Here is a 258,482-nt window from a genome sequence, read left to right as displayed (position 1 = left end):
ACCCGGCTCGACCCGAGATTCATGCGGGCTTTTGAATGCTCAACCCGGCTCGACCCGAAACCCATGAAACCTGAACCCAACCCAGACTATTTTTGGGTCGGGTCGATGCAAGTCGGGTAAAACCCGGCTCGAGTTGCAGCCCTACTTCTACCAACTCTTTTCTAATCAAACTTGTCTAATCAGCTATGCTTATCTAACTAGCTGAAAGAAGCGGTTTCCCTCTATTCCCAGCAATTTATGGATAGCGGAATCAAAAGTGTGTTTTATTCGAGTTCCTCTGGTTTTCAATCAAAAGTGTGTGTTTTATTCAAGCTTTGAAATTTCGGTTACGGTTTCGGTCTCTGCCTCAGCTGAAAACGAAATTTCAGTGGCAATTTCGATTTAAATCTTACAAATTTGGCCGAAATTTTAAATTTTCGGTTTTGGTTTTAACATGGTTTTAATTGAGGTGTTTGTGGATGCTATATGCCTTTGGTTTGCTTGAAGTTAGCTGGGAGATTAGGAGAAGAAGTGAAGAGAATTAGATAAGCATGGAAGATGGAGAGAAGATTAGAAGAAGAGTGATAAGTAGGGGTGTCATTACCAAAATGGAGGGTTGAGAGAGAGAGAGAGAGGAGATAATATGACAAGAATCATCTCCTAATCTTCTCTCCAAATTCCATGAAAATGGAGAAAGATGGGGAGCGGATTAGAGGAGGAAACATTGTCGCCACATAGGCGCCATGCAGGAAAAAAGCTAATAATGATGTCTGAAAGTTGTTTGTAGTCAAAATGGAGTTTTGGCAACCTTGGGTTGGTATTTGCTGCCGCTTCTGCTTTTTCTTTAGGTAGATGTCGGGAAGATCAGCAGCATTTGAAACGCTGCTAATCTTCCCACCTTTGGCAACCAAACATAATGGTAAATTGAAAAAGATATCCACACCACAACTGATGATCTTAGGGGGGCTTTCGGTGCGATTTCGTTTCGGTCCCGAAATTTAAAACCATGGTTCTAACTTCTAACAATGAGGCAACCCGTGGACTTTTCTTTTTGGGCCGTCCATTTTAAAGCCCACGGACGCTTGCCAGTACAAAAATTCTTTAGTGAATAGCCAATAAGGAATGGGGGCCCACTAGACGTGGGTCACATTTTCTTATTCGATCACTAAATGCTCGTCACAATTGTATATAGGATTGTAAGGACAGTCATCTAGACCGTCCCTTTGGTAGACCCTACTGATCAAAATTACTCCAATTCATGGATCTTTTGTGCATTAAATGTGGGCCGTTGATCGTTTTAATTTTAAGCCCACATCAGTTGTTCAAGAGTAGCAAGACCAGCTGTTGAACTGCAGAGATGGGTGGAGATATAGGGATCCAACCCTTTGATATATTTAGTGTAAAATGGACGGCTCAAAAGGTTCATAATGACGGCATAAAGATCTCATCTGATTGAAAGGTTAAGATAATTCTATGGGGAAATATTTGGGGACACGACCTATCCTTGGCGGGGTTCATTGCATGAATGGTTTAGATCAACCAAAACAGGTGGGCCTCATTGAACTTTTCGAGTTTGTATTTTGTAGGGGTTTGCTAGGGACTTTCGCAAAAAGATATTTAGCCGCTGGTTGTTTCACGAGAGAGCACCACCTAGGATCAATCAAATGAATAAGACAAAATCTGTTGGAAAGTTAGCCTGTGTGTGGTGTGTGAGAGAGAGAGAGAGAGAGGTCCACTCAGGACCCTCTTTCTCTTCTTTCCAATAACAAATAGGACTCCAATTTCTCAACCGCCCCACATGGGCGTATCAAATATGGGCCTCACACTAGAAACTGTCAACATATCCGTCTCGCATACAGTGGGGCGCAACAAATTGGCACTCTCAATCTCTCAAGTCTCAAACCTAATCAATCCTCATGATCAACAATTCTTCACAGAGAGATCCAGAGTGCGACTGACGAGTAAAGCACCAAGTGCAACCACATCAAATCTCCACCAGGCCAATGTGGTGCGGCTAACATAGGAAAACTTGTGCTAGCTCTTAAGACTTATTTGACCGCATCGGATTGTGCAATTCTAATCCCTTCAAGCCTACGCTCAGAACCTTGCACAACACGTCTACAGTATTGCTCTCCCATCAAATGAGTAGAAACTTGCACAGACCACCTACAATATTGCGCTCCCCTCAAATGAGTGCAATCTCATCTAGAAATTTGAGGGCACAATCACTGCAAAGAAACATGAACATGGTATCAAGCCAGACTGTCTGTCATCCTCATGCCACTTGGCTTTGATCCAACTACTTTCTCAGACATGCCACAGTAAGGAGTCTCAAGCCTTTGGCCTTTTGAAAAGGCCAAGCCTCTTGTTGGAGCCAACTGTCTACTCAATTGTCCCAAATATCCCCCACCAATTCCTGCAGGCCCTATGTTGCCCATCAAATTTCCACCAAAGCTGTGTTTAATAAAACCAACCGAGGGCTTCTCCCATTATCAATTACCACTTTCTTTTTTGGATCACTTTCTAACACTTCTGTCCAACTGCACTATGTGTCTTGGAAACTAACTCCCTGAAACTCTTCTAAGTGGACCCGCTTTCTTTCTTGGATCACTTTCTAACACTTCCCTCTAATTGCACTATGTGTCTTGGAAACCAACTTCCCAAAACTCTTCTAACGGGATCCCATTGGCCATTGCATTGTCATGCTCCTTATCTTCTACTAATCTTTCCATACTGATGTAAGTACCTTTTCAAGATTCTAACTACATCAGCTTTGTGCCTCAAGGTTCTTTGTATTTGCTACTATTGGAAGTCAAGTCATTTAGTTCCATTTCTTTGTTGGATTTTCCTTTTTTTCCTTTTCATAAACAAATAATCAGAATGTGTTGTTCTCCACATCAGGGACCCACCTAACCTCTCTCTGTATCCCTGTCCTCTTGATATCTTGGACATTGTTGGATAGAATCCATATCTTAAGAAGCCCAAATATGATTCTTAAGACTGTTAGATAAAATAGACAGATCAGATTTCTACAGATCTTATAAACAAATAATGAAAGAATGATATATGGCTTAGTTGAACCCAAAACACGTTGCTTGAAACGAAAACATGTTACTCGACCTCAAAACAGTGCAAGTCAAAGCCAAAAATCCATGTATTGTAAATTAAATCATAATTGAAATAAAAAATGGAAAACAGATTGCACTTATCTCTTTTGATGGAAAAACGTTTAAGGGAAATCCGATTAAGAAGAAGAAGGCCGAGTCGTGCCACTAGTCACTCTCCTTAAGAATCGTATCCGCCCCCTACCGGTGCAACCGGGATCCGCGAATCGACGCTCTAAGATAAAACAGCCAAATATGGCTCCAGTCCACGTGCACTCGCTGACTGGTCCACCCAAAACCACCTTAGAACTGTGCTCAAACACGGAAAGAACAGAAGGAGATGAAGCAAAACCAGAAAACATAACCTTTTTTCTGTGTAAACCTCTTTCTTTTTTTGTTGGCAAAAGCCACCCCAAACGTAGACCCTAAAAACTCTTAGCCTTCCCCAAACCGTATTCTCTTCTCCCTTTTATAGATACCAAAGTGTCAGTTGGAAAGAGCCACCATTTATGGGTATTAATGTTGAGAAAAGCCACCATTAAAAGCCTTGAACGTTTCTCTTCCAACATTCATATCTGTGACCGTTGGAGATGAAACGGTTTTGCAACTTTAATATGTGTTATTATCATAACCGTTTGGGGTGCCATTAAAAAAAACATTTAGCAATTAATTGGGTAAAATGGAAACCGTTTTGGACATTAAAAAAAAAAATTTTTATTTAAACCCAAAAAAGCACTCAAAAGTCACTAGCTTTTGAAATAAAAGGGAAATCAAATTTTGAATCTTTCCCTCTAAATTTTAAAGACAAGGCAAAAGCACTTTTGATTTTTCAAATTTTTTAAAATTTCCAACAATCCCCCACAAGATTCAAAATACAGTTAGAGTTTAAAAACGGAAGCATCTGAGCACATTAGAAAAATAAAGTTAATTCATACCGGTGTCATTTGGACTTCAACCGATATTTAGGATAAACAGATTACGTTACCGAGTACGGGTAGAGTTAGACTCCTTCAACCCTTTCTCGTAGGTGTAACTGGCTAACCTGTTACCCACACCCTACCTTCAATTCCTTAGTGATTCATTCACAGTATTGGAACATTTTGGCCTTGTTCTCCTCTTGGTTCTCATGAATGTTCTAGAGAATTACCCGTTAAATTCTCATAGGAAGCGGCCTCACATCCACATTCACTTAGGTCAGTCATCAAGTGTGCACCGCAAGTAACACACCACCCAATTCAGGTTATGAACTGATTAAGAGTCTCAAACTCATCCTACCGCATTTGCAGTGAACACTATCTTCTAATATTTTGCATCTAGAAGTGGGGGTGATAGTGTTAACAAACCATCTGGTGACTTGTTAGTACCCATTGAACCTAATTCCAGGGATCTCCTTTCACATAGGTTGGGTCTCCATCACTAATGGTTAATGCCTCGGGCTTTAACCTCATTCCTTTCTGATGCCTTATACACCACTTTATGTGGCTTTACCAGAGGATCTGCAGACTTCTCTTCGCTTTTACAAAGTCGAGTGTTATTGTCCCTCATCTGCTTTACCAACTTATGCATGAGGCAATCATGCCCCTTTTGCCATTTAAGGTCTTACATTTGGCCTTGGCTAAAGCATTTTTTTGGCAGTCACTATATAAAATTACTGAGGGAACCGGTCTTGGCCATAACAGCCCATCTGCCATAAAAACATAACTTGAGCCATTTGGCTCTACCTTCTGCTAGGGATAAGGCTATAATCTTGCTATCATAGTGGGTCTTTACAATACATTTGTTTAACCGATTCTCATGAAATCGCTCAACCACTTAAGGTGAATAAGTACCCATTGGTATACCTGGATTCTCTCAATTAGAGATCCATTAGCACAACCTAGCCTTCTTGAACAGTAGGACCCCCACAATTTGAACAGTTACCTCTCAATTCTGAGTTACCAGGTACAATCCATCCCAATCTAATGTACACGTGTACCTATCAGGCAACAAACCATAAGTGAGTATATGGAATTTACATTTTAAGCCTCCATACTCCAAAAATTATGGTTAGCCTCCCATTCAAGAATTTAGAGTCATGTCCATACGATACTCATACGCAATTACATTCAATTATCCAATCTTTATATAAGTATTCTTATGGACTTACATTCTGCAATCTGCAGAATATGTATGCAATAGGTACATAATGCATATAATATTCAAATTGTGTTCCAATATGCCAAATCTACTTATTTTCCAAAAAAATACAGAAAATTAGAATGACATTTTAACATGCATTATATTGATGAATTTCATCAATTCTTCTTTAGATGGAATGAACTAGTTAGGGTAATGTCAAACCCAATTTGGCTCTTAGAGTTCCCATGCCATAGTACGTATAAAACATCATTTCCAATACATAATGGCAATACACCAAGTTCCTTAACAAGAACAAGAACTTTAAACTTTGATAGTATATGAACTATATAGCATTCCCATTCAAGTAATGCAGATTTTTTCTCATTGAAAATAAATCATTACTTATATTGCCATTAGATTCACAAGCATTCAACAAGACATGCTTATCTCTTAGAAGGCATTTTAGCAAACACTTGACAAGCATCATTTTTTTAACCATGAACCATTACCAAAACAAATGAGTGTCAAAATATTTAACTAGATAAATGGGTGTTGATATCAAAATATAGGCTACTAATTTTATGAGCCACCGCAAACGGTCCAAATATCAAGCTCCTGTGATGATCAACCATGGATTCCCTTTTCTTTTATCAACAAACCAATAAAATTTCTTAAAACAGAAATTTAACATGTTGAGGCAATTGTATAAAGATACAATAAGAAAATCCATCATCAAAGCCAAACAAATATAATCTACTAGTTTATGTGCCAATAACAATATTGAGTCATAAGGTACTCAACATTTTAATTTGCCAAACCAAATAAGAGATGGGTTTTTACACCAATTTAAAAACAAGGTGTTTCCCAAACCCCATCCATGTGATTCATTTAGTTCCAAACATCAAAAGGGTTTTAACTAAATGATGAAAAAAATATCATATGAATTTCAACCAAGCATGTAAAATTTCAAAACTGTAATTGAAATAAATTATGGAACTTTTCATGTTTTAAAGAGCAAACATAAACGGATCAACAATCAACATCATAACATTAGGCTAAAAATCATTAAAATGTTCTATTTTCTTTTGAGAAATCTGAACATATCTTTTGACTTTGTTTGCACCAAAATTGGGTTTTTTTTTAGAAAGCCATAGATCATAGATCAGTAACAAGTTTGACCCTTATAAGAGAAGTAGTAAATCTGAAATACAACAATTCTTAAGCTTGTTGGATAGAATCCATATCTTAAGAAGCCCAAATATGATTCTTAAGACTGTTAGATAAAATAGACGGATCAGATTTCTACAGATCTTATAAACAAATAATGAATGAATGATATATGGCTAAGTTAAACCCAAAACACGTTACTTGAAACGAAAACATGTTACTCGACCTCAAAACAGTGCAAGTCAAAGCCTGTAGACACCCCATTTTGACCGAACCTGAGTTCGAGTTGTTTGTGCGAAGCTTCGTCAAATCAGTGAGCTGGGGTCCCAAATTGAACCCTAAGCTAGGTTAGGGTCCCCCATAGGTCCCCGTAAAATTTCGTTGGAATCCGAGCTCGTTTGATCAGCGAACGAGATGAATTAGTGTCGTAGTGTAAACCTGCAAGGGGGGTGAGCTATCTCCGAAAGGGGGCTGTCTAGTTGAAATGGGAGGGTCGGAATATCATGTATGTATAAAGGAAAAAGGAGGGGTGCATTAGCTTGGCTGGAGCCAAATCAAATTTGTGCGCCCATCACTTTTGGTGCGCCCATCAATTAGGGTGTGCCAATATCCGCAGCCTTCAAGTGATATATATATAAAAACCAACGAAAAAAGAAAGGAGAGAGGAGCTTTTCATTTTCTCTAAAATTTTCGAGAGAGAGGGAGAGGAGAGAAAACCAAGATCTGAAACCCAAACTCGTCATTCTTCTCCGATCTAACTCCGGCAAGCCTCCGGCCGAGCTCCAATCTTCTTCATCCTCTTCTCACTGGTCAATCGAGCCACCAACCTCCGATCAGATTTTCCGATCATCCGCGGCCAAAATTCATTTTCTCCGAGAAAGAGGTGAGAAAGAGAAAAAGGAAAAGTGGGCTCCGATCATCTTCTCCGGCTTAGGCTCCGGCTGAGACTCCGGCCAGCGTATTCTTCCATTTTTTTTTCTCGTTGATTTTCTTTTATTCATCATCTCATTCATAGAAAATTTTAGATCTAAGATCGTTGACCGTGATTCATCTTCTCCTAGTCTAGATCTGAGATCTGAGAGGGAGAGAGAGAGAGAGAGAGAGAGAGAGAGAGAGAGAGAGAGAGAGAGATGAAATTTCTTCCTTCGGCCATCTTCTCCGGCGAACTTGCCGGAGCTCCGGCGGAGCCTTCATCATTTAGGCATTTATGCTCTCTGCCTCGATCAACCTTTGTCATCTCAAATTTCTTCATCTCTATCATGTTCTTGGCCCTGTAAACCCATCTCCGCAGCTCCCACCAAGCTTCGGCCAGCCGCGTTCTCGTCTGTGCGTATTGCCATGGCTGCAAATCTTCATCTTTGGTGGTCTTTCTAGCAGATCTAAGAGGAGAGTTAGGGTTTTGGTTTAGCAAACAAAGAGAAAGAGAAGGAGCTTCGATTAGGGTTTGGGGACGATTTATTCAGAATCTGAAAAGAAAATCGATGATTCTTGCAACTATGTTCATCTTCACCACTGTAAGTAGGTAATTTCCTCTCTTGTTTCAGGGCATTAACCCACTGTAGATGTAAATGTTTTCGTCAAATTCTTTCTGCCTTCCCTTTGGTCTGTACTCCTTTAATGTACATGTTGTTGCTTTGGATTTTTTCTTGAGTTTGTGCTGAATTTGAGTATGAAATTGCAAGTCAAATACAAGGTTCAAAGTCCATAAGTTCTTTGATTGGTTCTCAATAAGGAAGTGACGGTTCAATGGTTGATTTTTTTTTTTATAATCGAAATGTTCTCCCTTATATGTGTCTAAGTATATGCCTTGGAGATTATTATTCTTATGGCCTGTTAGGATCAGATTGAGGATCAATCATTGGAACCATGATTCTTTGAACTTTGATTTTTGATTTTGTCTTGCCTAAAACTATACAATTAAAAATTCATGTTGTCGTGCTTTAATGTGTATCTACATATAAGTACCTGTCAGAGAAAAACCTTGCGTAACAGCTGTTAGTGACTCTCGAGATTAGGCGATGAAGGCGATAGCCCAAGCCCATCTTTAGGGGACTCGCTCAATCCAAGTAGCGCTCCCCTCTTTTGTTTAGTAGGCCTACTCAACCTTTCAGATATGCCCCCTGTTATGCATCAAAATTTATAAAAATCAGAAATATCATTGCATGCATTTGTATAATCTGTTAAAAATTTTAATATTCTTCTCTTGTACTAAGCTTTGAGTTAGGGTTTGAAGACGGTAATAAATGGTGTTCAGGTGAGACTCTCTTGAGGTTCATAAACTTGTCTTTTATTTAAATAAATTGTTTTAGGAAAGAAGGAGATCAGATGAATACTCTATTCGATATTATCGACATGAGTACTGTCTGATCTCAAGGCGGGCTTAGAAATATTATCCTGTGTATTTGTGATATCAGATGATTACTTTAGCATCATCTGATTTCACCCCTATATTGGGGCAGTGGTACTTGCGGTTGGGCATAGAAGTGTTTAATGTTGTTTTTTGCTTTATTAGGCTATCCAGCGGCTGGTCTGGACTAATTAATGTTGTTTATCATTCTATGATTGCTATTATTACAGATTGTGTACTCCTTAGTTATAAGTCTTTCTTTGCTTAGTACTTGATTTGTTTGTATAAGAATTGAATGGAAATTTGAGATTGCCTAGTAGCTCTTTTCTGCTCTCTTGATAGACTAGCGCAGCCTTTTAGACTTCTTTAGATACTAGAACCTGTACTAGGAGACATACTCTGTCTCGTTAGGCAATCCTCCTTTGGAGGCAACCCTCATTTGTAGAATCCTCTCTGAGATTGCACCTCAGTTTGTTCCTTTGTTAATTAGAGACCAATTTGGTCAATTAGTTGTCTTAGCCTTGCTTACCCTTGGGGGCAATGATAAGGTTGCTTAGAGCCCGTCTTTGTGTGTGTTTGGGAGACCCGCCCGGTCTCATTCTCTCGTTAATCCTCTTTGTGTGCTTTTTGATTTTGGGAGAACACCCTACTCGGCTTGGCTTCATACCCTTACCCTTATGGGTATTGGGTTGCACATTTGCTGCACCCTAGGGCTAGGTAGCTGTTCGGCCCGGTTGGGTGTTTTACCTTTGCCAAATATGCACAAGGTCTCTTATTCCTTTTGCTTGTAAGCTTCTCCTTAGTCGATAGTCCATTCGCATAGGAGTCAGCCTTGATTAGAGAGTCTTTGACTCATTCATCCTTTAGATAGTGTTATTAGAGAGTCTTTGACTCATTCGCCTTTTAGGTGGTGTTATAGGAGAGTCTTTGACTCATTTTCCTTTTCGGTGGTGTTATAGGAGAGTCTTTGACTCATTTGTCTTTCAGGTGGTGTTATTAAAGAGTTCTGATTCAATCTTTCTCTTATTGGTTTTTCTAGAGAGTCTTTGACTCATTTATCCTTTAGTTGGTGTTAGTGGAGTCTTTGACTCATATTCCTTTTCTTTTAGGGAGTCTCTGACTCATTTATCCTTTAGTTGGTGTTAGTGGAGTCTTTGACTCATGTTCCTTTTCTTTTAAGGAGTCTCTGACTCATCTATCCTTTAGTTGGTGTTAGTGGAGTCTTTGACTCGTGTTTCCATTTCTTTTAGAGAGTATTTGACTCATTTATCCTTTAGTTGGTGTTATTGGAGTCTTTGACTCGTGTTTCCATTTCTTTTAGAGAGTCTTTGACTCATTTATCCTTTTAGTTGGTTGTTGGAGTCTTTGACTCATATTCCTTTTCTTTCAGAGAGTCTTTGACTCACTTGTCCTTTGCGGTATTATTAGAGAGTCTTTGACTCATTCGCTCTTATAATGGTATTATTAGAGCTTAGTTTCCCCTTTTAGCCCTAGGGTTTGGCCCAGGGTGTTTGCTTTGTGTGTTCCCTCCGGTCTTTGACCAAAAGGGTGAAATCAGAAATCTAAAATCCAAAAACATGTTAAAACATTCAAAACTCAAAAGCATTTGAAAACTTTAAAAATATAAAAAACATTTGAAAAATATTAAAACCCTTAAATCATTTGAAGTGTTAGGTTTTAGTTAGGAGAGTTCGTTTCGAACTACGTTGGCTTGATCCTCTTCCGAGGTACGTAGTGCAGCTTGGGATCTTCATCCCAGGTCCAGCCAAACTTTGTAAATAAATGCTTTAACCTTTTTTTTCTTCAAAACCTTGTTTTCAACAAAATCTTCCTCTAGAGTTAGGAGTTTGTCCTAGATAGAGAGTTTTAGAGTTAGGAGTTCGTCTTTGATGTGTTGTGTGTTTGTTGTGTGTTTGTGTTAGAGTTAGGAGTTTGTCCTAGCTAGGAGCGCCTCTGTCCGGTCAGTTGGCGATTCATATCGCCGACTGATGACTAGGTCTTGGATACGTTAGCGATCCCATTGTTTTCCTTAGGACATACAGCCTAGTTACACATAGGTTGTAGGAACCACCTGCATTAGCCTAGGGCTAATCTGCATTTAGTTAGGGCATATAGGGTGTCCTAAAATCCACAATTCACTGGAATTTAAATAATCGTACAAGAAACTTTAATAATTGGTCCGGTCTTTTAGATCGAGTCTAGGATAGAGGGCTAGGTGTCTTAGGCATCCTAGCTTAGAATAGGCGCGAAGAACTACGTTGCCTTGATTCTCGTGGAGGCGGGGATACGTAGGCTTCTTTGGATGAATACCAGACCATCCGAGGACTCGGGCTAATAATTTAGAGTCTTAAGATTTGTTGTGTAGTTATTGTATGATTTGATATGTTTTTCTCATTTTTTTGTACTGATCTCATACCTTTAGCTATAGCTTGCATGTGTTTGCACATCAGAACTTAGACACCTTTTAGGCATGTCACTCATAACCTAGCTATGCCTAGGTGACACATCTTTCATTTTATTTTATGTGTGTTTATTATTTTTTTTATCTTCAGGAAATGCATGCTTAGGTAGACGACTCCTGAGGATTATTCCCATTTCACATGATTTTTACCCAAACTTCTTTGAAGTTAATAAAAATGGCATAAGAGACCAAGTGCTTGCACTCGGACGAATTGGGGGTGCTCTCAGACCTTCCCCATTCGTAACCAGGCACGAACCCATATATATTTCTGGTTATCCATTGCACAGAGGATTTGATTTTAGGGTTCCATGGCATATCCATGGATGGCGACTCTGAGTTTATTTTAGGTATGTCTCGGTTTCGAGCCTTGGTTCCGGATCGAGACATATCTCTTTCTTTTTACATCGCCACTCGTGCTATGCTATAAGGGTGGCATCCGTTTTGAGAGTTCCTTGGTAGAGCTCTCCACACACGTGGATGATCCAGATGGTGTTAGGGACCCGTTCCCTCGCCGCCTATCTCGGATCGGGGTCCACAAAGCCAAAAATCCATGTATTGTAAATTAAACCATAATTGAAATAAAACATGAAAAACAGATTGCACTTATCTCTTTTGATGGAAAAACGTTTATAGGAAACCCGATTAAGAAGAAGAAGGCTGAGTCGTGCCACTGGTCACTCTCCTTAAGAATCGTATCCGCCCCCTACCGCCAGGATCCGCGAATCGACGCTCCAAGGTAAAACAGCCAAATATGGCTCCAGTCCACGTCACTCGCTGACTGGTCCACCCAGAACCACCTTAGAACTGTGCTCAAACACGAAAGGAACAGAAGGAGATAAAGCAAAACCAGAAAACATAACCTTTTTTCTGTGTAAACCTCTTTCTTTTTCTTTTGGCAAAAGCCACCCCAAATGTAGACCCCAAAAACTCTTAGCCTTCCCCAAACCGTATTCTCTTCTCCTTTTTATAGACACCAAAGTGTCAGTTGGAAAGAGCCACCATTTATGGGTATTAATGTTGAGAAAAGCCACCATTAAAAGCCTTGAACGTTTCTCTTCCAACATTCATATCTGTGACCGTTGGAGATGAAACTGTTTTGCAACTTTAATAGATGTTATTATCATAACCGTTTGGGGTGCCATTAAAAAAAATATTTAGCAATTAATGGGGTAAAATGGAAACCGTTTTGGGCATTAAAAAATCTTTTTTTTGTTATTTAAACCCAAAAAAGCACTCAAAAGTCACTAGCTTTTGAAATAAAAGGGAAATCAAATTTTGAATCTTTCCTTCTAAATTTTAAAGAAAAGGCAAAAGCACTTTTGATTTTTCAAATTCTTTAAAATTTCCAACCGACATTCCTAATGCATTCATACTTAATCATAGGGGAAATTACCCTTCAAAATCTCATACTGTCCATTTTGAGTGTTGTTATCCCTAACAAATTTATAAACTTACTCCTTTGGCATGTGCAAAATGTTAGAAGCATTGGAACTTCATTTTTTTCTTCAATATTACAATTCTTCCAAGTTCAAACTCATCGTCATCAGTCATCATTCTAATTTCTTGACAAGCAGTAATCCACTTCTCCCAAGCCCATCACATGTTAGATGATTTAGAACAAATTGTTCCAAGTTCACTTGGGACAAGGTCCATCACTAAGGAAGAACTAGACATACAGAAGCCATTGAACGGATGGATACATATTTCATGACCCAGCGGGCCAACACCATCACATTATTTTTGTCCAATACTACTCAAACACCATAGGATGACATAAAAGTAGAAAACATCCCGAAATTGCAAAAATATGAAAGCATGATAACTCTACCTACATGCTTGCAAGTAAAAATAAAAATCAAGACTCAAAGTAGGACTTATCCAGGAATACACATAACCTGAACTTACTGTCAGTTAATGTAGTACCTCTGTTTTTTGTTGGAAAAAAGTTTTACAGTTAAAGGTTTGGGAGTACATATCTTTCATGCTGTTAAGGGTTAACTTCTTGTTTCTGATGATTTTAAGACTCCCCAAGTTGCAAAAGACTTGACTATTTTACTAGACCAATCAGCCATTTAAGTCCCTATGTTATTTAACTCGGACTTACTTCCTAGTCGACTTGATTATGGGGGTTCCCAAGTAATATCTTTCAGATCCTCCAAGTGCACAATATCAAACCATAGCCTCCAACTACATTTTTTGTTTCTACCTGTGTCTGTCATCCATCATTCCATCTAATCCTTTATTCCTTTTGCTTGTATGTCTGAACCTTGAATGGTAGTGTTGCTTTAGCTGCATCATCCGTCCATGATTTTTTCATGAGCTCAAGCCCACCTTATTGTTGGGGAGGATCTTTCCAAAGATGTTAGTTATCACATCCGATTTTGCTAAAACAGCTTTTGGAATCTCAACTAGCCCGCAATAGTCCTGGATCAGTTTATGCTTGTCACTTCGAGGATGTCTTGAAACCAGCCAATTCAGGGGAGTGTTATATGCTATTGAAAAAAGTGTAAGATAATTCCTGAACACTGTTTTCCATGACTCCTGGATGTTTGTCCTAAAATGACAGGCAGTTTCCATCTGGGAGAGATCCAGCACACTGCCTCTAATCAAGGTCTTAAACTTTATTTTGGGAGGCATTATGGTGAACACCTTCTAATGACTAGATAAATATGGTTTTGGGAAAAAAATGCTGCCATCTACTCAATCTAGAGATTCAAAAGGTCAGCAAGGCGTATTCCGGGTAAAGGAATAATGAACAGAGTTGAGAAGTCCCTGTCAGAGCCACAAATTTGAGTATGAGATGGGAAGCCCTTGCTCTTTCGTCCACTAAGCTGTTAGATTTTATTTGGGGAGCAATCCAAGCCAAGCAGGTATTTCTCAGAGTAACCACTAGCAACATACGGTATTATGAGTTTAGCATTTAATTCTTCATATTGGTTTTTGTTAATCATTTCTGGTATAAAAGCTATCAATTGTTCACTGAGAAGCATCTTTTGGTTCTTCTGTGACGATGATCTTGAGCTGAATATGGGAAGGCTGAAGTGGATGTATTATGAGTTTTGGCATGTGAATTTTCTCAGGGAGGATTCTGATGGGCTGTCGCGGGGCAACCCAATGGCTCCCAGTCAGTTCCCGTGCCGAGCGGATATCCCATTTACAAGATTGAGGCATGTGAAGAATCTATGGCTTGGAGACTCTTAGAAGGATTTCTTTTTCATTACCCTTGATTAAGGGGCCAGGATCGTCCAATAAGGGTGGGGCCAGGGATCATAGGCTGGACTCGTGATGGCCAACAAGAATCACAAACCCGATATCATTATAAATGTGGGACTGGGCTGTTGCACATTAACTCATCGGTCATAATTTAACCTGTTAATCGAATTGCTCTTTTCCCAGATGGAATTGATGGTTCGTGAATATGTTCAACCATTTGCTGTTTATGAAGGTGGGCTCCCGTCAAATGCCTCTGACTCTCTTGACCGTATCGTCATGTGTATGCCAGTTTCATAGGCAAATCACTATGTCCACTTGTACAAGCTTTACAAATCTATCATTACTAGAATATAATCTCTTAGTTTAAATTCTATCTTTGTTCCTTGTTACTTCAGTAAAATCAAACGATACACCTTGTACTGTTATTGGCAAAGGAATTTCATTACCTGGGTTTTGTATTTTGAATGAGTTTTTTTCCCCATATGTAGTAAAATTTCTATTGTTGACGTTTTTCTGATTGAGTTGTTTATGGTATTTTCCATTAGAGCTCGGTCTATCAGTTCCAAGGTGATGGTGTAAGCAGACCACTACGGCAAAGTTCTCGCCTCACTATCACTCTTGATGGCTTATGTATTCTTCACCACCAGTATTTCACTTAATGTCTTAATGTTTGATGAATATTTAGATCTATTAGGGTACTTATTTTTCTTGTTAGTTGTTTACAGGGGAATTATACCATGCATCATAGTACATAGTTACACCATGGTTTTAAATTTTGTCCGAAATTTCGGATTTCGGTCTCGACCGAAATCCGAAATCGACGAAACGTACAAAATTTCGGTAATTTCACCAAAATTTCGGTAATTTCACCGAAATTTCAGAAAAATATTGTTTTTTTATTACTTTATCAAATTTCAGCCAAAATTACTGAAATTTCGGCCCAAAAAACCAAAATTTCGAAGCCCTTTACCAAATTTCAGCCAAAATTTTGGGATTTCAGCTGAAATTTCGGTTTCAGTGGAGACCGAAATATACTCCGAAACCAAAATTTAAAACCTTGAGCTACACTTGATCATCTAAGGTGATGTTACTTTTTTACTTTGATTCCAAAACTGATTATTGGACTCAAAATTAAATGCAATTAAGTCGAATAATCAGTTTTGGACTCAAAATCCAAAACGAACAGGGCATAATTAAGTGTTGCAGAGTAGTTAACATCAACTCGATCACCTCAAGGTCGTTCTGATTCGTGCCAATCCACCTGATCATCTTTTATCATGATCATACATCTTTACATGGATTATGGATTGGCGAACACAAGTTTCTCTATTTGTTTGGCCCTACTTACTTGGATGATTGGCTCTTGATGGATTTTAAGCATAGATCACATTAATGATCAACGGACAAGATTAAATCTCTCAGACCATATCAGTCGTAAAATTAGCACGATACTTATGAATTATCAATGTAAAAGAGCATATTCCTTTTAGATCATGAATTTGTTCTTATAAGATTTTTTTTTGTGATTGATACTCCAGCGGAAAATTTTAAAAAAATAAACAAATCCTTAAACAACCATGTCATAAGAAATGGCCAAAATATACCTATGTTATAAAATGACCAAAATACCCATGTTTCATAGGAAATGACCAAAATATCTGTACTTTTTTAGAAAAAAACCAAATTACTTTATCTCATATCAGGTAGCGTTACACAAATAACATGACCAGCCCGTCTTGTAGAAAATAACCAAGACACCCTTATCTTTCATTCACCAATACCTCATAGGTATTAGGTGATTTTTGTTCATTTTCATAGCATTTTGCTCACTTTCCATGAGATAAGGATATCATTTTCTCATTTTTCTCATTTCAATGGTTACTCACAAATTTGAGTCACGTTCACGTTCACGTTCACTAAAAGACAAATGGAGTGAGCTCAAATCCCCATTAAAGCAATGATACACATTTAAAAGGGTTAAATCAGCGTCGTTTTCCGTTTCTATTTTCCAAACGGGATCCGTTTTCAAAGTGTTTTCCATAGGCTCTGCTCACTTCTTTTCCTTGGTGTTTTTCCCTGACATGACCTTGACAAGACAGAATTTATGTGTTCACTTCTTTTCTAGGGAAAAATATTATCAGATGTGGGATTCCTTATTTAAAAGCTGAAAATGACGTGGAGATTGACTTTTTCCCTGTTACTCGATATTTGGTTTCCGATTAAATATATCGGAAATAGGCTTTCCAAGGAAAACGAAACATTTTCCTTGACAGTTTCCCTGGATTCCTTTTCCTTCTACCATGTGGAAGGAAAACGAAATCCTTTCCTTTTCTTTCCAGGGAAAAGAAGTGAACAAAGCCATAATGAAACGGAATCACATTAATTTACATCTTTTAACTTTAAATTTTTTAATGTAGATTTCTAAAACCTAAATTTCTTACTAAAAATCCAGGATTTTTGCTATCCAAACACTACTTTTAAACTAAATCTTTGATTTCACATTCCTAAATTGTAAAATCCACCTATCCAAATGGCCGCCTAATGTGTTCATCATCATTTGGCCGGTCATCCTCAGTATTTTGCTTCCTATATGCCATCAAAACCGCTATACAATTCCTAACAAAACCATAAACAAACTAGGGATTTGCTAGCGACTTTCACTTTCACTTTCACGGCTGGCTGTGGCATGAGAGAGCAGCCACCTAGGCTCACTTTTCAGCAGATTTTCTCTTATTCTTTTAATTCATCTGAGCTGGCTGCTGTCTCATACAACAGTCAGCCGCGAAATGCGGCCTTTCTACAAAAGTCCCTAGCCAAATCCCAACAAACTAATATGGAAAAGAGTTAAATAAAGTGAGATATGCTGTTAGCTAAAGAAGCAAGTGTAACTCTCATGTAATATGTTAACCATCATTTAATTACCTAGTTATCTCATGAGACTACTATTTTTACTGAACCTCTATAAGCCTATGCTTTCTTATTTTCCGCAGCATCATGGGAATGTTCCTCATGTTCACCGGCCTTTATTCAGTGTTATGGGCTAAGAAGAAAGAAGGGTACAATGTCATTAGGGCATTAGTTGGAAAAAACCTTAGGGTAAACATAATTTACACATGTTTCCAATGAAAAAGTCTTAAAACATTTGTAAAAATCTCAAAACATATGAGCTATCATCCTGTATTCACATTTAATTTCAACTGTGTGTTACTATAGGTTGAGGGTCCTCCAACAAGGAACCCATATCCCTATGTGGCCAATAAGTGGGTGGGCCAAGGTGAAGCTTCTCACGTTTTCTAATAGTAAGAGCTTATTATTTGTATCATTATTGGCTTGATATCCACACATGGACCTACTAGTAAATAATCAACACCAGGTTGATGGAGCTTTTATATGCTGTGTGGGAGTGAAGTCCACTAATTTTTTTCAAAAAGTACAGTGGGGCCCACTTTATAGGTTGATCCAAACCGTTCCTTTGTTGAGCCACAACATAAGTAGGCTGTACCCCTTAGATCATCTCCATAAGATGATTCTAACCCTTCGATCTATAGAGCTTTCTAGAATGTGCAGTGCCTCTACAGACTGCAGATCGAAGGGTTAAGATCATCCTAGGGAGATGACTGCAGAGCAGTTGAAAGTAGTGGACTCCTTGCTTGAGTTTTTGGTTGGCTTTTTCTGATGCACTGTCTCTATTCTCCTTTTGATTCCTTCACACAATTCACACTCCACCTTCCTTTCAATGTACTCTATTATTGGATCCCACACCCAAAAATCAAAACCAATAAAACAAGAAAAGGGCCAAATACCCTCCAATTCCAATGTGCTTTGGCTGTATTTCCAAAGGCGACATTTTGCTCACTTTTTGAATTGGCAAGGATAATTTGGGCATAGAGAGGAGGAGGAAGGGTAGTCTGATCACTTCCATTGAAGGACAATTTAAGCTAATCCATAAGTGCAGTCTAGTTGGACACTGAGTGCAATTTGCCCTTAAACTTGCAATTTCTTGTACCCAAAACCAAATTAGATTGCAACTTTACACACAAATTTCACCCAAGATCCAATTAGATTGCACACCCCCACTAGCCCTTCAGAAAAATCAATTGATGCTTCCAAATCTTTAGATAATTGGCTTAAATATCCTTGAAAATTTGAAATTGCTGCCTTTAAATGACCAAATTTCCCTGCATCCTTTAAGAAAGTTTGGACAATGAAATCATTCATGGATGTTTTGTCGAAGAAGGGAACATTGCTAAAGCAGATTTGGCCCACTATCATACCAAAAATACCATCTACAGCAATCATGGGTGAGTACTGTTGATAAGCATTTTTCTAGTTCCTTTTCCATTCTATTTTTAGCTGAGATAATATAGGGCATGATGGCTAGCCCTGATGGGGACCAAAACGACCACCCAATTATAGGGTGACATGTGGCAAGGGATAGTCATGATTTGGCTCATCTTGTTCAGGCCAGCAAATGGGCAAGTAAGAGATGAGTCTAAATGGTGGCTGATGCATGTGAAGCTACTAAGAACGGCGTTGTTGAACAATTTCTTATTTTCAAATTCTATTTTCGTCATTTTATTTGCAGCCAGCAAGGCATTCAAATCTTATTTGTTTGGCTTGATTTTAGTCTCATTAGAAAGATGCAATCTGGACTTGATTTGTTAGAGTTATTGGCAATTTATGAATGGAGTTATGGGATTCCTTTTTAGGGATATTTTAGCCATGTTTTTAGCTTTTATTTAAGTTACTTTGGATGAACGGCTCAGATTAGTTGCTTACGTTTGAAGTTAGCTTTTAGATTTTCTTATTCTTATAAATATATGTTATCAAAGCATTGTAATAAACTTCCTTGAATTATTGAATAAAAATTGGCGTTTCGCTCCGACAAACTTTTGAGTATCTTCTCTCCTTCATGAACAAAGAGAGAAGAAAACGATATTGGAAAAATAACGTTTTTAAAAGTTTTGTCGCTAAAAATCAAATTTATCGCTCCGAATTATTTTTAACTATCTTAGTATTTTATTGGACTTATTTTAGTTTCACAGCTCATAAAAAATCTGAATAAGTTTTGTCTCAAAAGATCAAATGTACAGCTCTTGAATATCTTTTATATCAACTACAATGAATCGAACCATTCGGAAAAAATAAATAAAAAATGAAGCCAACTTTTGGTCGATGATCTGATCTCCGATCTCTTCCAAATGGCACACATGGCCCCCATGGTTCAGATCTTATTCCAAACCGACATCCATCCGTAAAATAAAGACATACAAGAAATCAACAGTTTAGATTTTCATGGGAGAACTCCAAATGAGTTAAGCTCGCTAGGATGGTCCAATCAAGGTGGGAGTGAGAGGTACACGGCTTGTGATTGAGAGTCAGATCAACAGGCCCGATCATGTACACATGGAACATGCACATTGCTTTCCAAGTGGCCCCACATTAGATCTCTAATGGCAAGAAAATCATGTTGATCAGATGGTTAGGATCTTCCCATCAATGTGATTTTTCAACCACTGCGGATACAAGATAGGGCCCACTAGTTGAATGTCTAGGATCATTTGAAGGTGACTTCCACCTGTAAAATACAATAATGCCTTACCATATTATCGAGGGGGTTGAAAGATGGAGCTTCCCTCATGAGATAACAATCTTGCATTTTTTGAGATGGAAGGGACCTCTAATAACCGAAGATCTGCTTCATAAGATCATCTCTTCCTTTCAAAAATGATTTATTTATTTTAGTGTGGCACCGAATAAAGAAAAGAACACGTGATTGATTGAATGAATGGTAGACAATACTTGGAGAATTAGAAAAATCCTTTTCAAGTTGGAATTAATTTCTTTATTTCGAATATGTATTCTTCTACTTATTAATTTATTTTCTTTAATTCCTTATTTTGATTGTTGATGCAGGACCATTGCTATAGATTTCTTTCAAACATATGTGTATGTAGAAAGGAGATCTTGAATGGAATAAAATTTCAGTTTTTCTCTTGTAGATTAAGGGTTCATTTTCTTCAAAGAAGATTGTTTTTCTTCTGTTGGGTTGAAGACAGTGAAATGCCATTAAAGGTGCATGTACAGTCATGCATGCTTAGGTAGTTTAGTGGCCATGCCCCCATGACCAATGCAGGCAAGTATAAATTAGTCTGGCCCCCCAACCCAAGTGTAAATTTCTGGCTCCGCCCCTCACCTTTATCATTATCAAGACCATATGTTCACTTGTGTGAGAGATTTTTAAGCCATCATTGAATCCTTTATATTTTATTTTCATAATCTAGCACCCATGACCTCAGTGTAATACACATGGATGTCAAAACGGGAAGATTGTCCTTTATTTTCAATGCTGAAATGAAAAGGGAGCTAGGTAGAGTTGTTGTTGTTAGAAGATGCCTTACTTTTGAATAAAGAAGGGAGAGAAGTTAGAATGGAAATGAATGAGAGATAGAGATGTGATGAAACGATTCTTATTGCCTCCAACGTTAAGGACAAGGAGAAGCAAAAGTCGTCGTCCAACTCTCTCTCTAGAACTAGAACTAGAATCTTCCCTATTAAATTCCAGCCATGAGAATTTCTCTCTACTATTTTTAAGAATACTACAACTAGCTAATAGACTACCTACAAGCATAAATTATTAATTGAATTTACAATAACCCTAACATTCTATGCCATTTTATTTTTTTCTTTTCTTTGTGTGAGTGTGTGAAAATGATATCCAACACTCCCTTGTGTTAATAATGGAATTGATCTCTTTACATTACCCTCTATTTATGTTTTAAAAGTTACAAGAGGGTTGTTGGAGGGAGATTTGTGCAAGCAAGGAGCCTGAGGTGGTGAATGCCCTTTATGGTTGAAGCTAAACTTCGACGGTTTTAGCTTCGGCAACATGGGCACGGCCAACAATGGATTCCTTCTTAGAGACGACTCCAGTTCAACCACATGGGCTTTCTCTGGCCCTATTGGATTCATTTTGGACAGAGTGGAGGGCCATCCGGTTTAGTTCCAACACATCCAGAGGTTGGCTTACAGAGATCGATCGCCTTGCTCAAGTAGGAGTCGATAACTATGCTTGTTTTCTACTTCATTCTCTTTCTGCACTCTTTACTCCCATGACCTCCTCAGTCGTGGGCCCTCTTCATCTCGTTAATAAAATTCTATTATTTCAAATAAAATAAAATAAATAGCATGCAAGGGGGTGTGGTGTGGGTACACCATGCGCACAAACTTGATGCCATGAAAATATATACACATTTATGACTAATGTTTTTGTAGGACCCAATACTTGGATCTCCGTTCCCACATCGCCCATGTGTGTGTGGTCTTGGTCTTGGTCTCATGCCACACTAATGCTTCATTTGTAACATCTACCTAAATCAATGGTTTATCATTTCTTAAGAGGCCCCTGAAGACCTGCCCCCAATATTGGTTGAGGGTCTAGGATCATCTAGTTAAGGCGGGTACCAACTGGACTTGTTGTTGCCTGTGATATCAATAAAGCCAATCATGTACATGTGACCTGCATAGTGTTAAAGACTTTTTTTTTCATGGCCACATGGGGTATGCCAAACAACCTAATGATTTATCTTTTTTCCTTCAGTATGTGGCTTGAATTTCTGTCATCATGTGTCACTTTTGGCTTCTGGGAGTTTCGGATTAATATATAAACAAGATGATCCAATAGTGAGATGTCATACTCTAATCAATAGATGTCAACCATTTGAAATCGAGATTTTATATGGTTTGTGGCTGTATAGTCCAGTATTTTCCAGAAAGTACTGTATGCCCCACTTCGTAGGATGATCGAAACCGTTCATTTGTTGGGGCTGTGCCCGAAAAATCATTTCCATAGGATGATCCTAGCCGACTGCACATGATGAAAACTTCTATATATCTGAGGGTAAGGATCATCCTATGGGAATGATTTCTGGGGCACAACCTATTTACATTATGGCCCAACAAATGAATGTTTTGGATCATCCTCCGAAGTGGGTTGTACAATATTTTTTGAGAAATACTGGCTTATACAGCCACACTATATAAAATGTATTTTTTGAGAAACACTGGTCTATTTATGTCATGTAAATAACCTTTCCCCCTGTTTATTGAAAAGAAAAAGTCTACTCAAAATACAATTTATTTTGGGGAGTGATAAATCGACTCCCCAAATTGATAAATCAACTCCCCATGTGTCTTTCTCTCCCCTCTAGGTTAGAGAGAGAAAGAGGAGAGAGATAGACACATGGGGAGTCGATTTATCACTGCCCTTTATTTTTTTCCTGTTTTCTTACCTTCTCCTCAGTCATGCTATCAAAACCCTCTTCATCTCCCACCCTCCCTAACCCTCTCTCAGCACTTGATAAGCTAAAATTTCAAGGGAAAAAAATATTGCTAAGAAGTTAAAAATTCACCCCCTTTTCTTCCCCGGGCCACCCACTCTGACTCTGGTGCATCTATGACCACCCCTTTTTACACTGCAATAGGGAGTAACCCCGTGAAGAAAGGGGGACGAATATATCATTTGCCTATAAAAATTATTAAAAGGATCTTGGCAGGTCTATAGATCATAAATATGAATTCATAAAATTTTAGACCCTATATGAGGTGCCAAATTATAGTATCCAATTCCATTTTAATCAAACTTAATTGTGAGATCCATACCGTCCATTGACCCCCCCTACGTATATAAATCATACACACCTTTCAGTACATGCATGAAATACCTAACATACACGTGCATCTGGGACATGAAGTCTTGAATTTATATGGGTTAACACGTGTGCATATGTTGGCACGTATGCTATGCATGCATGATGCACCTAGCGTGTGTAAGGAAATGAAATGTGCCTGTGGACTCGGTCCATGGCTTAACTCCTAACAAAACGGCATTTATTCCATGGAAAAACTCGTCTCTCAGTGCGTTTTTCCATTTCCACCGTCATTATCTTTTTTCTTTAGTCGATTTCCAAAGATCCTATAAAAAAGGGGAGTGATAAATCGACCCCCGTATACCTTAAATCTACCCCCCATGTTTCTTTCTCTTCTCTTTCCCTCTCTAACCCAAAGGAGAAAGACACATAAGGGGTTGATTTAAGATATTTGAAGGTCGATTTATCAGTTTAAAATCACGGAATTTATTTTTGAGATTTGCTAGGCTATTTCGCGAAAAGCCATTTGGCACTTATTTTTGCATAAGAGAACAGCCATCTGGGCTCACTTTTCCGCAGATTTTGTATTATTCACTTAATTTATCTGAGGCAGCTATTCTCTTCATGAAAAAGTCAGCCGGGAAATGGTTTTCTGCAAAATTGCCTAGCAAATCCCTATTTATAATAGTAATAATAAGGGATTTCGATCAGAGAACAGTCACGGAGGCTCACTTTTCAGCAGATTTTGTCTTATTCACTTAATGTGACTATTCTCATGCAAAAGTAAGCCACAGAATGGCTTTTCACGTGATTGCCTAGCAAATTCCAATTTATTTATAATAATAAGAAGGGATTTACTAGGCAATTTCGCACACTTTTGAATAAGAGAACAGCTACACGAGTGGACATTTCAACAAATTTTGTCTTATTCATTTGGAGCGTGAAAATCCATAGGAGTGTAACTTGGGTCGGGCTCAATCCGAACCTAACACGACCTGATTTCTATTCTCCTATTTTTGCCGTAGGCTAACCCGAATCCAAGCAGGCTCAATTTGAAAAAAAAGCAGGATCATCCCTGACCCAAGACTCGGTTTGGTTTGGGTTGGGTTTAGGGCTGAGGGAATGTTAACTCGGACTGGGCTTGGGTGGGCCTCAATCGGATCCAACCCTGATTAAATAATCCCAAAGATAAGAGCAAAAAAAGTAATAAAATAAAATAAAATAAATAAATAATAAAAAAGCAACTGCTTTGGCATCCACGTGGTTTTATCTTCGTGCCCTGTCGTTGCAACAACCTTAGCAGTTTTTTCGATTTGTACAAGCAAGCCACGAAATTTTTATTGAAAGTGGATACTTTCACATCCCGAAAATACCCCTATAAAATGAACAAAAAGCCCAAAATACCCACAGCTGCCTTTTGATCCGATAGATTCTAATTAATCTGCATTTTAAAGGGAAAAGAGAAAGGATGATGACCTTTTTTTCATCTAGGTGGGCCAAGTAGCATGTTGACCCACTGTTTTATATGATGTACATAGTAAAGGGTTCTGCTGCAAATGATAGATTCGCCCCCCCTTTTTCTTTTCTTTTTTTCACTTGGAACAGCCAGTAAAAACGATTAATATACTAGAGAGGGGTTTCACTTCAGTAAAAACAATTACATCAATAAACTTCAAAAAAAAAAAAAAAAGAAGAGTGGGGCATTGTATTTGAGAAACTCTTAGCACACCTATAAGAGTCAAGTTAGGTTTCGGGTTTTTTTTTTTTTTTTTTAAATTAAACCCGACTTGACCAAAACCCATGATTTCTAAACCCGACCCATGTTATTTAATTGCGGGTCAGATAAAAACCCAGCCCAAGTTGCAACCATACTTCGAAGGAAAAATGGGGGGTGAATATATCATTTCCCAAAAATAAAATCTATATTTTTAATAAACAGAATCCTTGCATGTTGCCTCTATTTAAGCCTCTTTTTTTTCTTTTTTTTTTGGAAGTTTTTTGGTTAATTACTAAAATAAATCGCCATTAATATCTTCTTTTTTTTATATAAATCTTTTTGGGGTGAGCGGGTGTCTTTTGGTGGATCAATGCTTGTGCCCTACTCCTTTTAGTTCCCACTCTCTCCATACTTCCTATAGAAGGAGAGAAGAAAAGAACAAAAAAAAAAGAGAGAGAGAGAGAGAATATAGCTTGATTCTTTTAATCTCCTCTGTGTTCTTCAATGGAGAAAAGAACTTGCAAACTCTGCTTCAGAACTTTCTCTAATGGCAGAGCTCTTGGAGGTCATATGAGGTCTCATTTAAGAACCCTTTCACCATCTCCCCATACCCAAAAAACCCAACTCGAGAACGGGCCATCTTCCTCACAAGAAGAAGAGCAAGATCAAGAAGAAGAAGGTAAAGCTCAATACTATGGTCTAAGAGAAAACCCCAAAAAGAGCATCAGATTAGTAGATCCCGAGTTCTTCTCGATAGATGCTAATTCAGTAGTTCAAGACAGAGAGAGCGAGACCGAGTCATCAAAAAACCCCTTTCGAAGGCCATCAAAGAAGCATCGTAAATCGGCTGAGTCGACTCACCAGATAATGACCAAGACCGAGCCCGACACCGAGCTCGAGCCAGTGAGCTCGGTGTCCGACACCACGCCTGAGGAAGATGTGGCTCTATGTTTGATGATGCTGTCAAGGGATATTTGGATGAGAGAATCGGATGACTCGGACGAGTTGGGTGAGTTCAAATTTATAACAAAAGGAAGAAGAAGCAAGTACCAGTGTGGGACATGCAAAAAGGTGTTCAAATCTTATCAGGCCTTGGGTGGACATAGGGCGAGTCATAAGAAGATCGGATGCTGCAAAAACACCTCTTCTTTGATCTCAAAAATTCAAGAGGATGATGAAGGAAGAATCCATGAATGCCCAATCTGTTTTAGGGTTTTTTCATCTGGGCAAGCTCTAGGTGGGCACAAGAGATCTCATGTGTCTGTTCCTGCTACTGTTGTTACTTCTTCTGCCAAATTTCGCGACAATTTTATAGATCTTAACCTTCCTGCTCCATTAGAAGATGATGAGTTTTCGGTCGTATCGGATCCTGAATTTGTGGATCCCGCAAAGTGATGAGTCTGGACTAATATCGACTTAGGGTGCGACCATACTAGCACAAATGCACCGGATCCCATCTGAAGTTTTTCATACTAGCACCAGAACTCCGAAGTTAAGCTTACTTGGAATTCCATCTGCATTCAGTTCAGAATCGATTCCAATTCAAGGTAAATACCTTTTTTGCCAATCTGGGATCCGCCATTTTAGATTGATGGGAATTGGGGTAGCTTGTTACTCTGTTTTTACAGATTCTTCTTCTTAATTTGATGCATCTTTGTCTATTTTATTTGATGACTGTAATTCTTTTGTTTTACGGTTTCTTTTCTTTTTAGTTTTTATTCTCTTTTTTACTTTGAATTTGTTCTGGGTAAGTGCTGTGAATTACTGTGACGCACTGATTAGTGAATCCACTAAACGAAATGAGGGATTTTTATTTAATTTTTCCTTTATTTCTGTGATGCTTGCTCTGTGCTCTGTTCTTAGCTAACTATGTTATTTCTTTTTTTGTATGTCTAGATATATAGATATTGATATAGTCTCATGTTTTGATAATTGCACTAACTCATCTTGTCTTTTATTATATTAACATCTGTCAAAAGTTATTACAGTTCCCAAAAAGCTATAAGAAGTCAATTAAAAAGGAAAACAGAAGCTGTGTTTGTGCAGTTATTAAAATATGGTAGTGTTAGTATCAGTTGCTTTTTTTTTTTTGGTAATTGGAACTTGACATCTCACACTACTCCTGTACAGTTGGTGAAGCTAATTCTCTGCTACCTACATGTTTTCTTTTCTCTTTTTTGTTTTTACTTAACTCTCTTGTAGTTTTAGCTCACTTACTGTTGGAAATGGGAAATTTCAGTAAGTTTTAGAATTTCTTTTTCGAGGAATGCTAGACTCACAGGAGCCCTTGCAAAAAACCAGGAAAAGGGCGCCCTCATTGGTCAAAACCAATTTAGGATGCGCAGAAAATCACGGTCATAACTGTCATAAAGCCATAAAGCAGTTTTGACCAGTGAGGGCACCATTTCCCTTATTTTTTGAGGCTCCTGTGAAAGATGAAATGTATCCCTTTCATACCCTTTTTTTTTTTTTTAGCCTGTGAATTTCCCTGTTTGGACTTTTGTCATTTTTCACTAAGAAGTGTTCAAAACTTTATCTCTGTGTTCATTTCTAATTGGGTAATTTTTCCTCTCGTTGATGATCTTATGAAGAAAGAGAAAGGTGGCCAAAAGGCCTTAGTTTTTACTGATTTTGAAGTATTTAGTTTTATAGGGAAATTCAAATCTTATTTGAAACATACCAATTACCTACCGTTATGATTACCCATATTTTCAGGGATTTTTATCTTACGACAAGGAGTGTCAATAGTATTTTTTTTAGTTTTAGAGATGATATTTACAGTGCCTTCTTTGATAAATACACTCCTATTCTGAACATTTTCTAATTGACTTGTATACATCCCAATGATGTGGGTCTATTGGTGTGTCTCAATGGGAAATAGACACAATTCTTAATTAGTTGGATGAGAGCCAGAGATTCTCGAAAAAGTCTGACTGAGTGTTCGAGATGTAAATATATTTTTCTATTGTCCAAAAAATATCCTTTATATCTTTTGGGAAATGTTATCAGCACTACTGTATTTTGATAATATTTTGATAATGGCACTCCTCACTTCATTAAAAGTACTGTATCGCCCGCACCATAGGATGATCCAAACCGTCCATTAGATGGGCCACAACCTAAATAGGATGTGCCCCAAAAATTATTTCCATAGGTTGATCCTAACCCTCCGATCTAAAGAGGGTTAGGATCAACCGTCTAATATTCCGATCAAAGGGTAAGGTTCAACCTATGAAAATGATTTTTGAGGCACGACTTATTTAGGCTGTGGCCCATCTATGGATGGTTTGGATCATCCTATGGTGCGGGCCATACCGTACTTTTAATAAAGTGAGGAGTGCCCTCATCAAAATACAGTAGTGCTGATAACATTTCCCTATCTTTTTTCTACTTCAAATATATGGTGGGCATTTTTTACATATAACATCTCATACCAAAACTATAAACCTTAAGTTTAATTTAATTGTATAGAACAATAGTAGGGCTTAGGACATTTTGAGAGACGCTCATTCTTAATGGGATTGTGACATAAGACACAAATAGTAAGATCCATGGACCATTGGACCCGTTCAAGTAAGACCCAACCTAGTTAGGTTTGTTCAAATGGACTGTGACAAGGACATAGATGTGTCCGGATCCAAATTGGGTCCCTTGACTGTGTCCTAAATAAATGCTTAGGAATTTCTTCTTTATTTTTTCTATCTCCATTTCATAAGCAATTTCTTATAAATGGTTATGGCTCAATTAGTGGGGCCCACTATACTATTACGTGACGGATTGGTGGTACAGTCTATACACCAAATTTTCGGTGTTAAAAGTTACGGCTAGTGATAAATCCGCGTCTTTAGTTTCTTGGGCCACCCCCTTCTGGTGGATTTATAACTTAACAAATAGTCATAAAAATAATAAATGGGGGTGGCCATGGTTAAAAGAAGGGGGTGCATTTATCATCATCCAAAGCTACACACGGAATCATTCCTCTTTTTTGGTTCTACTTTTTGTTCTCTCTTGATAGCTTTGCTGAGATCGAACATCAGATGATCAGGACCCTTCATTTTGGTAGTGGGGCCTACTGTGTTGATGATGAAAATTGAAAACCACCGACTAATCCAACGACCCATTGGATTGAAGGGCTTAAATGCCCTATCGTGGATCACCTAATCTTCACCGTCCATTTTAAAGTCTTCCATTTTAGGTGAGCCTTGGCTGACTTTCTACTAATTGTTTATAGGGATTTGGTAGCTTCCATCGGAGAAGGCATTTCGCGGATGAGGTGGCTGGTCTCAGATGCAACAGACCACCCTCGAAATGCCTTCTGGCGATGGATGCTAGCAAATCCCTTGTTTATAACATAAATATCAAACCGTCCGGGGGTTTTAAAGTAGTATCACAAAATATCTAGTAGTTAACTAAACACCATTTTTCATGTCTCGGTCTTGCCCTTTCTTTCATGGTCAGTGTAACTCGGTAACTCATAGTATACCCTGTGACTCACCCAGTGGCAGAGATGCAACTCACACGTATGGTGAAGAAGTCCATTCATCTAGTGGCCCCACCATCCAGTCCATGACCCGCAATATCCTAGTCATTCGATTAATTAGATTTAATGTGGATCGTTGGCTCGTCAATATAATCAGGCTCGAATCTTAGTTTTGGGTTTTGAGAATTTATTGGGTCCAAAACCGATTGCGAGTCTAAAACTGATTATTGGACTCAAAATGAAAAGTCACTTCAAGTCAAATAATCAGTTCTGGACTCACAATCTGGTCTCAAAATCCAAAACAAAAAGGACTTATGGAGGAAGGCGAGTTAGAGGTGTTATGACTAAGAACAAGTCATAGTATCACAATCCCTTATTTTAATGGGGGCGGTGAAAGTCAGTCTCTGTTTTGGAGTATTGAGGAAAAAGAAGAAGAAACTGGTCAGTGCTCCCCACATTCTTCTAAAAGAATTGAGAGAAACAAAGACCGTCCAAATCCAAAAGGCAAGAGTCAGTCAAATACGAGTGGCTTCTCTCTATTTTTCTCTTCAGAAGCCCCACATGTACACCTCCATAAGTCAGGCCAATTGCCTTTGAGAACACGTTGATCAGATGATCCTAAGCCCTTGATCCATCAAGTCTTATTTGTTTATAGCTCTACTGAGAAAAGCTAAACCGTTGATGATCCTACGCATGGGATAAATGATGGAACCTTACCCAATTGAAATGAAAATGTGGAGAAACTTCGTATTCAAGTTGAGTAGTTGACACTCTTCCCTTATTGGAATGAAGTCGAACCCGACCTTATTTTATGGTTAAAGCTCAACCCGAATTTCCAAAAATCGACTCGAATCACACCCCCTTACCCAAAAGACCAAAACAGTGTTTTTTAATGGCACCCAAAATGTAGTGTTAAAACGACTTGAGTTAATATAGAAAGAGAAGGGCTGCGTTTGTATTGCTGGAATAGGTTTCTATTCCGATTACCTTGGAAATAGAATGGAAAAAAATAAAAAAGTTAATACAAAATTTCATTCCAACTGGGGCTGGAATCATAATACCACCTCTTGGGTGGGAAATAGATTCCAGCATTTCCCCCCTTTTTAATTCCTCCTCAATTCCATTTCAGTTCCTTGATTCCGTTCATCATTTGAACCAAAATCAAACTAGGATATCGATTCCACTACCTGATTCCGACAATCCAAATGCATCCTAAGAATAATCAGGAATCAATGGCAGTTTCGTCTCAATTAGAGAAGAGAGGTGATCAATCTGTCTAATATAGACAAATCAAAACTTACTCTAACACTATCATGCTTGTATTTTATCAATTTTTAAACTATATAGAAACAACTTTTGATTCACGCTACAAACACCATGATTTCGTCCCCCCCCCCCCCCCCCCCCCCCCAGTCCCCTACCACACATATCACTAGCCACTATCACATGTGCCACGAGGGAATTCCATACACCGAATTCTTGGTGTGAGTCTCCCTAGTGTTCTCAGTCTTCTCCCACATTATGACCCTCATATCTAAGTTCAAACGGGTGTTAAATTCGCTTACACCGAGAATTCGGTGTGAAGTGATTGTAATGGGGGATTCCTCTCTATCTACAACTCTACTACCAAAGGAAGAAGAGGTCAGGATTCTGTTTCTAGATGGGGACCTTTGGAAATTTTCACATAAATAGAATATGACATGTTACATGGATAGTAGTAGGAGTATTCTGATATTATTATATTGAGATAGGTCATGAAATTAGCCTGCCAAATTGAACATAGTGGAAGGAACCTCACTTACCGGTGCCCCACAGTGTTGATTAGGAAGTTGGGGTTTGTTTTTTTTTTTCTTCTCTTTTACTCCTCTTTTTTTATAAGGAATAAACCCTTAACCTCAAGGGTTCGAGCCATTAACTCCCTATGTACTATCCAAGATGATTATTGGACCCAAAATAGGTTTTGGACTCACCACCTACCAAATGAAAATTGACCCCATAACCTCAAATTAGTAGTGACCCTTACATATAACTAGTTGCATTTAAGGCTAACTAACAATATTGAAGATGACAAAGGTTATAAAACACAGATAATAATAGCATACCTTAAGTAGAGAGGACAAATAAACTGGGTTTAACTGTCCGAAATCAAAGGTTTGGAGGAAGAAAACCGTGACCCCACTGGTGGGTTCTTGTTGAGAGTTGACGATGACTACATACGGGGCCACTATTATGACAAGTGATGATGAAATTAGGAATTTTGGATTAAAGGGAAGTTAGAGAATCAATCTCCTTTTAATTATTTTTATTGAACGATTCCATCTTCTTCGAGGGCTTTTCTGCGTATGCTCTAGTTAGGAAAACTTCATTTTAAACTTCTACTCCAGAAAAAAAAAAGGGGAATTGCTAGCGTGCGATAGACCAGCCGCGAAAAGCCTTTTGCGATGGACCTAGCAAATCCCAAAAAAAAAAAAAAAAAAAAACACGTTTTGTAGGTTCGCTGTTTAACGCTCTGCCTAAAACTTTTACTCGAAAAAAAGAAAAAAAAAAAAAAAAACTATGTTTCTTAGGAAAACATTTAAAATGTAGTAAATCCATTTTGTTGGCCAACTTTCCAACTTTACCCTTTCTATATTTTGTAAAGAGGGCTGCCCGCAAGATGGGATTTCGTTCCGAAGATAAAGAAGAAATCCAATGACATGATACATGCCCAAAAGACAAGGAAATGAGCTCGTATCCCCAAGAAATGCAAATAAAGCCCTGTCTTTATTTCCCAAACGAAATCCCGTTTTAGAAGTCTTTTCCTTTTGAAAATGTAAAATTTTAAAGAAAATGTCACCAACACAACCGTATTTTGATATTTGCACAAACCAAGCTGTTTTTATCTGCACAAACCAAGCTGTTTTTATCTTCTTTAATTGGCTTGTGCGAGCTTTTTGGAAAATGTAATAACCTTTTGACAGCTTCTTGATGACAAAAGACAAGATGGTTTGTGAAAATATCAAAATATGGTTGTGCTAATATCATTTACTAATTTTAAATGTACAAACTTACTTTTTTGTGTTTTCGTTAACCTGACCATTTTTACCACATTTTTATCCCATACTGTTCTAAACTCAAAATTTTCCTGTCTCATTCGTGTGATCCTTTCTATAGTCGTGTGTGCTCTCATGTTGAGCATATTATATGAATTGCTTGTGAGAATCCATCTTCAGAGGAACAGTATCGGAAAGGTTTTGGGAGAGCAAATAATTTCATTATGGGATGCTTGGATTGTTCTCTCAACTGACTAAACAAAAGAAGTATCTTAATTATGTTTAGGGTAATGATTTTTTCAACCCCTCCCCACTATAGGATTATGCACCGCCCTTTTAATGTGATTTGGCATCAAAAAGCGTTAAACGTCTGCCCACAATTCATGTTTGGGGGGGGGGGGGTCCTCAAAAAAATCATCTCCCTATATATTTAAAGCAAAATGGAATTGAAACACATAACTTTACGCATTTTCCACTGTTAGAGTATTAGGTCAAGCAAGAGGTTGCTTGAAGCATTACACCCAATGTATCTAATTTGGAATATCAAGTTTGTTGCCTCTAGCCCCTATATATAGAGATACACTAGGGTTTTAATAGGTTAGTGGGTTCTAGCCCAAATAGGCCCACTACACCGGTCCATTATCTTATTGGGCTTATATTAGAATATACATGGGTTATATTATATACCCAACAATCTCCTCCTATGTTCTATATATAGCACAATCCAATAGATAGTTAATGTGATGTCCAAACAAAATTATTGAATCATCCATATCACCATATCAATAAAGATTTGTAATCCAACTGAAAACAAAAATACTTTAAAGAATAACCAAGAGTTTTAGAAATAATCTAAACTCAAACATAAGCAGTTTCATATGTAGGTGAACTATTTAATCAATTGAAAAGAAAATAATAGTTCTCACTGCTCTATAAGGATTCACTCATCAAATAAGTCATCCTCATCAAGATCCAAATAGAGGCAATCTCCTCCATTTTCGCCAATTCCTGTAAATTACCAAATATGAATTTCATTAAAAATGAATCTAATTATTTGTGTATTTTACTAAAAGTATCTAGTTTTACCAGTAGAACTTAGTACAATTTTATAATGGCTGAAAAAACAAATATCAATATCAATAAGCATCAATGTCAAGTTTTAATCAAGAACAAGACCCAAACAGTTTCTTTTACAAAGAACCATTCCATGTTTCCATTTGGAATGTTACAGGCATCATATCCAAATTGAGTTAAGCTGTATCATCAAGTTTGGAATGAAACAACCTTTCCCAAGAAGGACATGTCATCAAATGTGGAATGACATAAAGACAACTGTAAACATCATTGAAACATATCAAGTGCTTATCTTGGCCAAGATAGGGAGATTCAAAAAATTCAAAATAATATGAATGTAGGTTAAGACACGTCTACACAGTCTTGGATGACAGAGCAATACAAGTCTGTCTCTTTGACTTCCATGGAACAGCGGCTCCACCCAGTGTGAAAACATATCCACTGGTAGATGTACTGTCTCCTAATTCTGAGCCCCATGAGGCATCAGAATACCCTTCCAGGATAGGAGGATGGCCATTATAACATAGAGCATATACTTGAGTACCCTTAAGGTATCTCATCAGCCTCATAAGGGCATCCCAGTGCTCATGGCCAGGATTACTAGTGAAACGACTCAACATGCCAACTGTAAATGCTATGTCTGGTCTAGTACAACTCATAGCATACATGAGACTACCAATCAGTTTAGAATAATCTAACTGATGCACACTGTCTCCTCATTAGAGATCAACTTCTTGGTATAATCAAATGGTGTCTCAATCGGTTTACACTCACTGTATCCCCATGTAGAAAGTAGTTTTTCAATATAATGGGCTTGGCAAAGAGTAATCCCTTGCCTTTCAAAACTTACTTTCATACCAAGAATGGTGTCAACCACACCAAGATCTTTCATGTCGAATTCTTGAGCCAAAGTGATTTTCACGTCACTCACTACAGAGAGATTGGAACCAAGAATAAACATATCGTCTACATACAAGCAAATAATCGCAACCTTATTCGACACAGAACGAAAGTAAAGGCATTTATCTGAGTAACTGGTCTGAAAATCAAAGCTCTTTACTACCTTGTCAAATTTTTGATGCCACAATTTAGGTGCTTGTTTAAGACCATATAAAGATTTGTGTAACTTACAAACTTTGTTCTCGAAACCTTCCATGATAAACCCTTCAGGTTGGTTCATATAGATTTCCTCTGTGAGGTCTCCATTAAGGAAAGCCGTTTTTTACATCCATTTGATGCACAACATACTTCTCAATAGAAACCAAAGCAAGAAGAATTCTTATCGTTGCCAAATGACAGACCGGTGAGTAAACATCAAAGTAGTCTATCCCGCTGACTTAAGTATAGCCCTTAGCTACTAAACATGCTTTATACCGAGCTATGGATCCGTCAGGATTAAGTTTCTTCTTCAAAATCCACTTACAGCCCACAGTCTTAGCCCCTTTTGGCAAATCGACTAGCTGCCAAGTTTGATTTTGTAACAGAGAGCTCATTTCATCATCAATGACTTTTGCCCACAACAAAGAGTCCCTAGATCTCATCGCTTCCTTATAGGTTGACGGATCAATCTCTACATGGTAGGTTACAAAGTCCTCACCAAAGTTCTTGGGTACTCTAGCTCTTATAGAAACTCTTAAAGGTTCTGATGTAGAAATCAGTGTAGGACAGCTGTCAGAAATATTATGTTCAAACTCTACATGCGATTCTGTAACCATCTCAGTATTGCCATGTAGGTTCAAACTATGATCTCTGAGAAATTTATTCTCAAAGAATACTGCATCTCTAGATTCTATAACCAAATTGGTAGATAGATCCAAAAACCGATCAGCAGCACTATCTTCTGCACCATCTAGATAAACACAAGTGTTGGTTCTAGGTCCTACCTTAAGTCTCCTAGGGTCTTGTATCCTCACATAAGCCATACAGCCCCAAGTTTTAAGACTGTCATATCTACAAGGATGATTATGCCATAACTTATAAGGAGTAGAGGGCAACTTAAAGTGTGGTACTTTATTCAGGATGTGATTTGTAGTTAAAGCTGCTTCTCCCCAATAGCTAGTAGGCATGCCAGCTGTCAATAACATAGAGTTTAACATTTCAGTTAACGTCATGTTCTTACGTTCAGCTATGCCATTAGATTGAGGTGAGTAAGGAGCAGTAGTTTCAAGTATTATGCCCTGAGAGACACAGAATTCCTTGAACTCTGTCAAAGCTCAAAGTGTATTCTCCTCCTCTATCACTCCTAAATCGCTTAATTTTCAAGTTCAATTGATTTTCAACACGATTCTTGAAAATTTTAAATTTATCAAAAGCTTCATCTTTTAATTTTAGGAGAGAAATATGACAATATCTAGAAAAATCGTCTATAAAAGTGATTAAATACTTCCGACCACCTCTAGTAGTGAAACTTTTGAAGTCACAGAGGTCAGAATGTATTAACTCAAGAAGTTGTGTGCTCCTAGAAACCGAACGAAAAGGTTTTCTAGTGATCTTGGTTTGTGCACACACTTCACATTTGTCAAATCTAATCGATGTATCTAAAGGTATATCATAAGTTTTAGCAAGTGTGACCATTTTCCTATAGTTCACATGTCCCAATCTAGTGTGTAACAACTTAGGATCAATCAAAGTGGAACTAACCTGACTAATGGTTTCATTTGCTAGACTCAATCTACACATACCATCGATTAAGAAAGCACAACCAAAATAATAAGAGTTAACAGTTAAAGTTACTCTACCACCCAAAAAAGATGAACACATGCCAGCATTGTCTAAAAGACTAATAGAAATTAAATTCTTTTGAATAGCATGAACTACTTTAACATTTTTTAAAGTTAGTATTTTACCTGAAGAAAGGACTAGGTTCGCAGTTCCAGTGTGAGTCACCTTTGCCTCAGCTCCACTAGCCACTGTAACGGTCTCTTTCACGCCAACAGCATCCGTAAGTAGTTTCTTCGAGTTGCAAACATGGCAGGTGGCTCCTGTATCTAACCACCAGTCTGAAGAAGTACTGGCCTTACCATTGCCTAACATGGGAATAAAATTCTTAGGCGCAGCACTACCCACCATCATATGAGCTTTCTTTTGTGGTATGTCAAATTTAGCCTTCTTAGGTTGTTTACACTCTGCAGCAAAGTGACCCCATTTCACACAGTTGTGGCACTTGCCCTTCTTTTTTTTGAAAGATAGTCTTTTTGGCCTTCAACTTGGAATGTTCACTTTTAGGTGACTTGGATTTTCGAGAAAATTTCTTGGGATATATTACCGCATTAGCAACAGACTGTTGTTGTCTAACCATCTCCAAGTTATTCCTAGCTCGATTCTCATCTTCGATTCGAATGAATCGTTTGAGATCATCCAGTCCCACTTGCACCTTTTTTCGATACATCTCGGTTTTGAAAGAATGCCATGCAGATGGTAATTTATATATAATTGCACCCACAAGAAATGAATCACAGACAGCTATTTTTTATTATGCAACTTAGATCTCAAATTCTCTAGATCAGTCACTTGATGAGTGATTTCCTTGTCCTCTTGAAACTTGAAATCCATGAATTTGTCCACAAGATGGGTCTTGGACAATTCCTCCTCCTTCTTGAATTGAGCATCTAAGTTGTCACATATTGCTTTAGCAGTGTTAAATTTACTATAGGTTTTTGCAAGACGATCTGAAAGACAATTCAACAAGTAGTCTTTGCAGAAATCCTCATCTCTAAGCCATTGAGATTCATCAACTTCTTCATCCGTCTCAGCAAAGGTACTCAAAACAGTGTAAAAACAATTCATATATTTTAGACTGAATTGAGTCTTTCGCTTCCATGAGTTAAATTCAGATCCACCAAAGGATTGAAGTTTGACCATCTCAAAAGGCATACCATTCTTTTCAATTGTATTATTTATATGAAATAAAAAGTGAAAAGATTGCACTTGATTGGCAAATTGCGAGAACCCAATCCAAGAATGACGGCAAGAACCGAACCGTGTGAATCGTTCGCAAGAACCGAATCCAAGAGAGTGGCCGACCAACAAGAAAGCGAACCCAAAATGCAACCGGTGAGGGAGGGCTGCCAATATCAATTTCCAATATAAGGTTGGTTCACAAAGACGATTCGGCCAACAAAGAGGGTTCGGCCAACAGCCAAGAGATGAGTGCAAGCTTGTTGAAGGAGCTGCCCCTGTTCAAGCTCTCTCCTTATTTCGGTTGGAAGGAGTTTATAAAAAAAAAAACGTGCAGTGAGAAATCCCAACCGAACATAAATTCCAAGTTTAATGGCGCTTGGATTATCTCTCAAATATCAGTTCCTTGAACCATAACATGGGTTTATGCACCTCTGGTTTGTGTAGAAAACTGATGATGTGGTGAGCAGTTTGATAGAAGAAATCAACTTGCTCAAGGCCCGAAGGAAGAACGTTCGGATTTGTCTCTTTGTATGTAATTCTTGGACGAGAGAAAAGAGGCAAGAAAACGATTGAACAAATCAAAACGTGGAGTCAAACGTCTTAATTTGAACCGATCCCAAATCTACACGCCCAAATCTTATATTTGTAGAAGAAGCCCAAAAAGAGTTTTGCTTTCTACTACCACAGATTCATTCAAAAAATAAAAAATTTCGGATTCTACTGGTTGGGTTGAATCCCTCGCCCTGCTGTTGATCGATTCTCTACTTCAACTCATAGCTTGTGTGCTGTTCTCCCATGCTCGGTGATTTTCCTTCAAAGAATCTTAAATTAAACAAGGGCTTGATGAGGGTACGATGAGAAACACAAGAAACATAATCGTTTGTCCTGAGATCAAGACCCAATCAGAACCCAAGAAACAGAATCGTTTTGAAGAAGAAACCCACAATTTTGAGGGTTTGATCGAGAAGCAGAGGTTTTTGGTCAAGCAAGAGGTTGCTTGAAGCATTACACCCAAGGTATCTAATTTGGAATACCAAGTTTGTTGCCTCCGGCCCCTATATACAGAGCTACACTAGGGTTTTAATAGGGTAGTGGGCTCTAGCCCAAATAGGCCCACTACACCGGTCCATTATCTTATTGGGCGTATATTAGAACATACATGGGTTATATTATATACCCAACATTTTCCACCATGTTAGCTTGTCTTATTTGATCAAGCTTTAACTTATTCTACATATAAGATAAAGTGGCATTAAAATTTGATTAGTTAGAGTCACTTCTATGTGGGGTTTTTACTCTAGTTGGTGGGGTCTTACTTCTAAGGTTTCATTTATCCTTATTTCCATCAAGATTATTTTATTTTAATCTTATTTGCAAATGGCACACTCATGCCACTTTTTTTATTTAAATGGTGGTGATTTATTAATGAGAAAAAAATTCACAACCTAGCAGGTTGGGAGTATGCGTACATGCAGAAAGCAATAAAAAAGAGAACAATGAGTCAAAGAAGCAGGAAGTCCATTTTGTTAAGATCATGCCTTTAAATTTCGGTTTCGGTATGTGTTTCGGCTCTCCACCGAAACTAAAATTTCGGCCAAAATCTGATGAAACCATAAAAAGTAATATTTTATTTAATACAAAATTTCGGCCGAAATTACCCAAATTTTGTCTGAAATTTTAGGAAAATATTAATTAATAAAAAAATCAAGATTTTTCGGACGAAAAAATGTAACGTTTTGGATATTAGCGGTTTCGGTTCCGGGGCTGACCCCCAAATCCGAAATTCGGTCGAAATTTAAAACTATGTTTAAGATTAAGCCTTGTGACTGATTGGATCTAAGCTGTTCACATTGGGAAAGATTTCATCATCTCTACCCAGTTTGCCCTTCCTACAAGGGTAGAATGAATATCTTACCCTCAAAGCTATTAACCGTTTCCTTGCGAAGAGTAAGAAGGTCCCTCCAACGTCTGCGAACAGCTTTTAGTTTTAAGTTTAATTATCACTTTTAACTCTAATTAAGATTATTATTATTTAGTGACAAAAGGGTACACATGTAACCATACAGAGTGGGCCCCACCGACTCATCAAGTGGACCCCGCACAGGTGGGTCCTACCAAGATAGAACAGCCGCCTCGGACGAATTAAATGAATAAGACAAAATCTTCCAAAAGTCAACCTGTGTAACTGTTCCCACGTGCAAAAGCCATCCGCGAAATTGTCTAGCAAAAAAACAAAACAGAAGCAAAAACGAGGCTTTGGTCGGTTGTGATTTGTCGGCTAGGGCGAAATCTAGGGTTTGTTCTCTTCTGCAACTTTCTTCTCTCGCTCTGTCTAATCGCTCTGAAATTCATTTGTAAGTAGTTTATTTTCATGATTATTTTCTTTCCTTATTTTTAGGTTACCATTTTTTTTTGGTCTTATGGTTTCATATTTCTAAGTAGTGATAGATCTTGCTCTGATCGAGCATTCGATTGATTATTCTGCGATTAAACCCTAATTTTGTACTTGGAATTGTAGATCCATTTGTTTCGACTGGTTAGGTTTTTTTTTTTTTTTCCATTTCTGATTTTTCTGGTACATGGTGGAAAGAATATTTTGGTAATACGAGAAGAATTCATGCCCTCGATTAGCTCGATTTTGTAAGGTTTTCGGTTTCGAGAGGGGATTTAAGGAGGAAAATTGGTCTACTTGTGGTTAATTATAGTGAATTTTCGTCGATTAAGGTTGTAGAAGGGGATTTTAGGGTTTAGGGTTTTGGCCTATATTCGATGACGACTCCTCCATTTCAAGTGGAGGATCAGATAGATGAGGATTTTTTCGATAAGCTTGTTGATGATGAGTATGGAATTACGGAGTCTGGTAGGGTTTCAGTGGAGGGTACTAAATCTGATGAGGCAAAAGCTTTCTCGAATCTGAGCATGGGGGAGGTGAATATCGAAGATTCGGGTGACTGGGGGTTTGCTTTTGAAGGAGAAGATCAGTCTGAAAGTGTTATCTTACCATCAATGGAGACAGAAGAGAAGGATATTTTAGTTGAGGAAGAGAGCATTTCCCTATTATCTTCAAATTCGTTACCTTTAGACACAGTAATCGAGTCCAGCGTTAGTACATTGGACATAGCGTCAGATTCCACGACGATCAAGAGCAGCGAATCTAGAGATATGGGCATTAAGGAGGTGCAATGGAGTGCATTTAGTGCAGATTCAGCTCAACATGTTCAACGCGGATTTGGGTCCTATTCGGACTTCTTCACTCAGTTGGATGACTGTCTGACAGACCCATTGCATGAGGCTGGAGATAAGATGAAGGCTGAAGAATCTGACCCTAATCCCTCTAGTATTGTAAGAAAACCAATAGCTGATGTGGTGACGTCTTTTAGTTTAGTGGAAAATCAAGCTATTCAAGCTCATGGGGCGTTCAGCGAACAGGGTACAGATGGTCAGGATTTGCATAGTAATCAATACTGGGAAAATCTATATCCGGGGTGGCGCTATGATCCAATTTCTGGGCAATGGTATCAATTGGATGGCTATGAAAATACCGAAGAAGCTTTTCAAGACAAGACTCAGTCATCTGGTGAGGATGTTGTTTTGAACCAAAGGTCAGAAATTTCTTATTTGCAGCAAACTTCCCAGTCAGTTGTGGGAAGCATAGCTGAGAGTTGCACTACTAGTAGTGTGTCTAGCTGGAATCAAGCGTCCCAAGGGGGCACTGAGTACCCGGCAAATATGCTGTTTGATCCTCAGTACCCTGGTTGGTACTATGACACAATTGCCCAAGAATGGCGCTTGTTGGAATCTTATACTAAAACCGGTGACCAGCAAACTCAAGATGAAAATGTTTCTCCAGCTGGTTTCTTTTCGGACAAAGATCATAGTATATACAACAAATTCGATCAGTATAATTCACAAGGCCAAGTTGGGGATTGGGCTGAGTCTGCAGGGAACTCTACTCAGCAGAATATGTGGCAACCGGAGCCAGTCACTCAAAGTGGGGCCTTGGCCACTCTCACTGGAAACCAGCAGAGAGTGAATTTGTATGCTTCAACAGAGCGTGTAAATAACTACGCCGGCCAACAGGGCTTCAAGGCAATGGAAACTGTTTCTATGTATGGGCGGGCAAATCATAGCTTTGACAACAATAATGGTGTCGCTGGATTCAAAAGCTCTGCCTCTACAGAGAACTTGTATCCGTTTAATCAGGCAACCGTTGAACAGAGCCATCAGACACATTTTACCCCTGATTACCATGGAAATCAGAAACCAGTAAATTATTCTCATCAGCCGGTTCAGACGGGAAATGCTTCTTATAGTCAGTTCTCCTATGCTCCTACTGAAGGGAGGTCATCCGCAGGTCATCCTCCACATGCTTTAGTTACATTTGGATTTGGTGGCAAACTTGTAGTTATGAAAGACATCAGTTCATTTGGCACAAGCTCAGCTTATGGAAGCCAGGTGAGCCTCCTGGTCCATTTTAGCTCCAGTGTCCTAAGTGAAATGGATTTGTTTACTGTCTTAGATGTTGTGAACTTGTTACAGTATGAGATTTTAAATTTTTTTATGATGGTTTTGGTTTCACTAAAGGTCTCGACAATTTGTGTTTCATTTGAAGGACCCTGTAGGACGCTCAGTTTCAATCCTCAACTTGATGGAAGTTGTCATTGACAAAACTAATGCGGCAGGCAATGGGTGTGGTGCTTTCAATTACTTCCATGCTTTGTGCCAGCAAAAATTTCCTGGCCCACTTGTTGGTGGGAATGTTGCAACCGTGGAATTAAACAAATGGATTGATGAGAGAATTGCTAATTGTGGATCTACAAACATGCATTTCAGAGAGGCAGAACTATTGAGTTTGCTTTTTTCTTTGTTGAAAATATCTTGTCAGCATTATGGAAAACTTCGATCGCCTTTTGGTGCTGACCCATCATTCCAGGTATATTTCAAAAAGTGTTCTCTAAGTGTCATATGATTCCATTTTCATTTTTGTTCTGTATGTAAATTTCTATTCACTGTAATTTACATAAATATGCTGACGTATACTGTTTTCATTCCATATATATTTTTGGAAACACTTGTTTCTCGTCAGCCTCGGCTGATTATTTGGATTTCTTACTCTTCTTTTTTGCAGATGGCTCCACACATCTTTCACCTAATTGATGTTCATGTATTAAAGCCATCAAGCATTTTAGATTGTTGGTTGCAAACACAATCTAGTGTTACATTTTTTTTCTGAAACATGATTGTTTAGCATATCGATAAATTCATATATTAAAATTTGAATGTACAAAACCATTCAAAAAAAAGAGAAAAGAATGTACAATCTTATCCTATGCATACAATATATACGTATAAATAAAAGACTAACATGAATAATAACATAATATAAAGACAAGGAGAAGACACATTCGTTCCTAAGTTCATTTTCCCTTCTAGAGGCCGTGCTACTGCCTCTAGTCTAGAGCAGTCACCTAGGTCTTTTGTGGTTCCTACGGTGCAGCGGGGTGAGTATTGGATTGAGGAGGGTCGGTAGATACTATCGATAGGTTTAATAGGAACCTTTGAGAATTAGGTCTCGTCTGAGGGAGATTGTATTCATATTGTCTTCTTTGGAGAGTATTCAGGCCTTTCATATTAATTGAGAAGGCGTCTTGCTAAGTTTGGTTGTAGATTTAATCAATTTACAGATTGATTGTACATGCCTGATATTTAGTGATCCGTTGGATTTCTGGTGGAAGCATTGGATTGGAGATCGCATATCCTTCTCATGGCTACCTACTCTCTGAAATCAACTATAGTCATGACTTGATCACTTGAGCATTGTCGTATCCTTCAGATCCTATTGTTGTTGTTTGTCTGAGTGATAGTTACGATATTATCATTTAATTATATGGATATAACAATATGTTAGGCTTGGCAGGGTCGAAAACTTCCTCTCCATGTACGGCCCCATTTCAATTCTGAATCGCAGTAAAACAGTGAGGTGCCGTTTTTTAATATCATGCCTTTGTGTGATTTCGGTACTTTTTTTTTTACCTTAGCTTATCAAGATTCGTTCTTCGTTTTCACTTTTTAGTTTTTACATTCTTAAAATTGACCCATACTGGTGTTTGATCCATGCTTAAATTAGCTGGATGTCACTAAGTGATTTCTGAGTTGGTGTTTGATCCATGCTTAAATTAGCTGGATGTCACTAAGTGATTTCTGAGTTGGTATTTGATGGTAAAGCATATGGTTTAGATTGTTTTCTTAGTCTCCAATGATAATATTCAAATGTGTTTGTTTAAATTCTTCCTTTTCCCACGCTAAATTGCTTCATGTAGATTCGCTTATATATTTTTTCGAACGAGTTTTTTATTTTATTTTATTTTTTATTTTGATGGATAAGCTGGCTTGAACCCACAACCTCATGGTTGCATTCTTCCAAATGATGCTCTCTTTACTTTATTTCTTCTTTCTAATAGGAAACTGATGGTCCAGAATCAGCTGTTACTAAGCTTTTTGCCTCTTCTGGAAGGAATGGTGCTCAATTGAGCGAGTATGGTGCCTTTACCCATTGTATGCAAAACTTGCCATCTGAAGGGCAGATTCAAGTATGTTGTATGTTTTGCTCAAGCTTCTTTCCCTTGAATAAACTTGGATTTATAATAGTAACATATGCATCATTTGTTTTAGGCAACTGCTGTTGAGGTGCAAAACCTTCTTGTTTCTGGTAGAAGGAAAGAGGCTCTCCAATGTGCACAAGAAGGTCAGTTATGGGGCCCTGCTCTTCTTCTCACAGCAAAACTTGGCGAGAAGGTTTGTGCCACTTTCTTTTGGTAATATATGCTGTTCATCTGCAATTTTTAGTTAGAGAGATTTCTATATATGATTCCTTTGAATTTTTTTTCATCTCTTACAATCAATATTTCTTTATTTTCTCTCTCTCTCTCTGAGGGGCCGTTTGGATACACGGATTTTAGAATCTTGGATTTCCTCAATATCCTAGATACACAGATTTTAGAATCTTGGATTTCCTTCAAATCGTAGCTGGCAGACGAGAGAAGGAGACCAGCCGTCGTTTTCTGTTTGCTCGCCCTTCTTTCCGTCAGCAAGAGAACAGGAGATCATCCCTTGTTTCTTGCTTAAAATCCAAGATTCTAAAGAGAAGTGAAGCAGTCGGTCTCCTTCTTCTCTCGTCTCCCAACTACGATTTTGAGGAATTCCGAGATTCTAAAATCTGCGTATCTAAACGGCCCCTAAATGTTTCTGTTTCTTCTGTACGTTATTGTTAGATGGATGCATGTGATGGGAAAAAAGGGTTTTTCCTCGTATTTTACCTGAAACTGGCATCTCTTGGTTCTTCGTTATATGCAGTTTTATGTTGATACTGTGAAGCAAATGGCCCATCGCCAGTTTATATCTGGATCACCTCTTCGGACATTATGCCTGATGATTGCTGGGCAACATGCAAATGTGTTCTCTGCAGACAGCCCTGTCAGTGCTAGTCCATCTGATGCCATAAATACATCTCAACAGCCTACACAGGTGATCTCTCTACATGATTAGTTTTCTTCTAAAAGTAACACTTGCCCCATTTTAAGGGTTTCTGGATCAATATGTTTTTTTTTTTTTTTTGGAATTGTAGAAGAAATTTTATTTCAATAAAAGGTAGGACCGAGATGGTCAACCCCAACAAGAATACAAAAGCAACAAATGAACCTGATAAAAGGTATACAACAGATAGCAAGAAGCAAAAACAAATCAGGGGGAAGAAAATCAAACATCTCAAACCCTTCCTTATCTATCCCAACCATAGCTAGGCTATCCGCCTCACTATTGGTGGATCTCCTGACATGTTGAAAATAATTGAAGATCTGGCCACGCGATCTAGGATTTCGTCAAAAAACTGCACAAATCTCCAAGGGGGGCACACTGGAGCCTCTAAGCCAACGGATAACATTGAGGGAGTCACCCTCCACCACCACAATTTCTGGATCAATATTCGGATCAATATGTAATTTCCAAGGTGGTAATGCATAAGCATCAAAGCATAAGAAATAAGCCTTACTTGTCATTATAAGATTAAGATCAAAGATCATAAAATGGAGAGAAGCAGAAATAATTGATGAAACGTAAGGACAACGGACACAATAAAAAATCGTGAATGTATGATACTCTAAACTCACTCATATATGAACAGTAATCTAGAATACATATCCTCATCTACTACTTGACTACTTATATTATATGGTGCCACTTATTGAATAAATAGTGGGTGGTGATAACCAGTCCAGCATACTAAAATTTCATCTAGAACTAAGTGTTCATAACCAATCCACCATGCTAAAATTTCATCTAAAACTAACAGATAAGATCATAAAAAGGAGAGAAGTAGAAATAATTGATGAATAAAAAAATGATGAAATGTAAGGACAATGGACACAATCTTACTTAATCATGTATGCACAGTACTCTAGAATGAATATATCCTCATCTATTATATGGTGTCACTTATTGAATAAAGAGTGGATGTTATAACCAATCCAGCATACTAAAATTTCATCCAAACTAACAATTAAGTTCAAAATTGCACTTTTTTTCTCTTTATTTTCATGTTCTTAACTTATTGGGCACTCTTTTTTCTCATAATTTACGTACTATCTTTCTTTGATTAAAACTAGAGTTGATGGACCATGCATCATCATCATTATCATCTTGTTCTTCACTATGGCTCATCACGAGCATCAAGTGTCGTTCTTACTGAAAATCTTGTTCTCATGTCTTACTGGAAACCCTCAGGAGACCACGATCAACCATCATAGAGTGTGACTTTGATGTTGAATTATCAAATATGATAGAAGTGACTTGTGAGTTATAAAAGTTAGTTTAAATGAAACAGAGGAATCAAGGCTCAATAAATATGGTTCTGTTTTAGGATAGGTGGGTCCTTTTTTTCTCTAGAAAAGAAGCGCCAACTTCTAGACTTGGAGGCATACAGCGTCTTGGAATGCGTCTTATGGGCACACTCAACTTGGAACCGTGAATCATAAAATTCACATTATTTCCTTTGTAATTACTTCAACGAACTATTCTGATGTTTTCTCCTATGTGTAGATTCATGCCAATGGCATGCTGGATGATTGGGAAGGGAATCTCGCTATCATAACTGCAAACCGAACAAAAGATGATGAACTTGTAATTATTAATCTCGGAGATTGCCTATGGAAAGAAAGAGGGGAGGTCTGTATTCCTATTATTCCTCTCTCGGTTTTTCTTTATCCTAAACTATGGCATCGGTCTGACACGAGTTATCATGCAGATTATTGCTGCCCATACCTGCTACTTGGTTGCAGAAGCAAACTTTGATTCATATTCTGATAGTGCGAGACTATGTCTTGTTGGTGCAGACCACTGGAAATATCCTCGAACATATGCTAGTCCTGATGCTATTCAGGTCACCACAGCTCTTATTTGGCTTTTATATTATCAATTTCTCCAGAAAGTTAGGAGATACTCCTTAATTTATGCTGGAGTTAGACTTCAGACACCTCATACTTCTTATACTTATCATTGTGAGGAGTTCTGGCGTGTTCAGGGCCAATCCTCTTGCCTGAGGCGGTTAGAATGTGAGCACCGCAATCTTGGGGTTATAGGTTTAATGTGAACTTAACCACCGAAAACAAAACTGAAAAACATCACCATTTGAACTTTTATATCTCTGTTATGCTTTTTCTTTCCCATAGGATTAACTTACTGTGTTCATTTTTGGTTTGTGTACATAAAACTGCAAAAATTATTGAGCAAACGGTTTATCTTCATATTACATATATGTCCATTTGATGCTACTAAACAGTCCATGAACATGTCACAGATCATGTGGACCCACCCAAGGAGGAAGAAGAACGAGGGAGGAATGTGTGTGTTTTGGAGGGTGTGTGAAGGCACATAGGTGACCATACCGCTGATATCTGCATGATTCCTTGCTGATATCAGCAAGGGGTCCCACCCTCTTTGGTTTGAACAAAAAACCTTGTTTCCTGATAATAGTTTTCACTTAACAGAATTTAGATCATTTTGGAAAAAACTTTGGAAAGGTCTAATTGGGTTTTGAAAATTCCATGTTTGCTAAATTTCGGGGACATGCAATTGCTGGGAAGTGGGACAATCTAATTTGGGAAGGATTAGAAGCTTAGTTTACAGTAGGAAGAAGAAGGGTAATGTTGGATTGATCGTAAGGGCACGCCCAAGGAGTATGTTCACAACAAATTTATCTTGTGTCTCTTTTGCAGGCTCCACTATATTCAAGAATGATTTGATCTTACAGAGAAACAAAAAATTCATCTTTTCATAAGGAGATTTCATGGAGTGGATTTCAGTTCATTTTTAAATCACTTTGATTTAAGTGGTTTTCCATCATCAGATTGTGGTGAACTGTCTTTTGCCCTGTTCGTTTCAGATTATGACAACGGATTATCAGCCCTAAACCTATTATTAGACTCAAATTTAAATGTAATTTTGAGTCTAATAATAGGTTCTGGGCTTCGATCGGTTGTCACAATCTGAAACGAACAGGGCCTTTTAGTATGGATCATCTTCACTGTATTAGGATCACATTCCAATGGATTGTTATGGAGTCTTTCGGAAGAAATCATCTTCGATCCATGTCTTCACATCTTTGGATCATTATAAGCCTTAGTTATTAATTTCGTTCCGGTGGGCGTTTTGTTCATTGGAATGAAGCGTACAATTGTTTCGCCCGTTTTGGTGTTCCGTTTCGAAAAAGGCACCATGATCAGTGGGTTTTTTTAATAGTTATAAAAGTAAGAAAATGAGAAATATGTAGTACATCAACCTAAAAGTACACATTTTACTACTTAATATCTACTGTAGGCAAGAAATTGACCATTGACGAGCCTAATTTTTTTTAATGGTACCATTGATTGGCCTAATTAATATCAAATTTAGTGCAAAAAATATCAATGAAACTCATCATTCATCATACCAAATGCTAACTATAAATGTTACAAACATAAATCAAGTTTGACATTGTTCAAATATCTCATCTACAAGTTTTCATAACCCAGTTCATCATACTCAATTGAACTGTATCCTTGTCATCAACACCAACAGCTCCACTGACCTCATCATCAGAATCAATGTCTTCATCTCCCTCGTCCAGTAACAGGTTGTTCGACTTGTTCACCACCTAAATCCTCTGTGGTGAAAACAGTTGGATCATCCTCTACTATCTAATTCATCAAGACATCAAGGTTGTCTAGTATGATGGGGTTGCCAGTGGTTTATGTCTTCCTTGGTAAATCCCTATTGCAAAGTATTAGAAATTCCAATTAGTCTAACTGTAAAATGTGACTTGAGAAATGAGAACATTAATTAATAGCACTATCCCTTTCTCAAATCTTAAATTTTTTGCCGACAAACGCCAGTTCATCTAATCTCTCTGATGCTTCAACATGTTCCTCTCTGCGGAGCGGATGTGCTCGAAAGTACTCTTGTTCTTTTCGCATCATGTCATGCTACAAGTTTGGCTAAGTATCCTTATTTAAAGCTTTATAGTTTTGGGGCGTCGTTAATAAACTGTGACAATCATGCAACTGTAATGATGAACTTCTCACAATCAACAGTGCATCATTAAATTTTCTCAGTCAACAGTGCTCAGTTTTTACCAGTCTTTGCTTCAATTTGCATCCACAACACTTTTTGTATCTTTCACTATATTTCTCCCATTTTCCATATCCGGATATTCACAGGCATAATTATTATGCATCTGCTGTGAGCATCATCGTAAAAAAAATTATACTGAATTTTTTTAATTATCTGAATAGCATATATACAGGGAAAAAAATTATAAACTGATTTGACCTCTTGATTTTCTTGACAGAGGACAGAATTGTATGAATATTCAAAGGTGCTTGGAAATTCTCAGTTTATCTTACTACCTTTTCAGCCATATAAGATCATCTACGCCCACATGCTGGCAGAAGTTGGAAAAGCTTCGGAATCTTTGAGGTAACTAGCAGTATATCCATCGGTTGATGGCTTCGGTTCTCACCTTCAGTTTGCTTAAATAGCACTGTTAACTCAGGTACTGTCAAGCAATATTAAAGACACTGAAAAATTCTGGCCGTGGGCTGGAAGTAGAAACTTGGAAATCATTGTTATCATCCCTTGAGGAGCGCATTCGAACCCACCAGGAGGTACAAGTAGCCAAATCCAATCTGCAAATGAGTTAAAGTTGGACTATCTGATATCAATATCCTGTGGATTTTCCATTTTCAGGGTGGATACAGCACAAATTTAGCCCCGGCAAAACTGGTGGGTAAATTATTCACCTCTATTGACAAATCCATTCACCGTATGATCGGTGCCCCACCACCACCTACACCATCAATGTCACAGAATAACTTCCCAAGTAATGAACATGATAACCACTCAATGGCCCCAAAGGTAGCAAATAGCCAGTCAACGATGGCCATTTCATCTCTGATGCCATTGGTGTCAATGGAGCCCATAAGTGACTGGACTGCTGACAGCAATAGCGTCATAATGCACAATAGAAGCATTTCAGAGCCAGATTTCGCTACAACCCCAAAACAGGTAGATATTTTATCCAAAAAAAAAAAAGTTACATTTTTACTTGTGATTTTATGGCTTGATTCAATAGTAGGTCCGACTATTATTCGGATGAATCGTAAATTTCTTGGATAATACTTAATATATGCTTTGGTGCTATTCTTTCCTTATTGCTTCACTCTTCAAAGGGTCTCCTTATGCATGCATGTATGAATGTAATAATTTTATTTGTAGGCCATATGCTTGTAGAAATTTTGATTAAAATTGACTGCCTTTATATGGGATCAGGTGGATGCATCGAAGGAAGGTGATGCACGAGGTAAAGCATCAGTGGCAGGTGGACCATCTCGCTTCGGACGCTTCGGATCACAACTCCTCAAGAAGACCATGGGATGGGTCTCAAGATCTCAGACAGATCGCCAGGTAAGTTACCTGTACAAGTTCCACATTTAGTCATCTTCAGTGATCTTCTCTTACTGCCTAGGTTTTTTGTTAATGGGTTGTTTGCTTTAATATTTCTGATGTTCGCTGTATGGCTTTTAAAGGCAAAGTTGGGTGAAAAGAACAAATTCTATTATGATGAAAAACTTAAAAGATGGGTAGAGGAAGGTGCCGAACCCCCAGTCGAAGAAGCCGCCTTGCCTCCCCCTCCCACCGCTGCATCACTCCAAAATGGGACTTCAGATTACAACATAAACAGTTCCTTCAAAAGCCAAATTTTTCCCGCTAATGGAGGGCCGGAAGCGAAAAGTCCAAATACCTTGGAACATAGTTCTGGGATTCCACCAATCCCTCCCAGCACAAACCAATTCTCTGCCCATGGCCGAATGGCCTTACGATCGAGGTAGATGCAATTTTAGATCTCCCACTCGCATGTTTAGGGATGAAATGGTGGTTAAATAGTTCCATTGATGGCTTTTCTTCCAGGTATGTTGACACCTTTAACAAGGGTGGAGGAACTCCAACAAACTTATTCCAGTCACCTTCTGTTCCACTTCCCAAACCTGGGAGCACGGCCAAATTTTTCGTTCCCACCCCTGCAACCTCTGGTGAGCAGACAGTAGATGCAACAGGAGAAAGCATTCAAGAGGTAGCCACTAAGGATTTATCACCCTCTACATCAGTGAATAAGGATTTATCATTTTCATCCTCACCCATCCAAAGGTTTCCAAGCATGAATAGCATTTCCCCTGTTGGGAACAAGGGATTGCAAAATGGCAATGGCTCCTTTCCCACCCGCTCAAGGGCAGCGTCATGGAGTGGAAGCTATACAGATATATCCATTACTAAAACTACTGAAATAAAACCTCTGAGAGAGGTTTTAGGCATGCCCCAGTCAACCTTTATGCCCAGCGAACCTTCATTAATGCGCACTAACGCCACTTCTTTGCCAATGACTGGTGGCTCTTTCGGTGATGAACTTCACGAAGTTGAGCTCTGAGTCACCACAGTAAATCCCAAATGGCCATTGCGATTCTTCGTGACAGTACCCACGCCCAAAATTGGGTGGTTGAGGAGTTGAATTTTGCACAGGAAACTTGGTGGGAATTCTGTTGTTTCTATCTTTACTATCCAGGTTTGAATTCCTGGTTGTCGCGCGCCTATGTAAGTGAGCTGGTGCCCTTTACAAGCCAAAAAGAACATGGGGGCACCATTGTACAGTTTGTTGGTTGATTTAATGGAGACATGAATTCCCATATATTGTTTTGAAGTGACCCTGGAAAAGCTAGGGAGAGTGCTAAGGAAAGAGCACTGCTTTTCCAATTTCATAGAGGAAGTGTATTGCTGATTGTAAAATATGGTTTTTTTTAAGCTGAAATGTGTCTCGGACGGACAGTTTGGCCATTAGTAGAGGCTAATGATATTCGCAGTACAATTTCTTAATAATTGAACAAACTCAGATTGTCTTTTCTGTTTTAGTTAGCTTCAGAGAGATTTTTGGGAACTGTGATAACCTTTCACAGCTGTTTAAACAGTAAAAGACAGGAGAAATTAGCGCAATTATAAAAAACATGGTTGTGCCAGTATCAGTAGCCTTATGGGGACACTTTTTTAGAGCATGACGAAAAATCCCTGACTGGGCCCCAATTATCCTTCTTGTATTAAGAAAGATAATTTATTTCGACCCAATATCAAAATTGATGGACCTAAAGATGGGCGAAAAATTGGGGCTTGTAATCTTACAACAGCCCCGAATTTCCCAAATGATGCTCCTGACTTCTCCAAACGGTTGATGTTCAACGAGTCTTCCTCTATCACTAAGGGCCCAAGGCTATGGGAAACATTCCCACTTAATCCTTCTTTTCACTTCTTTGTCATTTCATAAAAAACTACATACCATGTCAGGCATCTGTGTTGACTTTTTATGCAAAAGTCTTTTTGTAATTCAATCTTACAAATGGGTGCTTTTAGTCTTTTACATTGGCTTTGCTTTTTACTTTAGGGCTTCTCACTCAAAGTTAGAGCTTCCCTCCAAAAGGACTAAAGCCATGAGAAAACTTTAGATGGGAAGTGTAAGAGGGTGAGAGTGGCCATATATATACTTTCACTCTCTTAGTCTTGTGAATGAGAAAGAGGTCATGAGAATCCTACGCGCACGGATCACCCACTTGGGTCCGGTGGGCTTTTGGTATTACCACACACGCGCGCCGCCCGGCTCAGCCGCGCGCGTGGGCCTAAAGCCTTTTTATTTTCTTTTATTTCTTTTCTTTTTCTTTAATCATTATTTAATACTTTTTTACCGTTTGAGATTCCTTAAATCTTGGTTTTGTGACCGTTTGGGAAACGTCTCTCACGCACTAAAAGAGTGCGACGTTTCATCCCAACGTGTCTCTTATTTTTCTATAAAAACGGTTTTACAGAGATAGAAAGATACATAGAACGGATTCTTCTTCTGCTATCTTCTCTCTGGTTTTCCTTCTGGTTTTCCCCAACTTTTCTGATCAAGGCTTTTGGCACATATAAGCAAGTTGTTAGGCATCCGGGCTGCGTGAGTGCATACCCCTGGAGTGAGAGTTGTTGTATCCTGGAGGCATACGCCGTGACGCCCATCTGCACCGTTGATTCGTCATAGTGGGGGCGAGATTTGCCTTAAGGACAGTGAAGATTCTTCGTGCCTCAACTCGATAAGTGATCTAACGATTTGTTCTTCCTTTACAGTTTATTATTGCAGAAAATTGTTACTGTTGAAATCTGCTTTTGGAGTTACCAGATTAATTTCGTATAAGGTATTATCTCATCCTAAATTACAGATTTGCACATCAATTTTTATAACAATCTGAACATGGAAGTTTGGCAAATGTTTTAACGAAGTCCAGCAAATTAAAAGTGCTTCAACAAATGTTTTAGCATAGGCCGGCAACCATGGAAGTTAGCGGACTTTATTTCAGAAATCAGGGATCTTAATATTTTTTTTAATCTTTTCACGTTTGTATCGGGAAAAAAACTAAGGAAAAAATAAAATTATTTAAAAATATATGAACATATATAAATTAAGGAAAAAATAAAAAATAAAGTAAAATATTGTGATATTATCACGATATTATCGTGGAAAATGAAAATATCGCTATTGATATATATTTTTAAATTCTCGGGATTTTGTCGTTTTATCAAAATGTCACGATGAAATCGCTATATTTTGAAAATATTGGAGATATTTGTGACATAGGTAGGCAAAAGGAGTGATAAAGGAAGGTGAAGAGATTATTAATTCAGCAAGCAAGGGTGGAGCTTCAAAGACAAGGAGGGTGGACTTTTTTGGGGGACTCTGCTGTAAATACTTTGAGTGGCATCTTGTTGCCGTGAATTTTATTTTGTTATTAATAAAACCATTACTTTTCAAAAAAAAAAAAAAAAAATACAGACCAGGTGAGGCTTTAACCATTGGATGTCATAATATATACAGTTCAGTAAAACATGAAAAAAGAGAAGCTTTGTGCGAACATCGAGAGAAGAAAGTCCAGAGGATCAAAGGCAATGTCAAGTAATGCGGATGAGAAGAACAACCATGACAAAGACGCATGTCATGGCAAAGATTATGAGCCAAGTGAAGCAGGTGGTCTTGAAACTTTCTGAATATATCTCCATGGCTCGTGTGTTGGCGTGCCCAGTGCTCGCCAGGCTATGCTCCACTGCCCTTTCGGTAGAATCGAGTATCTGCTCAAACAATAATTGAAAAGTTAATATCAGAAGAGAAAGCCATATAACCATTACAATCCTCAACAGGAATCCAACTTCAAGGTGGAAAAATATCATTCTGACAGAAGAGAGCACAATCTGTATTTGCTTAGTCTTCGATACTTGGGCATCTCAAAAATCATAATCATTTCATAAGTTTTAACACCCTGGAAGGACAAAACATCACCTGTTATAATTACATGGTTTGAAAATAAGTATTCAAAGAACTTTCTGAGTCAACTCGACCTGATCAAAATCATGGCTGAGTTTAACGGAGAACTCGGTCATTATACAGCCTGAGAAAAGAAATTGAGATACTCAAGCAAACAAAGAAATAGTTTGGAAACCTCTGAGACAGACCAAAATTCAAAGCCCCCTAAACTCAAAAAGGAAAGGAATAATTGTGCATTCAAACCAAATTCAGACACCAGTCAACTCAGACACCCATTGAAACTTGAGTCAAGTTTCTAGTTTTTAAGCCTAGAATTAGACAAAAGGCCAAACAATCGGGTTCTAATAAACTTATATGTCCCTCCTTTGTTACAAAAACATATGGTATCTTTGTTTCACTTTTTAATCCCCAATAAGAGACTTTTTATTTATTTATTTCTTATCCTGTGTCTGATTAGAGCCTTCCAATGTCAGAGAAGTAAAGGTTTGAAAAAAACAATTTTGAAAGGCAAGAAGTGGACCGCTAATCAGGAAACCGTCTGATTTTCTTGACTGAGCAACCTAAAACAACTCGGGTAGAAACAGTGAGGAAAGACTTGATAGCTAGGAACATAACAGAGAACTTGACCTTGGATAGGATAGAATGGAAGAGAATGATCCACTTAGAAGAACTCAACTAGAGCCGGGTAGATTCCTTTCACCTTCTTCATGAAATTTTTCTAAAGGATTCATTTAGCCGAACCCAACTGGTTTGGGACAGAGGCTTTGTTGAGTTGAGTTGAGTTGAGTTGAGTTGACTGAGCAACCTAATGCTAAAGCTTCACATGAGCATTTGATTCAAATGAAGGGACCATAGTTAGCAAAACGTGATTCAGCAAAAAAACAGAATGAGAAAAATATGGTTTTAATACGGTATTGGTTCAAAAAAAAGTTTAAAAAAACGAAAACATAAAAAAAAGTGTTTAGAGTTTTGTAATTAAAAAAGTAGTGGGGCTAAAGTTGGAAAGTTGGCCAAAAAAACGCATTTAATACGTCTAAAATGCGTTTAAAACATTTTCCTCAAAAAAAAAAACGGAGTCTTTTCACTGTAAAGTTTTAAACCGAGTATTAAACGGCACACCAATAAAACGTGTTTTTTTTTTTTAAATGCCATTTAAAACGGAGTTTTGCTAACTGTGGAAGGGACTACCTTCTCAGTGCCTTCCAAGGATTGATTCATCATGAGGCTACTCTCTTTGAGCTGCCCAGCTAACCCAACCATCTCGTCTGTCAAATCTTCTTGAAGCTTTCTGTTCCAAAATGATACTGAAATAGTGAGAATCTATCAAAGCCAGATGAATCAAATAAAACCAGATTGTGCGCTGCATCAAAATTTAGAGGTGGTAATCCATAGCTGCATCAAAATTTAGAGGTGGTAATCCATAGGGCTCGATGTTGCTAAGCAAATCTAATCCACGCCTGCAAACACTGAGAAGCTGGATTGATGTATAAACTGCTTTGATTTTATAAAGTGATAAAAGTTCTCAAAAAGAGAAATAATATTTTGCAATTGGTCCCCTTGGATTCCAGAACGGCGGGTACAAAACTCTGCTTGGGATACTACAAAAAGATTATTTTCTTTTTGAGACAGTAAACTAGAAAATCAATGGGAATCATTTCAAAGTCAAGCGACTTAAGCCAACATGTAGTTGAAAACTGAAAAGTGGTATGATGGTACGAAGGTCAGAAAATCGCACTCAAGAATTAAATATAGATTTGAAGGTAGATGATACCTGTGCTTCTCAATGTGTGCTTGTGCCAAGGCGTCCAACTTAACAGGCGGTGTAGAATCACCCTCTGTAATCTCATGAGTCCCCGCTTCAACTTTCTTATAGGGTCTGCATATTTGAGCCATTCAACCCAAAATGAATTAAAAAAACAGAAAAGAAACGAGTCAATATGATCTAATCACCAACTGTGTCAGTGTGAAAACAGTAGAGCTTCAGTTACCCATATCTCCTTCGTAGTCCTGGAGATATATGAGAGCCAACTTCCTCTACGCTAGAAACTTCCTCAACCTGAGCTCCTTCAACAGCCTCTATGGATCCCGGCACAGAAGGCTGGCAATATTTGAAAGACGCAAGTTAGGAGGTTGACTTGATCCGTGTATATAGCAGAACAACTCTTGTGAAATACTGAACTATATCCCAGTCCCACAGGCCGCAGCCTTCGGAAAATGAAAAGTCTCCACCACATATGAAGGAGAAAAGCATCAAAATGACTGATCAAAAGTATAAATTTTTATTTTATTTTTCGTGTTAAACTGAAACATCATAACCCAAAATGACATGAATTTTTTATTTTTATTTTTCACCGTTCGCGGAAACATCATAACCCAGAATGACTTGATCCAATCCACTATTTGAGCTCTATTTTAGTTTAAAATTTATTTTATCTTTAGTACTTTTTTCTGCTACATGATCTTCAGAAGGTACATTATTACTCAATGCAGATCCTCACTAAAATGAAATGCTAAGTCATGAAAAGAAAAGGAGATTTCTTGTTAATTTATGACTCGCCCAAAGGAAGTGATCAAAACACGCACCGGTGGGGCAGCTAATTTGGCAGTGAGGGCTTCAATCTTCTCTGAATATTCATTCATTTTTGCTTTTGAAATTCTGTAGAAACCAGTCCAAATAAGACTCCTTTACTACAATATTACTAAATGAATAAGTTGCAGAAAGCTTACACAATGCTTTCATACATCAAAAGCCAAGCAGGAAAACATAAAAACTGTGTGCATTCTCTTGTCCAAGTTCTGGTCCCTCTCTCCGATAGTCTCAAATAAAAAGCTTATATTTTGAAGATGCTTTTGCTAGACCTAAATTCAATTAGAAAAATGCTTTTTTTTCTAGACGTTTGGCATGTTTCTTGTCTCTATGTCCATTTTCAGGGACTTTTTTCAATAAATACCAAAAGTATCAACAACAAAAGTGTGTTTACAATAAAGGCAGAGCTTACCCAATACAAGGAACCCGGTCAACACCTCCTATAGCAATAAGGTTGGTTATCAAAATGTATGCAACAATACATAGTCAAAAGAGGCCTCTAGGTTGATAACAAATGCTAATCTCCAGGTGCCTTATTTCCTCTTCAGCACACATGAGAGAGAGAGAGAGAGAGCTAACCGAGCAGGGATTTCAAAATATCTTAAAGCTTCCAACTTCCGAGAGCTCTTTGAGAAAGGTAACCAAAACACTTCCAAGAGAACACTCAATCTCGCCTTCATTTGAGTCTTTGGGATTTGATGTATTAAACATAGCATTAGGGTTTTGATATTGACTCAACCATATGGAGAAAAGAGTCATAAAAAATCGATGTAATTCCACCCACCCTGACCATCAGTGACGCCTTCACCAGCTTTCTACCACACATAAAGGACAGAAGAGAGTGAAGAAGAAGAATTGGGGCCCTAGGTCATCAGTAAGGACGCCAAAATTACAAATGCAAGATAGATGTTTTCTACGCACAATCTGTGTCATTTTCTCAAATAAAAGTCAATGTTGAAAGCATAATATGGTACATTCTAGGTGACAAGACCACGGATCTAATTGAAGAAACAGTAATAGTTCCAAGCGGTATCATCTCAAAAAAAAATTCCAGGTGTTCTATAGAATTATGGACGTAAGGAATGTGTATGCATCTCCTCTAAGATAATGAAAGAAGACAAATTGATTAGGCAAACCTTGGTAGGCCATCTGGTGTGCTCTCTGCCCCCAGGTTTTCTAGCAGTTCCCGTAGAGTAGCAACATACTGCAGTAAATCAAGCATAGATTATAAACCATAGAATGAATGAGGCATCAAATACTAAACCCATTCCATTACCAAGTAAGACGACGTAAGCTGTGAAAACATGAAAAAAAAAACTACTATGCAACAAAACATTTAGTATGCAAACTATGAATTGCACCTAACTGTTTAAACATTTGCATAGTTCCATGAGTGAAAACATGAAAAAAAAAACTACTGTGCAGCAAAAAAATTAGTATGAAAACTATGAATTACACCTAACTGTTTAAACATTTGCTTAACGCCAGGTGTATAATTCTATCTGTGAATGCAACTAGAGAGAGCAGCCAATTCCATATCTAAAGAATAGGTTTTATAATGTAGAAAACCACTTAAAAGAAAAACGGAAGACAATATAAAATGCATGATACTGATAACAAAATTGGCCCATTTCCAAAGTACATTTCAAAATGGGGTTCACTATCGCTTATGAAATAATTCATACATTAAGCCATCACACAAAGAGATGCCCTGTATCACACAAACAGTTATTAAAATATAAGATTTGGCATGATTAATCAAGCCTGTTACATAATCTCTGTCCTGGTCAACCAAATGATGTCGATGAAACCAAAATATGAAAAGAGACAAAATTCAACACATTTACAAGTCATGGTAACAAGCTAATCCATGGATGCCATATATGTTTGGGTGATACATGTCAAATGGTTACATATGCATTCAACACACTATTCTGAACTTACATGTACAAGCTTTGCCTGATTTGGCTGCTGTGGAGCAGTGGTAAGCAACCTTCTTAAGTTCACTTCAGTTTTGCTCAATCCCATGACACAACCTATCCGCAAGGACCAAATGAACAAATTCAGTATATGTAGTCGTAGACTAGTAGTCCATAGTTATACTTACAAGTAGTTTTGAGAAATATCAGCAAAACAAAAAAGATAATAATATAAGCATGGCCTGCTGGGAGGATCTAGATCTCATTTGTACTAAAAATGATTTGAAAAATATTTAAACAAATCATTAATTAAACCAATCTTAAATCAATCCCGAAGAGACGGGAACCGCTCCCATGACACTCCCAACCTGCTCTTATTACACCATCAGTCCCACCATCAGCAACTTCCTTGTATCGAAGTCCTCCAACTCTTCAAAATACTTCATTAGAGCAAGCATAAAGGCTTCTTCAGAAAGCATAAGGAAAGATGGCATAAAAATGAAGATGGTTAGAAAGTACTACTTTTGATGTACTTAATATTTGAAAGATGATTGTGAAGTTGGTTAGAAATTGCTATTCTTTGATGTACTTGAATTTTGAAAAACATATGAAGAAAATATTACATAAACACTCCCATGGCGCTCCCAACCTTAGGCTTTTCTCCACTCCCACGCTTCCACGCCCCCGCACCCACTTCGTGCTTCTAAGGTCTATGCTTGGATCAACATCAGGGGTTTTTTTTTTGAATTTTTTGAATTTTTTTAAAGGTTACGATTTTATTGTCATTCATAATAGTAGCCAAAATACAAGATTTGCCAATCATGATAGTAGCTTACTTCTTTTCTTTCCTTTTTTTTTCAAAATTGGATCAACACCAGTTGCTACATCTATGGAAGTTAAATAGTTAGTTACATATAGAGGTTGAAGAACCGTTTGAAAATCAAAGAAGATATCATAGGTTAGCTGGTAAGTTACTCTACTTGACTATCACACGACCAGATACGTCCTTTTTTGCTAGTGTAGTTAGTCAATTTATGCAGTCCCCTAGAGTTCCATATTGGAATGTTGTTATTTGTAGTTTGAGATATCTCAACGGAAGCACTGGCCAAGGAACTTCGTACCAATCTAATAGACACATGGGCATGGAAGGCCAATTTAGATGCAAAGTAAAAAAGTAATAAACAACATGCAATAGCTTCGTTGAGAGCTGAAGCACAATATAGAGCCATGTCACATGCCACATGCGAGTCGATTTGGTTACATTCATTTTTGGAAGAGCTAACTTTGAAGATCAAGTCTTCATTGAAGTTACATTGTGTGATTGTGATAACCATGCAGTTATTCATATTGCAAATAATTATGTGGTTCATAAGGATGAAACATATAGAAATAGATTGTCATTTTCTTTGCAACAGATGGATAAGCAAGGATGTCTCTACGCTGTTTTTCCGATCCCGGAATCAGTTAGTCGATGTTTTTACTAAAGCTGTAACCTTTAGTAGGATAGACTGTATTTGTTCCAATTTGGCCTCTGGGCATTCATGATAGCTATGCTCCAGCTTGAGGGGAAGTTGAGTCTATTGTTATATTGTACGATACAGGATCATGATAGGCCCCGTCATTTATGTCACTTATGAATGCCATACTTTGTAATTTGGGAAACATGACTGATATATTTAAGCAATTGATCATGATGCAAACACAAAGCTATTGGTGTAAAGAGCAAAAAGATAAAATGTGGAAATGAAAGGAGAAGTGAGAGAATGGAAAAGGGACAAGATCAACAGACCACTTATCAATAGAACTAAATGGTCGATAAAAAAAAAAGGAAATGCAGATTTTGGACCCAATCTACAGTGCTTCTCGGTAATTGAACCAAGAATATCACCCAATGCTCCTTTTTGGATATTGGCATTCACCCACATTATCTTCCAAGAGTGGATCGTTGCAAGCTCTATAGTCTTGCAAATTTAAAGTTAGCCCTTTATATGGGCACTCAAATTGAGCTGTGAACAGTCTCGTCACCCAATTTTGACTACTAATAGCAAAATATTGTTCTTTTTATTGCATAAGGCATATGGGCTCATACAATATAAGAGCCTACAAGCCATTTCCACCCCCTCAATAGTATGAACCAATTGTTTGGATGCTGTGAAACAATAAGGTTGTTGATTGACTATATTGGAAAGTTGGTGAAAATTTATCTAAATTAATCACAATCAAAGACATACGAGATCAATTAAAACAGACATTGCTTACTACAAGCTAGATTGTAATGGACTTAGACCAAGGAAGCAGGATTCTTCCCCGGGAGTGAGGAACCGTGATTCCCCGGTTCGCGAATACCAAACGGGAATCTTCTTGAATCCCCAAAAACTGGGAATCCCAGTTCGGATTCGCCGGAAACCCGATTCCCACTTTTGGGAATCGAGGTTTATGATTCCCCGGAAACGCAACTCCCATTTTTGGGAACCACGGTTTAATGGTTTAATGTTATGTCAAAACACGATTTCCAGTGATTCCTTGGTGATTCCCAAATCCCCAGCAATTCCCGGCGAATCTCCAGTGACTCTCCAGCGACTTCACGATTCCCGCTTCCGACCATCCCAAGAGTCTTTAATTCCCGTTTCGATTCCCGCTCTGGCAACCTTGACTTAGACATAGTGGTCACGCCTTTGGTGCTCCACATATACCACTTTCTGTGTCTAAATGTTGAAAAACACATTCATGTGTTTGCAAAGATGTGAGATTAATAAAAAGAGAAGTAAAATCAAATCAGAGAATTACGAAGATTATCAGAACAAGATTGAAGCGATGTCAAAATAAAATTCATTTGCGCGAGTGTTCAGAAAAATACATCAAATGACACAACGAAAAAAATAAAACAAAGAAAACAAAATCCAAACATAAGTTCGAAGAGAAAAAATCAAAAGCATGGAAAGAAGAAACGAAGGATTTTGGGAAGTTCTTCGATTATACCTGTAACAGATCTGGAAGGAAAGCAATTCGGGGTCTTCTTTTGCTTTCTCGAAGCTCTGGATTTTTGTTCTTTAATACCTTTCTTTCCGTTAAAAAGAAAAGGGATTTGCTAGCGTACATCGCACAAGCATTTCGCAGATGGTCTGTTGCATCTGATAGCAGCAAGACAAAATCTGTTGAAAAGTGAACTAGCGTACATCGCACAAGGGGTTTTCGCGGCTGGTCTGTCGCACATCAAACCAGCCACTTCGTTAGTGAAGATAACAGTTTTTGTCTCCATTCACGAGGTGGCTGGTCTGACGTGCAACAGACCAGCCGCAAAAAGCCTTTTGCGATGGAGCTTAGCAAATCCCTTGTCTTTTTAAGAACATAAAAACCTAAAGGGGAAAGATATCACCGTAACTAGGTCGACCCGGCCCGCCTTAACTCAACCTGACCCGAATTGGGAAATTGGGTCGGGTTCGGATTGGGTTCAAGTTGAGATATTAATTTTTCGGGTTGGGTCAGGTTAGCCTTCATCCGGTTGAGAGATGGGTTGGGTTGGGTTCAGCTTGGCAGTTTAGAGTTTCGGGTTGGCTTCAACCCAACCTAACCTGACCCAAGTTGCACACCTAGTCAATAGGGTGTGTATTTCACAAAATCCAAGCTTAGTCCTCATTTGGTTGCCAATATAGCATTGAACAGTCGAGATATCATGTGAATGTGTGCTAAGCTGGCATTCTTGTTCCCTCTTACCATCCAAGCCAAAATCCACAAAAAAAAAGAAGGGGATTTTGCTTGAGTTTTTTTTAATAATGTTATTTCTCTCTCCCCATCTCTGTCTTCTCTGAAACACCCCCGCTAATTCCCCTACACTCCAAGTCTATGCCACGTAGCCAGACACTACTTACCACTATTTTCCAAGACAGGCAAATCCAATGCTTGTCTCCTCCATAACACCACTTGCACAACCTTGGGTCTCTGATACCCTTTTTCAAACAAAGAGGACTTTCAAAACAACGTGTTGAGCCTAATTGAGCGAGGAAACCTGGAGATAGCATCCCTGCTCGTCGTAAAAGATTCTCTCACTCAACCCCAAACAGGAACGATCAATTGCAGTCGACCACAAGATAAAGAAACCGATTGAAGCAAGCATTAGTAGTATCCTTTCCTTCCTTCCCCACCCCCTTACTCAACATAGTACCAGCCTTTAATAGAGCCTTCTTCCAGCGTATAGTGAGCTTGATATCGAATTTGTCAATCTTCCCCTATTTAGAGGAATTTTTAGGGGAGCTTACTATATATAAGGCAAAAGAATTCCTCTGCAAGGCTTTAGTCTGTCATAAGGTTCCTCCTGTACGCCTGTCAATGGATTCGAGTATTTGCCGACAGTGCCCTTACCGGAAATGGGTATGTATTGAGAGTGAAGGGATTGATTTCGCTCTCGCTCGCGAATGTCGACACATATCATGCGAATGACACGTGGGCACGTGTAGAATGTGAACGACACATGGGAAACGTGATGCACCCAGGACACAAACAACATTGGCTATGCACACAAAATGCAAATGATTTTCAGGATCGATAGGCACCCGGGTAGCTAGCTAATGAAACAACATGAGCATTTGTCAGTGCGAGGGGTAGGAATTAAAGAGAAATACTGGCATAAGAATATAGAATACATCTAGTCGTGACTTTAATTCAAGCGGTTAAGCTACAACCGCGAAAAGTAGATAACAATGCCGAAAAAGTAAATGTTTACAGACAAAATGCTAAGACATGTTTGATGTTAGCTATGAGATTTCTTTTTTCTAAGGCAGCTGTTTCTTTTCACAACCTTCCACTGTGAACAAAACTTGGCTTAGGTCAGGGTATGAGGAACTTTACTCAACCCCCTATAATAGCAAAGGGTGTGGGGGTGTAGAAATATAAATTCCATGCTTACTTTTTATTTTCAGAAGTAATTGATATTTCCACACCTCTTGCTGTTAGACTATTAGCAAGGGTCTGAGGAAAGTTCATCAGACCCCGACCTGAGCCAAGTTTCGTTCTTTCACCGTAAAGTGCTCACCACTGTCCTACTTGAAATTATAAGAACAACCGCTTAATTTCGAGTCTAATAATCAGTTTTGGACTCATTTGTTTTTTATATAATAATCCAAACGGAAATCACTTTTCTTCGAAATCCCGTTTTGAAATTATTTTCCTTCTCACACAATCACTAAAACCGAACCGAACCCAACCCACGTGTCGCAACCCACAACCTAATTCGCATCGCATTCCAAACTAAAAATCGCAGTCGTACAGACACACACACACCACATACATTTTCCTCCCCGAGAAAGACAGGGAACAGAAACCCTTCACGGCAATCTCCTTATAATTCCACCCCCCCCTCTTTTCCCCTATCCAGCCCCAATTCGCAGAAAGAAACCCTAACTCCCCAAATCCGCCATGGATTTCTCCTCTCTCACAGAAGCTCAACAGCAACAGATCCTCGCCCAACACCAACAACAACAACAAGAACAGCAACCTCAACCCTACGATCAATCAACCCAACCTTACGATCCAGCTTACGCCCAAACCTACGATCAATCCACTCAATCCTACTATCCCTACCCTCAATCTTACCAAAACCCTAACCCTAATTCTCAGCAATTCTACCAACAACCCTACCCTTATCACTCTACCGAATACCCTAATGCCACAGTCCCTTCATCCGAAGCCGCGGCCAATGCTTACCAACAGCCTACCCAACATGACTCAAACCCTCAACCCCACAATCTCTCTATCCCACCAGAAGCTTCTCAAATCCTTGCGGCCGCTGGCCAGCAAATCCTTCCTCAAGAGGATCAGAATTCGTACCAGGTGCCGCCGGGGCTGAACCCTGCGGCAGCAGCGGCTGTAGCCGCGTTGTCGCAGCTGACCCAATTTGCGGGGAAGATGGATGCCGCCGAGCGGGCCATGGCTGGGTTGCAGGAGGGTCAATGGCAGCCCAAGAATGATGGTGGGTATGGGCAGATGACAGGAGGGCGGCCGCATCAGTATTACCCGGCGGCACAGTATGGACCTGTCAATGTTCGCCCCCCGGTAAGGATTTTTGTGGGTTAATTGTTTTTTTCGCGATTTTACCCAAATTTTGTAATCTAGGGTTTGCTATCTTAATGTTGGTTATAATTTGTTTGTGATTTTACCGTAATTTTGTAATCTAGGGTTTGCTATCTTAATGTTGGTTGTAATTTGTTTGTGATGTTACCCTAATTTTGTAATCTAGGGTTTGCTATCTTAATGCTGGTTATAATTTGTTTGTGATTTTACCCTAATTTTGTAATCTAGGGTTTGCTATGTTAATGCCGGATTGCCGCTTATCATTTCTTTAGGATTTTAGTACCCTAATTTTGTAATCTAAGGTTTGCTATCTTAATGCCGGTTATCATTTCTTTGTGATCTTACCCTAATTTTGCAATCCTGGGTTTGCAATCTTAATGCCGGCTATCATTTCTCTGTGATTTTAGTACCCTAATTTTTAATCTAGGGTTTGCTATCTTAAATGGCTATTAGTTATTGATTAAACACCATAATTCTAAAAAAAACCAACTTGTTGCGCTTATGGTTGGGAATGTAATGAATCTATAAGATAACAAACTTCTAATAAGATACCAAGGGGGATACTCGTTCATTAGATTGGAAAGTTTAGAAGAGTGTTTAAAAACATGGATGTGGTACTGAACGCGGCCAAAGAAAATCCTAGTCGATTCGGCACGATGTTCTCCAGTACTCGGTTGATCCAATCATAATTCGGGAGAGTCAAATGAGTTTTTATTGACTCTGTAGGGCAGAATGCGAATGCGGCGCAACACGGAACACGGCCAAGGTAAAAGGATGTCGACGTGGACGCGGGGGAGTTTTAAAACTATGGCTTAGAACTTAAAACGTCAAATAAGAGCTAGTGAGGGTTGTGCCAGATATTGCATTTCCCAGGTTTTAAATTTCAGTTTCGACCACCACCGAAACCTTTCGGGTTTCAGGCCGAAATCATGTAAAAATATGATTATGATTTCGTTTATTTTTTTTAATTTCGACCGAAATGTCTAAAATTTCAGGGTCATTTTTGGCAATTTCGGCTATTTTGGTGGAAATTTCATAAATTTCGGTGTACATTTTTAAAATATCGGTGGAAAATTTGTAAAAAAGTCCAAAAATGAAATTTCAACAGAAATTCCGGCGACATTATTGAAATTTCGGTAAAATTTCGGCGAAATCTTGTAAAGAAACGACTTCATGTGAATTTCGTTCTGGTTTGTGCCGAAACCGAAATATTTCGTTTTGGTCGAAATTTAAAACCATACTATTAGTTGCTTGATTAAGGTTCGCTTTGCAGTACATAAAATTTTGACACTTTCCGTTAAAATGCTTTTATGATGCTTATTGATCTAGAGAGTCATAGTCCATGAGCGCGGATGCATGCAGAATTCATGGGATTGCTTTAATGTTCTTGCCACCTTGGGTAGCTTGATATTGTCAGCTTTATGACTGGGGAAACAAATCCAAAAAGGGTGCACAATGTTTTGGATATTGTCGGAATGCAACATTTCAACCTTTTGAATAGTTTGATAACTTAGCTATGAATGAGTGGACTGTGTAGCAGTAGCACTGTATAGCTTAACTTTTAGAACTCGATGCTCCCATTGCTTCCATCCGTTGACATTACTATACAAATTCTTCATAGATGTTATTCTTCGTAGGATTGTCAAACATCCTAGAGAATGTGTAGTGTTTTGGTATTCTTGTTTATATTCATGCATCCTTCATATTTAATAAAAAATTGTCTCTCTCTAGTGTCCTCTGGACTGATGTTTTCAGCTGTATGATTGGGAGGGAGTGAGGGACATGCCTTTTTTGTTTTACTTCTGTGGTTGTATATCTTTTCTTCTTGTGTCTAACATACATAGTCTATCAATGAAGTAATTTAGGGTCCCGTGTGTATACGCTATTAAATGCTTTATATAGACGAGCAAACGTGTAAACTGTGTATATAGGCATCTCTTGGTATAACTCTCTTACTTCGTTATGTTTGTTTTTGGAGTTTTGTTCATTTAAAGTTTTCATGCATGGAATGTTATGATTATATTATACCTGAAGGTCAATAATTTGGTCTTGTTGTTTTGATTGCATTGAATCTCCTGGCTTCATTTGTTTAATTTCATTCATATATTCTTAGCTTGTTCATTGAGGTTGATTTGCATCTCCTTTTGCCTTTACATTACATAGTGATATTTTTCAATGATTAACATGATAGGGATTATGAGAGGTGTTTTATGCTGAATTGGTGGCGTGTTTAATCCATTCATGTGAAACCTTTTCCCTTTGATTTCCTTGTTTGAAAACTTGGTACCATGTCTGGACAAGCTATTTGGTTCTCCATAATCTTAAAATGTTTGTTTCCTCTACACTGACATGTGATATATATATATATTCTTTGACTACATGATGGGGGAGTGAAATGTACTTTTTACTTCAATTGGTGGCGTGTCTCATCAGTCATGTGAAGCATTTTTCTTTGATTACCTTGTTGGTTAACTTGACACCATGTGTGGATATGCTATTTGGTTCTCCATAATCATAAAATGTTTGTTTCCTTTGGATCTACTACTAGTGTTCAATGTAGGTTAGTTCACTTTTGATCATATGCAGTCAACTTCTTGTGGTACTCATATGGGATCATTGAGGGAATGTAATTGGGGAAATAAAGCCTATATGCAATAATGCACTGAAGCTAGGCCATCATTATCCAATTACTTTACAAAGATCAAGAGTTTGCTTGAATCCTTGGTAACATAGACCCTATAAATAGATTGTATCAAGAGCATAGTTTTAATTTTCGTCCGAAATCCGAAATTTCGGGTTTTGGTCTCGGTTGAGACTGAAACCGAAATTTTGCGAAATCCTACATTTCGGTCGAAATTTTGAGAAATTCAATTTTTTAAAAAAATATTTTTTATGAAATTTCAGCCAAAATTACCAAAATTTCGGCTGAAATTTCTAAATGATTAATTAATTATTATTTTTTACCAGATTTCGGCCGAGGCCAAAATTGGGACCAAAAACCGAAATTTAAATCCATGATCAAGAGTATATGTATCCAACAACGGATAGCTTCTTGCAATCTTGCATATTGGGTGATGTGCCAAATTGAGTACCATTTCATTGATGCACACCACTTGTGGAGCTTCCTATGTTGTGTATGTTTCTATGTAAATCATACCAGGCATTTCTAAGTGCTGGATTAAGTCAAATGGTTTTTTAGTGCATTAATGTTCGTGATAACTCACATTCTTAGGCATGGCCGTAGTTATTTGATTTAATTTGTGGTTCCATCCTATCTAGTTATCTGCAACTAAGTTAACACTTGGTGAGGTCTTATACCGCACCCTTAGTGGTTTTTTGGTATGCCCATAGTAGGTGTTCTTGCTCTGTTGGATATGCTCAAAAGTTCACACAAAATTTCATCTTTGTGCATCCCTACTTTCCTCTCAGAGCTCTTCAGAGATAATATTTTTTGGAATTTCTAAGGGTTTTGTTTTGAGCAAGGCGATTTATTCTGTCTTTGGGATTTAGGTTGGCTATATTAAGGACTATATATCTTGTCAATTTGGAGACATTTCCCTCGTCAACTCTAGAATATGAGCCAATTTTCCTTGCAACAATACAGGTATTGATCTATTTAATTTGATGCATTGTGATAAAGTACTTGAATGACCAAATATCATCATGAAAACCAATCCTGATGCGAAACCAATGTTCAAAAACTCACCAGGTTGATTTGGAACTCAGTCAAATCAAAATGGTTTTGGCCAATAGCCGAGGACAAGTCTATAAATACTCGATGAGTTTTTAAGATCTCTGATTCTCAATGGAAAACTCCCATGTACTCACTTCGTCACTTCCCAATATCTTTATGATTTTTCATTAACTTTCTCGACTCGGTTGAGTCAATGGAAAACTTGGCTGAGTCGACTGGGTTAGGCTTCTAGGGAAGTTGTGAGCTTTTGAACATTGTGCTGATCATTACTCTTTGGTGTGCTGATCATTACTCTTCGGGCTTACACTTGACAAGTTAATTTAACCTCCTTGATTGTTACATAGAATCTTCTATGTTTAAGTATAACGTGTCAACATTGGAGCACAACAGCATGAGCATGAGTTCGTGTATCGCAATGCATGGACTCAACATCTAAAGGGATGTGCTTGTATTGCCCGAAGATTAGTGCTATGCTGACATGAAGCCAAAAGGAATCTAAAATTTTGAAGGGATTTGTTAGTTGCTTGGCATAAGAGGAGTGCTATGCTGACATGAAGCCACAAGGAATCCAAAATTTTGAAGGGATTTGTTTGTTGGTTGGCATCAATAAACTTAACATTTTGCAATAGTTGCTAACCAACAGTTCTCTTGATACCCATAAATTAATGAATGCCTTTAGGGCATAAAAATACTAAAATATGCCATTTTTTCCAATAGGCAAGTTGTCTTGGGAGGCTCAATCTTGTCCCACCATCCTCAGATTCCTCCTTGCCATGATGATATATCTCTCTGTCGCGGGATTCCTCACTAAAATAGGTATGCTATCATTCTTTTTTTTTAGTAATTTATTATGAGGTTTCCCTTGTTGGTTGTGGTCAAGTTTGCCTTGGAAATCATCGGGCATCATTTTTCAATGGTTCCTAGGTGATCCCATTTTGAGGAGGTAATTCCCTAGTTTATCCTTCTAATGGAAGAAAGGGTTGGTTTCCAATTTGTTAGGGGTTGGATACGCAAGGGTAATTGGGCACCTGCATGAGAACCCTTGTTTCATGCATTTTTGGATGCATGATGCTTGGGGTCTTTGTTGATTGTCATTCTTAGAATTTCCCACGAAATCATTAGAGCACTGAAATTTACAAAAAATGACTGTGGCAGTGCCCAATAGCTTGTTGATTGGCATAGAACTTGGCTATACGATCATTGTAAGGCCAAGCTCTAGTTTAAGGCAAAACTCTAGTTTGATTAGAATTTATGGATTAATTTGTCTAAGATTCAAGCTTTCATTTGCTTAGCCACTTGGAACGTGGAAATTGAAAAAGTGATTTGAATTTTTGGGTGTTATTTTTTGAATTGACAAAATAAACTACAAATGTATGAACCTTTCATTTTTTCGTCTCCAAGGGGCTCATTGGATCTAGGGAAAAGTACTGAATTTTTCTATGGGAGAAAATATTCCATGTAAAAATGGGTAGCAATTTTCCTAGAAAACAGGGAAAATTTTTTATTTTTGGAAAAAAACTTTCCATGGAAAATGAGTTAACAAGTTCTAAAAATCTCATTTTCCATTGAGAAATTATTTCAAGATAAAATTTCCCCGCTCCTAAAAAGCCCCTAAATGTATGCACTTTGTTTTATTCCTCTTTAAGAAATGAGCCATGCTAGGAAGACAACTTTTTCCTCCATTAACAAGTTCGGGCGTGGCCCGCTTATTCGTGCACAACTGTTGGTGATTGAGTCCTTTCATCTAGCAGTCCGCCACAAGATTGTCTGTTGCTGCTGGACCCACATTGATTGGATGATCCTAGCCTTTTAATCAATATTGATACATCAGAATATCTTTTTAGGTTTTCCCCTAAAACTTGTGGCCCTAAATCATTAATTAAGGTAATGATCAACTGTTTAGGATCAGCCAGCTATGGTGGGACCGGTAGAAATGGACTGGACTGGTGGGCCCACCAGATAAACAGAGACAATCGCCACCCTCATTTGCCACAAGTGGATAGGCCACTTATGCCCTTCTTAATGAAGAGACTAGTGTTCTTGTGCCATCGTATCATTATTCTTTATAAAATTCATATTCAAATTGCAGAGAATTAAGCTCCTTCAGGGGGGTGGAAAGGCTTCGTGCTCTACAAAAAAATAATCTCCTTGAAAGCAAAAATCAAAGAATGGGAAAAAAGGAATGGTGAGGAGCAAAAGCATAGAAAAGATGAGGTCTTAAAATCAATATTAGACTTGGATAAAGCTGAGGAAGAGCGGACCTTGAACCAAAAAGAAGCTACAACAAGATGGCCCATGAAAACGAAGTTTGAGAAGATCCTAAGAAGGGAAGAAATTAGTTGGAGACAGAAGTCTAGGGCTATGGGTCAAGGAAGGAGACAAAAACACCAAATTTTTCCACAGAATGGCGAGTGGAAGCAGGAGGATCAACCATATCAACTGTCTCCAAGATGATGAGGCTTTAGTGATCAACCAGGGCCTAATGGTTTTTCTATGGCTTTTTTACTAGAAATATTGGGACTTGATCAAGAGGGGTGTACTCAACTTCATGGAAGAGTTCAATAGAAGAGGGATGCTAAGGAAATGAATATGACCTTCATCACACTTATACCCAAGAAAGAGGGAGCTATTGAAGTGAAGGATTATACGCCCATTTGTCTAGTACATGGTGCCCATAAAATCCTGTCTAAAGTTCTGGCACGACGAGTGAAGAAAGTCATCGATAGTGTCATTTCACAATTTCAAGGGGCCTTTGTGAAATGGCGTCAAATTTTAGATGGGGTCCTCATCGCGAATGAAGTGATAAACTCTTGGAAAAGAGGAGGGGAGAAGGAAATAGTTTGTAAGATAGATATGGAGAAGGCATACGATCACGTTGACTAGAAATTCCTGGACTTCATCCAAGAAAGGATGTGATTTGATGTGAAATGGAGATCATGGATATCAGAGTGCTTATCGTTGGCCTCTTTCTCTATTCTAGTCAACCATTCTCCTGCCGGCTTCTTTAGTAGCTGATAAGGAATCAGACAAGGCGATCCAATTTCTTCGTATTTATTCATCATGGTGTCTGGAGCTCTTAGTCTACTTGTTTCCGAGGCGGAAGAGAAGGGCATCAAAGGTTTGGAACCTTGCAAAAATTCCCTAACATTATTTCACTTGCAATTTGCAGATGACACGCTGATGTTTTGGCAGGATGACATGCTCTACGCTAGAAACCTCAAGAGAATATTCGGATGGTTTGAGATGGATGGTTTGAATTGGTCTCGGGACTGAAGATTAATTTCGACAAAAGCCTCCTTGTCAGGATCAACTCGGAGGCGGAAGAGGTTGAACATCATGCTATGTGCCTTGGATGTAGGAAAGAGGAGTTCCCATTTACCTATCCGGGCCTTCCATTAGGCTTTGGAATTCCAAAAGCATGTCTTTAGCACCCGGTTGGCGAGCAGATTGAAAGAAAATTGGCGACCTAGAACAACTATCTATCCTTTGTGGTAGAATAATTCTTATTAAGGTAACTATTCAAAAAAAAAAAAAAATCCGATTAAGGCGGCTCTGGCCAACATACCCGTCTACTATGTGTCCCTATTCAAAATTCGTGTAAAAGTGCAAAAAGAATTCAAAAGTTACATAGGGATTTTTTGTGGGAAGGAAAAGAGCAACCAAGCAAGTTGAAACACCTCATGTGCTGACAGAAAGTGTTTAGATTTAAGAGATATGGAGCTATTGGACTCGGAAAAATCAGATTACGAAACACAGCTCTAATGGGCAAATGGCTTTGGAGGTTTGGGGAGGAGAAAGAAGTTCTATGGCACAAGGTCATTGGGGATAAATATGTGATGGGTTTGTGGGTGGGTGTGTGTGTGTGTGTGGGGGGGGGGACCCTACCTCAGATAAAGGTTTGTGAGCATGGAAGTCGATATGCATGTCCAGACCAATGTATGAGTCTGTGGTTAGGTTTAGGGTGGGAAGGGGGGAGGGAACTCGGTTTTGGGTAGATCTTTGGATAGATGGGTCCTTGTTATGCCATGCTTTCCTAGACCTGTTCCTTCTAGCAACCGACAGAGGGGCTAGAGTTTGTGACTATAAGGAGAGAAGGGGGAGCGGTGGGGCGGGGTACTAGACTTAGAAGGGATCCCAAAGACAATGAGATCAATAGCCTCTCCATGCTTCATCTTCTCGAGTCCCATTATGTTTCCCCTTTCGATTCGGACAACAGAGTGTAGTCCCCTGATACTAATGGTTTTTTCTCCTTTCGCTCATTCTTTTGTAGGCTAACAAGTGGAGACAGATCTAGATCTTTATATAATTCCATTTGGAGATCGGCAGCTCCGCCTCAGGTGCTGCTTTTTCTTGGATGGTGGCGAAAATGAGAATCAACACTTGCAGCTTTTTCTGCACTGTCTTTTTATGTCTTTAGTTTGGAACGCTTTCCTTATGAGCTTTGGTATGCATTGGGTCCCTCAAAGATCGATCAAGCTCACCATATTAAATTGGAGTTGTGGCCCATTCAGGGAGGCGGGGCGTGCCATATGGAGGCTTCTACCTCTTTCAATCATTTGGCATGTTTGGAAGGAATGGAATAAGCACATATTTGAAGACAAAGAAAAGCATTTGGGATGGATTATATTAGAAATCAAAGTGGACCTCATACAGTGGGTAAAACAAAGAAATTTGCTCACATCCTACAACATGGGGACTTTCCTTCATAATTGGAAATTGATCGTCTTCTAATGGATGCGCCTGCTTGATCCCCACCGCCAACGGGTATGATAAAGGTCAACTTTGATGGTAGCTCGAAAGGAAAACCTGGAAAGTCCGTAATAGGTGATTTTTTTCATAACGATAAGGGGAATATCATCTAATCTTTCTTGGCTCCTGCAGGGATTTGTGATTCAAATGAGGCGGAGGCCAAAGCACTTCTTTGTGGTCTCAAATGGTTTGCAAAGGAGGGTTCAGGTCCGTTGATCATGGAAGGCGATTCCTCAAACACTCTGGCTTGGGCAGCTTCAAAGGCTCCTCGACTGTGGAACATGTCGAGCATTATTACAGAGTTTCGTGATCTTTGTCGGTTAGTGAGACCAAAGTTTAATCATATGAAGTGGACAACAAATTCTATGGAAGATAGGTTGGCTAAAGAAGGTTTAGAGAGGGAAGAATTGGGTTTCTTAAGACTTTAGTAGGGCTGCGTCACTTTTGTTTTTCTTGGATGTTTGTTCTGTTGTTACATCGTGGGAGAAACCTTGTTCCTTGTCTTTGTAATTATCGCTAATGTTGATCAATAAAATTCTCTGGTGACCTTATAAAATAATGGTTTAAAAACATCGAACACCTAGTGACATCTAGTGACATGCACTGTCGCGCATGTCTGATAATTTACCACATACCAAAATTTACATGTAATTCATATACATACCGATGTATAATACCTACATCACATTTCGCATTCAATTCATATAAATATGATTCTGTAGTACATAACTACATATGATGTAGTATACAACAATCACACTTACGGTGTTGGTTTATGCATTTCGGTCGTTTCGGTGAGGATGAAAACAAAGACATTTCGGCCGTTTTGTGTCAGATTCGATGGAAATTTAAAACTATAGTTATAGTATCTCAGTTCAATATCTTCGTTAGAAGTGGAAGAAAGTGAGCATAGAAAGTCTAAGAGTTGATACTGTAAGTCTGTAACAACTAGATGATGCAGATATTAGGATTTATTTCCGTATTATTTAGTTTCTAGTATTTTTATTTCCATGCTATTAGTTTCTAGGATTTTGTTTTCCATGTTATTTTTAGGAATTCTTATTTTAGTAGGTTTCTATCTTTTAGGTTGTTTATTTGCCTCTTATAGGATATTTTGTAACTTTTGCATGAATATTGATTGATATTGAGCGTTTTTCTTCCCCTCTTTGAGTTCGTCTATTTCTCTCCCCTATTCTTCTCTCTTCTTCCTCTAATTCTTCTTCTTCTTCTAATCTCTTCTCCACAGCCTACATCAATTTGGTATCAAATTGGTATCAATTTTGTAACTTTGATGATTAATTGAATGAATTGAGATTCTCCCCTCTAATTTCCTCTTCTTCTTCTCCCCCAAGTCTTCATTTCCTCTATTCTTCTTCTTCTCCCTAAATTCGTCTCTTCTTCAGGTTAATTCGTCTCTTCTTCAGGTTATTTTCGTCTCTTCTTCCTCTATTCTTCTAATTCTATCCCCTTTTGTCTATTTCTTTCCCCTTTCCTCAATTTTTCTTCATGGTGCTGCATCAATTTTGTATCAGAGCTAAAGATCCAAGTCTCCGAATTTCGATCTGCGAATCGCTCGAGAATTCCACAAAATCTGCTGCCCAGAATTTTCATCCGAAGCCCAAAACCCAGCCTACCTCAAGTTGTGTAATTCATCCGCTGTACACATCCAAGTCATCATCAAGAACACGCTCCACGAAAGTTACCGCGAAACAGCCCAGGTAGGCACCAAACCTATCTTCAACCTCTGTACAGCCTTTGCTTCCTAGTACCCCGCTGTCCTGCGTCTAACCCAAACCAACCCCAATCTGCAAGCTTGCACATGAAACCCAGTTCCAGAACCCTAACTCCTCTATCAGCCATCCCTTTGCTAATCGATCTCATCACTGCCAATTTAATTAATTGATCCCAACGTCCAGTTTCATGTCCAGAAAGTCACCCAGAAACCTGCAAACAAGTCCCTTTTCTAGGTTTTAGTCAATCAAAACCATTCCTTTGTTCAAAACTTGCAGAAACCCTAGTCCAAACCTACACTAAAAAATAACCGTACCTTGCCCATTCCGCCATTTTTTCCGGCAAGAAGCTGACTGGAAGAAGGCTGACCTGAGTCGCACACTTTTCATGTTTATCATCGTGTGGAGGAGGGAAACACCAATCGTGAGTAACAAGGAAAGCCCGTATGTGTTAACTTGCTAGAGAAGCTAACATAAAAAATAAGGCAACTCTTTACCCAGGCTTGCACCGTAGGTTATTCCTATTTTTACTTTTTGGAAGACAAATATGTATCAGGTAAGAGATTAGGTTGACTAGTCTTTTATCTTATATAGTAACCTACTATTGTAGGTAACTTGAGAAAGTAAAGTCAGGTATTGGTTTCTTTCTTTCATCCGATTGATAGTGGGCCACAAGAAAGCTAACTTAGCTTATATCATAAGGAAAGGACTTATACCACCCCTCCTTCATTACCTCCCTTTTCCATTAGTTATTGAAATTTTACCCCCTTTTTTTGCTGTGGACACCCCAAATTCCTTTTTCAGATAAATAAGTCATGTGGCCCCTTTCCCAAAAAAGGAGTCTTATAACCCCCACCACCATTCTTCCCTTGGGCACCCCCACTTCCAATATTTGTGAACTGATTTCACCACCCCCTGTTTTTCTTTTGGACACCCCCTCATTCAATTTCATAACAGATTCAATTGAATCTGCTACGTGACTGTTGCATACAAAGTACCAGACGAGCGAAAAAAAAATCAGAAAAAAGAGGGATAGAATTTTCTTTTTCTCTCCCCTCTTCCATACTCTCTCTCTAGTTTTCTCTCTCTTCATTCGAGCCATTTCCGCTCGAAAGTGGCCCTCGACTTCAACACGAAAGTTGTTGGTAACAACTTTTAGAGTGTATTAAACATATTTTCAGCAGCGGCCAGCAGTCTTCAGCACAGTTTCAGAGCCCCCTCAGCCGTTAATCGCGCCCATTCTTCCGATTATCAGCTTTCATTCATCCGATTTCAGATACGCGACAGACGTTGTGCTTCTTTCGACATGCCAGACAGATCAGATAGTTGATTTCAGTTTTCGACGCCGATCGCAATGGCTCCGCCCTATGTTCCATACTTTGACGAGTACAACGATCAATATTTCCAAGACCACACTCCCTATAGTTATTATGAGACTTTATGTCTAAGGTGGATCAATGCTCTTGATGCATATCATGAGTACTACGGCTATGATCACCGAGTGACCATCTACCGAGCCAGAGAAACTGTACGATGACAAGCCGATAGGTTATGGATAATCAAATCACGGACCGTTATCGTAGTTCTTTATTCCGTCGATGGGAGGATGTCCGTGATGAGTTTATGGGTATTTATGCAATAAGGGCATATCGGTATGAAAAAACAATTGATGCGTGAAACAGTCGCTTGACGAGAAGAAGCAGTTTGACGTGAACTAGAAGCAGCAGCCCGTCGTGCACGCAAAGCTAAAATTAAAGCTGAGAATTTAGAGCGTCGCATGTGTGAGTCGAATTTGCTGAGCCGCCCACTACTTCATCCGTCTTATCCGTTGTTGATATTCTTACGGGTCCAGATGCTAGTATTGATGAGATCATTGATGTTAAGCCTTTGATTCCATCAGATTCAGACTCTAAGATGGACGATCCAGAGTTAGAGACTCAGTTGATTGCTGATATCAACATTGTTGCGCATGATGCTTCTGAGATTTATGCTGCACCGATTGCCGATCATCTAGAGAGATCTTGACACTTCCGTAGTAGAGGCAGATATTGTAACCGAGCCATGTGAGGCTGCTCCACTGACTGAGTCGATTGAGCATCATCCTGAGTTAACGCCGAGTGACTTGACAGATGATCGAGCATATTACGGAGAATTGTCCTATCTTTGAGCCGATTGAGTAGATTGTCGAGATTTCTGTTGCCACAGAGGGGCATGGTGACGTTATTGAGTCTGTCGTGGATATTTAGACAGAGGATTTTAGCACATCAGACGACAGCACTAAGCCCGATACAGCTCTAGTAGATGGTTTTGTTGTTGATTTCATTGAGCCTGATGAAATACCAGCGGGTGTTGATCTTTTGGAGGATAGTCATAGCTTGATACTACTTCCTGCTATCATGCCGATCCAGGAGGAGTATGTTGCCATCTTTCCAGCTTATTTGATTGTCAAGAGAGGTTCACGTCTTTATGATTTGCATGGATGATTTCTTCTGTATTACTACGCTCGCGTTCCATACTCCTTTTCCAGTCATTACGAGCGTTGTCCAGCATTCCAGAGTTCGGAGGATTTCGACTCATGCTGCTTGAGTGGGTCGTCTATGTATTTGATCCGGACAGATTAGAACTCGAGGGCGAGTTCTTTTCAAACGGGGGAGAATGATGCAAATATTAGGATTTATTTCTGTAATATTTAGTTTCTAGTATTTTTATTTCCATTTTATTAGTTTCTAAGACTTTATTTTCTATGTTATTTTTAGGAATTCTTATTTTAGTAGGTTTCTATCTTTTAGGTTGTTTATTTGCCTATATATAGGCCTCTTTATAGGATATTTTGTAACTTTTGCATGAATATTGATTGATATTGAACGCTTTCTTCCCCTCTTTGAGTTTGCCTATTTCTCTCCCCTATTCTTCTCTCGTCTTCTCCTAATTCTTCTAATCTCTTCTCCACAGCCTACATCAATTTGGTATCAAATTGGTATCAATTTTGTGACTTTGATGATTAATTGAATGAATTGAGATTCTCCCTTCTAATTTCCTCTTCTTCTTCTTCCCCAAGTCTTCATCTTTTTTTCTCCTCTATTCTTCTTCTTCTTCTCCCTAAATTCGTCTCTTCTTCAGGTTAATTCGTCCCTTCTTTAGGTTATTTTCGTCTCCTCTTCCCCTATTCTTCTAATTCTATCCCCTTTCGTCTATTTCTTTCCTCTTTCCTCAATTTTTCTTCACGGTGCTGCATCACTAGATGGGTAGCACCACCAACAAACGATTGTAATAATTAATGACGACTAGATGGTAGATGTCCTCTTAGTATTTGTGTTTTTCCAATATCGGTGGAGTTTTTAGAAATGAAAGGAGAGTGGTGAAGGTTTTTATGAAAACCATTAGGGATTAAAGGCTTCAATGAAGTAACTAAAGGGGTCCCTAACTCACCCGTGAAGATTTGATAGGTTTTTTGATGAAATGTACGATTGGATGAGGCCTGTATCGATAGAGTTTAGGCATATTCGTCGCTCGGCAAATGAGGTGGCTGATGGGCTTGCTAGAGAAGGAGTGTCGAAAGAGTCATTGGCATTGTTTGACTCTTTTCCTCCATGACTTTTCTTTATTTTCCTTTGTACTTTTTCTATTGTGCCTCCCTCGTTTTGTATCTTGACCATCTCGGTCCGTTTTGCCATACAATTGGCGATCATTCAAATAAAGAATTAAAGGCTTCAATGTAGTTGAGGCGTAAGCTCTTCTCATTGGACTCTAGAGGGTGATTCTCTAATGCCACAACATGTGATGTAAAGCGAAGTGGCCACTCAGTTTTCAACAAGTTGGATATTGAGGGATGCGAATGGAGTAAACGATAAAACTGCTAGAGAAGGTGTAGCAAGACCTAGAATATGTCTACAACTGGTGACTCTTTTTTTTCACTAAATGGAGTGAAATGTCTTTGTAGGATCCTATTCCCTTCGACTTTATGGAGTACCTAAAAAGAAGGAAATGTTCATTTTTTTCCCGAGCTGCCAATATATCTTGATTGAATGATCCACATGGTTCTTCTCGAATTGTTTGGAACTCTTATTTATGATTGCCAAGGAGAAGTTGGTGATATCAATAACAAGGTTTTAGGTTTCGTTTTCGTCATGCATTTCAGTTGTTGTAGAAATGAAAATGTATCGGTTTCAGAGGTGAAAAACTTGTAAAATCACGGAAACGTATGGAAACATGCAAATGATGACATTGAAGGTGAAACTTTAGAAAATGCTTGAACAGGTACAAATATGCTACAAAACAATCATCTAATCCAGAAAAAAAACACCCATAATAATTTGATAACATCGAACTCCTGGTGACAAGCATTGTTGCACATGTCTGATTAGTTAGTACATACCACATGTCACATGTAAGTCATATAAATATTCCATATTGTTAAAAATCGTACAATTCACGATTTGAATTGTACGATTCAAATTGAATCGATGGTTGAATGATTCAGATCGGAAGGAAGAATCGTTGTGTTGTAAAAATCGTATGATTCAAGTACGATTCGATTTTGAATCGTGCAATTGTTACGATTTTTTACGATTCTTTTTCGTTCGCTTATTTTTTTTGTGGTGGGCCTTTTACGATTAGAAATAAATCATATATAAAACCTCCGCCCCAAACTTTTTACTTGAATCATACGATTTTTATGATTTTTTATGATTCTTTTTAGCTCGTTAATTTTTTTTTTGTGGCAGGCCTTTTACGATTAGAGATTATGATTCTCCTCCCCCTCATCCTTTCTACTTGTACCAGTACCAGCCACAAGTTTGGATTACTAATGATGAAATTTTATAGGGCGGTGATAAATCGACACCCTAATATCTTAAATCGGCCCCCATCTCTCTCTCTTTCTCTCTCTCTCTCTCTCTCTCTCTCTCTCTCTCATCACTGCCCTATATGGGGGTCGATTTAAGATATGTGGGAGTCGATTTATCATTGCCCATTTTTATATTTAATTTAATAATTTTGAATGAAAAATAGATAAATACTCATTTATTCTTATTTTTGTCTTTTTATATTTTTTAATATTTTTCTCATTTTTATATATAGCTCTGAAAAAATGCTACGATTTCAATCCGATTTACAATTCGAACCTCGTTATTGACTCCAATTTTCAGAAGCTTGTAAATATTTATGCATAATACATACACCACATTTCACATGCAGTTCATATAAATATAAATGTTTGACTTTCATTATCGTAATTTGTTTTGGTGGGGATGGAAACAGAAACATTTCGGTCGTTAGTATGTTATACCACTAATATGCTTATGTTTGACTTTCATTATCGTAATTTGTTTTGGTGGGGATGGAAACAGAAACATTTCGGTCGTTTCGGTGGAAATTTAAAATAATGACCAATAATTGTGAAGTTTATTGGTCATTGTTTAGGTATGTGGATGGTTTCTGCCGATAGGGTCATAGTATAATAAGGGGTCTTGCCGATAAGGAATTCTGGAGCTTGATCCAATCACTTCCTCTCTGTTCATTTTTTTTGAAGAAAACTTCCTCTCTGTTCATGTTTTTACTTTATATTGGTATTTGCTGCATCATTCAGTCAGATGAAAGTCACGACTGCCAAAATGTGTAGTACAGCAGGCGTTGCTGGCTCAAATTAGATGAACATTCGGCAGATGGCTTTCCTATCAGCACTACCATGTTTTGATATAGGGAAATGATATCAGCACTACCATGTTTTGATATTTCCACTGAAGTATCTTGTCTGTTAGTACTTAAAGAGCTGTCAAAAAGTTAATACGGTTCCCAAAAAGCTCTCATAGGCCAATTAAAAAAGGAAAGACAAGCTGAGACTGTGCAACTACTAAAGTATGGTTGTGCTGATATCATTTCCCTTATTGTATTACGGCTTGCTATCACATCTATTGGAGAATTATCGCATCCTAACTACTTGGCCTAGTGTTCTCATATGATATTAAAAGTTCCTAGTCAGTTATTTCTTGTAACCGTTTCCTTAATTGGCAGTTCACTTCAGCGGCCCTACCTCCTGTTTGCATTTTGATGTTTCCTCAATATATATGTGATGAACTGGTATTATTTTTCTCTGTCAACTTAATATCTGCCAAGGCCCTTCTCAATTAGCAGTCAATGGTTGTCCCTTTTGGTGAGTTCCTTATTAGAAGATAGTGCTTTTTTTTCTTTCTTTGGGGTTAACTACACAGGTTCTAATTTTTTCGGGTGTTGAAGCATTTAGCAGCCATGCAATTATCAATTCGGCCTTAAATTCTTGAAGACCTTTCTGAGCTTTTCTGCAGGTTGGAAGGTCTCCATATCGGGGTGGTGGTAGAAGGGGTGGTGGGTCATTCAGGGGTGGTAGAAGTAATTTTGGCCCCCACTATCCCAGACCAGACAGAGATAGCAGAGCACCTCCTGTTCGAGGGAGAGGACGCACGAATAGGGGCGGTGGCAGGCGATTCTCTCAGCCTTCTTCAGCAGCACCATCATATCCACCACATGCATCTGAACCACCCTCTGAACCAGCGGCCCCACCAGCAGCTGTACAGGTCCCACCAAACCCAAAGACACCAGTACGATCGCAAGCACCGCCATCAGCACCAGCACAAATAACTCCCCTGGTTACCTGGTGTGAGCTCTGTATGGTTGACTGCAACACCGTGGAGATTCTCGAGCAACACAAGAACGGACGACGTCATAAGAAGACTGTGCAGAGATATGAAGAACTACAAAATCACAAAAAACTTATCTCTGAATCCCAAGCAAAAGTCCCAGAGCCGTCTGAGAATGTTCAGGTGGGCGAAGAAAACAAAGCCCCCACCCAAGAAAACTTGTCCGTTGCAGCTTCTACAGATGAAAACGGAACGGCAACAGAGCAGCAAAATCAGACTGCAGAACAATCTGAGGTTGCGAAGGTGGAACCCACTGAAACACCAGCAGGGAGGCCAAGGTTTGATAGCTTTGATAGGAGGTATGCTCCCAAGCGGAACATGAAATATAGTCGGGGTGGTGGTCGGGGTGGGAAACGTATGAGGATGTCAGAAGTGAGAAGCGACTTAGAGCAGCCCAAGGAACCACCCAAGTACTGTGCCTTGTGCAGTGTTACGTGTGACACACAGGTTGTGTTAGAACGTCATTTGGCAGGTAAAAAGCATACTTCTAACGTTAAACGATCTCAAGGCCCACAAGGTATTTATAGGCCTTTGGGTCTTCATTCTCTATACATGCCTCATACCGAACCCACATTTATCCCTCAAGGCCAATATCAACCAGTGATCTATGGTTCTCAAGGCCAAGAGACGGGCAAGGAGCCTCTCGTCCAGCAAGAGGCTTATGAGCATCAAATCCCACCACAGGCAAGCTATCAGCACCATCAAGCTCAACCAGATGGAGAACCTAAAGAAGTTATTCTCGAACCCGAAGGCCAACAATCTGTTTTTGTTGGGCCTGAAGGACAAGATGCTGTTATGACAGTTACAGTAAAACCTGAAGGCCAAAATGTTGTTACAGAGAATTTTGAAGACCAAAGCGCTGTTAATGTTGAGCCAGATGGCCAAAATGATTTTTTGGTAAAGCCCGAAGGTCAACAATCTGTTTTTGTTGGGCCTGAAGGACAAGATGCTGTTATGACAGTTACAGTAAAACCTGAAGGCCAAAATGTTGTTACAGAGAATTTTGAAGACCAAAGCACTGTTAATGTTGAACCAGAGGTGAAGTCTGAAGACCAAAATGCTGTTTTAGAGTCTGAAGTAATGGAGTTCACTTCAGTTCCTGATGACTCGATCCCTGCATCAGAGAATGCAACCATGGGAGCTGAGAATGATGTTGTTTCAATTCTGGAATATGGAGGTTCCTCTGCTGAGCTGGATGCCCGGATGGGACTTGAAATTAAAGTAGACGAGTCTGGTTCGAACAAGGAGGAACCAACCAATCAGGATGCGGATTCCCAGGAGACCTAGTACATATTATCACTGGCCATTTACAGTTTAATTGTCGAGACACTGCAACTTTTTTTTTAAAGACAATATTTGGGTAGAAAGTTTTAGCATGCAGATTCCAGTCGGTCTCTTTTTCTTTGGTTAATGAACATTCATTCAGGTTATAAACAAGTGTCAGTTATGCCCTTTCTTAGGCAGGTTTATTCTGTTTTGGGTTATGTGGGTCAATGCTAATTTATGGAAGTAATTGTTACTTAATGCTAATAATCGGATGTGACGTGAATTTGGACACCAGTTGCACAGACGCTGAGACCAAATGCGCTCCCTACTCAGGGCTGAGGTGAAGCCATTCTTATAACTTTGCTCTGTTTAGAAGTTAAAACATCCTTTAGTATTTGGTTTATCTGTGTTTTCTTTCTCCTCTTTATTTCAATGCAGGTTCAAGGAAATATTTGAAGAGTACTGCTCTGATGAATTCAGAATACATAGCTCTTACTAATTTGCATTCATTTATGGAAGCTTCACTTGTGGTGGGTTTAGATATCTGAATGAGAAGTTGATCTTTCTAACCTTAAAGATTTGTGGGCAGTTGGTTTTGTGGACCACTACTGCAGATCAAAGAGTCATTGTTGTCACAGAAAAAAAAAGAAAAAGAAAAAAGCAAGACATTTCCTTTTTTATCATCAAGTCTTGCTTAGGATTAGTTGTGATAGCTTGCTTGCTAATCACTGATCCTGACCTCACCACATGCCGTGACTATGGTGGACCCACAAATAAAAATAATATTGCAGAGCAGAGTTGGATTATTGGTCCTTGATGAGTTGTACTTTGGCCAATTAAGTGGGAGTGCTGGGAGTCTAATAATCAGTTTTGGACTGGATCAGTTCTCAAAATCCAAAACAAAGAGCCTTGTTAGTATGGCTTCCAACTTAAAACAAATAAGTTCTTCGAGAAGAAAGATTGGACTGTGGCCTGTAGAGAACATGTAACGCCTTAAAAATAGCCGGAATTGCAAAAATCCTCCTTAGAATGCAATTCGGACCTTTCAATTCATAGATGTGGGTGTCGGACTGAGACGGATCTTCGGAAGAGGGCAGAGGGCACGCTATCAATTACATATCGACTTCAAACATCGTTTAATTGAGATTTTGAGAAGAGTTGCTCTTTAGAGAGCACACAGTAGAATGAAAGTTATAATGTGTGGTTACATCTATTGTTAGCCTCTTCTTGAAGAGGATGATTATACCTTCCATGATTCTTTCTTCATGGTTCCATTCCCAAGACAGACTACGTTGTTCTTAACTTTGCCAAAGACTTCCGCATGTTCTTTGCTTCTGTTTCACTTTATTCTTTTTTTTTCCGACAAAAATATTCCCTTCCTTATTTCCTCATTCTCATCTTGGTTGCACAAAATCCTGGATTGCTTAGGAATTTTGCTTGGCATCTGGGTGCCACGTATGCAAAATCAATATAGCATTGAAACCCTCAGAGACTCCCAAGGATGTCTCTTGCTTAATCATGTCGGTTGACGTGTCACCCTCTCCCCTCCCAATAATACAAGCCCAAAACCACAAAAAGGTAGAGTTTTGCTTGGATTTCTTTGGACGATACTTGTTCTCTCTCTCTCTCTATGTTCTATCTCTCATCTCTCTGTACATTAGTAATGACACGCCTACTACTCCCCTACAAGGTTGGCAACCAAACACTGCCTACCACTATTCTCCGAGGTTGGTTCCAGACAAATCCAATGCTTGTCTCTTCCCTATCGACTACTCTCCAAGTCTATGCGTAAATACCTTTTTTTTTTCTCCATGCAGTATTATCATGTTTGCAACGGGATTTTAAAAGCTCCCAACGATGTAGCCCTCCCCTCATTTTACACTTTTAAGTAAGCTTTAAAGGCCCCAAAAAATTCACAAGTGCACTTAACAAGGAATCAAAAAATTAGGAGTGGAACTCGGGTAGGGTTGGGTCGGGTTGAGGCCAGCCCTAACCCAACCAAAGATAGCGTGTCCTCAACCCTAACCTGACAACACCCGAGCCTCGGGTCAAGGATGCTCAATCCTAGCTGAACCCACCTCTAAATCTCTCAATCCTAACCCAACCCATCTAACTTGAAATCGGTTCAGGTCGAGTCTAGGGTGACACAGAAAACACAAGAAAAAAAAACAAACAAAACCGAAAGCAAATCAAGATAAACCAAGGTCTCAACCCTAACCCAACCCTACCCTACCCTACCCTACGCTAATCCAACCCGAGGAAATTTCCCCCCCAACCCTTCCCAAGACCTGGCTCTCAGCCAGAACCAAGTTGCACCCTTACTAAAAATTGGTTATGAAGAGTGGAGTTCCATTATCAAGATAAGAGATTGGGGAAATTGTTCTTCTAATGGAAAGAAAGAAGAGTGTAGTTATCAAAACAAGGCAGAGCGGATATCACTTCCTCTATATAAACTACCGGAAAGAATGAGAGAGAGAGAGAGAGAGGCAGAATCTACATAAGACGTCTCACGCGGGGGAGAAAGGCGGTGGGATAGAGATTTACTTTCTTCAACCATGGCCGATACCTCCTATGATTTAGACCAGCTCCTCGACAGTAAGCAAACCCTAACCCTAAAATCTCTCTCTCTCTCTCTCTCTCTCTCTCTCTCTCTCTCTCTCTCTCTTTGTGTAAATAATCTTTACATATACTCATACAGGCGCTTTGGATGATTTCGGCAAGCTCGATCTCGGTTCTGCTCAAAGGTATTCATCTCTCTTTGCGTTTTCTATTTCTTCTTATTATTATTCTTCCTTCTCTCTTTGAGCTTTGGATTCTAATTTCTTCGTCTATCAGGAGCAAAGATGAAGGCGGCAAAGGGAATACAGAGATATCTTCATCTTTCCCTGATAATTCTTCTTCTTCTCCTCCTCTTCCTTCATCGGTTCAAGGATTAGGGCTTGGATTACCGGATTTGCGTAGTAAGAAGAAAGGGAAGAAGAAGGTCTCTAATGATTCTTCCCATGTTTCGGAGGCGCTCGAGAAGCTGACTCAGCAGACTCGAGAGACGGTTCTTGGATTGGAATCGACAGCCCCGATTGGCCCAGCTGATGATTTGGGGAACGATGGGATGATGGAGGATTTCGTCAAGCAATTCGAGGAGCTCGCGGGTTCTCAGGTATCATTTCTACTGTTTTTAGGGTTTGGGATCAGGCTTTAGTTTTCTGTTTATTATTTGAGTTATTTGTTCTTTTAGGATTAGGGTTTAGGGTTTTATGTGATGTTTGAATTATTGGTTTGTTGGGATTTTTTTAACTCTTTATCTGCAAAGACCCTGTTTGGATTGCAGCATTTTTATTTTGGAAAAGTTTGGAAAGGAAAATTATGTCTAAATTTTCTTACTTTTTTTCGCACTTGGAAAAAGATAACTTTAACGTAGCCTATTCAATTTTGCATTTTTCTTTAGAGGCACCTTCAATTTATGACAATATCCCTCTAAATTAACTATAGTCACATCATTATCCTCTAAATCGTGGAAATAGAAATATTCCCAAGAAATTTTTTTGCATCAGAAATGTTTTTCTTGCAATCCAAAGTTTCAAACAGGCTCTAAAGGATACATTTATCTAAAAAAATGGATGAAAAAAAAATCTGAGATTAACATTTGTTTTGGTAGCAGTGCGGAAGAAATTCAGGAGTAGGAGGTTTTATGGACTATGCTATAATAATATGTTAGAACAGAAGTTATAATTTCTGTATATATTAGCATTGAGCCTGGTTGTAGTTTTTCATATTGCTGGAAGAAATTCTGGGGCTTGCTGGATTTGATTAATATTTGTTTTGTTAGAGCAGAAGTTATAGTTTCTTTATTCATTTTGATTTGTTTCTAATCATGATCTATGCTATAAATTTATTATTTATGTGGATCAGTAGGGAGAAACATCCAAAATTATGCTGGTTGCGTAGGTTCCTATTATCTACAGATTAGGCAGACCGATTCCCCATATCTTATTAGAGATTTACTTTCCCACCTTATCTTTTGCTGGGATGATTAGCTGAGAAGACCTTTAGGATTGAACATGTGTATAACACTCTGCAATTTCAATTCGTTTTCCAATTGGTGGTTTGCCTTCAACTGTGAATGAACTTTTGGACTTCATCTTTTTCACAAACTTAAGGTCTCAAAGGGGCTGTTCAAGCTTGGAATAAGATCCATTTTAAGAATTTTGCTGTTTTGTAAGAGTATAATTAAGGAGAGAATCATTAGGATGGGAGGGTCACGCTCCTTGGAAGCTCCTTCCTAAGGAGCGCCAAATCATGGTTTTGGGGTGGGAGCAAGCACCCACGAGGGAAGATTCCTACTTCTAAGGTTGACTTACGTAAGAAAATTGTGTAGTATAGGGGATTGCATTTTTCCTTTTCTCTTTGTAGATATTTTCAGGTGGAAAAAATAGTACCCTGGGTCTCTAATGTAATTGTATTGCATTTGGTATGTTTTTTATGCTTGTTAATAAAAATATTGGGTTTCTTGTTATTTGTACGTGTTTGTCCAATTAAGTTTTTCAAGAAATGTGTAGTTTCTTCCTATCAGTTAGTGATAGAAGAAGGATCAAAAGAGAAGAGAGGGGAGAGGAAGGGAGAAGAAGAGATGGGAAGAATATGCAAAGAAGGATAACAACCAACATTAAGCGAGCTATTTGATGAGATTAAAGATATTGTGGTCAGGAGATCTGCCAATGGGTGGCGGATAGGCTTGCTAGGGATAGGGTTTGATTGGAGGCTTTTGAGCAGTTCGATTTTCTCCCGCCTTGATATTTATTTCGCTCCATTGCTATCTTTTATATTGAGCTTTCTTGTGTATCCTTCTTGTTTTACTTCTTTCTTGCTTGTATTTGACCATCTCCGTCCTTTTCCTTTAATGAAACTTTTGGTCATTAAAAAAAAAAAAACAACCAACATTAAATGATTTTTTTAGGTTTTGGGAAGATGGGACATCAGAAATCGCTGGGCACAAGTGATTTTCTTCAATGTGCTATTGGCAAGAGGAATCCAACATCTATAGATGTCTGTGGGGTTTAAGGCTCTTGTGTATGGTTCGAATCCACAAAGCAGTCAACGATTAATCTTGTTATGGTGTATACGAGAAGAGCAGCAAAATGTGAGCATCTCGCTCCTCTCTGGAAAAACCTTCATGGCTATCCCATTACCTACAACGAGAATCGAGTTTTTCTTGGAAAATCTCAGAAGGGAGCTCCCAGAATTGGACAATCTGCTTCTCACTCTTGAGTGTAGCAATGGCTTCTCCGACATAACTGGCAATATCAACACCATTTGAGATAGGGTATTGTTCCTTCTCCAATTGGGACGTTTGTCTTCCTGTTTCCCCTCTCATTGCCCTTTTCTTGTTAGGAGGGTGTCGCCAAGGGGAAAAGTTGGGGAGAATTCTAGTCATTGGGTTCAGATTGGGTTAGTGGTTGCGGATCTTATTTTCTTGTTTGGGAAGGATTGTTCCTCTTCTCTTAGTCTTGGCGATTTGGCTGACTATTGTTGAATAGGAGAAGGTTTAATGGATAGGGAGTGTTTGTTCGATGGTTCTGGGATGATTATCTTGGTGGATTTGGCCTCGGGCTAGGACTTTGGATCGGATGGATCATGTTGGTCATGGGCGGTAAGGGTTGTCATTACCATGGTTTTAAATTTCGACCGAAATCCGAAAGACCGACACCGAAACCACGAAAAACCGAAATTTAATTAATTTCAACACCCAAAAAATCTGTTTTCTTTTTAATGAATTTAATATTTCACCGAAATTTCCTATGGAATAAAATATTGGTTTCGATTTTTGTACCAGATTTCGACCGAAATTTCGAAATTTCAAGGTCCGAAACCGGTACCAAAACCGAAATTTTAAACCTTGGTCATTACTAGGTTTAGTTCTTCCTCCATTACCATGTCTTAGTTGTCTAATAGGGAATCGACGATTTTAGAATGTATGATATAAGGAGAGATGGGAGGACAACATGGAATCGGTATATCAAATTGTATTTATCACGATCCTTTGGGTTCCAGGACATGCCTCAAAAACTAAACGGTCTTTGTCATCAACCAAAGTCTCACCATCCATAATGTAATTAATTGCATTAATCATTCTTCTTGCATTAGCCATTCTGTGGAAAAAATTGGAGTTCTTATCACCTTCTTTGAGCCATATGCTCAAGACTTTTGCCGCCAACTTATTTCCTCTCTTCTTAGTATCTCCTCATACTCCGCTTTCAATCCCGCTCTTGCCAAACCATCTTCCTCCCTGAGGGGATCTTCTTCTACCTGCCCCGCCCCTCAAACTTTGCTCTTGCAAGCATCCTTACAGGCCAAAGGATAAAACTAGTCCCATCTTTGTCTCCATCCTGCTAGATTCTCTATAATCTATTGACAGTAAGATTTGGCATCTGCTTGATGGGCATAGATGAAGCAAGAAGGTTTGAAAGGGTAGCCCTTATAATGGTAGTTCTGTTTCTCCTTTATGAGAAGAAGCTACCCCTTGAATCTTTCCCAGAAGAAAGCAGGAAGCTGTTCCACATTTGTTCAGTACAATCTTTGATTTTCTTTCCTTTTGTTTAAAAGTTCCATATGAGAGAGCTTTTGATGAAATGAACTTATCATTACCTGTTTGTAACTTTGTAACACTGGAAGCCCTTAACGCATCATGATATCCTGCATTTACTATAATTCAAGTATGGTTGGTTGGGTCGTGCTGGTCCAAAAAGAAATTTGAAGTTGAGCCTTTTTAACATAAGAAGTTAATTTGGTGCAAATTTGTTCTGAACTTTGGGTCTTGCTCGTTAATGGTCGACCAAGATTTAAAAAAAAAAAAAACAATTCTAATATCTTATTTCTGTTGAACCATTTCCAAAAAAAATAAAAAATCCTATCTTATGTTGAATTAAATAGTTGAACGTTCTAGTGCATCACATATATTTCTTCGTGGTTGACAATCTTTTCAATGAGCTGCTGAGTCTAATCTCTTCATTTGGGATAAGTGAACAAGGGTCAACCATTCCCTCTTTATGTAGTGTTGTTTATAAACATTTCTTTTTTTGAATGGTTTGTTTATAAACATTTCTAAGTCGAGATTACTTTATCAAATATAATTTGTGGAAAACTTACATTTGAACAAGGAAGGAACAAATAACAACCGAACATAAACTGTTTAACCTGTACTTCACCACAGAAACATGGACGGTGTCAAAACTCAATATTGACCCTCATTTTGAAACCCTAATATTTGCAGAATTTTTTTCCTATGACATAGATTGCTGATCAATATCTTAGTAAAAATGAAAATTGTGTGATAAAACTAAGCACATACATGAACTCCACGGGCTATTATTGTTTTATCGGAAGTTTCAAACTTCAGCACATACATGAACTTGATGGCCTATTATTGTTTTATCAGAAGTTTCGAACTACCCCAATATATATATATATATTTTTTATCAACAAAAATCCAAAAAATCCTCCTGTGTGAATTATAATCGCATGAACTAAAAACTACCTTTTCTTAGTAGTGATTGATCTTTTCCTAGTTGGGTGTACTTTTTTAGTTTTTTAACAAGTGAGATTTCACACACACACACACACACACACACACACACACAAAAGATGAAGTCCCTACAAGCTACAGGACAAAGCAAGTCAGGGCAAAATACTAAAAAAGAAAAAAACTACAAACTTGGCATCTCTTTTGCGAGATGCCATAATTAGCCAACACAAAGACATATGAGTTACTTTCTATTAATATGGGAGAAGATACGCTCAATATTTCTCAACAGATTAAAACGCGTCTAAATCATCAAGGAGGAGATGACTCATTCGGATTGAGGGAGTCACCATCTACACATAACTTCGCAACTCTAGCCTGAGAAACAAATCTGACGCTGTTCCAGATACAATGAATACCAGCCTCGACTGCATCACAATCCCTGCAAAGGGTCTGCATAACATACAACAACCCGAGAGTTCGGGTTAGAGACACATTCTCACCCCCTCCCCCTAGAGGAGTTTACTACTGCTGTCAAAATCCAATTTAATCAAACTCTTGGCCTTGGGTTTGACCTTAGGTGGTCTGCCAATGGAGGAGAACTTTGTGCTAATCTGAATCCAGTTATAAATATTATCTTGAATCGCAACACTAGCAAAGCACTTAACTTTAGATGCATGCTTGGAAACTTGAACTATGATCCAATTAATTATTAGCTTTATATGCACCTTGTTGGATATTCACTAGACATCTTTGTTAGTAACCAATTTCTTGTCTTCTTTTTTCTAGGACATGGAATCTATTGTGGAAACGATGATGCAACAGCTTTTATCAAAGGAAATTCTTCATGAACCCATGAAAGAAATTGGAGAAAGATATCCAAAGTGGTTGGAGGAGCACAAAGATGGATTGAACAAAGAAGAATATGATCGCTACTGCCACCAATATGAGTTCATAAGAAAGCTAAATGAAGTATATGAAAATGATCCTAATAACTTCTCCAAAATTGTTGAACTCATGCAAAAAATGCAGGAATGTGGCCAACCGCCAAATGATATTGTGCAAGAGCTTGCTCCTGATCTTGATCTAACCAACCTGGGTGGCCAATTGTAAGTGTTCTCTGCTATTTTTCCTTATTATATCACCATCAAGGATTCTTTCGTAATAGTGGAAAGTTGTGACCTTGCTTTTGCACATCTCTTTATTGGAAGAGCTTTCAGTTGATGTAGTTACTATAAACAAAAATGACTTGAAGCTCTCATCTATTTTGAAAAGGAAAAGTAGCTATGGTAATCTATATTGTCATTTTTGGTCAATAGAAAATCCAATGTCTTGGTAAATCTGTTGAAAGTGGTGTGAACCTTGTTACTCATCGTTTAAAGAATAGAGATGCTATGTTATGGGATTTGGTAGGGACCATCGCAAAAGGCATTTTGTGGGCCGGCTGTTGCATGAAAGGGCAGCCACCTCAGATGAATTAAATGAATAACACAAAATCTGAAAGGGCAGTGATAAATCAACCCTCATATATCTTAAATCGACTCCCATATAGGGCGGTGCTTAGAGAGAGAGATATCAGGGTCAATTTAAGATATTAGGGGGTCGATTGATCACTGCCAATCTGAAATCCTGTTTTGGTTTGAACGTCTGCTCAGTGTAACTGTTAACGTAGACCTATTGGTGACTTTTGGATGTTAACGTTCTATCTACAATGTAGCCCACTTCTGGATGTTTTGGATCATTGGACTGTTGTGCCATGTCAGGTGGAAAGGGAAATAATTCGGGTTAACTTCTAAGCAGGGCTCAGCAGCGCCCTGATTTTAGAATTGCATTCAATGGTATTTTGATTGGCTTTTCATATTTTGGATTCACAATCTCTAACAAGGCGTTTCTGGTTTCTGCAGATCCCCAGAGCTGCTGGAGTCTACATCCAATTGCTGTATAATGTAGATGATGTTCCTGCTGGAGTCTACATCCAATTGTTGTATAATCTAGATGTTCTTGTCATCTAACTCTCAATTCTCTCTTTTCTGCTTTCTTTCCCAGATGTCTAAAATAAGGTGATTTAACTTGAGCTCTGTAATATGTAAACTTCAATTTTTTTTTCTCTTCATTTGGAGGTGTAAAATTCTATTTTCTTCATGTTGTATTGCATGAGATGATGCCTTGGAGGTAAGCTCTTAGTTCCCTTGAATTTTGCTGGGAGGACAAGAGAGTAGGTGTTATTTAATCATTTATACTTCCAACACATTGTTGCAATCAGTGGTACGGATAAGAAGAATTTGGTTACCAAAGTAAAATGACAGCTTCTGGGGACTAGACACGTGGCACATATTTTGGATGTGTGTGTGTCTTCAAAGTTCATTCATTGCTAAATGTCCCACTGTGATTGGATGATAAATCATGCATTTTCTAGAGAAAAAGAGAGGAGGTGGCCCACCAAATCGAAGGTCGTGCTCACCATACCTCACAATTAAAATTTATAATGACACGCCCATTTATTTTATGCCTTTTACTGATTGGCAGTTGATACAAATTGTATCAACCTCTGACGAAGTCCCATTTTAAAAAGAAGAGAATGTGGATTTCATTTTCGTTTTTGGCGGGTATTTAAGAATGTTCATCAAACACAACAAAACAACGATCGTGTTTTGTTGTTCTTCGCTTTTTTTAGCAAAAAAACTCGTCGGAAAATGGAGAACAGTCGCCGCAGTTTCAGCGCCGGAGTGACTCGCTCTCCTCGTTTACAAAGGAGCCGAAGCGGAGCTCCCAGCATTTGCCACTTGTCCATACCTGAACCTCATCCCCTCTCCGGCCAGAATTCCAACACTAATCGCTCTAAATCGATTACAAAAACAGTAGGCAAAAAAGAGGACGAGAATCAGAATCCGATTCTCCAAGAATCGATTACGAAAAAGGACGGTCATCATCGGAGCTTTAGAAAACCTCAAGAGAATCGAGAAAAGCTCGCCGGAGTCTTACACCGGAATCGGATCTCTGATGCGCCAAAAACGGACGAGATCATGACGAAAGGAAAGAGGAGTAGATCTGTTCCAGGTTCTCCTTCTGCGTGGGCTCTCTCTCCAGGTCGATCTCTGAAGCCGCCGGAATTGTCGGTGGTTATCGAGAAGAGGAAGCAGAAATCCGGCGGCATGAGTGGCGTTTTTAGGTTTTTCCGGCAACAGAAGATGCCGGAACGGGAAGAGACGTTTCATCAGTTTAGAATTCTACAGACTCGATATATGCAATGGAGATTCGTAAATGCACGAGGAGAGTGTACTATACACCGCCAGAAGAGGATTGGAGAGGTAAGAGAGTTGATATCGACACAACCGTGTTTTAATAATTGCAGTAACTCTTCTTGTCTTTTATTGTTTAAAGGTGTGTCGAATGTTTAAGAGTTCCCTAAAAGCTGTCATAGGCGGATTTAAAAGGAAAAGACAAGCTGAGAGATTTGGATTTTATACTGGGGAGAGAGGGTTGGTTGGTCCACCCCTTCCACCAAAAATTTAGTAAATTGATTTCAATCACTGTGGGGTCCGTTCTAAAGGAAAAGTGGTTAGCTATTTGGAGAACCCATCCACCTAATGTTTTCATGCTCAATGTTGATGGTTGCTCCCTCTGCAACCCCGGCAAAGCGGGAATTTTGAGGTAGTAATGGTACTATCATCTATGTCTTCTTTGGGCCGAGGAATAATAGACTCTACTGAAGCGGAGGTTCGGGCTCTTCATTACAGTATGAACTTAGGGACCAAATGGAAGGCAAGTTGGAGGTAGAAGAGGATTCTTCAAATTTCATTTCTTGTGTTCAAGGCTTGCGTTCTGGTAAATGGAGATTAGCCAAGTTTTTAGATCAGATTAGCTCTATGATTAATGATAGTTTTCTTTCTAGGAGTGCCAATGATCTAGCGGATCGATTAGCAAAATCCGGGGCTTTAATGGATTTAGTTTACTCTGGGTCCTCTCTCCACATTGATGTGAATCCATAATCTTTTTATGGTCGGAATATAGTTAACTTTTTCAAACTAAGATGTTTTAATTTTTTAAATTGGAAAAAAAAAAAAAAACAGTGGAATTATATTTGAATCTCATCTTCTATATTGGTGTTTGCAGAAGAAATTATTCAATACCTGGTTAGTGGTTTCTCAGCTCTGTAATTCAGTAGTAGAGAAGAGGATTCAGGTGCAGAAACTCGGGCAAGAGGTTAAATTGATTCATATTCTCAATTCTCAAATCCATTTTCTTCATGAATGGGAGAAAATTGATAAAAAGAGTTCAGAAGCAGTCGGAAAATCAGCCAGAATTCTCCGAGCAGCGTCCATCACAGTTCCCTTAGTTGAAGGTGCAAAGGTGAAAAATAAATTAAACTTAAAATTCAAAATGTTCTAAAGATGATCCTAGTTCCTCTAAAAACTATGATAGAAAAATTAGGATAATCTATTCAAACGTGAGGCTGCAATCACTAAATGATATCAGCACTCGCTTGTTTTGATGTTAGCACACCTCGCATTATTATTCACTTTAGTCTTAAATGAGGCACTCCATTATCATAACAAGGGGGTGCAGATATATTTTCCTTTACCCTTCTGATATTTGCACTACGATGTTACAATATTTTTTTTAATGGGTAAGCTGGGGTTAGGCGGACCCTTACCATGTTATAATAATTGCACAAACTCATCTTGTTTATTTTGTTTTGATTGGCTTCAGAGCACTTTTTGGGAACTGTAACAACCTTTGACAGCTCTTTAAACAATAAAAGACATGATGCGTTAGTGCAATTATCAAAACATGGTAGTGCCGCCATTATTAGCCATACCAAAATACCCTTTTCTGGTTTCAGTTCTTATTTTGTATTGGTTGCAGGCAGATATATTTTCAGTCTACGGAACATTTTGTGCGGCCATGGACGCCATGAATGCAATTGAAGCAAACATCTCCAGATTTTTCTTTCAGGTTTGCTCCCTCCTTCACAATTACTGGCTTTTATTTTCCATGTAATTTAATTTGTGAAACAACCAATTACTCCAAAAGCTTAAGCTGTTCGAGATAGCTTTATTCAGTCTTTTAGACTTTAACACTCCCCCTCATGTGTAGCCCATCTTTTTAGGGTTGGCCTACACGTGGCACATCTGGTCCTCTTTTTAGTATTTGTGGGGTTGGCCATTACATGTGGATTTTTAATATCAAGGAGTTTTGAACACAGGAGCAAAGACCTTTGCTCTAATACCATGTGAAAACAACCAATTACTCCAAAAGCTTAAGCCGTTGGAGATGGCGTTATTTAATCTTTTATACTTTAACCTAATTAATATTAGTAACGAGGAATGATCCAGTGTGAGCATTCCTTTTAGACTTGTTTTTCTGTTTAATTGAAATGTATTAAATAACGGTTTTTTTGTTTTTCAAGAAATCTTCATAAAACCTTGAAACTTTGAAAAAAGAAAAGGATAAATAAAGGGGAGTGATAAATTGACCCCCTATGTGTCTATCTCTCTCCTCTTTCTCTCTCTAACCCAGATGAGAGAGAAATACACATAGGGAGTCGATTTAAGATATCCGGGGGTCGATTTATCATTGCCCTAAATAAAAATAGATTACTATTTAAAAAAAAACAATTAAACTTAGGAGTTGAATCATATCTGCCATGTTCTTTCCTCGAGCCCTCTAAGGTTTTTAATGAAATATGAGATGTATTTATCATTCTCACTGCAAGAAAAAAAAACCCTTACAACCACTGAAAAAACATACCGGCAGCAAAACGTACAAATGGGGTACTACATCCTTAGACAAGAGACTATAAATTTGGAAATGATATCAGCAAAACTACGTTTTGATATTTTCACTAATGCATCTTGTCTTTTAGTATTTAAAGAGCTGTCAAAAGGTTATTACAAGTCCCAAAAAGATCTCACAAGCCAATTAAAAAAGAAGAGACAAGCTGGGTCTGTTCTACTTTTAAAACATGAAGATGATACTAAATAGATAAGAGACTATTCATTTATTGACTCTGTCAAAATCACTTCCATAAGATGATCGTAACCACTCAATTTGTGAAGGCTCCTATACTATTTTTTTCCCCAACTGTCTGAGTATTCTAATTTACTCTAAATATATCAAAAGGTTAGGATTATCTTATAAAAAACATACTCTTAATATAGATAAAACTCAAAACACAGTAATTGTAAATATGTTGCAATAGTGTTTAGAAAAAAAACAGATAAAAGAGATCTAGAAGTATCATAGTTAATCCTATAGTGCCTAGAGTATAGGATTCAGACACATGTCTAACGCAGATATGTCACCCATTCAAAAGAACCCCTGTAACATAGCTTATCCGATCAGTATAGCCAATCTCAGGAGCGGGCTTATCGAAAGATTTCTATCCCTGTTTATTACATGGCCTGAAATCTTAGGCAGTGTTGAGTAGATGTCCCTGATCATTCCCTTTAATTTGCTTTATATTTTGATAGATAAAACATGTTGGGTATATAATATAACCCATGTATGTTCTAATATAAGCCCAATAAGATAATGGACCGGTGTAGTGGGCCTACATGGGCTAGAGTCCATTAACCAGTCATTAACCCTAGTATTTCTCTATATATAGGGGCCGGAGGCAACAAACTTGGTATTCCAAACTAGATACCTTGGGTGTAATGTTTCAAGCAACCTCTTGCTTGATCTAATTACCTCTAACAAAACATTTCTGTAATAAGAATCTGAAATTGCAAAAAATCAATCTTTCTTTCCTTATGCAGGCCGAGAAGATGAGTTCACTAGTAACCGAGCTTGTGAAGACTATAACTCTAGAAAGAGAAGGCCTAGAAGAATTGATGAAGACAACTGCAATGGTGGCTTCAATGGAGGTGGGTATGAAGTTGTTGGCTGGAAATTTAGAAAATTTCTTTTTGATACTTTGGGGCTTCTTTAAATATCTCAATTATTTGCATTAAATCTGATAAGCAATTAGTTTTGAAATTAGGTATGATTATATGCAAATAATGGTTATAATGTAAATTTCTTCACGGCGTTAAATATCTTATACAAGTCATGTTAACTTATAGTATAGTAATTAAATACTTACATTCTAATGGTTCTATTTCTACTCATAAAAATTTAATCATAAAAGCACATAGTTTTCGCATGAAACACCCACAAGGCGTGGTGCTGTTTTCATGTTAAAAAAATGATAAAAGTAAAATGGTGTCTTCCCATTTTCCCTTTCCCATAGACGTTTGGTTGCCGTGGACTGTTCATTCTACTTTCCTTGAGTGGAAGGAATTTTCAAATAATAGCCTTTTTGAGTTTCCCCCTATATTAGTAAACTGTGACAGTTTAATTTCCTTCAACTTTTACTTGGGTCTGTTTGGATGCACATTACATAGAAGGAAAGGAATATAGATTCTCATTTCTATACTTTTCTTCTTTTTTTCCTTGATTGAGAGGAAAGTAAAACAGTACAAAATGGCTTGCATCTGGAAAATTTACAGCCAGCAGGATCTGCATGTGAATAGTAAATGGCAACCAAATAACAGTAGGAAATGGAAAATGTGTGCTTTAATTTACTTTGATTTTCCTACTTTTTGGTACATCCAAACAGACTTTACCGACCGAACCAATAGTGAAACCGTAGCAATAGGCAACCTATTTGGTCCCTATGACATGGTGATTTCAATATGAGAAACCCACCTTGTGTCTGAGGGAATTGTGTCACTCCTTATAATACTTCTCATTTAACAATAGCTAATGACTCACGTTTTGATCAGGCAGAGGAGAAAAGCCTAAGAGTTCATCTCATTCAAGCAATGAAGGACAGAGCCAAGCTATCACCCATTCCTCTTTACAATCATGTCAAAGGTACCATTTGACTGCGATTTTTTTATGGCCTCATATGTTAAAATCTTTCATAGATAGGCTTCTTAATACGATTAAATAAAGTTAAAGAATGGAAAAAAGAAGATTAGAGGTAAACCTCATTTATTACCAGTGATACTTTTACAATGTCTCCCAATGTATACAAGTCTTTCTCCACACAAAAAGCTATTACTGTACTTGTATGTATCACACATTGTTTAAAAATTCCCAGAGTTAACCATGGGTTCGTTCGAGTCACTCATTTTCAATACTCATCTCACATCAAAATTATGGATTAACCGTGGATTTCTTATGGGACAGTGCACTAGGATTAAGTAGGCAAGTTCAGAAAAGTATAGTTGAATGAGATTATTGTATCAACAAGGCCATCCTACGCATCGACTGGGGGGGGGATCATGGGACCTACCCCATCAAAACATGAGATAAAATGGTGGGCCCCACTTGATGCATGTGTTTGAGTTGAGTTGGTGGGACCTACCCCATCCTACGCATCACAGGTATTTTGGGCATTTTACAAAGTAATTTTCGTCTTTTCACTGGTCTCTCCATGAGTAAAGAAAATCTAAGATGGGTATTTTGGTCACATTTTAATGGCATGACCGGATTTGCAAAATCCACTCAAATGTAACGACTCTATCCGTAAATTTTAAAACTAGAATGTTTTTTGCAAATAAAGCAAAGTACAAGACTTATTACAAATCTGAGCTTCATTTGGTTTGGGATTTGCAATAAATTCTCGGAGCAAAGTGCAGTCACTTCAAGTGATTCTGTTCTGAAGTTTGGAGAATGAGGTGTTTGAAGAACACAGCCTAAAATAACTCGTTTCCATTTAAGATTAGTTATCATTGCTACAAGCTCCTAAAAATTTGCAGAAGTGTTACTGAAAACACCCCAAAGAAAAACAAAAGACAACCAAAATGGCCATGAAGAAGAACAACGGAGTTTATAATGTTGGGTAAATAGCCAAAGAGAAAACAAGAAATGACCAAGAAGACGAAAAATGGAATTTATAGTGTTGCATGATCAGGCTTAGGCAAGTCTATAGGGTTATCTCCATAAAAAGTTTTGACCATCGTCTTTGTTTGGCTTGATCCAACGGATGGTTAAATCATCTTCCATCATAAGATCAGAATCCTTTAAAAATGGGCACTGATAAATTCGCCTCTTCGAGTTCTAATTCCTTACTCGTCTTCCTTTTCACCTTTAAGGGTGTTTAGGGGCGATGTTATTCCGTGTTTAAGCATACTAACCTAAGAAGGGCAGCATAGAGGGCTTCTTTAAAGTTGCAATAAGTGGTACCCCTCTCACGTACTAAATAAGAGCTAAGAGGGCCTTAACCAGTTGTAAATTCGCCTCTCACCAAAGTGGACTTGCTCCAGGCAATTCTCCTCCGCCCGTCTTTCTTGGTCTTAAAAACCAGAAATGAGAAGCTCTGCAAAATTTAGGACTCCTTTTTAAATGAAGAACACACCCTTTTATTCTCAAATTGTGCACTTAAGGCCCAGCGAGTTTGGATTGCAAGAAAAACATACCTTGTGGGAAAAAATTCCTAGGAAATTCTTTTTTATCTCCGCGAATTATAGGGAAATGATATGGTTATGGCATTTTGTTTAAAATAGTTGTTCTACATTCAATGATCAGAGCCACTCCCATTCTAAACTAAAATAGATAGATGAAGCACAGAAGTGAGATTGAGGATACAAACTCACTGAACTAAATAACAAGCTTAAAAGAAAACACAAGTTGGGTAAATAGCTCCAACTGAGTTACTGTACCCCATGCAGTGGGGGAAATATGTAGATCTTATTCTTAAAATTCTATAAGTTGGGTTTTAGGTGGTCATGGTATGGAATGTTTTAGTCATCACCCCCTTGATGAAATGCTCTTTCATCATCACATACGTCACTTTAGAAATGCAGCCTCATTTTTGGTTGATGTTCAAGCTGCTTATAAGCATTTATTTCTATGAATAAATTCACGCCGATGCAGAATATCTTAGTTAAAGAACATAAACTAACGGAATTACCAAGAGAAGAACATGATACCTCGAAGAGAAGTTGATGCAGGCTAGGGAGAGAAAGAAAGAAAGAAGAGAATAGAGCGAAAAACTTGTAATTCACTCGGTAATCATCAAAAACTAATTAAAGTTCAATACAGCAGGAAAGCCCGACAAACTAAAAAAATAAAAATAAAAATCCTAGAAACTAAATAACATGAAAATAAATCCCTCAAAATCCTAATGGACAAATATGCCTCTTATTGGACCCCACGCGCCAACGATCCGCATCAGAAGTCCTGGGCAGACTGGTTGGGTTGCTCATTGCCTTATACACACCCCATATCATGGATGAATGAAAATGTAGTGCCAGATACTGAACCACAAAAAAAAAGGAAATAAATTCAATCTGATGCAGAATCTTAGTTCAAGAACATATAAACTAACAAAATTACCAACCGAAAAGAAAATGAAGAATTGAATTAAAACAAGTGTGTAACTCGAAGAGAAGTCCTCGTGCCCATTTATTTATGTATATAAGAAGGAAGAAATCAACGAACCTGGTTGCTCATAGCCTTATACACACCCCGTCTCATGGATGACTGAAAATGTAGTGCCAGAGACGAAACCACAGCAGTAGCCTTTGTGATCCTTCATATATTCATTTTGGTAGAGGTAAGCACAGAGCTAACTGTGTGAATGACACTGAAAGATGTGGAAATAAGGATCATTTTATTTTCCATTGCGCCCTCGGCATGCAACCAAGTCTCATATAAAGGCTAAATATCCATTGCTTCTTTAGTTCCCATAGAGCACCACTTCTTTGCTTTTATGCTCTCAGACGGTTCTTCCAGGATGGCGGGTCAATCTAGGGAAATTTCAGGTAGATGAGTCACAGTCCTCTGTCCTGACTTCCTCATATCCAAGAAACAATTAGAAAAGAACAGACGCCAACATGTTTTGACGGAGAGCAGAAAATAACTTTTAGGTTCCTGCACACCAAAATCCTCATAAAATTAGATAAGAAAACAAACACAAAAGACTATGAAAATAAGTTTTCTTGCAAGTTTTCACTGATTTTATTCCATTGAGAAACAATGATATACAAAATTACAAACTACTACGTTCTTAAGTGCTATTTTTATGCTGGTTTTTATCCTTTTTCCTTAACTTCTTTAACTGTAGCATTTCTAAAGCTCATTACCTAGTCTCTTTCAAACTCTCATCCATTCTTTCTTCTTCTATTTTTGAATGGTGCTCTCATCCATTCTATGATTGATTAAACAGAATAATCCAAGCTGCGAAAATTACAAAAATTAAACCGGTGATTCCAGTCGAAGGAGTTAAACCTGTTCCAGTCATTTATTCTTCGTGAGTATGTCATCATCTTCTGACTCGTCCAACCAAAGGTCAGTGTTCTGCCATCTCAATCAGGCAAATCTTGAAAAATAGATTTAGATCAAAACAAATAATTAGCCGGTATATAGGCTATTGATATCAGGGAAGTGACAAAGGAACAGAAGCACATCGAAAAGTGTCATGCTTACTTGTTTTCAACACCTCACTGCCAATACCAAGCACTCATCCTCATGGCAACAAATTCAGAGACAGGTGCCGGACAAAACTTCCAAGCAATCTTCAGATCTTGTTCCCATTTGATGTCCTTCCCTACATTTTAGAACTTTACTTAAAATGTCTTGATTCATGAAAAATTAAATAATGAAAAAAGGCACTAACCACGACCACCAATGCTTCGTAGAGCACGAAATCATAATCCACGTCACCATCCTGTAATAGCACAACTGAGTCCAGTGTCAGTGATTTGGCTCTGGACGGACAGAACACCGACAATGCAAAAACAACATTCGACCTAAACACCAGTAAATAATTATTTGACCCAATGTTAAAACAATCGCAGGACCAGTAATAGAAATAACTGCTAAATTTTCTTAAAATATAATATGTGGTTCAGGATACCCACAGGGAATTGAAGACCTTCTGCCAGCCAAACTTGCTACACATAATTGATGCTTGGGATAATTTTTGGAAGTAGTTTAAATGATGGACTTGTACTTGGATCACCACTACCAGGAAGGCATGTCAGCTCATTCTCCAGAACAGAGTAAGCATCTGCAAATGCCTGTGCCAAGTATTATGTAAGAAAATAGATGACAATTAAGGTAGTAAACACCAAGTTCATAAAAGTTCTACTTGAGGAAGAAACTTATGATTTCTGTTTAACAAAATGACAGTTAAGGAACTGTCTACTTGACCCTTTACAAACAGCAGATTATGCAAACTCTGAAAGATATCACAGCAGAATTCCATTTATTTTGTTAAAGAAGAATATCTCGTGGAAAAAGAAGAGAAGGGAAATAGATAATTCGTGGGACTGGAAGTATAACTTTATGACTCCCGTAACTTCACTTATATATAACATGAATGAAACAATAATTACAACTACGCCATTTCTTGGTGATGAGCCTTATTCCATCTCACAACATTAAAACATAAATAACACAAATAAACCAACTGTTCTACCCTACTTCTAACATATTTTAATAAGTCGGAATAGTACCTAGACAGCATCAGTAAACTCTTTGCTGCAGTTCATAACTTATACAAAAAAGAGAAATTGAGGATTGAACTGACATGTTTATAATCCAAATGCAGCAATTCAGATTATACTCATAAAATGTGAGCATGCAAAAAATAAAATGCAGGCACTTGAAACAGTAGCAGCATAATGTTAACTGAAATACTACACCATCCACACGAAGTATACTTCTTTTGTCATATTAAGAGTTAAGAGTACAATGAATATTAATTATTAGAGATGATTGAGTAATTTGCGGGGGTATACATTTCATTTTGGTCAAAAGTGTTTATGATCGAGGAAACCAAACCATGAATAATCTCAGTTAAGACTTGAGAACATCCTGACCTAGACAAAACCTGGAGCTAGCACAATACTCTTGCTGCTACACTAATGAGTAGGTTGCCATGAAGGTCCTGCAATTGTGGATATAGGAACAAGAACTTCTACCTCGAACTGTCAGAAAATCTACTCCTTGCTGGATATGACCCGGATCCTTACCTATTTGCTATCCCGGTCTTCCATTATTCTCTGGAAGACCTGAGAAAAAATTCTGTAAACCATCACTATCTAAGATCAGGGCAAAAACTGGCATGTTGGAAGACAAAAGTTGGTCTCGCTTGCTGGAAGACTGGAACTCATTCGCTCTGTGCTCAATTCCTACCAAATCTACCGGACCGTCTAAATATCAGGGCAAAAGCTGGCGTGTTAGAAAAGAAGGTTTGTCCCGCTTGCTGGAAGACAGGAACTCATTCGCTCTGTGCTCAATTCCTACCAAATCTACTGGTCCACAGTCTTTTATATCCGAATGGAGAATTAATAAAAGATTGAATCCATCATTTGACATTTCCTTTTGAATGGTTCAGGGTATAACCACCGTAATCATGGGGTAAATTGGAACATTGCTGCTAACAACATTTGGCTCATGAAGATGCATGAGAAAAAGATGAAAAATTGGAGAAACTGAAAAGTAGAAGATCCACAAATGAAAATTCATAAAGGACATCATCATCTAGAGGACTGAGGCCTATGACATCAACATCTGGCTTGTCTCTTAAAATGTCAGTTACCGCTATCTCAATCAGGCAAACCTTGAACAAATAGATTTACAACAAACCAAATAATTAGCCAGTATACAAATACTTGGGTATGCTTTTGTTCAGAGGGTTTGTTCGATTAATTTGTTCTAAACTTTTGGTAGTTTGTTCGATTAATTTGGATATGCTTTTGTTCAGTTTTTAGTAGTTTTGTTCAATTTTTTATTTTTTTTTTAGAACTTTTGATAGCTTGTTCAACTAGTTTGGAAAATACTACCAAGTTGAAGGGAAAGTTTTATAAGACAGCTGCGAGTCCAGCCAGACTCGTCATGCTGTACGGCTCAGAATGTTGGGCCACCAAGAAGCAGCATGTGCATAAGATGAGTGTAGCGGAGATGCGAATGCTTAGATGGATGTGCGGCCACACAAGGTCAGATAGAATTAAAAATGAAGACATCCGTAAAAAGGTGGGGGAGGCACCGATTGAGAAGAAGATGAGAAAGCACCGCTTAAGATGGTTTGGGCATATCCAACATAGGCCTTTGGATGCTCAAGTGAGAAGAAGTGACTCGTGCCAAGATGATGGAATAAAAAGAGGTAGGGGCAGACCGAAAACAACTTGAGTAGAAACAGTGAGGAAAGACTTGATGGCTAGGAACATAACAGAGAACATCACCTTGGATAGGAGAGAATGGAAGAAAATGATCCATGTAGCGAACCCAACTAGTGTCAGGATTAAAGTTAGTCAATTTGGGCCAGGTAGATTCTTTCACCTTCTTCATGAAAACTTTCTAAAGGATTCATTAGCCGAATCCAACTACTTTGGGACAAAGGCTTAGTTGAGGTGAGTAGTTTTGTTCAGAGCTTTTGATAGTTTGTTCGATTAATTTGTTTTGTTCAGAGTCCTAATATTTCCTATGAAAGTCCCAGCACTATTATTTTCCCCTCCTTTAGGTAGAGAATGTACAGTTGAAGGAAACTTTAAACTCTGATTCTCACCGTTGAGAGTGCTATAAGCCAAAGCTTGGCCATGAAAGCTTGATGGAGTTCTCCAGTGTTAGTTCTTTCAATAAAATAGAGTTTTGTAGTTGCTTTTATCATTTTGTTCCCTACTACTGATCACGCTTTCGCTTTTTGACACTGATTCTGAAAGACCGGTCTGAAGACATGTGTTCCTAGGTTGTATGTACGGCATGAAGTCTACAATGTCCCTTTATATCAGCTATTTTTGTAGTGTTTATAGTTGTAGTTTTCTCAATTTGAATTGATGATTGTAAAACATATATTGGGCTCACTTATTTTTAGTGGATTGGAATGTATATTACTATATTATATGTGAGCCCATATTATATGCCTGGACTGCCATATTCGGTTACAGATGATGGCTGGAAACAAATTGCTAAAGTTTATGTTGAGTTTCTATGCAATTGAGCACATCATTTTATATTTTTGTTTTGTTTGTGTGGGTTTCCAGGCAACTGAACGACCAGATCACAGGGGTTTTCCATTACAGTTTCTTTTCCATTTTCCACGTCAGTTTCCTTTCCTTTCTTCTCCTTTCCTTTTCGTGAAAACCAAGTGAATGGAGCCTAAGGATTTGTTCAGTTGATTTCCCAGGGACGGAAAGGGAAAGAAAAGTGCCCGACTTTTCCCTCAAAATGAGCACAAATTGTTTAGTTGGTTTCAAGTGAAACTCTTTTTAAACTGACATGTAAATCCGAATTTCCATGTGTGAAAAAGGTTTCTAGGGATTTCTGTCATTTCCCGCCCACATTATTTCCATTGTTGAGCAACGAAAAAGAGTGTTTTGTTTGACTTTTCCGGTGATCAATCGATCGAGTCACTCTCGACCTAAGCATCCCACCCGATTAAAACTCCAAGCGGCATGAAGAGAAGGCCAAAGACAATGCAGAAGAAGATTAAAGAAGGGTGGTCGGTTTTCATGATCAAAACTCCAAGTGGCTATGGAGAGAAGGTCGAACCGTCGAAGACAGTGCAGGACGAACAGAAGAAGATGAATGAAATAAGAACGGTGGTTTTCATAGAGAAGGAGGAGAAAGTAGAACTGTAGAAGAGGGAGTTTTTGACTGAGAAGGTGATTGGTTTTCATATAGGGCACGGGGGTTTTTATCCAAGGAAGAAGATTGGGTTTTTAACAAAGACTCGGTTTTCACAGAGGACGTCGGGGTTTTGTCCAAGGATGAAGAGGGGCTTTTTTGGGGGAGGGGGTGTTGATGTTCTTCAGAGAGGGGTTTTGTTATGGGTAGAAGTAAGAAGAATCACAGGAAAAAGAAGAATCGTAGAAGAAGACAACAGAGGATGTAACGGGTATTTTACATTTTATTTTTTAAGGGGGCATGATACGATTGTCTTTTAGACATTTCTTTTAGTTTTCCTTTTTTGCTATTATTCTTTTGTTGTTTTCTTTTCTTTCATGTCATTTTCAGGGTTTCTAAGATGAGGATGGCAATTGAGCAAAGCCTAAATAAAGTAAAGAGGAAATGTGCGGAAACATCATTGAAAGTCAACATGAAGCATGTAATAAGCCTCATTGGACTCAAATGAGAGGTGCATAGAAATAGTAGGATTACAGAAGGTGAGGGAGGAAGAGTTGATGTAAATAAAAATTACAAGTAGTAAAGAAGACTTTGTGACTAGTTATAACTATATGTTTTAGGGATTTATAGTTTCACATGTTTTATTCATGTAGATTTAATGTTAAAGTTTCTAGAAAAAAGATTCACATAAGTTTCATTTGAAACTTAAGATGAGTTTCTAGGTTTTAAATCACTCTTTTTTCCTTCGATTTTATCAAAAGGAGAAAATACTCTTTTAGAAAGAAATAACCACCAAAATTTAAATAGGAAGCGTGCGGGAAGCATGGTTCCCCTAAATTTGGGAAGCGAGAAGAACTTAGCATCCGAAATGAGCTTCCCATCCAACTAGGAAGTTTCCGATAAGTAAGGAAAAAACATGTCATTACACAAGTGACAGCCACAGGCAAGATCTGACAATAAGTTTAAGCGCCTATGAACAACAAAGTGGCAATGGTTTAGAAAAAAAACATGTAAATATGCAGGAAAGTTCAACCTTGCCACATCCAATATAGTACGAGTCAAACAAGATTACGTCATAAGTCTATTAAGACTTTTAAGAGATATTTAGAAAATCAACAAAGATGCATTATTATTATTATTATTATTATTATTATTATTTGAATGGCAGAAAGATGCATTATTTTAAGTTACTCCAAATCTAAAATCACAGCACATCACTACAAGAATTTATGTCAACTTTAACATATGCTAAAGTAGTGAAAATTTATTTTAAAAAATTGAGAGAAAACAGTCCACGAGAAACGAGTTCATCGCCGCATCTCATCACCCCAATATTTCTTTTCAACAAGACAAACCTTTTTCTGGTTAAATAATGATAAACAATTCCAATAAATGGAACAAAACATGAGAGATCAACAGCTGACCTTGATACATTGATGAATGCGAAAGCAATTCCTCCCTATGTTATTGGTTGGATAAAGAGGATCATCAATGTGAATTGGATCAATGCTGTAAAACTCACATAGGTAGAACAATCAGAAATGACAAGAGGATTGATTAAGAAAGACTAAGGGTTTCTTCGGATACCATAAAAATTGGTCCTTATTTGTAAATAAGATTATTTTAGGTTAATCTTATGTACAAATAGGACATTAAGGCCATTTTGCAAATCCATTAACTAAGTTAAATATAAAATTATTATATCCATTTGTTTGAGATGAAAAAATGGATATTAGACTATGAAAAATGGATATAAAATAAAAGTATTATATCCATTATTTGCATATAAGACTGTATGAAAGATATTTTTTAGGAGTATCAAAAGAGGCCCTAAATCAATGTTACTATGAAATACCAGTAAGCAAAACCGAATAGTTCTCTCAGTACCTTTGTCCTCTTTCTCTATTTACATAAATACCACTTCCTTGGATTGAAATACGCATTTGGCGTGGATCAAACACATTCCTGGACAAAATAATACCTCTTTTGGTACATAAGCAATGAGTGAAATAAATTTAAACAGGATGTTATAGAGACTTGATCCACCACGGTTGTACAACTTAACAGTCTTACCATGTCACACAGTGAGAAGACTTAATTAGTAAAGAATGATATGCAACTCGTTTAATAACCATATACTTACCCAAAGAAATAAAGAAAATCCATCAAAAGGCTTCCTAGGTTCTGCAAGAGAAGTTATAAAGCACGTTGGTAAAAAATGTCAATGAAAATAAAAGATTACCAGCAAGCAAGAATGCAGAGCTGAACGTGTTCTCACGGCGTAAGCTAAGTTTGGCAGGTGTACGAAACCATTTTCTCTAAGATGAGTAGGCATTTCTTCTAACAATAATGCAGGTAAGGATATGGAGAAAAACTTTCGACTTTTATATGCACATTTCATCGATTAAAATATGCGAAATAAAGAAACGTTATTGTCTCCAGTGGCAATAATGAATAGAGGTCTACAAATCACGAGCAATTCAATAGAGATAACAAGTCTCAAAATTTAAGAAAACACAATACATATTACCTTCTTTCAACTTTCCATCAGTATTTTCACTACAGGACACGTACTAAGGTAACACTATCTCCGGAATTCAACCAATCCAAACTCAATCTGAACTTTAAATTTAGTTTGTTCTAATAATCTAAGTTGGGTATGCCGCCTTTAAAGAATGCCCCCAAAAAAAAAAATCTGAGTCCCTCAATCAGATGGTAATAGAGACCAAATGAGTTTAACTCTATCATGCAACCACGCATATGGTTTACCCCGATTAGGGAAACCAATATCCAGTTAACTGCAGACAGATTTTGACAAACCTGCGCATAGGATGGCAATCATATGCGAAAAATCTTTAACAAAGGATTAGCAAGTGATGTATACAGATCAAAGATAAGTGTAGTCTAAAGATAAATGTAAATCATTTGGTCTTGAAAATCAGTCGCAATAAGCTTGAATAAGTCGATGATGGCATAACCTTCACAACAAAAGTTCCATTCTACGTAGGAATGAACTTATCAGATTCAGACACCTAATTGAATTCATGCTGGTTGGGGGACTATCAAGATCCAAGGTTCTTTTTGACATCCAGAACATGCAGACCTTACACGTAGGTGGTGTTGACCTAAGGTAGGGTTGACCTCAACCCTACCTTAGCCAACAAGTTTAGAGGCACTGGAGTATCCCATAGACATCTCTCATCCATCCCCATATATGTGTAAGTTTTTGTGAATTTGATCTCAACGCCACCTTAGCCAACAAGTTTCTTTTTTTTAGAAAAGTACCTTAGCCAACAAGTTTAGAGGCGCTGGTGTATCCCATAGACATCTCTCATCCATTCCCAGATATGCGTATGTTTTTGAAGAGGTTTTGAATCTTCGTTACATGTCAAGTCGCACCAATCACAATCCAACAGTCCCTTTCCCTTTTTCCTCTTTGTCCCAGTTGGTTCTACAACTTCCTTTCCCTTTCACCGACTCATACGCATAGGTGGTCTTCCAATGTCAACGTCTTCTTCCTCTTCTTCTTGTGGTGTACCATACGGATTACTTATCTCTGCTCTAACTACATTTTTAATAGCTTTTTCTTTTCTCTTTGCTTCTATGAGTTGGCCCATTCTACATTTTACATTAGCATTGACCTTTTTACATGTTGTTACTTCACCAGGAACACCCGCAAGATGTTCTTTCAATCGGGTTATACCTCCACCCGATATGATTTTATCACAAAACGTGCAGACTACTTTGTTTTTTTTAACCCTGCATAAGCCCATGTGGGTTCGTCCAATCTAGCAGGTGCATAACCAATAGAGGAGGCTCCTACAGAAGGTCCCGAACTCATATTGTATTTTAACTAAAATGAAATGGAATTTGGAATTAAAGAAAGCTTTCACTTCCCTTCACTTGAAGCCTTTGGTGGAGATAGTAGAAGTCTTTGAAGAGTAGTTACAGTTAGTGTAGCTTTCACTTCCCAGGTCCCTTCACTTGAAGCCTTTGGAGGAGATAAGCCTTTGACTTTTGATGAGTAGTAGTGTAGAAGCCTTCGACTTTTGGATGGATGGATGGATGGATGGAGTAGAAGCTTTGTAAGTGTGTATAGTACTTTGAAGCTTTTCCTTTGAGATTGATCCAAATATTTGGATCTTTGGATGAAGTAGACTTAGAATGTAGAGATTAAAGAAAGTTGAAGAGAGTAGTAGAGAATTTTAAGTAGAAAAGTGTAGTCAAGAAAGTTATAAGAGAAGGTGAAGGAGAAGTGAGTAGGAAAATAAGGGTTGGAGGGGTATATATCAGTGTAAAGGCATGTAGATGCGAAAAGACGAAAAATACCCTTCCAACAGCTATAAAACAGTCATAAACAGTCACAAAATGAGGGTAAAACATAAACAAACAAAAAACGTCGTTACAGGGGCATTGTCATAATTTGTCTGAAAAAAAAATATTATTTATCAAATTTCGGACAAATTTGAGAATTTCACCCATTTCATCTGAAATTTAGGATTTCTGACGAATTTCGTTCGAAATGGACAAAATCGACCGAAATCCGGAACAAAATGAAAAGTATGGCCATTTCGTTCCGAATTTCAGTCCGGAACAAAACATTTCACCCATCTCGGGCGAAAAGAAAAATTTCGCCCGTTTTGGCAGAACGAAATGGTATTTACAACTTAGGTCATTAGTGACAAAGTTCGAAACATCATAATGGTTGAGCACTGAGCAACAAAACACCTTGAAGGACAAATGCACATCGAATACATAATAACAATTCATGCAATGGCATATATGAAAATTATTAGGAAACAATTTGAAAGAAAAAACAAATATTACAATGTTCTTGAACAATATAGCATATCAAATATCTGGGGAAGAAAAAAAATAATAATAAGGGAGTCGCTAACTCTCACCTTCATGGTGTGGGACTCTCATGTCACCTTTTTATGGGGACAAGAGTAAGACTGTAAGAGTTAGCATATCTTTATAGGGGGCTACTACTGAGGGTGTGACTTTTAATCCTCAACCTTTTTGAAGCAAAGGTCGCATATTCCCATAAATAAATATCCAGACTATGAAATGAGAAATTGGCATCTACAACAACCAAAGTCCTCCTAATTATTTAATTCCAGCTTAAAATTTAAGTGTTTACTTGGTTCATAGGCCGACCAATATGATGCTCGTGCTGAAGAAAGCGTGTAATCAATAACACCTGTGCAAAGTGTCCAAAAGAGTGAGTTATTTTTGCCAGAAATGATGTAATCAATAACACACGCATAGAAAATGCTAGAAGAGTAAAATTGCAAGTTAAAATGACAAGCTCATAGACAATTGTTACTCTTTGGAGAGAAATATGAATGTTGACACAATGCATATCAAGACCGAAGAGGATTCATTTGCTGACAGATTTATACAAGGATAAGGTATTTATCAAATTAATTGAAGCCCATTGTGACCTTTGCCTAATAATCTTTACCAAGTTAGGCCATTGTCCAAACTTATCACAACCGCAAAAGAAGGAACTGGACTTAATTTCCAAAACTTTCACATGTTTAAATACATCAGTTAATGTTATCAATGAAAGATATATGCTGCCCACACCGCGACAATGAGTTCACAAAAGACAAGTTTTTTGTTTAAGTAATGCATATTTTATTTAATGGTTTAATTAATGTATGATATGTCTATATGTTTTTGTTTTATTTTATTTTTTGTTTTATTTTATTTTCACATTTTTTCTTCTTCTTTTGAATAGCAATGTCTATATGTTGTTGAGCCTAGCTCAAAAATCAATGCAACAATGTGCCCATTCTTCGTGTTATTTTGTTTTCTTTTACTTTCTTTAGAACTTCTTTATTTTCATGCTTATTTTGAACTTTCCCTTAATGTGTATTGATCCTTGACATTCTTTGAGCTAGATTGTATGCATGTAACAATCTAACAATATATCAAGATCAGGAGTAAAGAGATAGGGATTAGGGAATTAGGCTAAGGGAATAATATATTGTGTGTGTAACAATCTAACAATTGATTTGATGCGCATAAGGTTGTTGGCACAAAAAGATAGTAAAAAGAAGAAGATGAAATCCTAGTATCTCTCTTTCATGTATAGATAATCATCGCATTCCAGAAAGAGACAACTATTGTTTGTAGATTTAACTGAACCACAACAATAATGACTCACTCTAGCAAACTTAACTGAACCACTTCAATAATAACTGACTCCAGATCAACATACATTTAGTCGGTAGACGTATATAGTGTCTTCATTTTCAAAAGAGTTTCCATTTACTTACCTTTTAGTTCCGGTCGACTGGTTAAATTGGGCTTTTCAACTTTCTTGAGTAATCTTCAATAAATTGTCAATGCCCTACCTTTTTCAACACATTTTCTATGTCAAATACGGCAATAAGATCATCACTTTATATTATCAAAAACATTTTTTAATGGTTAGATATCGTTAATAGAAGAAGAAGAATATACAAAGCCGGCCGAGATGGACGACTAAAAACAGCGAAGAGAAAGAAAAGAAAATCATAAAACTCAAGCTCTCGCTTCCCTGCACCTTCCCTAGCAGGCTTATCTGCCTCCTCATTAGTAGATTGTTTCATGTGCTGAAAGGTTATATTCGCCCCTCCAATGCGATCCCTGATCTCGCCCATCCAACTCCCAAATTTCCAAGGGGCAGATTTATTTCCTTTTAACCACCCGATGACGTTAAGGGAGTCTCCCTCCACAACAAACTTGTCCAAGTCAATGGACACCGCTAACCTTATGCCCTGCAGGGTCGCCCTGATTTCCGCCCCATTAGAGTCCGCAAAGCAAATAAGGCCAGAAAAAGCCCACATTGTAAGCATGGTTTTAAATTTCGACCGAAATTCGAAATTTCAGATTTCGGTGAGGAATGAAACCGAAACGTACCGAAATCAAAATTCCCGTTCGAAATTTCGGGAATTTCATCAAAATTTATAATAAAATATTAATTTTTTATTTCGTTAAAGAATTTCAATCGTCCAAAAAAACTGGAATTTCACGCGTTAATACCAAATTTCGCCTGAAATTTCAGGATTTCGGCTGAAATTTCGGTTTCGGATAAGTCCGAAATTTTAGCCGAAACCGAAATTTAAAACCATGACTGTAACCCCTCTTCGTTTCTAAGGAGACCACCTACCCCGGAGAGTCCAGGGTTGCCGAAGCTAGAACTGTCAAAATTAAGTTTGAGGAACCCAGGAGGCGGAGGGGTCGATAAATAAATATAAAAAACATGAGTATTTTCTTAAATAAATATCACTTGCAACAGTTGCGTAAAAGTCACTTGCCAAATCACTCCCAAGCTTACAACAGTCACAAGTAAATCCGTTAGACTTAGCCAAGCTCCCACTAAGAGCACTGACCAAATTGCAAGCCAAATTTGAGCTCTTTGAACATTGATTAATAATATTTGTGTAATCAGAAGTTTCTTCTTTCTTCTTTTTTTTGACAGAGAGTAATCAGAAGTTTCTACATAAAGATTATTTATTTCCAGACCTTCAGTTTAGAATATGGGAGCGAAGTAACCAGTACCCTAAAAAACAATACAAATGAAAAACATTAGAGCCAATTTTCCTATTGAACTTAAAAAATTTATTTAATGATCTTCCTGATTTTCAAAAGATCTCAATCAGAACCAAATGGCTGTTCTATTTTTTATGAAGCACTTACTCTTGACTTCCTCTGATTTCCCCACTAAAATACAGAAAAACTTATGACGAAACATATTTCCGAGTGGTTTTAAATTTCCACCAAAACCGACACGAAATGGCCGAAATGTTTATGCTGTTAAACCACTATGTTTTTTTACTTATATGATGGTTTTTTAGAGTGTGTTTGTGTTTATTATAGCCCTTCCTAAAGTTTCATCTTGATTGTTCATCATTTGCATTTTTATTTTATTTTTAATGGTATCATTTGCACATGTTTCCATACATTTCCATGAATTTGCAGTATTTTCATCAAAATTTTCATCCAAAACGGACATATTGTCATTTCTTTCTGAAAAGCATTCGAAACTGAAACATGATGACTTGTTTACAACCTCCCTGAATTTTCATAGGTTAACACTAGGAAGATCTCAATATAAAATAGCTGTGTTTTTCTATTTCCTATGTGATACTTGCCTTATTTCCATTCCGTCACCAAAATACAGACAAGATACGAAATTTCATCGAAAAACAAACTGGGAAAATCATGCGAAGTTTTACCGTTTTAAAGGCTTCCAATTTATTGTATCAAAACTGCTACCAATTAGAAGCAGCAGCAATAATTTTATTCTTTTAAGCATATATATAAGTATATTTTTTTCAAAGCGGTCAAAAGTACTGTCATATCAAGTCCTCAGCACCAAGAAAGAGTCACAGAACACAACATAGTAACAATTGTGGATGATATTTGCATATCTTGTACTGATCTGCAGCAGTCGTGGATATACTAGTACTATCTCCTTAGTGTGGTAGTGAATGATGCCCTCACCAGTGGAATACACCCCACCCCTTCAAAATTAAGTATTATTAGGGACCCCCTCCCAGGTGAAATCCATCCCACCCCGCCCGGTTCTTCAAACTTAAGTATTAATAGGGACCATGACGGTGTGGAGCGTGTATTAATCTGGCATGATCAGTTATAAGGAATTCGGAATCCAATGAGGCAGAGATTATGGTGCTTAAGAGGTATTTTAGGTTGTAGGCCACATTATGTGATCTGGTGGATGCACTCTATGGAGGTTTACCCTTGAAGATTTGGGAGATGCTCTTGAAAAGATTCCAGCATGTTTCTCATTTCGACAATGAAATCGCAAATTTGCATGCACGAGAAGGAGTGTCCCTAGAGCTTTTACCACCATATCGGATTCCTATCCTTTGGATGATGCCCATTAAGGGGATCGTGATTTTCTTTTTATGTGAGCTTTTGTAGCTTTGCTTGAGACTATCTCAGTCTTAGAGCTCTTGTTGTTTGTAGATTATGTCGTAATAAAGCAATTTTGTAATTCAAAAAAGAAAAAAGAAAAAAAATGGTTTAGGACAATTACATAGAACTTGGTTAAAAGATGTGGAACAACAGACCCTAATGTCCGAATACAAAATTGGAAGTGAGTTGCAAACTTTTAGTATAGGAAAGGACGTATGTGCCTTCCATCAAATCAGGAAGTATTGATCTATTGAAATTCTTTTCAAATGGTCACCATTTTCATTAGTGAACAAATTGTGTACGCCACAGGGTCACCACCATGTGCATGATGATTGAACTAGAAAAATTTGCCAGGCATCACAAGTCCTGCCCATTGCCCTTGGTTCCATCATCATTGGATTATCTTTGGCCCATTGATCTGTGATGATAAAAAAAAAACCCTAGGTTTCTCCATGCCATTAATTGTTTTGCAAGCATTAATAGGGATCTTCCATTTCCATTTCAAAAAAATAGGATCTTTCGATATGGGACCTAGACCCACTAGATCACCTAATGATAGCCTGTAAAATCAATGGTCCTGATCACCAAACAAGTGCACCATCATGACCATTTTCGTGAATCAAAACAATATCATCTTGCTAATCGATCTCGTATAAAATTAAAGGGTGTTTTTTAATGGTAATAAGATTAAAGGGTGTTACAATATGAAATTTTGTCACGTATCCAAGAAAAAAAATTTCAATGATACAACATAGACAAATATGAGCTATGATTTGAAGAATGCTCGAGGAATGAGATTTTATAATATGAAACTTAGAAAAATGCAATGCAACTTACCAAACAATAGGAGCTTAAGCCACCTGAGTAAGAATGGTCAAGGCTACGATCTGCCAAGAATTGTTTTAATACTAAAGCGAGGGGTATCACTGCAGGAAACTGCTCAGTAAGCTCTCTAACCTGCATATGCCAATTCAAAAAAAAAAAGAGTACAACTTTACATCTAAAATGACATGAATAATCAAACTGTTAATATTGATCCAAAATTCATTAAAAATTGTAGTTGGATCTATTGCTCTACTAAAGTGGAAAGACACCCTCAATTCTCTTGGTTTTTAGAGAAAAAGAAAATTTCCCATAAAAAATAACATGATTAATCAGACTATTATCATTCATCCAAAATTCATAAAAAAAAATTTGTTGGATCTATTACTCTACTAAAGTGGAAAGACACCCTCGATTCTCTTGGTTGTTCCCCTATAAAGTGGATCGATAAGATTATTTCCTGTTAAGAATGATGTTATTTTCGTTTGAAGAATACGAAGGAAAGCAGGGAGAAAGAGAATTACCACAATGTCCATCATGTAATATCCAATAGTTTATCCACTAAAGTGATATAATACAAAATTATCATAATGCCCTTAAGTCTTAACCATAATGAGAAAGCATAAATAAAATATATAGGATTTCCGAATGTTGGTTTTGAGAAATGGCTTAGTAAGGATGTTGGCAAGCTGATTCTCTGACACAAGGAAAAGTGATAATCTTGGCAAGAACTTTCTACCCAACAAAATGGAAGACAATCCCTGTGTTTGGTTCTGTCATGAAACAGGGGTTAGCGATAATACTTCATTGTCAAAATACAACTTCATAGAAGTGTCAACCTTACTCCAATCACTATAAGAAGTCACTGAAGCTCAAATGTGGCATGTGTTGTGACTTTGTATTTGGCTTCAACATTAGAGAAAGCAACAATTGCTTGTTTCTTACTTGTCCACGTAACTATATTAAATCCAAAAAATGTGCAGTAGCCACTGATAGAAAGTATACCAATATGAGAACCAGCCCAATCTGCAACATATCCTTCTACACTCGTGCACAGGGTTGGCATATAAAACTATTTCCCAAGATCACTTTCAAGATATCTCAAAATTCCTTTTTTTTTTTTGAATGGCGAAAATTTCATTAAAGAAAAGGAGATATCTCAAAATTCTCTCAACAACTTCAAGGTGAGTAAAGCGAGAGTGCATAAATTCACTAACTACAGTTACAATCACAGCATAAGCAATAGAATGAGTAATTGTAATGTAAATGAGCTTACCAACAAGTCTTTGATAAATTTTTGGATCAGTGATCGCCTCCCCCTATTGATAATGAAGCTCAGGATTAGGTTTCATAGGAAGCATGGCTCGCTTTGCCCCTAGCTTACATGTTACTTTCAACAAGTCAAGCATGTAATTCCAATGGGTATTCATATATGAATATCCCATGCCTTGATCCAGCCATTTTAATTCCCAACAAGTATTTCTTATTAAAGACTCTCCTCAGATGATCTTTTAGGTCTTGAATGGCCTTACATCGTCGCCTATTATGAGTGTTGTCATCAACATACACTATCATGATCACAGAGTTCCTTCCATTCATTTTTCATAAAGATAGAATAATCAGCATAGCTTTCCTTGAGCCATGTGTGTCCTTGTTGAATTAAACCTCAAACCATGAACAAGGTGATTGTTTCAGCCTGTATATCGATTTCTTCAGCCTGTATATCGATTTCTTCAGCCTACAAACCTTGCCATTTTCCCCCTTGCACCAAAAACTAGGAATAGGGATATTGCCTCTTCCTGAAGGTCATTGTGAAGTGCATTCTCCATCTCTGTTAGCAGCCAAGGATAGACAACTCTCATTGACATTTAGCAATTGGAGTAATCGATCCCATATAGTTGAGTAAATTCCTTTCCTACCAATCGTCATATATCGTTCTATCATGCCAGCAGGTTTATGCTTTATGGTTTTAACCCTTACACCCAACCATAAGTTTACCTTTTGGCAGATCAACAAGATCTCACGTGTTATTCTGTTCTAACACATCAATCTCTTCGACCATTGGCCCTTTCCAATGTGGATGAACTAGGAATCAGTTACCTTGGTGGGAATTTCAATGGAAGCAATAGAAGACAAAAACTTTGTGGGGCATACTAACAGTTCTGTTCCGTTCCGAACAGAATTCCCGGAATGGAGACCGGAATAAAAATCAAAACGAAACATGCTAGCTAGAATTCTAGAAATTTAGAACTCCAAGAATGTTGGAATGTGGTGAAAGGGGATTTGATGGAGCTGTTTGAGGTGTTCCAGGGAGATTTGGCGTTGGATACGAGCACGATAGCAACTTTCATCACAATTATCCCTAAAAAGGATAGTGCAACTTCTTTGTCAGACTATAGACCCAGTAGCCTTGTTGGGAGAGTACAAAATCATTGCAAAGGTGCTAGCAGAGAGGCTTAAGAAGGTGCTCAGATCTCTTATATTGCAGAATCAAACTGCTTTCATATAAGGGAGGCAAATTCTAGACAGCATCTTCGTGGCAGGCAAACAAGGTCGTGGATTACTTCAACTGACATAATCTTAAGGGGACCCTCTGCAAAATTGATATGGAAAAGGCCTTTGACAGAGTGGAAAGCAACTACTTAGACTTCATCATGAGTAGGATGGGCTTCAGCGATAGATAGAGAAGTTGGATATTCATTTGCATATCATCAGCTTGGTTCTCTACTATGATTAATGGGACTCCTCATGGGTTCTTCAAATCCCCCCCCGAGGGCTGACACAAGGTAATCGTCCCTCCCCGTTTCCTTTCACTACTATTGCGGAATCTATTGGCTTGGCAAATGATCGACAAGGCTTACGCTCTCAACTTGATAAACAGGTTAAGACTGGGGAACAACGGAACTGAGGTCACACGCCTTCAGCTTGTCGATGACACTTTGACCCTTTTGCAGTGCTGATGTCAGAGTAATTAAAAATATGAAGGCCATTGCTCGGTGCTATGAGGCATGTTCAGGACAGAGCACTAATTTTAGCAAATCAATGTTAATGGGCGTCAACTTAGCGAGGAGGACCAAGTCAGTTTGCTAGTATTTTGGGGTGCAAGGTTGAAATCATCACATACCTGGGCCTCCCGATATGTGGCGGAAGACCTCAGAGTCCTCTTTGGGATCCCATTGCTGAAAAGATAGAAAAAAGGTTGTCGCTTTTGAAGAGGACTTTGTCTTTGGGTGGCAGAATCACGCTGATCAGGGCTGTGTGCTCTTTAATATGCCTCTTTATTATATGTCAATCTTCGAGTCCCCTTTAGTGTTATTTGCCACATCAAGCAGCTTTAAAGGAATCTCCTGTGGGATGATTCGAATGAGGAAAAGATCCCACTGGCTCAGATGGAAATTGGTTTGCCAGCCTAAACATGCTGGAGGTCTTAGAATCAGGGATCTAAAGGTGATGAACAGGGCCTAGGTCAAATAGTTGTGGACGTTTGGGGTAGACCAATCCCGTTTGGTTGCTCCAGGTAGACTTCTTCCTTTAGACATCCATGCAAGAATACAATTTTCATATCCATATGACTAAGCTTCCATCCAAATACATTAGCCAAGGCCATAACCAATCTCATTATAGTTGCCTTACTATGGGACTGAAAGTTTCCTCATAGTCAAGACCAAGTTGATGGTTATACCCCTTCGCAACTAGTCCAATGTTATATCTATCCATTGTTTCATCAGATTTATACTTTTATCTTATATGTTCGCTCGCAACCCACAACATTCTTCCCAAGTGACATTTTCAGACAGCGCATTGACCTCTTCTTGCATGGCATCAATCCACTTCTCATTTATCACAGCTTCTGCAAAGGAAGATGGTTCAGGTGGCGACTAACCAACTTAAATATTCAAGACTTGCTTGTGTTTATGCTGATGTGTGGTGCTTTTCATGATACCTGAGCTGTCAGACACTACAAAATGAGAGGAAGAAGGACTGGATTCCGCCTAAATCTACGGCGATCATAGAAATCAAACTCCACAAAAAGTAACATGATATGGGAGTAGAACATGACAGGAGAATAACAAGTAAACCCCATAGCCCTTGGGCTCATCGTTATATCCCAGAATGATGTTCATGATGGCCTTGGGAGGGAACTTCTGTTGACCTATGTCAAGTACATGCACATAGCAAAAACAGCTCCATATCTGAGTGGAATAATCTAGAATCTCCTTAGCATGTTACTAACATGAATAGTTGTGTGGAACCCCTACGAGTAAACATGCTTATAAGCTCCAGAGTGGAACAGCATAGCTCTATAAATTCATCAGCATCATTGATATGTTGATACTTTCTCTTTACAACTCCATTCTAAGACAGAGTATGATGAGGCATGGTTTTAAATTTCCACATAAACTGACATGAAATGACTGAAATATATCCGTTCTCATACCCACCGTAACACAAAGTGAAACGAAACCATAAGTGTATTAGGAGTATACTACTTTTTGAAAAAGTAATAGTGGTATACTATACCAATATGAATTACATAATTATATTTATAAAAATGAAGTGTATGTATTGTGTATAAATACATATATGAATTACATGTGAAATGTGGCATTTCTTGAATTAGCAGACATGCACAGCAGTGCATGCCACTAGGTGTTTGATGTTGATTATGGATGATTTTTCTACTTATGTGATGGTTTTTGAATGTGTATTTGTGCTTATTCTAGCCCTTCCCGAAGTTCCATTTTAAATTACCATCATTTGCATATGTTTCCATACATTTCTGTGATTTTACATGATTTCCACCGAAATTCATCCACAACTGATATTATTCCATTTCCTGCACGACTGAGTCTGAAACATAAAACTATGGAACAAGAACAAGAGAATTGTTGGTAATATCAAGAGAGAGAGAGAGAGAGAGAGAGCGATGTTGGCGTATGCCATGGAATGATAGAACTCCCTAAATGCTTGGTGGTGTATTTGACACCCCCATCACTTAGTAGGTGTTTAATGCGAGCGCTAGAGTGCTCAATGACAAAGCATGGAAACGAGCGTGGACAAAGAAGACATCAGACTTGTTTCCTTGTGAATCAAGTACTCTATGACAAATCATGGAAATGAGTGTGGACAAAGAAGACATTTGACTTGTTTATTGAAGAAGGCAAAAGAAGACATCAGAGTTGTTTCCTGAAGATCAATGTGAATCAAATAAAATCATCCACAAAAATAACGTAGTCAAATAGAGAGGCAATAGGGGCAAGACCCACACATCAGAATGAACTATCTCAAAGGGGTAAGTACTCCTTATTTGAATGCCCCATAAAGAACAACTTTCATATTTTACATTCAAGAGCAAGAGAGAAAGAGAGAGGCGTGAAATGTTCGGTGGTGTTTATTATCATTCCCTGCGCAGGTCCCACCCATTCCCAAATCCCCCAATATTAATTAACGGCAAGGTTCAAGTCCCGGCAACAGAATCACTTTACCGTTCAAAAAAAGTACTCTTTATTTGATAATATGATGGGAAAAAAAAAGGCAATTCATAATGCTTCTCGAGTTGACAAGTATGACAACATTTCTTCATGTGATAGAAATAAAAGTGTGGCACCAAGATTGAGGGATGTGATCATTCATATAGGCCATACAATTGTGCCGAATTGAAGATGATAGAAATGAATCAGGAGCCGAGAAGACTCCAACCCTAGATTGGGAAGTGGATCCTGAAACTTGTGGGGCAGAACCCATCTTTGTAACTTTTCAGATGACTCTTTCTACGGGCCTTTTTTTTCTTTTTCTTTTTCTTTTTCTTCTCTGTGGTGACAACCAAACTATAGATGCAGAAGTTATGGTGGCTTGACACAGAATAAGATTCTTGGCGGAAGTTTTTTGTTCAAAGGTGTAGATTGGAGGAAATTCAACTACGATCAAATGTCTAAAATCCAAACATACTTAGCTCTTTTCTAGATTGTTTACGGAAATGGTGGATAAGATCCTGCCCCTCCCCGAGTGCCCTTTTTCTCACATTCATCGTGGAGAAAACGGGAAAGCAGATAGTAACTTTGAGCTAGCTCTTTCAATGAGCCTCCTTTTTTTTGTATTCTTCTATGAGCCTCATTCGGTCATGTGTGTGTGTGTGTGTGTTAGAAATGATATACCAGTGTGTTTCTGAGATACATTTCTCAAGACTTGAGAACAATCAAATCATTTGTCCTTCAAAACAAGTAACGCATTTTTCAAGTATTTCAAGGCTGCCGTTCAAAAGGTTAAAAACTTTGAAGGTCTTGTGAAGTTACCAATTCTGTAGTTTGGAGACCAGTATGTGATGTAGACTTGAAACTGATATCCAAACGAACGGATTCCATACCCTTGCCATCATCATTCTTCATCTTTGGAGCATTATCTGAACCCACGATATCAAAATGAATAGCAGTCTCTTCTTCGCCAGTCACATGGGCCAGCTCAACTTTTGATGTATCCACAATCGAAGTATTTCCGCTAGAAGCAATAAGATCATGAGGAACTTCCGCCACTAGCATGATAACAGGTATCTGAGAACAAATTTTTATCAAGATTAGATATGCCAAAAGATTCAAAACAAAAAAGACTAAGCTAGAAGGAAGACAATGACAAGTAGCCATCAAAAAGGTAAGAAGGCTTTACAGCTGTATTTTCTATGGTTTTAAGAGAGTCATTTTTAACCCATTCCTGATTGGCAAGATATCTAGCTGCATGCTGGAAAAAACAAACTGGAATGGTGTCAGAATTTCCATATGTAGAATAAAGAAGTTAACAAAAGCAAACCACGGAAGACAATAAGGGGTCAATAAGTAGGAAATATTATAACGCAACCATTACATACCATAAAATTTACAAATGAAACATATATATATAACTGATACCACATTAGTTGTTCCCTATGATTTGTGGACTTGGACAAGAGTGTTGCGTGTCTAATGGCAAATCCTCAAAATTTATAAACGGGGACACGACTAAAATACAAAGTATATATAATCATAATTTGTAGATACGGATTCATGTGTGAGTTTCGACGTGGATACGAGTTGTCTGACATGGTAACATCTAAAACTCTAGAAATGGTGACACACACACACACACACACACACACACACACACACAAATATGATATTCTTTTGGCAAACTAAAAACTCCTAGATTTTTTTTCCAACTATAATCTAAATCAAATATGAGATAATCAAATAATAGCACGCATTCATCAATTTAATCTAGTTCTCTCCATCCCCAACATACAACGAGAAAGGGAGACAAATATGATACAATGAATATAGTATTAGCATAAGAGTTTGTTTAGGGTTTTAGGTTTATAGGAGAAGATATGGCAGCAAATATTGGTTAAAGAATGGCTAAAAGAAGAAATTATAATAAAAGAAGACTTAATAATAAAAACAGGTAAACATGATGTTCAATAATAAAAACGAATGTCACACTAGACACGGTACAAAAACGTGTCCACACGCCCACATTAAGTCTACACTTCTAGAAATAGCTTCAAAAGTGTCCAAAGGAGTGTCGACACGAGTGGACACGCGTGTCATGTCGGACAGGGCAGGACACGTGTGTCGGCAATAAATTCAAAGTGTCGGTTAAATCATAGGTTGTTCCTAATAATAGATCACAACCCATCTACTTTAAAACAGAATATGCTGCTAGTAAACACCAACCAAAGCTGGTCTAAAGGATAGAGTTAACACTCTCGGGCCCATTTTACAAATTAAAACAATGCTCACAAACAACAAAGCAGCTCAAACCACTTTACTCAAGCAAGTATCATGATGCACGCATAAGCAAGGTTTTAAATTTCGGTTTCAATTTCGGTCGGCACAAAAACAGATACATGATACATTTCGGTTTCAATTGGAAATTTTAGTGGTAATCTTGAAAAATCACGGAAACGTGTGGCATGTGCAAATAATGAAATTTTAAGATGAAACTTCGGGAAATGCTAGGAGAAGCACAAATATATACTTATAAATCCTCGTATAAGAAAGAAAGTCATCCATCTCATCGGACACCTAGTGACATGCGTTGTCACACAGGTCTAGAACAGTAAATTCAATAATAAAAAAAAGCACAATGTAACGAAGTATAAGAAAGTACAATGACCAGTTATCCTTCCAAGGACCCCAACTCTATGTGAATATAACATAGAATTACGACTTACGAGGTAGTAATGGTCCCATGTTGATCTAATATCACATGCATAAACATAAGGTTACTTTGATGTGCAGTCCAATGATGCTGCCTACAAAATATCATTCTCTACACTAATGAAATGAAATGCAAAGTAAAAGGGTTTACAAAAAAATCATTTCCCCTTTCCGCTCACTTAGTCAAAGATTCATCAATTGTATGATGCTTATGCTTTGAAATTTGAAATTCTTGAATATTCACATTGAAATGAAAATTGGGCTCACCTTCGATTCAACTACGATGGGCCCATAAAGCATGTTGACAAAGATTAAAAAAATAAATGTTTTTCTACCTCTGTAATTGGTTTTAACATCACTATTTGTACCATTTAAAACTACACGACAATTTATCTATAAACGAAACAAATCAAAGTTTAAAAAACAAGGCCTTAATAAAAATCGAAAAACAAGGACTCAATAAAAACAAATCAAAGAAACATGTTATAAGGAAAAAAATTCCAAACTTTTAGGGTTTTCTAAAAAAGTGTTTTCTAGAATAAACTTCAAACTTTCATGTATGCTATTTTATTATTTTGATTTACAATAGATTAGGTTTTTTTTTAAGAAAAACTGCTTTATACGCTGTAAATTGGAACAACTTTCTATTTTTGTGTTGTTTCGACCATTTCGGTTGAAATTTCAATCGAAATAATGACGTGGAACAAATCCACTGAGATTTTGTCTTGATGGGGATAGAAACAGAAACTTTTCGGTCGTTTCGTGTTGGTTTCGGTGGAAATTTAAACCATGCGCATAAGCTAGTACCACTCGACCTCATCAAAATGAGAAGCTATTACAAAGCACGACAATCCTATGTTACCTATGTCTCTCTAATCAATATTAAGTTTCAAGCCAGCATCAAGATGGCTGTGCTACAAAAAGTGCAAATCCCCAAAGTCCCAAAATCAGATACAATATATCCTCCAGACCAAATTATGCAGAAGAAGCATTACAAAAATGCTCATCCATGTATCATAACCAATAACAGTGATAGTCTATTGGCCTTCAGAGGCTGCTTTATCAAAATTGTTGTCGTACATAAGATGGTGTACCAGAGGATTCAATCCCTCTCACTTCCTATCAGCAATTCCCAGAAAAGTTACTGAAGAACTAATGAAACTACAGGAAGTCCTCCCAAAGGTTTATGTAGAAAAGGCAAGCCTTTACAGATCGTATACTAAGTCAGCAACCTTTCTTGAAAGAATCGAGGGGAAATTGGAGAAATGGAGTTATGGTTCTTCTTCAACAATTTTTTTTAAAATGAAGTTATGGTTCTTCAACAACAAATTTGACAAGAAAACTACACATTATGGGCTCACATTGATCGCAGATTCTTCATTTGGAAGCAAAGCTGAAAACACATTCTATATCCCTTGTTGATTGGAGAATGACCCAAAACCACGATAATCTAAGCTCACATTTGGAAAGACAAATGCAGTTTGGATCCCATCAAAGGGGCACTGACACTGACGCTAGATGAACTCCATATTAAAATAAACAAGAAATGATAGTGTATGCCCAACTTAGAAATTCATCAGTACCAATTCTGATGACATGAATGTTGACATGCTGAATCGAATTTAATACAACATCTGGTACAACAATCTTGACACTTATCCAAGACTTCAAATTTCGATTTCAATTTCCATTTCGGTCACCATGAAAACGGAAACATTTTGGTTTCAGTTGGAAATTTCGGTGGAAACCCTATAAAATCACGGAAATGTATGGAAACATATGCAAATGACATTTTAAGAAGAAACCACAGGAAATGATAGAATAAGTATAAATACATACTTAGAAACCATCGCATAAGCAAGACAACCATCCATAATGGTTTTAACAACATCGAACACCTACTGACATGCACTATCGTGCATCTCTAATAATTCAGTACATACCGCATGTCACATGTAATTCATATAACTATTTATATATAATACATACAAAACATTTCACATGCAATTCATATAAAAATAATTATATAAAATATACATATATAGTATACCACTAATACACTTACGACTTTGGTTTTGATCTGCATTTCAGTTTCGGTATGCATTTCGGTGGGGATGGAAATGGAAACATTTCGGTTGTTTCGTGTTTGGTTTCGGAAGAAATTTAAAACAATGCTTTTACAGAGGTGTGATGCCTTAGAACTGTAATCCCTTCTTTCTCTCAATTATCTAAGGTATATTCCAACGGTTAATCTGATGATGCAAGTGAACATACATCCAAGCCTAGATCGGTTGAATTTTATTGGATTTTCACATAGTCGAATTGTTTGGATCTTTATACTCCATCAAGTTCTACATCATTTTCGTATCAGAGCTACAAGAACTAGTTTTTTCCCTATTGGTCTTGCATCACCTAGCTTGAATCGTTTCTTTTTACTGGTCACCTAGCTTGAATCCTCAGTCTTCTTTCACATGGGGTTTGAGTGTAAAACCTCAGGCATCCCTACCTAACAAGAAAAGAAAATCACATACAAAAAGCCCACATTTCTTCATACATGACAAAGGCAGAACTTAGACATGTACATCCAAAGGGTTGTGAGACAGTCTTCTTCTTTTGACCCATTAATAGGAGAAAACAGAGAGAGAGAGAGAGAGAGAAGCACATGTGCTCTCTGTAGAGAGAGGGAGAGAGGGAGAGAGAGAGCAAAAAAGGACCGGCTAGATTAGAAGGGTAATAGCAGAGTTCCAAATTGAACCGTGCGCAAACAGATTTGATGACTTGTGTTTAATTCAATTCCTGTAGCCAGATTACAAGAATTTTTCAACAAATCTAGGGTTGCTCACATGGCATTTCAAACTAAAGAAGTTAGTAATGCAGTGAAAAAAAATCATAAAATCAAAGCAACTGAATCTTACAATGACTACTAGAATAAGATGACTTCTAAAAATGAGGTCGATATTAACTGCTAATATGAAGAATAAGAAAATCACATTATAACTTCGCAAGCTGAAAACCTGATACAGTTTCATCAGGGGAAGTTCTTTTATTGGCGCATGGTCCAACTTATAGACGTGGAAGTAAAAATGAAAGAATCCATAATTAGCCACTCAGAAGCACAGTAACAAACCACGCCACTATACCTGAAGGCATGTTTCTTTAATACCATTCCGACCCTCCAAAATCCCAGCTTCTTTGATAGGTTCCTACCAAATAATTCCAATTGCAAGTTTTCAACTAAATCCTACAAAAATGCAAGCATAGATAGTGGTAGCAATCCAAAAACAATTTATCAATAACAGTCTTACCAAATTCCGTACTGGAGGGAGACAAACAACTAGATCCACATCACTGATAGGAAGAGCCAAACCAGTTGCATTTGAACCAAAGATGTTTGTCCTGGACCGAGGCCAAAGGACTTGAAGAGATCGTGCGACCCTCTTGACAGCCCAGTTAATGTAGGGTTTCTTAATCAGATTTTCAGCAGCAACCTTGGATTTTGAATCAAGGATGAACCAGCAGCTATATTAGCAAAGTTGGCTTGGATTATCAATGAAAACAAAAGTTCACAAAACAAAACATATATATTTGTTCACATACAATAATGACATGTAAGAAGCAGAATGAAAATAAATAATGAAACCATGTTTAATAATATTGTATCAATTTTAAGCAATATCAACTTCAAATATATCAGACATGATAATCTTGGAAATGCAGACCACAAAACATAAATGACAGTAATATATATATATATATATATATATATATATATATATATATATATATAGCTTGATACCTGCTCACAGAAAGAATTAATTTCCCCATGGAGAATATTGTGCATCATAGCTAAAGACGCCTCACGAGCAGGGGAATTCTGTAAATCCGGAGGTTGCAAGGGAAATGCAACATCTGGCTGTAATGTAACATTTAGTTAACAACTCCATATATGCACATGGTTTTAAATTTCGGCCGACACACCCAGCTGAAATTTCGGATGTCGGTCCGGACCGACACCAAAAGTACCAATTTCGGTGTCAGCCAGATTTCGGCCGAAATTTCAGAATTTCAGAAATTTGGGGAATTTTTAATTTTTAAAAGAGAAAAGAGTTCCTACAGCCTAGTTTAGATAAGTTATCTACACCCTAGGCTTAAAATACAGTGGGGGGCACATTGTTTGGGTGAGCCAAAGCATTCATTTGATAGGCCCTCACATAGATCGGGTGTGCCCAAAAAATCAGCTCCATAGGATCATCCCAACCTTACAATTTGTGGAGGCAAAAAATGGACGTGTATAAATCACAAATCTGTCCATTTTTTCACTCCACAAATTGTAGGGTTGGGATGATCCTATGGAGCTGATTTTTTGGGCACACCCTATCTATGTGAGGGCCCATCAAATGAATGCTTTGGATCACCCAAACAATGTGGCCCCCGCTGTATTTTAAGCCTAGGGTGTAGATAAGTTATCTACACTAGGGTGTTGGAACTATTTAAAATATTGTTTCCAAAATTTATTTTTGTTCCAAAATTTCGGCAAAAATTTCTGTCCGAATTTTTTTTTACTGAATCTAGGCTAAAATTTCGGTTCTGGCTGAGGCCGGACCCGAAATTTTAAACCTTGTATGCACCTGAATACCATGGTACACAATAAATATATAATTCTTACTGAAACATTTCTTACTGACAAAACACTTACATGCTCCTGGTCGAGAGCTAGTTGGGAGATTGCAATTAGGCGATCTTGCAGCAAAGACCCCGGTAGAGGCTGAATCATTTGAGTGGCTGCCATGCCTTTGTTTCGCCACGAAGGCCAAATCACTTCAGCACCATCCACACAAAGGCGAGCTTCCCCACAGTTAGTTCCATCATGGTACCAACTTCTCATACCCCAGTGCCTTGGACTAGAGCTACCAGACCTCACAGCTGGGAAGCCTCTCTGTTTCCTAGATCCACTAACTGGAGAGGGAGGAGGAGGTCGTGGAGCTTGTGGAACACAGAGTACAACAGGAGATGGTGGTCTCTTGATCTGCGGGACCTCTCTCCTGGTAGGAGGTACACATGGACTTTTATGGTCATGATTGAACTTAAATTCTGATCTTGATCCCTTCCTTGATATATTTGGAACAATGATAGGGCGTAAAATTGGGTATGGATGTGGATCCCCAGTCATCCCTTCAACAACAACACCGGGTGAATTGGCCAAAGATCCAGGGCCTTTCTCCTCTGGCACATCTGGCACTGTTGATGAGGAGAGGACCACCTTCCCAGTTACATCATTTCCTGGCATAACATAGCCAAGGGGTTGGTGTCCAGGACCCAAAGGATCAAAAGGAGAACAAAATTGACCAGCGGGTGGAGAAGCCAGACCATTCGCACTAAAAGAAGCAGGAAGGCCCGGCAAGCCAACCATATCATCTATGGCTCTATTCAGATCTGCCTCATGCCAAGCCCAAGAGCTATCTTCTGAACTTAGAGAAGGAGGACGAGAAAACCCTGTGACAGCATGATCAGAAGTATTCCAGTACATCACTCCACCACCAAAAAACTGATTATAATCTCGTCCAGAAAATGCATGCACTTCAGATTCTTCTCCGGTCATCCAATGGGGTTCACTATCATCTACTAGATCTGGTGAAGTTTTTATATCACAGTCCCTAAAATCACCAGTGTACCTTTTTTCATTGTCATCCTTTGTGCCATTAAGTTGCCTTCCATGAGCTGTAAACCCTGAGTTGAATGAAGGCTGCAGCCTTGGGATAATTCCAGTATCATAGTTACAAGTTAGTGGTGTAGTCAATCGACTGGAGCTTCTTATCATTGGAGGCCAATCCAAACTCATTGTTAGAGTTCGAGGAGCCATGACCCTGCTGCATCCACCTTCCATTGATGGATTTAGTGCCTGATGCCTTGCAGGCACGAAGGATTGATGCAAGTGGTTACACCAATTGTGACCAACATCCAAATGCAATCTATCTGTAGCAGCTGGGAGATGCTCTGAAGAGGAAAAACTAGGTGCTAAGCTCGGCCACTCATACGATTTACCCCCAACAGAACTTGGATGCCCATGGTCATAATGGTCCCCACCTTCCTTTTGAGAAAGAGCTGGCTCTGATGTAGTGTTGTTTATGTATCCAGAATTATGATGCACAAACCCCTTATTGGTAACAACATTAACATTCTCTTGAACAGGCATAAAAGGGCAGATGGTTTTAGAATTGTAAGCATCGTCTGTACGCTCCCCTATGGAGGAAGTAATGCAGCAACTTTCAATTACCGCATCCGAGCACATGCCACTGTTTACAAGACCAGGACCAAAAGATGCCTCCATGTGTGGGATCCCAATATCCTTCCGTGAACATAGTGAATCATAGGTACGGATATTGCTATTATCCAACTTCTTTGAAATATGGAAGCATTCCAAATCGGAATCAGAGCTACCCGAAGTAGCAGCATTGGCAGAATCCTCCTGGATTTTTTTGGTCACTTCAGTGTCATTCCCTACATTAGGCTTATCAGCAGGATCAGAACATGTAGAACCTGGTGATGGGTTGTCATTGACTGAAAAATCATTTGCTAAGTGGTGAACAATTGAAGCGTCAAGTAACCCGTTACACTTTGTAGGCTCACTCTGTACACTAATTGGCGGGGATGTATTTCCCATAATGTTTACTTTGGGATTTCCAACTGTAGTTGGTCCTTCTAAGTCATAACTGTTACTCTTATTGCTTTTTTTTCTGCTCTTCTTTCCAGCAATTTGGATCTTGCAATCAACCACTCCAAAAGAATTTTCCTAAAATGACAAGAAATCAATCATTAGATTATTTAATGCTGACAAGAAAGAAAAGATAACAAAAAGGGTAAAAGTTACCATTCCAACTCTTGTCAATGAGGTCTGCTTGTGGAGATCCTTCTCTGGAATGCAAGCACTAACTGCAGCAGACTTGTCGTTAGCCTCCAAGGAAATATCATTCTCCAGAGAGCTAGGCCTGGAGCAATTGCGTTCTATATTAACTGATCCACATCCATGCTCCTGGAAATAAACACTTTGGAATAAATTGAATTGAGTTATCTCAAAACGCAACTACAAATGCATTAAACCTTTAAGAAGTCCATAAAAATGCATTAAACCTTTAAGAAGTCCATATAAATGCATTAAACCTATAAGAAGTCCATAAAAATACCTCAGAAGGGTTTTGCATTTCAATATTGGACCCCAGAGCGTTCGGCATGGAATTCAGCCTTTTCGAATTGCGATTTTTTTTCCTTCCTTTCCGACATCCTACACCAAGCTTCTCTTTGGATTTATTTATCGGGGCCTTCAAATTTTCATCTCCCAGAAGTTCATGCTTTATGTAATCACCTGAAACTGCTACTAGAAATCCTCGCAACCTCCTCGATAAGCAATCCGAAAAAGTGTGTACAGAACCCAATGTACTGAAAAATAGTTTTTCTTTTTCAAGTTCGTGTTGCTGCAATGTTAAAATCATAGCAGATATTTCCCGAATCACAAGCAGCCTGTTAAAGGCATTGGCCAACTGAGTAGGCTTTCCGGAAATTGAAGCAGGGACAATGCGCGAGCAAAGATCTGCATCAGTTCCTGAGAGTGCATGGATGGTGCCTTGACATAATGCAGTAGGTCCATATCTCAGGGGCTGTTCTGCTCCTACATTAAAGGACCACAGATCATCCTTCAAGGCTTCATTTGCCTCCCTAACAATCTCATTTGCCTGGAAACTTACAATAGACAAAAGTCAGAGTTGAGAGTAGATTAGTACCAAGTATCAAGTGCAATACAAGATAGCATTCTCATTCAGATAAACATAACAGCTCCTGCACTGTCTCTACAATGAAGTGTGTTGGGTGGTCTACACGAAAGCAAAAGATCCCACATCGGAAAAGTGAATGGATGTGGAAGGGCTTATAAGGAGTTGGGCACCCTCCCCTTAACGCCTACTTTTAAGGGTAAGTTCTACCCGGGTCCCAACAAGTGGTCTCGGAGCCCAGGTCTGGTAACCCGGTGTACCCTTGAGGACAGAGGGAAAATCTTGTAGTTCCCGCGTTGCTTCCGCATGGAGAAAGAGATTGTTGGGGGCTATACGCAAAAGCAAACGATTTCACATTGGAAAAGTGAATGGATGTGAAAGGGCTTATAAGGACTTGGGCACCCTCCCCTAGCTTTTAAGGGTGAGTTCTACCCGGGCCCAAATAAAGAGAATTACATCAAACACTACGCTTGGATCCCAGAATGCAAAGTAACCATACATTAAAAAACACTGTAGTTTCCATGCATGAGGAATCTCCCCTTGTTTTTCAGATATCAGTGAGAATAATTCTCATGCTTTTCTAATCAAATTGGTAACGTCATTCAATTCAAAGAAAAAAAGTAGCTATGTAATTCATTGTGAAACTACCAATTACTCAAAAAGCTTAGAGTTGGTGTTATTTAATCATTTATACTTCAACACACCCCTCACATGTTGCCACTCTTTTATGGGCCGGCCGTATACATGGATTTTTAACATCAAGGGGTTGTTGGGTTTTGAACCCAGGCCTACCAATAGCTCCGAATCCTCCGATACCATGTGAAACAACCAATTGCTCCAAAAGCTTAAGCTATTAGAGGTGGTGTTATTAAATCATTTAAACTTCCACATTCATAACTTCGCATAAAACATGGACAAAACAGTAACAGCAATGAAGAGTCAAGTTCTTGAAGAGTACCAATGATTTCGCCGCTTTGCCTAAACCCACCCTACAGAGCTTCTTCCTCAATCCAGGGTCCAAACTATCCCACCAATCCAAACACCCCTTTTTCCTCCAAAACACATTCGCGGCTACTCCAGAAACACACCCCTTCATCTTCAACCCCCTCTTCTTCGGCCCATAACAACTTAACCATGACAATCTCATAGTCAATTCCATCTTATTAGCCACAAATGCCTCCACACTGTAATACCCCTTCGCCTTCAACCACGGTAACTCCTCCCAATCCGAACCCAATGCCTGCTCTTCCCCCCTCAAAAACCCCCCATCTGAAACCCCATCCATAACCCTAACAAACCGATCCAAATCCCCCACAAATTCCTCAGAAACCGTAACCGAATCGATCGAACATATAGAACAGCTTTCCTCTTCTTTTGATCCGAACAAACGAATAGCATGAGAAATCGAGAGTTCTAATTCGTTTGATTTGCTAACCCTGGATAAAAGGCCTGTAGATTTTCGAAAACAGAGGCTGGGGAGGGAAGGGTTAGAACGAGAGGGGAGATCTGGGAGGATGATGAAGAATCCATGGCCGTGGTTATGGAGATTGTTTTGCATTTGGAGGAGAATTTGGACGAACTTTGGATCGAGGATTGTGACGAAGGACTGGCGTTGGGGAATTGTGAGAGAAGAAAACCAGCGGAGAATTGAATTTCTAGGGTTTGAATTTTTAGGGTTTGTGGGGAGAGTAGAGGAGTGATAGAGAGCGATGTGAGCAGTGAGAGAATCGATGAGCTGGTTCGAATCCATGGCGATTTGGGTTTTTTTGTCTTCTTCTTCTTCTTCACTTCTCTGTAAATGGGATCTGTATTCGTAGTCTGAAAATGGAAGGCATATGTGAAGAGTAGGAGCTTTTGTAGGGAAGGAAAGGGACGTTAGAAAATTACGTTAATACGTGCTGTTCATTAGCACATGATAGAAGCTTTACTATTGTCAGTCTGGTACCGCTCACCTCTGTCCATGCCCACCATGGGCATATATGCTGTAATAAATAGTGGGACCCACGTTATTTAGGGTGATCCAGGCCATTCATCTTATGGGCCATGGCTTAGATAGGGTGTGCCCAAAAAATCACCACTATAGGATCATCCTAACCCTCCGATTTGTGGAGGTTGAAAATGGACGGCACAGTATAGAAACCTCAACTGATCTGAGGGTTAGATGATCATATGCAGATATTTTTTGGGCACACTTTATCTATGTCAGGGCCCATCAAATAGATGGTTTGGATCACCCAAATAATATAGGCCCCACAGTATTTTGGAGCTGCACATGCACGCATAGGACGCATGATTTCTCCCTGTCATACTGCCCAGCGTACGTGAAATGCTGGCCTATTTTTAAGGTGATATTCTCACTCTTGTTTTAATATTAGCACCCTTCTCTTTATCTTTATATTTTATATGAGAGCTTATATGATGGCCAACCGTGAAAACGTAAAGGGCGGAGAACCGTCTCTCTCTTGATTTTTAATCCAAGAGAAAGCCCCATTTTTTGCTTTTCCTTGGTTCAAAACCAAGGCAGCAGGTTTTGTCTCCTTTCACCCTTTACAATTTCACGGTCGGGCATCATATAATTTCTCATTATATATATATATATATATATATATATGAGAAAACAGTTCCTACACATATGTGTAGAGAGTTCTCTACAGACTAGCTTAAAATACAGTGGGGGCCCACATTGTTTCGGTGATCCAAGCCATCCATTTTAAAGGCCCTCACATAGATAGGGTGTCTACAAAAAATCAGATCCATAAATCATCCCAACCCTACGATTTGTGGAGGTAAAATGGATGTCTTTAAACCTTCACAAATTAGTTCATTTTTTGCCTCCACAGTTCGAATGGTTAGGATGATCCTATGGATCTGATTTTTTTTGGACACCCTATCTATGTGAGGGCCTTAAAAATGGATGGATCACCCAAATAATGTAGCCCCCACTGTATTTTAAGCTAGTGTGTAGATAACTTATCTACACATATGTGTAGGAACCGTTTTCTCTCTCTCTCTCTCTCTCTCTCTCTCTCTCTATATATATATATATATATATATATATATATATATATGAGGAAAATGATTGTACGCTCAAGTGTACCAAGCTTATGGTACGCTCGAGTGCCCAATCACATGTGGGCCCACTTTGTTAGGATGATCCAAAGTATTCATTTGAAAGGCCCTTGCATAGATGGGGTATCTACCAAAAATCAACTCCATAGGATCATCCTAACCCATCCATTTGTGAAGGTCAAAATGGACACACTGTTTGTCCACAAATCTGCCCATTTTTTCTCTCCACTTTTGGAGGGGTTAGGATGATTCAATGGACTTGATTTTTGGTACACACCCTATCTATGTTAAGGCCTTGCAAATGAATGCTTTGGATCACCACAAAAAATGTGGCACGCATGTGATTGGGCACTCGAGCGCACCATAAGCTTGGTACGCTCGAGCGTACAATCATTTTTCTCTCTCTCTCTCTCTCTCTCTATATATATATATATATATATATATATATATATATATATATATATATATATATATATTATCGGTTGTTCATTGATACTCTTGGTAAATTACTTCTACATGATAGGCAATTTCACATGAAGCCATTCCGGAGCCGATCTTGGCAATAGAGAAGAAACAGCCACCTAAGATGAATTTAATGAATATGACAAAATCTGCTAAAAAGTCAGCCTCTCCTCCAAAAGTTAGTCACAAAATGACTTCCTCAAAATTGCCTAGCAAATCCTACTAAATAAAATGAGGCCGCGTTTGGATACCTTGTGTTGTTGTATTTGGATTTGAGTTTTGGATACAAAATACATCAATCATCCTCATGCTCATGTTGTACAAGAGGGAGAGAGGGAGGGACATCTGGCTACTGCAGCAGCAGGGTCAAGGAGCCACGAGGGTGAAGGTAATTGCCACAAATATTGATTTCCAAATAATGTATTGTAGAACAAATTTGCAAATCAATTTTTTTCACTGTTGTAGCTGATTTGGGAATCTAAAGATCTGATCTAGTTCCAAATCTCAACTGTAATTGAGAGAAATTCAAATCTAAATCTTGTGGGTATCCAAACGTGGCATAAGAGTGGGGAAATGTGAGAGCAGGACCCTCTTTCGTTGATCTATTGATCTATTGGGCTTCTTTGAAATCAATTTCAATGGAGAAATAAATATATGTGAAATCAAATAAATTGGTTCCAATGGGAAATCAATTTTCATTTAACAGTCTGCACGAATTATGGGGCTTACAGCTTATTAGGTGTTTTGGTTTGTTTTGGGATGCTACATCATCTACTGGTGATGTTTGGTTAGATGTGTTTTGATTCAAACTGCTAGGATACTACTTGCCTTGTCTCTTCCATGCCGTCTGTGTGTCATGACTTTGCCCCCCACCAAATTACTTGAAAAGTCTCTTGCTAGTACAGCCCTGGGACTGGACTCATCTCTCTCTCTCTCTCTCGTTTTATTGGTAATGAGAACCTTACTGCCTCATTATTTTGGTAATGACATTCCACACTAAGAAGCCACTTCACTTGACAACCAAACACTAATCACCACATGGAGAGTACTCTACTGCTATTACACTTGTTGGCCACTTTAGCTCTAATTCACCACTACCCTAATAGGTAACTATATTCAACCAAATTTGACCCTTATATGTATGACTTTTTATATGATTTGGGCTGGATTTCTCAGACATATCAAGGCAATATACCCAGTGGCGGAGCCAGGATTTACACACAAGAGGGCAGGCTTCAAATTTTTAAGGGGCTGGGCCCAATTGAGTTGGGCCTATTAAGGAGTTTTGGGAGAGCTTGGCCCAACTCAACAGGGCAACTGCCACCCTTAAGCTACATGTAGCTCCGCCCCTGAGTACACCGAAGCACAATCCAATTTTCACTGTCCTTGTGGAATAGACCCAAGCCCGAGTAAAATAAGTTCAAATCTGCTCAAACATAGATCCAAGGTGACTCAATTACTCTGGCTTTGGGGCTCTCGTACAACCATAGCAAAACTCCATTTTAGACGGCCTTTTTTTTTTTTTTTTTTTTTAAAACAAGTTTTATTGGTTTGCCCTTTAATACTCAGTCTAAAAATTTTGAAGTAAAAAAACTTTGTTTTTTAGAAAAACATTTTAAACATGTATTAAACTTTTTTTTTTTTTTCTGGCCTACATTTCAACTTTACTACCACTATATTTTTAAATGCATTTTTTTGTTTTATAATTACGGTTTCTTAGCTAATACCGTATTAAACTTGAATTTTGCCCATCCCCTTTTTTTTTGGGCCGAATCACGTATTGCTAACTATGCACCCTTTACCCATAAAAAAAAAAAAACTAAGTGCCCAACCCAACTTTCACCCCTAATGGGGTGCAACTCGGGTTGGGTTGGGTTGGGTCGGGTCGGGTTGAGGCCAACCTGAACCCGACCTGAGCAACCATCTGCTCAACCCGAACCCGAACTGACCCAAAAAAATATATATTAGAAATGTCGGGTTCACTCGGGTCGGAATGCCCAAGCCCTCAACCTGACCCGAACCCAACCTGAACTCAACCAAAGCGACTTTTTTTCTGGGTTGAACCCGTCGGTTTCGGGTTGCACCCCGCCCTATATGTGAGAAATGATAAATTCACCACCCTTTTCTGCCCCGGCTCAGCCCCTAGTGAATTTGGCTCGCCCAACCCAACTTTCACCCTTGTGGGAAATGATATATTCTCCCCTTTTTATTCCGCAGGCCACCCACTTTAGTGTAAAAAGCGTAGTCATAAATTCACTAGAGGGGGCTCTCCGAGGGAAGGAAAGGGTGCGAATATATAACTTCCCTTATCTGCCAAGCAACTCCACGAGAGACTTGCATTCGTGCGAGTGTATCTCGCTGGGTCTGTACGCAGTCTCCGTTCGACATCACCTACGTGCGGGTTTTACCCCGTGCACGTGAGATTTAACAGTTCTAATCCCCCTTCATTTTTTCTCTCCAAATTCGATCTTTTCTAAATCACCTCCCAAAACCCGTCCCCTAAAAAGACCAAAACCCCAGATGAGAAGGAGCATAAAGAACCCTAATTAGACTGCCGTCAGAGTCCCGTCTCTGCAAAACCCAAAGATTTTTCAAGTGGAAATGAAGGGAGAATCGGGTCAGCCCGAAAGAGAGCTCTATGCTCTGCTCCACATCTCACCAGAAGCATCAGATGAAGAGATAAGAAAAGCCTATCGCCAATGGGCTCAAATCTATCATCCCGACAAACATCAGGCTCCACAGGTAAACTAATACCCTTTTTCTCATCTACATCTTTCTAAGAACTTCTTGAAGTGTAGTAAAAATGGCATTGAATCGACCCAATTCCTTAATGTTTGGATCAACACCCAAATTGCAAATTGGGTGCAGTTTGGGCCAATCCGTCTTAATAGAAATGCTATTATCATATTTTTATCAAATGACATTTCATGATTCTAACATTGTTACTTTGTTCATAATGGACCGTATGCGGCAGCTTCAATATTCTAGACTGTCTGATATGTTTCTAGCATTCTTTTAAGTTTTGAAAATACTTCACTTTAATGGACATTAACTCAAAACCTTATTTGGGGTATAAAAACCCTAGTTACTTAACATATAGAACACTGGCTTTTGATACTGAATGCTTCAAAATTATCTAGTAAAATCTTTCTTGAGTATGGCTCATGGAGTGTTGCTTTGCCTTCAAATAGGAATACCCATACAATCAGTCTCTTATGAAAAATTTTGGTAGAAATTTTCAACATCCAACAGGGTCCAACTGAACTGTCAAGCTTCCCTTTCGGTGGCTAGTTTGTTTGCAAGTATTGCTATCGAGGGTCCAATTTAACTGCCAACCTTCGCCTTTGGTGGCTAGTTTCTTTGCAAGAACTGTTAGAGAGTAGCTATCGATTTATCGTCTTTATATTTTAGTCGTTTCGTTGCTTTTTCTAATCCGCATTGGCGGGAGCCTTGTGCACTGGGCTACCCATTGTTTTTTCTATTGTGATAGCTGTTTTGTGCACTTCATTGTTCTACAAAATTATTTCTTTTGCTCAGGCGGTAACTTATTATCACAAGTATTGATGCCTTTATAATCATGTATTGATGTCATAATAATCATATAACTGTCCTTTGTATCTTTACCCACTTTTAAGTTTTTTTTTTCATAGAACTGACCACACCATGTCCTGACTTTCTTGATATAGGGAAGCTTGGCTAAAAAATAACATAATGTAGGGAAAACCATTAATGAAGAAGGATATGTTGTCATTTCAAAAAAAAAAAGAAGGATATGTTGTTACCCTTCCCAAAAAAAAAAAAACCGAAGGATATGTTGACATTTTTTCATGATTCATTTATGTATTTGAAGTACATGTGGATAAACATAAGGTTATTTTGGGTGTGGAATCATGCAAAAGATTCAAGTTGATACTTCTCTTATATTTCTTTGCTAAATATGCTCAAAGTTGTTAACTTTTGAGTGCCTTTACATGATCTCTGGTTCTTTGCACTCCTGCTCACATTTTTTCAGAATGTTAGGGGCAGTTTGGATACGCGGATTTTAGAATTCAGGTTTTTAGTTTGAAAACAGTGTAAAAGAGGGTTCATGATCAAGCTGTTGTATGCTGTCCTGACAGCGTTTCTTGGATTTTAAGCGAGAAATTCAGGTTTTAAAAATCTCTCTAGCATCATAAGATTTCTAAAACCTGGAAATATGGGAGGATCTGCTACTCTCTTGCTGACGGGAAGAAGGGCGAGAAGTCAAAAGCGACGGCTGGTCCGCTTCTTCTCTTGTCTCTTAGCTACAATTTTGAAGGAATCCCGGATTCCAAAATCTGTGTATCCAAACGGCCCCTTAGTGTATGTCCATACAATCATGCATGCTTTTGGACTGATGCAAATGTATTCACACCTTTACATGCTTTTTTTGTGTATGCACATACATTGATTTTTATTTTTTTGTATTTTCTTCTCAACATCTTTTGTGGCTGGTTCCGTGATGGCTTTTCATCATTGAACCGGTGTTAGTAGTCTAAGTATAATCTTAATGTTCATTGAATGTAGTTTATTCATTTCCCTCATTTCATTTAATTTCAGATGAAAGATATTGCTACAGAAAACTTCCAACGAATTCGTGATGCCTATGAAATTTTATCTGATGAGCACAAAAGGCAAATATATGATATCTACGGTATGGAAGGACTGGCATCAGGTTTGGAGCTTGGGCCCAAGTTGAATAAACCTGAAGAAATCAAGGAGGAATTTGAAAGGTTACGACGCCAGAAGGAAGAAGAAAAAGTCTCAGCCCATGTCCGACCTTCTGGTTCACTTGTTGCCAATTTATCTTTGCCACAATTTTTGAGTGGCGGTGGCATAATTAGAGGGTACAACCTTCCTATCTTCTAGATCTTTGTGCATGTTATCATTTCTTTATTACCTGAGTAGTTTTTAAGAATGATCCTAACATTTACCTCAAGGCTCAAGGTGTGGAGTTCACCCTGTGCCTTTAGGCGTGTCTCGAAGCCTGTCAGACCTTTGAGAACACTGATGTTAGTTTCATCTTAAAACATACCAAGGTCTGGACTGCTTCACTTTTCCAATTTCTTAACTTTGTTATTATTTTTATTTTAATTTTCATCCAAAAGGTTCCAGTGTCTTGTTGTTATACTCCATTTTTTGTTTCCTTGTGGTGTGCTTCTCAATGCTGATTATTCATTCTATGATCTTTCTTGTTTACTTTATTGGATCCAATGCTCAGTTGTATTATGGTTCGGTTATTACTCTTTTGTTTCAGCTTGTCACTAATTTTTTTTTTGAAAATCATAAATGGCAGAATGGCAATGTCTAGTCAGGTTCAATCTCAAATATCCAAGCGGAATATTATTGCTATTGGTGGAAATTTGGCAGTTACCGGAAATTCTGGTGGAGGTGCGGCAACAGTTTTGTTGAGGCACCAGGCCTCTTCTGTTGCTTCCATAGAGTTCATGGCTACGGCTGGTTTACGATCTCTGATTGGGGTGCAGGCGTCTCGGTAGGGTAATTGATTTCGTAGGTTGGTTTGATTGTTAAATAGCTTCTGCCCCATTTTTTATGTTCCCTCCCTCAATGCATTTGATGCTCCCACTGGGTTCATTTTTTTTTTGGCTTTATGCAAGTTAATGCCCTATTTTTTCATGGTGCCTATTCTGTAGACATCTATCAGTTCACTCAACTGCCACTATTGGGGTAGCAATGTCTTTGAGAGATGGCTCAATCAATCTTTCGAATAGCTGGACACGACAACTCTCGGAAACCTCAAGTGGAAATGTATTTCTTCTCATTAGCACACTCAATCTCTTTTTTGTTTTACATTTTTTCAATTGCTTACTTCAGAAATTATTTTTGTTATATATATATATATATATATATATATATATATATATATATATATATATATATATATGAGGAAACTGTTGGTGCGCTTAAGCTCACCAAGCTTGGTGAGCTTAAGCGCCCAATCACATGGGGGCCCACTTTGTTAGGATGATCCAAAGCATTCATTTGAAAGGCCCTTACATAGATGGGGGGTGTACCAAAAATCAGCTCCGTAGAATCATCCTAACCCATCCATTTGTGGAGGTCAAAATGGGCAGACATTGTTTGTCCACAAATCTGCCCATTTTTGTCCTCCACAAATGGACTGGTTAGGATGATCCTATGGAGCTGATTTTTGGTACACCCCCTATCTACGATAGAGCCTTGCAAATGAATGGTTTGGATCACCACAGAAAATGTGGGACCCATGTGATTGGGCGCTTAAGCGCACCAACAGTTTCCTCTCTCTCTCTCTCTCTCTCTATATATATATATATATATATATGAGGAATGATAGATACAAGGGAGCCCTTGCATAAAGAGCCAAAAAAGGGCTCTTGATTGGATCCACGGCATCAAACGTAACTGATTTTACTTTTTCAACCAATTTTAAATTGTAACTGAAAATGATGTGGATCCAATGAAGAGCCCTTTTGCGGCTCTTTATACAAGGGCTCCCTTGTATCTATCATTGGTCATATATATATATATGAGGAAACTGTTGGTGAGCTTAAGCTCACCAAACTTATAGTGAGCTAGCTTGCCCAATCACATGGGTCCCACATTTTGGGGAGTGATCCAAACCATTCATTTGCAAGGCCTTATCATAGATAGGGTGTGTACCAAAAATCAGCTCCATAGGATCATCCTAACCCCTCCATTTGTGGAGGACAAAAATGGACAGACTTGTGGTACACCCCCCATCTATGTAAGGAACTTTCAAATGAATGGTTTGGATCATCCTAACAAAGTGGGCCCCCCATGTGATTGGGCAAGCTAGCTCACCATAAGTTTGGTGAGCTTAAGCTCACCAACAGTTTCCTCTATATATATATATATATACATATATATATATATATATATATATATATATATATATATATCGTTTTTTAAAAATAAATAATAATTCATGATTAACTCTGGAACAAATGGTAAAAGAAACCCTAACCCTTTGAAATGCAACAGCATTTGCATTTTTAATTCAGTTCCGTTTGTTATTCATAAAGCAACATTGTTTAATATCTAATCATCTTCCAAACAGTATCAATAAATTGCCGTGTTTCATATTCTAGCTGATTATGGCAATGAATGATAGTTGTTATATATTTATGTAGCTAATCAAAGTGGAGTAACTTATGTCAATCAACCAGACACATTGATAGTTATTACATATTTACGAAACTAATCAAAGTCAAGTACTAAAACACAATTACCCAGGCACATACTTGTGCACATGATAGATGAGTTGATCTTATATGATGATCAGTTGGGGATTAGATGCCAACATATCTTCTTTCTTTATGTACTGTAACTGGTAACAGATTCCTTGTTAATTCCAACATTCTTGCAGCTGCCATTACCAAAATTTGTGGTTCTAATATATGCCTTGGTCCCATTTTAAGGTCCATATCACTTTCAGCTCTCAGTCCCATAAACAGAGTTTAGGTCCCATTTTTTTTTGTAGGGGTCAATCACGATGCAGTGGTTTTCTGCACATTGGGTTTCTCCTCTTGATATGTTCCTAACTTTTCTCTTCAAGTTTTTTCATTTTTTCATGCTACCTGATAATTGTTTATTTACTATTTGTTTTTATTTTTTTTATTTGTTTTGTGATAACATAGCTACTTTTCCATTTTTTTTATATATGTTTTTATCTCTATATCCATATACATATGCTTGTATGTAATTTTCTGCATGTATTATTTTGTCATCTGCTAGACTGATCTAGGCAGATTAGAACTTCTGGATTTAAAATTCCATATCTACTTTTTATATCAAATTTGTATTTCTCAACCTGATCTAAGTATTTTGTTTTTGGGCTTAGCCATCTTCGAAATTCTAGATTGACATCCACGATTTCTGTATTCTACATTTAAATCCTCACACAATGTCTGCCTCTGTTGAAAAGAAAGAAGATAAGAGAAAAAAGGAGGGAAGAGAGATTGTGATAAATTGTTCTAGTTTTGGTTACGGTTTGCTATCACTAACAAGATGTAAGGTGGGCGATTTAAGTAGTTGGAGGCGTGTAAAGTATTTCGTGTCTCAACCCAGAAACCTACGGAAAAAATGCTCCTCCATTTATCATATTTTCCTAACATGTTTGATTTGGGGTTCGTGTGGGTGTGTGTAACTGTTTATAACTCTCTCTCTCTCTCTCTAGACATGTTTTATTTATTTTCTTTCTAGTTTTGCTTTGTAATGTTTCCCTAACTTATTTTTTCATATTTTATGGGACTGGTATTTTCATCCTTAAAATTAGGGATGCCACTCGTTTCACTTTGCCTATATGTAGAAAAGTAAAAATAAACTAAATAAGACAAACATGATTGGAGATGACCTATTATGGGTGGCAATACCAGCCCATGTAATTTAATATATTTTCTCATTCTTATACATTTACTCTCTTTTTTTCTAATTTTTTTTTATTTCAGTCTTTCTTTTTGTTTTTGCCTATTTATTTATTTAAGCATTCTATTTTTCTTTCTTGGATTTTTTTATATTTTGTCGATTATTTCTATTTCAAATTTTTTTATTTTGTCAATTCAGGGAATTAATTACTTAACTGAGAAGCCCATACGGATTGCTTAAGTTGGTTTTAAATCCACTTTCTTTTCTTTGTCATTTGAGTTAAACATTGAGTTTGAGTCAAGGGTCTCAACTCTGCTTGTAACTGATACTTCTTGGCAATAAAGTCTCAAATTTTGACACCGGAAAACTTGTTTATTCCCTTTTTTTTTCTTCTTTTTTTCCAGTAGGTAAGCTGGAATCGAACCTCCAACCTCTAGGTCGATGTGTCATTCACTTGCAAATTTACCTCCTGGAAAGTTGCATCAATTTGAAAGATTTGTTTTCTGATTGTGTCAGACTGGCATTGGAGGGTTTAACTGCATAAGCATGAGAAAATTACCTGAATTTTGAATAACTTTGGCCTGAATTTGAAATTCATACACCTGTTTTTTCTTTTTGATTTTCAGATTCTGTTTGTTTGTTCTTGTCGCATTAGAACCAATGATTGTTTTTCTTTGTCATGCTGCATGTAAATTGGATTTTCTGAAATTTAAATTGTACCAGACTATCCCTCATTCTTTCTGTTTGGTTTATGGTTGTTTTTTTTATTATGATAATGCTTCTCACATTCGTTCTTTTAGATCCAACTTTCGTTGGGGGTGGAATCATCTATAGCTGTTGGATGGCGAAAGAAAGATGAGAAAAATTCTGCTGCTGGGGAGCTGAAGGTATATGTTTCCTTGATGTTTTAGTCATGCCGAATTGTTTTTACCTTTGTTGCTATTAATTTGTTTATTTGTTTTTTATTGATAATGTTTATTTGTTTAGTCATTATGATTATTGCTTTTTGTAATGTTCATTTCATGGCCAGACTACAGCTACAAATTTTGGCATTATGTTGAAAAAACTGGGTTTCATTTTTATTTTTGTGGGATGTTTTTTTTTCATGAAAAATCATGATTTTTGAAAACTTCATGCACGTTCGGATATTTGCAATGGAACTTTTAAGTTGAAAACTTTTTAAAAACCCAACATAGTGGTAATTGAACTCAACCCACAACCTATATTTCAAACTGATACACTTAACCACCCTGTACGATCCACTCGTGTCATTTAAAGGAAAACTGTATTTGGGTTTTTAAATTGAAAAAACATGTTTTTTTTTTCAAGATTTTCTCGATCCCAAAATGTCAAAAAAAAAAAAAAAAAAAAAAAAAAAACTGTATGTGTGTTTTTATATAGAAAAGCACATGATTCTTTCCAAAATTTTCTGTCCATGGCTCTTTTTAAGTTGCTCGCGCATTTGGAAATCTGTCTTTTCTGCTGTTTCATTTTTGTTGAGTAAGACATGGTTAAACATTTGGCTGGTAAGGTAATCACAATTGGTCCTAGGTAGAGGGTTGCTGTATCTTGAGTCTTGATGGTTCCATATGGACGCGATTTATTCGACATAAAACGCTAGAGTGAATATAATATATGAGAAAATATATGATGAAGGGCCGTATAACCACGTAAAGGTGGTACGACAGAGGTACCACCCTTGATATTTGATCCAACAGTAGCTCCTCAAAAAGTGAGCTGCTGTTGGATAAAATATCAAGGATGGGATGATGGGTACGTGTTTATACGGCCTTTATCATATAATTTCTCATAATATATTTCTTCTTTTACTTTGAGTTTTTTTTTTTCCTTTTCGTACGGATGTTATCATTCTGAACATATATGTTATTGCCACTGTAGCTTACGCTTGATATGCGTCTACATCTTTGACATGAGATTTTGTATGCAGCTCGGGGCAAGTTCTTTTGGGGCATCAGCTCATTATACTCGCCATTTCTCCTCAAAGTCTCATGGCCGAATTGCTGGTAGAATTGGAAGGTATTTGTTAAAATGTTTTTGAGCTCTTATGCTTTTCTGTGTGGTTCAGTTTTACTGTCACTTAACAATTTTATTCAGCTTGCTAAAAATTGTTACTTAGACAGAGGCAGCAGTTTTGTTACTAGTATCTAGTTTCTTTGCATTGGGCTATTTACAAGTTCTATTAGGAGTATACTAAACTTTTTTTTTTTTTTTTTGTGGAAATGGTGACATGATATATTGAAAAAAGAGAAACCGAGATGGTTCTCTAACATTACATGATTAGATAAGCAACAAAAATAAGGGGATTCAAGACGGGAGGAAATCGAACCATTCCAAACCCAGCCTAGTCTCACCCGATCTAGCTAGAGCGTTTGCTTCACCATTAGCAGACCTCCTTACATGTTTGAAGACTAAAGAAGAGCCGGAGATTAAATCTGAGATCTCCTCAAAGAAAGAGAGAAACCTCCAAGGAGGATCAACTATCCCCGAAAGCCAACTGATCACATTTGAGGAATCTCCTTCTACTATCACCTTATCATAGAGATCTTTATTCGGATGCTTGATACCGTGATAAGCCGCCCTAACCTCCGCTTCACTAGAATCACAAATGCCAATAAGACCAGAATAGGCCCATAGAACCAAGCTTATAGAGTCTTTGCACAGGCCCCCAATTCCTGCAGGCCAGTATTGCCGAAACAAGAACCGTCAAAAATTAGTTTGATAAAATATAAAGGAGGGGCTTCCCAATGCTGGAGAATCAGGGTTCTTCTCTCACTTTCATTGCAAACTATCTAGCCCACAAGATGGATACTGCAATAATTTTAACATAAAGCCAATATGGAGATTTAGCCACCCCTTCAAACACCCTAGAATTCCTTTCTTTCCAAATAACCCACCAAGTGGCCAATAGACAAATCTTCCACAAAACCTTCCCTTTCTTTTTCCAAGGAATTAACTCCCAGCTCTTAATCAGCTCTGGGATTGATTGCGAGAACACCTAGCAAATACCAAACCGCATTAAGATAAGACCCCAAACCTCTCTAGTAACCCTGCAATGAATAAAAAGATAGTCTATGGACTCTCCATCTTCCAGACATAAGGGACATTGATCCACTAACCACAATCCCCTTTTTTCTAAGGAGTATACTAAACTGTTCTTAACAACAATTAATTACTTGTTTGCTATGTGATAAATGTCTAATTTTTCTTTTTGCTGTTATTCTTCTATCTCGCCTTTTTGGTTCTCCCTATGTAGCCGAGATGCCTTTGATTTTTCTACAAAATAATAAACGTCTATAGGTTCCTTTTCGTTATTCTCCCAACCAACTTTTTTATGCATCTGATGTAGCCAAGATGTCATTTTCAATCTGTCTGGGTAAACCTAGACATATAACCAAATGATTGTCATCTCTCACCATAAATGCCAGCTTCTCTACAATTAACTCTTTTGACCTTGAACAACAATCCCATTGACTCAAATCGCCCCTATCTATATGTGAAGGGTCATGCTTCCTTTCCCTTGGCAAGATGAGATCCTTTCCCTTGGCAAGAAGAGATCGCACAAGCTGATGAGGGAATAGTAGAATGTCCAACCTACGCTCTTCTTGGAGTGTCATAATCAGCATTGTCAACTACAATGCCAATATAACTATAGTTGGGGCTCATATATTTTATATTCCTGGTGGCATCCTTTTATATAAAATATTAGAACATATTAAGTATTGGAAAATAAGACCTGATTTTTCTTGCTATCTCAGCACCCCTTAAATTCAATTTCTTTTTTAGCATCTAATATGAAGAGAGATGAACGTCTTACACTTCCTTTCATTTAGGAGAGATGAGTTGACGGTCTAACACTCTTTTGTTTAGAAACATACTTTATGTACACACCCTCCAATCCTCTCAGAATGCTAGTGGTATGAAGTGCGATTAGGATTTGTGAATTTTTACACCTTTTTTCTTTTCTATTTTTTTCCTCTTCCTTCTCCTATGTTGTACCTACTTATAGTATTGTAAAGTATATGTAGTTTGAACAATATTTTCTAAGGTACTCTCTTATATCTTATATCAATAGTTTTTTCTATTTTTACATTATTAAGTATTATAAATAAGAGATTATAAATTACCAATGTAGGAACAATTTCGGTTCCTGGTCTAGAAATAGGATATACGAGATTATAACTTTATGGAGTATTAATTATGAGAGCCCCAACTGTACTATATATGGCAACTGAAAATTGCCTTTTGAACCATGTTTGTTTTTTCATTAAGTACTCTTGCAGCATTATGAACGCACTATATTTCACAAGATTCATATGGCACTTCACGTTTGCACCATCTATATTTTTATTTGCTTGGCATAAAAGTTTTACTTCTCCATGAAACATGTCATTGTTTCAAACTCTACGCGTCATCCAATTCTGTATAAACGTTTCATTCAATATGGAGCTAACTCTTTTAATTAATTGACTGATATCGTTTTTCATACATTTTTCACATGCTTATTTTGAAAGGATCAATTATTATTGTTGGGCTTACAGTTGGAACTTTATCATTATTTCCTATGAGCTGTCTTGTTTTTTGCAATTATAAGTTTATAACCACCATTGATACTATAATGAATGCTTGCATATGTATTTGTTGTTAAAATGGTAAAGTAGGAAAACGTTTGCTAAATGTATTTAGAATTTGCTTTAACATTTTACATTATGGATATGAATTTTGCAGTACTGCTTTAGAGTTTGAAGTTGGTGAGTGAGACCTTTGTCACTGTTCCCTATGACCCATTTTTTTTTTAAAACAAAGATTATAACCACCACTGATACTCTAATGACTGTTTGCACATGTATTTGTTGTTTTTTTTAATGGCACATACGTATTTATTGTTAAACATGGAAAAGCAGGAAAACCTTTTCTAAATATATTCAGCATTTATTTTGATTTCTTACACAATGCATATGAATTTTGCAGTACTGCTCTGGAATTTGAAGTTGGGGGTGGTAGAAGAATATCTGATTTCAGCACTGTTCAGATGCTCTATACCATTGGAATTCAGGTGATTGCCACAACATATGCAATTGGGAATTGAGTTTAATATCGTTTACATATTGATATTTATGCTTGGGAATTCCATTTATAGCTTTAAACCAACTTGCAAGTTTCTTTTTGTTTGTTATGTTGAAACATTTTTTACCTATTGAGAGAGCTCCAAAAGAAAATATGCCCTGTGTTCAATAGAATATGCCATGTGTCCAAAAGAAATTTACTTTTGACGATTTCCCTAAAATTAAGTGAAATATCATGTCACTTGTGATGTTGTGGCATGACTCAATTTGCTTGGTCCACTTTTAGGTCCTATTCTCGGTTTTCCCTAGCATTAATCTTTTGTTTTTTAGTGAAACAATTTATTGCAAAGATAACCATACAAAACAGAAACAGTTACATGAGGGGCAGAGACCACCCCTCCATTAAATTAATACAACTCTACTAAAACCCCCTTTTGCCAATGCATTCGCATTATCGTTGGCCTCTGTGGAATTATTATTTTTATTTTGGTAGGTAAGCTGGGATCAAACCTGTGACCTCAAGGTTGAGGTATCTCTGAAATTATGACAAAGTAATGTCCTTTTCTCTTGAGAGTTTAGTAATATATTTGATAATATGCCGCCGACGCATGGTCCTTTGGTGTCTGAAATTCCACCAATAGAGAATCCCACCAATAGAGACCCGCTGAACTTAATGTCAAAAATTTGCAGAACAGTAAGGGGGACCTTTGCTACCTCCTCGTTGGTGTCTGAAATTCCAATGGGACTAGAGAACTAAAATAAAGTCTATCCATTATCATCAAAGTTGAGTTTGATGGAACTGAGAGGAGGCACCCAAGACGCTGTCCTCCTTTTCACCTTACGACTTCATAAAGAAGTCAAGGGTGGAGACTTCTCAAAATTCTTCTTTACCAAGAGCCCATCTAGCGAGCAGCAATTTAACTAGCGTAAAGTTATCATCATTCTTGGTTTTCTAACTGATCCAGTGATACTCACTTGGAGGGAATTTGCTCCTTTTTCTATTTCTAATACTACCTTGCTTTTCTGAAAATGAATACAAGCATTACAACTTAGCCAAAATGCACCTGATCATTTCTTGATTGATAGGAATGAGTTGGTTATGTTATTTTGTTATTTTTGAGATAAATACAAACAAAAAATTCACAATATAACAATCAATGATTTTCTCAAACATGCAGGAAATCAAGGCACATATCTCAAGTCATTATTTTCATTTAGGAGTGCAGAGAGGGTAGTGCACAATAGGGTAGCTTACATCATGTTCGCCTCACTTTGTGGCTCAGCATAGCTTGGGTGTCTGGCCTAGATGGTTTTTGGGCTGCATTATGTTCCCAAATTGAGTTTCTTGGCGCATGTAGTTAGGTTAGGTGAGGTATGTAGCTGGGTTTCATGATATGTCTGCCATCCTGGGTTCTCACAGGCATTACAATTTCCCTTTATGAGATATTTTCTAATGAGTTTATTGGACTTCTGATGTTATCTATTGACCATTCCTTGGTTTCAAAATCACCTATGTACTAAGCTAGCCTAGAAGTTCAGTTTTCTTGAGATTCCTCAATTAGCCATCGTACCATAGGATCAAATGGCTCCAAATGCCGCACCGCAATGACCCATCCAATTTTCTTATTTATAAAGCCCATTATCTTGAACCAATCAGTACCCACAAAAATAAGCTCTAGAAAATTTTGTGATCCAAAATTGGCAACTATTTCTGACATAACTAGTTTCAGCTTAAACCAAGAAGTCTGATTCTGCAGAGTAAGAAAGTGCAGAAGGTAGATGTTTACAATTGCAACTCAAACTTAGAGGAGCCTTCTGACTGCACAAGAAGGCTCAAATGCTAGTTGGATATCATCTTTGGTTTGCACTTCCATTGTTAATGAGATTTAGGGCAAGAATTTTCTTCATTTAAGTTTTTATTAGGCTTTCTTGGGGTGTCGTCTGTAGGACCTGATGCTATAACTTTCATTCTTTGGGTTCTCTCTTTTGTGCATTGCCTATTTATGTAATGAATAGTCTTCCTGAAAAACAAATTAAGGTGGAAATTCATGGCTATTTAATTTCTAAAGTCTATACTGTAGCATGCTCTATCAAATTTGAATCGATATTGATTGCATTTATGTTATGTTGTCGTTGTTATTTTTCCAATTTATGCTATAATGTAAGAGTTGACATATTTCTCTGCCCCATTTGTTTATATTTTATAGAATTAATTGTTGTCTTCTTTTCTCATTTTGTTGCTACTCCAATACGAAATACTTAAAATGGTTATTACTTGAGCTAATGGATGGATAGTGAACATTTCTCAGCCTGCTGATTCCGGATCTTTCTTGATTATGCAAATGTCTTCTAACTTGAATTTTTCCTTGTAGGGAATCTTTTGGAGATTTGAATTACATCGTGGAGGGCAGAAGCTTATTATTCCTGTAAGCTAAACCTCATTTTTCTACTTGTATAGATCGATACCATGGTCTTTACTTACATATAAAGACTTTGGTGCATGTGCCGACTATTCGGCACAACCCAAATCATGGGCCTCATCATTGATGGGCCATGGTAAAAAAATTGTACTAATCGCATCCATATTTTCCATCATCAGTCAGTTCTATTGATAGTGGTGGAACAACACTATGGTGATTGATTATTGTTTTGGCTGATTTCATTAATACATTTTTGGGGCCATATTTTCATGGATTTATTCTATTTGCTATATTTGGAATGGAATTATCGAGGATTGTTGATTGAATCATTTTGTGGTTTCATTATCATTTGTCACACTTTTTATGGCTTTTGAACGTCATTTAATTGTGCCGAATATTTATTTATGGTTGCTGGGTACACTTATTATGGTTGTTGGACATCATTTAATTTTGCTGAATATTTATTTATCTTTGTCGGGTATTTGGCTATTACTGATGGACATCACAAGTGGTATCAGATCTTTTTCCTGCTAGCCTTTGGGTGTTTGGTTGTATGTCTAAAAGTTGTTCGTTCATATCACCGAAAGAGGCTGCTAGAGATGACCTGCAAGAGGTTGATGTTTAAACATGGTCAGTGTATCAAATCACAGCCGCTATAGACACCCCTTTATTCGATATGCAAAGGCGTATTTTCAAGGCTGTTGAATGTATTGTTGTTCATCCTAATCAGAGGGCTGGTTCATCAAATAGAGGGGAAAACTACATAGTCGAAATAAGACTGGTTCATCAAATAGAGGGAGAGAAGGTTGCATGTGAACAAAAGGAATCATAACAGATGGATCGACGATAAACCGTCAGCGTAGATAGGCAGAAAGACAAGCATGTCATGGCCCAACCGTCTGGTGAGTTATCTGTTGGACAACGAATAAATTGATATGAAAACTGAAACATAAGATTTTGGGGAAGACAGTGCACGTGGTAAGGAACAAGGTTGTTCAGGAACATGAGCTAGCACTCAGTGGGGCCCATTGGGAATTTCAAATTTCAAAATTGAAACGTAGGAATTAGGGCTGACACAAGTAGCGTAGGTGGAGGCAACCAAGAAAAAAATAAGAATAAAGTTGGGATTAGACATGGTGGCTTGAGGAACATTGGTGGAAAAGGGAGAAGGGACACATGTCGCTACAATGGGAAAGAGATAAGAGTGGAGGAGACGAGAGAAATAATGCGGACAAGCATGAAATTGCATCAGGGAAGCAGAATAAAAAGCCAGGTTTAAAGGTTTGTAACGGAAGGGAAGGGAGCAAGTTTAGGAAAATATTAGGCCTTTCCCAGAAGAACAACCGGAAGATGAAATGGAAAATAATAGCGAATGAATGGGGAAGCGAGTCATTTATTAGTTGTGAAAGGAAGACATGAGGACGGAGCTGGAACAGGTTGTGCTTCAATAGAATCGGCATTCGAGCGACTAGATTGAAGCAAACAAAGTCAAGGGCGTGAGATGCTGGGGGAAAGCTATGACGAAGGTATCTGCTCAGAACCAATTACTTCTATTAAATTAGTCGCTGAGGAGTTGATTTCGTGAATCAATGGAATGTCTGTCTATCCATGAACATCTATTCTATCTGTATATCATATCATTTAAAATTCTTAGGGAATCGTCTCCCTTCTTCTGTCACTCTGTTCTTTGTGTTATGTCCGTCGGGTAATCCCTTTCCCTCGATACCATGAGTCTTCTGTCATTTGACAAGGGAAACAGATTGCCCGATGGGTATAACACAGATAATGCATCCATTCTATCACTTGAGATTTTCCCTTATTCTTTCTTCCAAATCTTCTTTTTTCGATCTCCAATCCAACAGGCGCGATTACCCACCTTCAATTTGCAGATAATACTTTAATCTTTCGTGGTGCCTCGTTGTCGGAGATACCTAATCTCAATCTAGTATTAAAGTGGGCTGAAGTTGAACAGGTCTCCAATCTGAAAATAATTATTAGGAAGAGCATGATAGTTGGGGGTCCTATGGAGAAAGACAGTTGGATCAACTTGTTAATTGTTTTGTGATGGGGACCATCGACCATCCTAGGGCCCGTATTCTAATTTTTAGGTGTTCTTTACGTGTCTTTTAAGTTCCTTAAGTTATAGGAGAGGTACAACAATATTTTCCCACCAATACCACTCGATTTCTTTAAGTTGTATGTCCTTATAATGATACCTACATGTTTATTACAAAAATCTTAAGTGATAGAGGCATTTAAGTCATTTGTAATTAATTACCTAAGTTGTTAAGTGACCACATGGGCCCACATTACAACATAAGGGAGTCATTGTATATGTGGGACTTGACATGGATTAGTTTCCATGATGGATTTTAAGAGTCCTAGTTAATTTGTAGTAGGATTAGATATAGTCTATGTAACGAGAGTTCTTAAGTCATTAGGAGTTGACTAGGTCATTTAACACTTGTCTTGTTACTATTGGCTGAAATTTGAAAGTAGGAGTCCTTAGAGTGTTAAGAATTTGTTATAAGTCAATGAAAAAAGATTATTAAGTTGATAGTAGTCATATTATGGGTAGGAATTGGGATTAACAACTTGATGTGGTGAGGTTTAGGAGTCATAATACTCCCTTAATCACAAATTTTGTTGGGTTTGACATATCTATCTTGGAAAGGCCTATGCCCTTAGCTATGATGATATGAATATGATTGAAAAATTCGAGTTTATACTCCCAAGAGTGATTGCCAACACTACTTTCTCCCCCCCCCTCTTTAAGGAAGATCAGTCCTCCCTCGTTCTTGTTCTTTCCGTCTAATCTCTTTTCTCTTCTTTGGCTGAGATCATCCCCTCCTTTCTCTCACTCAAGCTTTCTTTCTTTCTGTTTTTTTAATGGCTCTCTCTCTCTCTCTCTCTCTCTCTCTCTCGGATAACACCTACAGCTAGATGACTTTGGCTGAGAAATTAAGCCTGAGAACCGTAGGCTTTCATCATTTTGGGCGGCGGAAAGATTCCTTCCCAATTAATTATCTTATGCTCCTTTCAGGCTTTGATATCCCTCGAAGAATGTTTTACACCATCATAGAAAGCATGGAAATGAAGTTGGCCAGTTGGAAGAAATCTTATTTTTCCTTTGGGCGTGGAGTGACTCGTATTAAAGCAGCCTTCTCCAGCTTATCTACCTACTTCATGTCAAAGTTTAAGATTCCAAAGGCGATTGCGAAGAGAATTGAGCAACTTCAAAAAAAATTCTCATGGTAAGGAAAAGAGAAGCATTAGAAGCACGTGGTGAGATGGGATATGGTGAACAAGTCCAAGAGAAAGAGGGGCCTTGGCATTGACAATATCGTTCATTGTAAAAATGCCCTTTTTGGGAAATGATTGTGGAGATTCGGGGAAGAAAAGAAAGCTCTTAGGAGAAAACTTGTGGGGGATACGTATGAGGAGGTTTAGGGCTGGTGGGATGAAGAAGGTGTCTAGAGGTTGAGGCTCAGGAGCTTGGAGGTCCATTTGTAACAATGGTAATGAGTTGGTACACCCCCTTGTTGTTGGTGGATCAATTGTTCACTAAATGAACCTTCTTCTCACAGGTGTGCTAACCATTGGATCAATTATTCTAGAAATATTGATACTTCTTCCTTCCATTGAGATTAAATCTACAAAGAATGCATTCATGGGGACTACTGTTTACATCAGTGTAGTGCAAATTATTATTATTTTATTATTGATTAATATCATATATGTATGCTTATCAACTGGGCACAATTTTTTTTTCAGTGCCTGATATGAAGCTCAAATTTAAATTAATGTCATATGACTTGTCATCATAATCTTTTCCATCTGTATCCAGATCAAATTATTTCAATTTTATTTGCTCTCTCGAACAATTGTGTATAGAAGTAGGCTGTTCTTTTGGTTGATTTTCTTACATTTTACATATTTTTGCTGACGATTGGGATCTATGCAGGTCTTGCTTTCTAGGGATTTGAATTCAATAATTGCAACTGGAGCATTGATGATTCCGACAACACTTTATTTTTCCCTCAAGGTTTTTATGCTCCTTTCGTTTAAACTTTTAAGTTTCTTGGGTACACAACTCATCATCGTCTTTCATTCTTTCGATAACAAAGGAAATTTTTTTTCCACAAGTGTTGGTTGAAAGAAACTACTCATAATCATGCTGTTAAAAGGTCAATGTCATATTGCTGATTGTTTGTGAATCTGTTATGTTGGGAGCACTGCATTATTTGAGGCAGTTTACACCAGATCTATCCTTGACAGAGTGTGTCTTAAGTGCAGATATAATTCTTCTTTTAACCTGTAACACTTGGGTTGCTTCGGGTGGACCCTATATTATGCCATTTTTTTATTTCATTTTCACAAGAATCTGAAGTTCAGTGTGTATGTAATGAAATATTTTTGGAGAGTGCTTTTTTGGACTAGGAAATGTATCTTGTCTTATAAATTTTCTTTCTCACTTCTTTCTGCCACCCAAAAAAGGTTTTCACATCTTGCTTTGTTTTTTACTAATAGCCCAATCATTTTCTTTGCAGTATCCAATTCTGAGAATCATGTACCCCTCATTCAAAGCTAAAGATATAATTATATTTGTCCATCCATAATTCCATACTAATGAATGAAGAGGGAGTTGGTCTAATTATTCATGTAAATTACCTACCAAAAAAAAAACTTCTCTGAATGATGTTTTTTAGGCTGCTGAATTATGTTATAAATAGTAATCAAAATCATACCTGCGACTGGTGAGCAACTATGCTGGAAATCTTATTTTGCTCTTACTATCTTTGACTCTGCAAGATGTTCTCATTCTTTTCCTTTTTTAAACCAAAACTTGCAGAAACTTGTTGTCAAACCCTATTACCTCAAGAGGGAGCGACAAAAGGCCCTAGAGAAGATGGAAAAATCCTCTGTTCAGGTACTATGGAGATTTACCTTTTCTTTATGGTATTCTGTTTTCCATGCCCATATGTGATGCAGATTGTAGGACCAATAAGAGGCATATTTGCCAATTAGAAATTATTTTCATGTTATTTAGTTTCTAGGATTTTATTTTCCATGTTATTTCGATTTAGGGCATTTATTTATTTTCCGTGGAATTTTATGTCAATTGCTTATATATAGGCCTCATCTATTAGGGATTTTAAGTTTTGGATGGTTAAAGATTGATTGAGATTTCTCCTTCTAATTCTTCTCTTTTCCTACTTCCAGTTCGTCTCTTCTTCTTCTCCGTTTTCTTCCTCTTCTATTCTCTTCTTTCCCTATTCTTCTCCTCTTATTCTCTTTTCCCTTCGTTATTCTATTTCTCTTTCCGGTCTTACGCCAATATGGTAGTATATATTTTTTATTTTCAGGCCCATGCATTTTGGTAATTTTTTTGTTAGGAATGTACTTTAGCAGTGCTATTCGATGCAACTAAACTTTTGTTTGTGGAGGTATCTGATGACAGATATCTCCACATAAGTATTGGGGTCTGAGGAAGATTTCTGATGACAGTTATGTATACAGTTCCATTTATATTCCCATGCTTTTGTGCACAAATGTGGCAAGTGAATGTCTCAGCAGGAAGATATGCTGCAATGTAGTGCACAATATTTAAATTGTTTAATTTGATGCATTCGTAACTTTTTACTTGATAAACAGAAGTAACCCTAGACAGGCTTCTATCAGGGTTAAAAGAAACATACGAGATGATATTTTCACCCCCTCTACAGTACGCATTCGCCCCCTTATAACGTGAACAGTGGGCAGCTTTTAACTCTTTTTGACGTAAAATCACGTTAAAAGGGAGGCAAATGCGTACTGGGCGCCGCGGGGGGGGAGGGGGGAGGGGGATATCATCACCCTAAAAATATTGGGATTATATCATGATATTTTATGATAAAAATGAAAATATCGCTATATTTTTAAAATCTCAGCGTTTTTTTGTTTTATCAAAATGTCGTGTTAAAAGCGAGATATTTTGGAAATATCGGAGATATTTGTGACATAGAACATTACCATGTGCACCTAACAGGTATATTTATCATCTTACCAAAGATATAGGGGTTTTTTGTCATTAAAAATTGCCAATAATGATAATCTTCTGTAAGTGGTACGATAGGAAGAGATGTTACGAAGCTCCCTGACAGGGGCACGTCTTCCTAGAAGCTCACATAAGTTAATATAAATACATAGGTTAAATTATTTGATGTTATTTTATGCCTTACTAGGCTCTCCTGCCTCCTAATTTTTTTAGATCACCACTCAACTACGACGCCCAATTATCCCTGTTCATGCAGCTCAAGTCTACCACATACCTATGCATGGTTGATTAATTATCTTGGGAATCAGTGTTTATTTTTAGATGGGAAATTTTTTCTCCTGGTCGAATTATTATTCTCTTTGTTGATCACTTCCATCAAAATACTCAGGTCCGAGAGGCAAGGGCAGCGGCAGAAAAAGCGCAGCAGTTATTAGAGAATGTTGCCAATAGGAAGAAAAACAAGCAATTAGAAATAGGAGGACTAATTATTACAAAAGCAGTATATGGAAACCGTAAAGCTTTTAGGAGAAGGAATGGAGCTAAAGAAGCTGATGATGAATTGGCTTTACAAGTTGTGGATGTCACTATACCTCTGAACTTTCTGATGAATGATTCTGGGCAACTCAAGGTATGTTTCTGATCTTATATGGTATGTCTTTTTACCTGTTTGAATATGAATGGGCATGGACATTTGAAAATTACCGAATAATACACATAGAAGCACTCTAACTTGAATGTGCAACGAGGAGGTTTTGTTTCTGTGTGTGTGTGTGTGTGTGTGTGTGTGTGTGTGTCTATATATATATATATATATATATATATATATAGAGGAAAGTGAAGCTACACCGCCGGTGTAGCTAACTTAGCCACACCGCCGGCTTAAAATACAATGGGCCCACATTGTTTTGGTGATCCAAAGAATTCATTTGATTGGCCCTCACATAGTCACATAGATAGGGTGTCCACCAAAAATCAGCTCCATAGGATCATCCCAACCCTACGATTTGTGGAGGCAAAAATGAACGTGTAAAAACCTTCACAAATTTGTCCATTTTTGCCTCCACAGTTTGAAGGGTTGGGATGATCCTATGGAGCTGATTTTTGGTGGACACCCTATCTATGTGAGGGCCAATCAAATGAATGGTTTGGATCACCAAAACAATGTGGGCCCATTGTATTTTAAGCCGGCGGTGTAGCTTCACTTTCCTCATATATATATATATATATATATATATATATATATATAGAGAGAGAGAGAGAGAGAGAGAGAGAGAGAGAGAGAGAGAGAGAGAGGGTGTTCCTGAGGTGGCGCTCACAAAACATAGGTATATAATCCTTGTTGGTTTCCAATTGCACTTGGATTGGGACACCTTTCATTTCTAATGTTCTTTGATTTCTGATTGGGTATGTGTTAAAATATTTTCTTTCAGCCTCCTGTATTCTTTTGAAATGCAAATTCCACATATTTTGAGGTTTACTTGTTAAGCTCTTGTACTGTGGCCTTAGTCCCCCACCACTGATTCTAGTAGAAAATACCAATGCTTCCATTCATAAAAAGGAGCTTGGTCCAACCTTCCTCCTCTTCAGAAGTCGGTCAATATGTAGTACCTTGTGTGTATGGGAGCTCCAGTCTTGTACATTTCCCCAGTTTTTTATACTATAGGATATTTGTTGTGGTTTCGTTTCTTAAAATTCTTTGACATTTTTTATATCCATCTCCGTCAACTTTTTATTATTTTTTACATCCTTTTAGTGTCACAAGTCCTCCATAAATCATTTTGTGAATGATGTATGGTGAAAACTGTTATCGCCCATGTCAATGATGAATATGTTCCATTTATTTGATGCAGGCCAATCTGATATCAATTTCTCATAATTTATTCCAGATCTTAGGAGCTATTGACACCATTGTTTTTTTTTTTTACATCGTTTGCTATATTTGATATTGTGATGATAGACCAAGCCCGTGCAGAACTTACCTGATCAGATTAAAAACATTTCCAGAAACTTATTTTAGAATTATACATATTAACCAATTGATTCATCCTAAATCACTAATGTCCCCATGCATATTGATCATGATAAGGGTTCTATATAAGAAACTCCACCAGAAGTTCTGCCCAAGTAATGTGCACGGTCAGTTGTCTGGCTCACGTGCATGGGATGCAGGGAGTAGCCAGCCCGGCCCTGACTCCCTTCCTAGGCATCCTCTACCATTTTCTTACATGTAAACATCCATGCATAGGTGGGGCTTCATATGTGTGCATGCATTCACATTTGTAGATTCTCATGCAGCATGCTTATATGCGGGCGGGCGGGTACCATGGTTATGCTTGGGCACATCTTTTTTGAATGGTGAGTGATTTACCAATTAAGGTAAAGAGCCTGACCTAGGGGGTCGGGGCTACAGAGAAACATAGTACAATCAAGAGATTCATGATAGAGAGGAACAATAGCATAGTAAACTCAAGAGGGGATTTGAATATCTCCAAGCTAGCCCCGTTGACCCTGGCACGGGCTAGACGATCTGCTTCTCTATTGGCCGACCTCCTAATGTGCTGGACTCTAACTGGAGCACCAGCTAGCCACTCATGGATCTCATCAAAATATGCTGCAAACTTCCATGAAGGGAGGCCCATCTAATGACGTTAAGAGAATCTCCCTCAATCGTGAGGTGACCCATATCATACCTATCCACTATCCGAATAGCTTGTAATAGCACCCTGACTTCTACCTCATTCTACTCTACTCAACTCAACTAAGCCTTTGTCCCAAACTAGTTGGGGTCGGCTAATGAATCCTTTAGAAAATTTTCATGAAGAAGGTGAAAGGATCTATCCGGCTCAAATTGACCAAGTCTAATCTTGACACTAGTTGGGTTCATCTACATGGATCATTTTCTTCCATTCTATCCTATCCAAGGTCATGTTCTCTCATGTTCTCTGTTATGTTCCTAGCCCTCAAGTCTTTCCTCACTGTTTCTACCCAAGTTGTTTTCGGTCTACACCTACCTCTTTTTACTCCATCAACTTGTCACGAGTCACTTCTCATTGGAGCTTCCAAAGGCCTTTGTTGGATATGCCCAAACCATCTTAAGCGGTGCTCTCTCATCTTCTTCTCAATTGGTGCCACCCCCACCTTTTTACGAATGTCTTCATTTTTAATTCGATCAAACCTTGTGTGGGCACACATCCATCTAAGCATTCGCATCTCCGCTACACTCATCTTATGCACATGCTGCTTCTTGGTGGCCCAACATTCGGAGCCGTACAACATGGCTGGCCTCATTGCTGTCTTATAAAACTTTCCCTTCAACTTGGTAGGTATTTTACGGTTGCATAGAACTCCTGAAGCATGCTTCCACTTCAATCAACCTGCTCTTATTATGTAGTTAACATCCTCTTCAATCTCTCCTTATGTAGGATTGAACCAAGATAGTGAAAGATATCCTCTTAGGTACCTCCTGTCCAGTCATATTTTCTATATCCTCGCCCCGCCTCCTTACATTACTAAAGTTGCACTCCATATACTCTGTCTTAGTCCTGCTCAGTCTAAAACCTTTGGATTCCAAAGTAGTTCTCCATAACTCTAACTTAGCATTAACTCCTGCTTTGGTTTCGTCAATTAATATTATGTCATCTGCAACTAACATACACCACGGCACATCGTCCTGGATACCTTCCGTAAGTTCATCCATAACTAAAGTAAAAAGATAAGGGCTTAGTGCCGATCCTTGGTTCAGTCCTATTGTAATTGGAAACTCACTAGACGTGCCATCTGTAGTACTGACACTAGTTACTGCTCCATCGTATATATCCTTAATCATATCAATATATTTAGTAGGCACTTTTTTCCAGAAATATGATTTCTGCCTCATTAGAATCCTTAAATATTATAGGGCCAGAAAAAGCTCATCTGGTCCCCTCCTACCTTGTTTCTAAGAAGGCCACCAATCCCAACTGGGTTGGAGTGTCCATTGCTGGAACTGTCAAAGTTACGCTAAGCCAACTTTTTTTATTTTTATGGGTAAACGCTAAGCCAACCTGGTTCAGGGGGAGTCCATCTTGGGGCAATGGGCTCCTGCCTTTTCCGCAATTGAATATATCTCCTTCCAACAACGTCTTATGTCCGAACTAGAGTAAGGGCTAAAGTACGGAATGATCCTCACCCAAGAGACTATGAAAGATACAATCTTCATGTATACAACAAAGTATGGGCTTGTGGACACACTCTCGAATAGCCGAGCATTCCTTTCCTTCCGGATAACACATAAAGGTCGCTGATACCACAACCATTTAGAGGACTCTCCTTTCGGTACAACATACCAAGACTCAAGATGATCCGATAGCCGACGAGGGAAGACCCATGCCATGCCAAATCTATCAAGGATCTTGCACCATACCTCTCTGGCGAACCTACAGTGCAAAAGCAGATGATCTACAGATTTTGCTTCCACACAAAGTGCACAATGGTCAGCAATCAACATTCTTCGATTCCAAATACCCATTGTTAGGTTCCTATTATTGATAGTAACCCAACTAAAAGCGCATCCTCTGGGGTGCGAGACCTGGGGGTTGGAAGATTTGTGAAGGTACACGGACTTAATGCTGAAATCCCTGGATGTGGTGAAGATTCGTAGCCTTTTATCATGCCTCTTACTCCCGATATACGTTGCATCCAGGATAACTAAATAGTGAGCCACTCTGTCCAACTCCGTATCGAAGTAGTTATGTCTGAAATCCACATCTTCGAGACTAGGCGTCCATATTCCCTCCCAAAACACTTTTGGACCCATTCATCCTTATTGCTAATCACACCAAAGAGGTCAAGGAAAATATCTTTTAGTGCTGATTCCAAACACCACTTATCATTCCAAAACCTTACTCTGCCGCCTCTGTACACTATATCATATACCTTCCTGAAACAAGTGCATTTGCTTCAAAATGTCCCTTCATACCGTCAAGTTACTGCTTTTAGTGATGTCATGAGAGAGTACCAGTTATTGTGGGGAGACGCATGCTTTGGACCACAGTAATTACTTGGAAACATGGATCAGATCAATGCTTACCAATGATGAACTCTTAAGATGGAACTGCCTTGAAGCTTATACAATATAAAGGGCCATCATCCCCCTATTTAGAACAAAGGGCTCCCTTTTTTTTTTTGGGTTATATATAACATTATCAGAGGGGGAGTGGGCAATTATCATGACCTCAATTCTACTGAATGAATGTGAGATCTCTTCTATGAATGGTAGGTCTTTACTGCCTTTAAAAAAAAAGTATAGGTCTCGGACTCTTCAGAGGTAGTCTGCAACACAAGACGAGCATGGTTTAATACCTTGCATAGTTTTTCAAAAAGTCTAGAGTAAATGGCTTAAACACAATTGAAAACGGATTCGATCCATGACCATCAGGGAGGTCTTCAGGAGTCGTCGGAACGTTCCATCGGTCCTCAATCGTCGTTCCTCTGTGATTGCGGTACAAACCTCGAGCGCTTGATAGATCCTTACCTGTCGTGTTTATATGGAGGCTATTCCACCATGGAAGTGTTTGATTCCCTCGGAATCTTTCATCTCTGCTGTAGAAGATCTCTCTTCTCCTTTTGGCAAGGAGCTGGTGCAGCCAGACCTTCTTGGTCTCATTGGCCCCCGGCACGCTCACACGCTGGTTCCCTGGGGAGTCCGGAAGAATGGGACACCAGGGGAAGAAGAATGGATTTTGGAGCTAGAAAAACTCCTGCCCGAAGAGTGTTTTACCCAGGACCTATTGAACAGAATTGATAAAGGCCATACCCTGATCTTAGATTCTATTGCAGTATCTTCATAGAGTGCTTCTATCGCTCTGTTTTGGCTCCTTGGTTTAGTTAGTTTCTTTGGGAGAGCAGGAGCTTCGAAGGGATGAGTTCAAAGGGGACAAACGCGTGTATCTCCCCAGTCTTGCAAGTCGATGCTTTTAAGGGCTTGGGCTGTTGGCCAGTTTTTGAAGTGGTGGCATAACCCTCCATAGGTGATACATAAATGGGGGTCGGAAGTTATTGTAAAGAACACAGTTTTTAGGAAAGTATAGGGACGGAAACAAACTAATATCAATGCTCTGTTTACCTTTTGGACTGGTGTCGGCATGTCGGCCCAGTCCACCATAATATTTTGTAGTGCTAGATGGGACTACTGGTCCCGACTGGCATCTTAATATTAATGAAATATGTCAATTTAAAAAGAAAGAAAGAATGGCCTATTCATTTCCCCCTCCGCTTTTTTGCTTTCCCTGCATGCTGTTGTGCAGTGGTGGAATTTCAAATCAGTTATTCTAAAGTCACACATTGCTTGATGGTGTTTGTCTGTTACAAGTTTTATCATTATACTTCCATGAAACGTGGTTCTTCCTTTTGATGCAGCTTCACGAGGGGATAAAGAAGTCGGGTATTATGGGCTTTTATGATCCATGTCCTGAAGAACCTAAGCAGTTGCAAGTGGAATACACTTACAATGGCCAGAAACATGAGGTTTTGAATCTCAATATTTCCATTTTATTTCACATAATTATAGATAATATAAATAAATTGAATTAATCTTTTTTTTATTCATTTTTTATGAATGTTAATAATATTCATTTTCAATAATATGAATTGAAATTCGTCATTCGAAAAAAAAAATATTCATTTTCAAAAATATTCTTTCATTTTTAGTATTGTCGTGCATGTACATACCATGTCAGAGTATAATCTGTTGTGTTCTTGTACACAGGTGGTGGTTGATGACTATGCGGAATTGCTGATACCACAAGAGACCCACAGAATATAAAATTGTTCTGTAATTTGCATTACAAATGCTAGCAGGTTGCCTCAAACAATTTTGCATGTTTTGCCATGCCCTTGAGGTAACTCTTTCTCGAGCGCCACCACCCGTTCCCTTATCGAGTAAAATTTTAAATTTTTACTTACATTTTATGATGGATGTCTCTGTTGTGCATAAAAAATGTAGGCCAATAATGTGTCTGACTATAGGGATTTTTTGGCGTGATTTCATCAGTCACATGGTTGTTATGAACACTGTATACTGCAATATCTGTTTATTTATACATGGGGAGACTAGATGGTTTTTAAAGTTCATTGTTAATCCTCAAGAAGCCTACAGAAGAGGTAGGTTTCTATACTGTGGACCCGAATTATTTTGAAGAGGTAGCAGTGCCAATTTGGGATGAAAACGCCCACATTTTTCTGTAGCCTTGAAAAATCAGGGATGAAAACCAATCAGGATTGTCATGAAACTGGTTAATCTCAACTGGTTCCTTGCAGACGGCAGAATCCAGGAACATTTAACACCCGGCTGCGAGATTGGTGGAAACTTTGAACTGGGTGATTGTTATCAAGGTTTTTTGGGGTTAGCGTGGGGAATATTTTTGGGGCCATGGCCTATCTAAGGCAGGGACAAATGAATGGTTTAGATAACATGTGGGTTCCATATGCTTCTTCAATGCATGGCTTTGTATCATATAAAATCTCGCCATAACTTAATATATTTGTGAGCAAGGTCGATATGGCCCACAAGGATGTATAGAACAGAACCTATAGTTGCAGGTCTTTTGCCTAGCTCCTCTGCTACTGATCTCGATGGTTTGTATATAATGCGAAAACTCTAAATGTGGGCCCCACACTCGATTGATCCAGATCATCCATCTGATAGATCTATGGTCTATAAATCATGCCAGGTGGATAATCTAACAGTCAGTAATTTGTTTGTTTCTGACCGAATGTCCTATACGAAGGGTATTTTCATACATTGGTACCCTCTATTTGGATCTAGAACGCTCTATCAATTTGGTATGGTAGGGTCACGATCCAAAATAGTTTCAGACCTTAGGGTATGGAACCAATAGACAAGGTTCGGATCCAGGTACTGTGCCCAAATTATGTCTATTAATCCGTTGGATACATGCCACAATCGGTCCATGGCACCAACCCTTTTTTTCCTTGTGTGTATTACGTAGGTATTAGTTCCGGTTATTAATGTGTTATAGTTAATTGAGAAATGAGGATCTGCGCATGTTTTTCCAAGGAAAATTGGTCCGGACAATCCTGATCCTCCGATTTGTAGAGATTTTGTTGTTTTAACTGTCTGAGCCGTCCATTTTACACCAATAATAATGATTAGGATCATCCGATAGACCAAATTATTGGGGCATGACCCACAAGCGACGCATACCGATTCCGTGATCTCTCGAAATCACAACGGATAGAAACATTCGATTAGTAAATTATTGACAATTTAAAAATACAAATTTTCGACGTGCCGACAGAGATGGAATCAGTCTGCAAATTTACGCTAGTAAATAAGATTAGTAAAAAAAAGAGGTATTTTAAGTAAATAATTAAAATCCCAACTAGTTTGGGACAAAGGCTTAGTTGAGTTGAGTTGAGTATTAAGTAAATAATTAAAATCCCGGTGTGCCGCAAAAATTAGTGCAAGATGATGATCCTTTTACTGTGATAAGAAAGCGGATTTTATGATGAGTTCACCATTAGTCGGGTTAAAGGATGCATCTAACTCAGTCGAATAACATTCGCCCATATCGCACGATCCATGTACATTGACCCGCACGGGATCGCTCAAAAGCTTCACTCCTTGTTTCCAGTATCTGCTATCTGAAATTTAAAAATCACAATATGAAAAATGAGAAAGTAGGCATTTATTTGAGTGTTGATCATTGCTAATGAAACTTATCCGGGGTGCAATTTGGGTCGGGTCGGGTTGAGCTTTTGCTCAAAAATGAATTAGAATCAACCGAACCCAACACAATTTTATGAATAAACCTCAACCAGAATTCCCAAAAATCGACCTGAGCCGAGGAAAAGTTAAAGACGGTGACTAATGAAGCCCTGTCCATTTCAGAGTGAATGTTTACTTACTGGGGCCTGTTGATACAACTATGGAGTTCTCAGCATCCATCACCCAATCAATCCAAAGTGCAAAACCATGGCATAAGCCAGGCCTAGTGAATCTAACCTGCAGTGAAACAAGAGAAACAAATCTGAAAACATAGTAAAAAAAAGCCCAAGTACCATATTGGCAGCTTATGTGTGAAACTGCTAGATAATAAGCTGTTTATCAGATACTGATAATGCATCCTTATACAGACCAACAAACATGTTAGTTGGGCACAGATATAGTAATCTGAAATGAGAGGGTTCGTCTGTTAAAACCTGGATTTCAAAATAAAAATCTCGTCTTTATAATCCTGGGGTTTCATGCAACCTTTTTTACTATGGCTATGTTTCTCTTGACGTAAAATGGGCATAAAACAAATTTTACGCCCATTTTAAGTAGAAAAATGAGTGTAAAATTTGTTTCATGTCCAAAGAAAAATGGACTTCAAGGGCACCCAAAATTGGGTGAGGCCTATGTAAGGTGGAGACTGGGACATGTCACAGTTTGAAATGCCTTCATGGTGACCCAAATGCTACTCTTGAACTTTTACCCTTTTCTATTTTATCCATAATATGTCATTAATATGCAATAGAACACTTAATAGAACATGAGCATAAATCAAACTTGCAGACTATAAAACACATGTGGAAGGCCTCAAAATGAAACCATAAGATGGTACAAAAGGCCACTTTAATGTAAGTCAAATTGATTTCATGAATAATTAGTTTATATGCTATCACCAGCATCTCTCAAAAGATCAAAGTCTGAAAAGGAAGCAATCATGACACATTGCTCAGAGATCCCTCCAATGGGTCTCCGATCCTTTCAAGAGGCCTCATGCAACCACCTGAGCCATATATGCAGTCCATTTGAGCCAGCACAAACACATACATAGTTGCCATTTGCTCATTCAAACTTTGAAATCTTAGGCCCTGTTCGTTTGAGATTGTGACAGCCTATTGAGAGCCCCAAACCGATTATTGGATATAAAGTTATGTTTAATTTTTAGTCCAATAATAGGTTTGGGGCTCTCAATCAGTTGTCACAATCTCAAACGAACAGGGCCTTAGGATCAAATTCTAGCCAATTTTTGCAAGGCAGCAAATCATTCAGATCACTCTTAGGATGTGCATACATATGAAGTGACCATTCTCAAAAGGTAAACATCAGACGTTTTGGCATATCTACGAAAGGCACACATTAAAGGTTCAGTCATATGCATAGAAAGTTTGATATGTAAACATGCTGTTAAGAGTTAGGACACTGTAATACCTTGGTTTTCCCAAAACATGCTCTGATGGGCTGTGAGAAATTGAACTCCATGACTGGAAAGACCTCACTGAGTTCCTGAAATATATCAGATCATAGTTCCGATCAGTGTTATTCGTATATCCTATGTTGATTGTATGGGCTATTTGCCTTAACTGAATCAGTAGTACCAGCTACTCAATGAGTGGAGACATTCGGGCGTTCTAACTCCCGTTCTAACGCTTAATCCGTTACAGCGACTGAAAAGATAGAAGAATGAAATGCGCATACAAGCTTGCTTTAGGTGGGAACTCAAGCCATTCTACTTCGGGACAATGGTAAACTAGTCTCATGGCTGCATGCTCTTCTTCCGGATGCCGATTTCCGAGTTAGACAGCCTGGATGGGAGCTGCAGTTCAAATACCTCTTATGAGTAGAGCTCCTTGTTCTATTTGAGTAGCTTGGTTTGGTATTTCGAGTAAGTGACTAGTAAGTGAGACGCTCGGTTCGGTATATTCTATTTGCCTGGGGATTTGATTTCCCTATTTACTCCTAGGCTTCAAAGGGTGCAGATGCTAATGCTCGCTTCTTTCCTTGCGTGCCTCTTTCTTCACGCTGCTCCTTCCTGAGCCCCATGTAACCATTATATATATATATATATATATATATATATATATATATATATATATATATATATATATATATATATATATATATCGAGAAAGAGGGAGAGGGAGACAAAGCATCTAGACAATTTTGCAAAATCCCATTCCACAGCCCCTTTAATCATGAGAGAATACCCACATCATTACTGAATTTAATGAATAACTTAAAGCCAGCTATGAACGTAATGACGTGGCTCTTTTCTCGTGGAAAAGAGGAGCAGCAAAATGGCATTTGCAAAATCGCCTAGACATGTGTGTGTGTGTCAGAGAGTGAGAGTGAGAGAGGAATGATGACATGGAGCCCAGCTCCATGGTAACTGGACGGTTACCTTTTTCTTAAAAAAAAATATGTAGACTGTTAATGAGATGTGTATTAGATAAAATTGAAGTCTAAAAAAAAGTGAAGAGACCTGTCAACCCCTTTAGCTAGGTTTCCTAATTTCTATCCCCTTTCTTAGGAAAGGCAGAGAGAAGATCCATTCTCTCAAATCGATGATGGCGGACGCCACACATTCCAGTAGTGGTATTTTAGACAGAGCAATGCAATATTGTCGAGTTTTATTCAATCGGAGAAGCTCCGTTACCATTTAAGATTATGAGATTCCTGTTTCTCTAGTTTTTGTAAGAATCTGGAATTATCTAATCGAGTTTTGGTCGTATAGATCTTAGGTGTAATGCTTGAAACGGCAATTTATACAAGTGATTCTTGTTTCGTGATTCAGAGTTGTCTGACGTGGATTTCGTTGGAGAGTTTTGAAGATTTTTTCTTCTGTTCATGGTTTTCTTTACTTAATCTAAGGAAAACGAATCTCCGTTTTTTTCTTTTTTAAATAACAAATACGATGTTAAATGATGTGAATGAAGAGCGGTCTTTTGTCCTTGTTGTCTGTTGCTTTCTCATACTCTATGTCCCACGCACTCCTAAGTTAAGCAAGCTTGGGCGAGAGTAGTACTAAGATAGGTGACCTCCTGGGAAGTCCTCATATTGCACCCCTCTTTTTATCGTTCAATAAAAATGCCAGGATGAAACCCACTTTTGAAAAGCATGAAGGATTATATATATATATATATATCATTTAAAAAAAAATTATAAATATATATATATAGGGAGAGATAGGGTGAGAGATATCAATTATACCTCAATTTCACCACACTGCCAAATAAAATAAGGCAGGCAAGGGCCTCCATTTATTGCAGGGAAATCACCACAGGCCCCTAAAGTCTCATTTACAACTGAATGATCAAAACCTTCAATTCTTTTAAGAGAGCGACGACTCATCCACAAATCCTGCACAACCAAGGCTACAATCATTAATTAATCATATAAACAAAGGAGGATATATTAACCTCAAAATATTAAATATATGGAAGTTAACTCACTGGAAGAGACATGGCACAAGCCTTCAGTATTCCTTTACAAGGCATGATCACTACATCTTCAGATAAAATTGAGTCAAGTATAGTCCTTTCCTTCCTTCATCCCAATTCAAAATGTCAAAGAATAACAAATTTCAGTTGCATTAATAAGGAGTACCATGGTAAGAAATGAAAATAATACACACCATTATGGTGCATTTCAATTCCATGAAACACAGGGTTTTGGTGATGATCTATGATGAAAACAAGATCTAAGAGAATGTGAATCATTCTCATCGTGCAATAATAAGGTAAATAATCTTCATAAATAAATACAACCCAAAATTAGATAAAATTTCATCGAGGCATGCTATAGAAATAGGAAAGAACAAAAGCATTTCAAAGAGAACACAAGCACTGCATCTGCTAATAATCACTCACTTAAAGCCTGTTTCTTTAAGATTGTGACAACTGATTGTGAACCAAAAACCTATTATTGGAGTCAAAATTACATTTAAATTCGAGTCTGATAATAGGTTTGGGGCTCACAATTGGTTGTCACAATCTCAAACGAACATGGCATTAATCTGGAGTGAAGGCTTCAATGTACTTCATTAGCTTTTCTCAGAGTGCAGAGGAGCAATCTAGTTGGAAAGAGTGCCAACAATGAAAATGAAAAAGGTTGCCGGCCAATATCCAAAGAGAATAAAAAAGAAAAGGGTCATTTTTACTTGCCGGTCCACTGTAATTGAGAGGTGAGCATGTAGTGAGGATTTAAGGACGTCACAAAGGAGCTTGGTTTTGTTTCTGTGAAACAACCAGTTACTCCAAAAGCTTAAGCTGTTGGACATGGCATTATTTAATCTTTTATACTTTAACACACAACGTCTCGTGTGGCCCTTCTTTTTAGGGTTGGCCTACACGTGACACACGTGGCCCCTCTTCTGGGTTTGCCCGTTGCATGTGGATTTTTACTATCGAGGAGGTTTGAACTCAGGACCTTTTGCTCTGATACCAAGTGAAACAACCAATTACTCCAAAAGCTTAAGCTGTTGGAGATGGCATTATTTAATCTTTTTATACTAACAGTTTCCACTTACATATCTAAGATCAGTTAGATCTCAGTGTCAGTCTTATGTGGTTCTTTAATGTCTTCAAATTTCCTCTTTGTGAAGTGAACAATCAGCACGTTGATATGGACCGATTAATCGGGAAAATCATTTTCTAAATATAAAAAGCAAAGGTTAAGTATATCTGCCGAGAAATTCATGAAAAAAAATCTAAAAGAGTGAGAAGAAGAATAATAGAAAATATAGAATTACCAGAACCGTAAGTTTTGCCATGGAAGCATCCCCTCATTTCCGTAATAAAAAGGCTCCCCAAATAACAGATCAACCTACAAAGACAAAACGAGTTACATTCTTAACTTGTTTAAATCCAATAGCAAATGGTTCATTACAACCACCAATCTGTAATGAAATAGTCATGCTATTGTATTTTTCATATGATGGTTATTTTTTCTATTTCAGATGTAACTCAATTAAGAATAATAAAAGAGATAAAGCTACACGAATTGTGTAACTACCATCCATAGGGAAATTTTCTATTCTTCTCTTCGTACTTTACTATTATATTTTGCTAATTTACATGGTATCAGAACAGATCTAGATCCCAAGGGACCAGATCAAGTGATTCTTCAGTGGAAGCAAATCTCTCAAGACCATTTTATCAGTTGGATGTGAAGAACACATTTCTTAATGGCGATCTAGAGGAGGTCTATATGAGTCCCCCACCTGGCTTCCAATTTCATAACAACAAAAGACAAGAATGGAGACTGAGGAAGGCGTGGTACGGGCTCAAGCAGTAACCCAAGAGCATGACTTGAGTGCTTTAGTACAACAGTAAGAGGATCAGGTTACACACAAAGCCAAGCAGATCACACTTTGTTTGTTTGACATTCTCATGGTAAACTATAGCACTCATGGTCTACACGGATAACATTTTGGTAATTGGAGGTGATGAGAATGAGATTCTGAAGCTAAAGCATTACCTGGGCATAGAGTTTGAGATTAAGGATCAAGTAAAGTTGAAGTTTTTTCTTGGGATTGAATTTACTCGGTCATGTAAGGATATCTTCATTTCTCAAAGGAAAAATATCCTAGATCTTCTAAAGGAGACATAGAACCTTGAGGCGAAGCAGTCGGTTGTGGCCAGATCCAGTGTAGAGGCAGAGTACCAGTCAACGACTCATGGGGTTTGTGAGCTGTTGTGGCTCAAATTCTTGCTAACTGAGTTGGGATTCAAGACTAAGGGACCAATGAGTTTATACTGTGACAATAAGGATAGCGCACAATCCAATTCAGCATGATCATACAAAACACATTGAAGTGGATCAGCATTTCATAAAGGAGAAGATAAAGGCTGGGCTAATTTGCGCACCTTGTGTTACTACACACTTACAATTAGTGGATATTCTTATTAAAGGAGTATGAAAGGAGCGGTTCTTACACATATTTGGCAAATTGGGCATGGTTGACATTTTTGCCCCAACTTGAGGGAGAGTATTGGAATATGCTGTAATAAGGGGTGGTGCCCATTTACATTAAATGGGTTCACCAACGTTGTAATTAACGTCAAAAGAGCGCACCCCACACCCCACCCCTCACGCCCCCTCGTTAAATGGGAGAATTTGATCTTGTCAATGATAAGAATGAAAGGTAAAAAAAGGTCGTGGCTTGGGACACAACCTCCCTTTGCGTTAAACGTTGTAATTAACGTCAAAAGAGCGCAACCCCCCCCCCCCCCCCCCCCCCCCCCCCGGCGTTAAATGGGATAATTTCATCTTGTCAACGATAAGAATGAAAGGTAAAAAAAGGTCGTGGCTTGGGACACAACCTCACGGCACCTAATATACTCTCTTTTTTCTCCCTTTCTCTTCTCCTGCATCCTCCACCTCTCTTCTTTGCAGTTATAACTCTCTCTAACCCGTTTAAACTATGCATGATGAGAAAGAAGAGCACATTTTAAATCAGTACAGCATATGATGGAGGTCCTTTCAATTAAAAACAGATGTCCAGATTATATGAAGATTTTTTTAATAAAGAATTACTTGAAATTGGTGTCTCAAATGAAAAAGACACGAAATTACCTTTCTCTGATAAGTATCATCCAAAGTCAAACATGTTTTCCTTCTTCCAAGAACCTTAACACGATCCATTGAGAAACCATTTGCATCAGCAATAGCTTGCAAATAAACAGCACCTTTGTCCTGTAGCCCCGGATACATGGATATTACATGTGAACTTGCTGAAAGGCTCGCAGTAAGAATTGTCAAGAACACACTATCATCTGCAACAACACATAATGGAGACAACTTCCCCTGCAGCTGCAAGAAAAATATTTATTATGATTTATGAATACAGAATAAAAACATAGAAAGAATAGAGAATAGTCTTCCCTATAAATCATTGTGCTCAACAAAAAGATCCAAAACCACTAATTGTATACCAGCAGTAAAAAAGTGTAGTTTCAGTGCAATACAGATGATGCTGGTCTTCTTTTCTATATATCTTGTCCTATTATAAGATGTGCAGGAAGGAAAAATCAAACCTAAGAAAGCACTATCACCTACAAGTAAACAAGCAAGGAAAAACCATGCTATGAATGATAATAATAAGTACAAACAAAAGAATAGAGAACAATATAGTAAAGAATAGAGAACAATATAGTTTCTATGGTCCAAAAGCAAAAAAATACATAAATATATAACATTGGCTGTAATAGCAGGTCATCTATCTAGAAGTTATCTTGGTGATTTCTAGGATGAGATCTAAGAAATGTACTGAGAGGCCAATTCTATACTTAACAGAATGAAAATTTCCACCAACAACCCTTTTAGTAACAAAACTCACTTAGTTCCCTGATTGTAAGGGATTCTTAGCCCATACTCTCTTGACAACAATATGTAAGCAATATTGGACCCATACATTCCTTTCGGGTCAACAAAATTCAAATAGAGCCCCATTCTAAACCGAATATTCCATCATGAATGAAAACAAATGTTTAGTCAGGCAAGTCCCGACATTCACTTGAACCAAGAGCAAGTTCAACTTCAATCAAGGGTAAATTTTAATACATTGGACTATTTTCCTAATTAACATAGATGCTTATTCAAGTGTTGAGTTTTAGCATGTTGAAGTGTTCTCATAATTCACATAGAAGCTTGTTCAAGGATTGAGTTCTGACATGTTGGATTGCTTTCATAATAAACATAAATTGTCTAAATTTGTTAAAACAATCTTTGTAACAACCCACAGTGCCACACGAAGACATACTTAAGAATGAGCTTCTGATGTGGATAAAGTTTTTTAAACATGGTGAGTTATAAATTTTTTTTTTTGAATAGTGGAGAGTTATAAATATTTGTTTCTTAAAGTATAGCAAAGAATGCTTTGTATCTCACCCCCAAGGTTTTAAATTTCGGTTTCGAAACCGAAATTTCAGCTGAAATTTTGAAAATTGGACGAAATCTCTCGAAATCAAATACGTAATATTTAATGCCCTACAAAATTTCTGCAAAATCCCTGAAATTTTGGCCGAAATTTCGGCTGAAGAATATTAAATAATGAATAAAGCCCAGTTTTGGTTGGTGATATTCCTTAAATTTCGGCCCAAAATTTCGGGGAAAACGATCGAAAATTCGAAATTTTGTGACGTTTCGAGCTTACCCCATTTCGGTTTCAGTCTCAACCGAAACCCGAAATTTCGGATTTCGGTCGAAATTTAAAACCTTGCTCACCCCTGAGGATGTAGGTTGAAAAGTACTTATGGCTCACCAATTAAACACACATTGTAGACCATAGTTATCAAGACTTAAAGTCATTCAGCTCCATATTCAGCAAAGAATAGAATTGCCTTCAGTTCACATGAGGCTGAAGTGGATATTTGGCATAATAGATCATACAAATGGAGTTCATCATTAAGAAACCATTAAGGGGCCATATGAGAAAAGATCTTGGTGGTCGAATTTTTGCAGCTACAGGACCAACAATTCTATCATAAGCACTATCTTTCTTGAATTTCCAATGCACTCAATTGCATAGCATGTTTATGACTGCCCAAAAAATTGAATGTACCTTCCATGCAGAAAAAACTACATAAATTATACGAATTTGCCCAATCTACACAGGAAGCAATGGCATGGAACACTAATCAGTTTTCTATTTCATTTATAACGAATATAAGATCGAGCTCTTACAGCATTTCTTGCAGCTGTTAACATGGCATGTCTCCATTCTCTATCTCCGTAAATTGCGATTCTTTCTGGCGATAGAATAAGATGAAAATCTCCAGCTTGAAAGTCATATTCCCCTATCTCTGTTCTTGTGTTACCATTCCTCAGATCATATGTGATGCTAGTATCACTATGAATAGCTTGAAAGTAAACCTGGTCACCCTTAGATACAGGCATGCCCATTCCAGGAATGAACCAAACACATTGTTTCCAATGATCACACCAATTCGTCGCACCTAGCAAAGAGCAAAACCCACCTTTTATTATGTTTGAAACAACAAACAAACTCCAAAGATAACAGGAAAAAATAAGTAGAAGTATTTTCAAAGAAAAAGCCTTGGGGTATCTCCCCTACCCCCGAAGGTCCGGGAACCAGATCCTCCATTCATATTCCATAAGCTGACCATCCAATATCCATGGAGAAGGAATCAAGGTTTAAAATTTCGGTTTCGGCACTGGACGATATTTGTTAATTAAAAAAATCGGACAATTTTGGAAATTTCAGCCAAAATTTTACCGAAATTTTGGGAAATCCCAAAAAAAATAAGAAAAAATAGAAATGGCCCAAATTTCGGAATTTCAGCTGAAATCTGGGCGACATCGAATTCATGTACTTTTGGTGTCAGCCCTGGCCGAAATCCAAAATTTCGGGCTGAATTTTCGTATTTCAGCCAAAATTTTAAACCATGGAAGGAATCACAACGATGATAAAATTGGCTAATTATGGAGCAGAATGTGCTACCCCGGGAACCTGGAAATATGTGTTGGAGTAGTAATTCTGTTGTTATTTTTTGAAACTTGGTTCTTTCCCTTTTATTAATAAGCTTGCTTTCTTTTGTTCATGAAAGCAAAAATTTTTTTGATGGCTACGTCACAAGAAGGCGGAACATGTACATTGATTTTATCGAGCACTTTAAAATATTAAAATATTAAACACAAAATTTACAAAAAAAGAAATAAGTAGAACTTTAGGAATAACCAAAATATCAACTAGATGTATGATTTTGAAAAACAAAAGGGAGTGCCTGTAAAACTTCGCTAAACTGTAACATTATGCTAGTCAACAGAGACAACAAGGGGAAAAAACTTAGCAAAAAACAAAGATGCACAGTTGATTGAGCCTTACTAAGAAGAGAATTACCATTTAGCCAATTCACTATTATCATTTCTTCCATCTAAGCTATAAAATGAAAGCAACATGCATAAGTATAAAAAAAATCAGCAGTTCATCACAGCACCTCTTCACAGTGTAGAATTTAGGAAATTTAGTGTGGCATTCGGTTAGAAGGTCAACACAGTGTAGGAACAGTTGGAGCAACAACAAAGTCTGAGAGCTACAAGGAGCAAGCAGATAGAAGCAACGTGTTCATCATTATATGATTTAAATAAAGGAATTAGTATTGACACCCATAAATTTAGGCATTTTGCACGTGACATGTTTATCTACTTGATTTGCTTCTATTTTTTTACAGGAATATAAACTGACATCAGTGTCATGCCTAATTTTAAGGGTATCTATACCAGCCCCCCCATATTATTATATTTTTAAGATTTGAATATTAATAAAAATGCCACGTGGTGATGCACAAAATCATTGTATTCAAAATTCATATTGTATAAATTGCAGAAATATATAAAGGGAAAAACAGTCTTCTAATGTCAAGACATGAAGCCATCGTAATATCTTTTTGTAAGGACCAAAACAGTGAGCTTTGTTCTGGGTAAGTAAGTGAAGATCTGAACTGCTACTAATTTGATTGTGCATCTTCTAAAACCGTGCATTCTCTAATCTCTTACTTTTGGATAGTGCAAGGCATGAAGCATATGGTAAAAGATATTTTTTGATTTACATTTTTTTTTTATAATTATAAGTAGCTTTCAACATAGGCATCAAGTCTTTTTATCCTTTTCCTTTTTCTTTGGTAGGTAAGCTGGGATCGAACCTGCGACCTCAAGGTTGATATGCAAAGCCTCAATCATTGAGCTACAGGCCCAACCCCATCAAGTCTTTTTATCCCTTTCCTGACATCGGGTGCATAATTGAATATTTCAAATTGGTACTGAATTTCAATTTTTAATAAGTAGTCTCAAAGCTTCCATTTCACAACAAGTGGTATCAGGTTGTGGAAATGTTTTCCAACACAAACTACCATAAACTTTTCATAACCCCAATATCGTATGACAGAAAAATACAATTTGTTTGCAAAATATGCAATACTTGGGAAAGTAAAAACTAAAACAGAGTCCTAAGGTAGAAATGGGTGATCTTCATTAGACATTTGATTCATTTTTGTAAGCTACATCAAATACCAACCCACCAGGAAAATCTCTCGGGATCCAGTGTGGAGCTGTAGAATAGAAGACCTTCCCCTCATAATCAAGCTGAAGCACCCACCTAAAAAAGACCACCAAAATAATTATCGACTGTCTCTGAAGAAATTGATACAGAAAAATTCGAACGAATAAATTTACCATGAAATTATAGCATGGACCGTGCCATCATTAGTTGCCTTTATGTGCAACGCAGTCTCCCCATGACTGTCTGGTCGTTTCCAAAATTCAAATTCAAAAATTTTGAAGGGTTCTGACAGCTGGAGGAATACTAAATTGGGTAGAAATTAGACCAGTTATCTTTCCAAAATTCTAAAGCAGCAATTACCAAAAATGGATATTTAATTTGCATACCAATCTTATCTCTTTTGAGATTGCATTTGCATGCATGGCATATTGCTGAGGACTGACACAGATGATTGTCTTCAATCCAGATGGAGTCAGATGGATGTCATCTGATGCATGGGCTTCACTACCATATAAATCATGCAGCTTCTGTAAGAATTTGCTTTCAACTAGCTGAGACACAAGAAAAATGGCAGCTATGTGAGTAGAACTTCTTCTAGAAACCTTGAGCATTAGACACTAAATCTCAGTTTATCACACATTATTGCACAAATATCATTCTTGGGAATTTCTCGGCAAGGGAAAATCTCGGGATATATTTTTTTTCGGTGGGAAAAACGATAAAAATAAAATTATATATTATCTATGATTTGTGAACACGGACACTAGTGTCGCATGTCGACACGGACACGGAGTGTCGGACACGGCAAATCCACAAAATTTAGAAACAGGGACACGGCTAAAATACAAAGTATATGTAATCATGATTTGTAGATACGGATTCGTGTGCTGAGTTTTGGCACACATACGAATTGTCTGACATGGCAACATCTAAAGATTTAGAAATGGCGACATGCACATACATATAACATGACTGATTACTATCGTAATTTGTAACAATATAAATATTATATCCATTTAACGAACTAATAAATCGTAGAATTAGAACAATAATCTAAAACAAATACAAGATAATCAAATAATAACGCATTCATCAATTTAAAATAGTTCTATTCTATCCCCAATATACAACGAGAAAGGAGGACCGTATGATACAATGAATATAGTATTGGTATAAGAGTTTATTTAGGGTTTTAGGTTTGTGGGAGGGGATATAGCCGCAAACATTAGTTAAAGAAGAGCTAAAATAAGAGTTTATTATAAAAGAAAGCTTACTAATAAAAGAGGTAAACACAATGTTCAATAATAAAACTGAATGTCACATTTGACACGGTACGAAAACGTGTCCACACGCCCTCATTAAGTCTCATCGCCTATAGAAATACCTTTAGAAGTGTCCAAAGGAGTGTCGACACACGTGTCGGGTGTCGGCAATAAATTTAAAGAGTCGGCTAAATCATATATATATATATATATATATATATATATATATGAGGAAACTGTTGGTGAGCTTAAGCGCACCAAACTTATGGTGCGCTTAAGCTCCCCAATCACATGGATCCCACATTTTGGGGAGTGATCCAAACCATTCATTTGCAAGGCTTATCATAGATAGGGGGTGTACCAAAAATCAGCTCCATAGGATCATCCTAACCCCTCCATTTGTGGAGGACAAAAATGGAGCAGATTTGTGTCTATCCATTTTTGTCCTCCACAAATGGAGGGGTTAGGATGATCCTATGGAGCTGATTTTTGGTACACCCCCATCTATGTAAGGGACTTTCAAATGAATGCTTTGGATCATCCTAACAAAGTGGGCCCCCATGTGATTGGGCGCTTAAGCTCACCATAAGTTTGGTGAGCTTAAGCGCACCAACAGTTTCCTCTATATATATATATATATATATATATATATATATATATATATATAAAGTTTAGATGCTCCAGTGAGAAGAAGTGACTCGTGCCAAGTTGATGGAGAAAAAAGAGGTAGAGGCAGACCGAAAACAACTTGGGTAGAAACAGTGAGGAAAGACTTGAGGGCTAAGCACATAACAGAGAACGTGACCTTGTATATGATAGAATGGAAGAAAATGATCCATGTAGACGAACCCAACTAGTGTCAGGAGTAGACTTAGTCAATTTGAGCCGGGTAGTTCCTTTCAACTTTCATGAAAATTTTCTAAAGGATTCATTAGCCGACCCCAACTAGTTTGGGACAAAGGCTTAGTTGAGTTGAGTTGAGTATATACATATAAAATTTAAGAAAAAAAAATATAGTAAAAATATCGGGATAATATCATGCTATTATCACGATATTTTGTGATAAAAATGACAATATCTCTATATTTTTACTATCTGGGATTATTTCGGGATTTTGTCGTTTTACCAAAATGTCGCGATAAAAACGCGATATTTTGAAAATATCAGAGATATTTGTGACATAGATCACAAAAGAATTGTTCTTCTGCAATTGTTATATCAGAAGATTGCTTATTAGTGATGTCAATTTACAAGGTGGAACTCACCATTCTAAGAGGAAATCTAAAAAGAGCAAAAAAAATTTGAAACAGAGTCGAATAAATCTCAGCAAGAAATATCAACCGATTCAAGGATATCGCCATAGAGTAAAGTGTTTCTGAGCTCGAGCTCAGATAGTCTATCTGAGCTCGAGCGTCAAAAACTCATATGGGCCCACATTTTTGGGGTGAACCAAAGCATTCATTTGAAAGGCCCTTACATGGATAGGGTGTGTACCAAAATCAGGTCCATAGGATCATCCTAACCCATCCAAAAGTGGAGGGAAAAATGGCCAGATACTGTTTCTCCACAAATCTGCCCATTTCTTCCCTCCACAAATGGAAGGGTTAGGATGATCCTATGGACCTGATTTTTTGTAGGCACCCTATCCATGTAAGGGCCTTTCAAATGAATGCTTTGAATCACCCCAAAAATGTGGGCCCACATGAGTTTTTGAGCTCGAGCTCATAAACACTTTCCTCATCTCCATATGCATAATTAAGTGCATCATTAAACTTTTGCTCATGTCACCACCAATTTGCTATTCATACGGAAAGAAATGGGAAATGCATTATGGCCAGGAAATCAACATTTGTTAAAGATCTGCCCTATTTTTTTCACATCATGCAATATGCAAGGAAACACATGTTTGCTCTTTGTATTTGGGTATAATGGAAACTCTGTTTAGATGCACGCATTAGATTACAGGTACCATATATTTAATATAATGAAAAGTAACAAAATATGTTTTCTTGGTTGTTTAGTTTATAATACTTGGTATAATTATTGCGATATAACTCTATACTACCACAGAGATTATCTTAATGTAAAAGAACCACTTAGTCAATATTTGGTGATGTGAAATATAAAAATTACATAACATACAACGCGTTTCAAGGGTAAACTTCCATATCCAATGTCTTACCGTCAACTTGCAACCCCTGAAATTCTTATATGAACTTGAAAGTGGAAGTGAAACAACAAGACGATAAGTAGATGATTACTTCCCACTAACTTTGGAAGGATAAAATGCCAAATAGATAATCATTTATGCTTCCAATATTCTAACACATAAATTTGTTGTTCTTTTCAAAGAGAAAAGAAGCTTCCATGGAAACTTCATACAAAAATGAATATATAAGAACAAAACCAAGTAGAGTTCACCTGGCCATAAGTAGTTGCTCGGTATGGAACTGTTTGTGTATTTGGAACCAGTAGCATGTCATGTGCGTGCTGTAGACTTGGTATTAGCCCTTCGCCCAACAACTCTGAATCTAGTATCTCACTAACCTGCGTTTAGAATTGAAAGGTTTTCATGAATTTGAGAGCACTAAATCAAAACTCATTTTAAACACTTAAATGGCCAGAAAACAGAATCCATGCCAAATGGATGATCTGATCATTTAGTATGGATGGCATGCATCACGACAAGTGTGCCTGGGTCTGCATGGTAAAGAATCAATTTTGCATCTCAAACAGAAATTTTCTCAAGAGGGCCTCGTTACTAGTGTCTAGTATGCTTTTGACAAGTGAGTTTGAAGTAGCTTTCTTTAGAAACACAAGAGAGCCTCGTTACTAATATACTTTTGGCAAGTGAGTTTGAAACAATGTTACCTGGAACACGGTTCGTTCTGGCACGCGGTACGGGTACGAGGTACTATGGTAGGCCGATATGTGGTACGATGAGAGTAGGCTAAGTTGGTTTGCTATTTGGGGTCACGGGTTGGTTTAGAGCACTAATTCGGGTCTCTTTGGTGCGCGCTCTCTCTCTCTCACTCTCTCTCTCTCTCTCTCTCTATATATATATATATATATATATATATATATATATATAGAGAGAGAGAGAGAGAGAGAGAGAGAGAGAAGAGTTTCTATATATATAATTTATTTTTACAAGAATATCATTCCATAGTACATGCTACATACATTTAATAAACAAAATAAAAAAAACCCATGCCATTCTTATTTATTCAAAATGAAAATTTCCAGTTCCAATTCAACCCAAAATATATAAAATTTGAAGATCTCTATCACTAAATTAAGTACCAACGTATATTGCATTCCCAATCTTAAAGGAAAGGCAAACAGAAAAATAACAACCCGGTTCTGAAATAAAAACATAAACATATGATAAATGATCAAACTGATAAATTATTGTACAGCTCTCTTTCCCTAGTCCACCGAAGTGTTCCCTCTTACAATGTTGAATATACGAATTTGTTGTAGTTTAGGTCGACGAATTGATGGCCTCCTTGAACTTGGAGGAGCTGGTCTTGTGCTAGAAGATGACATCGAAGCATCGAGGATGATGTTTCATCATATTTTTCTATAAAATTGTCTAAAGCTCCCGGTCGCTATTAAGGGTGTCAATTTTGGCTCGGGCTCGGAAGCTCACTCGAGCTCAGCTCGGTAAAAGCTCGGCTCGAGCTAGGCCAGGCTCGGCTCGGCTCGTTAAGGATTTAATATATTTAAATATATATATATATATATATATATATTATATATTAATATATACACTAAAAGGGTTGTCCAAGGAGTGAAAGGGGGAGGCAAAATATGTCACTTCTTTTTTGGAACCCCATTTGTTACTTGGACCACCCCCCGTAGTGTAAAAAGAGTAGTCAAATTACACTAGATAGGGCTGTCCAGGGAAGATGAGGCGTGAATATATAATTGCCCTTAATATAACCCGAGCTCGGTAAGGCTCGCGAGCCTGGCCGAGCCCGAGCCGAGCTCTTGAGCTTAACGAGCCGAGCCGAGCCTGGCCAAGCTCAGCTCGGCTCGGCTCGTTTACACCCCTAGTTGCTATTTTGGCTATCCGAGTTGCAAACGACCCCATTTGGGATCGTGCAACCCTAGATCGCACGCTAGAGAGTGGAATGGTGACGCTGGCAACATTGATTTGAAATAGCTTTCTTTAGACCATAGAGTGAGAACCAATAAGTCGGTTCACCTTGTCCATTGCTTGACCCACACCCTTTGAAAAGTACGATAGACGATTTTGACAAACTTCCCTTTTCTCTTAGGAGCTTACTAGTCTACAACCACCATTCACCTAGAACCTTTTCCCTACAACCTTGAAGGCTCCCACTACATCTTTACTACCATAACCAGGCCACAACAAAAACCACTTCCACCATGCTCACACAAGAAGTTTTGGAAAAAATGTCTGTACGAACATAGTCATCACGTAATTACCTAGACTCTGAGGTTATGGTCATGGTTTTAAATTTCGGCCGAAATCCGAAATTTTGGTCAAGATCGAAACCAAAACTACCTGAAACCAAAATTTGAGCTAGAGTCCCAAATTTCAGCTGAAATTTACTTTTTCCCAAATTTTCGGTTGAAATTACCGAAATTGAGCCGAAATTTCGGCACAACTTTGAAATTTTTTTTTTACCGAATTTTCGGTTTCGGCTATGTCCGAAACCGAAACCGAAATTTTAAACTTTGGTTATGGTTCCAACACCATCCACTTTATGGGTTACATCCATTTTCAGGATGGTTGTTTGGCTAGGCTGCTAGGGTAGTTTGACTGGTAGTCTAATGACAACAAGATCCTCAGGTAATCTAGGCATATCATCATATTCCAAGGTGAAAACATTAAGCCATTCAAGCTACAAATAAAGTTCAATTGCTTAGTAGTCCCAAGCAGCAGCGTGATGTATGAGATTTGATCCACTTTCGTCCCCAGTAAATTTCGCGTGGTTTTGCTTCCATTTTACAACGGAAAAGGCTATAATTGGTTAATAACTTCATGTATTTACTTTGAAGTGTCAATGTTGACTACACCATTTCTCTTATATTAGCAATAGCCATTTGTATTGAATCATTGTGGATTTAGCAGCTCCTCATGAGTCATGAGAGCAACCACAGTGATAATCCCGCTCCAAGCCATAAATTTGCAAAGGGATGTACAATCTTCAAGCCAGAGGTTCTAAAGGCACATCAGGAAGCATTTTCGCGATAGGTCATAAGGTTCGATTTGAAAATAATTGTTCCGTAGTCATGAAGTGATACAGTATAGTCCAAATGTTTTCAATTCTACTATCTAGTCCATGCAGACTTCCCCGGGTATGTTTGGTTGCACAAGCGCTCAGCATTCATTGGAATTTCAAATGCCAATGAATGCTGATTCCTTGTCTGGTTGCCAATATTGCATTGAAGTTCCATTTGACTCCCAAATATGTTCCAGACATCATTATTGCTTTTTTGCACATTGCGCCCATGTGGCACTTATGTCTCCTCTACTCATCTTCAAACCAAATTCTACCAAAATGTTAAATTTTTGGTAGGAGTAGAGTGGAAAAGGTCCTGTCTTTTCTAACCCCCCCCCCTTCTCTCTCTCTCTCTCTCTCTCTCTCTCTCTCTCTCGGTAATGAAACCCCTACTTTCTCCACTACTCTCCGAGAGAACTGCCACGCAACCAAACACTACTTACCACTATTCTTCTAGACAAATCAAATGCTTGTCTCCTCCCTTTTGACTTCTTATTCTACCACTCTCTGAGCCACCCCCGTGCAACCAAACATAGCTTCGGGAAAATTGGTGCGACAGACAAATTTCAGTATGCCAGCAGAAATGCCATCCATATCAATGCGTCTAGATATCTCAGGTAAACACTAGAAAGGGATATGTCAACACATACTAAAAAGTTTTTCTTCTATAACTTTTTTTTTTTTTGAATGGTAGTTTTTCTTCTATAACTATCTTCTGAAGAATCTGAACAGCTCCACTTCAAGATATTTCAGAGCTAAAAGCAAGAGGCCACATGTAAATACATCTACCGACAAGGTATTCATAAAATAATGATGAAAAAGAGGCCTCAGTTTTACGGAAAGCCATGTGTGATTATAAATCCCATCTTCGAGCCAACAATCACAAGATCAAAATGACTTGTGGTAAAACCAAGAAAAGCAATGCCATAATTAGTGGGAGGAAACAAAACATGCATTTAAAAATCCTACAAGTATTAGATTAAGAACCTTTCAGAGCAAACTGACCAGACTCACCCAATAACAACATCATTCAGACAGAAAACAGGATGTGGAAAAATCAACCTAAGAACTACAGAAACAACTCTCAAATGATAGAGTCAGTTTACTCAGTAAATTGAGTTTTCCACAACTGTGATTGGTCCTATACAATGGAAATTACATAATGAATCTTCCTTTAGAGCTGTTGACAAACAAAATTGCCCTTTCTTTCTCAATCATCAGAGTAACATTAAAAACATTTTTAATTAGCTTAAAGCAAAATAATATTATATTATGTGTAAGAGCTTGGAAACAAATTTAGCCAAACAATGAAGCAAGAAATTAAAATCTTACCTAAATTTCTTGTTTTCAAATTGAATCACTTCCCCTTTTCTTTTAAAATGAAAATAGCATATTCTCATCAATTATCAGAACACTGTATCAGTGAAACTAGCAATATCAACTATCAATTGCTCATTGGAGGGCACGGTTTTCAGAATTTAAGAGAGTCCATCAAAATAATTAAAGCCACGTATAAACCTTAAATATAAACACAATTCTCCTTACTAGTATATCTGCACGTGAGGTGAGATCCTCACCAACTTTGAGTTCATCAGAGCGCTTGTGGAAGATATGTACTTTCTTCACCATACCATTAATGCGTATAACTTTCCGCATCAACTTACCCATGGGAAGGTAAGACTCACATGCCGATACCATTCCCTCCATACTGGTACCTGCCATTGCATCACTTGAATTCATTGCTTTTGCAGCCATCATTGATAGCAAGCCAGTGCCTGCACTGAATAAATAACTTACTTTAATGGAGTGAGAGAAAAAAAAGAAGCATCACTTATTTTCCAAGAGTGGCATTAAGGATTTCTCTAGATTTTGGCAAATGACGGTGCCACATGATGGAGAATTCAAATTTTTGAAAAGGTGTGGCACAGAAAAACTTAAAGGCCGTTTGGATACGAGCAGGGGCGGGGGCACATATAGCATGAGGCCATGCGCTCCCCCCCCGGAAGTGTACCCTGAATACGCGGATTTTAGAATCCGGGTTTTAGTTTGAAAACAATGTAAAAGAGGGTTCATGATCAAGCTGTTGTATGCTGCCGGACATTGTTTCTTGGATTTTTAAGTGAGAAATCAAGGTTTTAGAAATCTCTCCCCCATCCTGAGATTTCTAAAACCTGGAAACATGGGACGATCTCCTGCTCTCTTGCTGTCGGAAAGAAGGGCGAGAAATCGGAAAACGACGGCTGGTCTCTTTCTTCTCTCGTCTCCCATCTACAATTTTGAGGAAATCCACGATTCTAAAATCCGTGTATCCAAACGGCCCCTTAGTTTCAAACACATTTTCATTTTTCTTCTTGATGTAATGGTTTGTATTCTTTGCAAGTTTATGAGCATCACTTATCTTCCTAGAGTGGCATTAATGATTTTGCTAGATATTGGTAAATGAGGGGATCCCATGATGGAGAATTCAAATTTTTGAAAAGGTGTGGCATAGAAACACTTAAATGCCGCTTGGGTATGAGGATTTTAGAATCCAGGTTTTAGTTTGAAAATAGTGTAAAATAGGGTTCATGATCAATCTGTTGTATGTTGTCTTGGCAGCATTTCTTGGATTTTAAGTAAGATATTCAAGTTTTAGAAATCTCTGCCACATCCTGAGATTTCTAAAACCTGGAAACATGGGATGATCTCCTACACTCTTGTTGTCGGAAAGAAGGGCAAGAAATCAGAAAACGACGGCTGGTCTCTCTCTTCTCTCGTCTCCCATCTACAATTTTGAAGAATCCACATATCCAAACGGCCCCTTAGGTTTGAAACATTTTCATTTTTCTTCTTGATGAAATGGTTTGTATTCTTTGCAAGTTTACCTCTACATTGATTAAGTGTAATTTCTAGTTAAACTGCACTAAAAATGCACCGTTTGATTAGCTTGACCTGTATTTTCCTGCATTTTATCTTTATCTCCTCTCTAAACAGAATATCACAGAGGACACACACTCAACTATGGCAAAAATGTTCTCCTAAAGTTAAACCGAGCTAGTAACTCCAAACTTCATACCCAAATATTAAAATGTTAATTACCATATGCCTTTGACCCTGTTTGTTATGGATTTTGAGAACTGATTGTGAGCCCAAAACTGATTATTGGACTCAAAATTAACGATTAATTATTTAATTTTGAGCCCAATAATCAGTTTTGGAGTCAAAATCAGTTCTCAAAATCCAAAACAAACAAGGCCTTAGCTGCATGTTGAATCAAGATGTATGATCGCATATGAGTATATCTAGCAGAATGAAATGGTACCCATAAAAAGAAAAAAAAAGGTTTAAAAATGAACTGTAAATTCATCTGCATTCTCATTCAAGCATCAAGAAAACTGGTTTAAATGAACAACAGAAAAGGTCCAAACCAAATAAATTAAAAATAAAATGTTTCGCTGCTATTGTTCTTTAGAAGCGTGATGGAAGAAGGCAAAGATCATTCTAGTTGAACTATAACTAATTCTGGCTTACTTAATTCCAATTAAAGACTTCTAATATCAAATAACTAAATCTAAAACATCTTCTAATTATAGTGGAACCCAAAACAAGGAAACCTTCACAGTGAAAAAGGAATACACTAAACCAAAACCCATATAAAAAATAAAATAAAAAGGTTGAGAAAAGAGAAAAAATAAATCATGGGTTGTGGAAAATAGATCAAATACCCAATGTCAAGAACATGGCAAGGCCGTGTTACGGTCTTCTTGATGGCTTCATGGAAAGCTCTGTTCCTAGCGGAGTCGTTGAGCATGTCGAGATACGACGTAGAAGAAAGAAGGGCTTTGTTAAGGTTAGGGTTAGGGTTAGTTTTCCCGTCTTCTTCTTCTTCTTCGATGACGACCCATTCTGTGTTCCCCGTTAGGGGGTCGAGTCTCTGTTGGAACATCCGTTGAGGTAATGCAGAGCTCATAGTTCGGATGGGTTTGCAGTTGCTAAAACGGAAGGTTGAAGAACAAAGAGAGGTAAGAGATTGGAGGAAGAAAGTGAAAATTAGAGACGAAGACATGCAGAGAATAGTGATGCCAGGCATCTGGCTAGTGGAAAAAGTGGGTGTCATTACCAATATATAAGTTTCGAAGCTACATTAGCAACCAAACCAAGTACCATAAAGTTGAAGAAGAGTGTATGCATAGGAAATCCTTGGGGATGCCAAGCATGTGGCTAGTGGGAGAGTTTGGATTGCATGAATTTTCTGGAAAAGTTTGAAAAGGAAATATTCTTCCAAATTTTTATGTTCTTCAAGTTTTTATTTATGTGAGAAAAATGAATGAACGGTTTGGATCGTCCTACGGAGATGATCTATTTGGCCTATCAAATGAACAGTCCGCTTGAAGTGGAGCCTAACGTACTTTCTAAAAATTACTGAACTTCACGCATGCTCATCCGTATAAAATCTTTATTCACAGTGATAACTTTTTGGGCCTTGTTAGTCTTTGAACATGATCGGATCAACGGATCCGATTGTCCGAGAGTTGGGCATTTTAATGTTGGTCCCACCACAGTCACATGATCCTAGCCACTTGATCTATTAAGTTCTTAGGGTTCTAACCATAGAAGCTTAACAGATTATTTTCAGACCTTAATCTTAGGGTTGCAACTCGGTCGGGCACCCGACCCGAGTTGCAACTCTAGTTTTTGTGCCTTTCACTCCAATCAGGGCAATCATAAGAATTAACAATTGCCAACAGTAATAATTTCCTGAGTCTTAGTGATTCTTAATGAGAGTAGATTTAATATCGAAGATTAAATATCATTTTAATGTGGCCATTCTGCATGTACTTAGTACTCACACTAAGTGTTAACTTTTTATCGTATCGGGGAGGTCTTTTGAGAAATAACCGCTTACTAACATGTATTCCAAATATACAAGTTCAACCATCGGACTGAAATAGACCAGGCACTATAAATTCAACTACTCGACCATAAAATATGGTGCATATATAGAGAATGCAGAAAAACCTGATCGTCCGAGAAACTATCTCAGATAGGTCAGATTTAGGAATCTTGGGTTTTGTAAGAAAGAACCAACCCGACCTAACCCTAGATAGTTAGGTAGGGTTCTGGAAAACCCAACCCGCCCGACTCAAGTTGCCAGCCTACGGACTTGGGTTGGGTTCAACTTGAAAAAAGGTCGGGTCGGGTTGGGTTCGGGTTGAGGGTTTGGGCAACCCGACTTGAGTGAAACCCGACATTTTTTTATGAAATTTGTTTTTTTGTAAGCTTAGAAACTCAGGTCAGTTCGGGTTCGGGTTGGGTTGTAAAAAAGGTTCCTTGGGTCGGGTTGAGTTGAACCTTGTTGGGTTGGAAATCATGTTGGTCGTGTTCAGGTTGGAAAAAAACGGTTCATCGGGTCGGGTCAGGTTGGCCCTAACCGACCCAAGTTGCACTCCTAGTTAATCCTTTACATGGGGGTCTGACCACGTGGGACAAATCAACGGTGATCGTCCTCCTAACGAGACTCTTTGTGTGCACTCTGTTTTCCTCACTCACCAGGTTACATCTGTCATTGCAGAAACCCTAGAAATTCTATGGAAGAAGAAGAGAGAAAAACAGAACACCAATATTAGCAATACAATAAGCATCATCTTTTGTTCATGAGCCACATTAGAAATTCTATGTTTGTTTTCATGAGCCACAGCATTGGACGGAGAACTTCAAAAGTAAGCATCTTTTTTTCAATCCCTAATTCCAAACGTTCTCTTCATTTCCTCAACAATTCAATACCTCGTCCTCATCGCTTCCCAAAAACATCTCCTTTTCCTATCTCTGTTATTCTCTCATTCACCAGTTTTGTCCATTTTATTCGATCTCCTTTCACAACCGAAACCAAATCGAACGAGTTAGTCCAAGATTTAGATAAGGATTCGATACGTAAAATCGTCAGAGAAGAGAGGTGGGATGATTTAAGAGTTAGTATTTTGTTTGGTTCTTGTTTGGATCCTATTAGGGTTTCTAGGGTTTTGATTGAGTTGAAGGATGATGCACAATTATCACTCAACTTCTTCAACTGGGCAGGAAAGCAAAAGGGTTTTCGTCACACAACAGAGTCACATTGTATCCTCATTCACATACTATTTAGGTCTGGAATGTATTTTCAAGCTCAAGAACTACTCAAAATTCTGATTACTTCTAGACAGATTTCGTTAGATTCAGATGTTTTCGATACGCTGAGAGCAACTAGGAGCATCTGTAACACGGGAATTGGTGTTTTTGATGCTCTGTTTATCGTCTTGACAGAGCTCGGGTTGCTTGAAGAAGCGAGTGACTGCTTTTCGAGGATGAGGGAGATCAAGATTTTCCCAAAGGCTCGTTCTTGTAATATTCTTTTGCATCGCCTTTCCAAGTTGCGTCATTGGGACATGTCAAGGAAGTTCTTTGCTGACATGATTGCGGCAAAGATAGCCCTAACAGTCTTTACCTACAACATAATGATAGATGTTGCGTGTAAAGAGGGAGATTTGAACACTGCGAGAGGCTTGTTCTCCCAGATGAAAGAGAGAGGTTGCATGCCAGATGTTATAACATACAATTCTATGATTGATGGGCATGGTAAGTTTGGAGAGCTAAAAGAAGCAGAATTTCTATTTGAGGAAATGAAAGAGATGGGTTGCGATCCTGACGTTATAACTTACAATGCACTTATTAACTGTTTTTGTAAATTCGAACAGTTGCAGAAGGCATTTGGGTATCTCAGTGAAATGAAGAAAAATGAAATAAAACCCAATGTTGTAACTTTTAGTACATTTATTGATGCTTTTTGCAAGGAAGGGATGATGAAAGAAGCAATCAAGTTTTTTGTGGATATGAGAGTGAGAGGTATTATTCCTAACGAGTTCACATACACTTCTCTTATAGATGGGAACTGTAAAGCAGGTAATCTTAATGAAGCACTGAACCTAGTTAATGAAATGAAACATGTGGGAGTTAATTTAAATATTGTTACCTACACAGCTTTAGTTGATGGCCTCTGTAAAGAAGGAAAGACGGATAAAGCCGAAGAAGTTTTCAGGGCAATGCTAGAAGGTGGAGTGGTTGTTAACCATTTAACCTACACGGCCCTTGTTCATGGCTATTTCAAGAATAAGATGACAGAAAAGGTTATGGAATTGTTGAAAGAAATGAGAGAAAAGGGTATCAAACCTGATTTATCATTATATGGAACTATTATCTGGGGTCTTTGCAACCAAGGGAAGCTCGAAGAAGCTGAGCTTGTAACTGTTGAAATGACAAAGTGCAGTCTAAAGCTCAATAATGTTATATATACGACTCTCATGGATGCATATTTCAAGGCAGGAAAAGCCTCGGAAGCTCTCAATTTGTTTCATAAAATGCTAGATTTGGGTGTTGTTCCTACTGTTGTGACATATTGTGCATTAATTGATGGACTGTGCAAAGATGGATCAATCCAAGAAGCAAATAACCATTTTGATAGGATGAAAGAAATGGGTTTGCAACCCAATGTATTAGTATATACAGCCCTCTTTGATGGGTTTTGTAAGAATAACTGCTTGGCGGAAGCTAAGAAGCTCTTTGATGAGATGCTCGAAAAGGGTATGACGCCAGATAAAGTTGCTTACACAGCTCTGATGGACGGGAACTTTAAGCATGGCAGTGTTCAAGAAGCTTTCAATATTATTAACAAAATGGTTGAAACTGGTATTGAACTTGATCTACATGCTTACACTTCATTGATATGGGGATTATGTGATAATGGTAAAGTGAAAGAGGCTAGGCGGTTGCTGTCTGAGATGATTGGAAATGGTGTTTCTCCTGATGAGGCTGTTTATATGTGTCTGATAAGAAAGTACATTGATTTTGGAGATATGGATGAAGTCTATGAACTACAGAATGATATGAGAAGAAGGGGTTTAATAATGGACACTACTGGCTATGTTGTACCAAATGGAGAAACATGAGAGCGTTTGTACATCACAAGTTTGTTGCTGTTGTTGTATGGTGGAATTGGTTCCAGACACTGTTATACCATACTTGACATTTGCATAACAATCCAACGCATGTGGGTTAACATTACGATTGTTGGTGGCGTTGAACATTGTGATTGTTGGTGGCGTTGATTCATCGGGAAAATTATACTTGATGCTGCCCCTTTCCCACAGGACACCAAACTTACTCATGTGTCCTTGATGGGTGTATCAGCTAGAAAGGTAGCATGCTTGTACAAAAGTTTATTATCTGTTTTCATTTTTTTCCTTCTGCCCTTATGTTCCATATCCTTAAGATTTCCTTACTAGAGGAGGCACGGAAGCTTTGATTCCTTACATACTATAATGTTAGCTATACTTTGTGAAAGAAACAATGTGTATTATTGAAATATTAACAGTTGGCACTAATTTTATCAGGTGTTGTAGAGTTAATCAGGTGCTATCATGACAGCAATTTTCTTCTATTATCCATTTTGCTGCACATTTTATCTGGTGAAGTGAAGATTGATAACACTCTAATTATAAAATAATTTTTCAATATTTTAGCTAATATTTTCTTTTGCCTAACTATTGTGAGATTACACTTTTGCAGATGGTAGAACTTTCATCCGAATAAAAAGATATACATTGGCATCATGCTTCTCTTGATTGTGTGTGTCAAATTCAAAGCCTTTAGCCTGCTTATCATTCATGATTATGTGAACACTGATCTATGTTGGTTGTTATTGATTCGAATTCTTCCCCTGCAACATATGGCTACGCTGCTCAAGCTAGATAGACAATGATGTTGATCATTGTAGATGAGTGAGGTGTGGTTTTACTTGTGGCCAACTGTGGTGATTTAACATATCTTGCATGGATGTACTGCCCGATATCTGCCAACTGTGATGATTTAGTTATTGTACTTTCTTGTTAATTTATAACTATTGCATGAATGGAAAGATAACGTGTATATCTTGCGTTGATGTACTGCCCAATATCTCTTTAATATGCTGTGTAACAACAAAAGATTTAATTATTTGTACTTTTCATTTGAATCTGTGCACAAGGTTATATTATTAGAAAATGCCATTATGGAGGTTATTCCTCCTTTGAACTCCTTGTATTATTATCTTACTCCCTTATTATGTTTGAGTTCATATTATAATTGTCATCCAAAGGAATGAAAGTGTTCCTATAGTTTGTCAACTCTAACTCAACTCAACTAAGCCTTTGTCCCAAACTAGTCGGGGTCAGTTAATGAATCCTTTAGAAAATTTTCATGAGGAAGGTGAAAGAGTCTAGCCGGCTCAAATTGACTAAGTGTAATCCTGACACTAGTTGGGTTCGTCTATATGGATCATTTTCTTCCATTCTCTTCTATGCAAGGTCATGTTCTCTATTATGTTCCTAGCCATCAAGTCTTTCCTCATTGTTTCTACCCAAGTTGTTTTCGGTCTGCCCCTTCCTCTTTTTACTCCTCCAACTTGGCACGAGTCACTTATTCTCACCGGAGCATCCAAAGGTCTTCATTGGATATGCCCAAACCATCTTAAGCGGTGCTCTCTCATCTTCTGCTCAATTGGTGCCACCCCCATCTAAGCATTCGCATCTCTGCCACACTCATCTTATGCAAATGCTGCTTCTTGGCGGCCCAACATCCTGAGCCGCACAACATGGCTGGCCTCACAGCTGTCTTATAAAACTTTCCCTTCAACTTTGTAGGTATTTTACGGTCGCACAGAACTCCTGAAGCATGCTTCCACTTCAACCAACTTGTTCTTATTCTGTGGCTAACATAATCTTCAATCTTTCCTTACTTATGTAGGATTGAACCAAGATAGAGAAAGATATCCCTCTTAGGTACCTCCTGTCCAGTCATATTTACTACATCCTCGCCCCGCCTCCTTACATTACTAAAGTGGCACTCCATATAATCTGTCCTAGTCCTACTCGGTCTAAAACCTTTGGATTCCAAAGTAGTTCTCCATAACTCTAACTTAGCATTAACTCCTGCTTTGGTTTCGTCATGTAATACTATGTCATCTGCAACTAACAGTTTCTAATAGATTGAACATTTATTGTGATATTATCACCTATGATCTATGGACACGGATTCACACGTCAAGTGTCGATACGCATACGTGATGTCCGATACGACAACCCTAAACATCGAGACTCGGGGAAATACCCCTACATACACAGACATAGAAACTTATTGATAACCATTCATAATGTGCACCAAGATAAATATGGTATTCATTTAACAAGCCAAGATAATCCGATAACTGTGAATTTATCAATCATAGCTATAATTATGGACTTTTCATCTTTCTATTCGACACCCCATGATAGCACTAGTCTACTTCTCTTCAGTCTCCAATATGTAGCAGATAAGAGAGACCGACATGCATGCAATGAATATAATATTAGAGGAAGAGTGTGTTTATAATTTAGTTTTAGGAGTGGATAACAACAAGTATTAATTAAAGAATGGGTAAAAGAAGTTAATAATAAAATAAGAGTTAAAACAATATTACTATTCAAAAAAAGAAAAGAAAAGAGAGAGTTAAAACAATATTTAATTAATAGGATTTGTAATAAATATTTTGTACTTGATACGTTGACACACCCACATTAAATTGGCTTTTCTAGTAGTGTGTTTACATGTGTTGAAAGTCAATGTCAATGGTAAAATCTAAGTGTCAGGTAGATATTATCCAATTGAAATGAATATATCACAAGAAATACATATTCTATTACAATGAAAAATTTCATCTCTTATACGTTGATACAATATATGTTTTTTTATTATATGCAATTATTTCTTGTTATATTTTCCTGATATTATCCCAATAAAAATCTTTGGATTATCTTGATAAATATCTGAATGCAATATTTGTCATTATTTGCCCTACTGAATTAAGTTTTATCCCTCTTAACAATTACTGACAATTGTCAACACTCATGCAATGCAATGATCTGTCTCATTTATTGGAACAAGAAATAATTAATTACTAATAACCTTTCCTGACCTCTACTAACCGCCTCAAAATATTAGAGTAACTAGATATTAACTAAATCCATGAATCAACCTGGCAAAAGAACCTATTTGGGTCTTGTTAATGGAGGTTGGGATATCGACTCAACTAAAGGCAATTCTTTTGAGGGTGGTCCTTGTAATTCAAATAATGAGAGACGTAAGCTAATATTGGATACTGAACCCATAGTATTGAAAATTTTCATGTAGACTCATAACTCTTCTCATACTACTTGAGCTTCTTGCCTTTTTTGTTGTCATGGTTGTGCTCCCAAGCATTTGTGCTTTGCTACAATTTTGGGTTTTTTCGAAATATTTGTGACTTTGATGTTGGGTACGAACTTACGATATAGTTCAAATCTCTCTTTTGCATTAGCCTTTTTTTCTTTTTCAAAACCATGGTGCACCTCAGCTTATTTTTTTTGCAATGCCTTGATAATTGGGTTAACTATCATTTGCTCTGATTCTTGGTGTTATGTATGAGATTTCCTACTATGGCCCTTCATGGTCTCTCTTTTTTTTTTGAATGGTGAGAACAACTTTACTAAAATAAAGATAAGAAGTCTCAACCTAGGTGTTCAGACCAAAAGCATAACAGAAGACAGAAAAAGAATGAATACAAACAAAAACAATAAAGGCTCTCAAGGAGGGAGGAAATCAAAGATCTCTAGTCTCTCTCTGCCCAATCGCGCTTGAGCTACTCTATCTGCGTCACTGTTGGCCGATCTTAGCACATGATGAAAACGAACATGAGAGTTTGCTACTCGCTCATGGATCTCATCTAGCATAGCATCAAACCTCCAAGGGTGGCTGCCATCCAACCATCTGATTACATTGAGCGAGTTAATCTTCTTAGATCACCCTACTCGACTAATCTGATGTCCTGCAATACCGATCTCATCTTGGCTTCAAAAGAATCTGTGATCCCAATTGGGCCGGAGAAAGCTCTCCTTGTCATGCTCCGGTAGTCCCTAAAAACCCCTCCTATAACTGGAGGTCTTGGATTGCCTAGACTCGATCCATCGAAGTTTTGCTTCATTAACCTTTGATCAGGAGGGGACCATTGCGGCGTAGTAGCTTCCATGTTCTTTCTAATTTTGCAAATCTCTCTCCAACATCTCCATAAGTCAGAACTGGAGATAAACCTAAGAGTAGGAAGACAGGAATCTTAACCCAATCAATGATTAACGATATGATTTTTGTGAAAATTTGTTGCAGGATTTTAACCAAGCCGGGATTTTAATCAATCCCATGAAAGTCCTGTCATTTCATTGGTTCCAAATAGCCCATACCAAGGCCAACTGTCCATAGTATCCTCTCCTTGCTCCTCCATGGATCTAATATCCAAACAATCTAGGAGATCTATCAACGGCTTAGGGAAGACCCACGATTAACCAAATCTCCCAAAAACCCGACACCAGATCTCTCTGGCAAACCTGCAGTGTAAGAACTAAGAATGTATGATCAACCGACTCTCCTGCCTCTATACATAAGGCACAATGATCAACAAAAAGCATATGGTGATTACAAAGATGATCCACCATCTGAATCTTATTTTGCACTGCACTGCACTCCACTCCACCCGAACACGCATGCCCTAGGAAGTACCAGAATGCTCTCTGGCTAGCTGCGAGGAGAGAGGGTGAGGGTCAAGATGGTGGTAGAAAGATTTTACGGTGAATACCCGACACATCAGGCTACTTATATCGCTTTGATTCTCATGGTCTTATTAACCATGCATTTTGAAAGCATGCCAATATTGTTGATCTACATCTGAATTATTTCCTGATAGAGCTGTCATTAGTGGTTCATTGACCATCTTGGAAAGAATTTCCGTCTCACTAGATGTAGGATTCTTACCGTATGTGTTTCTGGCACAATCAACGCCACTATAACCTTCTTACTCGGTTTGGAATTTTTGCTCACATGGAAAATTTGTCAGTGATGCTCTCTTTGGTATACTATTTCTTGATTGCATTGGAAAAAAGTTTCTTGATTGCATTCATTTCTTGTGTTTCCCTCGCTTGAATTGTTACCTGATAAATGGGTATCCTAAATGTGGCCCTAGTGATGCTGACTGTTTAGCTTTGACCTTTTTTTGATGTGCTGAACACCATTATTTGCCATTTCTTCTAGTTTTAACTTTAGATTTGAGATTTGATGGATGTAGATGTTCTTGCTTCGAATTTGGGCAACAATTATAGGCTGTGTGACAAGAGGAGCAAATATTTGTTGAAAACCTATGCCTGGTTGATGTGAGAAACGTACAGCCACATTCCACTTTGTTTTGAAGATACCACTTCGGCCCAACTATCTCCTTTTCTGCTGGAGGATTAACCAACTCTTGGCATGATTTTAAGTTGTTGCTCATTCATCTCTTAGAACCTCCTTTCCAACATAATATTGGAATTTTTCCATTACTCTCTCCCAAGGAATTTTTGTGCAAATTTCTATTTCTTAGCAACTTCATCTCCTTTGCTTCTCGTGGTCTAATCGTCCACAATGCATGGCATATGTACTTGTTCAGATGCAAAATATGTTTGATAAAGGTTGATCATTAGAAGAACTCTTTAAATTTATCCTATGCCTGTATCCTTGCTTCAACCCATATGGATCATTACTTTTTACTTCTTTTCATTCTTTAAACCCTAGACCCCAAACCCTAAATCCTTGGCCTTCACGCAGACAAATGCATTTTCCAAACTGCAGTAGCCTTTTTCAAGTCTGTTTGGATTTGTTCTTACTTGATTCCGTCCTTGTAGAGCAAAAGTGGTTTTGGTTTTTTTTCTTTTTTTTCCTGTATGGACTGTGATGCCTAATCCTGGTCTTTGAACAGCAGATGCAATTCAGAAAATGTCACCTATTTTCTGTAGCGGATGTCATACTGATGGGACCCTCCTAACTCTTAAATATGAAGCAGAAATGTGCGAACTAATGGGATCGTCCTAATTCCTAAATATGAATTTTGATTGGGTGCCTCGACTGCGGAACAATACTTGGCAGCAACAATCAGGGGTTCATCACTTCACCAATGGTCGCCATCATTTGCTAATGCTCTTGGACTTTTCCTCATGAAAGTATTGAGATATTCACCATTTCCAGTTCCATGCTTGCCTTTATCTATCACTATATCAGAAACAGTTTACTTGAACCAGGCATGGCATTATACAAGATCTGATTTTCTATGGTTAACATCTCGAGAGGGCACCATTAAAAAAATAAAAATAAAAAACTCCAGAGGGTGCATGATATGGGTCTCAATGGCTTGTAAGTTCATATGAGCAGAGATGACTGGTGATGGAAAATAGAGCTTTTAACAAATGGGATTTGGTTCACTGCAATAATAATGCAGCGTGTCATGGAAAATAGAGCTTTTAACAAATGGGATTTGGTTCACTGCAATAATAATGCAGCGTGTCAATTTTCTGTCCTTCTCTGGTCCAGTAAAGTGGAGGCTTTATTGAGTGCAGCTTTGCCGATGGAGCTCTCTTGCATGGTTGCTCTAGTTATTACATATTTATCTTCTCTTGCGTAAGGTTGATGTTGTTTTAGACCTTTTTCCTTTGCCTTTTCTTTGAATGCCATTCAGAATTCAGAATCCTATTATTCAGGGAACTGTATCAGGATCATGCAATGGTTACCTAAATTGTGATGCTGTAGAGCATTAAATGGCTTCATAATTCATGAAAAATCCTGTTTAATGCCTCCATATTAAGCTTAAAAATCCAAAATTAATTAATTTTTTTTTCCATTTATTGGATTTAAGTGCCAATTTTCTTAAAGAACGAATAGATTTAAGGAATAATATGTGCCAATTTTCTGATAGGAAATGGTATTTCCACCTCTTTTGTTTGTCTATTCTATACCAACTTTCGATTGCAGGAAAAATATGTGGTAGAAAAAATTTCTTAGGAAAATTTTCCGTCTCAAACAATTAAATGGTGATTGGCTTATGTATAGGAATATCACTATAAACTAAAAGTCCCTCTAAATATTACTTGAACCACCGCCCTTGTTCAATTTACTCATTTTTACATGTGTAATCAAGCTTTGTAAAAAGCATTCTGGAAAGGTTTATCCTTCCCAAACGGGCCATATTACCAAGAATTTTTTTCCATGGAATATCAGTTTTGCATGTAATAAGACAAGTGTATGGAAGGGGAGAGAATATGAGACTTAAGAAGGCATAAATGAGGAGATGGTGATGAGTGGCTAAAAAATACTAAGAAAATAAATCATATGTAGAGTGGAGTTTTTTTCCCCATGTTATCAGCCTTTTCTTACCCTCTCCTCATTCAGTCCATCTTGGGTCTCTCTTCTCCCTCTCGCCTCCCTCACCATGGATAATCTAATATTTCATGATAAATTAGTGTCTCCAAGCGGTGGTAAAAGGTGGGTTAGAGAACAAGAGAGTTGAGAGGGCACGAAAGAGTTGAAAGTGAGAAGTGGGTAAAAAATGAGGAAAAAGTTGATCATATTTTGAACTGAGTTTTATGTTTCCTAGTTTTTCAGGCTTTTCTTGCCCTTGGATTACAGGATTTTTTTCTAGAAACGTTTGGAAAGGAAAAATAGCTCTAAAATTTCCAACTTCTTTACACACTAAAATTTCCAACGTTTGAATTTATGATAACCACAGGGGACTTGCTAGGCACTTTGGCTAAAAGCCATTTCGCGGCTGGATTGTGAATTAAATGAATGAGACAAAATCTGCCAAAAAGTCGGCTTGTGTGGTTTTCCTCACCCGCACAAGCCAGCCGCGAAATGGCTTTCCGCGAAATCCCTTACCACAATTATACCATTTCCCCCTAAATTAGTAAATTGTGAAAGAATTTTTCCAAGAAAAAATTTCCTTCAGAAATGTTTTTCTTGCAAACCAAACAGAACCAAAATGATTTTTATTTTCAGGAAAGACAAACAAATGGAGATTGATTGGAAAGAAGACAAACAAATGGGGGTGGAAATATCATTTCTCCAGAGGAATTGTAAGCAGAGAATGCAAAACATGAAAGATGGGAAGACAGAGCGCTGTGAGAGCAAATGGCTAGTACAGGGCCATGCTTGTTCTGTCAGATAGCACGTTCTTCCACTTCTACAACTCTCCTTTACATGGTTACTTTTTTCCCCATCTATTTTATGGGTTTTCCTCATTCTATTCAACTTTCTTTCTTTATTATTCCTCTCTTTGTTTTGTTAATTTTCCTCATTCTATATAATTTTGTTTATCATTCTTCAGTGATTTTCTTTTCAGGATGAAAGGGTTGTTGCTTTTCAAGATATCAACCCTTCTGCATTCAGGTATAGGGCTCAAATCTCCTTTATCTCCTTTCATTCTTTCTATTTTTCTGATGGGTTTTTTAGACCCTATTAGGGTACTTGAATTTCACTTTCCCATTTTGTATGTCTCTTTTTTCTAGGAAAGGAATGAGCATGTTTATTTACGATTGTCGATTTCGTATTTGATTTGCTGGAACTCTTCTAATTCTTTCTCTGCTGGGTTTTTTTTAGCTACCCTCAAATCAACGACGTTCCTCGGTAGATCAGGAACCACCCAGATAAGAACCCTAATAGCAAGTGTGTTGCTCCTATTAAGCAACAACCCCTCTTAATGTGTGCTGCTCCCATTAAGCAACCACCTAATATAAGGGTAGAGATTAGGGTTAGTTTTGCTCTCATTCAGCAACCACCCAATATAAGGTTCCTGTTGCACTAAGACTTTTACTAACTTTGGATTCTTGTTTGCGAATATTTTTTGTTAGCCCAAAAACCCATATTTGAAAACTCGTATAACACCCGTAATGGGCTAGGTTAGTCAATGGGGTCACCATAAGTGCCTGTTTGGTTTGCTGGAAAGGTCTTTCCACCCTGGAAAGGCTTTCCGAGGAAAACCTTTTCTTTTCCTTTCCAGGGAAATCCTTTTCGTCATTTTTTTCCAACAAAGCCGAAATAGAAAGCCTTTCTCATTTCAGTGCTCGCCTTTTGAAACTTCAGTAGGGGCCTTTAGTCTTTTGATTAAAGTAGGAGTTACGAGAGAGAGCTTTTTCTTAGAAAGGTATTAATCTCGTTTGGATGCATGTTATTTGGAAAAGAAATATGAGCACATTTATTAAGTGACTAACGATGGCTGTTGGTATTGATCGTGCAACTTGAATGAGCAGATCATGAGAGTATTACAATGTTGCAAAGATTCTATAATGAAGCTTGTAAGTTCCTAGCTAGTGTATGATAGCAGTATGACACACTTCTCTATCCTCACTGACATGAAAGATGGGCGCACAACCCTTGCAAGAGTTGACAAGTTGGTTGCTGGTATGCAGAAAGAAAAGGATTATGTTATTAAGAATGTGGGTGAATCAGCCAGACAAGGGTCACGTGTTGCAGGTATCTTAGTGGCCACAGAAAACAAGGATTGTCTTACACATGTTATTCTTTTAGAAGGACTTTGGTTTATCAATTAGTGGCTTCAGGTAGCTCAAAAGTATTGTGGTGATACATATGACAGTTTTGTGGAAGAATCAATCAATGCACTATTAGAAGCACTTGTGACACTGCCTGTAGATAGGAGCAGTCAATCACCCATGGAATTGGCGTAACTCTCAATCATCTCCTTGCTCACAAGAGCTTAGAAGTTCAGGAAAGGGCAAGAACCTTGTGTGATAGTTGGAGTTTGGTGAGGGATAAAGATGCAGATTATGGAGTTGAGGACAAGCTCAACGTTCCACAGACAATCAGATAGGAACCTAAAGTTGAAACTCCTTATAGGAAAGTTCTACTTTCAGGTATTCACGGAATAAATCTTGGTATAAGTCTTCCAGTAATACCTTGAAACACATGGGGAGTATCTTAATAACTATGCCCAGTTTGTCGTGCACATGGAAAAAAAAAACTATCAACCGTGAGCAATACCCACAAATACTTGTCTTGCACATGAACTCAACAAGATCCTGTTAGTTTGAGATTGTGACAACCAATTGTAAGCCCCCCAGCCGATTATTGGACTCAAAATTAATGTAATTTTGACTCCAATAATCGGTAGGGGTCTCACAATCCATGGTCATAATCTCAAACAAACGGGGCCCAAGCATGGGGCCACACATCAAGCTAGCAACACCAAGGGCCAATGGCAGCGATTGGTTTTTGTTCTGGAATTGGACCAGGGTTTTTGTTCTATCGCTCAGGCCATAAAAAACTACAAGCAGCTGTCGGTTCTAGTATCCCTATACCATTGGTAGTCATGAATAGAGAATTCCTCTTCACCTGTTTGGGTTCTTTTCTTCTTGACAAACTCACTAAAAGTTAAGAAGATGATTGATCGTAACTACACGTTAATGGAAACCCAACTCACCAAAAGTTACATGCAGTATTGAAACCTGAAAGAATTACTTTCAAAAGGGGAAAATATGAAAACCGAATTTCTCCCAAACCGTAAAGCTACTATTACAGCAGATCATAAACAGTAAACAACTCAACATTCATGGCAAAATCAAAATCTCAAGAGGGGAAAATAGAACTTACCAGATCTAAACAAAGGATTTGTGGCTTGAAGCTTGTGGATGCAAGTGAAAAGGCTAGGGTTTCACCTTTTAGGCGACCGAAATCAATTTCTTCTCCTCCCTTCTCTCTTCCTCTCCCCCGGTTCCTCACGATCTCTATGAGAGGCTTTTGTGCGAAATTCTTTTTATTTGGTGAAGAAAGATGAAGTAGATGGAGTCGACCATAGATAGATGTTATGAGAGACGCAATATACTTGCCGGATATTTCTTTCCGTGTGTGGAAAGGAAAGGCGCATCCCACTTTGTGAGGTGGAAAGAAAATCGGGGATTTTTTTTAGAAAATATCTCATAAATGGAAAGACTAATCCATGTTGGATTTGCTTTCCTTCCCCAAACTAGCAATAGAAAGAGGTGGAAATGTGGAAAAGGGTTTCCTTTCCGGCACTTTCCACTCCTTGCTTGCAAAACAAACAGGCCCCAAATGGAAACACGTTTCTAACAGTTTCTCACTTAAGTCCATATTGGCAAGCCGAGGTTTTCGAAAAGATTCTTGGGTTTTAGCCACTTTAAAATCCTAACGTATGGCCATACATTTTGAAAACTAACTCTCAGTCCAAGACCCTTTTACTATAGTCCATATAAAGAGTCTCAAGTGCATAAATAATTATCGTAGTGGTCCTAAGGCAAGCATTTCCTTCCATTTATCGCAATGCCACTGATTCCCTCTAATGAACACTTTATCTAGTGCATTCCTTTATGAATAGGCTGGCAAATGCCTAATTTGGTCTAAATTTATTTTGTCCTATTGGACAAACCTCATCTTTAAGGGAACTTTATGCATGCACTTTAATTGAAAGACAAGAAGATCAAGAATCATCAAACTATATTTGCAACATAAATAAAAACAACGGAGTCTCTGTATCACAATCAAACACTAAATGATCTAACGAGTCGTATGTGCTCCGCTTGACCCTAATACAAAAGGGGAGGAAGCCCCTTAGTCATGGGGGTCTACAATCATCATACCAATGCGAATGTGCTCAATCACCACTAGTCGATCCTTAATCTTCTCTTGCAGGATATGTTACTTTGCCATCAATGCAGAGTATACTTGGACTTCTCTCTATGCTAAGCCCTAGGGCAGGGGAAGGTGCAGAATGTCGTGAACCAATGAGCTATGCTAGGATAGTCATCTCATGTTGCCATACTTGGACTTCTCTCTATGCCAAGCCCTAGGGCAGGCGTAGGTGCGGAATGTAGTGAACCAATGAGCTATGCTAGGATAGCCATCTCATGTTGCCATTAACGTTGATTCGTGGTCAGGATGCAAGAGATTTGATAACACCACCATCTTTACGGCTTGCGCAACTGTGATTAGATTGTTGATATTCTTAGTTGTGATTTTTTTTTTTTGGAAGTTGACAATTTTATTGATACTATGGAAATTACAATGGGGACCAGGGGTCTTAACCTGCAATACATAGAATCAATTAAGGATGGCCAGGAGCATACTCCTAGACCAGCTAAAACAAAGGAAGAAAATCTACTAATTCATCCGCTCCGGTGAGGGTCAAGCTTCCATACGCTTCCTCCATGCTGAGTAACTATTCTACTTCCCTGCCAAAGTCTTCACCTGATATCACAGTCTAGAATGTCCTCACCACTCCAAAACTCCAAGGCGCTACGCCAGGGCCTCAATTGAATCGAATTCAACAAAAAACCGTATTGGGGAGCCTCTCATGCAAGGCTTTCCTCAAAACAGACTTGTCATCACCATTTAGATGGTCATTTAGTTTGGTCTTCTAGACAAGTCATCAAAACCGAAAGAGGCTAAGCCATATGCTATGCTGGATCTGGGACTCTAGCAGATATACAACCCCAGAAATCGGGACTAGGACCTTTAGAGGGACGCCGATCGCAAACCACTCCTCCACCAGACGGCCACCCCCCGCCGATGTTCGGAACCGTCTTTGTCTCCATCCAACACATAAGCCGATCCCCAAATTGCTGGCGAACTCCCAGAGCAAAAGAGAAAGGGAGATCCGACTCCTTACGGAAACTGGTCTTCCCGGATCCTCAGGGGAAGCCATTCCAACCATGACACGGAAGATGTTTTCAATAGAAGAGAGGAGAGGGAGGGGGGGGGGGGGGGATAGGGGTAATAACAAGCTTAAGGGCCTTGAAATCTCCACTCCTAGGGAAGAGTGCTAGGAACCTATCACCGAAGGTACGAAACTTATTATAGCCAATTACATTAAATGCCACAGCCTCTTTCAACCCCAGGAACCACAACTATAGATTTAGCTATAGATAGGGCCAAAACTAGCAGACCTGGAATAGAACTTAAGGAGCCTAAATAATCTGCTAAATTTCTTCCTTGGTCCCGGTTTGGAACCCAAGATAGTGACCAATTTGTTCATGATGGAGTGCTTTTGGGAATTTAACCCCCTGACTGGGAAGATTGGACCTTAGTCGTGATTTCATTATATGGATACTTTCTTCTTCATTCTTTTATTTTGTCTTTATTTTCTGAAGCTATTAAGGTTTATATGACAAAACTAATCTCATTAGGTTTATTTATCTCATTTACTTTATTCTAGGCTTATTTATCTCATCGCTCTGGTTATTCATTGACAACTTTCAATATACTAATGGTTGTGTATCTATTGATCTGTTCTGGTTTTTCTTTGACCATCTTCATCTATTAACTTATTCATTATTCTTCTATTTTATCAATAGGCATTATCTGGTTATTCCAATAGAGCACATATCAACCGTCAAAGATCTCCAAAGAAGAAAGGAAGATTATCTTTTGGGTAAGTCAAATCTTAATTTAGTTAACTAAAAGATTGTTGTGAATAAGTGAGTCAATTTCTAGCTTCAGATGATTTATGATTTCATTTTATAATGTCTAATGCTTTTCTTCTTTCCAGTGAGCCACATGTTGAATGTGGGACAAACTCTATTGCACAAAGATGCACCTGGATCCGGGAAATATAGGTATTCGTTCTTCAACATGTCATGTTTTCTTCAACTATGCTAATGCTTTTAGATTCAGCACTCCTGCATGCATAGTGTTAACTGTGTAACATGTATCAGGGATGTCACTCCAATTGCTTCCATCAAATGTTGCAGTTTATAAGACTCTAATTAGACGTTTCTCAGAACCATATCAATGAAAGAACTACTGTAGAGTTTGCAATTTTTAGGTTTTTTTTAGAAGTTACACCAACCAACACTGAGTGATCAGACCATAATTTTTAATAAATTCTGTGGAAGCCACTTTTCGAATTAGTACCATTTTTTTCTTGGTAAACCACTGAGAAAGGGACTGGTAAACCTTAGAGTAACCCATAGTCCCATACATACACATACATCTACGCATGAAATACACATCATACACTTGAAATCAGGAATTCTGATTAGAAAAGACTTCAAACTGGGTGTTATTAAAAAAAAAAAAAGGACTTCAAACTGGCATGTCTTCCAATTCAATTGAACTGCTACGCTATGTGATTCATCTCATTCTTTGTTGTGAATTACGTGACCACTCTTGTTTGCGTGCACGTGTTTAAGTTTCTTTTGCCTTTCTGTAGATTTGGCTTTCATCAGCCCCCATTCAATAGTGTTGATCATCTTCATCTTCATTGTTTGGCCCTTCCCTTCATCCCAAGGTATGATTTTAGTATTTGACACTTCCATTTACTTGAATTTTTCCTTTCTAGTTCTCGTTATTTTGGGATAATTCGTATATATCGTGTAGAAGATACAAATACATCTATATGCTTTAATGCTTATAAAGCTTGAACAGATGGAAACATTTAAAATATGTATCTTTGGGGAATCTTGGTGGGTTCATTGAGGCTGAGAAGTTGTTGCAGAAGATAAAGCCATTAGCATTGCCTCACCTTTAGTGTAATGGTTGAAGTTATGCTTGTAGAACATTCTTGTGGGTTAGGTCCTTCCAAAACCTGATTCTATCAGACCTGTTCTTCCGTAAGTCTCCCTTTCTAAATACTTTGAGAGGTTCTCATAGTTAAACTACTTTCGAATGTCTGTAAAAATAGTGAGATTCTGTTTAACTGTTTGCGATTTTTACACAACATACCCATTTTTTAGACGTCCTGTTCTTCCGTTGAGCTAATAGATGGACTGCTGTTATTTAATTGCTATGATGTTTTACCATTTTCCTCACATTCACCTGCATGGAGTTGGTCCAACATAAATTGTGTTTATGATCTTTGGAAATCATGACTATTTGTCTCTCATATGAGGTGAAATGGCAATTGACCCAAACTTATGTTTATCTTATACAATGAACAATAAATTTTGGGAAATGATATCAGCACTCCAATGTTTTGATATCACGCTCTACTGGCTTGTCTTTTAGTATTTAAAGGGCTGTCAACAGGTTATTACAGTTCCCAAAAAGCTCTCACAAGCCCCTTAAATACTAAAAGACAAGCAAGGAGAGCGTGGATATCAAAACATTGAAGTGTTGATATCATTTCCCTAAATTTTCATTTGATACCTACTTTTTTGGGGGTAAATGTGTCCCTTAGAGATGTGGGGTTTCAAATAAGCCTTGAGAGCTATGAAATTTTTCCTCATTTGTTCAATAACGTTTTCTCTATTTGTTAAGTCTGAGATTTGATTTCAATGACTTTATGTTATGTGAAGGGAGTTGATAAATTCACACCCCATGTAGGATAGTTCACACCCATTTAACGTGAATTGAATATCAAAAAGCGTAAAAAGGGAGGGTATGCGACAGACTTTCTGACATTTTTTTGACGTCAATGAACGTTGAAGGGTGTGAATTATCTTACAGGGGGTGCGAATTTATCACCACCCGATGTGAATTGTGAACAAAATGCAGGCAATAAATGTGCAATTGTGCACCATATGACTAAAGTAATTTATGTAGAGGCCTATGTGCATGTTGTGGTTAGCAAACCCATAATGTGATAATAATTCGCTCTAAATCATAGAGAAAGGCTAATATCTAGTTCTTCACATTCATTCCACATGAACCATAAATAAAGAAAGGGGAATGATATCAACACAACCATATTTTGATATCTTCACGAACCATCTTGTCTTTTAGTATTTAAAGAGCTATCAAAAGCCTTTTTTAATTTCCCAGAAACTCTCACAAGCCAATTAAAGAAGAAAAGACAGCTGGGTTTGTGCAGCTTTTGTTAAAAAATGAATTAGAAAAACCCTGAACCCAACCTGATTTTATGGTAAAAGCTCAACCTGAATTCCAAAAAATGGACCCGAGTTGCACCCGTAACATTGATGTCTACAAAATCAGCACTCCAACTTCTCTTGTTCCAATGTTATATGACACTTAAAGATCAAGGAGTTTGATCATCTGATCAAGGTGGGATCAATGGCAATGAGCCAAACTTATGTTTGCTGGTTGGATCAACAGAGCTAATCACATTTCACATGGCATATGTTCGGGTCCCAAAAATAATCAATAGTAAAAAGCCTAACAATTATTTTTGAAAAGGCAAACAAAAAAAATGATCCCACAAAAAGTCACTGCTACGACAAATTTTGAGTCATAAAAGTAGGGGTGGCCAGAACCGAAGAACCGAACTGTAAAAAAATATTTTTGGTCCGGTTCGGTTCCACTGATGAAGAACCGAAATTATTCGGTTCGGTTCCGGGTCTAATGTTCTCGGTTCGGTTCCGGAATCGAAGAACCGAACTTTGAATATATATATATATATAATATTTTTATATTTCTATTATACATATACTTAATAATATAAATTACTTATAATATTAATAAGTAATAGTTAATACTATTCTTATAATAAGAAAGTAACTTATATTATAACTTTAATTAAAAGTTTTTATAAATTATAATTAATAATTAATAATTAGCCATTAGAACCGAAGAACCGGACCGGACCGAACCGATTGTGTTTGGTCCGGTTCGGTTCGGTCCTACTGTGTACTACGGTTCGGTTCGGTTCTTACGGTTCATGGAACCGAGAACCGAAAGAAAAGGAACCGAGAACCGAACCGGTTGGCCACCCCTACCTAAAAGTAGGCATTAGGGTGTGTACATGAGATCAAGATACAGGTTAGGGTCTTTACTCTAAATTTTCACTGGTTGGTTTTCAATTTTGCGAAATTGGATAAAAGAACAAAGTAACCCAATTTTTTTTTATGGCATTTAACTTGGGGCCGATTTGGATTGTACGAATTTTTGGGAAAAGTTTGGAAAGAGAAAAATATTTTTAAAATTTCCAACTTTTTTTTATAACACAAAAAGATAATTTGAACCAACCCTATTCATTTTTTAGTCAGGCCCTATTTGGATTGCGAGATAAACATTTCTGATGAAAAAAAAATTTCTTGGGAATATCTTTTCTTGCCACGGTTTAGAGGGAAATGATGTGATTATGGTTACTTTAGACTGAGCGGGTTGGTTTGGCTTTGATAGAATTGGCTTCAAACTTCAAAGGTCTTGCTTGGCTTTTTCAGTCAAGATAGAATTGGCTTCAAATCTGATAAAGCATTTTTCTCTCAAGATAGAATTGGCTTCAAAGGTCTTTCTTGGCTTGTTCTTCATTCTCCTCGAGCTGGGGATTTTTCTTGATTTTGACATTCTTTTGATTCTCCAATAAGCTCCATAGCCCTTATCCAAGCATCCAAATCTTTTCAACCTAGAATAGTTTTCAACTAAAACAAACACGCACCATTAGTACAAATGATCACCTGTGTTTGGAATCATCAAAAGAAGATAGAATTACCAAGGGTTGAACCTTTGAGTTTACAGGAGAGTTGGTGGTCGCTTGAGATGAAAATTGTGGGCCAGATTTGAATGACGGATCAGAGGACAATTGTAGAAAATTGGGTATTGAATTGCAGAGTTATCAAGGAATTTGGGAGGGATTAGGTTCAGCTAATGTGTATGGATTAGGGGTAGGTCGTGAGAAATTCAGAAGGTCCAATGAGTGGCTGCTTTTCTGTGGCAACATACATTCCAACCGGTTAAAAGCTTGATTGATAGCATGACTAAGGCATCATCACTAATCCATAATAACTGACTTTTAACTTATGTCCTTCCTAGTCTTTGCAAAGTTATGAAAATGGAAGAGGTAATTGTGATGAAACCTCCATTACATATGCTGCAATCAGGGGTAAAGTTGGGGTAGCCTACGAGTTCCTGACCTTGATTTTTGTTGTAGTTTGAAACCTCCATACAAAAGGCCATTGCTCAAATTTTATAATATCAAATCAACTGTCATATGTTGAGACTAAGAATCTTGAGCTTTCCGCACAGTCAAATTAAGACTCTGAGAAAAAGGATGGGCTTGAGCCTGAATAGCCTTTCTTTAGCTAAAACATATGCTAAACTCGAAATGTGAAACATAAGAAAACATCACACAGTTTGTAATAAACTCGAAATGAAGAATCTATGGAGTAGATACAATAGGCCTGGAATTAAGCCTATCATGCCACATTTAAACCACAGTATGAAAACATCACACAGTTTGTAATAAACTCGAAATCAAGAATTTATGGAGTAGATACAATATGCCTGGAATTAAGCCTATCATTCCACTTTTAAACCACAAATTAACTTAAATAATGTGCTTATTCACATTGTGAAGCTGCATTTTTTTTTTATTACATTCGGGTGTGAATTTCATGGTAAAGCACATGTATTTAATAAAAGTCCGAATATCGGCCTGAGTTGCACCCCCACATGTTAGAGGGACATTTCATCTATAAAATGGATGTCTACAAAAATTAACACTTAAACTTCTCTTGGTCAAGTGTTATGTGATGCTTAAAGATCCAGGAGTTTGATCATCTGATCAAGGTGTGATCAGAGGCAACGAGCCGAACTTATGTTTACTGGTTGGATCAACAGAGCTAATCACATTTCCGTGGCACATGCGGTTCCAAAAAATAATCATTAGTAAATAGGGAAATAATTACCTTTTTAATCAGTTTTTTTTTTTTTTTTTTTTTTAAAAGCAAAGTAATAAACATGCAAAAAGTCAGTTTTAGTAAAAGATAAATATTGGGTCCTACAAGTAAGCATTAGTGTGCCTATGTGACATCAAGAATTCATGATAGGGGTGCAACTCAGGCCGGGCTTAAATCGAAAAGACAGCTGGGTTTGTTTTGAAGTCTGCCAAATCAGGTTTGGGTTGGGATAAAAAGAACCACAAATGCTCTGTTCTCTCGTCGGGAAAGGAAAGGAAAGGGAAGTGAAGGGAAGTAAACTGATGTGGCAGAAAGGAAAGTGAAGGAAAAGAAACCTGTCAGATGAGCGTTTCCATGCACAGAAACCTCACAGAAACTACAGAAATATGTGTTTCGTTGCAGGGAAACTCAATAGAAACCTATTAAATAGAAACTGTGACAAACTGATATTAGAAAATTAAAATTGTCTTATATAATGATATGGAAAGTCTTTTTGAGGCTGCTAGTTGGGCTTTCTGTCTGAATTAACGAATACAGATTACTTTTTTCTCAATGATCTTAGACTTGATTACATCCATTCAATAGAAAAAACAATTTTAGCAACTCTTTGAATATCTTGTAAAATGAAAGATTTTTCTATTAACAAGGAAAGATAGATAACAAAAAGACCAACCCAAGTCCTTACATCTGTAAGTCCAAGCCAACTAACAAAAATAGTACATAAACATGTTCACCAAAAAAAACAGACAAGCCAACCAAAAAAAAGACATGTCCAAATGAAGTCCACATCCAGAACCATCCAACAACCACATGTTTATGTACGTCCACATCCACATCCACATCCACAATCACTCAGAATTCAAGGTTTTCCATCTTCCTCCACATGTAGCGCTCCCTCCTTTCTACTGTGTACTTCATAAAAGCACGAACCTCCGTAGGGTTACGGTTGAGGTACTCATAAGCCCTCTCCAAGATGTCCTCCTCGAATCCTTCTAACCCAAACACGGCATCATGAAGCTCGTCATTGTCAAAAGGTTCCTTCGATAGATCTTTGATTGCATCTGCAACCTTCTCCAAAGTTGAAGTAAACCCTTCCATCAAATTCATATATTTTGCTGCACTACGCTTCGTCCCCCTCTGACCTTCATCGCTTCTTGCAAAATCTCTAACCGGAGATGAAGTTCTAGGCCCAGGTCCCCTACTGCTCTCACCCACCATAGGAGACTCTGGAATTGTTTCAGTCTCAGGGGTATCGTCAATCCCCAAGTCATCTATATGCGGAGCTGAACTCTGCACCTCCTGACTACGGGCAACGCCATCTCTACTCCAGCCACCCGTGGCATAGTCTTCGCCAAAAATGTGACGAAAATCATCTATCAAAACATGTTTCTCTGTAAAATATTTCTTATGTTCAGGGTGAACCTACAAGAAATTCGGAAAAATAGTTATAAATATTACGAGCCAGAGTAATTAACAAATGAAACAAAGATATCACTTTGTACTCACAGCGACCCAAGCATTGTAGACATCTTCCGTCACTTCGATCTTCTTATTGACGTCATCCCAGCCAAATCTGCTTGTGTTTATTATAGTGTTGATGGCAACAAATTTCTTTTTTAGGGTCTTGACTCGATTTTTTATATGCTCTTTCGTCATATCTTTCCCATATCGACTATTCATTGCTCTGCTTGCTGCCGTGTATGCGATATCTTTAAAGCCATTGGGTATCTTGTGCCCTTCAGATACTTGTTCCAATAACGCATCCACCAACACCTTATCCATCTCAGTATTCCAGTAATGGTTCCTACCCACGCGACTTGCAGCCATCCTATATGAATTGAAACAATAACGAGAAAGTCATGAGACCATACAATAACGAGAAACTCATAAGACCATACAATAACGAGAAACTCATGTTACCATACATAAAACTCATGAGACCATAGAATATGAGTTTAATACGAGTTTATTGTTTTTTAAAAACAAGGTACAAACAAGCCATAAAAAAGAAGAAGACAATACATAAATCAACGTTGAAAGTCATTCCACATATTCGTGGTCAATTCATTTCTAATCATAGTCCCCTCTCGTGCATCATCGGCCCTACTAAGTGGAACATATGGGACAGGCTCTTCTTCCTCAGGCGGGACCACTGCTCGTAACTCTAGATCTACGTCATCAAGAAGATCATCATCTGCCATCTCCCTCCGAATGAAATTGTGGACACAACAACAAGCTAGAACAATATCAATCTGTTTTTCGTATGGGTACATCGGTTCCTCGTTTAAAATTCTAAAGCGCTTCTTGAGGACGCCGAATGCACGTTCAACTACATTCCGGAGCGATGAATGTCTGTGATTAAAGAGTTCCTCTGCCGTTCGTGGTCTTCGACCCCTGATTTCATTTAAATGATACGCTATGCCTCGGTGCGGTGTTATAAAACTACGAAGTAAAGGATAGCCACCATCGCCGAGATAAAACTTCCCTACAACGAAGAAAGTATTGTCTCAGTATCGCCATTGTCTATTCATAACCGACATAATATGTAGAACGAAAGGTAAAGGATACCTGGAAGGCAAGGAAGCCCATTAGGTCGTGATGTTGCATTTCCTAATATCCTTGAGTCGGATGCCGATCCTTCCCACTCAGCCAAAATGTAATTGAACTTTAAATCGAAGTCACAAACTGCCAACACATTTTGAGAAGGATAACCTTTTCGATTAATAAACCGAGGCTTATATTCGGCTCTCATTTTAGCAGGAATATGAGTTCTGTCTATTGCACCAATGCAATCCTAGCATAGAAAGGTTAAAATATATCAGTCGGTCTCTTGAAATAAGGCCATAATCTTAGTATTTGAGGTTACCTTGAAATAAGGCCAGAATCTTGGATTAGTGCGAATGACTTCTGGTATCTCACTCGTCGGAGGTTTTATAAACTCGGATTTCAAGCTTAGAATAGTTTTCAAGACCTTGTTGAAATAACGAGAAACCGTGGAACCTGATCGTTGTGTGAAGGCTCTAATTGACCGGTTCCGTTGATTGTGAGATACAATATGTAAGAACATTGCAATCTGCTCGTCAATGTTACAATGTATTGTATCTTTAAGTTCGCCGGTGCTTCTAAGCAGTCGAACAAATCGTCCGAAGCACCTGACGTTCATCCTAAGTAAGTGCTTGCAATGTTCGTCTGACGTCACGGCACGCGTAATAAATTCCCGATCTGTGAAGTAGTTGTTTTCGTATGGAGCTCTTCGTAGGTATTCGTCGTAATACTGTTGGAAGAATACGAGTGCAGTGGTTGCTGCGCTCACTATTGTCGCAACAGCACTAACAATCAACTTTGCCCTCTTTGTGGGGCGACCATCTTCGGTTCTAAGTCTCCTATCGTCCATCTAACAACAAGTGGATAGTACTCAAAAACAAATCATGAGTTAACAATAACAATTAAAACGTAAACAGTCAAAACCCAATTAAAATATGAATCATGAGTTAACAATTATGTGGATCATCATGAACAATTCACATACAAAAAAAAGAAAAAGAAAAGAAGACGATGAGAATTTAGGATCAGCATTACCTTGGGTATAGATCTACAGAATAGGAGCAGAAATTAGATTTTCTTGTGTAGCAAAACCAGGTGAGCTCAGCTTCTTAAATACCCAAACTCATCTCAGATCTAACAACAATTGAAAATGGGAAAAAAAATCGATTATTATAAAGAAAATAAGAGACGAATAATAATCAGAAAAATCAAACAGTAAAATCAACATCAAGAACATGGATGTAGCAATAAAAAAAAAAGGAAAAAAATGATCATTTCATCTTTGAGAACCTTACAAACATTCATAGAAGATAGAAAATCCTACAGATAGAAACAGAAAATCGAAAAGAGAATAACCTTTTTAGCATCTTAACTGAAAGAAAAAGATCTAAAAAATTAGTCCTCCTATGCAAGCCAAAAAAGTTGGTAAGTATCAAGAGCTTTACAAGTGCAAAAAATAAGGGATAAAACAAAAACCCTTTACAGCATATTGAATCTAGTAAATAGATGCCTCTTTCTCTCTGTAATACCAGAAACAGAAAATGTGGAGAACCTCATCGAGCTCCAGATTATCTTTCTCTTATCTCGAACAAACCCTCAGCAAATCAAACAATAGAGAGCAACTTGAATGAAGAAACTTCCAGTCCATAGATTAAATAAGAAACGAGTAAGAAACCCCATATAAAATCAAGAAAAAAATCAAGATTTCACGACATCACGAAGGCTATGGAGAGAGAGAGAGAGAGAGAGAGTACCTGGTTTGGGAATGGCTGAAATGGAGGATGTGGAGAGACGATGGAGGCGACGATCAGCTTCTTCTTCTTCTCTCGCGGAAAGGTAAGGGAAAGCTAGGGTTTCCGATAGTTTATATCGGAAACTCAGGTGAAGAGAAGTTGAGGAAACCCATTTTCCACGTAATAACTTCTATTTTCCACGTTTGAAAAAACGTTTCCGAGGAAAGTCAAAAGAACACGTTATTTTTTTGTTTCCCTGGAAAATAAGGCTGGTTTCCGCAGAAACCAGCGGAAGAGAACAGAGCAAAAGGAATTTATGGGTCGGATTAGGGTTGAGGTGTGGGGCAACCTGGCCCTTAATAAAACCCAAACTTTTTTAGGGGTTTGTTTCCAAAACTGGGCTATTTAACCTAGTTTCAAGTTTCAACTATTTAAACCTTCGCATTTAACTTAGCTTAAAATGAAACAGGGACCACTTTAAGGTTATTCGTTAAGTTTTTAAGGCAATGAAAAGTGTCCAAGGGGGTGAATTTATCCTCAAGCAGTGAACCATTCTCACGAAAACCGTTTAGGGGGATTTTGGAAAATGGGGGATATCATTTACCTTCCTAAATAGCCACGATTCTCTTTTTTAGGAGTTTGTTTCCAAAACTGGGGCTTCTCTCCATCTCCATCTCCATCTCTCTAGATCTCCAAAGGCCCAAAGGTATGCTCTTTCTCTCAATATCATTGCTATATGTCACCTGGACGTTTAGATTTTTATGTTTGTTGAACTGTTGGCACTCTGTGAAATGACAAATGCGCCCCTTTTCATCACTCAATGTATCAATGACTGTAAAAGGCTGATGTATTTCACGTTAGAAGGATTGAACGGATTTGATTGCCACGTACACTGCAGTTGGGTGTCCCATGTGATGAAAAGGGGCGCATTTATCATTTCCCTTTCCTATTAATTGACTATCGTCAGGGATAATAAATGGTAGCCACCATTTTTCCATATTTTTTAATTGTTTTTTAACTTTTTTCCATTGTCTCATTACTATTTGTATGGTGTGTCCTCATGTTGGGGTTTTCCAGAGGTTGTCGTGCCAGACATGGGGGCACTTGGCACTTGTGCCAACTGCCTAGGTAACCCCAAGATATAGAAGTCCTCTGATGTGAAATCTATGTGACCGCAACATTACAAATGTGTAGGTTGTTAGAGAAATAATTATGTATCTGTTGGAAAGAAAAAGCAGTAACCAGTTTGCTTCAAGGCGCGAAATCGCTTTCCTTAAGACAGATTTCGCCCCCACTAGAAGTGTGCAAAGGGGATCCGCGAACTGCCTCCAAGATACAATGAAGCCAGTAGGAATGTCCTACTAATTTGACGACGCTATGCACAAGCGGAGTCAAATCCGAAATGCCCTTAGAATCTTACAAGCCTGAGAGAATCAGTCTAATTTCTGTTACTGCAGTATAACAGTAATTAGATAAACAATAAGAAAATAGTTTAGTAAAACGAATTTTGGTGGGAGCAAGAAAGAGAGTATAATGCACTAGAAGTCTTAAGAATTTATCCAGAAATGGGTAAATTCGATTGTACTTTGAAATGGTTGGGTTCTGCAACTTTTATAGAGCCTCTGGTGTCTTTTCAGTGTGAAAAGCACCCCTGTATAGAGTCTTTCCAGATCGGTTTGAATTCTGGCCGTTAGATCGCGCCCATACGCGATTCAACGAACCAGATCAATCCTAGAGAGTCTGTTGGGATATTTAAATTCCCGTCCTCCCATCTAACCGTTAGATGATCCATCTATGGTACAGATCGCACCCCTTAGATCCTTGACCGTTGGGAAGGGACACAACCCAATGGATCGCACCCACTGACCGTTGGAGCACTGGGCCCGCTGGGCCGACCGTTGTGCTCGAATCAAAGCCCAACCCAATCGAACTATTCGACACTGGGCTTGGGCTTGATGGGCCTTTGAACTATTCGGCCCACCCACTAGACCGATCCACAATCGTCTAGATCCAACGGTCCAGATCAGATCTGGAAAAATTAAAGGCTCCAATCGCTCCTCGCTACGATGCGGCGTGCGAAGTGCAAAGTGCGCCTAAAAAAGCGCCAATAAAGCGCCACTATGCGCCCTATAGCCCATTGCCCACGCCGCACGTGCGTGTGCGCGTGCGCGTGCTCGAACGGTGCGTTGCACTGTCCCGCGGGTCCAACCATGGGTTCAACCCAATGTGCAATCAAACAAGTAATAGAAAAGTGTAGTGCTTTATAAGCCCTTCTCTTTCTTTTCTCTCATCCGATTTGGGACTATCTTTTCAACTACATTACACTATTCTCTTTCTCTTGCAAAAAGCAACTATTTCCAAAGAAAAGTTTTTCTTTTTCCAAAACACACTTAAAGAAAATATTTTCCAAAAATTGTTTTGACAAAAAACACTTGATTTTGAAAAATCTTTAACAATCCCCCACCATTTTCAAAATAAAAAAAGATTTTCTCATCAGGCTTGGAATTTTTATGCATAAATAAAGGTATCTTTCGATTTGAACCTTTACTTAGTGAAAACACATCAAAGTTAACCAGAATTGCATAGTAGACATGTCTTTGAACTAGCGATTCTATTTGGTTAACCGGACACATCTCACACATAAGAATTTATCTCTTTAGGCAATTTCTAAAAAATCGACACATGAATTGGCCTTGTGTCTATATCTTGGTTTCATGAGTGCTCTAGAAACTAGCCAGGTCTCATAGGAAGCGGCACCACTCCCACACTCACATAGGTAGACTTATCAAGAGTGCCCCTGTAACTATAACACTCCAACACTTTGTTATAAGTCTATTAAGAGCTCAAATGCTCAGCCTTTCCCTTTTATACATTACAGGTACCAAGCACTTTACCTTGGGATGGAAATATAATATATATTATAGTGCTTGCAATCACTCCATATGATGTACTTTGACTCATTGAACTCAAGACTTGATATTTATTCAAGTGTTGAGTCGAGGTTCCATCATTGGTGACTATTTGGTAATGGCTTTAACCACATCCCTAATGATGTTTTACACACCATATCTCTCGCAAGAGCTTTAGTAAATGGATCAGCCAAATTTTGGCTTGATCTCACAAAATCAATAGTTACTACTCCATTAGTAAGTAACTCTCTCACAGTACTGTGTCTAAGTCCTATATGCCTGGACTTACCATTATAAACATGATTATATGCCCTTAATAGTGTGGCCTGACTATCACAGTGGACATAAATCGATGGCATAGGATTAGGCCATAACGGAATTTCCAATAACAAATTCCGAAGCCATTCCGCCTCTTTACAACATGCTGCCAGAGCTATAAACTCTGCTTCCATAGTGGATGTTGAAATGCATGTTTGTTTCTTAGAGGCCCAGGAGACTGCTCCCCCACCAAGGGTGAAAATCCACCCACTGGTTGATGTATGATCTATACGCTCAGTTATCCAACTAGCGTCAGTATATCCTTCTATTACAGTTGGATACCCACCATAACATAAACCATAGTCTATAGTTTTCTTTAAATATTTTAATACTCTATAGACTGCATTCCAATGAGAGAAATTTGGATTACTGGTAAACCTACTAAGCTTACCCACAGCAAATGCTATGTCTGGCCTAGTACAGGTCATAGCATACATAAGGCTACCAATCACACTAGCATACCCTAGTTGAGAAATAGTCCTTCCAGAATTAAGATATAACTTCCCACTAGGATCAAAAGGAGTTGAAGCAGGTGAACAATCAAAATGATTAAACTTTTTAAGAACTTTTTCAATATAATGTGACTGGGTTAGAATCAAACTACTGTTATGTCTTATGATTCTTATACCCAAGATCACATCTGCTTCACCCATATCTTTCATATCAAAGTTTTGAGATAAAAATAATTTAGTACTTTGAATACATTCAAAATCTGTACTAAATATTAACATATCATCAACATATAAACATATAATAACACCACTACCACCTTTAAAGTTACTATATACACATTTATCTGACTCATGAATTCTATAACCATTAGAGACTAACACCTTATCAAATCTTTCATGCCATTGCTTAGGAGCTTGCTTTAGGCCATATAAAGATTTGACTAATTTACAGACTTTATGCTCTTGACCAGGTAAAATGAAACCTTCAGGTTGTTCCATATACACTTCTTCATCAAGTTCACCATTTAAGAATGCTGTTTTAACATCCATTTGGTGAATGTGAAGTTTGTATATGGAAGCAAGAGCAATCAAGACTCTAATGGTAGAAATCCTAGCAACAGACTCTCTAGGATTGATCTGGTTCGTTGAATCGCGTATGGGCGCGATCTAACGGCCAGAATTCAAACCGATCTGAAAAGACTCTATACAGGGGTGCTTTTCACACTGAAAAGACACCAGAGGCTCTATAAAAGTTGCAGAACCCAACCATTTCAAAGTACAATCGAATTTACCCATTTCTGGATAAATTCTTAAGACTTCTAGTGCATTATACTCTCTTTCTTGCTCCCACCAAAATTCGTTTTACTAAACTATTTTCTTATTGTTTATCTAATTACTGTTATACTGCAGTAACAGAAATTAGACTGATTCTCTCAGGCTTGTAAGATTCTAAGGGCATTTCGGATTTGACTCCGCTTGTGCATAGCGTCGTCAAATTAGTAGGACATTCCTACTGGCTTCATTGTATCTTGGAGGCAGTTCGCGGATCCCCTTTGCACACTTCTAGTGGGGGCGAAATCTGTCTTAAGGAAAGCGATTTCGCGCCTTGAAGCAAACTGGTTACTGCTTTTTCTTTCCAACAGATACAGAATTATTTCTCTAACAATCTTAAGTCTAAGAAGTAGGAATCTTTCTCATAGGTGCAGCTCCAGCGCTAAAATCGTGATTCGGTGCTCCTTAGGAAGGAAGCCGCTCCCATGGCGCTCCTGACTGTTGGGTTTTTCGCCGAAGAAAACCCACAAAAAATTGCGAAGCATATATATGTGCGGATTAAATAATCAAACAACCAAGAGAGCAATCACACAAAAGAACATGGAGATTTACGTGGAAAACCCTCCAACGAGGAGGGGAAAATCACAGGGCGAATCCGACGAAATATCCACTAATCAAATAAGTAATACAACGTCTCTTTCTCAAGTGTTTCACCAAAAACTTGAGACCATACAAGAAATAAGAGTTGTAAAAGGTTACCTCGTTGCGAAAAACAAAACCCACTTTCTCACCAAAAATACCAACTTCGATCTTCAAGTCGAAGAAGCCCAAATCCTCGTGAAGTCTCCGTGCAACGAGAGAATTCATGTCTAGCTACTGTGTCCGTCCAATCCTGTCCATTCTCAGATCCGTCAGAGCATCGGGCCCATCAACTAACAAAAGAGAGTTCCACAGGGCACCACCAAATCCCGCATACTTCCTTGGCCTCAGTATCAGCCTTACAGGTTTACAGCATCACGGTATCATACAAAAAGTGGTCTAACTTCCATGGCATTAGTATCGGCCTTACAGGTTTTGTGAGCTGAGATTAAAAAAAGGGCAGCCCAGTACATGAGGCTCCCGCCATTGCGGGGTCTGGGGAGGGCTAGATGTACGCAGCCCCTTACGCTTCTTTGCAGAAAGGTTGCTTCCATGACTCGAACCCGTCACCACTAGGTAACAATGGAGAAACAATGGAGAAACCTTACCGTTGCGCGAAGTATGTTTTGTGAGCTGATATTAGAAGACAAAATTGGTTTTGGACTCAAATTTATGTTAAATTTTGAGTCAGGTAATTGGCTTTGGACAAACAATCGGTTGGCATAATCTCAGACGAACAGTGCCTTGTCAATTGTCATGTAAATTAGGCAGAGGTGAGGAGGCCTTTTTAGTTGTATTTAGAGGAGTGTAGAAGTGTCTCTCTCCATTTATTCTAGAAGCTTCCAGAATATGGCACATTGGGAATGTGAAATTTATCTTGGATATTTTGGTCATGTAGAAATTTCTGTTGGGCGAATCATAGTAAGAGGCTATAGTTGGAAAAAGGATATTTCCGTAAATCTCTGATTATAAAGGTCTCTTTAGTTATTGAAGGCTGTTACGTCGATCCAGCTATCGTTCGACACGTGTAAGTGTCTTATTGGTAAATTATTCCCCCATTTCTCCTCTCCTATCTATAAATACCCGAACCCCTTCATCCCAAAGGCATAATTTTTTCCTCGCCTTCTTCATTATATTGTGTTGTTTCTCTTTGCTTTCGATCCTTCAAGGTTTGTATTACCTTCGTCTTTGATTATTTGTTCAGATCTGTTTTCTCTGTTTTACAATCTCCTGTTTAGATCTGTTTTATTTTTTTATTTTTTTTTATAAGTTTCTTGGGCTTAGGGTTTGCTTCTGTTTCTGATTTTATGGATTCATGTGTTTACGACATAGATATTTAATCTTTTTTAGATTTCATGTTATTAGAGTTTGTCTGTTAGTGATTTTTTCTGTTATTTCTCATGAATTTTAGGAAAATTCATGTTTTTCCTTTGATCTCATACATGATGCGTTTGTTGGTGCTTTTCCCTTATTTCTCTTTTTTTTTTCTGAAGTTTTTACGGTTTTCTGGTCGGTGAGATTAATTTATAGTTTCTATTCTCTGACTTGGAATTGTTCTGATGTTAATGAACTAGGGTTTGTCCGTTGATCTCATACATGATGAGTTTATTGGTGATTTTTTAAGTTATTTCTCATGACTATTCAGAATATTTTAGGGTTTACTGGTTGCTGAGATTAATCTATAGTTTCTAATCTTTGATGTTGAATTTTATAATGTTTGTTGTTTTCTGAAAATTTATACTTGGGTTTTAAGAAGATCGATCTTTTCCTTTTACAAATTGGATCGCTACATGGTTATTGCTCTCAGATACTTTTGTGGGTTGCGAGTTTTCACCATCTGGTTTTTTTGGGTTTTGCAAGGAGGTTCTGGCCTCTTTCGTGCTGGTATTGTAATAAGATTCTTGTTATATTCCAAAGAGGCTGTCTCACCTCGCCTTGAAATCAGCCTTTCAATTTCTTGTGAAGTGCTGAGATTATAAGGCATGTATTTGAGTGAGGTTAATTGATTAATCTCAGCTATTCACAAGAACTTGAAAGGATGATTAGTCGTAAAGGACATGAAGCGTGCTCCTACTCCAAATATTCCTTTTTTGAGCTAATTTCTGTTAAGAAGTTGAGTTTTTCATCAATTGATTTTTCCTCTGTCCACGGGGTTCGATTATTTATAGTTATCACTTTGGTGGTCTCTCTCTCTCTCTCTCTCTCTCTCTCTCTCGTGTGTGTGTGTGTTGGGAAGCTTCCCAGATCTAAGTATCAGGGTTGTTTTCTGTTCTTTTGTGCTGACGGTGATGCCTGTGGTTGGTTCTGATTTAGTTTGGGTGACTGTCTCAGAAACCATCTTGATTGTTTGTGTTGCAAAAATAATTTTTCTGTTTAAGATTTTTTTATTCTGGGGGGTTAAAAACTTGACAATTTGTAGTTCGTGAACATATGTGGATATAGTATTATTGCTTAGTCTCAGAGAAAATATATAGTTGTTTTATTGTTCACTTTGGTAGTTGATTCCGTTGTTACATGCCACAACATGGTTAATAATTATCTCTGAAATATTCCTGATTCTGTCTCTGTCCTTTTTTTCTTTGTTACTTCAGATGCAGATCTTCGTTAAGACTCTCACTGGCAAGACCATCACCCTTGAGGTTGAAAGCTCTGACACCATTGACAATGTTAAGGCCAAAATCCAGGACAAGGAAGGCATCCCTCCAGACCAGCAACGGCTCATCTTTGCTGGCAAACAACTTGAGGATGGCCGTACCTTGGCCGATTATAACATCCAGAAAGAATCCACCCTCCATTTGGTTCTCCGACTGAGGGGAGGAATGCAGATCTTTGTTAAGACTCTCACAGGCAAGACCATCACCCTTGAAGTTGAGAGCTCCGACACCATTGACAATGTTAAGGCCAAGATCCAAGATAAGGAAGGTATCCCACCTGACCAGCAGAGGCTCATCTTTGCTGGCAAACAACTCGAGGATGGCCGTACCTTGGCCGATTACAACATTCAGAAAGAGTCAACCCTTCATCTGGTTCTCCGATTGAGGGGAGGCATGCAAATATTTGTTAAGACCCTTACCGGAAAAACCATTACTCTTGAGGTTGAGAGCTCTGATACCATTGATAATGTGAAGGCTAAGATACAGGACAAAGAGGGCATTCCACCTGACCAGCAGAGGCTCATCTTCGCTGGAAAACAGCTTGAGGATGGCCGCACTTTGGCTGATTATAACATCCAGAAGGAGTCGACCCTCCACTTGGTTCTTCGTCTACGTGGTGGGATGCAGATCTTTGTGAAGACCCTTACTGGGAAGACGATTACTCTGGAAGTTGAGAGCTCAGATACGATTGACAATGTGAAGGCTAAGATCCAGGATAAGGAGGGTATTCCACCGGATCAGCAGAGGCTCATCTTCGCTGGGAAACAGCTTGAGGATGGCCGTACGCTTGCGGATTACAATATACAGAAGGAATCTACCCTTCACCTCGTCCTCCGTCTCCGTGGTGGTGATGAGCAGTGATGCCTTGTTTCAGTTTTTAGTTTTTTGGGTCTGAAGTGGCTGTCTGTCTGTCAACAAGTTGAACATGGAGTCAAATAAGTGCATCTTGGCATGGAACTCCCATAGGTGGGGTCTGGTGAACATTTAGTTTGTTGTTTTAGTGTTTCTTTTTGGGCTGGTTTACTGTTTAGACTGTTCTTGGTTGTGAGGATGATGTTTTCTTTGTGGAATCTTGTTGGTTGTGATATTATTGTAGATTGCTATATACCATCTCAAAAAATCTGCTTCATATATGTTACTAGGCGATATTGCCGGTTGTCAAGAGACTCCACCCTCCACCGGCCGATCATTATGATGAATGATATTTTTTTTCTCGGAGCTGATTGCTTCAAGCCTTTTGTTGAATGATTTACTTCCTCTATTCAGATTTCAGCTTATTGCTTCACGCTGATCAGGAAGACCAAACTATGGATCTAAGCAGCAAGTGGTAAGTTGTGAGGAAGGGAAGGGCTGATGTTAGTTGGGTCTTTGGTTTGAACCAGTGGGAGAAAACTAGGGGTGTTTAAGTAATATCTTCTGGTTAATTGCCAAGGTAGCCCTGTAGAGAGAAAAGCTTCATGTATCAGGATAAAATATGAGTGATGTATAAAGAAAAAAGGACAGTGTGATACATCATGATAAAGTACCTAAGTAGGCTAAATAAAATAAAATAAAATATTAGAGTTCTCCTATGAAGGTAAGGAGCTAAAAATGAGAGAGAGAGAGAGAGAGAGGCTTCTGTGACTGCTTGCAAGGCCAGATGAGGATGGTAAGTGTGGCCGAGATCCAAATGAGGATGCTAAGTGTGGCCGAGATCCGATAAGAAACGAGGCCTATAGGAAAGTACAAGTGGAGGGACCCACAGGAGAGCCCTTTACTGTCTCTTTATTCTATATATCGGTCACCTATGATTGAGAATCATATAGGGGGTTATATCGGAAGTCTTAACCGGCACTCAAAGTATTGATATTTCCTTGGCCCCAAGCAAAGAAAACTTGGCTTCTAATGGACAAGTCGCATCTACATACTTCAATCCTAAACTTTTCTTTTTCGGTAACTGTTTGGCTTTCAGGATTATCACATCGAATGGAAGTAGTTAAGATCACATTTAGCAACAATGACTTTCTTCGATGGATAATTAGCTTACCCAACGGTGAGGGAGGACGGAGAGGAGGAACCGAGGAAGTAAAGTGCGAGGGAGGTGGAACCGTGGAAGTGAACTGCGAGGGATTGCGTGAAGAAAGGGTGAGAAAAGGCTAAAAACAATGGGAAAAAGGCTACTGATATTGGTATTATTAGGGATGCAACAGGGTCGGGTTTTTTCAAAACCCTAGCCCAATCCTGGATCCCATTATCTCGGCCCTGACCCGCCCTGACCCTAGTCAGGGCCGAAAAACCTCAACCCATTGCCCGCCCTACAGGGCTCAGTGCTGGCCCCGGCCCGCCCTGATTGGGCAGGGCTGGCCCTAATTGACCCTAGTGCAAAAAATAAAGCAACCACTTATCATATAGACAAAATGATCAATAAACAGAGAAAAGGGAACAAAATAAGACAATATGAATTCAACAACATGACGGGCAACAGAGACAATTAATAATAATAATCTAAAGAAACATCAATCTAAGATAATAGAAAACATTAGCAAAAGTAATATGCATAGATGGTTCAATTCTATAATATAAAACTTAGGGTCGGGCCGGGTTAGGGTACCCGAGGCATTAACTCAGAACCCGACCCGACCTCTAAAAAAATGAACCTTGACCCTGTTCGGGCTCAGGGCGGGTCAAGGCTGACAGGGCCAAACTTGCACCCCTAGGTATTACGAAGTTTTTTTGGGAACTGTAATAATCTTTGACATCTGTTTAAAAAATGAAAAGACAAGCTGAGTTTGTGCAATTATTATGACTTGTGCCAACATCAGTAGCCAAAAAAACAAAATACAATTTATTTCATCTCTGTTTTTTAGCCGCTTCTAACCCTCTCCTCACACATGTCCTCTCAGGCCTCTCCTGAGTCTCCTCGCACCTTATTGCCCCCACATCACTTGACTAAGTATTATGCCATGAAAAAAAATTTATGGTTGCCAAACATGCCCTTAAGTTTGAGAGAGTATCAAGGAAACAAAGCCTCTCGAAGTGGTGAGAAGGGGCTAAAAATCAGGAAGCAAAAATCTCTACTCAAAATCTGATGTTTCTTTTTTTTTTTTTTTTTTTTGCCGATTCTCATCACATGAGGCAATAGTTTCCGATTTAATGTTTCCTGATTTTTAGACACGTCACTCTCATCTCCATTTTGAATTTCCTGATTTCTCAAATGCACCCCAAAAGCAAATAGAGAAAGGGTAAAATAAAAGATTAGAGTGCCATTATCGAAACAACGTAGTGTGGATATTAAATAGTAGGCTTTTTCGTCATTTTCTTTACAAGGGAAGTGTTATATTCACCCCCTTTTTTTGCTAACAATAGAGGGGGGTTGTCCCAAGTTAAAAAGGGGGCGAATTTACCATTGTCCTTTTTTGTGAACATTTTTAAATAGTTAAGCTGAGATTGAACACCTCTGACAAGAGGAAGTAGACATTAGTTTATCTCCTGCTAATTACTTGATTTGTAGAGAAAATGGAAAGTGAGAGGGTCGCTTTTGGCGGTTCCTTCATCCTAGAAGAAACGAATTCGAATTCGAAGATGACCAACAAAGAAGGGAAAGTGTTACCCATATCATTTTTACACGTATTCTTCACCAATTCCTCTATCTTTCAGTTCCCACCCTTATCTCCCACCTCTATCAACGGTACAATCTCTTCTCGATTCTTTTGGGTTTTTTTCTTGTCTGGTTTAGTGTATTTACATCCACATTTTCCTTTATTTTTTTTATTTTTTCTGAAATTGCCTTCTTCTGTATGCCTGTATATTCTTTCTTCTATTTCAAAAGATGCTGCTAGCAATGTGATTTTCTTTACCTGTTCTAAAGTGGGTTCCTCTTGCATTGAAGATTTCTGTGAATTTGGATGTGGGTTTTTTTTTCTTCTTTTTGTTAGTAATTGATCCTTGCTGTTGTAGAATGTTGGGGTGAAGATACTGCTTGAAATGTGATTTTCTTTACGTGTTCTAACCTGGGTTCTTCTTTCATTGAAGTTTACTGTGAATTTGGATGTGGCTTTTTTTTTTTCTTATTAATTGATCCATGATGTGGGCTTTTTTTTTTAACTTTTTGTTATTAATTGATTCTTGCTGTTGTAGAATATTGGGTGGAAGATACTGCTAGAAATGTGTGTACGAACCCGAATCTCAATGGATTTGATCTTCTTAGAGGGAAGATCAGCCTCTTGACCCAGCTCGAGGGAAGGGTCAGTCCTCCCTGGTGCTCAAAACACACTTTCTGGAACAAGTTTCTTCATTGATTTAATAAAGGCTGAATACTTGTTATTACTAGAAAACTCTTATCTAGATAACCCTTATCTCTAAGACTCCTACCTAAACTAAATAACTAGATAACAAATGTCTAAACAGATTTATTTCAGCCATGGTGGGACCCACTTAGTCACGTAACAAAGTTTCTTTACCTTTTCTAAAGTGGGTTCTTTTTGCATTGAAGTTCACTGTGAATTTGGATGTGGGTTTCTTTTCTTTTTTGTTATTGTGAAACAACCAGTTAGAGTTGGTATTATTTAATAATTTATACTTAAACACTCCCCCCTTATCATGTGGCCCCTCTTTTTTGGGTTGGCCGTACAAGTGGATTTTTAATATCAAGGAGTTGTTGGGTTTAGAACCCAGGACCTGCAGTGAGGCAATAGCTCTTATACCACGTGAAACAACCCGTTACTCCAATAGCTTAAGCTTTTTAATATCAAGGAGTTGTTGGGTTTAGAACCCAGAAGTCCACGACCTGGCATGAGGCAATAGATACTATTAAAATATAAAAGATTAAATAATGCCATCTCCAACGGCTTAAGCTTTTGGAGTAATTGGTTGTTTCACATGGTATCAGAGCAAAAGATCATGGGTTCAAAACTCCTTGATATTAAAAATCCACATGTAATTGCCAAACCCAAAAGAGGGGCCACATGTGAGGGAAAGTGTTAAAGTATAAAAGATTAAACAACGCCATCTCCAACGGCTTAAGCTTTTGGAGTAAATGGTTGCTTGACAGATACCATATGAAACCACCAGTTACTCCAATGGCTTAAGCTTTTTAATATCAAGGAGTTGGGTTTTAAACCCAGGACCTGTTGTAAGGCAATAGCTTTGATACCATGTGAAACAACCAATTAATCCAAAAGCTTAAGCTGTTAGAGTTGGTATTATTTTATCATTTATACTTCAACAGTTATTGAATGATCCTTGCTGTTGTAGAATATTGGGTCGAAGATACTGCTAGCAATCTGAATTTCTTTACCTGTTCTAAACCGGGTTCCTTTTCCATTGAAATTTTCTGTGAATTTGGATGTTTTTTTTTTTTTCTTTTTGTTATTGTTGGGAGCCAGGTAGAACTCACACTTAAAAGCTAGCCGTTAAGGGGAGGGTGACCACGTCCTTAGAAGCCCATCCACATCTCTTTTACGTTTCCTATGTGGGATCATTGCTTTCGCGTGGAACTCCCAAACAATCTCCCCCACCATGCAGGAGCAATACGGGGACTTGGCGATCTTCCTCGAGGGATTTTTTCCGTCCTCGAGGGCACACCGGAGTTACAATGCCCAGGCTCGGATACCACTTGTTGGGACCTGGGTAGAACTAACCCTCAAAAGATTTTCGTTAAGGGGAGGTTTCCCAAGTCCTTATAATCCCATCCACATCTCTTTTACTTTTCCCATGTGGGACCATTGCTTTTGCGTGGAACTCCCAACAGTTATTAATTGATGCTTGCTGTTGTAGATTATTGGGTGGAAGTGTTTATACTAGATTCTCTAACGAAAGAAACCGTTCTCTTAATTTCTACAGCTCGAACTCAAGATATCCTATGTCTTCATCAAAAGGAAGTTCTAATGATTTAGTGGGTGTATCCGGACCCATTTTTGGAGCTGAGGGGCAATCTTTAAAAAGTCATGACCTTCCCAAGAAAAAAGGAAGGAGCAGTTCACGCAACCAACCTCTTGAAGAATGCTGGCATCTTCCTCAAGCAGAAAAGAAACAATTATCTTTATCGAAGATAAGCCTTAAGTCCATGATGATGTTTAGGGAGTCATTGAAGAGAATCGGAAGAAGTAAGACACTTCAAATGATTTATGAAAGCTCACACAATCCAGACGATGAACAGATGGTGCAGTCATTCCGTGAATTGCTTCTATCCAATGGCCAACTTCCCGAGAAACATGATGATTATCATACCCTTTTACGGTAAGTTCATTCTCTTACTGTTTGTAGAAAATGACTAGGCTCTTCGTATGGGAAACAGAATAGTGGTTCTTCTAGTTTCTAAGTAATGGGTTTCTATAATGTATCATGACGGGAAAGAATTTGTGAGATGTGCTGTCTATAATTATATATGGTATAGTAATGGAGGTTGTTTTTGCAAGTCCTATTGTTGTGCAGATGTCTTGTATTCTGGCATTATACAGGACCTTGACGGACTAATGTGCGAGACGCACATGCGGGTTGAGCTATGTAGTTAGCTCATTGGGGGTGCCGGGGGCAGCACGCCCTCCTAGAAAATTTTAATTTTTGGATTCTTCACTAAAGGATATTTCGGTAAATTTCTCCATGTAGTGGCATTGATATATAAGCCACATGTTAGGGTTACGGTATTAGGTTTTTTCTTTGTGCTTTCTTGGCCAAGCAGAAGAGAGTTTGTACCCTAGACCGAAATAGTGGAAAATCTTCCCCCGTGGACGTAGGCAGTGCCGAACCACGTAAATCTTGTGTTTCTCTTGTGATTGTATTTCTTTGCATCGTTCTTTTGTGTTTTGTTGCACATCTTGGCTGATCCTTGTCAAGAAGGTATTTCTCGGTTTTTCTGCACCTGTGATTTAAGTCCTCAAAAGAAATGAGTGCTATAGCCATTTTATGAATTAATAATTTTTACTGTATTTCAACAGTTTCCTGAGAATGAGGAGCTTTGACATGCCAAAAGCGAAAGATATGTACTTAAAGATGCTGAAGTGGCGTAATGACATTGGTATTGATAGAATTGTTACGGTAAGGTGAATCCCAAACCAACCTCTACCCTAGATTTTTGCCCGGAAAGTTTTGTTTCTCATAATGCATTGGAATTCAAGGCGATTGAAATATTTTCAGTATTCTGTAGTGCAACATGCTTGATGATTCTTCATTATGTCAACCATGGATTATGATATGGAGGTCCAGAAAATCATAATAAGTGTTCAACTAAAACACTTTGCCATTTTTTTTCATAATGTGAGTCTAGTGCTTGGATGATCATCTTCTCTGTTATATGTTAAAAATGGAGAAATTGATCCGTGAAGACGTTGATGGGAGGAGGTAAACCAACTAGTTGAATAATTTAATTATTGATAAAGATCTAGCTGAATAATGATAGTTAACCGCCTGGTCTGTCATAATTATTGGATTCGACACAATAATACCCATTGTTATAGAAAAAAGTGCTCTATTTTGTAGAATCAGTTGTACAAGTAGTAATTATAGAGCTTTTGTTTATAATTTGCACTTTCACATTGCCAAAAGCAAAATTGTTGCTCTCTATGTGATCCTTGAGCATTATTGATTGTTTCTAATCATTAATGGTCACAAGTCAACTTTGGAGAGGTGAACCTCCTTTGGAATCTAGTGCTCCACTATGTCATCTATCTAATCTCTAGTTGAGATTAGAGGATGCTGTCTCTAGGATAAAGGACTCGGTTGATAAAGAGAAATGTCAAATTAGACTTTTCAGAGGTGACTTTAGCAATGGTGGATACATACCTGTGTTTTCTATATTTAATACATGTGTGTACATATAAGTATGCATGTATGCATATAAATGGTGGTGACTGTGTGGATGTGTTTCCATGCTTGATTTGGTGCTGCTTATCTTCTTGCGTGCGTGCGTGCGTATGTCATCCTGGGTGAAGTGGATTACTTACAATCAATACTATTGTCTCTTGGTTAGGTATAAGAATCTTTAATTATAGTGTGGCATGGCTTAGCATATTTGTTCTATAGTGGTGAGATAGCAAAAATGCAGTATTTTTCTCTACGCTTGGTAAATAATTAACATACCTAGATTAATCCTTTATTTAGTAATTTTTCCTGATTACAAAATTTTGTCGTGGGCCCATTGGACATGCTCACTTTAGTCCTAAGAGATAAAGTGGTTTGCAGTTTTGATGCTAATGACATAAGAAGAAAAGTAGAGAATATTAAGGGGGAAAAAATAAAGATATAGAATGGAGATTTGTGAAAAGGAAGAGCAAAGACAATGGGGACTGAGAAAAGAAGAAAAAGAAATATGTGAAAGATGAAATACGAACCTTGAAGATATATAAAAAAAAAAACAAGATTTCCCTTTTGATTAGATAGGATTCTGTCACTTTACTTGATCCTTGGCTTTGGAAAATATGAAGAAGACAACCTTTAATAATATCTTCAAGGTTCTTTAATAAGACAACCTTTAATAATATCTTGTCCCCTCTTTCTTTTCTTTAATAATATTTCGTTACCTTTAAAAAAAAAAATGAAGAAGACAACCTTTCCCTATTTTTGATTTGCTTAAATCAGATTCTGTCTGCATACTTGATCCTTGGTTTTGATACCATTAAGAAAGGAAAAGAGAAGTAGAGATATAGGAAGAAGTAAAAGAAGTAGAAAGAATGCTCTAAAAATATCATTGAGATTAATCCCAATAGGTCGAAATCTATTTAAGTTTTAAACTACTTAAATGTAGTGAAATGACAAAACTTACCTTAGGAATCCACGAATACAAAAAACAATAATATTACTAACTTTAGCTAGCTATATAATGTTTAGTAAAGCTTATTTATATTGTATAAATATATATTTCATATTTATAGATGTATTATTTATCTTATATAGATTATGGTTGTAAAAAAGTTTTGACCCATGAGTCAGCTTAAAACTTGCATCGTACAAGTTGAAAGAAAGATGCACTTTCCTGTAACCTATCAAGGTAGCTTTAATCAACTGTTCGCCTCATTGATGAGTTACTTCTTAGCTAACTTGAGAGTTGTTAGTTTTAAAATTCCCCTGCATCATCATGGACTCCTCCAAGTCGACTCCCTTTTCCCTTGGCCGTGTTCTGCGTCTTGCCGTCGCGTTCCGCGTTTTCCCCACAAAGTCAATAAAAACTCACTCTTCCGAGTTATGACCGCATCAAATGAGTACTCATCCGCATCAACCGAGTACTCGACCCTGTCGTGCCGAGTCGACTAGGATTTTTTCGGCTGCGTTTTGAATCACTGGTTATTCCAAAGTCCATTATACTTACTGGGTTAGGGACCCTCTTGGTAGTGTTTAAATAGTTCCAAGTTAGCTCACCTATTTGTGTGAACAAGCGGAGTTCCAGTTCAAGGCTATCTCCCTAACGCTGACCTGCCACCACACCACTCATTGTTACCGGCCAGGTCGTGTAGTCCGGGGCAAGCAGCTAAGCCTTCGGTCGCAGCGTCCCTGCAAACCAATCCTTCAGTTTCAGGTTCATACGTGTATCCGAGGTGACCGACTCAACCCATCAATGTTTTCTACGGGCAAATTTGCCGGTTTCTTTTCCGCTGTTTTTCGTAAGACCAGGGATTTCTTTGCCCCAGAAGTAGCTAAAGGTTAGGGGTTAGACCCCATTTCCAAAGTCCATTATACTTACTGGATTAAAAGAGACATGGCAGTGGTGAATTTCTTTATAGATTAATGATTCTTTTTTATCATGTACAAATGGTATACTGTTTTCATTATTAATTATTTTATAGATGCTAGAGTTACAAACAAGTTTTTGCACGACAAAGGAATTTATTACTTCGTTGAAAGTTTAACTGTTGCATTCAATTAATCCCTCTCCTTTATTTGAATTGAAATTATTTTCTTGTTTCAATTAGGGCTGCACATGGTTCGGTCCGATTCGGTTTAAGGGAATTTCTTAAACCGAACCGATCCCATCGGTTTGGATTTTTTCCAAACTGTAACAGAACCGATTGCCAGTTGAACCGAACCAAACCGAACTGGTTTTGACCGGTTCGGTTTGGTTCGGTTCACGGTTTATCTGTATTTTACCTGTAAGTAATGGGCAGTCATAAATAGAAAAAGACATAATGGATTAATATTGGACGAACCGTTTGATTTTGGGGATAATGGACAACTTTGGACCGTTTGATTTTGGGGATAATGGACGAACCGTTTGAAGTTTGAAGTTGAACGGCAAAAAATACTAAAAAGGGATATCTGAACCGGTTCGGTTCGGTTTTCATATCAATTGCCGGTTCGGTTCAGTTTTGCGGAGTAATATTTTTTGAACCGTGAACCGAACCGATTGGATCGGTTTTGTGAAAATAGTAACCGTGACCGAACCAGTAGATATAAAAACCGAACCGAACCGAACCGAATGGCCCGGTTCGGTTCGGTTTATCGGTTTGAGCGGTTTTGTTGTGAAGCCCTAGTTTCAATTAGTGAGATGTGTGCTAGTGATGCCATTATAGTCATGGATTTTAGCTGCTAAAGTGCGTGTGTGTGTGTGTGTGTGTGTTTTTCCAATGTATTATGTATTCTACTTACAAAGATAGTAAATCTATGCTATTCTTGTCCCACAATAGCAATTCATCTTCTAATTATCATGACATTGTTCTCTTAACAATATTGTGCGATTTCCAAATAAATTCTCAATTAGATAATTAACTTCTGCATTTTCTACCACACTTTTTTTGTATTGCTTTTGAATTTATTTGGGTAATGCTGCCTTGCAGGATTTTAAAATCGAGGAGTATGAAGAGGTTAAGAAATACTATCCACATGGATTTCACGGAGTTGATAGATATGGTAGACCTCTATACATTGAAAGAATAGGGCTAATCGATCTTAATGCCCTTATGAAAGTAACTACAATTGACCGTTACGTGAAATACCACATTTATGAACAAGAGAAAACACTAAACATGCGATATCCTGCATGCTCACTCGCAGCTAAGAGGCATGTAGCAACCACCACAGCTATCCTGGATGTGACAGGAGTGGTGAGTATTTGGGTCTATTTTTCCATGCCACAAAACCTTTTATCATAAAAAAACGTTATGGATTTATTGTGTTTAATTTATGCAATAGAGGCGTGGGGGTCCCAGTTTGCTGACTGCTCTTAAGAGATTTCATGTTTGCATTTTAGCTTTCTGGCAACCAGACTCTCAAATGTTGATTTCAGTTATCCTTAAGAGCTGTTTTTTAGTTATGTATTTCTTAACTGTACTGAAACCAAGGTATAAGATGGGAGATGACTCTGCACTCCCTTGTTTTGGTCATTGATAAACAATTTGTTAAACAATACTTGACGCGGTTCTTTATTTTACACTTTTCTCATTGGTCAGTAGAATTGCCAACGAGCTATCAAAGGCCAATCAGTTAAATTTAAAATAAGGAGCATCCAATATCAAAACAAGGGACTATATTGCAATAACTTCCATATAGTGTCTGTAATTATGGTTTCCTTTCCTGAGAAGAGGGAAAGGGGCATTAGACTCCTATATCAGGCTCTAGAATGATATAGTGATGGTATAGCATCATTTTGACGTTGGTTTTTTTGTATGTTATTTATCTCTAATTTCAAATTTACTGTAAGAAACATCAAATTTAGAAAATGGAACCCAAGATATAATAGTAGAAATAATGAAAATGCTACAAAGACCTCAATGTCAATGTTCTTTGCAAGTAGATGTTACTGACTTACTATAATTTATTAAGGTAATTTTGATATGATATGACATTCATCCTGAAATAAGTGAGTGGTTAGTGTGGTTCAACTTACCAATCTAAAATAATAGCGTCACCACTGGGAAGTAATTGCAATTTCAACCATTAGGATATTGTGAATCTACCAATTAATCTTTTCCAGCAGTCGTGCTATGCCATTCCACTCTGGTGTTTCCAATATCTTCGCTCGTTTCTAAGAATTAGTCAGCAACAAATTTATTTCAATTGTTGGTCCCATCTACCATAGAACTTTCTATCACTAATCCATTTATGTTGTCATTAGATTTCCCTTTTATCAGTTCATATTTTGAACAATACATTCTATGTTATTTAACAAAATTTCTTCTCCTTTTTGTAGAGCAAAAATAACTTCTCAAAGCCTGCTAGAGATTTGTTTGTAGAAATTCAAAAGATTGATAGCAACTACTACCCCGAGGTATGTTGAATATTTGGTAACAGGAGGCTTTCTTTCCATGGCAGTATCTGTAGAAGATAGTGCTTTTAAAAAAAATTATCTGCATAAGATAAAGATAATGCTTATTTATTGTTTTTATGTGTTTTGGCTGTCTTGATCATGGTTATAAATTTCCACCGATAATGACACAAAATGACAGAAATATTGTCATTTCCATCCGCATCGAAATACATACAGAAACCAAAACCATAAGTGTAGTAGTGGTATACTCTATCAGTGTATGTTATGTAATTATATTTATATGACCTGCATGTGTTATGTATTATGCATAATTATTTATATGAATTACATGTGAAATGTGCTCCTTAGACACCGCAATGGCGGCAGCCTTGTGCACCGGGTCGCCCTTTACATGTGAAATGTGCTATGTACTAAATTATCAGGCATGCACAACAACACATGCCTCTGGTTGTTTGTTGTTAAACTATTATGCATGACTTTCTTGCTCAAGTGATGGTTTCTAAGTGTGTATTTGTGCTTATTTTACCATTTCCTAAAGTTTTATGTTAAAATTCTATCATTTGTATATGTTTCTATATGTTTATGTGATTTTACAGGATTTCTACCAAAATTTCAATCAAAACCGAAACCTTTTTTGTTTCTGTGGCAACCGAAACCGAAATTTAAAACCTTGGTCTTGATCCATAACCACTCCTCAAATTCCCCACTTCAATTGAGGCCACTTTCATCAAATGAAGCTCTCCCTTCGCTGAGACTTGTGAGACAAAAGTCACCCTCCGGTGTCTAAAAATGTAGACATGTTGTTACGCTCCTTTCCATCTCAACTTACTCTGCCATCATCATACTTTACTTGACTTATGACGACATAGGAATGCTGATACACTGAAGGGAAACATACCCTAATGATTACCAATGGACACTGACCTCTGTCCATACACCAAAAGTCACTAACTTGTGAATTGTGATGGCCTGCCAAGGAATGGTCCATCAATTCAAGACATGTTGATGTGCATATTTATTTGCACAGAGTTGGTAGCTGATATATTTCATGGTTTTAAATTTCCACTAAAACCGACACGAAATGACCGAAAGTGTATTAGTGGTATATTATACTAATATATATTACATAATTATGTTTATATGAATTGCATGTGAAATGTAGTGTCTGTGTTGTAAATTTTTATATGAATTACATGTGGAATTTGTCATGTGCTGAATTATCAAACATGTGCGACAACACATGTCCCTATGTATTATATGTTTTTAAACCATGAGTGTTTGAGCATTATACCTTGCTGATTTCAATATATTGATGGAAACAAGTGAAAAACTAAACTCAACCAAAGACACACCCATGACCTTGGTGAATGTTTGAGCATTGACGATTGATCTTGGCAATCACCACCCAAGTCAGTAGTTTATGAGGAAGCCAACTTGATGTATGATGATCTAGCAAACATGGGGGTTGGATTTTACTACACTTTTAATTGGTAATATGTGTTTTTTGTGTTTATTAATTCTTGGTTGTGTTAGTATATTAGTTGAACGAGTCTTGGTAGTCTCAAACCAATCCAAGAGCGTGATCATATTTGTTTTCATATTTTCTAATATTCTGTTCATATTGATTCATTATTGTGTTGTTCTATCATAATGTTAAATGTTCAATTGTTCCCAACTACGTGATTACATTCTCAAAACCATGGTATCTTTGACTTATCATTATCCAACAGTTTCTCTTTTAAACCAGTTATTATTCTCATTTTGAATTGAACATTCTTATGTCTCATAAAATATCATTCATCTATGTTTATTGGTCACTGATATTCTCACAGACTCTACATCAACTATTTATTGTCAATGCTGGATCTGGGTTTAGGGTGTTGTGGCAAGCGCTAAAGGCTTTTCTGGATGCACGGACCGTAGGAAAGATTCAGGTAATGTTCTTTCCTTTCACGTTCTTCTCTTGTTGTGGAGGGTAGTACCGTAGTATGATAATAGAGGAGATCTTGTTTTCTTATTCCTAACAGAACTATTTTAAGTTTCTTAGCTTAACTGCCAATAGTACATTTTCAGATACTGGGAAGCAAGTTTCAAAGTAAGCTGGTTGAAGTTATTGACCCAAGGTACCATCTGTGATGCATATGTTCAATACACGTTTCATAATTTCTTGTTCCTTTTGAATGATGACAAGAATTATGAAGAAAAGAAACCAAAATTAGAGGGGTGCAGTGATCTAAAGCAATCCTATGATCACCTTCCTTGGCTAATATGTCAGAGATACCCTTGGCCTCTAGAAATATTAAGATCTAACGCTTTATTACTATCTCAAAATTGTGTTCACCCAATGAGCCAATCTCCCTAAACCCGAGCTCTCTCAGTTGATCTAGAATACACACACACAACCTCTCACTTATAATTTATGGAAGTTTCATCAATATCAGTCACCCCTAGATTACCCAATGAGCAGCCCTGGGAGTTCAGCTTGATTGTACCCATAGGTAATGGTCTCCTATGTAAAACCCTCTTCTCTTTGGGCTTCCAACCAAAATTGATTTCACTTCACTTCCTATACTGGCTAGTAGTTAAAATACCCCAAAACTCATCCCTCACTGAGCCTCAGGAGAAATTCACCATATTAATGTTGACAACAATCTTCTCTGAAGAAGACTTTCCTCAAAGTATGATGCTCCATAACGAATGACCATTGTCTCCCATTGGCATCAAGTTGAAGGAAGGCTTAAAGGGGAATTTTGAGCCACTAGCCTGTACCCTCCTATCCTCTTAAACACTAGATACAAAAGCCTCTTTAAGACTGCTAACACTTAGGGCACGTTTGGCTCCCATGATTTTTTTCTCCACAATATTAGCTTATCCAATGGTGAGGGAGGCTGGGAGAGGGATATATATGACCGGAACTGAGCAAGGAGAGGGTGATAAAAGCCTGAAAAACCAAGAAAGAAAAAATCTGCCTAAAATATGATCGACTTTTTCCTGATTTTTTAGGCACTTCAGCTTCTACTCATCCGTGTCCTCTAAAGTCTCTGCTTCTCCCACCCACACTACTCCACTCTCACCGCTTGGAGAAACTAATTTATCATGAAAAACTTTTCATGGTTGCCAGACAAGGCCTTAGAGAATCGAACTCTCCATCTTCCAAACTATGCCTAAAATCCAAAACTAGGCTATCCACCCCAACCTCTCACAACAAGCTGCCAAACTGACCCCAGACTCTTACTAACCTATAGAGACACAAGAAATCATGGTAGAGAGAACCCTCCCCATGTCTATAACCCTCCCCCCTTCCAACTTTATGCCTAACCCTTGGTACAAACTTTGACTTGACCAACATATTGGACCACCTTGCTTCCGACCCTTGACTTCTATCTAGATGCTTTCAATCATCTAGACTGACCCAATTCCTCCCCATTTTTACATAAATTGTTTCCTCTGGGGTTGACGTCTAGCTCAATTGGTAAGGATTCGTTCTTCAACATTTGAGGTTGGAGGTTCAATCCTAGCTTGCGAACCAAAAAAAAAGGGTTTCCTTCGTACCGCTTCCCTCTCTTCTCCGAAGTGCTTCAACTTCTTACAAAGAAGAGCATTATTCCTAAGGCAAATATCTTTCACCTCCGAGCTGCTTTAGTTTGCACACACTTCCTCCACCTACTAAGATGTTTTAAACTTTGCCCCCAACTCCCCCAAGAAGTCCTGTTGTGGCTTCTCAATTGTCTTCTGCACTTCCATTGATACATTAACAAGTAACATGAAATAAGGAGGCATATTAGATAAATGCCTTAATAAGAATTATTTCTACTACCCAAAAGGTTGTTTTTCTTCAATTAGGCTAGCTTTTTCTCCATTATGGGACACCCATAATAGCCTGTTCAACACGAGAATTCTCAAATTGAGAGATAGTCATGTCGGGACCTTCATCGTTGGTATCTCTGGTCAGGTATGGACGGAAGAAAGCCGTGCCATTAAGGAGGTGAGAAGACCAATTTTCTCATAGAAATAATCTATTTTTACTCCCACCTTCACTGCCGGTTTATCCAGTCATGCAAGGAGGGCAGCAAGGATAGTGAAATTGTAGCCGTGTCCTGAGATTTCAGTATTCCCTCCCTTCCCTCTCCGACCTCCTTGCATGCCCTCAACAGCCCTAAAATGGGGAAGTATTGCCGAACCCTGTTGCCTTCCTTCTTTTGATAATTGCGTGATACCGATATGACCCCATCCTTCTCTGACACGAGTCTTCAAACAAATATCTGCTTACAACGATCAACTCCTCCAAGGATGGCTATCCCTGGATTATCGAAGCCTCGGGCAGAATAGGGTCAATATTTTCAAAGGAAGCCCAATGCCAAGAGGCAATGCCAAATCGGTATAGTAAGATTATCCACCCTTCATCCAAAAATTTCCATGAGTTCCTCAACACTTTTAGCCTCCATAAAATACTCGCTCAACATCATTCTGCTATGGGCTTTCCACACAATCATAAACAAGAATGGGGAAATGTGGTCCCTTACCTTACTCTACAAATCTTAAAGACACCTATTGCCATTCCATTCTCTGAGATGAGAACATGGGAGATGAAATGCTTTCCATCATCTATTTCTCCCATCTCTCTCCAAAACCCATCGTATCAAGCATGTATAGTGTATGAAATCCCTATCTAAATTGTCATAAGCTTTTTCCGTTTCGATCTCTATAATACTCCCTTTGAGCCCTCTCATTCTAGAATCTGTGCACTCATTTGCAATTGATATTTTGTCCAAAATCTTTCTACCTTCCATGAAAGCTCCCTGAAGCTGAAAAATGACCTATTTAATACTCTCAAGTCTCAATCTAATGCATAGAACCTTGGCTGAAAATTTGTATAAATTACTTACCAGATTGATGGTCCTAAAGTCCTTGATTTGAGCTGCACCAATCATATTAGGAATTAGAGAAAAGAGTGTAGCTGCCTGCCTCTTATTAATGCTACGCTGGAGTTCCTTAATATTTTCTTCTTTTACTATGTCTCAAGATTCTTGATAAAATGCCATCATAAACCTGTCAGGCCCAGGAGCGTTATCCTTGTCCATTGTAAATACAGCCTCTCAAATTTCGTCTTCTCTCTCTCTCTCTCTCTTGCCTCTAATGAATGCATTTTATTTGCTTCGACAGTAATTTGCCAACCTTTTTAGGTGGAAATTGCGTATGTTCTGAATGTGGAGGTTGCCTTTTGAAAGACAAAGGTCCTTGGAATAATCCAGAAGTTGTGGACATTTTACAGGTAATTTCATCATGCTGTTTCTTCTTAACTATTGTCAATTATTTTTTTTTACTTTTCTTATTTTTGACATTCCTGACACCAACTTTTTTTTCCGCAGACAATTTCTGATAAAGAACAGAACTTCGGTAATGAAGCAACTGGTAACATAGGTTTGGAAGAAGCTTTGGTTCTTCATAATGTAAGCATCCTTAATTCTTCCTAGTTTTGTGTTTAGCTATTGTCTGCCAGCTTTTGATCACAACATAAATTAGATTGAATATTTATGCGATGGATGGTATTATTATTATTATTATTATTTTTTTCATCTGAAGTTTTTGATAGAGAATGAGATTTCAGTTGTGAAGCAATAATATGGATTTTCAAGGAGCATTAGAACCTAATATTGTAAATATACCCTTGAACCATCATTTTTCTTCTTTGGAAAGATATTCATGCCAAAAGTGATGCACAAACGTGGATTTTGTCTTATATTTATCATTTCTCTAACAGTTGATGGTAATCTGCCTTAGCATATTGAATTATATGTATAGAAAACGGGTTTTTACTATTTCTTCTGGAGATCGTAGTTTATATCAGATTGAAAATTCTTGTAAATCAGTTGTTAATAGTAATACTACCTACCTAGTAAAATATCATTTTATAAAATTATTATATTAATGTACACGATTCTTGTAGTTTGTTTCTTTGGCGCTTTAAATAAATATTAGATGCTGAAAGTTGGAAATTATTTAGTTGTAACTGGTTGTTGACAATTGAGTTGATTACAAAAGAAAAAAAGCATTCCTATGTGAAGCATGTAAAGTAACTCATACAGCACCTTGCTCATGATTACATGTGACAATCCTAATATTACTGTTGCAACCAAATCCTTTTTGTTACGATTTGTTAAAGCATAAAAGAATAAATAATGCCTTCTCCAACGGATTAAGCCTTAGGAGTAATTGGTTGTTTCACATGGTACCGGAGGTCCAGAGCTGAAGGTCCTGAGTTAAAACCTCCCGGATAGCAAAGATCCACTTGCAATGGCCAAACCCAAAAGAGGGACCACATGTGCCACGTGTAGGCCAACCCTAGAAAGATGGGCCACATGTGAGGGGGAGTGTTAAAGTATAAAAGAATAAATAACGCCTTCTCCAATGATTTAAGCTTTTGGAGTAATTGTTTGTTTCACACGATTCATTAATTGCAGAATTAACACAAAAAAATTTCATCATTTACACCGTGTACGACCTAGTGATATCTCCTCAATTTTGATATCTTGCCTTATTTTGGACTTGACTCAAATCACAACTAGGGTTTTCACACTTATGTTAGCCTTAAAGTTAATTCATCAGATAAACCAATTCTGCCCAAACCATTAAACATGCAACAATGCACTCACATCAAATAAAACCAGATATATAAATAAGGGCTTCAATGTTGTAAATCATATCTACAATCTGAAATAGTGCAAGGTAAACATTACAAGGACCCAAATACATCAAGTTATGGCAGGGTAATTGCAATAAAAGGGGTATGTGTAAAATGGAGGGCTGATCTATGGAAAGACATTAATTGAAAAAGTCAATAAGGCAGCAAGAAAGAAAATAGGAGTGATCTCAATCGATCGTGCTTGCCTCAACCTTGAATCCCGTTGGGTAGGAGGCCCAAGAGGAAGAGAGATAGCATTAGCCTCGATACCGGCCACTGGCATCGTGTAAAATGGCGGAGAATGTGATGGAAAAGGGTGTGAGGACTGCAGGGGTAGCAAAATAATAGGAGGAGGTACAGTGGACTGCAAAGAGGTGAAAAGACAACAAGAAAATCCTGGGACAGCAGCTAGCAGTGCTATCCAAAGATGGGAAGGAGATAAATCAGAGAAGGGCAAGGAGGGAAAAAGCACACATGGCTGCAACCAGCAAGGTTGGCGGCCGAGGGGTTTAAGGGAGAAGGGAGGTGGCTGTTGGCTGCTGTATAAGGCAGGGATGCAGACCGATAACAAGGGGAAAGGAGAAGTGAGGGTGAGGGAAAGAGAAAGAGCAGGAGGGGAGGGGGGCTCGGCTTGGAATGCGTAGGACAACAAGGGAAAAGAGATAGGTAAAAGAAAGGGATGGAGAAAGAAAAAGTGATACGTGTCTGTTGGCAAGATCTATAATTTTGTTAATATGTTAGAACAGTCAGTAAATTAGTTGTTTCTGTAATTTTGTTAGAACAATCAGCAAATAGTTGTTAGTTGGAAAGGTTCAGTTAGCTGTTAATTCTGTTAGTCCAGTCAGAAAGATTCAGTTAGTAGGTAGAGTCAGGGGAGGAAGAATACAAGGAGGCGAGAGGTTGCTGTGTAACGTGTGTAAATTGTTCAAACAGTCAGCAAATTAGTTGTATCTGTAATTCTGTTAGAACAATCAGCAAGAGCAAGTAGTTATTTGGCAAGATTAGTTGCCAGGGTTCAGTTAGATGTTGATTCTGTTAGTTCAATCAGCAAGATTCAGTTAGTAGGTATAGTCAGGGGAGGAAGTATACAAGGAGGGAGAGGTTGCTGTGTACGGTGTGTAATTTTTTCTCAATGCAAATAAACAGAGGTTTCGTCCTGGAATTGGGATTTTGTCTTTTTTTTTAGTGTTCTTCTACCCATGATTGTGTATTAAAAAGTGATAGGTACGTGCAAGATGAAAGCTAAGAAGAAGAAAATAATCCGTTAAGAAGGCTCGTTAAGGAGAGCCATGCCTTCTTAGTGAATACACAAGTTGAATAAATCTCTGCTTTTCTTCTCATTTCAGATGTTTAACATTTATTGATTAGAATCCTAACACAATAGGACTCCAATAACAACTCAGGAATTACCCTAATACACTAGGACTCTTAACAAATACCTAATATCAAAACTAGATAAACTAAATCTAAACCAAGTCAGCATCAAAAGTTGATTATTGAGATCCCTACAATTCAGGGATTCTACACTCCCTTCCCCATGAAAATTGCCTTGTCCTCAAGGCGGACGCACTCATTCGTCTTCTTCTTCCTTACCACCGTAAAGAACTTCAATCAACAAAAATTGGGGGAATTTGCACTTGTGGCCGAGAACAAAACGCTTGTCACAATTGTAGCAGAACCCTTTAGAACGCCTCTCCTTCATCTCACCTATTATAAGCCTTCGAGGACCCTTCGGATCTGATGTTAGGTACTCATGCATAATCATTGTACCCTTTTGAACTTTGAAGTATCTGGCCATGCTGGATTTTCTCTTCCATCATCCACGCCAACCCAATAGCCTCATTCAATGTCTTCGGACGGAAGAATTGAACTTCTCCCGCCAACTCATCCTTATGGCCTCCCACAAAAGTCCTAATCAGGGCCTTCTCAGTCCATCCTTCCACCATATTTGACAAATTTTCGAACTACTTCTGATATTCTCTAATCGTATTTGTCTGTTGTAGCTTACTAAGGGCCGAGTCGAAATCTTCAAACTCAGTAGGCTCAAATCAAACACATAAGGCTATCTTCAAGTCCTTCCACTCCATATTTTTGTGAACTTTCTCGTACCATTGTGGTGCTCCGATCTTCAGATGGAATGATGAAAGATGTACCTTCATGTCTTCTGCAGTTTGATGGAAGGGAAAAAATTGTTCTGTGCGATATACCCATCCCATAGGATCTTCTAAACCATCAAAGCGAGGAAACTCAAGTCTCGTGAACCTTGTTTGGACAGATCCTCCCATTGTTCCAGACTTTGAAGCGTCATTTCCTCCTAATTCCATGTTGGAAGAGGTAGCGTTGCCACAAGAAACCTCATCCTCAACATATTTCTGGTTGACTTTCCATAAACTTGGAAAACATCTCTGCCAGATTGTTAACGGTCTCTTCCAATTTCTCCACTCTTTCTTCCATGGCTGATTTGTTCTTGGGTTGACTCCTTTTTGTCATGCCCAGATCAAATAGCTCTGATACCAGCTGATAGGTACCTGCAAGATGAAAGCTAAGAAGAAGAAAATAATCTGTTAAAAAGGCTCATTAAGGAGAGCCATGCCTTTTGTCTGAATACACAAGTTGAATAAATCTCTGTTTTTCTTCTCATTTCAGACGTCACATTTATTGATTAGAATCCTACCTAACACAATAGGACTCCAATAACAACTCAACAGTAACTCAGGAATTACCCTAATACAGTAGGACTCTTAACAAATAGCTAATAACAAAATTAGATAAACCAAATCTAAACCAAGTCAGCGTCAAAAGTTGATTATTGGGATCCCTACAATTCTGGGATTCAACAGAGAGAGAGAGAGAGAGAGAGAGAGAGAGAGAGAGAGAGAGAGAGGGAGGGAGGGAGGGAGGGAAAATTCCTCCTCTAGGGCTCTCCAAAGCCTTTTATACTAAGGCTGAGATTATCTTAAGTGGTGAGCTAGTGGGCCATGTCATGGTTTATAGGTAAAAGAGTGATGAATCAAAGGTGAAGTGTTGTCCCTAGCTGACGTAGACATCAACCACATCTATGATAAAAACCTACCAAAATAGAAACATGCCAAAAATAGCAAGTGGTCCAAAATAGAAACTATTCTAAAATAGAAACTCTCAGGGCTGGATCACAGTAGTACTCAGCTATCCCTTAGTTTGAACAAACTATGCGAAGTCATGACATTTTAGAAATTGCCGAGCTACCCATCACTTTTGAAAAGGTTAATGTCCTTATCACCTTTTCTTTAAAACCATGGAGATTTACATACTTCTGCTTTAACTTGGAAGTGATCTTACTGTGGTTAGCTTATTTTGCAAAATTTCTTGATCCTTACAGTTTGTAACTCCAAAATGCTACCATACATATTTAAGATATGTGTTTGCCATTTTCTTTATTGTATGATTTTTGGGCTCATGAGAGCAATTTTTCAGAACCTAAAGCAGGACACCAGGTTGAAACAATTTAATGCAGGATGATGCCCATATGTCTGATACCTGCAAAATGCACACAAGAGAGCAGGAGGTTACAGAGCAGCCTTCACAAACAAAATATGTTAATGATTTTTTGACGCAGAAAATTCTAGCAATGGAAGACGGACTCAAAGACACGAAGATGGTGGGTTATGAAGTTGTTTATAGTTCATCCTTCTGGGGATATAGTGGGTGATAAACTAACTGATCCCTTGGATGTATCTCACAGATTTTGCAAACAATTCTCTCAAAACAGGAAGAGCTTGTGAGGCAAATCAACCAGCTAGTGGAACTAACCAGCTCAGTAAGTACTATCATGCCTTGATTGACTGATGCATCTGTGGGATTTTATTTATTTATTTATTATTATTTTTCTTTTTTTTTTGGCATCTGTGGGAATTTCCCATCTACTGTTAGCCTTTTTTCGATAAATTCAGCACAGAGGTGAACATTGACTTTCAGATAAGGGAGGAAGTGATAGAATTGGAAGTGCAATCTGATGATCGCATGGCGTGGAAAAATTGAAGTGGAAGAAAAGTATTGCTTTGGGAGTGTACTTATCACTAGTCAATGGGACTATTTTTCAGCCCATTTGTAAGATTGTTTTCTGTTGGGTGGAAAGATGTTTGTATCATTTGTGTCTCCCTGTCGACATTATACCAGCTTTAAGTTGAACTCTGTATTTGATGAAAATGATACTGTGAAACAACTCCAGGTAAATCCAGTTATGATGAAGTTTAGTTTATTTTTCCTCTGAAATTTTAAACACGTCAACTTAAGAAAATAAAGACAAAAATGTGCACACTAAAATAATGGAGCATTTGTCTGTCTTCCATTGATCCCTTCTGCATCTTCAACTTGCAAAATTTTCCTTCAAAGAACATTCCTCCAAATTTAGAGAGAGGGAAAATTCAGTTCAAGGACAACTTGTACAAAGCCTAACCTCAGTCTCAATCATTTTGTCTGTAAAGTATGAGACTTTCTACCTGGAAAAAAAAACACTAAACTATAAGACTTTCTTAACTATGTGAGAAAGTTCTGTTTATGGTATTATTCCCTACCATTTAACCTTCTAGACTTTTCCATTTACTTTCTTTCCCACAAAAAATAGTACCCTAGAACATCGATATCAATCAAACTTTGAAGCATAGTGTCATCATTCATATCCTTATTGTCTGCAAGACATAAGATAAGGTGATGAACTGTGCTCTGATTGATGATGCTCGCACAAATTTAGCTTGTGATCCTTGCAGAGACCAGCTCACTGATACTAGTTACTGCGCGTTTGTACAGAGGGTTGGCTGACACAGCCTTCAATTAGCCTTTCATGAAAGGCTGAAACAACCCCATTAGAATCTAGCCCCATCACATTTGCATCGCTCTAGAAGCCTCCTTTTAGATTTTGAAAACCGATTGCGAGTCCAAAACTGATTACTGGACTCAAAACTAAACGTGATTTTGACTCCAATAATCAGTTTTGGACCCACAATCGGTTGACAAAATCTAAAATGAACAGGGCCTTCTAGAAAAGGGCGGGTAATTTGAACGCTTGATTTTGAGTAGGGCCATCAATTGACCCAGGTGGTCTTCTTTCTTTTTCTTTTTCATTCATTTATGTCTATTTATTAGGGTATTTTGTAACATTAAAAACCCCTACTCGCCACTAACAAAAATTCCATTTTCCCACTATAAAGTTTGAGTTTTTATCTGTGTCCGACCGTCAAAACGGTACCACCCTTGATATTTGATCCAAAAGCAGCCCACTTTTTAAGATGCTGCAGTTGGATTAAATATCAAGGGTGGTACGTTTGACGTGCCACCTTGACGGGACTTCACGGTCGGCCACTATATAATTTCTCATAAAGTTTTAATGACATTCTCTTCTTCTTATCTTTGGTTTCCTCCCTCTTCTCTCTTCTCTCTCTACACCTCCCTAAACCTACCCTAACTGAGGACAATTTAAGCAGGACATAGGACACTTCATGGACGGTTTGATTCAAAATGGAACCTGACCCAAACTCAAAAGGTAAGATCCGAAACGTACTCCAAAAAGGTTCCAACCAATAAGAAATCTGAGTGGGACATAGGTAGATTTGATCTAAAGTGGATACATTGACACCTTGGATCCATAATCCACTGACACCACAAGGTGTCAACGGATCCGCCTATGTCTTTGTCACGATCCATTCAAATCTCTTATTGGTTGGATCAGATTCGGAGTTTTCTTCGGATCATACTTCCTGCATCTTGGTCATGATCCATTTCAAACTGGACCATCTATCGGAGTGTCTTAGTAGGTCTGATTACTTTTTACACAGTTAAATTTTTTAGAAAAGGGCGAGTGCAAACGTGACATGTAGTTTAGTGGGTGAACCTCAACGGCTGCAAGGGCTATGGACTTAGGGTCGATGGTTAGAGAATGAAGAGGAGAAGGTAACTTATTTGAGAGATATGTATTAAAAAAAATATTAAAAATATGAATGGTTCTATGACTTATTTTTACTAAAATACTGCTAAAATAACACTTAAAAGTAAAAAAATAAATTAGAGGGTATTATCAATAAAATAGTATAATAAAATCAGATTTAGGACTGCCATGTGGGATTTTGTTGGTTGTCTGAATCTGATCGGTAATAATTTCGGATCCTACTGGTCCATTGATCCAAGTAAATGTGTTTGTTTAAGTTCGGATTCGGATGGTCCATGGGCACCGTCCAAGTCTATTGCACACTGAGGCTCTGTTCACTTGCGTTCCTAGGAAAGCAAATCCCTAGAAAACAGCTTATTTTTTCCCTGACAAGACCTTGATAAGACAGAATTATGGTGTTCACTTGCTTTCCAGGGAAAATATAATTACACATGTGAAATATTTGCAAAAAAGTAGAAATGACATGGAAAGCCCATTTTCTCACCCTTCAGGGATTTCATTTTCTAATAAAAACACACGGATTTCGTTTCCCTGGAAAACAAGTGCAAAAAGAAGGGCGAGCAGTTTTCCTGGAAACCTTTTCCAACGCAAGTGAACAGTCTAGGGAAACTTTTTCCTGCAGAGATTCCCTGAATTTTTTTTCCTAATGCACGTCAGATTCCCGGGAAACATTTTCTTTTCCTTTCCGGGGAAAACAAGTGAACAGAGCTGAGGGGAAAACCCCAAAAAGGCCCTCCCGATGTCAACGTATATGGGTAAAAACTAAAAATTAGGCAACTGACATAAACGGTATTTCATGAAAAGAGGTGGGTAATTTGAGGGAAAAAGAAAGGGCGGGGACACCCTCGATATTTTGAGGCAAGAGGCAGGAAAACGAACACTTCATCATTCCTTTCTTACTTCTCCGAGATCACAGACCTTGTTCGAAGATCGCTAAGCAGGTTTGGGCAAAATCTTATTTTCCTTTCTCTTCATCTGTCCTATTATGTGCAAAAATCTAGGGTTTTCTAAGGGATGTGGTATTCTACATGTTTGGTTCTTATTCTTCTTTTCTACCAGTTCAAAAATCTTATCATCGAAGCACTTTCAGTATCAAATAGACCTTTTAATGGATCAATTGGAATTTGATAATCTTTTGTATATAGAGATCGATCTGTCTGTTGAAGGTTTACACTTTTGGTATATCATGAGTGTAGATGTCTTAGTCACATCACTAAGAGTCGCTTAGGGTTTTATAAGTGGTTTAAAATTTAAATAGGTTGCCAATTTCTATACCATCAGGCATGTTTCTCTTGTGTAGCGTCAAAATTCAGTTATTGGGTTAGTGACAAAAATTAGAGTCTTGATTGTTTTAGTTTCTAATTCAAGGTTTTTTTGAAATGCTATTTTCTAATTTAAACTTTAGAAGTCCTTATGTCTTCAAGGAAGGTTTATGAGGGTTAGGATTAGATGAATGAAAGTATGGGATTAAAAGTAGTTCTAAGGTTGTTTAGAATGTATGGGCCGAATTCACCTTGTCTAAGCTATTACAATTCCCAAAAAGCTCTCACAGCCAATCAAAACACAAAGGACAAGGTGAGTTCGGCTCATCATCGAAACATGGTTGTGTAAATATCAGCAGCCTATATATAGTGTGTTTTAAGGGACTTTTTGCTATTCTATTGTCATGTATTCAGAATTGAATCTGAGAGTTGTTGCTCCTTATTTTTTTATGAGTCATAACTCACAAGTGTGATGTTAGTTTATTTCAGTTAGTGGGTTGGATTGATGAAGTTAAGCTCTTTTGCTTACTAGTAGGCAGCTTATAGGGTTTTTTTCTTGGACTTTTCTACAAATTGCTTGCGTCCCAATTTTGATATGCTTAGCTGGAACCTCCAATGAGGTTGCCTTTTAAGCTAATGTTTGATTGTGGCATCAGAGGTAGTATGAGTCCTTTTGGGTTTAGGACTTTTACTTGTGATGACCTCAACTCATTTTTAGTTTGTCATGAGGGCAGCTAAGGAGAGGTTGAAGTGTGTATAAAAGAAATGTGAGCCTTGAAGCACAGACTTAGGGTCTTTTGTATGTATCTAAGTATTTGACTGCAGTCTCTCATGAAGCTGAGAGAGGCAGTGTCACTCTGACTGTAGTAAGTCTTATCAAGATTTGATGGCTCTCAAATTTGCCTTTTGTTATTCAGGTTGCAGGAGTCATTCATATCCATGTTATAGCCAATGAAATTATAGTCTTCTTTGGTAACCGTGACATGGAGGTGGTGTGCAGTTGGGAATTGTTTGGAGAGTCTTGATGTCTTCTCTTGCATCTTTCCTGCCCTTACTAATGCAAGGCGAGCTGGACTCGATCAATGGATCAGTGGCTGATGGAATCGTTATCCCAGCATGAATCCATGGGAAGCCTAAAATTATTAGAGAGACAGAGATGGATAACTTTCACTGCAGAAGCTTCAGGTGGCAACATAACATTGGATCGTAAGCTTCAGGCTGGAAACTGTGTCACCGAGAAAGAGTTGGTAGTAAGGCAGGGAGGGGAAGAGATCATAGTGTAATTTTGCATTAAGCTGTTGAACAGAGTGACATAACATTTGGGCATCGTGCAAATAACGATGCTTGTATTACGATGCTTGTATTTCATGATGAAACTTATGAGCTCGTTGACACAATATACGCTTGGGACATTGAATAGAGTCCCCTGCTACAATCCTCAATCACAACTATGTGGCAAGCATAATATCTCAAAGTTCCTGTTTCCCTAGGATGTTGATGGAGACCATACTTGGGCACATATTATAATTTTTAAATGCCTTCTCTCTTTTAATTCCCTTAAGTTATAGGGGGCTACTATAGTCTTTTCCCACTGATATGATTTGGTTTCTTTAAGTCATAGGTATTGAAAATAGGACCTACATGTTTATTACGAAAATCTTAAGAGATTGAGGCATTTAAGTCATTTGTAATTAATGACTTAAGTTGTTAAGTGACCAAAAGGACCCAACATAAGGGAGTCCTTGTGTTTGTGGAACTTGAAGTGGGTTGGTTTCCACGATGAGTTGGGAGTCCTAGTGGGTTTGAAGACTCCTTGTTTACTTGCAAGAGCGAGAGTCTATCTATTGGTGTTATTTCAATGAGTTATTAGTAGTTTAAGTATAATAGGAGTCCTAATTAGATTCGGAGTTGTTGTGTAATAAGGATTAGGAGTCTTTCTTATGTTAATTGAGTGTGATGCCTTTTCTGAAGTGTGATGCTTCATATCAGGTCAATTTTCTATCCCTAAAGTCTCATCTTTCTGTCTTCCATCTTTACCTTCTCTTGTTTCTTCCCTCACTTTCCTCATCCATCTCTCTATCCTTCTGCCTTTTCACTTCTCCTTCTCTCTTCTCCTCTCTTAACCCCACCCCCACCCCCACCCCCACCCACCCCACCCCGCCACACACGCACACACACACTTCATTTCCCCCGTGGGTGGGTTCATAAATCATCACCTTCTAGACCTACCTTTCTCTTTATTGGTCTTGATTCCTTTCTTGTTCCCTTTCTTTCCTTGTACTCTCTTTCTTTCTCTTCCCATAAGAGTAATGTGACCCCAGGATTACATCAATCTGGTATCAGAGCTAGGTCACATCAGATGTGCTGATTTGCAGGGCCATGGTCTGTGAGACAGTTGTTGTAGTTTCGGAGTTCATGCTAGTTGTCTGCTATTTCAAGAAAATCCATTCTGCTAGAGGTTTTGAGTTATTAAGCATCAGTTTTTTTTCCCTGGTTGAACTAGCCTTCTTGTAAATTTAACTGCAACTTTACCCAATGAAAGGTGAATATGCGATGTGAGTACCTGATGGTTTTCAATCTTTCTATATCTGATGTTGCATGTTGCAGATAACTTTTTACTGTTTGTTTCTGGTCTTTTCTGGAATATGCTAAAATGAAAAGGATCTTTCTATAATTTTTGGTCTTACTAAATTATTTTTTATGTGAGGATTGTTCTTTGTGTTCGCACTATGCCCTTTGCCACGGGATCATCACAACCTTGACTCCTTGACTCGCAAACTCCTTTTTGTATAAATTGTAGTATTACGATTTTGCATAGTGTAATTACTTGGCCATTTTCTAATCTGCTGATGTATAATATTTATGAGTAAGTGATGAATTGATACATCATTGAATATCGTAATAGTCATAGATGAGACATGTTAAACTTTCTTACTGTCATTTGGATTTCAGAGAATAAAAACCGGATTCTCATTCAAAGCTACTGAATGTTTGAAGCCATGACTGTGGCAGCTGCACCTCCATGTTGGCCACGACCAACTATAACAGCACATACCATTTGCCTTGTCCAGCTGCGAACCTCGTCATCATGGAAAATACCTCGTCCAAAACATGGATTTGTCTTTCCCCTTATTCGCCTCAAACATCCTCGTCTCCCATGCACTAAATTGTCCTCCTGGGAACCTTCTCCCCTCACATACGCTCCCAACGACAATAATGGTGGTGTCACTGAAGGGACCAACATATTGGAATCCATCATTGAGGAAGCCACAGATGAAACTTCAATTCCTGAGAATGGAAACGGTTCTATAAACATGAAAAAACAGTCATCCATGCAGTCTCAGCCTTTAAAATGGCCAATGTGGCTTTTGGGTCCTTCAGTTCTACTTGCCACTGGCATGGTACCCACTTTATGGCTACCATTGTCTTCTGTATTCCTCGGCCCCAACATAGCTGGCCTACTTTCCTTGGTGGGTCTTGATTGTATTTTCAACATGGGCGCAACCTTGTTTCTTCTCATGGCTGATGCTTGTGCACGGCCAAAGAGCACAACCCACCTAGTATGCAACTGCCAAGTTCCTCTCAGTTACAAGTTCTGGAACATGGGTGTGAGTCTAATAGGCTTTGTCATTCCCTTGATGATGCTCTTAGCGTCTTACAGAACCTTCTCTCAACCACAACTACCTTTCATCTCATTTGCCGTACTACTGGGTCCCTACCTCTTGCTTCTGTCTATACAGATGTTGACAGAGATGCTGACATGGCACTGGAAGTCGCCAGTGTGGCTGCTGACCCCGATTGTGTACGAGTCTTACAGGGTGTTACAGCTGATGCGGGGTTTGAGGTTGGGGGTTGAGGTTGGTGCACCCACTTGGGTGCTGCATTGCACTAGAGGGCTGGTATCATGGTGGGTTCTGATTCTCGGGGTTCAGCTCATGCGGGTTGCTTGGTTTGCCGGATTGGCGTCTCGAACGCCACAACATTGAGTTTGCATCTAGCTTTTACCATATGGAAATTGCAAAGGTGTAAAAAAAAAAAAGATGATCCCAACTTTGAAAACTGAGATGGAACTCTGGCTTCAAGAAGACAAGGTTTGAAGTTATATAATGTAAATCAGAGATCAGCTAGTGACTTCTCTTTTTTACATACTTTGGTGAAGCGGAATTATCTCTGATCTGTCTAGTTAAGCTCAATTGGCAAAGATGAATATTGTAATACCTTTGATTCATCATAGCTGTTTCAATGATGGATTGTATTGATAAAGCAGATGTTTATGTAAATATAATGGCAAATGTGTCCAGATATATGCAGTGGATATTGGGTTACAATATGGCTTCCTTTTATAATTTTACTTTTTTAGTTTAAGGGCCTCTTTGGATGCCATCAAAACTGGTCTTTATTTGCAAATAAGATTATCGTAAGTTGGGATCGAGCCTCTAGCTCAACGGTTAAGGCGGTTGGAGGTTCAATCCCAGCTTATCTACCCTAAAAAACAAAGATTATTGTAAGTTAATCTTATTTGCTAATGGGACATTAAGACCTCTTTAGAAGCCATTAGCTATATAATTTATACATTATGACTATTATTTGCAAATAATCATATTTAACTTCAAAATGCAAATAATGAGGAAGCAAGACTTCTGGAAATGTTTTTCTTTTCCAAAATTTTCCCAAAACTTCCCAAAATAATAAGATTACAGCTTATTTAGAGGGATATCATAATAAATTGAAGGGCCATCTTAATAAAACTTGAATAGCGTAAGTCATTGGCAGCTCCGGTAACAACGGCAGTTCTTTTCTTTTTCCTTCGTCCCAACGAGCTCAGAACCCTTCGCGGTCGAGCTCCGGCCTTGGGAGATGCTCAAGTTGAAGTTCTCGAGCCCTTTGATTCTTTGGCATAAATATCATTTAGAAATTCTTGAGCGGAGGTGAGGTCAACAACTTGGGCAAGGATCTAAGGTGATAGGGCAGCAAACAGCCAACCCATCTATGACATGTTTTTCTTAGCGTAAAACACAAGTAAGTTTACAAAACCACTCAACTAAACAACAACAACAATATTGAATGTTGCCGGCCAGTAAGTCACAAACGTTCATTTCAGTGCCTAAAGGCAAGGGACCGCCTATCAAATTAATGGGACGATCGACTGAACAACTCTTGCCTCTTTATTTGGGAGTCAGAGATTTGATTCTGTATTGGCATACCAATGGCTTGGAGTAGATGGCCTCATTTCTCTTTCTGCGGATTCCTTACCTGCTTTTGGAAGTGGTTGGCTACCTCTCTCTTCGCTGCCACCATCCCCCTCAAATATGGATAGGGGAGTCCTTTGCATGAAAAGTTAGAGACTGGATCATTTGAACCTATCACCTGCGGCTGCTACTGCTGCTGCTCACTGAGCCGGGAAGATGCTCGTTCAATGATTGATTCACTAGCTACTAGTTAGCCTCGGCTCGGCTAAGTGACTTCGTAACCTAAACGTATTTTTTTTCGTACTTTCTCATGTCTAACCTTCGCCGGGCTTTCGTCCCTTCGCCTATAGGCGGCGGCTTGGCTTCGCCATTGCTCATGACTTAGTATAGAGATCTCTCCGTGTAGTCGTCGGCCTTCCCACCAGAATGCCTCTGTAGTTAGACCTCGCAAAAAGTGACTTGGACCCGGGGGTCCACCCGGCCCGCCCGTAAATTACGGGTCCGGGTCAATAATTAGTGACCCATTTAAAAGTGACCCGTGGGTCCACCCGGCCCATCAAAACTAGGCTAGGCAGGGTGGACCCGCAGGTGCCCGTAGAAAAGGGGTTTTTTTTAGCCAATACAGCTCTGGATAGAGTTTTTTAAGATGTCATTGATGTGAAAATTCGACCATAAAGTAAGGGTATATAAGTCACTGTCTTATTCCTCTCTTTCTCCTGACTTGTTGCACATGTATAAATACAACTAGACAAAGGACATGCTGATGGTGATCTAGATCGTCCATCTATGGGTCAGATGATGATGTGTCACGTGGCAAACACTTCACCAATTGTAGATCACTAGAGAAAAAGGTGAATCAGATGGACTTGTCAACTCATCTGGCCTTTTCATAGTGGCTCACTGGATGGATGGTCTAGATCGCCTCATTTCCTCATCACAAGGACGGTTTGGATCATCCTATTATAGTGTGGATGTGTCTGCGTAAAAAAAAGGAAAAAAATAATAGAAAATATGTCAAAAATCCAGGTGACCCGACCCGGGCCGGGTGCGGGTCCAAGCTTAGTAAAATTTTCTAGGTCATTTTGACCCGGACACGTACGGGCCAGGTCAAACCCGGACCGGCCCGCTCGTTTGCCAAGTCTATCTGTAGTTAGTCGCCGATTACTCAAATGAAGATCCCAAAGAAGGTCGGGATTATCCTGTCTTTGACGACTACTACTCGGAGAACATTCATCACGGATTATTTGATCCAAGATAGCCTAAGTGGAGGGAATACGCTGGTTTTAATCAAACAGGGGTTGAGCCTCTAGCTGAATTGGTAAGACACATGTTGAAAATTCTGGAAAGAGTAATGCTAAGGAAACCAGTTTTACAACCGAGGCGCGAAACTTAACAAATCAGTTATTGGCCATCACATCACAAGTTTCATTTGGTTTAAGAAACGGGCAGTGATATTCCCCTCCCTCCTAAACAGTTTTCGTTAACTTTTATGAAGGGGTGGAGAAACAACCGTTAACTACATTTTTACTTAGAGAGACCTTCAATTTATGATAATATCCCTCTATATTAGCCATAATCATATCGTTTTCCTCTGAATCATAAAAAGAAAATATTCTCCCAAGAATAAATTCTGTTTCAATCCAAACAGGGTCTTAGAAATTCCTTCAATCCAAACAAGGCTAGGTTTAGGCACTAAATTAAATGCATGTAGCAAAAGCTGCCAACTATCAGTCATTTGACCAGTAGCTTCCAAAGGGTTGGTTAAAAGAAAATGGAAAATAATAGGAAGAGACGCTGGTGTGAATAACACTATGCCGATGATAAACTCGCACCCTCCTAGGATTATCAGATGTGTCAGGCGCTCAATTCTCCAACGAAAAATCCAGAACCTTTGACCACATGTAACTTTGCTCGGAAGTAGGGTTGCAACTTCAATTGTGGGGACCACATGTATCTTTGCTCGTAACTAGGGTTGCAACTTTGGTCAGGTTTTACCCGACCCACATCGATCAATCCTATTTTATACGCAGTGAACTAAGAGTTGAGGACGGTGATTTTATAAAACTTCATTAAAAAACATTCTGTAGAACTTGATCTGTTACAAACCCGATCTGGTTCGTAACGTATTTGATCTTCTTAGACGGAAGATCAGTCTCTTGATCCACTTCGAGGGAAGGATCAATTCTCCTCTGTGTACAAAGATACTTTCTGTAACAAGTGGGCACGTAACATGATGCTAGGTATTTTTCTCTTCCACTTGAAAGTACTTCTATAAATGATACTGTTTTTATAGCTTGCTAATCATACTACATAACACTACAGAGTGGGTGTTGCGTGAAAAACTTCTTTTTTTTCTTTATTCTTTTTTTCCCTTTCTTCCATCACACGGATTTCTCTATTTGAGGAACTAATTTTATTGATAAATTGATAGCATTTAATGAACTCTGCAAATATCTGATCGTAGTATCATTCATACACCATTTTCACATAAGGTGGTGAGATGATATCTTGAGCAATTACGCATCTAGGATGAAAATAGATGCGTCGCAAGTTCCATACAAATTACTTCTCAGTACAATTTCTTTCATAAATACTCTAACCATCTAGGGTGCTTCACTCCACCGCTTCGCCTAGCAGCACGACGCTTGTATTGCTCTCCCACAACCCCGTTTTCACGGTTTAGGCTGCTCCTACGGGAATCACTTTTGCTTTCTTTTCCTAGGCTATTTACAGTATGAAATGGTAAGTTCTCACTCTAATTGATGTTCCATAGAATGGCAATTGGTGTATAATTTGTTCATGAATTCTTATCTGGATCACCAAAGGGAAGTGGTCGGATTCTTTTGTGCCTCCTCTGGAACAACATTCTATGCTGCTTGCAATTCCAATTGCTGTTGCAATCCAGCTGCTTGTTGGTTTAACTGTTGTATTTGTTGCTGTGCTGCTTGAAATGCAAGCTGGAATTGTGCCGAGCCAGGTATTTGTTAGTTTAACTGTTGTATTTTTTTTTTTGTCTCTCTCACTCCTCAATAATACCAACATTACCATTTAATGGATCGGCAAGTCAAGCTTGATTCTTTCATATGATTTGTTTGTCATATAGACATCTGGAGTACAATTCATGGTAGCAGAGTTCGATCGAAAGGTTTTTTAGTTGAAAACCCTTTGCACCATTATTCTCCTCCAAAGGAGGTGTATACAATTAATAGATAAATCCTTATTGAATTCTTGTAAGTCTTAGTTCTTAATCGATTCTCTGCTGTCCGAATTTCCTTCTATTCGTTTTGGTGGTGTCGTTGTGATTATTGAAGATGCGTTTGTTTTCCTGTGTTTTGAATATGCTTGGTTTATATGTTTGTTTGTTTTTTTGTTATTGAAACTCATCTGTTCGTTGCTCTCTGCTTCCCAAAAGATGAATATTGATATATCAGGTTTGTTGGAGTTCGATTTGTCTTATCTTGCTAAGGATTTTATGTAGAAGTGGGTTTTAGATTGAATCAGATAGTCCGGTCTAGATAGCTTTTTTAATCTTTGAAATACTCCAAACGTATTTACGTTTTTAAGTAGATGGTTATTTTCATAATTTCCCCCTAAAATCTGTATTGGGACTTTTAAGTGAGCCTATAAATACTAATCTTAGGTTTATTTTTTCATTAGAAACCCTAAACCAAAGAGGAGAGTACTGTGGAGATCCTAGATTCATCGGAGAACGATTTAGGAGAAGAAAAGGACTGATCTATGGTAAGTTATTATCTAAATTTGTGATGTCTGTGATTAGGAATAGGATTTGTGGTTTTAACCCAAATTAGGGTTTGTGGGGAGAGTTTTTTTTTGTTTTTTCTTCGACCGGCGAGTCTCTTGGGTCCTTTGGAAACTTTTCATCCCAAGCTTTCCAACGAATCCAAGATTGTTGGATTTCGACGAGAAACGAAGAAGTTATGATCAATTGAAGATTGGTGAAAATCGGGTAAAAATCACTCCTTAAGAGAAAAGTCTCCGTTCGTTGTTTCGGGCGCTGGACAGGGCGCCCATCCCTAGTAGACTAAAAAGTGCAGCTCTCTGGTTCCAAGAGTCATGAATGGCTCGGGCATCCGAAGGATACCCATCGGACATCTGAACCCGGGTCTCCGAAGGGACCCCTTTGAGCATTTGAACCAGAGGATTTTGGGGTTTTGATTTTCAGGATCCGGGCAACGAAACCCTCAAATGGGCACCTGAATCCCCTTTCGTAGGGACTGATGTTCCTGGTCAGTAAACCCTGGTTTCACCCAACTTTGGATTGACCCTTTTGGGAACAACCTTAGTATACTAGTGAGACTAAGATTTATGATGGAACTTATTGAGATCATATGTACAATTGATTGTAGGTTACTGAAGTATATTGTGGGAGGATTTTAACCTTCAATCAAGGTCAGTAATATGGAACTTCTCTAGTAAATTGAAACCCAGCTCTTTTGATATCCATTTAATATTAGCCTTTGTCCATGCAATTTTCTACTATGAAAGCTACCATTTGAATATAGACTTCCATTATACATGCAACATGGCGTTTTTGTTTCTTTTTTATGTTTCCCATTAAAGAAAGTTAGCTACCGAGTCCTGGAAAAAGATTACTTTAAGCTAATGATGTAAAAGTCTTAACCGGAAATAAAAGAAAAATAAAGGGGAGGAATAAAAAAATGCGTCTAACATGTGAAACTGAAGGTGGAACCATGTGGTTTGATTAAGAAAGGTGTATACGCACCATGAAAAAAGAGTTTATGAGAAAAACATTTCTATTAAAATAGAAATTGAGGAGCTGTTTGATGATGTTTGCTTGTACATGATTTAAGACACGGCAACCTCCAAAAAGATTCAGATACTTGGATATGTCTGTGAAGAATAGTAGAAAATATAGAACTTCAAAAAATAGTACAAAATAAATTAATAGAAAATTAAAAGGTGAAGAAAGTAAAATTTAATGAATAAATCAATCATAAGCTTGTAGAGATTCATTGAGGAATAATCAGGAGCAACAGATATATACCAGAGTTTGTGGGTATATTCATCAATCATGGATCAAGAATTGAATCAGTTGATTATCAAGTCATGGAAAATATTGAGGTGGTGTTTCTGTCTCAAATCTCAAGGGAAAATAGATGGTGAATGGTGGGTAATACACTGAATTACCACATATAGTTTATACACACGATCATTCTTGTAAAGAAAATGGGATGATATCCAGTTGGAGAGAATGAATTGGATTTCATTTCAGGTTGCTCAGTCAGAAGAATACATGGAAAAAATAAGCAACAAAATTGCTAAAGAATTTTTTTTTTTTTTTTTTCATTTTGATCACAATGGAGATAGAATATAAAATGACGACCTACAAAGAAGGAAA

The 258,482-nt window shown here is 38.1% G+C and overlaps 15 protein-coding genes across 40 annotated transcripts; 11 read left to right on the top strand and 4 right to left on the bottom strand.

Moving 5' to 3' along the window:
* Positions 1-25,102: 25,102 nt before the first annotated feature.
* Positions 25,103-26,572, top strand: LOC143886724 (C2H2-like zinc finger protein). The gene has a single exon (XM_077390831.1). The coding sequence runs from the start codon at positions 25,259-25,261 to the stop codon at positions 26,147-26,149; it is 891 nt and encodes a 296-aa protein (XP_077246946.1). The 5' UTR covers positions 25,103-25,258; the 3' UTR covers positions 26,150-26,572.
* A 12,918-nt stretch (positions 26,573-39,490) lies between these two features.
* LOC143877997 (protein transport protein SEC16A homolog) lies at positions 39,491-51,725 on the top strand. The gene is made up of 13 exons (XM_077380379.1): positions 39,491-41,695; positions 41,853-42,173; positions 43,702-43,830; positions 43,913-44,035; positions 44,594-44,764; positions 46,334-46,459; positions 46,539-46,673; positions 49,119-49,246; positions 49,323-49,434; positions 49,517-49,834; positions 50,099-50,233; positions 50,356-50,654; positions 50,738-51,725. The coding sequence occupies exons 1-13, from the start codon at positions 40,010-40,012 to the stop codon at positions 51,249-51,251; spliced, it is 4,197 nt and encodes a 1,398-aa protein (XP_077236494.1). The 5' UTR covers positions 39,491-40,009; the 3' UTR covers positions 51,252-51,725.
* A 1,955-nt stretch (positions 51,726-53,680) lies between these two features.
* Positions 53,681-61,691, bottom strand: LOC143877984 (uncharacterized). 2 transcript variants are annotated; one of them, XM_077380357.1, is made up of 8 exons: positions 61,645-61,691; positions 58,690-58,786; positions 57,882-57,949; positions 56,742-56,814; positions 56,147-56,256; positions 55,930-56,034; positions 55,347-55,446; positions 53,681-53,965 (listed from the first exon to the last, which is right to left on the bottom strand). In XM_077380357.1, exons 2-8 carry the CDS (start codon positions 58,771-58,773, stop codon positions 53,789-53,791), a joined length of 717 nt encoding a protein of 238 aa, XP_077236472.1. In that variant the 5' UTR covers positions 58,774-58,786; positions 61,645-61,691; the 3' UTR covers positions 53,681-53,788. The 2 variants fall into 2 exon arrangements, with proteins under 2 accessions (XP_077236472.1, XP_077236481.1); XM_077380366.1 differs by having other exon boundaries at positions 58,690-58,781; positions 61,644-61,688.
* A 2,238-nt stretch (positions 61,692-63,929) lies between these two features.
* LOC143877977 (uncharacterized) lies at positions 63,930-83,132 on the top strand. The gene is made up of 2 exons (XM_077380345.1): positions 63,930-64,712; positions 81,206-83,132. The coding sequence occupies exons 1-2, from the start codon at positions 64,077-64,079 to the stop codon at positions 82,862-82,864; spliced, it is 2,295 nt and encodes a 764-aa protein (XP_077236460.1). The 5' UTR covers positions 63,930-64,076; the 3' UTR covers positions 82,865-83,132.
* Positions 83,133-85,284: 2,152 nt separating this feature from the next.
* On the top strand, positions 85,285-92,501 carry LOC143877968 (peroxisome biogenesis protein 19-2-like). Its single transcript, XM_077380332.1, has 5 exons — positions 85,285-85,438; positions 85,542-85,587; positions 85,679-86,000; positions 91,149-91,468; positions 92,264-92,501. The coding sequence occupies exons 1-5, from the start codon at positions 85,399-85,401 to the stop codon at positions 92,307-92,309; spliced, it is 774 nt and encodes a 257-aa protein (XP_077236447.1). The 5' UTR covers positions 85,285-85,398; the 3' UTR covers positions 92,310-92,501.
* A 516-nt stretch (positions 92,502-93,017) lies between these two features.
* On the top strand, positions 93,018-98,421 carry QWRF7 (QWRF motif protein (DUF566)). Its single transcript, XM_077390818.1, has 5 exons — positions 93,018-93,667; positions 94,473-94,709; positions 95,226-95,315; positions 97,121-97,228; positions 98,129-98,421. The coding sequence occupies exons 1-5, from the start codon at positions 93,053-93,055 to the stop codon at positions 98,228-98,230; spliced, it is 1,152 nt and encodes a 383-aa protein (XP_077246933.1). The 5' UTR covers positions 93,018-93,052; the 3' UTR covers positions 98,231-98,421.
* Positions 98,422-100,333: 1,912 nt separating this feature from the next.
* Positions 100,334-133,545, bottom strand: MEE44 (Nucleotidyltransferase family protein). Of its 12 annotated transcripts, XM_077380238.1 has the most exons (20): positions 132,587-133,540; positions 131,047-131,592; positions 130,734-130,895; positions 128,562-130,655; positions 127,662-127,778; positions 127,171-127,353; positions 127,006-127,068; positions 122,340-122,411; positions 121,973-122,227; positions 115,695-115,814; positions 111,067-111,126; positions 108,067-108,107; positions 107,811-107,888; positions 107,348-107,432; positions 102,215-102,373; positions 101,971-102,021; positions 101,781-101,901; positions 101,583-101,673; positions 100,794-101,225; positions 100,334-100,609 (listed from the first exon to the last, which is right to left on the bottom strand). In XM_077380238.1, the coding sequence occupies exons 1-15, from the start codon at positions 133,376-133,378 to the stop codon at positions 102,248-102,250; spliced, it is 4,794 nt and encodes a 1,597-aa protein (XP_077236353.1). In that variant the 5' UTR covers positions 133,379-133,540; the 3' UTR covers positions 100,334-100,609; positions 100,794-101,225; positions 101,583-101,673; positions 101,781-101,901; positions 101,971-102,021; positions 102,215-102,247. The 12 variants fall into 12 exon arrangements, with proteins under 12 accessions (XP_077236353.1, XP_077236390.1, XP_077236409.1 ...); XM_077380275.1 differs by lacking the exon at positions 100,334-100,609 and having other exon boundaries at positions 100,730-101,225; positions 101,971-102,103; positions 102,215-102,363; positions 132,587-133,542; XM_077380294.1 differs by lacking the exon at positions 100,334-100,609 and having other exon boundaries at positions 100,730-101,225; positions 101,971-102,035; positions 102,215-102,363; positions 132,587-133,542.
* Positions 133,546-137,502: 3,957 nt separating this feature from the next.
* On the top strand, positions 137,503-164,208 carry OWL1 (DNAJ heat shock N-terminal domain-containing protein). The gene is made up of 13 exons (XM_077380217.1): positions 137,503-137,901; positions 139,738-140,024; positions 140,474-140,671; positions 140,832-140,946; positions 144,363-144,449; positions 145,511-145,599; positions 148,552-148,636; positions 151,019-151,072; positions 155,031-155,111; positions 155,919-155,996; positions 157,492-157,731; positions 163,500-163,607; positions 163,849-164,208. Exons 1-13 carry the CDS (start codon positions 137,761-137,763, stop codon positions 163,903-163,905), a joined length of 1,620 nt encoding a protein of 539 aa, XP_077236332.1. The 5' UTR covers positions 137,503-137,760; the 3' UTR covers positions 163,906-164,208.
* Positions 164,209-165,469: 1,261 nt separating this feature from the next.
* On the bottom strand, positions 165,470-187,585 carry PRMT7 (protein arginine methyltransferase 7). 4 transcript variants are annotated; one of them, XM_077390784.1, is made up of 14 exons: positions 187,112-187,582; positions 184,953-185,187; positions 180,574-180,699; positions 177,277-177,441; positions 177,064-177,182; positions 176,910-176,986; positions 174,556-174,827; positions 172,447-172,683; positions 170,621-170,694; positions 169,323-169,416; positions 169,081-169,230; positions 167,302-167,376; positions 166,011-166,107; positions 165,470-165,746 (listed from the first exon to the last, which is right to left on the bottom strand). In XM_077390784.1, the coding sequence occupies exons 1-14, from the start codon at positions 187,501-187,503 to the stop codon at positions 165,583-165,585; spliced, it is 2,277 nt and encodes a 758-aa protein (XP_077246899.1). In that variant the 5' UTR covers positions 187,504-187,582; the 3' UTR covers positions 165,470-165,582. The 4 variants fall into 4 exon arrangements, 3 of the variants coding, with proteins under 3 accessions (XP_077246899.1, XP_077246920.1, XP_077246907.1); XM_077390805.1 differs by having other exon boundaries at positions 184,953-185,182; positions 187,112-187,266; XR_013253906.1 differs by having other exon boundaries at positions 165,690-165,746; positions 166,011-166,102; positions 187,112-187,585.
* Positions 187,586-188,673: 1,088 nt separating this feature from the next.
* Positions 188,674-198,143, top strand: EMB2794 (Tetratricopeptide repeat (TPR)-like superfamily protein). Of its 5 annotated transcripts, none has more exons than XM_077380198.1 (4): positions 188,674-191,611; positions 191,807-191,881; positions 191,982-192,198; positions 197,248-198,143. In XM_077380198.1, exon 1 carries the CDS (start codon positions 189,041-189,043, stop codon positions 191,360-191,362), a length of 2,322 nt encoding a protein of 773 aa, XP_077236313.1. In that variant the 5' UTR covers positions 188,674-189,040; the 3' UTR covers positions 191,363-191,611; positions 191,807-191,881; positions 191,982-192,198; positions 197,248-198,143. The 5 variants fall into 5 exon arrangements, with proteins under 5 accessions (XP_077236313.1, XP_077236307.1, XP_077236329.1 ...); XM_077380192.1 differs by having other exon boundaries at positions 197,245-198,143; XM_077380214.1 differs by lacking the exon at positions 191,807-191,881 and having other exon boundaries at positions 197,245-198,143.
* A 1,217-nt stretch (positions 198,144-199,360) lies between these two features.
* HINT4 (histidine triad nucleotide-binding 4) lies at positions 199,361-206,104 on the top strand. 2 transcript variants are annotated; one of them, XM_077390761.1, is made up of 6 exons: positions 199,361-199,517; positions 199,657-199,703; positions 204,638-204,714; positions 204,832-204,898; positions 205,495-205,572; positions 205,701-206,104. In XM_077390761.1, the coding sequence occupies exons 1-6, from the start codon at positions 199,446-199,448 to the stop codon at positions 205,810-205,812; spliced, it is 453 nt and encodes a 150-aa protein (XP_077246876.1). In that variant the 5' UTR covers positions 199,361-199,445; the 3' UTR covers positions 205,813-206,104. The 2 variants fall into 2 exon arrangements, with proteins under 2 accessions (XP_077246876.1, XP_077246885.1); XM_077390770.1 differs by having other exon boundaries at positions 199,363-199,517; positions 205,710-206,104.
* Positions 206,105-210,689: 4,585 nt separating this feature from the next.
* On the bottom strand, positions 210,690-214,379 carry LOC143886681 (uncharacterized protein At2g29880-like). Its single transcript, XM_077390750.1, has 4 exons — positions 214,156-214,379; positions 213,437-213,535; positions 211,364-211,685; positions 210,690-211,279 (listed from the first exon to the last, which is right to left on the bottom strand). Exons 3-4 carry the CDS (start codon positions 211,682-211,684, stop codon positions 210,710-210,712), a joined length of 891 nt encoding a protein of 296 aa, XP_077246865.1. The 5' UTR covers position 211,685; positions 213,437-213,535; positions 214,156-214,379; the 3' UTR covers positions 210,690-210,709.
* Positions 214,380-220,311: 5,932 nt separating this feature from the next.
* Positions 220,312-223,095, top strand: LOC143877876 (polyubiquitin-like). Its single transcript, XM_077380175.1, has 2 exons — positions 220,312-220,392; positions 221,815-223,095. The coding sequence occupies exon 2, from the start codon at positions 221,815-221,817 to the stop codon at positions 222,736-222,738; it is 924 nt and encodes a 307-aa protein (XP_077236290.1). The 5' UTR covers positions 220,312-220,392; the 3' UTR covers positions 222,739-223,095.
* Positions 223,096-225,282: 2,187 nt separating this feature from the next.
* On the top strand, positions 225,283-244,958 carry LOC143877850 (Sec14p-like phosphatidylinositol transfer family protein). 6 transcript variants are annotated; one of them, XM_077380118.1, is made up of 12 exons: positions 225,289-225,544; positions 227,698-228,093; positions 228,792-228,891; positions 232,620-232,886; positions 233,972-234,049; positions 235,882-235,983; positions 236,123-236,172; positions 239,213-239,321; positions 239,419-239,499; positions 244,225-244,368; positions 244,453-244,527; positions 244,641-244,958. In XM_077380118.1, the coding sequence occupies exons 2-12, from the start codon at positions 227,717-227,719 to the stop codon at positions 244,746-244,748; spliced, it is 1,491 nt and encodes a 496-aa protein (XP_077236233.1). In that variant the 5' UTR covers positions 225,289-225,544; positions 227,698-227,716; the 3' UTR covers positions 244,749-244,958. The 6 variants fall into 6 exon arrangements, with proteins under 6 accessions (XP_077236260.1, XP_077236269.1, XP_077236277.1 ...); XM_077380136.1 differs by having other exon boundaries at positions 225,296-225,544; positions 244,686-244,958; XM_077380128.1 differs by lacking the exon at positions 225,289-225,544 and adding an exon at positions 225,974-226,100.
* A 2,482-nt stretch (positions 244,959-247,440) lies between these two features.
* On the top strand, positions 247,441-252,241 carry LOC143877840 (cytochrome P450 family protein). The gene is made up of 2 exons (XM_077380107.1): positions 247,441-247,592; positions 250,866-252,241. The coding sequence occupies exon 2, from the start codon at positions 250,901-250,903 to the stop codon at positions 251,897-251,899; it is 999 nt and encodes a 332-aa protein (XP_077236222.1). The 5' UTR covers positions 247,441-247,592; positions 250,866-250,900; the 3' UTR covers positions 251,900-252,241.
* The last annotated feature ends 6,241 nt before the right edge of the window (positions 252,242-258,482 follow it).

Source organism: Tasmannia lanceolata, unplaced genomic scaffold (assembly GCF_043159265.1).
Source record: "Tasmannia lanceolata isolate RefF3 unplaced genomic scaffold, GAP_Taslan_0.1 ptg000002l, whole genome shotgun sequence".
NCBI lineage: Eukaryota > Viridiplantae > Streptophyta > Magnoliopsida > Canellales > Winteraceae > Tasmannia > Tasmannia lanceolata.
This window is presented reverse-complemented; position numbering and strand designations above follow the sequence as displayed.

Coding starts and splice junctions, on each gene's coding strand:
- LOC143886724 (XM_077390831.1), top strand. CDS start 25,259: ATGGAGAAAAGAACTTGCAAACTCTGCTTCAGAACTTTCTCTAATGGC.
- LOC143877997 (XM_077380379.1), top strand. CDS start 40,010: ATGACGACTCCTCCATTTCAAGTGGAGGATCAGATAGATGAGGATTTT. Junction 43,831..43,912: donor CATCTGAAGGGCAGATTCAA/GTATGTTGTATG, acceptor CATTTGTTTTAG/GCAACTGCTGTTGAGGTGCA. Junction 49,835..50,098: donor TCGCTACAACCCCAAAACAG/GTAGATATTTTA, acceptor ATATGGGATCAG/GTGGATGCATCGAAGGAAGG.
- LOC143877984 (XM_077380357.1), bottom strand. CDS start 58,773: ATGGGATTGAGCAAAACTGAAGTGAACTTAAGAAGGTTGCTTACCACT. Junction 57,950..58,689: donor ATCAGGCAAAGCTTGTACAT/GTAAGTTCAGAA, acceptor GATTTACTGCAG/TATGTTGCTACTCTACGGGA. Junction 53,966..55,346: donor CCTTGGAAGGCACTGAGAAG/GTAGTCCCTTCC, acceptor TTGTTTGAGCAG/ATACTCGATTCTACCGAAAG.
- LOC143877977 (XM_077380345.1), top strand. CDS start 64,077: ATGGATTTCTCCTCTCTCACAGAAGCTCAACAGCAACAGATCCTCGCC. Junction 64,713..81,205: donor CTGTCAATGTTCGCCCCCCG/GTAAGGATTTTT, acceptor GCTTTTCTGCAG/GTTGGAAGGTCTCCATATCG.
- LOC143877968 (XM_077380332.1), top strand. CDS start 85,399: ATGGCCGATACCTCCTATGATTTAGACCAGCTCCTCGACA. Junction 85,588..85,678: donor GATCTCGGTTCTGCTCAAAG/GTATTCATCTCT, acceptor TTCGTCTATCAG/GAGCAAAGATGAAGGCGGCA. Junction 86,001..91,148: donor AGGAGCTCGCGGGTTCTCAG/GTATCATTTCTA, acceptor TCTTTTTTCTAG/GACATGGAATCTATTGTGGA.
- QWRF7 (XM_077390818.1), top strand. CDS start 93,053: ATGGAGAACAGTCGCCGCAGTTTCAGCGCCGGAGTGACTCGCTCTCCT. Junction 95,316..97,120: donor TCTCCAGATTTTTCTTTCAG/GTTTGCTCCCTC, acceptor TTCCTTATGCAG/GCCGAGAAGATGAGTTCACT. Junction 97,229..98,128: donor CAATGGTGGCTTCAATGGAG/GTGGGTATGAAG, acceptor CGTTTTGATCAG/GCAGAGGAGAAAAGCCTAAG.
- MEE44 (XM_077380247.1), bottom strand. CDS start 133,378: ATGGATTCGAACCAGCTCATCGATTCTCTCACTGCTCACATCGCTCTC. Junction 131,593..132,586: donor GCAAAGCGGCGAAATCATTG/GTACTCTTCAAG, acceptor GTAAGTTTCCAG/GCAAATGAGATTGTTAGGGA. Junction 107,889..108,066: donor GATTTTCTTTATTTCTTTGG/GTAAGTATATGG, acceptor TATTTTGTCCAG/GAATGTGTTTGATCCACGCC.
- OWL1 (XM_077380217.1), top strand. CDS start 137,761: ATGAAGGGAGAATCGGGTCAGCCCGAAAGAGAGCTCTATGCTCTGCTC. Junction 140,025..140,473: donor GGCGGTGGCATAATTAGAGG/GTACAACCTTCC, acceptor CATAAATGGCAG/AATGGCAATGTCTAGTCAGG. Junction 140,947..144,362: donor CGGAAACCTCAAGTGGAAAT/GTATTTCTTCTC, acceptor TCGTTCTTTTAG/ATCCAACTTTCGTTGGGGGT.
- PRMT7 (XM_077390784.1), bottom strand. CDS start 187,503: ATGACACCCACTTTTTCCACTAGCCAGATGCCTGGCATCACTATTCTC. Junction 169,231..169,322: donor CTTGTGCCATGTCTCTTCCA/GTGAGTTAACTT, acceptor TTGGTTGTGCAG/GATTTGTGGATGAGTCGTCG. Junction 166,108..167,301: donor CATGTTTTGGGAAAACCAAG/GTATTACAGTGT, acceptor GTTTCACTGCAG/GTTAGATTCACTAGGCCTGG.
- EMB2794 (XM_077380187.1), top strand. CDS start 189,041: ATGAGCCACATTAGAAATTCTATGTTTGTTTTCATGAGCCACAGCATT.
- HINT4 (XM_077390761.1), top strand. CDS start 199,446: ATGGCTAGTACAGGGCCATGCTTGTTCTGTCAGATAGCACGTTCTTCC. Junction 199,704..204,637: donor ATCAACCCTTCTGCATTCAG/GTATAGGGCTCA, acceptor TTTTATCAATAG/GCATTATCTGGTTATTCCAA. Junction 204,715..204,831: donor AAAGGAAGATTATCTTTTGG/GTAAGTCAAATC, acceptor TCTTCTTTCCAG/TGAGCCACATGTTGAATGTG.
- LOC143886681 (XM_077390750.1), bottom strand. CDS start 211,684: ATGGCTGCAAGTCGCGTGGGTAGGAACCATTACTGGAATACTGAGATG. Junction 211,280..211,363: donor TCTACAATGCTTGGGTCGCT/GTGAGTACAAAG, acceptor AATTTCTTGTAG/GTTCACCCTGAACATAAGAA.
- LOC143877876 (XM_077380175.1), top strand. CDS start 221,815: ATGCAGATCTTCGTTAAGACTCTCACTGGCAAGACCATCACCCTTGAG.
- LOC143877850 (XM_077380118.1), top strand. CDS start 227,717: ATGTCTTCATCAAAAGGAAGTTCTAATGATTTAGTGGGTGTATCCGGA. Junction 234,050..235,881: donor ATAGCAACTACTACCCCGAG/GTATGTTGAATA, acceptor ATATTCTCACAG/ACTCTACATCAACTATTTAT. Junction 235,984..236,122: donor GGACCGTAGGAAAGATTCAG/GTAATGTTCTTT, acceptor GTACATTTTCAG/ATACTGGGAAGCAAGTTTCA.
- LOC143877840 (XM_077380107.1), top strand. CDS start 250,901: ATGTTTGAAGCCATGACTGTGGCAGCTGCACCTCCATGTTGGCCACGA.